Raw genomic sequence first — 288,358 nt, 5'->3', positions numbered from 1 at the left:
ACCTTTGACATTTGAGAGGGCAAGGCCAAGAGGGTTCTGAGAACTGGGACAGATGTCCAGTAACTGTTCATTGGAAAGATCGTTTTTTCTCACATGAAGCCTATAGTGAAGTTAAGTCTATGAGCCCAGAGCCCCTGGGTGGGGGTAGGAGGGGTGGGGGGCATCCTGCAGGCAGCATCGACAGTCTTTTCAGCACAGAGGACCACATCTTCCCCTGCATTTGGGATCACTTGTTCAAAAACATACTCTGGGTCTCAATAGAGGTGGTGGTTACACAGCATTGTAAATACACTCAATGCCACTAAATACACTTTTTAAACGGTTCAGTTCAGTTCAGTCGCTCAGTCATGTCCGACTCTGCAACCCCATGAACCGCAGCACGCCAGGCCTCCCTGTCCATCACCTTAGGTCTAGCTTTCTGTGAATTTCACCCAAACTTTCTTCAATGGAAAAAAAAATAAGAATATATACCATCAGAGCAAGGAAAATATAGGAGGGGGCTGGGATTTGTTGCTGTTTTATTGATTTATTCTACATTTGAAACATACTGCTTCTAAAAGTACAATCAAGGGAATTCCCTTGCAGTCCAGTGGTTAGGACTCCGCACTTCCACTGCCAAGAGCCCAGGTTCGATCGCTGGTTGGGGAACTAAGATCCTAAAAGCCACTCATGGGTAGTCAAAGTAGAAAACTTGTAGGGCTTTAGCTTCGAGCAAATGAAGGTAGAAAGGCAGATAACTCTTTATAAATAGTAAAAACAGCTCCAACCCCCACCTGCACCCACAAAAAGGCCAGTTTGACACGGCTTATTAAGTCGCCTAGGACTAGGGATCCAGGCCTTCCACTAGGTACCTGGGAAGCCCCAAACTGGGTAGAGTTCGATTTAAGCGCCACAAAAGGAGGCAACTGAAAGGATCCTGGCCACTCCCTGATTGCCTAAGGGAAGCCGGTAGCTGCTCTGATAAAAAAGCTCTGATACTGCTGGTGAGATAACTTCTTCCTGCCCCTCCTCTGCTTTGCCAGCCCTCTGTTACAGAAGCTGGAAAACATTAATACTTCCTCTCCTGCACCTTCTGCAGCTAAGCACGGCCAAGTTACAGGTTCCAACCACCAAGACAAAGCTTGCACTCTTGCGGGGAAGGGAGAGTGTCTGAGGAAGCTTTTACTTCTTTATAAAAGGACCAGGCCCAAAAAAAAGAGTGGCCACGGGACTGCCCTTCTCCACGCTCCCGTCGGTAAGACAGACACGGTACCCGGAGCCATGGCAGTCATCTTACGATCACAAAGGGTCAAGTTCGGAAACAAAAGACCACGTGGCCAAGAGGAGGACAGGAAGACAGAGAGTCAGGGTCCTTATTAGCATTGTTGGGAAGCTATGCCAGTGCCTGCAGCTTCTTACCTCCAGACTTCTTGCTCTACGAGAAAGATACCACTGTTAAGCACACGGGTGTTTTGTTTTTTTTTATTAAGATTTATTTATTTATAGCCGCTCCATGTAGTTTGAAGTGAAAAAGTGAAAGTGTCAGTCGTTCAGTCCTGTCCAACTCTTTGTGACCCCATGGGCTGTAGCCCGCCAGGCTACTCTCTCCGTGGAATTCTCCAGGCTAGAATACTGGAGTGGGTAGCCATTCCCTTCTCCAGGGAATGTTCCCGACCCAGGGATGGAACCTGAGTCTCCCACATCACAGGCAGATTCTTCACCATCTGAGCTGCCAGGGAAGCCCATGCAGCTTATGGGATCTTAATTTCCTGACCAGGGATCAAACCTGGGCTCCTGAAGTGAAAGCCCCGCGTCCTAACCCCAGGACCACCAGGAAATTCCCCTTGAGCAGATACTGTTACTTGCAGATTTCCTACCTGATAACACTAATGTGCATACTAGTATATATATATATAGAACTTATAACAAAATAAGTCTTATAGATTTATACTTTCCTTAAGTAAACTTTTCAAAATTGCACATTATTTATTCCACAGATACATCCAGTTGTTCTAACAACTTCTATAATCTCCAGTTCTAACCATCACTTTGGGTTTTGCTGAGAAGACGCATGACAGAGACCCAGCCACTACACAGGTCAGTGCCCAGGCTCAACGGAACCATCTGAAAGGGAACAGTTTATGTCTGATTGTGCATCTTACACAGACACTGCTTGCGTCGGCTGTCGGATGTGGTTTCACGCAGTCAGAACTCAAAGAACTGAATTGTCAACGCAGTGAAGCACACTTTATCATTGCTAATGTGAAAGAGAACCATCACAGAACCAATGCGACCCTACATAAAATAATTAGTGTGTGGTTCCCAGAGTGACACAAACCTTCTTAAAGGCTTTAAGACATGCTGCCTGTTTAAAACGCTCACTGTATTTATGAGCTGAACTGCACATGTTTTGGCAGTCCACATAGCATGAGCTCTAAATGAAGCAGACACTCAACCAGGGCTGGTTAACTAACAAACTCCTCTGCGGAAGGCAGAACAAGTAGCAGCCACGCCTCCGACCCAGGCTTCTGCTGAAACTGACAGATCCTGTCAGGCTTCTGTCTTCATTACCGTCCTTCCCCCGCAGGTCAAGGCCAGTTCTTACTTGGTGGTTTGAGTCACATGAACCTGCATTCCTTTCAGATTGGATGAAGGCCAGACTTGTCTACTAGCACCACAGAAGGGTTTTAAATTGACAGCAGCCTCTAAATATAAGACCAGGAAAGGGAAAGTGAAGTCGCTCAGTCGTGTCCTACTCTTTGTGACCCATGGACTGTAGCCTACCAGGCTCCTCCATCCATGGGATTTTCCAGGCAAGAATACTGGAGTGGGTTGCCATTTCCTTCTCCAGGAGATTTTGCCATCCCAGGGATTGAACCTGGGTCTCCCACATTGCAGGCAGACGCTTCACCATCTGAGCCACCAAGGAAGTGATCAGGAACCCCTGGCCTTAATTTAGATTTTCCAGCAGCCTGGAGAAGATTCTACAGCCAAAGCTACAAGCACCCATACTATCACTGTGACCCTTTCACCTACTTACCTAAAGAGGATAACTAGACCTTGGCTGAAGCACATTGATCTGTCCAAGAGAATGACCTGCACACTTCGACTCAGCATCTCTTTTCCAAATTAAAAAAAAAAAAAAGTCCTACATAAACAAACAGGATGACCCTTTACCCAAATATATTTCCTTTAATCAGAATTCATAGAAAAATAAAAACTAAGGATGGTGTGTGTGTGTGATGTTCACTGTTCTTTTTCCACTTGAAAAAATGTTGGTGATGACTAGGTGGTTTTCCCAGTTGTGACTATGTGATACATGGTATGATGTGAGTAATTAGTGTTGGACATGACTGACTAATACACACACACACAGGTAAACTATAATTAGTGACGCCAACCTGGAAATTCACAAGATTAGGCTGACAATTGTTTCCGGGCCTCCATTTTCTGTGAGAATGTCACAAGAATCCCATCAGAGCTTGTCTATAATGAATGTCTCCAAGCTCACATTTTATTATCCGCTCTCACCCACCAACACCACTTTACCTTAAAATGAGACATAACAGCCAATTATCCCACAAGAAGGGATTAGGGAGGAATATTGTCTACAGGTGGTGTTTCCACAGTTAGCCCTGAGAGGATGTAAAGAGACTCTCCAGTAGAGAACAATGAGGTTTCTGATGGCTAATTTGGTCTAATTGTGGTTAGCAAATTTAACTTCCATTGAAGATTTATAGTCACTTAATTCTCTGGTCCAGGAAACTAGAATTAAATTTCCAGTCACTAGTGTGTTATTTTGAGTCTTTTTTTAATTAAATTTTTATTGGAGTATACAGTTGCTTTATATTCTGAGTCTTGAGACTTACTTTCCTTTGTATTTAGTAGAGCAGAGAATGAAATAGAACAAGAGAAAATATGCCTAGGGAAAAAGAAAATAACTATAAAACCTGTGGAGAGTGGTAGGTAAAAATGGAAACGTCCTTATTTGACCATGAATCCTGTGGGCGGCTATGGAAAATAAGTATTATTTCCTCATCTTGGTCATTTATATACTCACGTATTCATGTACTGAGCCATCACTAAATGCCATGCTGGGTACAAGGGGGAAAAAATGCCTTTGCCTTTAGAGATTTATGGTCTGGTGAAAGGGAAAAAAAAAAAAAAAGAACCTAACAATTACATAATAGTCTGAACCGGATTTTGGAAAGCTTCCTGGGGGAGATGACACTTGAACTGCCCAAGTCCTGAAGCGTGAATGTAGGTTTCCCAGTTGAAAAGCTAAATTAAGACAGCAGTGGTGGGAACAGGGGAGGTGAAGGAGGCAGAGGGCCTAGAACTTGACTGCCCCACCACGCAGGTGGAGGGGAGGGAGCTGAGACAGACACTCGGGTTCCTGGCTCGTGTCCAGCTGGTGGTGCCCCTCAGAGCAGAGACTGGGGAAGAGGGTGGTTAGAGGCAAAGGAGAGGCTTCCGTCTGAGATATGCTGAGCTGCCTGACAGGCTTCACCTGGAAGCGTCTGAGTCAGTTTGCTGTGTGGATCTGCGTGTGTGCTACCCGCGTGCTACGTCGGTTCCATTGTGTCTGACCACCACGCTCCTCTGTCCGTGGGATTCTCCAGGCAAGAATCCTGGAGTGGGTTGCCATTTCCTCCTCCAGGGGATCTTCCCCACCCAGGGATGGAAACTTCTGTCCCCTGAATTGGCAGGCGGGTTCTTTACTGTGAGCGCCGCCTGGGAAGCCCATCTGGAACTAGCACTCAGGAAATAAGTGAGGGCTAGAAACAAACAGACTAACTGAAGTTACACAAGCAGCAGGGAAGTCCTTAGTTCTGACTGAGGGCTCCCAGGCACACGGAGATGAGCAGTGGATAAGGACCCAGCTCGGGGCAGCTGACAAGGGCTGGAGAGCCGGCGAGGGGCCAGCGTCCCAGGAGGAAGTGGCCAGCACATCACCTACCAAAGGACAAATGAGAGGAACTCGGGGGTGGAGGACACTGCCTTATCTTTTTTTTGCCCTGCCTATTTTTAAAATTATCACTATTTACTTATTTGGCTGCACTGGGTCTTAGCTGTGGCATGCAGGTTCAAACCTAGGCCCCCTGCACTGGGAGCTCAGAGTCTTACCCACTGGGACATCAGGGAAGTCCCAGTGGGTAAGTCTTATCTTCTCAGAAAGAAGTGAAGGACCAAAGGAAAATAAAAAGATGACCCAGAGAGGAAGAAAAAGGCAAGTAATGTGACAGGGACAGATGGGAGTTGAGATCACCTGGAACAGCCCAGGAGCTGAAGACACCGTGTTTTGTTGCTCAGTCGTGTCTGACTCTTTGCGACCCCATGGACTGCAGCCCACAAGGTCCTCTGTCCATGGGAATCCTCCAGGCAAGAATACTAGAGTGGGGATGCCATGCCTTCCTCCAGGGGATCTTCCCAATCCAGGGATCAAACCCAGGTCTCCCACATTGCAGGCAGATTCTTTACTGTCTGAGCCACCAGACATCATGGTTCGACAAAAGATGGGAAGCGCGGTGGAGCTGTGGGCCGGTTGGGTCCCTAACCAGCTGGGTGATCTTGTGCCTTTAATCATCTTTCAGCAAAGAGGTGAGCCTGGGTCACACGATGATGACACAGGCCCCAGGTCTGCCGGGTTCAAACACAAGTGCGTCAGCTCCCACATTCCTCCAGCTTTTCAGAACCATGCCCCAGGCTTGTCCTAGACCTTTATTCTGCACGTGGTGCCAAGATCCAGCACAACAGGGCCTCATCTGACCAGAAAGCAAAAGTGACTGACCTAACTGGGGGAGAGTTCAGAGCTGCTCTATCAAAAATTAAGCCTTCTAACAAGCTCAAGTGAGCTATGGAAGGGATCCAGGCCCAGCTGATCGCTTTGGGAGAAATAACTCAAGTGACGGACTCACGGTCCTATGACTCGATACTGGATTTCAGTGGCTCTGTTCACACCATCATTTCCCTCTCTTCTCCCTTGAGTTGGAATGGATGGCCAGTCCTCCAGGACGCCTCCCCTAGTGGCTTGTTCACTATTACATACCAGTGGCTGGGGCCAAGTACATTGTGAAAGAATGACTCTGTCAGGGACTTCCCTGTGGTCCAGTGGCTAAGACTCCATGCTCTCAATGCAAGGGGGTTTGGGTTCGATCCCTGGTCAGGGAGCTAGATTCCACAAGCCGCAACTAAGGGTTCGCATGCAGCAACTAAATATCCTGCATGCTGTAATGAAAATCAAAGGTCCCATGTGCCCAGCTAAGACCCGATGCAGCCAAACAAATATTAAAAAAAAAAAAAAGAATGACTCTGTGGATACTATTACTTCACTAACAAATTGCAATGACCTTCAGCCTAGCTTGGTATTTCTCTTGTATTATTTAACTTATCGTAAGCTGAAAGCTTATCTCTCAAATCTACAGTTGATGTCACATCTTTTTAAAATAATTTTATTTATTGAGTTTTGGCTGTATTGGGTCTTCGTTGCTGGGAGGGCTTTTCTCTAGTTGCAGGGAGTCGGGGGCTGCTCTCCAGCTGCAGGCTTCTCATTGCAGTGGCTCCTCTAGCTTCAGACACTGCCTCTAGGGCGTGCGGGCCCCAGCAGTCACAGCACAGGGGCTCGAGAGGCGGGCTCAGTGGTTGTGGCCAAGGGCTTAGTTGCTCCAAGGCATGAGGAATCTTTTCCAGCCGGGGATCGAACCCACGTCCCCTGCACTGACAGGCAGATTCCTAACCACTGAGCCGCCAGGGAAGCCCTTGCCGTCACATCTCCATGTTTCACTTCACCATCCATGAGCGCCTTGTCCTGTAACAGCTGCTCCATGATGCTTGCTGTTTGACGGAGAATCTAGAATTTTTCCAAAGAGTTTTCTCTCCCTCAACTTCCCTCCAGACTCATCCTGACTTGGCACCTGTTTTCCCTCTGACTTTAAACACGTTCCTCTAGTAAACGTTCTCATTTCATGACAAACTCAGAACGCTCAAGAAAAAACAGCAAGATTCAGGGAGGGCAATTGACTGGAATTAAGGTTCCCGGGGCTGACATTCTGGATGACTGAAGAACATCTGCTGAGCATAATTCTTCCAAACTGAAAAAGTCCTGAGGCCGAATAACCACTTTGGACTGTAAACGGGATCATGAGAGGCTATTCATTGGGAGGTGACCTTGATAAAGGACAGAGTTACAGCTGACAGAGACAGTAAAATGCAAAAGCTACGAGGAAATTCATCTCACGAGGCTATGCTTTTAAAGATTTCCAGGGAATTAGTAGAAAGCAAAGTGAGAGCATACAATTTTAAAGGCCTTGATACCAGGAATACAAACGTTGCACCAAGTAAAATGTTGTCTCGAGGGGAACTTTATAGGACAGCTTTGAGTGACTGCATTTACCACCCTGTATCTTAAGTGTGGCCTTTTATAGATACTTTAGAAGTCACCTTGGTAACTGTCTTAGTTTGCGTGCCTACATGTTAAGTCGCTTCAGCCGTGTCCGACTCTTGTGTGACGCTATGAACTGTAGCCCGCCAGGCTCCTCTGTCCGTAGGTTTCTCCAGGCAAGAATACTGGAGTGGGTTGCCATGCCCTTCACCAGGAGATCTTCCCAACCCAGGGATGGAACCTGCATCTCTTACATTTCCTGCATTACCACTAGCGCCACCTGGGAAGCTCTAGAAGAACACCAGGGGCTTCCCTAGTGGCTCAGTCAGCAAAGAATTTGCCTGCAATGCAGGCGACCAAGACCGCCCAAGTTTGGTCTCTGGGTCAGGAAGATCCCCGGGAAAAGGAATAGAAATTCGCTCCTATATTCTTGCCTGGGAATTCCCGACAGAGGCGCCTGGCAGGCTACAGTCCACGGCGTTCTAAAAGAGTCAGACACAACTCATCAAATAAACAACAGAATACCATGGACTGGGTGGCTTATAAGCAATAAATATTTATTGCTTTTAGTCCTGGAGCCTGGAACTCTGAGATCATGCTGCTGGTGAAGCCATCTTCTGGGTTACAGACTGCCAGCTTCTCTTGTGTTCCCACATGGCAGAAAGAGGGTAACAGAGCTCTGTAGGGTCCCTTTTATAGGGGTGCTCATCCCATTCAGGAGGGCTCCACCCTCGTGACCTGATCAATTCCCACATCCTAACAACATCACATTGATTTTGGGTGTGTGTGTGTGTTTTGTGTGTGTGTATGTGTTAAATTTTTTATTTTATTTTAAACACCATCACATTGAGGTTAGGGTTTCAACACATGAATTGAGGTTAGGGTTTCAACACATGAATTTGGAGGGGACACAAACACGTAGTCACTGGAGTAAGGATCGGATTTTCCTAACTTCTGAACTAAACAGATCCGATTATCAGGAATCCAGTTAGGACTTTCCTGGCAGTCCAGTGGTTAAGAATTCGCCTGCCAATGCGGGGGACACCAGTTTGATCCCTGGTTGGGGATGATACCACAGGCCTTGAGGCAACTAAGCCCAAGCACCAGAACTGCTGAGGCTGAGCTCTACGGCCAACCAGCTGCAGCCACGGAAGCCTGTGTGCATGCTGGAGCCGGCGCTCCGCAAGGAGGGAAGTCACTGCAATCAGAAGCCAGCTCTACACAACCAGAGAAAGCCCATGAGCAGCGACAAAGATCCAGTGCAGCCAAAAACAAATTAATTTAAAAAGTAACAGATCTGTTCACATTGTTATTAATTATAAGATTATATATAGTCAGTTTTAGAATGTTATTTCCACAATTGACCCTTGGACTTGAGGTGTACAAAATGTCTATACATTTAATCCTTGTAACCACCCATGGGAGGTAGGAATCATTACCCCCATTTTCTAGACAGAGAAATTGAGTCTCAGGAGATGGATTTACCAAGCACCCAGATAATCACTTAACTTCCTGCATAGCTTTGCTTTGGGGGAGAGAATGTTCTGGGCAGTGAGTACAAGTTTCCCATCTACTTTGTATTTTTCACTGAACATATATGAAGTGATATTCTGAGTTTTGATAGATGTGGCTCCTGTGAGTTTGTTTTCAAGCCTTACAGAGCAGGAACCACATCAGAGGCCCCTGCTCCAAGCCCCACCCCAGTTCTTCCTCAAAGGCCTGTTAGAACCACACAAATACACACGGAAATGGACTGTGCTCAGGAGCATCAACAACATCGGAGAGGGGTTTCAGAGGGCTTGGGGGTTGGAATCACCCCCGTTCCCTCTCCTGGATGATGCAGGAAAATGAAATTCTGATCATCAGCCTGGTGTTCAGATGAACTAGAAAGGGCATCCTTCAGTCGATCCACACCAGCGTGGGGCTCTTTCCTCTGTCTGCATATCCTCCTCTCTACTTCCTTTCCTTAACTACTGACGTGGTGCCCATTTCCCCATCCAGCATCTTGGCCTCAATCCCGTTGCTTTCTGTCCACCAGACCTCCATCGGTGCCCTCACTCCCATCACCACGTCCGAGCACGTCTCCCTCCTCGGTATCCCCGCACACATCCACTGTCCCTCTCCACCATCCTGCCATCAGGCCCCCGTCATCTCCTGCCTGTGCTGCGCGCTCCACCCTCGAGGCCCGCCGGGATGGCCTGACCTACTCTCCGCGTCCCATCCGAAGGGCTTCAGGGCAGACACCCCGCAGACCTGCCTCGGCTTCGCGCTTCCCTGCTGCTTTCAGAACAAAATGCCAGCGCCCTGACAGCGCCGGGGCCTCGGTGATGCGGCTTCCGGCTCCAGCCCGCCTTCCGTCTCATTCGGCTCCACCCTGCTCAAACCTGCTGCACCTGTGGCTCCCGGTCTCCCGGCTCCGGAATCTTCCGCCCGCCCCCTCCTCTCCTTTTCTCCGCTAACCCGCCTGTGGTAAAGTTTTTGCCCAAACTGCCCCAATCCTTCCTTTCTTGCTAGCCAGGCCTTCTGCAGCTTCTCCCGTAGAGAGGGAGCCGATTTCCATGGCCACTGATTCCGGGCCGGCCTGTGGCTGCCTGGCCCATGGACTGTTCTGGAAGTGTGCTGGGGGGTGGTTCCGGGCCCTGGCCTCCAGCTTTTGTTCACTCTCTTGAATCCTTACCCAACCAACAGTGAGAACCTGAACTTCATCTGTGGATGTGAATGAACCAGCAGACGCTGAGGCTTGGGGGTAGGATGTCCTCGGCAGCCTCTGGGGGCCGGATAGAATCAACTCGGGGTTCCAGGGCATTAACCTCACCCCGATCCCAACATGGATGAGCCCTGACCAGTTGGGAATGGGAAACAGGAGGGAGCCCACCAGACTCATTTTCCCTCCTTCCTCTTTCCGTGGGCAATTCTGAGGAAGCATCCTTACTCTTGGCAAGCCTCTGTCTGAGGAGATTGAGAGTCCCCTGGATTTCAAAGAGCTCAAACTAGTCAATCTTAAAGAAAATCAACCCTGAATACTCATTGGAAGGACTGATGTTGAGGATGAAGCTCCAATACTATGGCCACCTGATGCGAAGAGCCAACTCATTGGAAAAGACTTTGATGCTGGGAAAGGTTGAGGGCAAGAAGAGAAGGGGGCGGCAGAGGATGAGATGGTTGGATGGCATTACTGATTCAGTGGACAACAAACGGGCAAATTCCAAGAAATGGTGAGGGACAGGGAAGCCTGGTGTGCTGTAGATCATGGGGTCACAAAGAGTTGGACACGACTGAGCGATTGAACAACAATATCTGAGCAGATGAGCCACTGAACGATCTGCTGTATCCATTCACAGCTCACTGGCTAACAGAGGCCAGGTGGAACAGAACAGGTCTGTCTCAGAGCAAGGAGTCTGCACTTCTTTCTCCTTGCTTCACCCCCCTCACTGCCCCAGGTTTCCACTCCTAATAACCTCCGGTTCTGCTTTTTGCTAAGGCAGTGGCCAGTGTGCACACGTCACATCGAGGAAGCTCAGTTCTAATTCAGATGCCCTGGCTCCCACTCCTCAGAAGCCAGGAATCCCCAGACAGCACTTGGGTTCATTTCCTATTGCCGCTGTAACGAGCTGTCTCAAACTTAGTGGCTTAAAACAACATGAATTTAGGGACTTCCCAGGTGATCCAGTGGTTAAGACTTCTTCCAGTGCAGGGAGTGTGGCTTCCATCCCTGGTCAGGGAGCTAAGATTCTGCATGCCTTTCAGCCAGGACACCAAAACATAAAACAGAAGTAATATTGTAACAAATTCAATAATGACTTTTTGAATGGCCCATATGAAAAAAATCTCTCTATAAAAGAAAGCCAAAAATAAAAAAGTGTCCTCTGACCCTTCTGGAGGTCAGAAGTCTACAGTCAGTTCCACCCAGCTGAAATCGAGGGGTCAGCAGGACTGTGGGTCCTCCTGGTGGCCTGGGGTTCAATCCTGGGTCAGGGAATAACATTCCACATGCTGCAACTAAAGATCCTGGGTGTCAAAACTAAGACCCAGTTGTTGTTGTTATTTAGTCGCTAAGTCGTGTCCAACTCTTTGCGATCCCACGGCCTGCCAGGCCATGGGATTTCCCAGGCAAGAATACTGGAGTGGGTTACCATTTCCTTCTCCAGGGCGTCTTCCCTCCCGGGATCAAACCCCTGTCTCCTGCACTAGGGATGGATTCTTTACCGCTGAGTTCAGTGCTTCCTGTTGCCCGTGTCTGGGGAAGTCCCAAGACCCGGTTCAGCCAAATAAAGAACTAATTGTTTTTTTTAAATGAAGTCTTTGAGAGCTTGTCTTTGCCACAGCGTGAAACAGACATTTGGCAATTCCCTAAATAATGTGACCAATCTGGAGTCGGATGCCCTGATTTTATCTAGATAGGATGCTTATCCTACCAGACTCTACTTCCTTTTGTGCTGGCTAGGCCCACCTGGTTCTGAAGCAATCACTTTCTGTGGTTTCTAATTAGAAATCGGAGCTTAATGCACACAGCAGTATTACACTTAATCTCCTTTATGACCTGTTTTTATGACTTATGGGAAATTCATTAGGCACTGAGAAAAGGAATTACTTGCAGATGAGCAACTGTCTACCTCCTGTTTCCTCAATACTTCGTTCTCATAAAATCTTATTCTTGATTCAAACCAATTTAAATATATGTAGAATGGGAGAAAAAAAAATACGCTGACAGACTGGTTTTAAGACATCCACTTAGTTGTAGTGTCAAAAAATATATTCTTTCAGGGACTTGCCTGGTGGTCCAGCAATTAAGAATCTGCCTTGCAATGCAGGGGACACAGGTTTGCTAGATCCCTGGCCCGGAACTAAGATCCCACTTGCTGCAGGGTGACTAAGCCCGAGCACCGCAACTCCTGAGCCCATCACCATAACTAGGGAGTCCGTGTGTTGCAACAAAAGATCCCGCATGACGTAACAAAGATCCCCATGCCACACCTAAGACCCAACATGCCCAAATAAACAAATATTTTTTTTAACAAATATTTTTTTAGAACACTCTTCCAGACCGATGATGTGTGTGCTTTTCCATTCTGTTGATACTCATTAATTTTGTTGATATGCCAGGTACTTTACTGGGCACGGTGCACGCAGCATGGAGCAAATCAAAATCCTTACCCTCTCAGACCTGATATTAACACCATTCTTAGGAAGAGAAAGATAATAAAGGAACACACCGGGAAATAATGTCAGGAGAGAGACACGTCACAAAGAAAAGGGAAGCAGGGTGGAGAGAGAGAGAAAACAACAGTGGGGTGCCATGTTAAGAGGAGCTGGCCCGGCACGTCTGAGAGGAGACCGGATGAGATGAGAGCACACGCCGCACACCTCTGGGAGAAGAGCAAAGGGAAGAAGACATCTAAGAATGTGAGACCTGGGCCACACGAAGTGCAAAGGTCCTGCGGTAAGTTTGAGAACACAGCGAGGGGACGGGAGGCTGGAAATGGAGTGATGGGAGATGGTACGGATGGAATGCTTGTGCCCCTGAAATCCATGTGAAAACCTCACGCATGGGCTTCCCTGTGGCCCAGTGGTTAAGAATCCGCCTGCCAATGCAGGAGACGTGGGTTCGATCCCTGGTCCAGGAAGATTCCACACGCTGCTGAGCAACTAAAGCGGCCACTGCGGAGCTTGAACACAACAACTGCTGCAGCTAGAGAGCGCTGCAATGAGAGAGGGCGCTGCCGCGAGAGCCCGGAGCACCAGAAGGAAGGGCAGCCCCCGCCGGCCACAGCCAGAGAAAGCCCACGAGCAGCACGGAGGGCCCGCACAACCAAAATATATATATATATATAACCCCTCATGCGCTGAACTTGCCCTCTAAAGTCAAAAGAATTAAGATTCCAGAGGAATAAAAAACGGACCTGAGGGGCCTGGGTTAAGCCCACTTCTTCCAGGAGCCTGCTGTGACCTTGGACAACACACAAGGAGACCACACCCGCCCCACCTGTCTCCAAGGCTGCTTATGAACGTCAGGTGAGGGAGCACATAGGAGCGTCACTCTAGACCGTGCCTGACATTGTCGTTCGGCTGTGACTCCCTGAAGTTCAGAGCCTGACTTCCGGTCCCGGGGCCTGGCACGCAGCAGGGCTGGTGGCGGGCTGCCGTCCACGGGGCCACAAAGAGTCAGACCCGACTGAGTGAGTAGGCCCGGCGCTCGCAGGGCGAGTGTAAATGTGTGAGTGGATGAGGAAGCGCTTTCCCGGCTGAGGTTGCTGTGTGAGGGACACGACCACTCAGCCGAATCTGAGAGGAAGGGTCTGCCTTCCTTTCCTTTAGAAACCAAAGCTGCCGTCATTTCCTTGCAGAATTCAGAGTGAAGTACAGTCCTGACTGGTATGTTGCCCGGAAGTCCTCCTCCTGTCTTCCCCAGCAGCCCCTCGGGAAGCCTTCAAGGGGAAGCGTGAGCCCAGACAACCGGGAAGCCGGGCGGTGTCACTCAGGACCCAGAGAGGAGAAAAGGACCCGCATGGACTAGCAGTAGATGCCTACACAAAAGGAAGTGGGCTTCATGACTTCCCTGGTGGTCCAGTGGCTAAGACTCAGCTCCCGAGGCAGGGGGCCCGGGTTCGATCCCTGGTCAGGGAACTAGATCCTGCACATAGCAACTAAGAGCCCAAGTGCTGCAACTGAAGACCCGTGTACTGCAACTAAGATCAAGAAAAGGAGGTAGGTTTTAATTCCAATAGGAACAGAGCCCTCAGAATGAGGTCAGCAACCAGAATCCCCTGGAGAGCTCAGACCTGAGCTGGGAGAGATGAGAGACGAGAGGAGGAGGGCCCGGTGACGGAGGGGAGGGGCGGGATTGGGCTGAGAGGAAGGTCAGCCTCTTGTTTACGGGATGGCACGGACGCTGGAAAATGAGAGGCATGGTTTGGAAGGAAACAGAAGCCACCATTCAACCTGCGCTGGCTCAGGTGTGAAATAAGTTAAATAATACTCACTTCTGGACTTCCTTGGTGGCACAGTGGATAAGAATCCGCCTGTGGAAGGGACACAGGTTCAATCCCTGATCCAGGAAGATCCCACGTGCCTCGCAGCAACGAAGCCCATGTGCCTCAACTACTGGGCCTCAGGGCTGCGACCACTGCAGCCTGTGTTCCCAGAGTCTGTGCTCCACCACAAGAGAGGCCACCACAGCCAGAGAAAGCCTGAGCAAAGCAATGAAGACCCAGTGCAGCCAAAAATCAGTAAACAAATCATAAACTTACATGTTATAAGTTAGAAAAAAACTCACCTCTTATTAAAGTCATGCAACTCTTTTCCAAAGGCCTTTCCCTTGCCCCTCCCCCAAAGCCCACCCTGCCTCCCTGACATTCTTCCCAAGGGAGGGGAAGTAACCACCTCCTTACGGGGAAGTCCGGGGGCAGGGTCTGGACAGGCAGGCTGGACAAGCGTGGGGCGGCCTGCCCTGCCTTCTCCAGATGGGTCTCCCCTCTAGCTGTTGTCAGCTTCTGTCCGCGCTCACCCACCTCCTTCCAGTTCATGGATCACACCAAACCCACTCTCGGGGCTTCTGATGACTTGCTTTGTTCACTGCCCAGAAAGCTCTCCTCCCAGACCACAGTGAGGCTGGCTCTTTCTCACTGTCCAGGGCTCTGCTCAAATGTTACCTCCTCAGGACACCTTTCTGGACCCACCAGCCTTCAGTCCTGTTATTGAATCCAAGTCCTCCATGTGCTGGAAGCACAGTGAGGCCATATAAACCAAAATGTCAAAGCTTGGAGCAGACAAAGTTTTATCGCAGGGCCAAGCCATGTATGGATGTGAGAGCTGGACTATAAAGAAAGCTGAGTGCCAAAGTATTGATGCTTTTGAACTGTGGTGTTGGAAAAGACTCTGGAGAGTCCCTTGGTCTGCAAGGAGATCCAACCAGTCCATCCTGAAGGAAATCAGTCCTGAATATTCATTGGAAGGACTGACGCTGAAGCTGAAACTCCAGTACCTTGGCCACCTGATGCAAAGAACTGACTCATTTGAAAAGACCCTGATGCTGGGAAGGATTGAGGGCAGGAGGAGAAGGGGACGACAGAGGACGAGATGGTTGGATGGCATCACCGACTCGATGGACATGAGTTTGAGTAAACTCTGGGAGTTGGTAATGGAAAGGGAGGCCTGGGGTACTACAGTCCATGGGGTCGCAAAGAGTCAGACACGACTGAGCGACTGAACTGAACTGAAGCAAGGACAACAGGTGGCTTGAGGTCAGAAGACCCGAACTCCTTGACAGCTTCAAGGAAGAGTTGTTAAAGGCGAAATGTGGGGTGAGGGCTGAGGGTGCCTGACTTCCTTCTGGTTGGTGGTGAGGTGACCAGGAAGCTCAATCCAACCAGTCTTCTGGTTCCAGCAAGTCTGAGGTCTCAGCAGGTAGTTACCATTTTCCACCTGGGTGGGGTCTTAGTCCCCGCAAAGCAGCTCAAAGATTTGAATCATATTGTTCTGTGTATCCCTGGAGGACGAACTAGGCCTCAGTTTTACCCCCGAACCGTCCTTTCTTGACCACTTAACCTTTGTTTCTGCATTCCCTCACTTCTCTAATTAGTAACTGCTCCAGTCTGCTCTTTGGAACTCCCAGAAGGCCCTGGAGACTTAAGACTTTCTACAAACAATCAGGGGGCGGGGAGGCCCCTCCCCCGAAGGGTCCTGCTAAGTTTCAGTTCCCTTGTTCTCAGGCACTTTCCATCACATCACTGTTTTTCTCAAGGCTCTTAACACTCTCTGAAACAACCTTATATGTGTGATTGTCTTCGTCACCCCTCTCACTTCTCAGCAGAATGCAGGCTCCACCAGAGCAGGGAGATGTTTGCTCACTGTGGTACCTCCAGAGCCTGGAACACTTTGAAGTCTTTTTTTTCTTTCTTTTTTTTAATTTTTAAAAATGTATTTGGCTGCATTGGGTCTCAGTGGTGGCACTAGATATCTTCACTGTGTCATCTCTTGTTGGGGTCCAGGTTCTCTAGTTGTGGCACACAGCCTCTCTACTTGTGATGTGAGGGCTTAGCTGCTCCATGGCACATGGACCAGAGATCGAACCCATGTCCCCTGCATTGCAAGGCGGATTCTTAACCACCGGACTGCCAGGGGAGTCCCACCCTTGGAAGTCTTGACCAATCGTTGATAAATGCACGAAAAGGATAAGATGTGGATTACAGGAGATGGTGTTCCTAAGCTTTTGGAGGGTGCCAGGCACCTTAACAATGGCATTATTATCACTGTTACTGTCATTCCTCTTTTGTTGCAAGTCTGATCTGTTGGATAAGGCAGTAATAATGAGCCTACCTTATTATATCTGAAATAGGAATGTAGGAAGCACTGATCTCTCTTCTCTGGAGGACAGAGGCAAGACCCAGAAATATTCACCACAAACCTTTCTGAGAAAGCACTGAATACTGGTGAAAGCACTCAGGGCTCCCAGGTTTTGTGCTCAGCAGCTGCGTGACCTTGGGTAAGAGTCTCAACCTCTCTGCACCTGTTGAGAAATCTGAGCAATATAGGGGGTCCTTAAATGCTGCATAAGATCTCTTTTAATTTCTAGAAGCATTGTCCTTTATCTCCTCATTTGATTGTTCTTGCCTGCCTTCTGGAGGACAAATGAAAGAACTAAAGACTGGCAGAAACAGAGGGGGCCTGGAGGTTCTAGAATAAATATTAAGTCAGCTTCCAAATTATTAGGTTGCACGGGTCTCCTCTTCCCTAAGGAGGTAAAGACCCAACAGAGGGACCACAACACCTCTTCTGCCTTTGATCCAGAGCACAGACTACCTTACTTTGAACACTTATTGTTAGCAGTTTTACACCTGGATGTCCTTTGGTCCTTCAAATAACCTTACAAAGTATGCATTATTGTTCCATCTTTATTACCTCCATTTTACAAGTTAGGGTGGAGTACTCAGAAAGGTCAAAGGTAAAAGGCCACAGGGTTTGTCTCCTCCCCACCCCTTCCTCTCCCCGAGCTGGCCCTGGGGAATTCCCACCCATGGGTCCCAAATCTCTTGATCATCAAAATCGTACAGAACATCTTCAAGAGGGTCCAAAGCCTGCCCAGGTCCTACTTGACCAGCCATCCAGAAATCAGTTTTGTTTTGTTTTTCAAAATCTCTCTGGATCCCAATAACTCAGCTGGATTCCGAAACCACTGCATGATCCGGGCTGCCTCGCAGTTAGAAAGCCTCCAGAGACCTTGCTGACACTTCCCACCGTTTTCGTTTAGGACGTCATTCCTCTCTCGCCCCGCCCCTCCCTCAGGGCTGCGCTTGCGCCCGCGGCAGCGGTGTCTCCGCAGCGCCCTCTGCTGGACACGCGGTAAAGACCCACAGTGCAACCAACTCCTTTCAGGGGGATGTGTACCGGGGCTCAGGGTGTGCTCCCCAGTCTCTTTGCAGTATCACAAAATGTTATGCAGTTCCCTCCGGTGATGTGGAGTGAGTACTACTAATAGCCGTTGATCGAGAAAATGCATAATGATCATATTCTATTTATGAATGAACAAATGAAGAGTTTGCTTTTAGTTAGAATAGTACTGTGCTTAGCCGCTCAGTCGTGCCCGACTCTTCACAACCCCATGGACTGTAGCCCCCCAGGCTTCTCTGTCTATGGGGTTCTCCAGGTAAGAATACTGGAGTGGGTTGCCATGTCCTCCTCCGGGGGATCTTCCCAACCCAGGGATCGAACCCAGGTCTCCTGTGTTCCTGGTGGATTCATTACCATCTGAGCCACCAGGAGTACTATCCACACACATTTGGGCGGGGGGAGGCGAGTACAGACGTGGCTTATTCAGTGGGTTGGAGAACCAATGGGTAAAGAATTGCTTCCCTAGTAGTTGCCCAAACTTGATTCATTTACTCACTCATTTCCCCCAACAAGTATTAGATGCCTAGTAAATACCAAGCACTCTTCTTAGCCCAAAACAAGACCAAAATAATAATAACAATAACAGCAGCAAACTCTCTGCTTGTGGAGTTTATAGTCTAGTGATGGCAACAGGTATTAGGAAAATAAACAATCTTAAGTATCTACTTATAAATGGTATGGATGCTTTAAAGGAAAGAACTAGGTTTTGAGAGCTCCTTATTCTAGGAAGGATTGCCAAGGACGTCTTCTCGCTGGAGCTGACTGGAAGCCAAGATCTGAAATTTGAGAAGGAATGAGTCTTGAAAGCCAGGGAGGGGATTCCTGGTGGCTTACAGAGTTCTTTTCTGAGGCTTTCAGAGGAAATCAGGGGCATTCTGAGTAATGGTGTGGGTAGGGGTATGAATTGAGATGAGGTATATATTTCCGTGGATTGCTGTTAAGTCACTTCAGTCGTGTCTGACTCTGTGCGACCCCATCCCTGGGATTCTCCAGGCAAGAACACTGGAGTGGGTTGCCATTTCCTTCTCCAGTGCATAAAAGTGAAAAGTGAAAGTGAAGTCGCTCAGTCATGTCCGACTCTTAGCGACCCCATGGACTGCAGCCTACCAGGCTCCTCCGTCCATGGGGTTTTCCAGGCAAGAGTACTGGAGTGGGGTGCCACTGCCTTCTCCGATTTCTGTGGATAGTGGGTAGCAAACCTCAAATTTAAACTCCAGTGGTACAGCCTCACTCAGCCTCAATATTCTACATTGCCTTTGGGGCATTGATAAGGAGCTTGGGTTTTATTATCTAAGCATATAGTAGTTTAGTCACTAAGTCATGTTCGACTCTGCGACCCCATGGACTGCAACATGCCAGGCCTCCCTGTCCATCGCCCACTACGAAGGTTAGCCCCAATCTAAGTATATACAATGAGACATCTCTGTAAGCTTTTAAGCAGGGGCTTTGAGTGATCTCTTGTGACTTAACAAGATTGTGGCAAATGGATAATAGGCAATAGGGAGGCAAGAGAAGAGGAGGATGGAATGGAAGACACATTCAGTTGTTTAGGCAGAGATGAAGGCGCTTGGCAGTGAGGATGGGGGAGAACTTCATAGAGAAGTGGCAGGACTGGGGACAGACAGGGGTGGGGCCCGGGAGAGGAAGCTGGAAAGGAGCAGTCCATGCTCAGGAAGCTGGGCTGTGGAGCAGAGACTGAGCCGGGAGGGGAAGCATGTCTGGGAGAGTGAGGGGAGCTGTTACATTGAGCGTGAGAGGCCGGTGATAACACCCAAGAACAGTCAAGCACAAGACAAAAACTCACAGGCAGCTCAGACTTCATGTGTGTAAAAGTGAGCTCTTCACTGACCTCATCCTGAAATTCAGAGGAGACATCTAGGCTAGACATGGAAATGAATGTGTCGTTTTTAGCTTCATCGGCGCTATTTAGAAATGGGTGCTGCTCCCTGGGGAGAGGAGCGTTCCAAGGACCAAACTTTCAGAAACGCCAGCCTTTTGGAGGCCGGATCTGAGAAGAGAAAGGGGTGAGGTGGGAGACAGAGAGCGTGCCAGTGCCTGAGGAGAGCCGGTTGGAAGGATGAAACTGCAAAACAAAAGCAGCCCGGGGCTCACTGTCCTCTGAGAAAGGAAGACACCTCCTTCCTGTTTCCTTCCACGAGGGCAGGAATCCGTCCAGACTCAGAAAGGTCAGCGCCCAGTCTAGGCTAGCTCTTACGGCGCCGTAGGCTTGTCTAAGCCCGTCCATCACTCTGTACCAGGAAGTAGGAGGCATGCTCTGAAGTAGAAAGCTGTCTCAACACCTTGCTGTAACTCCTCAGTCTCCTATTGGGTCAAGGAAGGGTGCACGTGGGCATGGGCAAGGTGCCCGCTCAGGTGCCGGTGCCCGCAGAGGGTGGGGCTGAGGCATTACCTTAGTCAGAGCCTTGCTGTCATTTCCTGTGGTGGTTTTCCTTTTTTTTTAATCTTTCCTTGCCACTGCCCCTGATTTCACCCACTTCTCTTTTTACTTTATTATCTTCCTCCAGAAACCATTGTCCCATGATAATAATCATCTCATTGTTAATTAATATGCTTTGGGAAGGGCAACATTTTTCTCTTTCACAGCCCTTTGGGGGGCTTGAGACTTGCTGACATAAATGTTTAAGAGGCTTTTTTGTCTCCATAGTAAATGGAGGAAAGTAAATCTTCACCCTCAGGTCCAAAAAATCATACAGGGAGATGGAATTCTATGCAGAGATGTCTCCAGCCTCTGGCCTAATGGTCCAGAAATCGGGTAAATAATTCACTGGGGAAGTCTACCTCTTCTTAAAAGTCTATCATGCTCTTAATTTTAAAAGTGTATTTCATTGTAGAACTGGTTTCTCAAACTTTAATGAGCAGATCAATCACCTGGGGATCTTGTTAAAATGCAGCCTCTGATTTGGGAGGTCTGGGGTGGGCACGGAGATGCACCATTTCTAACGAGCTCCCAGGTGATGCTGAGATGGCTGGCAAATGAGCCACATTTTGAATATCAAGGATTTAGCACACAAACAAGCAAAAAAATAACCAGGATAACACAAATCAACTGTAAACTCCTCTCAAATAGGATATTTTGCTCTCCATTCATACCTCCATGCTGAGATAGCTCAGGACTCCCAGCCCCCCCCCCATCCCCCCAACATCACCCAAAGAAGCCAGAGAGGGAATAGACTGGGACAGGCAGTGAGGCGCCCCTAGGAGGCAGGAAGCAGTCTGAACTGTGGGTGCGGATGTGAGAGGGTGGTCGGGGAAGGAGTGTGGTCCTGCTGGAGACGGTTGATGCTCTGCCACCTCATCAGGTGAGTCAGAGGCAGGGATCGTCAGGTTCAAAGGAAACGGATGCAGGGCAAGAGGCAGGTGAAATGCTGTGTCAACAGGAGGGACTGATCAGAGCTGGGGTTCCCTTCTCCACCCTCCCCTCCAGGGAGAGGATGGGAGATTCTAGCCTCTTCCTTATACTCTCAGTCCTGCCCGGGAGGACTAAGGGAAAGCCCTGATCTTGATTCAAGACTGTAGGCCTCTCTGCCCGAGACTTTCCCCACTGGGGTGCATGCTGCGTTGTGCTCAGTCGCTCAGCCGTGTCCGACTCTTTGAGACCCCAGGGACTGTACCACCAGGTTCCTCTGTCCATGGGATTCTCCAGGCAAGAATACGGCAGTGGGTTGCCATTCCCTTCTCTAGGGGATCTTCCCAACCCAGGCATCAAACCTGGGTCTCCTGTGTTGAAGGCAGATTCTTTACCCCTGAGCCACCAGGGAAGCCCCCTAGAAAAGACTGATCTGAGAAATTGTTATAGAAGTAAAAAGGTCACAGAATTAGACAAAAAGAAAGGAACAGAGGGGAACTTACAGGTTAAAACAAAAAATTAGAAGATCCATCAAATCTTTTTAAAAAGCAAGATTAAACTATTATTTGTAAAGATGCCATTTGGCTGATAAAGCTATAAAAAAATGTAAGAAAGTAATCACTACACAATCAGGAGAGTGGTTACTTTAAGTAAAAGGCAGGGAGGGGTGAGACAGGATAGGATTAAATTGCGGGCTGTAAAATGGTGATTTTTTTATGTTAGTAAAAATAGTCATAGAATAAAATTCACCATTTTAACCATTTTTATTTGTACAGTTTAGTGTCTTGAAGTAATCCACAATACTGTACAACCAACACCACTATCCATTTCTGTACTTTCATGTGGTCACAAACAGAAACTCTACCATTTCTTATTTAAAATGTATTCATTTAAAATGTATTCCCTTGTGGTCCAGTGGTAAAGACTTTGCCCTTCCACTTCAGAAGGCCTGGGTTCAATCCCTGGTTGAGGAACTAATATGCCATGCAGTGCGGCCAAAAAAGAAAAAAAATGTGTTCACTGGAGCTCTTTTATAAAAAGACACTTTGCCACATCTCTGATGTGGTTACGGGGAGGGTTCACAGAGAAAGGCAGGGTAAATGCTTGATGGGTTTGGGGCACAAGGCGAAACTTTGGAAGTGGCTCAAAACTGTTCTAGTTCCTGTCCTGGGAAGTGACCAGGAGGGTGTCTGCTGGGTGGCGAGATTATCATAGGGAGGAGGCCAGGGGCGGGAGAGCCAAGAAAAAAAAGAAAAAATTCCACTACCACAAAAAGCACATATGATACAGTAACATGTATGCATTTCCTAAGTGAACTAGGTGTGGTTTTATACATAGAAAAGGAGAAGGCAATGGCACCCCACTCCAGTACTCTCACCTGGAAAATCCCTTGGACGGAGGAGCCTGGTGGGCTGCAGTCCATGGGGTCGCTAAGAGTCAGACACGACTGAGCGACTTCACTTTCACTTTTCCTTTCATGCATTGGAGAAGGAAATGGCAACCCACTCCAGTGTTCTTGCCTGGAGAATCCCAGGGACGGGGGAGCCTGGTGGGCTGCTGTCGATGGGGTCGCACAGAGTCGGACACGACTGAAGTGACTTAGCAGCAGCAGCTTTATGCATAGAAATCAATAAAGTAAAAAGGGAGGGTATTCGCCTGTCTATGTAGGTGGATTCAGGCATGGGCCTACTTAAAAGACTGAACCTATAAAATAACCTCTCAGAGGCCCTTCTGGGAATACAAAGGGGGCTTTGTGGGGCTGGTAACAATCTGTCTACAGATCTGGGTGCTCTGTGAAAAATGATTGGTTGTACACTTACAAAACAGGCACTTTTCTGAATGTATATTATACTTGAACAAAAACATTTCTAAAAAATTAAAAGTTGCTTCTACTTTTCAGGTTCTACATTAGGGAAATTCCCAATCCTTATTTAGGTTGTTTAAGAGAATGCATACTGACATGCAGAACTGGAATCCTAGTCCTTTCTATTCACTGATTATCCAGGAAAGGAAATTAGACCTGACTCATCAACTCCCCTGTTGCTGACGCAGGAGGGAGACACTGGTGACTCCACCTGTGTGGTGTTGGGCCTGGGAGCACCCAAGGCCTGGTCCTCAGCCTGGAACCCAAGAACAGCCATGGCTGCTGAGTGCTGAGTCGATTCTAATGAATGGGTCCAAGATGAGAGTTGTAAGAAATCTCACCCACGGCACGCTCTGAGAAGAAACGGAGGGAGGAAGAAGAGAGGAGACTGTAGAGAACGTAAATAAAAGGATATCTACCCCTTGCCTGTTGTAATAATGATCTCTAAGCTATAGGTTCCAATATTCCCACAAAGTATGTACCACCCTACCTTTTACTGACTTAACGGGAAGGAAAGGCTGTGTGCTTAGTCACTCAGCTGTGTCCGACCCTTTGTGACCTCATGGACTGTAACCCACCAGGCTCCTCTGTCCATGGGGATTCTCTAGGCAAGAATACTGGAGTGGGTAGCCTTTCCCTTCTCCAGGGGATCTTCCCAACCCAGGAACGGAACCCAGGTCTCCTGCTTTGCAGGCAATTCTTTACCAGCTGAGCCGCCAGGGAGGTCCAATGGAGCAGACAGCCAGCACTTCAGTGGAATTCCCCTCAACGCCCTTAGCTCATTAACTCTGAGACTACAGAGGCTCGGGGGCAAGCATCTACCTACTGGGATTGGCTGCAACTAACATCCTTGATTCCTAAAGCCGAAGCAGGTTGCTTGGAAAGAAAAGGATGATGCTTCTTTTTCTTCTTCCTTTTAATATTTATTTATTTGGCTGCACTTGGGATCTTTAGATGTAACTTAAAGGAAAAAAGTCACCCTGTCATCGTGCTTATTTAACTTATATGCAGAGTACATCATGAGAAACACTGGGCTGGAAGAAGCACAAGCTGGAATCAAGATTGCCGGGAGAAAAATCAATAACCTCAGATATGCAGGTGACACCACCCTTATGGCAGAAAGTGAAGAAGAACTAAAGAGCCTCTTGATGAAAGTGAAAGAGGAGAGGGGAAAAGTTGGCTTACAGCTCAACATTCAGAAAACTAAGATCATGGCATCTGGTTCCATCACTTCATGGCAAATAGATGGAGAAACAGTGGAAACAGTGGCAGACTCTATTTTTGGGGGCTTCAAAATCACTGCAGATGGTGATTGCAGTCATGAAATTAAAAGATGCTTACTCCTTGGAAAAAAAGTTATGAGCAACCTAGACAGCATATTAAAAAGCAGAGACATTACTTTGTCAACAAAGGTCCGTCTAGTCAAGGCTATGGTTTTTCCAGTGGTCATTTATGGATGTGAGAGTTGGACTATGAAGAAAGCCGAGCGCCGAAGAATTGATGCTTTTGAACTGTGGTGTTGGAGAAGACTCTTGAGAGTCCCTTGGACTGCAAGGAGATCCAACCAGTCCATCCTAAAGAAAATCAGTCCTGGGTATTCACTGGAAGGACTGATGTTGAAGTTGAAACTCCAATACTTTGGCCACGTGATGTGAAGAGCTGACTCATTTGAAAAGATCCTGATGCTGGGAAAGATTGAAGGCAGGAGAAGAAGGGGATGACAGAGGATGAGATGGTTGGATGGCATCACTGACTCAATGGACATGAGTTTGGGTGGACTCCAGGAGTTGGTGATGGACAGGGAGGCCTGGCGTGTGCAGTTCATGGGGTCACAAAGAGTCGGACACGACTGAGCAACTGAACTGAACTGAAAGGGAGAAAGACATGAAAAAGTACGGGACTCAAGATCCCTCATGGAGAAGGCAATGGCACCCCACTCCAGTACTCGGAAAATCCTATGGACAGAGGAGCCTGGTAGGCTGCAGTCCATGGGGTCCTGAAGAGTCGGACACAACTGAGCGACTTCACTTTCACACTTTTCACTTTCATGCGTTGGAAGAGGAAATGGCAACCCACTTCAGTATTCTTGCCTGGAGAATCCCAGGGATGGGGAGCCTGGTGGGCTGCCGTCGATGGGGTCGCACAGAGTCGGACACGACTGAAGCGACTTAGCAGCAGCAGCAGCAGCAGCAAGATCCCTCAGGGTCTGTCACTTTACAATTGAGTTTTACTGAAGCACCTTTGGATGATGTTCTGTTTGTATGCTAGCCAAAATAACAGAACAGTGGATGATACAAAGATACAAATTCACTTACAAAAACAGGAAGGGAACTACCATTTGATAAATGCATTGAATAACTTTAGGCACTGTATAGTTGGGTATGTGTGAAATTGTGCAACATAAAATTGACCATTTTAACCACTTTAAAGTGTACAGTACAGTGGCATTAAGGACATTCACGTTGTTGTGCAACCATAAACCCCCTCTTTTTTGCGGGGGGGGGGGGGACATGCCATGAGGCATTTGGGATCTTAATTATCCAATCAGTGATTGAAACTTCGCCCCGTGCATTGGAAGCTTGGAGCCTTAACCACTGGACCACCAAGGAGGTCCCCAACCCCGTCTATCTTTAAAACTTTTTCATCATCCCAAATTGAAACTCCATACTCACTAAACAACACCTGCTCATTCCCTCTTACCCCTGGCACCTGGTAACCTCTATTCTACTTTCTGTTTCTATGAATTTGCTAAGTTCCTAAAAAAAAAAAAGTGGAATCGTGTCGCTTGTCCTTTTGTGACTGGCTTACTTCCCTTGGTATAAGGGTTTCAATTTTCATCCATGTTGTATCTATTGTGTGTCAGAACGTCCTTTCTTCTGGAAGCTAAATAATACCCCATTATATCTATAGACTGCAGTTTGTTTATCTGTTCATCTGTCCATGGGTACGGGGGCTGTTTCTACTTTTTGGCTACTATGAATAATGCTGCAGTGGACACTGATATACAACTGTCTGTTCAAGTCCCTGCTTTCAATTCTTTTGGATATACATCCAGAAATAAAATCGCTGAATTATACAGTGATTCTGTGCTTCAATTTTTTTTTTTTTGAGAAGCTACCATACTGACTTCTATGAAGGATGCCGTACTATATGTTCTCACCAGCAATGTACAGGAGTTCTAATTTCTCTGCATCTTCACTGACATATTTTCAGTGTTTTGATAATAGGATGGCCATCCAATTGGGTGTTAAGTAGATGCTTTCACCTGCTTGATGCCACTCATGCCTTACAACACCCAGAAAGTTACATCCTACATGACAGGAGAGGAAATTCAAGTTCGGACAGGCCTCGTGGGTCAGGTGCCTAGTAAGTGGCTGAGCCAGGATCTGAAAGGACACCTGGCTGGCTCCGAAGCCCATTTTCTTTCCACTGGAACACACTTCCTGCCCCGGGAGGCATGTGCTAACCCCCTCCCGAGCCTAGCCTGCTCCAAGATGTTCCAGACGAGGGAGCAGCCACCACGGGCCATGTGAGTACTAGTAAGGTCATCCCTGTTTCTGGTTGACAAGAGCCAGTGAGGAAACGCAGCCGCACCCGGCGCAGGGAGGCACGGCGATGACCCGTTTGTTCAGGCCAGTCAGTGAGACACAGGAGAAGCGGCGGTGGGTGAAAAGGGGCCTTCTGGGAGTACATCCTGTGGGGAGGAGGGCTATCGGAAGGGGGGAAGCTGGGAGTCAGGGAGGTATCTAGGGGGCTGGCAGGGGAGCTGAGAAATCCTCCAGGGCCTCAGGAACAAAGGCAGCGGGGATGTAAGAGACGTGGGTTCGATCCCTGGGTCAGGAAGATCGCTTGGAGGAGGGCATGGCAACCCACTCCAGTATTCTTGTCTGGAGAATCCCTATGGACAGAGGAGCCTGACAAGTTATAGTCCTTAGGGTCGCAAAGAGTCGGAGGCAGTGGAAGTGACTTAGCACACACCCAGGCACCTTGACCCACGTCAGCAACATGCCCTGCGGGGACCTCACGTAGTTTGGGCAGGGACCAGAATGCCACTGCGCCTGTCCGGGTGCCAACCCAAATCCACCTTAGCCCACAGCCTGCTCTGCACACCTCCCTCCCTGACAGCGGGCAGGTGCCAGCAAGTTCTATTAGCTGTACCAAAACCAAGGTCTACTTCAGGTCCCTGGGGCTAAGGAAGTTGTAAAGTCAGCTCGGAAATCCATGTTCCTACCTTGCAGTATTTCCTTTGTATTTGTTTTTCCTTTGTTTTCTGGTTACTTTTTTTTTTAGGCCGAGCTGTGCCGTCTGCAGGATCTTAGTTCCCCAACCAGGCATGGAACCCCTATTGGGAGCTAGTTGTTGTAACCACTGCACGTTCCTTTTTAAAATGTCAATCTTTGTCTTGCTGAAGGAAAGGGGAAGGGATTTCTTCAGACCCAAGCCAAGGTAGCCTGGAAGGGATGTTCATAGAGGCAGAGAAGGCGTTAGCAGGGTGGCCCCAGTTCCTGGGCTGGGCACAGTCTTTGACATGGAGGGAGTCTGTGAGTGTGAAACCCAGAAGTGGAAGCTGAAGGGATTAATTTCCTTCTGTAAGCCTGCCTCGACTACTCTCCATTCAGTGAGGGCTGGTCCTCCTTCAGCCTACCAGCCCTGGGTAATTTATCCACAGTTATCTCCTTTTTGGTGCTCAGTATCACATCATGTCCAGCTCTTTGTGACCCCATAGACAGTAGCCCACCAGGCTTCTCTGCCCATGGAACTTTCCAGGCAAGAATACTAGAGTGGGTTGCCATTTCCTTTTCCATTTTTTACTTTGAATTAATACTGGTTTTCATTATCAATCATAAAAAGCATCATTATTTGATGAATCATTTAGGAAAAAAATGCTGCCAAGTACCATGACATACCATAAAATACACCCCAATATCAGAAATGTTTTCTAAAAAAGATGCATGCCCAAAAGATAAAACAAAAAATAAATAACATGTAAAAAAAAGAAAAAAGAAGCAAAAACCTATCTCCATATCAATACCAACCAAGCAACCAAACAACCAAAAGAACCCACAAAAAATAAAAAATAGAAAAAACACAACAAAAATAATCACCTTAGAATTGATAATTTCCTCATGGCTCAGCTGGTAAAGAATCTGCAATTCGGGAGAACTGGGTTCAATCCCTGGGTTGGGAAGATCCCCTGGAGAAGGGAAAGGTTACCCACTTCAGTATTCCTGCCTGGAGAATTCCATGGACTACACAGTCACAAAGAGTCGGACACGACTGAGTGACTTTCACTTTCTTTCACTTTAGAATTGATAATATGAAGTTTTCAATTTGTCTTCAAGCTGTTTGCCAATCAGTGTTTTCTACTTAAGTTTGCCATAAAATAGAATTAGAGACACTTTTTCCTCTAAGAGGAAGTTAGAATTCATTGAGGTGCCCATTTAACATTTCTACTGGTTACTGGATAACCAGGGTAAATTTGGAATACTTTACGAAGGGAGATAAAATCCAGATATAGCAGCAGCCGAAAGAACAAAATGACGTAATCACAGCTCAACTGGTTTTAAAGTAAATGAGAATGCCAAAAAGGCTAGTAAACTGTATTCCAGCCATGGGTTTTCTGCCACCATATATGCGTATATGTTTGAGTGTTCAAATTTCATATATGCATAAACACTGCACATATATATCTAAACAAGCCCACCATTCCTACCTTTTCTATTTTTTTAATATGGATTATTTTTAAAGTCTTTACTGAGTTTGTTACAACATTGCTTCTGTTTTATGTTGTGATTTTTTTGGCCACCAGGCATGTGGGTTCTTAGCTCCCAGACCAGGGATTGAACCCTCAACCCCTGAATTGGAAGGTGAAGTCTTAACCAGCTCCAGGAGAGTGCCCCCTTCCTACCTTTTCAATGACAGACTACCCATATTTCAAGGACTAGTGGGGCCGCACCTTTCCCGTAAAGACAGAAATGGGACTCTCTTCTGAATCCCTACTTGGCTTGGACCACCTTTGTAACCCATTAAGTTCTGCTGGTTCCGGTAGCTGTTTGGATATGTGGTAATATAACAGGTTGTCATCTCATCAAAGATGGGGATGGTTTAAAGTACATTTTCAGATTTAAAACGCCACGAACTCTAACCCTAAGTGTTCACTGTGAGTGTCCTGCCTTGTTTCAAAAGGTTTGATGTGGCCTACAGAGGGCTGTGTGGTAGTACATCAACTAAAATACACATGAGAAAAATCCTCAAAATACAAAGTGAGGGAATCAGGACAAAGCGAAAATGAAAGTTGGGAAATTGGGTGTAAGCCGGAACAAATTAGAACATAAAGGCATTCCAGAAGATCCTATTGCTGGAAATGAGCCCACATTTGGCTCTGAGCTTCCTAGAAGTCAAAGTGAAAAGGGAAACATGAAGAGTTGTAAGACCATGTCCATACACAAAAGACTAGTTGCTCACAAGTCAGACAGCATTAAACCCTGCTTGTGTGTACATAGTGAGTGCAATCAGTAACCCATCTTTATATTTTCAGATCCCAACACAGAGCTTGGCATATGGTAGGTCAGTGGCTCTCAAATTTTTGGTCTTTAGATGCTTTTACACCTTTTTTTACAAAAACTCTTTACTTTGAAGTAATTCTAGATTTCCAGAAGAATAGAAAGATAGTACAAAGAGTACTCATATACCCTTCACCCAACTTTCTCTAATGTGCATATCTCATATAACTACAATACATTTACCAAAGCTAAGAAATTGAATTGATACAATACTATTAACTAAACTACTGACTTTGTTTGGATTTCATCAGTTTTCCCACTAATATTCTTTTTCTGTTCCAAGATCCAATGTGCATTGAATTTAATTCTGTACACTTTTAATATTACTGAGGAAAACAAACCTGTGGTTACCAAACAGGAGAGGGGAGGAGGGAGGGAACAAATTAGGGACATGGGATTAACAGATACAAACTAAGATGTATAAAATAGATAAGCAACTAGAATATACTGTGTAGCACAGGGAATTATAGCCATTACCTTATAATAAGCTAGAGCGGAGTATAATCTGCAAAAATACTGAATCACTATGCTATTCGCTTGAAACTAAGATGATACTGTAAATCAACTGTATTTCAATTAAAAAAAGTATTGAGGACTCAGTGCTTTTCTTTATGTGGATTATGTCTTTGGATATTTACCATATCAGATGCTTAAATTTTAAACTATGTATTTATTTAAAACAACAATAATAAGCCCACTACATGTTAAGATGTGCTTCCCTGGTGGCTGGGCTTCCCTGGGGGCTCAGCTGGTAAAGAATCCGCCTGCAATGCGGGAGATCTGGGTTCAGCCCCTGGGTTGGGAAGATCCCCTGGAGAAGGGAGCAGCTACCCAATCCAGCATTCTGGCCTGGAGAATTCCATGGACTATTCCATGGGGTTGCAAAGAGTCAGACACGACTAAGCAACTTTCACTCACTCACTCACATGTTAAGATAAATAGCATTTTATGAAAAATAACTATATTTTCCAAAACAAAAGAAGTTAGTGAGAAAATAAGCATTATTTTATTTTTTCAAATACCTTCAACAGCTGAGTACATACTTTTGTATTAAATCTATTGCAATATCACACATCATGTAGCCTCTGAAAAACTCTATGGAACATTGTGAAAATATGAGAATGAAAACAGCAACTAACAGCTTGGCATTATTTTGAAAATAGTTTTGGTATAGTAGACTCCTGAAAAGACCTTGGGGACCACACCTTGTGAACCACAGTGGTATACACGGGCCGAGCCATGCCCAACACTGTGCCACCCTATGGACTGTAGCCTGCCAGGCTCCTCTGTCCATAGGATTCTCCAGGCAAGAACACTGGAGTGGGTTGCTGTGCCCTCCTCCAGGGGAACTTCCTGACCCAGGGACTGAACCCAGGTCTCCTGCAGCTCCCACACTGTAGTGGATTCTTTACCACTGAGGCACCAGGGAAGCTGTGGTATACACAGCATGCATAAAATGAATGTTAATTAAAATGTTCATAGGTGGGGCCTGCGTGGTGGTCCAGTGGTTGGGAATCCACCTGTCAGTGTGGAGGACACTGGTTTGATCCCTGGCCCGCAGGACAACTAAGCCGAGCTCTGCAACTACTAAGCGCACATGCCTCGAGCCTGTGCACTGCAGCTAGAGAAAAGCCTGAGCACTGCAACGAAGAACCAGGGCAGCAGAAAAGAAAAAAGGCTCACAGGTATGGAGCCTTGTTTTTCTTACCCTGGCTAGTTTCTTTCAGACTCGGGCCTCTGGGCAAGGATTAAATGTGAACTTGTATGACAGCTTGTGGCTGAGGCGCCCATAACCACGTTATACTTCCCCCAGCACACCAAGGAAAGGGTCTGCTTTCTCTGAACAGGATGCATTCCTTCTACAGCCAAGAAAAGGTCTCTAAGCAACTGGAGACACAAGCAGGTAACCAAGAAAATAAAGGATGAGAGTCACAGATCTGACCTAAGACAGCCCATGTGCTGTGTTGTGCTAAGTTGCTCAGTCATGTCTGACTCTTTGCCACCCCAGGGACTGTAGCCCGCCAGGCTCCTCTGTCCATGGGCTTCTCCAGGTAAGAACACTGGAGTGGGCTGCCATTTCCTCCTCCAGGGGGTCTTCCCCACCCAGGGATCGAAGCTGTGTCTCTCATGTCTCCTGCATTGGCAGACAGGATCTTTAGCACTAGCGCCACCTGGGAAGCCTAGGATAACCCATGCCCTATCTCAAAAGCTGACTCCTGCTTTTTTCCACCCTCTTGTCACCCCAGGCTAACACCTAGGAGGTTCACAGCCACTTGGAGCAGATTTGTCCCTAAGGATAAAAATACCCATCCCCCTGACTAGTCCCAGCATATGCAGCACAGTCACTCAAGGCCTCCTCCCTAACCACTTTTTACAAAATTATTTATTTATCAATATTTACTTATTCATTTGGCTGCGCCAAGTCTTAGTTGCAGCATGCGGGATCTTGAGCCTTCTTTATGGCATGCGGGACCTTTAGTTGTGGCATGTGAGATCTATTAATAGTTTCCTGAGCAGGGGTCGGACCCACGCGCATTCTTATTCAAACCAATTCAAATGAAATTCTCAAGTCAAATTCCTGAGATATGGCACCAGATATCCTAACTTCACAGACATCCTATAAGGGACCAAAAGGCAAAGAAATCCTCTAGCCCCAGCCTCTCCCTCTCACTTGGTGCGTTTGGAAGAACCCACTGGACACAGGTGGTCTCACCCCTTCCTATCCACCCCCTGCCCCCACCCACCTCTAGGGACCTGGCTTACCACTCTCTCCTCTAGGCAGTGTGGTTTACAGGCCTCATTTGGGGGTTAAGTATTAGGAAGCCTTGCACTGATAGAATCTATGACCTCCAACTGGGCCTCTGTCAGCAACAAAGGTGACATTTTGGTCCCAGCTCCCTAACTCCTTGATTTTAGTCTTAACTGATGCTGAACCCCAATGAGGCAGAAGGGCACCATTACCTGTGCCCCTTCAAACACCCAACATGGTCGAATATGTATTAGTAATTCTAGATGCCTGCTAAAAGACAGTTATAGGACTTCCCCTGTGGTGCAGTGGCTAAGAACCCACTTGCCACTGGGGGGGACATGGGTTCGATCCCGGGCCCGGGAATGTCCCACACTGTGGTGCAGCGGAGCCTGGCTCTAGTGCCTGTGAGCGGCAACAGGAGACGCCACCGCAGGGAAGCCCGCGCGGCAACCGCAGAGACGCACCCGGGGGCCTGTCACAACTAGAGCAAGCCCGCACACTGCAACCAAGACCCAGGGCCGCCAAAAGCGCATAAATAAAAGACAGCTATTAAATTAAAGGGCGTCTATGAGGGTTATCTCCAGACACTTCTGGTATTCTGTAAAGAAATGATTTTCTTTTTTTTGGCCTTGCCTCATGGCCTGGGAGTCGTGACCAGGGATTGAACCCGTGCCCTTGGCAGTGAGAGGAGTGAGTCCTAACCACTGGACTGCCAGCGAATGCCCATGCATTGATTTTGATTGACTTTTATCTGAGTTAAATGCTGTCAGTGGTATTCTGACCTCCCCTACAGAGAGGGCTGGGACGCTATTGTAATTTGCATGTTTAATCTCCTATCTGCTTCCCTTTTCCTTCAGGGCAAAGACTCTGCATGTGGTACACAGAGCCATGATGATATACATGTGCTGGATGAACAAATAAAACGCTAATACTACCTGTCTTCCCCAAAGCTCGAATGCTAATAACTTCTGTTTTTCCTCCTGGAAAAGAACTGCCTTTGGGAAACGAATCAGCTTGTAATAGAAGTGAGACCTTGACAGAAGGAGAGGAGATGGCTAAGCTGCCTCTCTCTCTCTCTCTTTGTTCCCCTAATGGGGAAGACAGGAAGCAGGGAGGAGGAGAGGGAACAGCCAGGAGCTGGTCTGAGCTACTGGATAAGGGAAGTTGAAGCTGGTGGCTGAGGATACTGTAGACACAGGGACACCCACAGTTGCAGCGCTGGAAGGTCATGCTCTCTCTTTTTTTCACTTTTGTGAGTGGCTGTGAGAAGAAACACATTACTAGGAATCTTGGGGCGGGTCTTGGATTTCCTTGGAGGGTGCACGCCAACCGTATCTGGGTTTCCTGGGGACAGGAGACGCCAGCAGACATATGTGTTACAGAAACAATAACGTGTGTTAAATTGCTTGAAGAATATTCTGTCCATTCCAGATAATTAAATAATTTTATCTATGAATCAATCCAGACCTCAGAAAGCTGAGAGGCAGGATCAGCCTGCTAGCAGAATTCAGTTCAGTTCCGTCACTCAGTCGTGTCCGACTCTTTGTGACCCCATGAATCACAGCACGCCAGGCCTCCCTGTCCATCACCAATTCCCAGAGTCTACCCAAACCCATGTCCATCGAGTCGGTGATGCCATCCAGCCATCTCATCCTCTGTCGTCCCCTTCTCCTCCTGCCCTCAATCTTTCCCAGCATCAGGGTCTTTGCCAATGAGTCAACTCTTCTCATGAGGTGGCCAAAGCACTGGAGTTTCCGCTTCAACATCAGTCCTTCCAATGAACACTCAGGACTGATCTCCTTTAGGATGGACTGGTTGGATCTTCTTGCAGTCCAAGGGACTCTCAAGAGTTTTCTCCAACACCACAGTTCAAAAGCATCAATTTTTTGGCGCTCAGCTTTCTTCACCGTCCAATTCTCACATTCATACATGACTATTGGAAAAACCATAGCCTTGACTAGACAGACTTTTGTTGACAAAGTAATAATAATAATAATGTCTCTGCTTTTAAATATGCTATCTAGGTTGGTCATAACTTTCCTTCCAAGGAGTAAGTGTCTTTTAATTTCATGCCTGCAATCACCATCTGCAGTGATTTTGGAGCTGCCAAAAATAAAGTCTGACACTGTTTCCATTGTTTCCCCATCTATTTCCCATGAAGTGATGGAACCAGATGCCATGATCTTAGTTTTCTGAATGTTGAGCTGTAAGCCAACTTTTTCATTCTCCTCCTTCACTTTCATCAAGAGACTTTTTAGTTCCTCTTCACTTTCTGCCAGAAGGGTGGTGTCATCTGCATATCTGAGGTTATAGATTTTTCTCCCGGCAATCTTGATTCCAGCTTGTGCTTCTTCCAGCCCAGTGTTTCTCATGATGTACTCTGCATATAAGTTAAATAAGCAGGGTGACAATATACAGCCTTGATGTACTCCTTTTCCTATTTGGAACCAGTCTGTTGTTTCATGTCCAGTTCTAACTGTTGCTTCCTGACCTGCACACAGGTTTCTCAAGAGGCAGGTCAGGTGGTCTGGTATTCCCATCTCTTTAAGAATTTTCCACAGTTTATTGTGATCCACACAGTCAAAGGCTTTGGCTAGCAGAATTACTGCTATGCAATTGAGCTGGAACATTAGGGCTGCATTTAAGGAGACCGTAAGAAACAAGCCACTGCAAATTCCCTGGCGGTCTGGTGGTTAGGACTCCGCGCTTTCACTGCCAGATTGGGTTCAGTCCCTGGTCAGGGAACTAAGATCCCACAGGCCATGTGATGTGGCAAGACGAACAAACACAAACAACCGTATGTGTAACCCATTACTACACTTTCTGATTTGCTGCAGGGGTATTTACTGACGGGGGCTCCTGGGAGAAACGTGTTGTGTGTCTCACTGCTGGACGCTGCTTGATTGCATCAGGGCTTGGTCGCACCACGAGGGCTCTTTCACTGTGGCACGCAGACTCCCTAGTTGTGGTTCGCAGGCTCAGTACTTGGAGCGAGGTGTCTTAGTTGCCCCATGCATGTGGGATCTTCATTCTCCGACTAGGGATTGAACTCATGTCTCCCGTGTTGCATGGTGGATTCTTAACCACTGGACCACTGGGGAAGTCCCTATTGGACACTTTAAAATAAAAGTTTTCTTCTAGGGTCTTCCCTGGTGGTCCAGTGATTAAGACTCCAAGTTCCCTATCAGGGGACCTGGGTTTGATCCCTCGTCAGGGAACTAGATTCCACATGCCACAACTAAGACTTGATGGAGCAAAAAAAAAAAGGTTTCTTCTAGAAAAAATAACCTTTTAATACAAAATGACAATGAATCTTATAACTAATAACTAATTATATCCACCACCACCCTGTTGGTTGCTAAAAGCTCCTGGGCAAATTTGGAGGCCACCTCTGACACCTGTGCAGAGCTTAGTAACCCTCAGTTTGACAGCATACTTACCTCTGGCTTCATCTTGTCTTACTCTCACTTTCCTTTTGCATTTTGAAAGGTGCTGGATGCTACACAGCTCTACAAGCTGCCACCAATAACTTCTCAAGCAGGGCAAAGTGTAAGGAAAAGAAATGAATCCACTCTCCAAGCTATACTATCTCTAATTCCCAAGCCAGTGTGCTTTTCACTTGAAAGAATGGAAAGCTGAAGATAAGCTATCTTCCTCCTGCAATGTGTGGACAAGCCTCCACCCACCCCTCCTTCACTGCTCCCTAATAAGTACTTGCTGCTGTTTTTAGCAAAGTAATTTATGGAGAAGTGTTTTGGATGAAAACCATGCTAGTGTGCATGCACACTCACATACTCTGCTTATTAAGTGAACTGAAAATCCATTACCTCCCGCTGCAGGATTCAGAAATAGAAAGCCCTTAACTCTTCCAGGTGTGTATGCTTCTTATTTCTGTAGTGCATTTTTGTAACACATTGTCTATAAATAATGTAAGTACTTCCCCCCTACTTTGCTTGTTTTCTTATGTTTGCTATCTATGAGACAAAGAACGTTTTAAAAATTAGAGGTGAAATTATATAGGAAAACATTCTTGTGATACGTTATAATCTAAGCATCACAGTGAGCACTAAGTTCCCCTTACCCATGCTTTTCCTCCACTCCGCTGCCTCCCAGGGCTGGCCACCGTTATCAGTGTGCTGCATATCCTTCTAGACTGTCATCTATACTTTTGCAAATACATGCCTGTATCTATAGCAACGTGCTGGCTGTATCATGGGTGTTAAATTTGCTCTCTGCTGTACATGTCCTACTCTTCTACCTCTTGATTTTTTCCTGAACAGTATGTCTTAGAGCATTTTTCCTGCTTCAGAGGAAGAGCTCCTTTCTAGATTAACTTCTCCAAACAGCCTCTTCTAGCCCCTAACTGCTGTTCTTCCACCTTCATCTTTTGTCAGTGGCACTGCCAAAAACCTAAACTGCAGGTCACAAAGGGATTCAGAAAAGGTGACTACACGAATGTGACCACCTCATAGGGTTGCTATGCTGGAATATAAGACTAAATCTATATTAGTTACTCTTATTAGTCTTTAAAAAATATTTATTTGGTTGTGCTGGGTCTTAGTTGCTACAGAGATCTAGTTCTCTGACCAGGGATCAAACCAGGGCCCCCTGCATTGGGAGTGCAGAGTGTTAGCCACTGGACCACCAGGAAGTCCCACTATTAGTAGTCTTGATCTGAGGTCCATTCTTTGAACTATTATTGATTGGCTGTCTATAAGGCACTGTTCCAGGCACTGGGGATATAGCCATGAGCAAAAAGGGCAATCTCTACCTCTCTGGTGTCTTGAGGGGAGGCAGAAGATTAAAAGATAAATAAAATGGGAGGTGGGAGGGGGGTGCAAGAGGGAAGGGACGTACATATACCTATGACTGATTCGTGTTTCTGTACGGCAGCAACCAATACAATACTGTAAAGCAACTATCCTCCAACTAAAAATAAATAAATTTAAATTAAAAATAAATAAATAGTATGTTGGTTACAGATAAATGTTACAGAGAGAAATTAGCGAGAATTGAAGAATGGGGGTTTCCAAGAGATCAGATTTAAACACGGATGACGGAAGCCCTGCGGAGAAAGTGACCATCTGAGCCCACTGTGCCTCTAATTTGTACAGACAGTGAGTAGCTTCTTTCTCAGAGAGAGAGAGGAGTTAAGTGAGGCACTTCCCACAGTCTTTCTCATCGTTCAGCCCTCCCAAGTTGGCTCAGCCTCCCCAACTTGACTGTTGAGCAATTCTCTTCTGAGGGGTGAGGATGGTCACACTGCAGACAGCACGCCCCCAAACTACTTAGCTGTTTTCTCTTTCTGGCTTCCTTTATCGGGCACTTGCACTTTTAAAAGGAATCAAAGTACTTCTCTTGACTATTATTTTGAAAAATCCTTATTAAAATCTCTTCCCTGGCGATCTAGTGGTTAAGACATGTCACTTCCACTGCAGAGGGCACCGTTTCGCTCCCTGGTTGGGGAACTAAGATCCTACCAAGCCATAAGGCACAGCAAAAAAAAAAAAAAAAAAGAATTCTGATGCCTGTGTCCCACTCACAGAGAACCAAATTTCATTGATCTGGAGAATGGCCTGGGCATTGAGATTTTTAAAAAGTTTTCCAAGCGGTTCTAATGTATAGCCAGGGATGAAAACTACTGTTTTACAGCCCACTGGCTCTAGTGTTTAACAAAGGACCAGTTCAGCCAGAAAGTAAGTAAGACTAGGATATCCTATAATCAGCCAGTTGCTACTACTACTAATTAGAGACCTTTATTACAGTCTAGAGTCATAAAGATGAAAATGAGGTCTCATACTTTTCTTGAGAGTAGGTAAATCAGCAAGAATTAAGTAAACTGTTCTCCTGAGTTTTGTGAGCTGTTCTCACAAATGACTGAATCCAAGGAGCAGATCGTTTGTAGTCCTTTGTAGGGAACCTTTGATGAGTAGTCAAGTTGCACAGAAGCTTTGGGTAACCTGGGGACCTACTGCTTACAACAGGCAACTGAAGGGGGGTGCATCTGAGTCTTGTGGTCCTGAGCCCTTAACGTGTGGGATTCCGGTCGTTAGTGTCAGAACTGAACTGAATTGCTGGACATCCAGCTGGAGTTGGAGAATTGGTTGGCATGGGGAAAAAATGGCACACCCGGTGTCAGAGGCACTGTGTGTGAGGACAAAGGAGAACACAGGGCTGTTTTCCTGAGACACCTTCCCAGAACTGTGACAAGAAAGACTACTTGGAAATATATTTCCTCATCAGCTCAGTTCAGTCTTCAGTCCCACTCTTTGTGACCCCGTGGACTGCAGCACGCCAGGCCTCCTTGTCCATCACCAACTCCCTGGGTTTACTCAAACTCATGCCCATTGAGTCGGTGATGCCGTCCAGCCATCTCATCCTCTGTTGTCCCCTTCTCTTCCCACTTTCAATCTTTCCCAGCATCAGGATCTTTTCAAATGAGTCAGTTCTTCACATCAGGTGACCAAAGTATTGGAGTTTCAGCTTCAACATCAGTCCTTCCCATGAACTGATCTCCTTTAGGATGGACTGGTTGGATATTCTTGCAGTCCAAGGGACTCTCAAGAGTCTTCTCCAACACCACAATTCAAAAGCATCAATTCTTCGGTGCTCAGTCCACCTCTCACATCCATACATGACAACTGGAAAAACCATAGCCTTGACTACACGGACCTTTGTTGGCAAAGTAATGTCTCTGCTTTTTAACACACTGCCTAGATTGGTCATAGCTTTTCTTCCAAGGAGTAAGCGTCTTTTAAATTCATGGCTGCAATCACCATGAGCAGTGATTTTGGAGCCCAAGAAAATAAAGTCTCCTACTGTTTCCATTGTTTCCTCATCTATTTGCCATGAAGTGATGGAACCAGAAGCCATGATCTTAGTTTTCTGAATGTTGAGATTTAAGCCAACTTCTTCACTCTCCTCTTTCACTTTCATCAAGAGGCTTTTATTTCTTCTTCACTTTCTGCCATAAGGTGGTGTCATCTGCATATCTGAGGTTATTGATATTTCTCCCGGCAATCTTGATTACAGCTTGTGCTTCATCCAGCCCAGCCTTTCTCATGATATACTCTGCATGTAAGTTAAATAAGCAGGGTGACAATATACAGCCTTGAAGTACTCCTTTCCTATTTGGAACCAGTCTGTTGTTTCATGTCCAGTTCTAACTGTTGCTTCCTGACCTGCAATCATGTTTCTCAAGAGACAGGTCAGATGGTCTGGTATTCCCATCTCTTTAAGAATTTTCCACAGTTTATTGTGATCCACACAGTCAAAGGCTTTAGCATAGTCAATAGAAATAGATGTTTTTCTGGAACTCTCTTGCTTTTTCAATGATCCATCGGATGCTGGCAATTTGATCTCCGGTTCCTCTGCCTTTTCTAAAACCAGCTTGAACATCTAGAAGTTCATGGTTCTCGTATTGTTGAAGCCTGGCTTGGAGAACTTGGAGCATTACTTTACTAGCATGTGTGATGATTTCCTCATCACCATAAAGCTATTTGTTACAAATCTAATTCTCGTCATTTTGGGACAGTTTTTGAGAATGGTAGCAACATCTCTAACATCTCTATCTATACTAAAGGATACACAATACAGGGTAGGACAAAAATGGGCCAATAAAAAATTATCTATTCATGTTCATTTGTATTTCTATAAATATGTTTATACTATATATGAAATATATGGATAGAAACATACATATTTATTTTTATATTTCTATTTTACATTACATACATTTATATTTTATTCTATATTTCAGTTTACATATTTAAATTATAGATTTTTATTTATTTATTTATATCATATATAGGACTATATATATTTATATAATTCTAGTTCTTGGGCTTCTGACTACATTTTTACATATCTGATATTTCAAATAGAACTGCTCTAAAAGCAGTCATAAATTACTATGCCTTGGTATGCTCTAAGAACTCTAAAGAAAAAATTAATTTCTTTTCATTGTTAACATTCCAGTGACTCCACCTAAGGCAGTCTTGAAAAATTACTGTTGCCATGCCAACAGCTTAATGAAGAGGTCTACTATTGTTTTCTTCCCTGTTTGTCTCAACTCCGAAAGAAATTTCAAAAATGATTTAGATCAATTAAATAATGCCTCCAAAACATCCTCTTTTGGATTTTCACTTTTTTTTCATTGTTGCTCATATCCTAAACTTAAGTGTTGGGTTAATTCATTCTAAAAAAGCTTGAATTCTGGTGTCAGAATTCAAAGTATCTGGCTGTATTCATTCGCTTATTCAACCAAAAGGACCCCCTGGAGAGCCAGAAGTCCATAAACCTGGATTCCTTCCCTCTGCTATCCACTGGCTGTGTGTCCTTGAGCAAGTCACTCACCCTATCTGTGCCAAGTATAAAAATACACGGAGAAATCCAGACTAAAAAGTTTTTAAAAGATCCAAAGCAAAAATGAGAAAAATAAGAACAATGTAACAAATTTTTCCGGAGAAGGCAATGGCACCCCACTCCAGTATTCTTGCCTGGAAAATCCCATGGATGGAGGAGCCTGGTGGGCTGCCGTCTGTGAGGTCGGACACAACTGAAGTGACTTGGCGGCAGCAGCAGCAGCAACGAATTTTTCACAGAATTAAATGTATTCAGTTTAGAGGATTACCCATTACGTAGAGATTATGCCCTTTCATTTATGAAATGGCAATCGTAGGCCACAGTCATGGTTATATTTTTAATGGGTTTATTGGCAAACTTATATTGAGATTCAGATTTCTTGGAAATATTTTTTTTTTTTGGCAGTGCCATGCAGCTTTCAGGATTTTAGTTCCTCGAGCAGGGGTTGAACCTGGGCCACAGCAGTGAAAGAATCCTAACCACTGGACCACTAGGAATCCCTTGTAAATGTTCTTAGTATATAAACTCCCAAAGTTTGGGAAGCACTGCACTATAATATTTTAATTGTAAAAGTAACATACACGTGTTAAAGATTCAAACAGTACTACTGGGTATAAAATTAAAAAACTCTAACTCTTCTCCACATTAACCCCAACCATGGTCTCCACAGTAATCACCATTAGTAATTTAATATGAAACATCTGAAAAATTGTTACATTTATGCAAACAGGTATATATTCATTTCCTAGAGGGGATAGTGATACTACTACTTTGTAACATGATTTGTCCTAATGATGAGATTTTACTGCTTTCAGGCCCTTTATTTTAAAATCCTAAATTTTCTTTGATCTTCTAAAATTGTATTGGGTTCCTACTAAGTGCTGAATTCCATGACTATTACGGGAAGGGATGGGCAGACAGGCCGGATGCACCAGGAAAGATCATGTAGAAAAGAGGAGTAAGATGGCCAACAAATTAGTAATCTGCAAGGGAGGTGAAAAAAAGTATGGAAATAACTACTATTGATTTATTCATGTTCATTCATTCATTCATAATGAAAAAGGGCTCACACATCTGTGAGGCAAGATGGAGAAACTGAGGGAAAAGTCAGCCACTATTTCATAGCCATTAAATTTTCTTCTGACGTAATTCTGTGCTCTATATCCTCCTTCCACTCCCAGGAGGAAATGACAACCCACTCCAGTATTCTCGCCTAAAAATTCCCATGGACAGAGGAGCCTGGTGGGCTACAGTCCATGGGGTCACAAAGAGGTGACTGAGCACACACTCATGCCACCGAACACAGAAATGCCGACAGGACTACAACTGAGACTGCTTCTTCTTTCAACTCCTTATCAATTTTCCAACCAGTGTGACGAATATATTTCCTGATCACTCTGGGAGCTGAGCGTTCTGTGATCAGGTTCTGGAAATAAGACAAAAGAAGTGACCTGTGCAACTGCTGAGTCAGGCCCTAAACAGAAGGACTAGACCCTCCAATTTGTTTATCCCTTTCTTACAGGAATGTGGATATGGATGATGTTGTTACCTGAATGGGTATCGGCGAGGAGGGTGGATGAACCTCTGGAATGAGATAAAGGTGGATAAAGAAGAATTCAGTTTACCTGTAAAATTTTTCTTAAAAAAACTTTAAGCAAATATGAAAAATGTTAGCTACTGTTCATTGTGGTTGTGTGGGTACCCAAATATATATTTTTAAAAATTCTTTGTGCATCTCCATGTTTTCCAATTTTTAGATGTATAGTTTAAAAATAAATTATAATACATTCATCAGTTGGACTATTTATAATAATTTTAGATGACATTTTAGATAAATAGCTACTGATATGGGGAAATATTCACAATAAATAAAAAATACTTGAACAATTTTCTGATAGACCTAAGAGAGATTAAGAATGGGAAAGCTGGAGTTACCCACTTAGCTCACTGATTAGCCCAATAATCTTTTACTAGATATTTTCAAAAATCCAGTCTAAAAATAATTAAAAGTAGTTTCAACCAGGAGATCTTTGAATTGGCTTGTTAACAGATCTCTTCTCCTAGAGCAGGCCTAAAACAAAAGAGACTTATGCTCTAAGTCTGATAGAGAAGTTGCTTTAACATCAGTAGGATCCCACCCACACACCCCTCTTTTTATAAATCTACAAACTGAGAATATTAACATGTCACTAATAGCTATAGGTGGCTTCTTCTGTGGTTTATAAACAGTCTATAATGTGTATTATTATTTTTATAATCAGAACAAAGTTCTATTTTTCAAAGCAAAAAAAAGATATCCAAATGCCTAAAAATATCTTAAATTTTAGTGATCATTTTACATTAATCAAAAACACCAATGGATTATGGCTGAGTCCCTTTGCTGTTCACCTGAAACTCTCACACATTGTTAATCGACTGTGCTCCAACACAAAATAAAAACTTGAAAACAAAAACAATAGAAGTTACACTAGTTATGTTGCTTGGTTTCACTTAAGAGGACAGGAATCTGTACTCTCAGCTAGGCCTAGATGTTGCTAGAAGCTGGCCTTGGTCTTCTCCTGTTAAGCATAAAGAATCTCACAAAACAGAAGGCGACAAGAACCCTGTCCAAAAGGGTGCCAGAGTCAAAAATAAGTGTTCACCAAATTTTGGGACACGTACCACTAAAACTGAACGGTTGATGCTGCCAAGAAATATATTTGAAGAGAAAATTTGTCTAAATCAAAGGATTTCAAACCTCTTGGGCCTAGACCGACATGAAAAAATACATCTTATGTTGAGACCCAATACATATATACACGTATAAATTTAAAACAAAAGTTCCATGAAACAATGCTCATCTTTACTACACGTGATTCTATTTTCTTTTGTATCTTATTTAATTTTTAATAAAGTTGGTCACTACTCACTAAATTGTTTCTCAATTCTCAGTTTGAAAAGCACTGTGATACCAGGTTTTGGACATATGCAAAATCCAATTAATTAACTGAAATGGAATTAGCCGTAATCTAATTAAGAGAAATGAAGAAGGGCTTCCCTGGTGGTCCAGTGGTTAAGAATCCGCCCTGCAATGCAGGGGATATTGGTTCCATCCCTGGTGCCACATGCCGTGGAGCAATTAAGCCCATGCACCACAAATAATTGAGCCTGTGAGCTACAGCTACTGAAGCCCCCTTCCCCACAAGAAGAGCCATCGCAATGAGAAGCCCATGAACCAAAACTAGAGTAGCCCCCGATCGCTGCAACTAGAGAAGGCCTGTGCACAGCCATGAAGACCCAGCACAGCCAAAAATAAACAAGTGATTTATAAAGAGAGAGAGAGAGAGAGATGAAGAAAGCTTCATCTCATCCATTCATTCATCAAGAATTATCAAGTGAGGCTCTGTTCTGAGAGCTGGGGTTAGCAAAATGATGTCCCCCACCTCATAGAGCTTTCATTATAGAACTCTGTTGCCCAATAAAGTTACTAGCCACGGATACTTTCATTTAAATCAATTAAAGTGAAACAGAAGTAAACATTCTGTTGCATAGTCACACTAGTCGCAGTTCAAGTGCACCTGTGGTCTAGTGGCTGTGGTGTTGGACACAGGAGATAGAGAACATTTCCACCGTCACATAAAGTTCTCTTGGACAGTTCTGCCCTAAAGCAAAGAAACATAAGCTAGGATGTACTCCTGTGGCCATTCCTCTCTACTGGCTGCCTGCACGATGGATGTGATGGCTGGAGTTCCAGCACCTATTATAGACCATATGGATGATGGAGAAGAAAGGAAGAGACTGGATCTGCGATGCCTATGAAGCCACCATGGCTTCATAATTTCAGTTTGACTGTACCCCTCAACAATGAAAAAATGTTGCCTGCCACATCAATAATCTTTCAAAGGATATTGCAGTCATCAAGCCACTACAGCCACCTTGGACAGTGAATCTGGAGTCAACTCAGAATGAAGACAAACAGCTGTCAAGCCCTCAGCCACTGCAGCAGCAGCACCACCCTGTCCCCCCAACCACCTTCCCACCTAATGATATACCCTGTGGAGACCCAGGATGAGAAAACAGGAGACTGGCCCCAGATAGCTGAGGTATGTATTAAAGGAATGATTTCAGTGAACCCAGACTCTTGCATCTTCCCATACAAAGAAAAGCTCTACTTTCCTTGAGATACTTGGTGATCTTTAGCTAACACTACCTTTTGATGTTCCCACTACCTGGTCTTTGTTGCAAAATCTCCTATCTATCCTGGTTCCTGCTTATTTAACTTATATGCAGAGTACATCACGTGAAATGCCTGACTGGATGAAGCACAAGCTGGGATCAAGACTGCCAGAAGAAATATCAATAACCTCAGATATGCAGATGACACCACCCTTATGGCAGACAGCAAAGAGGAACTAAAGAGCCTCTTGATGAAAGTTAAAGAGGAGAGTGAAAAAGCTGGCTTAAAACTCAACATTCAAAAAACTAAGATCATGGCATCTGGTCCCATCACTTCATGGCAAATAGATGGGGAAATAGTGGAAACACTAACAGACTTAATTTTCTTGGGCTCCAAAATCATTGCAAATGGTGACTGCAGTCATGAAATTAAAAGACGCTGGCTCCTTGGAAGAAAAGCTATGACCTACCTAGACAGCATATTAAAAAGCAGAGACATTACTTTGCTGACAAAGGTTCGCCAAGTCAAAGTTATGGTTTTTCCGGTAGTCATGTATGAATGTGACAGTTGGACTATATAAAGGATGAGTGCCAAAGAATTGATGCTTTTGAAGTGTGGTGTTGGAGAAGACTCTTGAGAGTCCCTTGGACTGTAAGAAGACCAAATCAGTCAATCCTAACGGAAATCAGTCCTGAATATTCATTGGAAGGACTGGTGCTGAAGCTGAAGCTCCAATACTTTGGCCAGTTGATGGGAAGAACTGACTCATTGGAAAAGACCCTGATGCTGGGAAAGATTAAAGGTAGGAGGAGAAGGGGAATGTGAGCTTTCCCATAAAAAGAAAAGCTCTACTTTCCTTGAGATACTTGGTTATTTTTAGCTAACACTAACCTTTTGATGTTCCCACTAACTGGTCTTTGTTGTAAGAACTCCTATCTATCCTGGCTCCTGCTTATTTAACTCATATGCAGAGTACATCACGTGAAATGCTGGGAGGATGAGATGGTTGAATGGCATCACCGACTCGATGGACATGAGTTTGAGCAAACTCCAGGAACTGGTGATGGACAGGGAAGCCTAGTGTGCTTCAGGCCATGGGGTTGCAAAGAATTGGACACAACTGAGCAACTGAACAGAACTGATCCTCGCTCCTCCCTTACTTCTCTGGAGCAGACTGTCAGAGCTATATGAGAGGCTGTGTCCCAGGCTTAAGTGCTCAGTTTAGTTGGCCAAGTAAAACCTAATTCTTAACTTTCAGGTTCTACATTTTTTTTTCCAGCCAATACCCTTGATTTTTTTTTAAATAAAGAGAAAATAAACTCTCATGTGCTTAAGCCATGTAGTCAATCCCTAGAAAGTGAGGACACTCGTGAGCTGCTTTTTTCATGTGAGTACTTGTGTGAAGAGATCAAAAGACACTGTCTTTGAAATCTCCTTAATTGCAAGAGATGCCAAACTGTAAAATCTGGGACAATCTTAGATTTGTTAGAAATCACTGCTGTAAGGAATGAAATGCAATAAAAAAACATTCAAATGATGCCTAAGTAAAAGCCAATTAGCTGGAATAAAAGTCAAATCCTCGCAGTTTTGTCAGTGGCTTGTAAGTGGTGCCTAATTTTCTCGCAACTATTGGTATCACTGGTGTTCTAAGCAGATATTTTCAAGGTACAACATAGATTTTGTAGACCATAAGAGGGAGTTTAGAAAATATTCTGAAATTTAAATCAGATTTTCCAAAGATTTTATTTTTTAGAATTATCTAGTCACAGAATTATTATTACCTACCAAATATGACCCTGAGATTGAAATCTTTTATGGACACAAGTTGAATTCTTTCAGGAATCCACTATGACTGTTGTGAGTTAATAGAAGGTTTTTAGCACAGTATGTGTGCTCAGTTGCTCAGTAGTGTCAGACTCTGTGACCCTGAGGACTGCCAGGGATTTTTCTACCCATGGGATTTTTCCAGCAAAAATACTGGAATGGGTTACCATTTTCTGCTCTAGGGGATCTTCCCAACTCAGGAATCTACCCTGTGTCTCCTGCATTGGCAAGCAGATTCTTGACCACTGAGTCAGCTGGGAATTCTTTAAATACAGTATACATCAACTAAATCCTCCAAATATTTCCAAATAAAATAGGGTTAATGGAATAGTTTCAGGAGTATTTTGAAAAGTAATAAAATTTGGAAACAATTATGCACCCAAGTCCAACCAATATTTACTGATAAACTATTGAGGATGCTAGTCATTTTTCATTATTTTAACTTCCCAAAACTCTTTAACTCACAAAAATAGCATTCTATACTTAGACTTAGGGAGTCTGACTTTCCCAAAGCCACAGGACAAGTACCAGATAAACCCAAGACTTCAGGCTAGGGTGCTTTGATTCTCATCTCTTCAGTACTCTTTTTCACTGTGGCTGTCTTACAAAACTTGAGGGGAGGGGGGAGTTTTTAATTGAACATAAAACCAGAAAGGAGTAGAGGGAAAAATGTTTGACGGTACTGTATGAGTGATGGGAATGGTTCTGAATAATTTGAAAAGTTAAAGTTGAGGAAAATAATTAACTTGTGATATGCCTGGGATAATAATGTTCCATTCACACATCTCAGAAATAATCAAGAGGTTTCAGCTATCCTTAGTGGATCATTTATCCGTTTGTTTTCAAATCCCCTTCATTCCAGTTTTAGCCTTTTTTCAGGTAACCGCAGGGTTCCCTGGGGGTGTCCAGTACAGCCCCAGGATCCCTTTTCCAGGCTCCTTTTCATTTTGACTCCTCCATTACTGACTTGTGCCCTACTCTTTCGCAATAGTTGCCCTCCCTTATTCTATGGAATGCTTTATTGCTGCATATGGGGAAATTTGTTAATATGTTATAACTGCCTAATTTTTTATTTATCAGAATGAAATTTTCTGTGAGGACAGAACTGGATTTAACTTGTTCACAATTGGGACCTCAGTGCTAGGTACACAGCAGAGCAAATATATTTGTGGAATGGAAGAACCTCTCCTATTTCATAATCATTTGCCTTTAAACCAAAGATGTCACTAAACCGGTCATTTTTTTTTTTTTCAGTACCGAGTAATTGAGTCTAAAGTCCAAATAAAATTTGGGCAGGTGGAAAGCGCCTTCTTTGTATGTTTAACCTAGCTCCTGGGTTATTATCTTAACTACACTTTATTTTTATTTTTTAAATTAATTTACCTCAACTACACTTTAAAGTGACAACACATCCTTTTTTTCAAACAAAGGACCTAATTCTAGACTAAGCGCAAAACAGAAACAGGAAGATTCTTTAGCTGCCTTAGGAACCACAAGCTTTCAAATACGGGACCAAACTGAGAGACAGGAAAGCTGTGCAAACTTCCTTGACAGCTTCCTTCCTTCCCAAGCCCCTTTCCAGACTCTACGCCCCCCACTATCATTCCCAGGGGGCAGGCAGGCCGAGGTGGGTCCCACAGACCGGACTTGGCTCCGCCCCACAAAGCAATCAGGAAACTCGAAGTGGGGCAGCCCTAGGACAAGCGCTGAAAAGTTCTCTGAGGTCCTCAGAGATCACAGGGGCTGGACACAAGCCAAGTCCTCTGCCCTCATCGTCCAGGGAACCCTCCGTAAACGCAAAGTCCTTCACAGCAGCTGACGCTTTCAGTTCCCAGAAACAGCGGGAGCTTGCGCGGCACCAGGCCTGGGGCGGAAACTTGAGATTTCATCTAAGCCCCACCCGGGCGGCACCTACCAGGGCCGACCCTGGGGTGTCGCGAGCGGCCGGGCCCCAGGCGCCGCCTCCACCACTCAGGACCGGGGAGCGTCTTCCTCCTCCCTCCCCCCGCGCGCTCCTCACCTACCATTCCTCTCCCTCGCGCCGTCCGGCATTTCCCCCCCGCCCCACCCCCTCCTCTGCCTTCCCCTTTCCCAGAGCCGCCGGGCGAGCCCGGGGTGGAACGCGCAGCCTGGTACCCCGATGCCAAGTCCCCGGATGCGCCCCTCCCCTCCCCCACGGCCCGCACTGCGGCCCCGCCCCTCGCGCAGCTCTGCGTGACGCGTCACCCCTCGCGGCGCTTCCGGAGGCGCCGCGCGCGATGACGTAGAGGGACGTGCCCTCTATATGAGGTCGGGGAGCGGCAGAGTCGGCCTTTTCCGCCCGCTCCCCCCTCCCCCCGAGCGCCGCTCCGGCCGCACTGCGCTCGCTCTGAGCTCCGGGCTCCTGCTAAGCCAGCGCCGCTGTCGCCTCCCTCCAGTCGCCATCATGATCATCTACCGGGACCTCATTAGCCGTGAGTCGGGACTGCACTGCTCCTCACACGGCGCGCAGGGCACGCGGCGGCATATGGGTGGAGACGGGGGGCCGGTCGCCGCCGCCGCCGCCTCTGCCGCCGCTGTCGTGGGTCTGAGGAGGGGCGCTGCTTGGGGGCGCGCGCCGGGGCCCGGGGCGCCCGGGGAGGGGCGGCGCGGCGCGGGAAATGGCGCCCGCTCGGGCCGCGGGCGCCTCGTGACGGGTGGATCTGTGTCCCCGAGCAGATGACGAGATGTTCTCCGACATCTACAAGATCCGGGAGGTCGCGGACGGGCTGTGTCTGGAGGTGGAGGGGAAGGTGAGTCGGCCGGGCCAGGGCCACGGCCCCGTCCGCGGCACTGGGGGGAGGCGAAGGCGGGCGGGCTCGGGTTTCCGCCGCTCCCCCGCCCGAGGTTGTGCAATCCTCTCCGTTGCCTCCTGGCGGAGGAGACTCTCTTTCCGGGCTCGGGTTTTTCTAGAAAACTGGAGGCGGAGCTGAGCCTGGAAATAGGTCCGCCGCTTCGACGCCCATCCTCCCTCCCAGGCTGTCCGGGACAGACAGGTTGTCTCCGGTTTGGGCGACCCAAGCGTTTTATCGTTTGCCTGGTTTTTCTTTGCTCAGCAACCCGACATCCCATGCAAAACTTCCACCGGGTTGTAAAATGACCCCTTTTTCGTTTGGGCCAACGAAGAGTTGTGGAACTGAGATGTTTCAGGGGAAAGAAGGGCATAGATTTTTTCTCCCCCCATATAGTTCATGGTTTTGAACGAGAATTAAGTGTTGAAGGATGACGGATGAAAGGGCTGCCAGCATAGATTCTTCGATGCGTTTATGGTAAGGTCGAGGATGTGTTAGCGACTAAACTTTTCTTAATGCAGATGGTCAGTAGGACAGAGGGTAACATCGATGACTCGCTCATTGGTGGAAATGCCTCCGCTGAAGGCCCCGAGGGCGAAGGTACCGAAAGCACAGTAATCACTGGTGTCGACATTGTCATGAACCATCACTTGCAGGAAACCAGCTTCACAAAAGAAGCCTACAAGAAGTACATCAAAGATTACATGAAGTCGTAAGTGATACTGACACACCCAACTGATGTCTGAAAATCCTATAGGATTTAGGGGTTGGCTTCCTTTGAGATTTTTAACAGCAGGCGTGCTTGTCAAAGGCTTTTTTGCTATTGATGAGCACAGAAGGGGGGCTGCTTTTTTATAAATATGAGGATACTGGCGGGTGCAGTGTGGTTTTACTTTTTTTTAGAATAGTCCTTTGGTATAGAATAAGCTGAGGTGAAATTCAAAGTTAGGAACAGCCTTAAAACATCCCTCGTATGAGTTAGTAATCTCCATGATATTTTGGTGGTTTCAGTTTGGAACTTTTACTGAATGGAAACTTTGCTCAGAACTGATGAATGTGTCAATATGTTGTTTTAGAATCAAAGGGAAACTTGAAGAACAGAGACCAGAAAGAGTAAAACCTTTTATGACAGGGGCTGCAGAACAAATCAAGCACATCCTTGCTAATTTCAAAAACTATCAGGTAAATAACTTTAAAATATTTGGATCAAAGGATTGTATAATTTTAACTGAGCAAAACATGAGTTATTTGATGAGCCTCTGATGTAATTAAGTTGGAGTTATTTTTCTGTGTTTTGAGCAGTTTAAATACAGATTTTACTTCAGCAGTCTGGGCTGTAGCGAGTTGCCTTCTCTGCTCCCAAGCAAGAGTGTTTCCAGATCTTGTCTTCTGCTTCCAAAATCTTACTCGACTCAACATTTCCCAGTTCTTTGGAATTACTTGTTTACTCCGAACTAGTCTTCTGGTTTTCTTTTTACAATACCAGTGTGTCTTGTTGCCACTGAAGCTGTTTCTGATCTGAGCTTGTCCTGTGGAGAAACTCCAGTGACTTTCTTTTACTGAACACAACCTGGTTTTCACACATCCTCTGGCCATAAGATAACTTCTCATGGGATGTGCTCTTCTCATTGGTGGCCTTGTGTTCTCTTGTGCTTGACTTTGTAAACAGCCTTGTTTGTAGGGTTTAGACTGAGATGTGTGGGGTTAGGTTTCCAGGGAGCGCAGTGTCCCTGGATTGCTCTGAACTCCTAACATTTGGTTATTAGTACTTTGCATGAACCGAAGTTTGATTAGTGAGCATTTTCCTCATCAGAACTCATTAGTTGCTGACTAAATAGTGCCTTGATTAGATATTGGTGTTCTGAATCCTTTGATTTATTGTGTTTTGATACAGTGCATTCCTGTATAATCTAATTCTGGGTATTTGTTTGCTTCCTAAGTTCTTTATTGGTGAAAACATGAATCCAGATGGCATGGTTGCTCTGCTGGACTACCGTGAGGATGGTGTAACCCCATATATGATTTTCTTTAAGGATGGTTTAGAGATGGAAAAATGTGTAAGTATAAAGAAGTGGGTTGAAATCAGTCATGTAAAAATAGAGATATTACAACCTTTAACAAATAAACCACTTAATGATAATATTGGCAGCTGGTTGGAAAGGCCATGCTGTTACTAGCTTTTAGTAAGTACAATTTAGAGCAGGCTGCTGACCTGATAGGCTAGTTGCTTCAGTAAAATTAAATGAATGTCTGCTGGGCAAGGAACTGCTAAAGGAGAAATGAAACCACTCATTTGTCTTGGCTTTCAGCAGCTTCCATGTAAATTAGGAGTAAGATAAATTTAAGGCTACACTAGGGAATTCCCTGGTGGTCCAGTGGTTAGGACTCTGGGCTGCCACTGCCAAGGGCCGGGGTTTAGCACTGGGTTGGGAAACTAAAACAAGCTGCTTGGTGCAAAAACAATCTACCCTAAACAGGATCGGGGCAGCAGTGACCACAAACGTCAAAGGACAGTACAGATGTCTTGCCAAAGGGATTGTTCAAAGAATGTGTGAGGTTTTTGTTGGAATAGGGTGGGTGGGCCTTCTCAGAATGCTTCTCTGACTTGGTAAGGATGGTTGTGCATCCACTGATAGACCTTGAACAGTCTGCAGTTGTTCCTTTGGTTTGCACTAGGATGCAAAAGCAACATCCCCGCGCTTTCTGTCTGTCTGTGTGTGTGACAGCTCGGATTGAATAGGGGAGTACATCTGAAGCCTAGAAACGTGAGCTACTTTCATGCCACAAAGGTGTGTTAATGGGCTCTTCCTTGTTTTCCCAGTAACAAAGTTGGCAGTTACTTTGGATCAATCACCTGTCGTCATAACTGGCTGGCCACTGCTTTTCATCCACACAACACCAGGACTTAGACAGATGGGACTGATGTCATCTCGAGCTCTTCATTTGTTTTGAACGTTGATTTATTTGGAGCGGAGGCATTGTTTTTGAGAAAAACGTGTCATGTAGGTTGTCTAAAAATAAAACGCATTTAAACTCATTGGAAAGAATGCCTCTTAGTTTAATATGTCATGTCTAAATCCATCCTTGTAGCCTTCCTGGAGCAGCTAGAGTCTGGTTGTAGCCTACCACTAGAAAGCACCTTCAGATAACGTCTACAGTGAAACCACTTCCGGGACTTGGAATATACAAGAATCAGAAGTAACTGAGTGGAGTAAAGGGAAAGACCATGCTCATGACAGTGCCAACCAACACTTGAAGTGGATTGCTTACACATTCATCACCTACAAACGGAAGTGGTTAATCTGGAAGTTTACAAAAGAATAAAGAGAGACTAACACAGTTGGAAGCAAAGTACTGTCTGAGCTTATTTTAGAGCTGAGTTCTAGAGAAATCTAGACATCTGGAATACTTCTGTCAAACTCCTTGGAACAGGGATGACAGACTGGCTCGCCCACCACCTGTTTTGTGGCTAAGGTGGTGCTTACATTTTTTAAGTGGTTCACAGTAGCTTATGGGACATGAAAAAATAAAGTTTGTCCAGTTTTACTAGGGCACTACCATGCCCTGTATTGGCTGGTACTGGCTGGTTCTGACATTGCAAGAACAGATCAGTGACAGATCTAAGGGTCTCCGGAGAGCCCTGAGGTACCCATGTGGCCCTTTATAGGAAAGATTTACGGGCCATTGTTTGAAAAGATGAAGTTTATAAATGGACTGTGGAGTAGTTGGTGGGCAGAGAGAGAAACAAATGCTCTATCTGTAAAAAGGTGTGGGTATCAATATGAAAATGCATCATTTGACAGACCTGAAGCAGTTACTGTCTGCTAAGGTTTCCACTACAGATGCAAGAAAAACATCCTCGCGCTTTCTGCCTGTCTTGATTGTGCCAGCCCAGATTGAATGGGGGAATACAGGGCGAAACTTGGAACCTTACAACCAAGTGACGTCCAGAGTCCGTGGTACGGTGCAGAGCCTCAGACAGGTTGGTAGTGCCCCCTGGTGACAGTCCAAATAATTGGAAACTGCAGTCGTGCTGAGGGCAATTCTAAGCATTCTGTTGTTAAGTAGTGTAGATAACATGCCAGTGATAGAGGAGGCCACTTACCTCTGAAATGTACTAATGGGAGACTTTTCAGGCAGGGGTCAGTGCTATGAAGGTGACAATCATAGTGGGAGAAGTAACATAAGCTGTGAGCTTGCATGGAAAAGGCTGGAAGAACAGGAATAGCAATATAGAGACTAGGAAGTGAAGAGTCCAAGTCGTTGCCTAAGAAGGCTTATTTTGGATCGTTTTCTAGTTGGTGTCATCTGGCTCAAGATAGTGTTCAAGAATAACAGGTGGTAGGTACTTACTGTACACATCAGAAGGCATGTGTTTTGTGTCACGTCTAGTAAGCGGAAGCTGAAAAGGAAGGAGATTATGTGGGTATCTGGGAGCGAAGCATGCCAGGCAAAAGAGTAGCATGTTGAAGTAGTGTGGTTGACAGGTTCAGGTGGCCAGGATGCTGGGCCCAAGACAGCAGGAGGACCTGAGCTACAGAAGTAAGTGCACAGGAAAAGAAACCAAATCACACAGAAGCCCCAAGAGGGCTTTGTGTGGAAGGGTGATGTGATCTGATCTAAAGGGTCATTTTGGGTGCTGGGAGGCCAGGTAAAAGCAAAGAGAACAGTGATGTATAATACGAGAGAGAGTAATTGAGATAAGCACAGATGCTCATATCTCAAAGCTATGGCAGCTTGATATAGAGATGTTGAGTGTAGTTCTGGGGTGCATGCTGTCTATTGAGGGCTCACTGCAGAAGAAATGCTGAATGCTGTTTTCAATTGTGACCTTTTTTTCCCAGAGAAGGAGAAATTTTCTCTGGATTTTGTTCGATTTGTGAAATTAGGTACTAGTGTAGCTACGTCTTTTCTAAAAGCAAAGTTGTCTAGAAGGATGTCTGCTGGGACAAATGTATGACATTTGAAGCTAAAACACTGAGTGAGGTGACCTAGACGGGATGGACTCAGCCCTCCAATGCAGAGATTGGTCAACATGATGAACCTACAGAGTGATTAAGAGGGAACTGACTTTGATGTAGGAAAACCAAGGGAGAGGCCGCCTGGAGGCCCAGTGGACAGCATTTTAGGAAGGAGCAGGTCCACAGGGTTACCTGTTGTAAATGGGTCAAGTCAGATGAGGACTGAGAATGGTAGACTTGGCAGGGGTTCGGTTTCAGTTGTAGGGAAGAAAACAAGATTGGCTCAAGAGAACATCAAACTCAGGCAGCACGGTGCCCATGAGATGTAATAATTCAAGCAGTACATGTTTATTACGTGTGCATCTGCTTAAGCTATAGATATGTAAGTAACTCATTTGAGCCATTAGACATGATTTTCTTAAAATCTAATTAGGGGACTTCTCTGGTGGTCCAGTGGCTAAGACTTCACTCCCAATGCAAGGGGCCTGGATTCGATCCCTGGTCAGAGAACTTGATCCCATAAGTGATGTCTTCTGCTACTGTGAGGGCATGTTTTCAACTACCAGCAAATTCTAATTTACTGTTTGAGAGCTTGTACATAGTGGGCTTCCCTGGTGGCCCAGACGTCTTATGGTAGTTCAAATGCCACAACTAAAGATCCCACATGCTGAAACTTAAGACCCAGAGTAGCCATATAAATATTAAAAAAAAAAAAACTAATTAGGTCACTGGTAAATGTTGCATTGATGTAAATTCCATCTGAACTGCAGGGTTTAGGGTTTAACCAATAACTACAACTACACTGGCAAAACTGCAAGAAGAGCAGCAAAAATCTTAACCAACTTGAAAAAAGTCCTGATAACAAAGCCTCCTTGTAAAGTTCTGACCATCTGCGTGCATGTGCTTGGAGCTGCGACCTGGGCTAGCAGCCAGAACCCTCTCAGTAATGGAATTTAAACCAGGGTACTTGAATTAACTGACACAATGTCTTACTGACTGGTGACTTGCATTTAGGTCATACCATACAACTCTTAATTCTATGAGAAAAGTCTGGTTAATGACCCCCTCGTAGGCCATAAGCCTTTTCTTGCAAAAGCTCATTTTGTGGCAATTGGTGCCAGTTCCCACAGACTTTGTCCATAAGAACTGAGGGCCCAACTTGCTGGTTTGGGGCTAGATTTATGACCGTCTGGGGCTGTGAACGATACTTAAAAATCACTGCATTGAAAAAGTTTTCTTTGGATACTGTATAAAAATGTGCACTACTTGGGATATTTGGTTCTTTCTATAACCTTTAATATTGCGTTATTCCAAAGGAAAAGTCCTTGACTAAAGGACTTTTAACATACACAAGAAAAAGATGCTATGCACTTTCCACTGAATTAAAGCAGCTGCTGTGACAGCCATCTTGATAGATGTTGCAGATAAAGTTTAAAATGATTATAATGCTGGTAGTTTATATTTATCCCACTGAAGTCCTTCAGGTCCATCCTTTGGTTCAGTGGTGGTTTGGTGGACTGCATGCCTGTTGGCTGTCCAAAGCAGATTTCCGATACTGTGGGGGCATGTTTTCAACTACCAGCAAATTCCAATTTATTTTTTGAGAGCTTGTACACTGTGGGCTTCCCTGGTGTCTCAGATGGTAAAGAATCGGCCTGCAATGCGGGAGACCTGGGTTCAATCCCTGGGTCGGGAAGATCCCCTGGAGTAGGAAATGGCAACCCACTCCAGTATACTTATCTGAAGAATCCCCAACGGACAGAGGAGCCTGGCGGGCTTCAGTCCATGGAGTCACAAAAAGACACAACTGAGTGACTAAGCACAGCACGTTGTGGATTTGTGCTGCTAAAAATCACTGAAAGCCTTAAGTGGATGTGGTTTTAGCAGGAGTCCATACAATTCAGTGAGAAAAATGCCAACTATGAGCCTGGGGGAGGGGTTGGGATTCTTTCCAAAGTAACTGCTTGCTCAAAGATTTTTCCTTCAGTGACCTCCCCACTCCTGCTCCAGGGCACACCTGACATCTGTTTTCCTTTATATATGCATGGTGCTCTTTTCTGAGCTTTGAGGTAGAGTAGGGAGGGGGAGTACCATAAGCTGTGCTTTTGCATATATGACTCACAATTTAGGAGAAATGAGAATTCATACCAGGCGACTCACTTGTGTATGTTGAAGTCCTTTACTCCAGGACTTTTCCTTTGGAGTAATGCAGTGTTAAAGGTTATAGAAAGAAACAAATATCCAAAGGAGTAGCTCACTGGGAGAGGGCCAAGGCCACAATCACCCGTCAAAAGATTACGGTATTGTAACTTCCCTGGTGGTTCAGTGGTTAAGACTACTTCCAATGCAGGGAGCAAGGGTTTGATCCCTGGTTGGGGAACTAAAATCCCACATGCTGTGCAGTGTGGCCAAGACAAAAAAAAAAAAAAAATTGCACTATTTCTTAAAAAAATAAAATTAGAGCTACTTTATGATCCAGCAATATCACTCCTGGTCATATATCTAGAGAAAACAAACTTGGAAAGATATATGCACCCCAATGCAGCACTATTTACAATAGCGAAGACATGGAAGGAACCTAAATGTCCATCCATGGGTGAATGGACAAAGATGTCATAATGTATGTGTATGTGTGTGTATCTATACATACACGGTAGAATATTAGTTATAAAAAGAATGCAATGCCATTTGCAGCAACATGAACGGACCTAGAGATTATCACACTGAATGAACTAATAGCCAAATACCATGACATTGCTTATATGTGGAATCTTTAAAAATGGTGTAAATGAAGTTATTTTCAAAACAGTCACAGATGCAAAGAACAAACTTGCAGCTACCAGTGGGGAAAGGCCAGGAGGGATAAATCAGGAGATTGGGATTGACAGAAAATAGGTACTAGGAACCTACTGTATAGCACAGAGAAGTCTACTCAATATTCTAATTACCCATATTGGGACAGAATCTAAAACAGTGGTGGTGCTTTTTGTGACCCCATGGACTAGCCTGCCAGGCTCCTCTCCATGGGATTCTCTAGGCAAGAATACTGGAATGGGTTGCCACTTCCTTCCCCAGGGGATCTTCCCGACCTGGGAATCGAACCTGGGTCTCCACTGTAGGTAGATTCTTTATCAACTGCGCTACAAGGGAAGCCATGTGTATAACTGGCTCACTCTGCTGTAGAGCAGAAACAATGCTGTAAATCGACTATAATAGAAACTGGCAGCTTCCCTGATGGCTCAGTTGGTAAAGAATCTGCCTGCGATGCAGGAGACCCTGGTCCAATTCCCGGGTCGGGAAGATCCGATGGAGAAGGGATAGGCTCACCCATTCCAGTATTCTTGGGTTTCCCTTGTGGCTCAGTTGGTAAAGAATCCGCCTGTAATGCGGGAGGCCTGGGTTGGGAAGATCCCCTGGAGAAGGGAAAGGCTACCCAGTCCAGTATTCTGGCCTGGAGAATACAGTCCATGGGGTCACAAAGAGTCAGACATGACTGAGCAACTTTCACTTTATAATAGAAATTAATTTAAAACAAATTTTTTTTAAAGTCTGCAGTATTTTAAATAGCCTCATAGAACAACATTACTTAGTCCCGAGTTTGTGTCATTTAGTTTGACACCAGAAGTCTAGTTGTGTACTTGGCAATTTTTCTCATGTTTAAAGGCAGCGGGAGAACCCTAGCTTATTATCAAACGCAGTTTGCCTACGGTCTTGACAACAGCACAGGGTTATCAAATTACTCCACCAAGTGCATAATCTACTATTCCCTGAGCAGCCGGTAGAAATTTGGCAGGTCACAGAGAAAGTTGGTGTTTTGTGGACATCTATTCAAGCAGACCTAAACGTGCAGTTTCCTTCTTGAGTAATTTGGAAGTCTCCCTCAAGGACCGCCAATTTATAGTTTGAGTCAGATATCTAAACTAATATTCAACCTAGGGGGGAAAACTGGCAGGTGAAAGGGTGACAGTTATTGCACATGAAGTTAAAAGGAAAATAAACCTCTTGACTACCTCACACAGGAGGAATAGTGTATATCAGCAGATGGCAAGTACAAAATTGGAAGCCGAGTCAACAACTCTTGGTGTGATGCGTTATAATCTCTTTCTCCATCACCTCGCAAGCACCCCATCCTGTGTAGCCTCCATTGTACTGACGCCACATGGATGGATTCTGTCAGGTGGAACAAGGGCTGCGTGGCAGTACCCTTGGTTGTTGCTATAATAACAGGATGGCAAGTACCAACTGCTGGCATCTATTAAAAGCAAAAGTGACTAAGCTTTTGAAAGTTGGTTAAGTAATGTGCCACCTGTTCTCTGCTCCACAGACAAGGGAGGAGGAGGGTTGAGTGTGAATGTGGGAGCAGCAGAGAGTTTAGCATCCCAAGAGCACCCTGGAGGCTTGTGTTTCTGAGGGAATTATTAAGCCCTATGGTTTATGGAGTGGAGAGTTGTGCAAAACCCCTTCCAGCTATTGCTGAGCTTCCTCTCTCAATATCCTGTGGGACGTGTCAAATGCCCTAGCTATTTCTTGGTGAGTTTGAGATTGATGTGTACACTCTGATAAATTTAAAATGGATAACCAACAAAGACCTACCGTAGAGCACAGGAAACTGCTCAATGTCATGTGGCAGCCTGGATGGGCTGGGGAGAATGGATAGATGGATATGTGTGGCTGAGTTGCTCTGCTGAGCACCTGAAACTGTCACAACATTGTTAATTGGCTATTCCCAGGTGGTTCAGTGGTAAAGAGTCCACCTGAAGGAGATTCGAGTTTGATCCCTGGGTAGGGAAGATCCCCTTGAGGAAGGCACAGCAACTTACTCCAGTATTCTTGCCTGGAGAATCCCCATGGACAGAGGGCTACAGTCTGTGGGGTCGCAAAAGAGTTGGACACGACTTAGCAACTGAGCACGCATGAACATGCTCCAATATAAAATAAAAAGCAAAAAAATCCTGTGGTAATTTTGCTGGATATTCTGTCCTATCCCCTCAGGGTGCCTGTGCCTGAAGCCTTTTCCTACACCCCCTCCCCATCTGCCTACATTCATGCCTCCGGGGGATGGGAGAGGTGTGTGCTCTGTTGGAAGCTGGTAACCAGGCAGGTGGAGCAGGGTAAGATGGCCAGAAGTGGAGGGGGCTTATTGGTCCCAGTGAATTTTGTTCTCTTGTGCAGATAGTAGGCAGCTGCTGCTGCTGCTAAGTCGCTTCACTCGTGTCCAACTCTGTGCAACCCCATGGACTGCAGCCCACCAGGCTCCCCCGTCCCTGGGATTCTCCAGGCAAGAACACTGGAGTGGATTGCCATTGCCTTCTTCAGTAGGCAGCTGGCCAATATATAATCAGATTCACTGATGTATACTAAAAGTTCAAGTGTGAGCTCTGACCAGATGGAGTCTGACATTTGGCTCTTCTCCAAGATGTGAGAAAAGCTGTGGACTCCTACAAAGAACCTGAGGGTTTTAGGGTTGAGCAGAGTCTTCCCACTCCAGACCAACTTCTGTTTTTTCCTCAGTCATAGCTAAGGCTGTGAGAATGACCCATTTGATGGAATGACCGATAGGGAATTCCCACAGGGTTATTCACCAAGAGGGTGTGTCCAAATTGCCAGCTGGGTCACCATATTTTTGGGGGTAAGGATACTTAAGATCTACCTCCTTAACAAATTTCAACTATTCAATAAAGTGTTATCTATAGTAAAAGAAACAAAAACAAAAACCCTGCTAGCTGGGGACTGCATTCACTCTTTCTACTTTGCGTCTGGGGCTTCCCACGTGGCTCTAGTGGTGAAGAACCCATAAGAGATGCGGGTTTGATCCCTGGTTGGGAAGATCCCTGGAGAAGGGCATGGCAGCCCACTCCAGTATTCTTGCCTGGAGAATCCCATGAACAGAGGAGTCTGGTGGGCTACAGTCCACTGAGTTGCAGAGTCGGACATGACAGAAGCAATTTAGCATGCACGCATGCACTTTACATCTAGTAGAACTTGGGAAGATGCCAAAGGAAAGTTGTTTTTTTAAGGAAGCCACCCTCCATTTCCTTCAATATAAATTTATAATGAAATTCTGTACAAAACCCTTCATAGCTGGGCCACTTGCTTACCTGTTCAAGCTTCCCTGCCTCTCTTTACTATCCGCCCTCCGCTGCGAAGGGGAGCGCAGGTGGTGTGATTCTGACCCTTTGCACTGAAGTCTTGTTCTTTTCTCGAAGACTGCACTGCATTTTATCTTGGAAGAGTTTATTGATTCCTGCAACCATTCCATCCACCCTTAGTGCTCCAGTGTGGTAACTGTCCTCTTTACTGAAGTCACTGAATCCCTTGTCTCTGCATCACTGTTATTCCTGAAATCAAGGAGGGGGTTTTGTCAGTCTCCCTTCTTTGCCGGTGGCATTCCGTCCACATTTGCTGATGGAGTAAATAGTGAGCTTTCACCAGTCCCTGAGTGTTCTGAGCCACATGTCCCTGTGTGGCTCCTGTTTTCAAATGCAGTCTCTAAGTTTGGAAAAGTGGATAACCAGACCAGAATGTGTGGTCTGTAGGAGAGCAGTATCTTCTTCCTGAAGTGCTTTCGTCACAAGCCACTGGTCCCAGCAGTCCCTAATGGAGTCAAAGGTGAAGGTACCTAATTGCAAAGAATGCAAAATGCTTCTCTTCTGTCTTAATGGTGAAATATTTCTTTTTCAGAGCACCTCACATGTGTAAATGCTTAGCTTCCCCTAGTGTCTAGAATTAACGGTTATGCTCTTTGTATTGGCTACGGCATGACGGGCTTTTTCTTATCCCATTCTGGATTCCCAAGTTATGTCCCATGTGTGATTCCACAGTGGGAGATGTGCATTTTGCTGAGTCTTGAAAACTGTAGCACCCTTGTCTAATCCCTGCTTCAGAATTACCTGGTATGATTTTTTGAAATACAGATGAAACTCTTTGCACGCCACATTACGGACAGAGGAGTGTCTATATATTAAGTTGGAAACTGAAATCTTACCCTATTTTCAAGCTAACAAGTTAGCCTACCACAGTTCCATGTACATTTTATGAAAAGACTTCCCTGGTGGTCTAGTAGCTAAGACTCTGCACTCACAATGCAAGGGCCCAGGTTTGATCTTTGGTCAGGAACTAGATTTCACATGCTGCAAATAAGAGTTTGCATGCTGTAACTAAGATTCAGCATAGCCAAGTAAGTAAATAAAATACTTAAAAAGACACAAGACCTCTAGGTCAGAGGTAACAGTTTACCACTCACAGCAAAAACAGTGGCCAGAGCAGCACCTTGCACTGGGTCCCATCCCCCACCCCCAGCAGAGTGATGTGGTGAGGGCCAGATGGTCCCAGCGCTTGCAGTGGGGTGCACCACAGCAGAAATTAGGAGCTTACAAGGCTACGAACATATCTCCCCATCCTTCCCTGTGGATAAGCACATTACATACCTGGAATATAGGCAAATCTCTGCAGGAAATGGGAAGATATCTCTAGTTTAAGGTATCTCTGAGGAGCTACATCTTCAAATCTCTTCAGAGGGATACGCTGTCTCTAGATTCCGAGGATGTCTATTATTTAAATATATTCTTTGCAAATTTGAAGATAATTCAGATAAATGGAAAGCTATCTTATGCTCTTGGAGATTGGAAGAATTAATTGTGTTAAAATGGCCATACTACCCAAAATAGCTTTCCATTTCTCTGAATTATCTTCAAATTTGCAAAGTAATCTACAGATTTAATGTGATCTCTATCAAATTATCCATGACATTTTTCACAGAACTAGAACACATAATCCTAAAATTTATATAGAACCATAAAAGATGCAGAACTGCCAAAGTAATCATGAGCAGAAGGAACACAGCTGGAGGCATAACCCTCCTAGACAATGCTATAAAGCTACAGTAATCAAAACAGCATGGAACTGGCACAAAAACAGACATATGGATCAATGGAACAGAATTAAAAAAAAAAAAACAAACAAACAGAAATAAGCCCACACACCTATGGTCAGTTAATCTCCAACAAAGGAGGCAAGAATATACAATGGAGAAGACAGACTCTTCAGCAAGTGGTGTTCAGAAAAGCCTCATGTAAATCATTAGAACACTCTCTCACATGATACACAAAAATAAACTCAAAATGGCTTAAAGACTTAAATGTAAGACATGACACCATGAAACTCCTAGAATAAAACAAAGGTTCACCATTTTCTGACATAAATTATACCGATGTTTCCTTAAATCAGTCTCCCAAGGCAATAAAAATAAAAGCAAAAATAGACAAATTGAGACCTAATTAAACTCAAAAGTTTTTGCACAGCAAAGGAAACCATAAACAAAATGAAAATATAACAACCTATGGACTGGGAGAAAATATTTGCAAACAATGTGACAGACAAGGGATTAGTTTCTAAAATACACAAACAGCTCATATAACTCAATAATTTAAAAAAAAATCAAAAAATAGTCCGAAGACCTAAATAGACATTTTTCCAAAGAAGACATACAGATCTTCAACAGGCACATGAAAAGGTGCTCAACATCACTAATTATAGAAATGCAAGTAAAAACTATAATGAGGTATCACCTCAAACTGGTCGGAATGGCCATCATTAAAAAGTCTACAAATGATAAATGCTGGAGAGAGTGTTGAGAAAAAGGAATCCTCCTACACTTCTGGTGGGGAATGCAAACTGGTGCAGCTAATACAGAGAACAGTGTGGCAGTTCCTGGGCCTTCCCTGGTGGCTCAGATTGTAAAGAATCTGTCTGCAATATGGGAGACCTGGGTTCGATCCCTGGGTTGAGAAGAGCCCCTGGAGGAGGGCATGGCAACCCACTCCAGTATTCTTGCCTGGAGAATCCCCAAGGACAGAGGAGCCTGGCGGGTTACAGTCCATGGGGGTCGCCAAATTTTGGACACAACTGAGCGACTTCACTTTCGCACAGAGTCGGACACAACTGAGCGACTTCACTTTCACTTTTCACTTTCATGCATTGGAGAAGGAAATGGCAACCCACTCCAGTGTTCTTGCCTGGAGAACACTGGAGAATCCAGTGGACACTGGACACTCCAGAACACTGGAGAATCCCAGGGACGGGGGAGCCTGGTGGGCTGCCGTCTATGGGGCTGCACAGAGTCGGACACGACTGAAGCGACTTAGCAGCAGCAGCAGCAGCAGAGCAACTAAGCACGACACAGCACATATGGCAGTTCCTTAGAAATCTAACAATAGAGTTACTATATGATCTAGGAATCCCATTCCTGGGCACATAGCAAAGAAAACTCGAATTCAAAAAGATACATGTACTCCAATGTTCATAGCAGCACTATTTACAATAGCCAAGACATGGAAGCAAAGTAAAACTCCATCCACAGATAAATGGATAAAAGAGATGTGGTCTATCTATCTATCAATTTATCCATGTATGTATACACACAGAGGCACACACACAGTGGAATACTCAGTTCAGTCCACTCGATCAGTCATGTCCAACTCTTCACAACCCCATGGACCACAGCACACTAGCCCTCCCTGTCCATCACCAACTCCCGGAGTTTACTCAAACTCCACTGAGTAAACTGAGTCAGTCCACTGAGTCAGTGATGCCATCTAACCATCTCATCCTCTGTCGTCCCCTTCTCCTCATGCGTTCAATCTTTCCCAGCATCAGGGTCTTTTCAGATGAGTCAGCTCTTTGCATCAGGTGGCCAAAGTATTGGAGTTTCAGCTTCAACATCAGTCCTTCCAATGAACACCCAGGACTGATCTCCTTTAGGATGGACTGGTTGGATCTCCTTGCAGTCCAAGGGACTCTCAAGAGTCTTCTCCAACACCGCAGTTCAAAAGCATCAATTCTTCGGTGCTCACCTTTCTTGATAGTCCAACTCTCACATCCATACATGACTAGTGGAAAAACCATAGCCTTGACTAGATGGACCCTTGTTGGCAAAGTAATGTCTCTGCTTTTAAATATGCTATCTAGGTTGGTCATAACTTTCCTTCCAAGGAGTAAGCGTCTTTTAATTTCATGGCTGCAGTCACAATCTGCAGTGATTTTGGAGCCCCAAAAAATAAAGTCAGCCACTGTTTCCCCATCTATTTGCCATGAAGTGATGGGACGGGATGCCATGATCTTAGTTTTCTGAATGTTGAGCTTTAGGCCAGCTTTTTCACTCTCCTCTTTCACTTTCATCGAGGCTCTTTAGTTCTTCTTCATTTTCTGCCATAAGGGTGGTGTCATCTGCATATCTGAGGTTATTGATATTTCTCCCAGCAATCTTGATTCCAACTTGTGCTTCATCCAGCCCAGCATTTCTCATGATGTACTCTACATATAAGTTAAATAAGCAGGGTGACAATATACAGCCTTGATGTACTCCTTTTCCTATTTGGAACCAGTCTGTTGTTCCATGTCCAGTTCTAACTGTTGCTTCCTGACTTGCATACAGATTTCTCAGGAGGCAGGTCACATGGTCTGGTATTCCCATCTCTTTCAGAGTTTTCCACAGTTTATTGTGATCCACATAGTCAAAGGCTTTGGCATAGTCAATAAAGCAGAAATAGATGTTTTTCTGGAATTCTCTTGCTTTTTTGATGATCCAGCGGATATTGGCAATTTGATCTCTGGTTCCGCTGCCTTTTCTAAAACCAGCTTGAACACCTGGAAGTTCACGGTCCACGTATTGCTGAAGCCTGGCTTGGAGAATTTTGAGCATTACTTTACTAGTGTGTGAGATGAGTACAATTGTGCAGTAGTTTGAGCATTCTTTGGCGTTGTGTTTCTTTGGAATTGGAATGAAAACTGACCTTTTCCAGTCCTGTGGCTGCTGCTGAACTACTCAGTCATAAAAAGAATGAAACAATGCCATTTGCAGCAACATGGATAGACCTAGAGATTATAATACTGAGTGAAGTAAGTCAGACAAAGACAGACATTGTATGATTTCAATTATGTGAGGAATCTAAAAAATAGTACAAATGAACTTATATACAAAACACACAAACATAGTAAACAAACTTATGGTTACCAAAGGGGAAAGGGGAGGAGGAGGGATAAATCAGGAGTTTGGGATTAGCAGATGCAATGTACCATACACAAAAGAGATAAACCACAAACTCCTACTATATAGCACAGCAACTGTATTTAGTATTTTGTAATAAACCCTATGGAAAAATATGAAAAAGAACAAAATATATTTGAATCATTTTTGTTGTATACCTGAAACTAACACAACACTGTAAATCAACTAAACTTCAAAAAAAAAAAAAAAACCCAAAACACCCAAATATGCCTTTTTCTCAGAAGACCCAAACCATACTGGAATGTGAGAAATTCTTGAAGAATTGTTTTCCAAAACTGATAAGAAAAAGAACAGCAACTCTATAAGGAAAGTTGGCAAGGAGTATAATCAGAGGGTTCACAGAAAAGAGGCTCCTCCTCACTCAGAATACAAGCAATACAAGTAAGAACTGCACTCTGATATTATTTCTGACGGGCTTCTTTGGTGGCTCAGTAGTAAAGAACCCAATTGCCAATGCAGGAGATGCAGGTTTGATCCCTGGGTGAGGAAGATCCCCTGGAGAAGGACATGGCAATCCACTCCAGTATTCTTGGCTATAAAATCCCATGGACAGAGGAGCCTGGTGGGCTATAGTCCATAGGGGCACAAAAGAGTTGGACACAACCTAGAGACTAAACAACAGCAACAAAAATTCTTTCTGACCCATCAGGTTGCAGAGATAGAACACTTTGCTATTCCTCTGTTGTGGAGGCTGCACAGAACAGAAACAAGCACCCCTGAAACTAACACATCACATCACAAAGGCACATAACCACTGACCATGACCTTCCTTCCTAGGAATTTATTCTACTTATATAATCACTGCAAATGAACTAGTGCGTATAGAAAGTTGTTCTCTGAGGTATCATTTGTGATAGTGATGGAGGGCTGTTTGAATAAATTATGGCATTGTCTCAGTCCACCTGGGCTCCTACAACAAAGTACCATAAACTGGGTGGCTTGAACAGCACAGATGTTTCTCATAGTTCTGGAGGCTGGAGCATAATTGGGTTCTGGTGAGGGCCCACTTCCTGGTTTGGAGATGGCCATCTTCTCACTGTGTCCTCACATGGTAGAAGATGGTGAGGGAGCTTTCTGGGGTCTCTTGTAAGGACACTAATCCCATTCATGGAGGGGTCCACCCTTATGACTTAATCACTTCTCAATGGCCCCATTCCTAATAGCATCATATTGGAGGTTAGAATTTCTACAGATGAATTTTGGGAATGCAGACCACAGCAGGTGTTGTGCAGATTGAAATATTTGTTTATTGAAATAATATGCAATCATAAGAATGAAGAAGTCTTCATGTACTGCTATGAAATAATCCTCAAAAATATTTTTGTGTGAAAAAGCAAAGTACAGAACAGTGTGTTCAGGAAAAAAAAAAAAGCTTATTTGCTAGTATGGGCATAGAATGTCTCTAAAGGATACAAAGGACTTCCCAGGTGGTGCTAGTGGTAAAGTACCTGCTTGCCAATGCAGGAGACTATTAAGAGACACGGGTTCGACCCCTGGGGCAGGAAGATCCCCTGGAGAAGGAAATGGCAACCCACTCTAGTATTCTTGCCTGGAGAATCCCATGGATAGAGGAACTTGGTGGGCTACAGGCCACAGGGTCGCAAAGAGTCAGACACAACTGAAGCGACTTAGCACACAAAGGATACACAAAGATAGGAAATCTCTGGAAGGAAATCGGAAACACTCCAAGAAGGAGACTCCTCGCTGTGGACTTTTTGTAACCTTTGATTCATGTGAACGTGTTATTCATTAAACGAATTCAATGTTTTGCAAGCTGAGCCCCACACCACACCCACTGAATCAGAATGTCTACATTTAAAAAGTCCCTCTGGAGATTCTGTCACCAGCTTGGGGCTGAAGAACCAGTCTTATAGCAGGAACTATGGGCAGGGAATGACTTCACTAGATAACCAAACAGCAAACAACCAGCATACCTAGTTCACAGTTCCCACCCTCTTGCGGGAACAAAAGCACCAGAGTAGAAAGAAGTCTCAAAAGTCAACAAATGGGGACTTCCCTGGTGGTCCTGTGGCTAAGACTCCTCCCTCCCAATGAGGGGGCCTGGGTTAGATCCCTGGAACTAGATCCTACATGCCGCAACTAAGAGTTCACATGTCACAACTAAAGATCCTGCATGTCACAACCAACACCTGGCAGAGCCAAGTAAAAAAAAAAAATTAAAAAAAAAAAAAAGAGGACTTCCCTGGTGGTACAGTGGATAAGAATCCGCCTGCCGTGCTCGCTTCGGCAGCACATATACTAAAATAGGATCCGCCTGTCAATTCAGGGGACATGGGTTCGATCCCTGGTCCGGGAGGATTCCACATGCCACAGAGCGACTAAGCCTGCAGCTACACTACTGAAGTCTGCTAGCCTCGAGCCCCGTGGCCTGCAGCAAGAGAAGCCACCGCAAGAAGCCAAGCACTGCAATGAAGAGTAGCTCCTGCTTGCTGCAACTAGAGAAAGCCCTCCCACCGCAACCAAGACCCAGCGCAACCAAAAATGATACATAATACATAAATAAGAGAGAAGTCAACAAATGCTCCCCCTTCAGTGCTCAGGGCCCTCAACCTACAGTCCTCTTGGCCAACGTGCCCCGAGAGCCTTGCATTTCTGCAGGTGGCTTGGCCTCATTTTCCACAGGCTATGTTAACATTTTAATGCACTTAAACTTACATTTTTTGGGGGTGGGGGCAGTTTACAATAGCACACACGTAACTCATGTTGGGCTGGACTTTCTACTAGCTGAAACTCCTGTCTTTCAGATGTGCCCCCCAGACGCGGGTGCTGCTGCACACGCAGGAAACTTATTAACACATTGTGACACTGTTTTCTCGCTTTGCACACCAGATGTTTCAGCATCTGATTTGTGCCATATGTGGTTTCCTTCCTTATTCTTTTTTCTGAAATTCCATTTTAGGCCTGCTAAAGTACATGGAAGATGATACCGTTTTGCATTCATTTGGCAAACATAAGGAAAAAGTCATTATTTCAAATTCTGGAAGAAAGCATGTAGGATGAGCACAGCATGGAGGTGAAGTCTTGAAATCTGGGTTCTAACTGAAACCCCAACGTGTACTAACTGTGAGAACTGCAGCATCTTAACTTCTCCAGGCCTTAGTATCTTCCTCTAGAAAATGCAGGCTAATACTCTGGTTCAGTAAATGGTTCAATAAATGAAGGATGTCATAGGAGTCTCTTTACCATGAGAAATTATTATTATTATTTTTTTTTTGTCATGCCAAATGTCCCAACCAGGGATTGGACCTGTGCCCTTGGCAGTTAAAGCAAGGAGTCCTAACCATTTGACCGCCTGGGAGGTCCCAGGAAATTCTTATACACTGGTCTCTACTGTTAATCAGGTGCAAAATATGGGATGCCTGTTCACAGTCTCTTTAAATTTTTTTTTTTAATTTTTAGTCTTTATTGAGTTTGTTACAATATTGCTTCTGTTTTATGTGTTTTTTTTTTTTTTTTTGGTCACAAGGCACCTGGGATCCTAGCTCCCAGGCCAGGGATTGAACCTGCAACCCCTGTACTGGAAGGTGAAGTCTTAACCACTGGACAGCCAGGGAAGTCCCCACATTCTCTTTTATTTATTAATTTTTTCCCCACATTCTCTTTTAGATAGCCCTGATAAAATGTTTCAAAAATGTGTTTTAGCTCATGGGCATTACCTACTACCTGGCCACTGTCCTCAAAACATATTTTCACTCAAAATCTCCTTGCCATCATGCATTCAGCAGTTTGAGAGACGGCTGAGAACACAGGTCTGTGGACTAGAGCCTGGATGGGGAGCCATGAGTCCTGACTCCAGTGGACTGCAGTGGACTGGCCCAGACCCCCAAAGCCACAGAGCAGTGGTCCAAGATGAGGTGATTAGGTCTTCCCATCTTCTATACATCTACACTTCCTGAGTCCTTAGGCCATTGATTCTTTATTCAAACTTGTCTGAGTCACTCTAAGATTCTCGTTCAGCGTTAACAAGTCGTTAGATGTCACTTTAAAATGGGTGAGCTGGGACTTCCCTGGCAGTCTGGTGCTTAGGTCCAGTGGTTACGACTCTGAGCTTTCACTGCAAGGAGTGAGTGTTCGATCCCTGGTCAGGGAAGTTCCACCTGCTGCGTGGTGAGGCAAAAAAATAAATAAATAAAATGGGTAAAGTGGGGATTCCAGTGGTTAGGACTCAGTACTTTCACTGCCTTGGGTGCGGGTTTGATCCCTGGTGGGGGATCTAAGATCTCACAAGCCACATGGTGCCACCAAAGGGAAAAGGGGGGAGTGGTGAGCCTAGCATCTTCCCGTACTGTGTGAATCTCTCCTCTGTGTGTCCTTTTCTTCTTATTTCTAAAACAGAACATTAAACATGCAAAGCTGGTTTTAGTCTCGTAGGGTGATGCCTTCGCTTTTGGTCTGTTTCTGGAGGAAATGCTGGAAACATGCCTGAAAGGCCGTGCTGTTGTACCTGGGGCCGGAAACGCCAGGTCACAGCCCTTCCCGCAGATGCCTGGCCGCAGAGTGGAGGGTGGAAAGTATGTGTCCAAGGACTGATGGAATAAGATTCGTATTTCATGGCAAGATGAGAAGAATTTAAACATAAAACCGTTCTCTGCCTGTTCGGGCCTCCTCCCTCTCCTTTCGTGTGTGCATGTTTTTACATTAACCAGACCTCCTCCCCAGATAACCTTCCTTCCTAATCTCAACAAAGTTCACAGCTCCTTAGGAGATAACCTTCTTTTTAGTCTTGTAAGGGCCACAAGGACCCCTGACCCAGTACTCGCTCTGTAGTTAATCTGGATTGTGTATATGGTCTATAACGCGTACAGCCCTCTGTCTCAAAAGCGTGTATAACTTGACCTCTAACAGGCAGAACAGTCCTCAGAACTTTCTGAGAGGTTGTTTCCTTGTCCTAATCCTTGGTTTGGCTTTAGTAAAATGAATTTCCATTTCTTTTTAGACTGACTAATTTTTTTCGTTGACAGGACATTAGGATGTGAAATAAAATTGATATTCTATGGCAAGACAAGAATAATTTAAACATAAAAGATCTTCTCTGCCCTTTGGCCCCCTCTCTTCCCCCTACTGCGCACTGTGCATCTGCCTTGTGCATGGACCAAACCTCTACCATCCCCAGAAATACCTGCGACCGTAAAGAACAATGTTCTCCTAGCATCAACACAAGACAACGCCTTAAAAGATAACATTCCTTCCTGATCTTCCAAGGGGTCACATGACCCACCTCGATGGCGATTAGATCTGGATTGTGTAAACTGTCAATAATACGTCAATTTGATGTACGGTCCTCTGTCTCGAAAAGCTTATGTGAACTGCATCTTGACTTCTAATGAGCAGAACGGTTCTTGGAGCTTTCTGAGAATCTCTTCCTGGATTATAATCCTCAAATTTGGCTTGAATAAAACTTTCCAATTCTTTCTTAGACTGATTCTGTTTTTGTCTACATGGAGAAGGAACACCTAGTTGGCTGATGCTAAAGATATCCAAGCAACCAATACTATCATCCTCTCCCTTCTGAGAATCTGCGATCAAAGAAGATTTAGGCTTAGATTGCTGCAGAAAGAAGGGTTTATGACAGGAAAAACGAGGAATTTTCACCAGGCTATCAGGCACTGACATGACCTGCTAATAAGGTTTTATGGGATGATTAAAGTGGCAAAACTGGATATCATTCTGGAATGTTTTTCACACATCCCTTCCTAGAGGCAAGGGGCTGTGTGAAAGTATGGACAATATGTGGGGTCTTTCAGCCTGTGTTTTGTTTTTTTCTTTAGTAATTATTTATTGGGCTGCATCGGGTTTTAGCTGCAGCACGTGGGATCTTTTGTTGCAGCGCAGAGACTCTCTAGTTGTGGCTCATGGGCTGAGTCTTTCCTCGGCATGTGGGGTCTTAGTTGCCGGATCAGGGATCGAACCCACATCCCTTGCATTGCCAGGTGGATTCTGAACCACTGGACCACCAGGGAAGTCCCAGCCTGTGGCTGATGGCTTCTGCAGGCCTCCTGATGTGGTTGCAAAGTATCGTTTCCCTCCTCTTCATGCGTGGGTCCTCAAAATAGATGTTCCCACTTCACTGTGTCCTGATATTCTTGGACCCTGTCTCCCTCCCACTGAGATTCTAGCTGGAGCCAAAAACTGGACCAACTTCACTTATTTCCTGTCTGTCATAGGCAGATCTTTTTAAAGTCCTTCTTAGAGAGAAAAGACAACTCCAAACTTCAATATGGCTGGGTTGGAGATTTCCCTGGTGGTCCAGTGGTTAGGACTCCATGCTTCCACTGCAGGGGGCACAGGTTTGATTCTTGGTCAGGGTACCAGGATTCTGCATGCTGCACAGTGAGACCAATGTATATATACATATATACCTGGTTGAGTTGAAAACATCTTCCCAGGTGGCACCAGTGGTAAAGAATCTGCCTGCCAACGCAGGTGATGCAAGAGACGTGGGTGCGATCCCTGAGTGGGGGAAGATCTCCTGGAGTAGGAAATGGCAACCCACCCCAGTATTAAAACATTTTAGAGTTGAGACGTGGTAAATTGAATGAATGATGGCCCCGCTGGTCCTTCTGGACCCGTGCCTTTGTGACTTGGTAACTCCTTCCATCAAGAGATGAAGTCTATTGCCTGCCTCTCCACCTCCAGCCTTGGGATTTGCTTTGACAAGGAGACTGGCAGAAGCGTCAGTGTGGCAAGACTAAGTTTAGGCTTCCTGAGGCCTTGAGCACTTCTATTCTCTGGGAGCTCTGCCTCCACCAGAACCATCCTGGCCTGGCTGCAGGAGGATGAGGGACCAAGCAGAGGAGCGGTGAATCCTTGCAGCCGAGATCATCCCAGAACTGCCAGCTGACCAGCCAGCTGACGCAGATGCACGAGAAAGCCTGGCCAAAATGAAACAAGACCAGAACCGCCCAGCTAAGCTCAGCTGAAACTGCTGATCTACAGAAGCTTAAGCTAAGCAGATGGTGGTTGCTTTAGGCCACTAAGTTTGGGGTTAGTTTATTCTGCAGCCTTATTTTGGTAATTGTTTACCGTTTCAGGAGAAGACAAGGATTCCCTGGTGGCTCAGATAGTAAAGAACCTGCCTGCAATGTGGGAGACCCAGATCCCTGGGTCAGGAAGATCCCCTGGAGGAGGGCATGGCAACCCACTCCAGTAATCTTGCCTGGAGAATCCCATGGACAGAGGAGCCTGGTTGGTTACAGTCCACGGGGGTGACAAAAGAGTTGGACACGGCTGAGTGACTAACACTTTCACTTTCAGAAGACAAAGGAATGGTTCTGATCATTAGAACTACGATTCCCACATTTATACCACCAGTCATGTCTTCTGCCTGGAATTTCAGGCCCCCATATCCAACCACCTACCCAGCAATAGCACCCCCACAGCCTCCTATCGCCACAGCCTTCCCTATCTCAACAAATGAATAACTTCATCTTTCCAGTGGTTCAGCCTGAAACCTTGGCTTCATCTTTGACTTTTCTTTCTTTCACATTCTACATCCAGTTTATTAGCAAATCCCAGGGACTCTACCTTCAAAATATATCCGGAACCTGTCTGCTTTTCACTACCTCCATGGTTACCGGCTTGATCCAAGCTCTTGACTGGATAACCGTAGGAGCCTGCTGACTGACTTCCCTGCTTCCAAACTGACCAATCTACAGTTTAATCTTAACACTTGATCTTTCTAGAACAACTCGGATCATCCTCTTCTTTGCTTAAAATCCTCCGGTGGCTTCACAAATCTCCCAGAGTGAAAAGCCTACGTGTTTACAGTGTCCCAGGAAGTCCTTCACGAGCTGTCCCCTAAGTATCTTTAATTTTTTTTTGGCATGCAGCATCCTAGTTCCCTGACGGGGATCAAACCTGCGCCCCCTACAGTGGAAGCGTGGAGTCCTAACCCTGAACTGCCGACTGCTCAACTACTGTTTCTTGATTTTTTAGTTTCAGAGTTTAGATACTATCTTTTGACTTCCTCCTTGGAAGACGAGGATTGAGCTTTCTTGCTGTCCCCGACTCCCATCTGACCTCTGTCTTCACTCCCTCTCCATCCTCCCATACAATTATCTCACAATTTAGTTAAATTAACAATCTTGAGGGGCTTCCCTGGTGGTCCAATGGTTGACTCCATGCTCCCAATGCAGGGGACCCAGGTTTGATCCCTAGTTGGGGAAGTGGATCTTGCATGCCACAACTAAGATCTGGGGCAGCCAAAAAGCAAAAGCAAAAAACAAATCATGATATGGCTATGTATTTTTTCCAAATGGAGCCATATAATAACACTTCTTTAATTTTTGCTGGAGTTAACAATTCTCATATTCCCTGCTGCTTTGCTTTCTAGGAGGTCATCACTAATACATCCTTTAAGCTCTCTGCAAGAAATGTAAACTCCCTCTCAAAACTCTAAGTGCTCCAGGACCTACTAGGCCCACTTTTTTTTTTTTTTTTTTTCTGGGAGGGCTCTCTGGTGGAGACTTGTTTCCGTCCTGCTCCAGTCCAGACTAGTGTCCACGCCTGTTGCCTGTGGGCACGTGGAGACCTCTCCCCTCAGCCTGGATTCCCTTCACTACACACCCAAATTCTGTCTTGGTGAGGTAGCTCTCTTATGGCTTATTGGGAGGTTACATTTTTTTTGAGACTTTACTTGCATAAAATACCCTTATTTCAAAGGGTACTCTCCTCTCCCATTTGATGATTGATAATTTGGCTAAGTATGGACTTCTAGACTGGGAAGAATCATCTGTCAGATTTTTGACATTGTCCAGAAATCTACTGTCTTCCAGCTTCCAGTGTTGCAACTGAGAAGTCGCCATTCAAATTGTCACTTCTTTGCATGTCAGCTCCTTATTCTTCTCTTGCAGTTCTTAGGATCTTCTCTTTGTTCTTGGTGTTCTGAATTTCCTTGGTAAGTGTCTTTGTACATGACTGACACTTAATCATTTTAACTTGGATATATTTTTAATTTCTTTTTTTTTTAATGTTTTTAATTTCTTAGGGATTTTCTTGAAAAAAAAAAAAAAGTATTTTTCCTTCCACTTTCTCAGTTCTCACTTTCTGAATTTTTTATTATTCAAATGTTGGATCTCCTGGGCATGCTTATTGAGGGGTGAAATTTAGCATAATCTGATGTCCAACAGCTAACAGTGCCACCAAGGAAGCCAGTTCACGTATAAGGTGTCAGCTGGCTATGCCATGCTAGCTAGCAGCACATGCCCATAGCTCAGCGCATCTAATTCCGGACTCGAGTGTGAAAAGACCACCTTGTTGGTGGTGGTGTTGTGGCTGGGTGTTGGGAGTCTGCAGGTAACACTGGGGCGAGCAGCGAAAAAAGCACACAGAAGCTTTTTACAACATCAGTTAGGGAGCATCAAATACCTTCCTCATATTTGTACCATCTTTTATAGATTGAAATGGTTTTTTACACACGTGTTGTAATTTCACATAACATGGGTCAGAATCTCAAAATCTTAGCTGCCCCTACAGAGCAGTGAGCCTGGACCCGAGCAGATGAGGAGACCCAAGGTACGGTTTTCCTGTCTTCAAGAAGATCATCTGCTCCCTGTGTTACAAGGATTGTCTTTTTTTTTTTAACTGATCGTCGTTTCGCCTTGGGAATGTGTCTGGACGCCTGTTTCTCAGTGAGTTCTGAGCAGTCACAGTAGCTGTGGATTTCGGTGAAGGCAGAGAGGCCTGGAGGAGGGTGTCTGTTATTATATAACGACATGGCGGTTGTCAGGCACACAGCCCAAAACCTGTCACCCATCCCACATGGGAGTTATTACACAGTGACGCTCCCCTGCAGTGTCTTGTTACATTAGCCTTTCCTTCTCTTTCTTAGATTACTTTGAAACATTTCCCTTGTGTATAAACAATTTCTTTTAAAAATCTGAAAGTAGCTATAACCTTCCAGGTTATAGCAGAAAGTTAGCGTTAGAAAAACAAAGCTTCAATTTGCCCCCCCATTATTGTGTTCTTCATTTATTTAATAGCAGCTGAGACTTTAATCTGAATATAGTACAAGGTCCTGGGTGGACGGCAAGAGTCTGAAGCCTATAGCACTATCATTAAATTGCCACTTTAAGTCCCGCTCACCCTTGCTGCTCGCACTCCTTCCACATTTCCACACCTTGGGCAAATCACAACTTCCATAGCAGCCAACTTTGAATCAGTGTGTGCGCACGCTCTCCCCCTCTCTCCTTTCCCCAGTAATCTGTCATAAACTATCAAACAAAAACCTTGCTTTGCGTTGTTCTGACTAGTCCAGTGCTGACCAAACCATCTCAGGTAAAGGGCTGATTTCTTTACATTTCCAATCTGTCATAAACCAGTAACTTTGTAAAATATAATCAACATGAATTCATAGAAAAGTGAATTAAAAAACTGGAAGGAAAAACACTCCTGTGTGTCTCTTTTACCCTCAGTACTATACTTCACCTCTGATACTCTTGCTGCTAGATGTGTGTAGGTTTTTCCTCTCTCTAAGCAATTTTGCAACACCCGTTGGGTGTCCTACCATTCAACCCATTTCTGACACGATCTACCTGGAGAAAGCATCGGATTCCAAAGGTTAAGGGCTCCGTCCTACAAGGTTGCTCCCCCCACCACTTTGGATGCCAAGCACTGGTGCAGGTCACTGACTGGCTATAAATCAGAGGTTCCATCACCACCACCCCACTTTGGGTTTGATTAATTTGCTAGAGCTACAGCAGGAGAATATTTTACTCTCTCAGATTACCAGCTTGCTATAAAAGGATATAAAAGGTTATAGTCAGTGCTCCATAATCATAGCTTCTGCATGCAAGAAAGCAAAAAGAATCCAGAAGGTTCCAAAAAGTAAAACTTGAATTTATAGCATGTTGGCTACTATTTACATGGCATTTATATTGTTTTAAGTACTATAAGTGATCCAGAGATGGTTTAAAGTATATGGGAGGGGACTGTCCCTGGTGGTCCAGTGGCTAAGACTCCCCACTTTCAGTGCAAGAGGCCTGGGTTGTGGAACTGGGTCCCACATGCCACAAAAAAGAGTGTGCATGCCAGAACTAAAGATTCCACGTGCCACCGTGACGATCTGAAGATCCCAGGGGCCAAATAAATAAGTAAATAAATATTTAAATATATATCTTTCAAAGAATAAAACATATGGGAGGATGTGTGTAGGTTATATACAAATACAGGCCATTTTACATAAGGGGCTTGAGCATCCATGGCTTTTGGTATTCACGGAGATCCTAGTACCAATATCAAGGAAGTACCGATATCAAGGAAGACTGTCATTTGGGAACAGCCAGATGGAAGAGACGCCTAAGGCAGGGTACGTGGGAAAGATGCACAGAGCGTCCATGCCTTCTTCCGGGGCCACCACCTCCCTGCTTGTGGATGTGTTCCCAACCTGGAAGCTTCTGGAGTCTCTGTCCTCTGGGGCTTTTATGGAGGCTTTACTACATAGGCATAATTGATGGCGTCCCCGGCCACTGGTGACTGAACTCAACCTCCAGCCCCTCTTCTATCCCTGGTGGTTCCTGGTGGTCTGGGGGTGGGCGTGCAGGCTGAAAGTTCCAACTGCATCTCTTCCCAACACCCCCAACCCCGCCTCCCTGCGCTGCAACTAGCCCCCATCCTGTGGAAGCTTACAGAAGTCATTCCCATTACTGTAAAGTCAGGTGCGGTTGGAATCGACTTATAATGAATACCGGAAACAGTTCAGGAATTCCCTGTTGGTCCAGTGGTTAGGAGGCCCGCACTTTCACTGCTGAGGACGCGGGTTCAGTATCTGGTGGGGGAACGAAGATCCCGCAAGTCCTGCAGGGCGGCCAAGACCAAAACAACAGCAACAAAACCCAAAAGGCAGTTCACCTCTATCCCCTGGAGCTATTTTGAGAGCTGTCGAACAAAAGCTGCCCCTAAAGCTCTCATCTCTTAGGAAATCACAAAGGTTTAAGAGGCTATTCGTGGAACCTGCGGTTTGAAGCCCTCTCCCCTCGGCCCGCCGATCATCCTGGAGAAAGTTCCAAGACCGGGGCTCAGAACCACACCCGCGGCGCTGGAAGAGCACCGCCTCTGTCCGAGGGCCGGGCGGCCGTGGGAAATGCCTCAGCCACAGACCCCACGATCCGCGCGCCCCGGCCTTGCCTCCTCCCCGCCCCGCGATGCCACGCCAGCGCCCCTTCGGCTGGAAGGAGAGGGGCTGGGGCCCGAAGACTCCGGAGCCGGACCCTCGTCCAGAACGCGCGTTTCTCGGCTGAGAGTGCGAGGACGTCGGGGAGGGAGGGGGAGACGGAGACGCAGGGCGCGGCGGGCCCCGGGGGACCGCAGCTGGCTCTGCGCCACTGCTTTTAAGAGGAACACAGAAACTGCTCAGGAGACGCCCCCACCTTTTAGCTTCTTCTGTACTGCCTTTTCCTAGCAGAATGTATTCGAACTTGTCCAGATTTTTAAAAAGGCAGCCGTCAGCATTACTCGCCTTCTCTTCCTTCTCCAGCCCGTTTTCCGGGCACTCTGACCAGCAGTGGCCATCTCTGATTACAGAGTGTGGGCCGCCGCAGCTGCAGTCATTGTATAATTCAAACGGCTGTTCTCTTTGGCTCGGGAGAGTGAAAATGAACTCCGAACCGACAACTGGGCTTGCAGTTGAACCGCCCTGCCTCTCTCCCCTCTCCCGGTCCGCGAATGCTGGGAGATGTGGCCTGGAGCGGGCGCCTGCTGCGCGGCGGCGGCTCTGAGACGCGTTGAAGCTTCGCGGAGTCCCTGCTGGGAGCGGTTCAGGGTAACAAAAAAAAAAGAAGAGAAGGTCAGGAGGAAAATCACCGTGAAGAGCACCTTTTTGATATAGTCAAGTTGCCTTCGGAACCAAAACTAAGCAGACATTTTTATGGCCTGGTGGAGAAGAGCCCGGACTTGGCCTGTTGCTTAGCAACAGTAGAGTTATAAAGTGTTAATAAAAAACCATTAAGGTGAACATTTACAAAAGGCAGGTGGTACACAGTAAATGGATGCCGCTCATCTCATAATTGAAAGGCCTGAAGGCTAAGTGAAGAGAGAGAAGTCGCTTTTGCTTCCAAATACATCTTTGCAGAAAGCTACCTAACATTCCTTTGGAAAGGAGAGGAAACGGAGCAGCTGGTACATTAAGTTCAGTCTAATTCTGTTGTCAGTTTATGCTGTGGGCATTCTAAGATGGTCAGAGTGGTTAGCATGTTTATAATGAATTTGTTCTTTCCCAACATATTAAGTATCACTGTGCAAAGCACATGTTCCTCACCACGGAATTGTCTTTACTTATGTAAAGCTCTTCACACCAATATCTGTTATCACCCTTTTGTATCTTCTGATTGTATTTTGCCCATATTTTTCCTACCCTTTCATCAAAAAAGGCAAAAGCAGGAAAAATAATGACTCGGTAAGGGTGTAGGGTGGGGAGGGTAAACAAATTGATAGTTAATATCTGAAATCTTGTGCCAGGCACTTCTGAAACCAGAAAGCATGAAAATATAAGAGAAGTTGAGTCAACCATTGCTATTCTAGCACTCAGGAAAAATTTAATCAATTTTGCAACCACTTCTCCAAGACTTCCCAGGAGACAGACTGGGCAATAGGATTGTTATGATTTTATTACAATTTGTACAACCAATAACCATAACCCATTAGTTTCACCACTAAGGTATAGACAAATGTGGAAAGGAATGAGAAATGTCTGCAACTGGTTTAAAAAAACAAAGGGATGGAGGTAAGATTTTTAGCTATGTGGTAAAATCACACTTCCAGCTGCTGTATACATAATATATGTATAGAAAATGGGTTAAATTCACTCCTATGTGGCCAAGGTGCTTAAAAATAAAGAGCCCAGGGGCTTCCCTGGTGGTCCTGTGGTTAAGAGCCTGCCTTGCAATGGAGGGGACAAGGGTTCAATCCCTGGTTGGGGAAGATCCCACACACCACGAGGAACTAAGCCCCTGCACCACAATTATTGAGCCTGTGCTCTAGAGCCTGGGAACTACTGAGCCCATGTGCTACAACTACCGAAGCCCCGGCGCCCTAGAGCCCGTGCTCCGCAACGAGAAGCCACTGCAATAACAAGCCCACACATCTCCCCACAGTGCGGTGAGAGTAGCCCTCACTCTCTGCAACTAAAGAAAGCCCACCCACTGAGGAAGACCCAGTGCAGCCAAACATAAATCAGTAAATATTAAAACATAGAAATAAAGGGCCCAGAAAAGTCTGGGTGGTACAGTTTGTCAGAAGCCACCAGAGGGCGCCCAAGCTTGCTTCCTACCAAACTGCAAGCTGCAGTTTATTTTTTTATTATTTTTTTTTTTATTAGTTGGAGGCTAATTACTTCACAACATTTCAGTGGGTTTTGTCATACATTGATATGAATCAGCCATAGATTTACACATATTCCCCATCCCGATCCCCCCTCCCACCTCCCTCTCAAGCTGCAGTTTAAAACACAGCTTCAGCCCATGAGGGTTGAACACTGAGGGTCTCCTTCCTGCAAAGTGGCATGGAGAAGCAGGGCTGATAACCCTAGAAGCATCAGTAGGAACTGGAAGATGACTGGGCTGATGCCCACTGGTGGACGAGAAGGTCTGGAGCTTGTTCTCAGCTGTGGTTTGCTGCCAATCAGTAGGAATTTCCCTCTCCCTCCCTCTCCACTTGTCCACCTCCCAGGACTCTTAGAGCAATGGTGGACAATGACCATCCCAGGAAAGGTGTAATTATAGCCTAGTGAATAGATAAGCATGAATGAGGGGATGTGTACATCCACAGAGATGAACAAGTGAAACCAGCTCTACCTAATCAGGAGAACTTAGCCATATGTTCTAAAAGTTAAGAGTTTTGAATAAATACAAGGGTTCCTTTTATTTTCAAATACATATCAGAATTTTCTTTATCTTGTTTACTGTGACTCATTGTATTATCTAGTGCTGTGTTATAAATAACCCCCAAATTTAGTGTTTTAAAACAACAATAAACGTTTATTATCTTGCAGTTTCTATAGGTTAAGAACTCAGATTCCACTCAGTGAGACAGTTTTAGCTTGGGGGCTCTCTCATGAGACTGTTGTCAAGATATGAGCTGAGTCAGCAATCATCTGAATGTCTGACTGGGCTGGAAGATCCACTTCCAAGCAGCTCGCTCTCTTGGCTGTGGGTAGGAAGCCTTAATTCCTTGCCCTGTGGACCTCATCACAGGGCTATCTGAGTGCCCCCAATAGGTTTTTGGGCTTCCCTGGTGGCTCAGATGGTAAAGAATCCACCTGCAATGTGGGAGACCTGGGTTCAATCCCTGGGTTGGGAAGATCCCCTGGAGAAGGGAAAGGCTACCCACTCCAGTATTCTGGCCTGGAGAATTCCATGGACTGTACAGTTCATAGGATCACAAAGAGTCAGACACGACTGAGCGACTTTCACTTTCAATAGGCATCTAGTTTTCCCCACAGTGAGATCCAGCAGAAAGTAAGGGAGAAGTCACGATATCTTTTGTGGTCGAGCTTTGGAAGTCATACACTATTATTTCCTCAACACTCTAGAGATTATACAAGTCAGTCCTATTCAGTGTGGGAGGGGACTGACTACCCACCAAGGGTGTGAATACCAGGAGGTCACAGAAGAGCCTCTTGGAGGCTGACTACCACTCACTTTGTTTCCAAAATGCATATTTAAACTGCTTTTCAAATGCACATTTACATGTTTAATGTTACTATTCTTGTTTTTAAGATGTATGCTTAAATCAATTTTTAAAGGTAAACCAGAAGTTTATTTTCCTATGAGTACAAAGACCTCTCCTTTGTAGATCAAAAAACAGATTCTAAAGAGGTGTGTGTTGGGTGTGTGTACATATACACACACATATATGTATACACATACATAGGACATATGTATCTATAGGATATATACATATCTATATACACACAGAAACACAGGATATATATATCTCACAACTGTAAAAACCGACATACTAGGGAGAAGTTTTCTACCTTCTAGTTGAGAATGCTCTCACTGATTTCTGCATGCAGACTGTCTAGAAAATGACAAGTTATATTAAACAATAAGATTCAATAAGCTCATTCAAGGAGTTACTGGTTCACTTTGCTTCATAATAAACAATCCCAAGACTTTTCTTGTATGACCTGACACTGGTCATCCCTAAATGGTTCCTGGAATGAGTCTTAGATTCTCTTTTCACAGACAAGAGTCTTTTCACAAGTCTTGTGCTTTAGTCACAAGACTAAAGCAGATAGTCTAAGCAACCTCAAAATTAAGAGAATGGTTGAAAACTCAGTTCTAATTCACGGTAACCTTGGATAACATTTGACTTTCCCTGCAGCTCAGCTGGTAAAGTATCCTCCCGCAGTGCGGGAGACTCGGGTTCAATCCCTGGGTTGGGAAGATCCCCTGGAGAAGGGAATGGCTACCCACTTCAGTATTCTGGCCTGGAGAATTCCACGGACTGTCATGGTCCATGGGGTCGCAAAGAGTAGGACACGACTCAGCAACTTTCACTTTCACTTTGGATGACGTTAAAAAGTCAAGAGAGAAAGGCCCTGCCAGTCCCGCAGCAGAGCGCCTCCACTTCCGTCTGGAGCAGAGGCAGTGCCCAGGCGTCAGAGAGCTCTGTCATGGACCCCAACACACAGTGGTGCTGCCACAATCCCGACAGAGTCCTCAGCTTCAGAGGATGTGCCGAAGTGCAATGCCCTTTGCATTTTCAGTGGGAGAGGGCCTGAAAGGGTAATGCCAAGTCAAGAGCCTTTCTTTTTGTCAAGAAAGTCAAGTTTAACAAATATCCAGGGAATCTGGCTGATTCTCTTGAGGATGAAGATTAAGGCTGAATCGAGGCTAAAAAGCAAAGTGACTCTCTCAATACTAAGATCCTCCAGTTTCTGTATAAGACCAGAACAAAGATCGATCTGTGGGGGAGGGGTGTAAGCCAAGCACCACCAAAACCACCCGTCTCTCGTGGTTAGGAGCATATGACTTTTGGGGTTAGAGAGACTTGAGTTTAATTCTCCCTTCACTTCACATTGGCTGCGAGACCCTGGATGTTTTATTTAACCTAAGGCTGAATGTATCCCTCTGAAACACTGAGATAATATTTATATGTTCCTCTGAAACATGGAGATAATATTTACTTTCCTGGGTAGTTGTGAAGTGATCTGTTTGAAACATAACGTGACATTACATAGGATTTTTCTCTTAAAAAAAAAAAACTGAATAAACTCTGGGGAACATCAGGGCAGTGAGAACACGTGATGCCCCATATTTAGGTTCTCCACGTGCTGGCATTTCAGGATCCCCAGAACCATGGCCAGGCTTCCACCTGCTTGCCACAAAGGGAAGTCTGTTAGTTGAAAGATCCTGCCCACACACACAGAGCTCCTATCAAACATGCAATTCCCTTGTTCAAAAAATGTGAACAAATAAGCAATCATCATTAGGAAAACCTTCAGCACAAAAGAGAAAGACATACTTTACAACAAACAGAAAACAGAATTCAGGGGACAGAAAAGAACGACAATACCCTCTAATTAGCATCCTAAGAGAAAGCCACAAAGGGGGAGCATCTGTGAAAGAAGAACAAGATGCTAAGAAATATGAAAAATCACCAGTTTTAATTTTTTTTTATTTTTAAAATTAATTTATTTTAATTGGAGGCTAATTACAATATTCAGAGTTTCTAGAGATGGAAAAACTCTGATTAAAAAATCTTATCCTAAAGGATTGGAAAATAAAGATGAGGAAATCTTTCAGGTGGTCCAGTGGCTAAGACTCCCCACTCCCAATAAAAGGGGCCTGGGTTCAACCCCTGATCGGGGAGCTAGATCCCACAGTCTGCAACTAAAAGATGCTGCATGTTACAACTAAGACCCAGAGCAGCCAAATGAATAATTAAAAAAAAAAAAAGGCAATGTAGGAAATTGAGAGAGATGGTTAAACCCTTAAAGAATCAATCTAGGAATCAACCTCTAATAGTATATCAAAAATGAGAGAACAGAGAAAATGGAGGAAATGAAATTAGCAAAGAAATATAACAGATATACTAAAGGGACATCGTCAAACTGGATGCAATATCAAGTGTTGAGTTCAGTAAACATCAAAAAATAAAAAAAACCCATCTTAGGTCACATCAAGTATTTCAGTATATCAGATATGAAATGTCTGATGTGTCCTAGTACAGGTCATATTTAGTGAAATGTCAGAAAACTGAAAATAAAGGAAAATAAAAAGCTTGAATAAGGAAAAATATGACTATTAGTCCCAGGAACTCCAATATGTGCCAGGAATTCTTCTAAGCTCTCTTCCTCTTCAATCCTTACAACAGCCCTCTGAGTAGGTATTATGATCGGTCCTGTTCCACAGACAAGGATGCTGAGATCACCTAAGGAGCAAACAGTAACATAGCTGGGCTGGAAGCAGGCCCTGTGCCCTCCTAACCTACACACACACTGCGTACTGTTTGCTACCGAGTGCTCACCTCTGAGGAAATGCATGCAGCCTTTCCCAGAAATACTGGATGCTAAAATGAAATGGCTCAATGTGTTACTGTTTCTGAAAATGACTTCAACCTGGACTTCTATCCCCAGCCAAACTGCCAATGGAGCAGGAGGTAAAGACATGTTCAGATATTTCAGACTGAGAACAGTTACTTCCTTTATATCCTTTCTTAGCAAGCTACTTGAGGATGAAAACAACAAAAAGTGATAACAGAACTCCCAGGGGGGCAGCAGGATAATCTAGTTTGGAGAAAGATGACTGATGGTTCCAGATGGGAAAGATGAACTCTACGGAATTATTAGCATGACTGAAAACTTGAAAACCCTTGAGGGTAAATACAGACAGGAGAACAAAAGGCAATTTTAAATTCTAGGAAAACAAAGAGCTGTAAAAGTCATGGTCTAGATAAAAAAAGATTGAGAAAGGAGGAGGTAGGGACGGTCTAGGGACTTCTTGCTTTTCCTTGTAAGTTCTCTATGCTAGTTGATCTTTTAGCAACACAAACACATAGCAGCTTGATGTCAACTGTTGTTCACTTGCTAAGTCATGTTTGACTCTTTGCAACCCCATGAACTGTAGCCTTCCAGGCTCTTCTGTCTGTGGAATTTTCCATGCAAGAATACTGGAGTAGGTTGCCATTTCCTTCTTCCCAACTCAGGGATCAAACCTGAGTCCCCTTCACTGGTAGGTGTATTCCTTACCACTAGCACCACCTGAGAAGCCCTCCTCCTAAAGACACTGGTCCCTTATTCAAGGATGGTGCCTCCTAAAAGAGGTTCGGTCACAAAACACAAGGATCCGTATGCTAGGATGTTCAGTGAAGGACTGTTTATACAGCAAAGCAGAAACCCAAATGCAGTGAAGATACCATGTGCTGCCAAGTAAGACATGACACAGTCAAATAAATAAAATATTAAAAAAAAAAAAGAAACACAAGCCTGGGAACACCTAAAAAGGCAACATATTTAAATAACTTATCATAAATCCTATGAGGCTTATCATAAATACATCCTTATAAATCCTATGGGGCTATGAAAAGGAGGCTGAGCTTTAGAAGCTAATATGGAAAGATGCCCACTGTATATTAAGTTAAAAAAGGCAACTTGTGGAAGAGTATGTATTCTATGAGTCTATTTGTGTATATATGTATACATACACACTGCAAAATATACTTTTATAAGTACATTTGGAAAAAAGTTAGTAAAATAAACTTCCTGAGGCCTCTCACTTTTGTCATCAACTTCTCTGCATGAAAGAGGGAGTCAGGGAAGCAAGCAGGCCAGGTTAAAGGTCAGAAAGGCAAGAAGGCCAGGAAGGGCGAGGGTGTGAACCAGGAACTGGCAGATGGGACTTCCCTGGTCGCTCAGTGGTAAGGAATCCACCGTGCAATGCAGGGCATGTGGATTCAGTCCCTGGGTGGAGAAGATCCCTGCAGGAGGAAATGACAACCCACTCCAGTATTCTTGCCTGGGAAATCCGTTGGACAGAGGAGTTTGGTGGGCTGTAGTCCATGGGGTCCCAAAGAGTGGAACACGACTTATAGACTAAGCAGCAACAATAATTTATTATTATTTTCTTCTGTCTCTTTTACATGTTTCTATACTTTCTCAACTTCCTATGAGGGACATGCTTTCTTTAATTATAGTTGATTCACAATACTTAAAATAGTTTCAAGTGCGTGGCACACTGATTCAATATTTTTATAGATTATACTGCACCTAAAATATTGGCTATATTCCCTGTGCTCCACAATATATCCTTGTAGCTTACTTTATACAGTCGTTTGTTCCTCTTAATCCCCTAGCCCTGTCTTGCCTCTCCTGGGTCACGCATTCCTAACTGGCAGGGGTGAGAAATCAATTTAAAAGTGGAACAAAAAAAAAATAATAATAAAAAAATTAAAAAAAAGTGGAACAGATTATTCCCAGTAACTTCCAATCAGAGGGGTTCTGAGCAGGAGGTTTCTCCAGGCGGCTGAGCGTAGGGACTCACGTGATGTGGTGGGGAGGAGCTGGGTTTTGCAGGGAGGGACGCTGGGCCAAGTGAGAAGCAGAAGCTGGGGCCGGACACTGAAGGAGAAAGTGCTGATGAGCTAGACATAGGGACCAGGAAGGGCGCGGAAGGGAGAGAGGGGCGGCTCTTGTCAGCTCACATCTTGTGGCTGCTCATGGATGCCTGGATCCCTTTGGGTCTGGGACTGGTGGGCAGGCAGCTGAGACCCGTTGGAGGGTCCTGGTTTCTTCCAGGAGAGGGAAGAATTAACCTTCCACAAAACCGCTGGGCACCGGGACAGTACTGAAACTGGACTTTTACGTTTTTACCCACCCAAAGCTCCCAATACCCTCTCACCCAGCACATGCAGCAGCCTCAGTCCCTCAAGTCAAACTAAGGAAGACAAGGGTTTGTCCTTCCCAGAAACCCATCAGGAATACTCTGGAGTGGAAGTGGGTTACATGAATCTGAATGTGCCCATCAGCCCTGGGCACAGCTTGGTATGTTTCTTAAGGGCATGAGGGAATTCTTCCCTTCCCTTTCCACTTGGCCCAGGCTTCCCACATCTCTCCATGAAGACATCATCACCATCGCCATCATCGAACACCACCATCTATCTGATGACACTGGTTTCCTGTCCAACTCTTCCCATCTCTCTCTGCTCACCTCTCCCACTTCCAGCAGCTGTCACCTCCGTGTCAGTGACTGCTGCCTGCAGACGCCCAGCCTTCAGTACCACATCTTCAACTGGGTGCCCTGACTGCAGTGCAGAGTCTCCACGTCCAAATGGGCACTGCCAATGCTTTTCTCTGCTGTGCATGCATGCATGCTCAGTCGCTTCAGTCTGTGTCCCACTCTTTGTTACCCCATGGACTGTAGCCCACCAGGCTCCTCTGTCCATTCTCCAGGCAAGAATACTAGAGTGGGTTGCCATGCCCACCTTCAGGGGATCTTCCCAACCCAGGGATCGAACCTGCGTCTCTTATGTCTCCAGCATAGGTAGGTGGGTTCTTTACCACAAGTGCCACCTGGGAAGCCCTTTCTCTACTGATCCTCAGTAAACAAATAAACATACCCAAATCATCATTTCAGTTTGGATCTTTCTTCTTCTTCATCCTCCATCAGTTCAGTTCAGTCGCTCAGTCATGTCCAACTCTTTGCAACCCCATGAACTGCAGCATGTCAGGCCTCCCTATCCATTGCCAACTCCCGACTCATGTCCATTGAGTCAGTGATGCCATCTCACCCTCTGTCATCCCCTTCTCCTCATGCCCTCAATCTTTCCCAGCATCAGGGTCTTTTCAAATGAGTCAGCCCTTCACATGAGGTGGCCAAAATATTGGAGTTTCAGCTTCAACATCAGTTCTTCCAATGAACACCCAGGACTGATCTCCTTTAGGATGGACTGGTTGGATCTCCTTGCCTTCCAAGGGACTCTGAAGAGTCTTCTCCAACACCACAGCTCAAAAGCATCAATTCTTCGGCACTCAGCTTTCTTCATAGTCCAACTCTCACATCCATACATGACCACTGGTAAAAGCAGAGCCTTGACTAGACAGACTTTTGTTGGTGAAGTCATGTCTCTGCCTTTTAATTTGCTCATCCTCCATATAGGTTACTAATTCTGGTTCTTTCTTTCCTCAGAACCTCTCTGTTCTACTCTTCTCATCCATTTCCATCTTAATTCTCAACTTCATCAGTCTACTCATTTAACATGTACTTATGAAATGTCTCACGTGTGCCAAGCAGTGTGCCAGACAAGGGCCCAGCACGGACTCCAAGCGCCAGCCGGGAAGGAGGCGGATCTGCCTGTGGCTTCGCGCCTGCCAGCCTGGGGGTCACCCTCCCGGGGGTCTCCCTGCTCCCCCTTCCCCGCCACTGACCCACCAGGCCAGGCAGTCTGAGCTTCTCTTGAAGTCATGTTCACACAAAATCTGCCCCAGGGCCTAGGAGTTTTAACACTGCCACTGCTTCACAATTCTCCCATCTCCCTGGAACTTGTTACTCCATTTCTTGAAGAAGGCAATTCAATGCAGCAACAAGAATTCCCCTGAGTCCTCCTGAGCATGTTTGCCCAGAGAGTGATGCTGGGGAGGAGGTCAGGGCTGTAAAAGCAAGGAGATTTGAGAAAGGAGACACAGGGCACATGCTGACCACCAGCCTGGACAGAACTGCCAGGTTCTGTAAGCTCAGTACCTGTACTGTCAGAATGCAGCCATCTGGAGAACGCCAGCTGAGTTCCTTACTGATAAGGCTCCAATAAATTACAACGTCAGGGGATGAATATTCAGGAAAGAGGCCTATAGGGACCTCCTGGTGGTCTTGTGGTTAGCACTCTGTGCTTCCACTGCAGGGAGCACGGGTTCAACCCCATGTCGGGGGACTAAGATCCTGCATGCCACGAGATGCAGCCAAAAAGGAAAGAGAAAAAGAAACAGGCCTATAAACTGTATCATCACACCGCTGCTTTTCCATCCTTTATATTTGGGCCCATGGGGCAGATGCCTACTATTTTTTTGCTTAAGCCAGTTTGACTTTCTGTCATTTGTAACCCAAACGGCCCACACTAATAAAATAATTAACATATGGATGTTCTTTGACAGACTACAGTGTTTTACCCTTACAGGAAGCAATGTAAGGTAGGCACTGTGCTGTACCCCTTGTAAGAAAGTGAAAGTGTTAGTTGCTCAGTCGTGTCCGACTCTTTGCGACCCCATGGATGGTAACCCACTAGGCTCCTCTGTTCATAGAATTCTCTAGGCAAGAACAGTAGAGTGGGTTGCCATTCCCTTCTCCAGGGAACCCAGGTTCTCAAGCTGGGGATCAAATCTAGGTTTACTGCATTGCAGGCAGATTCTTTACCATCTGAGCCACCAGGGACATCCCACCCTTTATAAGGGAGAAATGCAAGATAGAGACTGGTTCCAAACAGCTGCAACTTGAGCCAGAGCTTCTGCCCTAGAGCCTCTTCTCTTTTTTCTTCAGCCCCCTTCTCATCTGTCCAGGAAGTGACCTCACACATTTTCTGAGGATGGGTGTGGTTCACATTGCCTATACATGATCAACCAAAGCAGTGCAATTAGAAGCTATGTTCTCATTAATCATTAATTTGAATATTTCCACAGTCTGATTTATATCCTTCTAATTTCTTTCAAATTCTGGACAATGGGTCTTGAACCAAATGGCAAAATGCGAGACCCCAGGATGCAGAAGACACAGGAGACATCTTGGGTTGGGATGATCCTCTGGAAGAGGAAAAGGGCAACCCACTCCAGTATTCTTGCCTGAAAAATCCCATGGACAGAGGAGCCAAAGGGTCGCCAAGAGTCAGACATGATTGAGCAACTGTGCACACACACACAGACTTCCCTTTACACAGGTTTAGTCCAAGCTTTCAGGAAATCGCTAACTTCTCAGCCAGCACACGCCCTCCCCCTTCCTATCTCCTTCCCCACTTGAGAGGAAGGAGCTATTTCTGCCCCCATTATCACGTCTCTCTGCAGCCAAGTGAGGGGATGGTGCCAGGTGCCAGGAAAACTAGTGGAAGCTCCTGCAGGCCTAGTGATGGGGCTTGCAGACTGCCTTCGGCAGCTTCCCTGGATGGATGCTTTACCCTGGGCTGATCCCGCTCTTCCCCACCATTTGACCTCTGAGGTCAATCCAAGTGTTTTCAGCCTGCCTGCTGGCTTTGCTATTCAACCTGATTTAGACTGATTTGGCAAGTTGGCCCTCATGAGCATACCCGCCCTCTCCAAGCCCAAAGTGGATCGTGTAGGTGTGCCGTCTCTGCTTGGATAAATAACACAGCTGTGCACTCAGTTCATGGTGAAGATGGAAGGCGGCAGATAACTGGTTTCCAGCTAAGGTTTATGTTATAAACCTCATCCGGGGTAATGTTCTTATACGGAACTCGTTCAGGTGTGAGAACTGTTGCACCAAAACAAACATGTGTCCAGGCTCCCTGCTACCCACGGAGGTGAGGGACTGCCCAGCTCAGAGGTGTCCGCATCTCCTTGTGACATGAATGCCAACTACGGCACCAACCCAACGAGAACTCCGAGCATCACACCCCTTCCATTCCTCGCCACTGTGGACCCCAAGGTACGACTGAAAGTGCCTGCCTTCCAAGGAGTGGCCGAGAAGGGTGCTTTCTCCATCTGTTCCTAGTGCTCACATCTCCTAGACGCATGAGTCAAGAGAAAGGAAGTCCGAGCAGACCCTGAAGGACCTGAAGGACCTAAAATCCCAAATGACGGGTGTGTGGAGGGCAAGGTCATGCCCACTGGGCAGTGGGGAGACGAGCATTTCCTCCTCGCACTGTGACAGGACAGCTGACACGCCCTGGGGGACGGCTCACCCCCTCCAGCCGCCCTGCTGGAGAGACTGGGGGTTGGGGAGACAGGGCCTTGGGGTACCTGCACCCACTGGGTTCCACACCAGTCTGCAAGGCTTGAGGGCCAGTCAATATTTACCTTTGTTTTACCTCACACTGGAGTTACTCTTTGGCCTATTTGACAAAAGCAAGTGCCATGATCCAATACTGGATGCCCTGGGTCTTCTGCTTTTCATCCCTGTCCATGGTTTCGGCCATTTCCTGTGAAAGGGCCAGAAATGAAAGCTGCTGAGTGCAGGTTACCTTTGTCATTTAGCGACACTACCCCTGGAAACAGGAAGTGTGAAAGTGTCAGCCGCTCAGCCATGCCCAACTCTTTGCGACCTACGGACCTTAGCCCACCAGACTCCTTTGTCCATGCAGTTTCCCAGGCAGGGATACTGGAGCGGGTTGCCATTTGTTTTTCCAGGAGAGCTTTCTAACCCAGGGTACGAACCTGGGTCTCCTGCACTGCAGGCAGGCTCTTTACCATCTGGGTCACCAGAGATTCAACAATAAACAGTTGTGAACATATAGCACAGGGCAGACACTGAGCCACAAGCAGTATAAGCCCTCACTTAACCCTTGCGCCCCAGTGGGGAGGTGGCATTCTCATCTTGGGGCCTCAGGTGAGTGCAGGATTCTGAAGGTGTCCCCATCACCCCGTCAGTGTGGCCTCATCCTCTGGTCCTCAGGGTAGGTTGTGGGGGTCGTGAGGTCTACAGAACAGACATCACTGCGGTCTCTCAGGAAAGCTGGAAACTTCTCTCCAAGCCCTTCATAGCCAGGAGTGCACAACCACCCTTATTTGTTTCTGGGTTGAAAACTTTGACAACTGCAATTGTTTCCAGATCTGGCTGACCATTAGAAGGAACTGTGGAACTTCATTAAAATATGAAGCAACAGCCTCATTGCAAGGGGTCTGTCTCAGTTCTCAGGTAGCCCCCAGCAGTCTGCACCTGGCATGTCATCCCCACCCGCAATGATTCTGAGACTATGGAGTCCCATCCCAAGGTCACAGGTGTGAGGACTTGAACCAAGGCCACAGACACGGAGCCCAGAACCAAGGTCACCTCTGAAACCAACTAAGCCCCTTTGTAACCATTGCCAAAAGCCCCTTGATCATCACCAGCAAGGTTCCTGACCCCAAATTAGGCAAAAATGCCCCTCCTGGTACTCACCCTATAGTGCCCTAACCAATGCCACCCTCCAACAGGAATTTGCCTTGAAGCTATAAGAACTGGCTGCTAGCCCACAAAAGGCGTCAGCTCTCCCTTGAGCTGGCCCGCTGTTCTGACACGTCCCATGACTCTCCCTGGTCAGGAGGTTGATCCACTGCATTTGCAGCGCCTTCACTGTTCCTGCTCTCTGTCCTGAATAAACTTACCCCCTTCTGAAATGCTCTGTGTCTGGACCTCTCCAGCCTGCACTCAGACTGCTACAATGACTAGGTGGGCTTGAGAATCCAGGGCAGGAGAGGCCGTGGGGCTGGGGATGGCTCAGCTCTCTGTGCCTTTGTTCCTGTGTCTGTAGAATGAGGACAGAAACAGCCGTTACACCGTCTGAGATGTTCAAAGCGCTTTTCGGCGCACACTTGTTGTTGTTCAGTCCCTAAGCCGTGTCTGACTCTTCCAGACTTCCTGGATGACAGCACACCAGGCTACTCTGTCCTCCACTATTTCCCAGAACTTGCTCAAACTCAGTGATGCCATCCAACCATCTCATCCTCTGCTTCCTCCTTCTCCTTTCACCTTCAATCTTTCTCAGCATCAGGGTCTTTTCCAATGAGCTGGCTCTTCCCATTAGGTGGCCAAAGTACTGGAGCTTCAGTGTCAGCAGCAGTCCTTCCAATGAATATTCAGGGTTGATTTCCTTTAGGAGTGACTATTTTGATCTCCCTGCAGTCCAAGGGAGTCTCAAGTCTTCTCCAGCACCACAATTCAAAAGTATCAGTTCTTTGGTGCTCAGCCTTCTTTAGGTCCAACTCTTACATCTGCACATGACTACTTGAGAAACCATAGCTTTGACTATACAGACTTTTGTCGGCTAAATGATGTCTCTGCTTTTTAATACGCTGTCTAGGTTTATCATAGCTTTTCTTCCAAGGAGCAAGCATCTTTTAATTTCATGGCTGCAGTCACCTTTCACAGTGATTTTGGAGCCCAAGAAAATAAAGCCTATCACTGTTTCCATTGTTCCCCCATCTATTTGCCATGAAGTGATGGAACCAGATGCCATGATCTTGCTTTTTTGAATGTTGAGTTTTAAGTCAGCTTTTTCACTCTCGTCTTTCACCCTCATCAAGAGGCTCTTTAGTTCCTCTTTTACTTCCCGCCATTGGAGTGGTATCATCTGCATATCTGAGATTGGTATTTCTTCTGGAAACTTTGATTCCAGCTTGTGATTCACCCAGCCCAGCATTTCACATGATATACTCTGCATATAAGTTAAATAAGCAGGGTGACAACATACAGCCTTGTCATACTCCTTTCCCAATTTTGAACCAGTCTGTCGTTCCATGTCCAGTTGTAACTGTTGCTTACAGGTTTTTCAGAAGGCAGCTACTATCAAAACCTTTAGCATAGTCAATGAAGCAGATTTGTTTTTTTAGAATTCCCTTGCTTTCTCCATGATCCAACAGATGTTGGCAATTTGATCTCTGGTTCCTCTGCCTTTTCTAAACCCAGTTTGTACACCTGGAAGTTCTCGGTCCATGCACTGCTGAAGCCTAGCTTGAAGGATTTTGAGCATAATCTTCCTAGCACGTGAAATGAGTGCAACTATACGGTAGTTTAAACATTCTTTGGTATTGCCCTCCTTTGGGATTGGCATGAAAACTGACCTTGTGTGAACACACGTATCACCTTAACCTTCTCAGAACTAAGATTCAAACACTTTAAAATTGCTGCTGATAGTGTGAGTGAAATGGTCCTTTATTAGCTGAATCTTCATGTAAGCATGCCACCCTTCTCTTCTTCTCTTCCATCAGTTGAGCAGTCTCTGTTCTTTTGTCTTTACGTGGGAGCACAGGAATTTTAAAACTGGAAAGTCCTTTCCTCAGTTTCCGCTGTTACCCGAGACTCACTGGTGGATGGTCTCCAGTGCTCTCTCTTCAGCTGGGACTCCAGGCACAGACTCTCCTCTGCAGAGAGGAACGCCCTGGAGCGGGGACCCGGGGTTCTCCTGTTCCCTGCCGTGCGTTCCTGAGAGTTCTGCAGAGGGCACCCTTCGCCGATGTTCAGCTGGCGGAACTGCTTCCTTGGGAAGCCCTCCGCCCCTGCGACAGAGGGGGCTCTGTCAACACACACGCTTCTGTCTACTGGTCGGGAGTGGAAAAGTGAGGCCGGAGTGGAGGATAAAGCAAAGTGCAGGCAGCACTTCTGGGAGGACACGGACCTCTGGAGCCAGGGCAGCCTGCAGAGCTCAGGAGACAGGCACATCAAAGGCAGAGACCTCGTGGCCCAAGAAGGAGGGAAGAAGGGCCCAACCCCCCGAGGGCTGTTCTTGCTTCCTCTGAACCAACTTGAGTGGATTTCTCCTTCTTACAACCCAAAAGCGCATGGTTGGGTGGGGTCTGGTGAGGGCTGGGGGACCAAGGAGTCTTTCCAGGTGCAGGCAGGATGTGCAGAGGCAGGCGGGCCCACAGCGCTGGGGCGGTAATGCCGCGAAGCCAGGTAGCGAGTGGTCTTTTCCTGGAACACACACGCCTGGCTAGAGCCGTGCCATCTGTTCACACTAGGACGATGATGTGCACAACTCAGTGTGCGTGTTGCAGCTGGTCTGTGCCATGGGCACAACTTGGGAGGGGTCCCTTGATCTCTCAGTCCCTGGGCTCAATGAAGGGATCAGGCTCCTCACCCCGAGGCGTGAGGCACGAGAAAGTGTCCATTGTGGGGCTGACATTAGCTGGAGCTTCAGCTCAAGCTGCCTTGAACTCTAGCCTCAGCTTTTCCACAGTCCCATGGAGACACAGTCGAGAATGTACCTTGGTTCGCTCTGCTTTCCAAACAGCAGATCTCTTACCTCCCTTACTAACAGTAGGAAGTAATCATTCAAAGTTGCTTTCTCATACATTCAGCAAATTAAAGAAGTGATAGGTTTCTCTTTGTTCAGTGACACTCATCTTCCCAATGTACTGTGGGCGTATGGGCTTCCCAAATGGCTCACTGGTAAAGAATCTGCCTGCCAATGCAGGAGACGTGGGTTTGATCCCTGGGTCAGGACAATCCCCTGGAGTAGAAAATGGCAAACTGCCCTAATATTCTCGCCTGGGAAACCCCATGGAGAGAGAGGCCTGGTGGGCTATAGTCCATGGGGGTCGTAGAGAGTCAGACACGACTGAGCAAGCACACGCATGCGTAAGTGCCTTTGTGGATCCTCTCCCAGTGGACTTAATTCAAGGCCTTCATCGGTGCACATAATGGGCACTTTCTTCCCTTTTGGGGATGGAACTGACCTCTGTTAATCCTAGGAGAATTGGCGAAGGCAATAGGGCAGGCCTCTCCCCCACACTCTAAATGGCACCGACCTAAGTCTCAGGTCCTTACCTGACAGAAGTGACCCGCTGACACCTGAGGCCTGCAGCGCAGGACAGGGCTGAGGCCTCACTTGGCTCCCCACTGCAGCTGCTCCGGCGGCACCCAGGACACAACAAGTGACGTTCAATGAAAGTCTGGGGAAGTCCAGGCTCTCTCCCACATTTAGTCCTCGAGGGAGAGGTTCTTCCTTGATGGGGAGACTTGAGATACCCTCTAACCCCTACACCCAATGGGGTACAAATGGAGTATCTTTTAAGTTATTTCATAAAACATATGCTCTCCTTTTAAAATATATGCAGTGTAGCAAGGAATTTCCAAGGTGGCGCAGTCCCAAGTGGCAACTAACAACACAGGATATGCAGGAGACATGGGTTTGATCCCTGAGTTGGGAAGAGCCCCTGGAGTAGGAAATGGCAACCCACTCCAGTATTCTTACCTTGAAAATTCCTTGGACAGAGGAGCCTAGCGGGCTACTGTCCATGGGGTCACATAGAGTCAGACATGACAGAGCATGAGCAAATATATATACACACACATACAAATTCAAATATTCGTCATTATATACTCTCATTATAAAAATACCATCCCTTTCATGATAGAAAGCCATCCTCGGTATCTCTGAGGACTGGTTCCAGGAACCTCCTTGGATACAAAAATCTGCAGGTGCTCAAGTTCCTTATAAACAAGGGTGCGGTACAATGAACACTGACAAGACAGGTCTGACTGTATGCACACGAAGAGACTCCCCCTTGCCCTCCTCCCTACAGGTTGCCCTGTTAAGAATTCAGCGTGTTTTCTGACTTGTTTATATACATGTGTGCTCATGCAGAAATACATACTTTGCTCCATTTTTAATAGAAATGGGACCTTACTATGAAGACTGTTATGAAACTCGCTTTTTACTCTAGAGAATACTGAGCTATCTCCAGGGCAGTGCATTCATGTGTCTCATTGTTTAACTGTTGCAGACACTCCATAATACAGAGGAGTCAAAGTTTAACCTTTCCTTGTTGACGGATATTTCTCCTAGTTTTCATCCTGCTTAATTTTCTAAAACCAGGTGTATTGAGGGATATTTTATATGCAGTAAAATCCATCCTTTTAAATGTGCAGATTATGTTTTAACAAACCATCATGTAACCACCACCGTGATCATAATTTCCACGACTGCAAAAGTTCCCTTATGTCTCTTTGTAGTAAACCTCATGTACCCTCAACCCCAGGCAAATACTGGCTCATTTTTATCCCCGTAGTTTTCCTGTTTCCAGAATGTCATACAGTTGGAAGTATAGTACATCACCCCGCCCCCCCCCCCCAAGTCCTGCTTCTTTCACTTGGCACAAGGGATCAGAGATTTGCCCACATGGCTGCATCACTCAGTCCTTCACCTTCCTTGCTGAGTGAGCTGTATTCATTCACTGTCTACGCTAGTTTATCTAGTCACCAGCCGGTGGACATTCGGGTGGTTTCCAGTTTTTGGCAATTAGGATCAAGTCTGTTTAAACATTTGTGTACAGGTGTTTTGTATGCACATATTATTTTCATTTTTCCTGGGCAAATACTTAGGAGTGAGATTGCCGGGTTATAAGGTGGTATGATTAACTTGACCAAAAAATGCCATACTGTTTTTTAGCACCCCTATATAATTCTGTATTCCCATGAGGGATTCCCAAGTGGGAGTCCCAGGTGCTGTGCAGGTCAGTACTTGGTGCTGTCAGGGCTCCAGAATTTTAGCCATCTTGGTAGGTGTGTAACATTATTTTGTGGTGGTTTTAATTTGCATTTCCCTAATGACCAACAATGTTGAGCAGCTTTTCAAGGGCTTCTTTGTAGCTTCTTGATGAGGTGTATGTGTAAAGTTACTGCTCACTTTTAAACTGGGTTGTTATTATTTGAGAGACCCTTATACAGTCTAGATATAAGTATTTTATTTGTATTTTGTAAATGTATACTCCTCTACAGGATGTTTTTAATTCTGGCTGCTCCTGGCCCCTGCTGCTGTGAGGACTCTCTGGCTGCAGCAAGCAGGGGGACAGGGACTCATCACTGTGATGTGTGGGCCTCAGTGGTTGCGGCACTTGGGCTCAGTAGTTGTTCTGCATGGGCTTAGTTGCCCCAAGGCATGTGGGATCTTCCCAGACCAGGGATCGGACCCGTGTCCCCTGCACTGGCAAGTGGATTCTTAACCGCTGGACCGTCAAGGAAGTCTGTCTATAGAATGTTTAGTCTCCCTTTCAACATCACTGATGAGAAACCGTTACTTATTTCTGAAGTGCTATTAGCAGTTTCATGCTACACTGGTCTCTCTTTGGAGATCCACATGTGCCAATGTTAAGAGAATGCACGGCTGAATGAATGCTCCTTACTGTCTTGGCAGTGTCCTGAGGGTGAGGAGAAGGTCATCAGTGGTCTAGAGGGGGAACTGCGCAGTAGGCTGACTTAAGGGAGGGATTCATTTGAGAACTCTTTTGGAAGCCTAGCATCCCATCGCATGTGACTTTTGCAAAGCTCACCTTTTCTATTTCCACTGAATTAACAAAGATTCCTTAATGGTGTTGACAGACAGCTCAGACACAGCTGTATTCATCCTGTTTCCATCCTCCATTCTCGAGTCCCAATGTTCACTGTTCATGGGCGAGCATGATAGGCTGCGCTTGCCTCTAGAAAGCTCAGGTGTTTTGACTTCACTATTTTTAATTGAAATACATCTGATATAGAAACACTGTCAAGGAATACAACATGATTTGATAATTTATATATTGTGATATAATTGCCAATGAAGTATAGTTAGCTCTTCTATAATGCAATTACTTTTTCTGTTGTGGTATAAGTAAGATCTAGTCTCTGAGCAAGTTTGATGATTATTGTTAATAATACAGCAGTGTTACCTTTACTCATTGTGCTCTTCGGGACTTATTTACTACTAGTTCCAAGTTTGTGTCCTTCAGCAACAACTCTCCTCTCCTATCCTATCCTGAACCTCTGGAAAACACCACTTTTCTGTCTTTATGAGTTTAGCCTTTTTACCTTCCACACGTATGTGACAGCATACACCATTCGCCTTTCTCTGACTTATTTAGCACAATGCTCTCAAGGTCCACCCACGTTGAAAATGGCAGGATTTCCTTCTTCTCATGGCTGAACAATATCCCATTGCACAACATACGTATACTACATCTTCTCTATCCACTCATCCACTGATGGGCACTTAACCTGTTTCCATTTCTTGGCTGTTGGGAATAATGTTGCAGCAAACATGGGAGTGTGCCTATCTCTTTGAAGTCCTGTTTGCATTTCCTTTGGGCATATACACACCCAGAAGTGGGATTTCTAGATCATACGGTAGTTCTATTTTTAACTTTTTGAGGAACCTCAGTATTGTTTCCCATAAGGGCTGAACCAATGTATATTTCTACCAACAGTGCACTCAGGTCCCTTTTCTCCACATTCTCACCAACACTTCTTATCTCTTGCCTTTCTTCAGGACAGCCATTTTAATAGGTGTGAGGTGGTAGCTCACTGTGGTTTTGAGTTCCATTTCCCTGATGCTGAGTATTTTTTCATGTACTTGTTGGCCATTTGCATGTCTTCTTCCAGCCACTCCAGATTTTTCACCTGCAAATAGTAAGCCAGGCCGAACACCCACTAGTGGTGGCTAGTCATCACTAAGTGAGGAAAAGGATAAATGGAGAAAGCTCTACTTCAGCCTCAGCTCTTAGGGAGGCCCTCCAGGCCAATTAGGAGTAATGGGCCTCCAAAAGGGAGTCATTTGACCGTATTTATTTCTTATTCCCTGTCTGTCTTTATTGATTAGCATTTGCAGTGGCGACAGACAAATGATTGGGACCTCAAACCTCTTACACACAATTCACTGAACGTTGGTTTGAACTGAAGCAACTTAGCACACACACACACACAGATGTTGTAGGGCTGTTGTCAGGATTACATGAGTTGAAAGAAAGTCAAAGTGTTAGTTGCTCAGTTGTGTCCCACTTTTTGCAACCCTGTGGGCCGTAGCCCACCAGGCTCCCTGTCCATGGAATTCTCCAGGCAAGAATACTGGAGTGGGTTGCCATGCCCTCCTCCAGGGAATCTTCCCAATCCAGGGATGGAACTGGGTCTCCTGAATTGCATGTTGTAGGGCTGTTGTGAAGATTACACAAGTTATAGGAGTCAAACGCCTAGCAGAGTGTCTGGCACACAGTAACAGTTCAATAAACAGTTTAAAGTGGAAGCTACAGCATTGAAAAAGTCCTTTTTTAATTTAGATGATTTCCAACAAAATCCGATAGAAGCTGTTAATTTTCTTATGATAAACCATCAAAGACTTATACTGTCGGTCTGTCGGGTGTTACATCATGCTACTGTATAATCAGTGGTGGTACCTGCTCAAAGGAAAGGAAGTAGGAAGAGGAAAGTATGGGAGTACGTGAAGAAAAGTAATGTTACAAAGTGATCTCTGATCCCTCCTCTTACATACTATGAAAAAGATATTAGGCTTAGGAGCATGCTTTGGACTGTCAAAGCAATGAAAACTGAACCAAACAGATTCTCAGCTTGTCACCTCTTGGACCATCACACAAATGCCAGGGAAAATGGCCAATACACTGAGACGAAAGGCAAGCTTCCAGCAAGTGAAGTCTGGACGAAGGCAGCTGCGTTTCAGCTGGTGCCACAGCTAGTGTCCCCCCGTCACATTCCACTGTGATCCTAGACGCCCACGGAGCTCAAGGAGTCCACTCTAACGCTGCGCACCCTACGGGGTACTTGAATGTAACAGGGATTAAAAGTTAGCAAGAGGAGCCTGACTTTAAAGGAGATAATTGTAACCGTGTCCTGTGGGTCAGGAAGGGCTGGATGTCTGGATTCAGGCAGGGAATGCCAAAGACCACTGGTCGCCACTTTGATCACCTTTTTCCTGGTCTGGAGGTAAGACAAGGGAGAGTGGGGGGAGACTCATGGGCTTCTGGGAAGGTATACTCTAGCATTCACTTTATCCCCAAAGGGCAGAATTCTCCTAAAGAGGGATTGGTATTCATGATAATATGTTGGGCAGGAAATGGTTCTATAACATGGACATTATCTACTTCTCAGCACTAATTCTTTAAACGAGATAGTATTTCAGAGCATTTAATACATCATCAGGCACTGTTTCCTCTTATTTTCATTAATATGTACCAATGGTGACGAAAAGGGCTTCAAAGAAAATGTGATCATCAGGAACAACTGCACCTCTGCTGAAATCCAGGAGAGCTGCTTCTGATACCATAGAGCTAAACTGGTTTACTTTTTTTACTTTACTTTTTTTTTTATTAGTTGGAGGCTAATTACTTCACAACATTTCAGTGGGTTTTGTCATACATTGATATGAATCAGCGATAGATTTACACGTATTCCCCATCCTGATCCCCCCTCCCACCTCCCTCTCCACCCGATTCCTCTGGGTCTTCCCAGTGCACCAGGCCCGAGCACTTGTCTCATGCATCCCCCCTGGGCTGGTGATCTGTTTCACCATAGATAGTATACATGCTGTTCTTTTGAAACATCCCACCCTCACCTTCTCCCACAGAGTTCAAAAGTCTGTTCTGTATTTCTGTGTCTCTTTTTCTGTTTTGCATATAGGGTTGTCATTACCATCTTTCTAAATTCCATATATATGTGTTAGTATGCTGTAATGTTCTTTATCTTTCTGGCTTACTTCACTCTGTATAATGGGCTCCAGTTTCATCCATCTCATTAGGACTGATTCAAATGAATTCTTTTTAATGGCTGAGTAATATTCCATGGTGTATATGTACCACAGCTTCCTTATCCATTCGTCTGCTGATGGGCATCTAGGTTGCTTCCATGTCCTGGCTATTATAAACAGTGCTGCGATGAACATTGGGGTGCACGTGTCTCTTTCAGATCTGGTTTCCTCAGTGTGTATGCCCAGAAGTGGGATTGCTGGGTCATATGGCAGTTCTATTTCCAGTTTTTTAAGGAATCTCCACACTGTTCTCCATAGCGGCTGTACTAGTTTGCATTCCCACCAACAGTGTAAGAGGGTTCCCTTTTCTCCACACCCTCTCCAGCATTTATTGCTTGTAGACTTTTGGATAGCAGCCATCCTGACTGGCGTGTAATGGTACCTCATTGTGGTTTTGATTTGCATTTCTCGGATAATGAGTGATGTTGAGCATCTTTTCATGTGTTTGTTAGCCATCTGTATGTCTTCTTTGGAAAAATGTCTGTTTAGTTCTTTGGCCCATTTTTTGATTGGGTCATTTATTTTTCTGGAATTGAGCTGCAGGAGTTGCTTGTATATTTTTGAGATTAATCTTTTGTCTGTTTCTTCATTTGCTATTATTTTCTCCCAATCTGAGAGCTGTCTTTTCACCTTACTTATAGTTTCCTTTGTAGTGCAAAAGCTTTTAAGTTTCATTAGGTCCCATTTGTTTAGTTTTGCTTTTATTTCCAATATTCTGGGAGGTGGGTCATAGAGGATCTTGCTGTGATTTATGTCGGAGAGTGTTTTGCCTATGTTCTCCTCTAGGAGTTTTATAGTTTCTGGTCTGACATTTAGATCTTTAATCCATTTTGAGTTTATTTTTGTGTATGGTGTTAGAAAGTGTTCTAGTTTCATTCTTTTACAAGTGGTTGACCAGTTTTCCCAGCACCACTTGTTAAAGAGGTTGTCTTTTTTCCATTGTATATCCTTGCCTCCTTTGTCAAAGATAAGGTGTCCATAGGTTCGTGGATTTATCTCTGGGCTTTCTATTCTGTTTCATTGATCTATATTTCTGTCTTTGTGTAAACTGGTTTACTTTTTAAAGATATCTCACTTTGGATGCTACTGGTAACATGTGATTTCAAATCTTTTCAATGCCAAGCAACCACAATCTTACTACATTTTGTCAGTTAAAATATCCCCAAAGTGTGTGCACTGGTTGAGTTTAACAATCTCATTGATTACATATGGCCTTCCTGTTGTCTTATGATGGGACATCTTACCAGGTGTATATCTCCCTCATCAGCCTTCCTCTCTCACCATCTCACAGTGGTTATAAGGGTTTAGGACTTTTGGCTGCCAAAACCATGTTTATCAGAGAAAGAGAGTCCTGCAATAAAAGAAAAAGGGAACCCAGGTGGAAGAGAGAGTCTCCTTCTTGACCAACAGCTGTATTTTTGTACTAAATAAGAAAGCAATTGCAAAAAAAATTAATCAGGAATGGCACCAGTCCACCACCTAGTCTACTGAATAGATAATAAGTATTTAAGAGATAAGATATTGTCAGTGTGATAAGGTGCAAGGTAACTAAAACAAGCTTAACAAGCAAGTTGGCAGAAAATAACCAAAGCACAGCTTTAGAGGAGACAAAGTTGCCCTGGCAACTCTACCAGCAGCAAGTTCTGGCAGGTGCTGTCACTACAAAAACAAAAGGCAGGGGCAGAGGAGACACAGGTCTGCTTCAGAGCAGTGTCATACATCCAAAAAGACAAACTCTGAACAAAGCAAACCACAGGTGCCTAGAATTCTCAGCTATATACAGATAGAGCACACCATTCTTCATCTGCTTGCCTACACTGAGGAATTGAGAGGTAATGGAGGGATGTCCCTGGTGGTCCAGTGGTTACAACTTCAATGCAGGGAGTGTGGGTTCAAGGGTTCAGTCCCTGCCTGGGGACCTAAGATCCCACATGCCTTGCAGTCAAAAAACCAAAACATAAAACAGAAGCTATAACAAATTCAATAAAGACTTAAAAAAATGGCCCACATCAAAAACAAACAAACAACGCCTTAAAAAAAAAAAGGAAGGTAATGGAGATACAATGTTTGGTTACTGCAGCACAATAAGGCAGGATAAGACAGCTGGAGGTGGGAGAGGGGATGGGACCACCTTCCTTTGTTTTATTTCACTGGGAATCCTAGGACAAAAAATTTGATGCACTGGTACTCAGCTTCAGCATTCTGCTGCTAAAAAATCAAATAGTACAGGAAAATATTTATCTCAGTGGACAGATTATTTCCATGATTTGTTTTAATTACATAACATTAAAAAATTTTGGCATTTGCTGCTTCTTGGTTGTAAGCATACAGAAACAGCTGACAAAATTAACAAGTATAAATAAATTCTTAATTGTGTTTAGTGTGCTAAAGCTTCTTTTGTTTTGGTGATCTTATTCATGGGTATGCTTTTGGATTGTCTAATATATAACATTTTGTGCTATGTAATACCATGGACAGCTATTGTTTTTATTTAAAATTAATTAAAAAGAAAGACAAGAGAAACACTTTCATTCCCCAGGAGCTGACATTCACCTGTTTGTCTGTACACATCAACCTTACCCCTACAACCCTCCTTTAGGCGTTAAGCAGCCTTTGCCACACACTAGTCAATATAGGCTCACTGAGTGTGCAGTAAACATCTCTGAGAAGCTTATGATGGGGGATGTATATCCCGAATTGGAAAAGCATTTAATTTCTAATTATTTTAAAAGAAGAAAAGAGGAAAGAAAGAACAAATGACCATGTCTTTTTCCAGTTCTCATGTCACTGTCACTGGGGTAAAGTAAGCTAATGATGAAATCTGCTATCTTGAAAAAGAAAAAAAACAAACTGCTACCTTAGTGCACACCCAAATGCTATCCTTTCATTAATACGTGCAAATATGAAACACAACCACCTGTTAAAAAAAAAAAAAAAAAAAAGACAGCCTTGCTCTTTGACAATTTCAGAATAAGGAACTTTTCTTTAGTTCCTTTTGAGAATTTCTGTAGTTGCCTACTTTTTTTTCCTGCTGTGCCAATCACTTTGGATCTACATCACTTCAACTCTTCCCGCAAAGATGGGGAGTCCTCATTTAGAAAACATTTCCTCATTTTACATTTTAAAGTTAATATTTAAAAAGAAAAACCTTTCAACTCCCCACCCCATCATGAATAATCTGGTTTAATATAAGTATATAAATAAAGATGTTCTTTTTCCTCAAAAATCATTTAAGCAACTTTACAAGAATTATTGTTTAAAAAATTTACCTAGAGAAATGAAAATACCAGTCATTTCCCCCCTATAATAGATGGTGCTCAAGGATTCACGTATCAAGGCTGCCTGCTCAGCTCATCATCCTTTAGTTCTGTTAGGCGGGCTTCGAATCTTCTTAATCACTTTTTTCTTCTACTTGATAATGTCTGTATTCTGGCTTCAGTTCCCATGTGTTTTTGTGGATCCCTTTTACATTTTGAACACCAATTTCCTTTAAGATGTCCTTCAGGTACGACTGAAAAACAGAACCAAAATAACCTTGACAGAGGAGATAAAGAAGGCAGGAAACAAAAATATAAATGATACACCAAACTACATTTACAAGTAACAAAAATTATGATTCTGAAAGCCCCATTAGGATTTCTCTATAATGAATTTCAATAAACTGCCTTTTTGATTATCTGCATACAATACATGATAACTGCACTAAACATGATTATTTGCATTAAAGGGCTTGGAAGTCCTGAATGCCAGCAGCCTTGAGAGCTAAAAAAAAAAAAGAAGAGTCTAGAAGGAAATACACTAGAAAATTTGCTGGTACTTTTAATTTACACAGTATACCAAGTATAAAGAGCCCCCGAGTTCCATGGTATCACTGAGTTCACAGTCAGACAGGGTTATTCTTGGATAGCAAAGAGTCATTTTAGAAGCAGGAGCATATGTTATTTCTCTATGAAGCAAGCACACGACAGGCACCCAGAATTCTCGGTTCTAAGGTGAGTTCTCAAATTTGCTATTGGGTCACTTGCTTTTCTTGTGTAATAGGGTAAATCATTATGTATGTTTAATATTGTTTGTATCACATGGCCAAGGTTGCCTAGACAGAGAAAGGGAGAATAAGATATGTTAAAAACCCTGAGGGCTGTAGTTTTCTTGGGCTTGGGTCCACCAAAGAATAGAAGTGAGAAATGATGGACATCAGAACTCTGTATCATGGTATTTCAGGCACCTGAAAATTCACATTATTACCCAAATGATCACTAGAGGCATGAAAATGATGGCTATGAAAAATGTAGTATCAAACCCCACCTTTGCTTGCCAATGCCCAAGGTGAAAAAGCATTTCACTATAAACCAATATAAATTACAGTACTTCCTTCTTGGGGAAGAGAGAAAAGTTAAATATTTAAAACGAATTCCTCCCCCCCTACACACCCAACAAGCCAAACAAGAATTTTTGTGTGTATGCTTCACAGAACCAGTTACAGGTACATTACATTGATGGAAGATGTAATAGGATGTAAATTTTTAAATTTATGGAAATGAGGCACTAATTTAAAAAATGGCTGATAACGGCTTGATAATGTTGAAGGCAGTGCCTTTCTCAAGTGTGATGCTAGACTACCTGCATCAGAACTTCATGGGGGCCTGTGAACTAAACCCTACTGTAGGTCGAGTGAATTAAATCTCCGGCGCAAGGCATGGGAAACTGCATTTCACAAGCCCCCTGGAGCCTGACTGAACTGAAGTCCACAGCAACTGCTCAAAAGACTCTTCTGGCTCTAATGCTCTGGGACCTTTCGGTCCTTGCAGCGTTGTTTGGTTTTCTTAGCCTCACTGTTGCTGGAGAGTGTGTGCTAACCGACATCATCGAACACCACCTCACACTGACTGGTGTGGTGTTCTACAGTTTCAACTTCTATTTCGGGGCCCCTGGTGAGCACTGGAACTACACACAGGTCTCTCAAACAGCCTGGATGGCTCAGCTCTCACTTGAGCGGCTTCCCCACCCCAGCAGGTGGCAGCAATGAATCGATGGAGGCCTGGGCTTCCCCAGGAGGAGGCCTGCCTGCCTGCCTCCCACGCCTCCTGTAGCTGGCTCCAATGAGGGACCCGTGTAAATGAGTCAGCGAGTTACTCAAGTAGGCTTCAGACAACCAGGTAATATGCACGCCTGCCATCTGTTGCTTCAGATTGCATAGAAAACATGGGACACTGTTCATAAACGACTTTCTAGTTAAACAGGAATCATAAATGGAAAATGACAGGATGGGCTTCAGTTTTCAGCTTGGGTGCCATGAATGATTTCTTTGTAAAATTCCAAAGAACGGTTTATTGTGAGAATGGTTAGACCCTGGGTGCAAACAATCATACAACTGGGGACACAGTGCAAGGGCTCAAAAATGGAGAGAGCAGGGGCCAGGAGCACTGAAGTTGCCAGACGACACTGTCTTCTCAAGCCTACCATGCCCATGTTATAACCTGGGTACAGAAGATGAAAAGCCTAGAGAGGGTGAAACACAAAATACTGTGTCTTAAGTGTACAAATTCAGTTGCCTTCACTCTCATTTTATTACATTAGTATAATAAAGTTAAGGAGTATTTCTTTTTATATATAAAGATGTCACTCTTTTTTTTTTTTTTCCTGTTTTAACAATAAGAATGCCAAGACCTAGTCAGGGGTCCACTGATTTGTCAGTTGACAAGATGGGATCAGGGTCATGGTACAGAACTCTCTTCTGGGGTGGGAGAAGGGGCAGACTTCGGAAGTTTGACAATGTTCCAAACCCCAAACCTAACAGCACTCTACTAGAACCAGCTGATTTACCTTGGCACACAGCGTTAGCAGAGAAAGAAGTAGTAACAACAGAGAAAAGCAAGGTCAGAGAATCCTAGAAGGAAGGACGCAGGGAAAGAACAGTGAGATTACGTAACTTCTCTTTAAAATCTTCTCTGACTTCCCCTATGGCCTCCAGGTTAAATTCCAAACTCTCGTGCAGGCACCCACCCAGGTCTGTCTTTTCGCTGTGGCCGGGCGCTGGCCACTTCTCGTCCGCACGCGCTTGTGCCCGCCCTTCACCTTCCCTGTAAGGCTTATCCCCTTCCTTCAGGTCAGAACTCCTCATCCTTTTAGACGTGGTGCAGATGTCACTTTCTCAGGGGAACCTTCCAGCGGTCCCAGCCCTCGGATCTACACGTCACGCGGTGTGGACTTCCCGGGAGGGCCCTCACTGCATCAGCGCTGTGTGTGCAGGTCTGGCTCTCCCACCAAAGCCCGCGCGGCCGCCGCAGGGCCTGGCTGCTGTCAGAGGCACCGGGCACACCGACGCTGAATGAACCGCGGATGCTTCAGAGTTAGAGAGGGGCCAGGAGGGTTTTGCGCTTGTGTGGGGGGTGGTGGTGGTTAGGGGGAAGATCACTTAGAAGGCCCAAGGGAATAAACTCTGCTAACTCTAGCTGTTTTCCTTTCTCATCTCACTACCATATAGAGCAATGACCCTGTTTGAGAATAAAAATTGATAAAACTGTATTACCTGAATCTGAATTTACTACTAACATCTGCATTGTGGTGCTAAAATATTATTGAGACAAAGCCAATTGGGGTGGAAATTTTTAAAGGTTTTAGCAGGACTGAAGATTAATTTGTAATCGGACTTCCCTTTTAAAAAAATGTGTATCTTCACACTTAGATTTATCTGAGCACCAGGCTGAGTGGTACACAGTCTGTTTTCATCCTCACAGAGTTCACAGTTTAAGATCAGGGTGTATATGGGGGAAGCAAGGGCATGGAAGCAGGCAATCGTAAAGTTAAAGAGAAGCACAAGAACAAGGACATATATGTAGGACATCGTGGGAGCACTGGAGAGGGGCCGGAGCCAAGCTGCTAGGTCCTCTGAGGATGGACATTTGATCATTTGAACCAAACGGCTATTCTGTGTGGAGACCAAGGGGGACTAGCTCTCTTCTTACAATTAAATAATTCTAAACACTGATTCTGCAATTTAATCTTTTGTCTAACCACTTGTATTTTAAACAAAGGATTCCAGAACTGAGAAGATCATCTTTATGTCACATAGGATTGGAAAGATTTCTCGTTGCCTACTATGGACAGTTTGGCGGAACAAGAACTGAAGTAATAAACTGGCTCAAGTCCAGCAAGTCTTCATCAAAGAGAATGTGTGGGGGCGTATTGACAGCAAGTCTGCATGCAGAGAAAAAAGGGAGAGAACAGTACAGCCTCCTTGCAAGGGAAGGCAAGGCACACACTGGAGCCGCGAACTCTACTGAGTAGCATGTGCTATGCATTTGTGGATCAAGACAAAACTGTGGTGGCCAAAAGGCTGGAAATTCACACATCAAATTCCTGACTTCTCCCCCAAGATCAAGACAAGCCTAGTCACAAGGCACAAACCTAGTCACAGCAGCCTGTTTTAGCTTCTCTTCTTCACTCTCCTTATCACCTTCCACCCCTGCCATTTTTCATATCATCTTTTCCTCTACTGCAAATGGAGGATTTATCTGTGTTTCATCATAAATTAGTGTTAAGCATTACCACAGATAATAATGAATTAACTATACCTTATTCCTAAAAATTGATTTAAAAAAACACCAACATGTATCTTTGACAGAGAGCTGATCACCAAACAATAATGCTTTTAGGTAAGCTAAAGATACAACCTTACTAGACTTTTCATCACAAAACAGTCCCCAAAGGCTGGAGTGAATGTGTATTACATAAATCTACACCAAAAGATGGCACTGGTTAACACAGTCACCAAAGGGAAACTGCTTATATGCTTTTTATAAAGTGACCCAGTGGCAAGGGCAACCACGATCAGTTCTGTTATCATTTCAAAGTATCACTTCATATTTATGTGATTTTTGGATGACTGACTGTGACTCCTGCAAGCAAGGTTGACAGAACAGAGGACTTACTGATGAAGATGTTAGTGGCTCCAAGGCACAACGTTCTTGCATTAAAAAAAAAAAAAATTAAACAAACTACACATTATGTGTAAGCTGTGAACAAAGGCAACCTATGTTTTCTCTCTTTCAGAGAGAATCCTGAACGGGGGAGGGAAGAGGGGGTTGAGGGTTTCTCTGGAATCTGGGCCATCTCAGCAATTTTCTCCCCTGTTCCTGCTGGTTTCGTCTCTGTTTTCACACTAGTCTCTGCCCTGTTTTCCTCTCAGGGTCCCACAGACTGCATTCCTCCCTCTGTAAAACTCTAAGGAACACAGAGATGATGGGTAATGAAATGGCCAAGCCACAAACTCTACCCACCCCATGGCCCTCCCTCCCTAATCCAAACTCTAAAAAAAGAAATTTATTACTGCATTAGCATCTATATGCTGGTAAATCATCTTACTTTCAGTCACACTTCATCTGTCCAGCCATGGCAAGTGACTCACATGCTCACATATTTCAGATAAAGTTTACTTCCTTTGGGCCCAAACTGTGAATTTTAACTATGTCTTTAATGCTTTCTAAATTGCATTAGTTTAGTTGTATGCTAAACATAATATAACATAACTTAACCTTGGAATACTGGCTCGGATAGTATGGCTACCAACGGAGGGAGAAACATACATATAGTTAATGTTAAAAACGCTAATTAGGAAAGTACAATCAAAAGATACTCAAAATTAGATACAGATGAAAAAAATTCCTACTGAAATATAAATATGAATTCTTGCATTTAGAACTACAGAAACTAACTACTAGTGCAATTAGTGTGATGAGTAGTTTAGCTATTTTTATTTTTTAGTTGGAGGAAAATTGCTTGACAATGTTGTGTCAGTTACTGCCTGACGTGTAGTTTAGATTGTACAAAGAATAAGAAGATATCAATTGACATAGTCATTATTACTCCATCTGAAAACACTGCTAGAAACTAAATGGCAAGCAAAAAAGTCTTTAGGTATTTATTTTACCACAGACAATTTTTAGAAAATTAGCTAGCACTCTCGATGATGAAGCATTATTCACCCTTAAAATATATGGAACAGACAGTAAAGTTTTACTCTAACGCAACAATATATAAAAGCTCTTGCTGGCTAAGGATTAAAAAAGGATTGATGACAATTGGGTAGTTCCTCAGTTAAACGGAGTTACCAAGTGACCCAGCAGTTCAACTCTCAAGGGAAATAAAAATATATGTTCACACAATAACTTGTACATAGTGTTCATATATCAGCCTTGTTACAGTAGCCAACAAGAGGAAACAACTATCTATGGGTGAATGGATAAACAAACCATTGTATACCCATATAAGGGTATTTATCTGGCAATAAAAAAAGAAGAAAATACTGATACATGATACAACATGGATGAAACCTATATGCCTAAATAAGTCAGTCATAAGAGACCACATATTATATGACTCCATTCGTATGAAAATGTCCAGAACAGGCAAATCTTTAGAGACACAGAGGAGATCAGTGGTTTGCTAGGGCTGGGGAGGAGGGTGGGTGCATAGGAGTAATTGTTAACAGGTACAGAGTTTCTTTGAGGGGTCAATAAAATGTTCTAAAATTGGTTGTGGCAATGGTTGTACAACTATGTGAATATATGAAAATGCACTGAACTATAACTTAAAAAAAGATGTAATTGCACTGAAAACAAGGTTTTAAATGGATGAGAAAAAAGACCTCTCTAGCTGATAACAAATTAAGATAACACCATTTTTTATTATCAAATTACCATGGGTAATGTAATATTTCCAATTAACAGTGGCAAGCTCTTTGGATCAGTCCATACAGACTGGAAAATACAATGGAATTAGAATATCTGTCTTGGCACATTCTAGAAGGAATGGCTCTCTGCTGCAATACAGAACTGAATGAAGGTGGCCAGCCAGGCAGGCACTATAGGGTTTTCTGCCAACAGGTGTATCCTCTGGGATCAATTCCCCTGCTGAGTTACAGAGACCAGGAAGTTTCAGACACCTATCTAAGCCCATAGGGTAATGCCTTCTCTTAGGTAGAGACCAACACGAAGAAAACGACTTCTTCCCCAAGACAGTTCCCACAATGGTAAGCCTGAAACAAGTCTGGCCTTCCAGTTTGCTTTAGGGACTTGCTTTAGGGTAACAAAATCAGGAGGAGGCAGCTAATGAGCTTAAACATGTATTTTTTACCTCTTTATTCATTTTATTTTAAAATCAAATGGGACTGGAAAGGTAGATAAGGAGATTTTATGGGTAATGACATTGTCAGAATAAATACAAACTGTATGGCCTACTGCTTAATTAAAAACTCTAAATTTTGTATGTAGTAATGCCCAATTTTGCTTACTGGGAGCCTATGTCAGATACTGCTTTTACCGACATAGTATTTCATATAAAATAATGACTTGATTGGTTACATCAACAAATTGACCCCCCAATTTTACCTCATTCAGAATTAGGTAAAAAAATAAAATAAAAAGGCTGAGACAAATCATAGAATAAATTAAAAGAGAAAATGTTACCATTTCATAATAAACTTGGTAGTAAATCTATCAGTTATTAGAACCTTCTCTTCATAAGGAAAGCATTAAAATTTTATAAATGCATTTAAATTTTATCCATTTATATTCAACATAGTTAATAATTTATTTTAATATGACATTTCATACTCTAAAACTTTTAAGTAAGGCTCAAATTAACAAGATAGCAAATAATTATTTTTTAGCACTACACTCTAACCAACTGAATTAACCAGCTGCTGCAAATAATTATTTTTTAAAATGGAAGTCTCACAGAGGGCTGTCACTAGTTAATATGCTTTGTTGGGCAACTGGTGGTCTTTTTAGTTTTGGTAATACCATTTGAAATTAAAAACTTCCAGTTATAGAAAAAATGAAGAGAGAACTGAACAGAAATATGTGAATAGAAAGGAAATGATAAAGATTTGGGGGAGAAAAGAGAAAAGGAATCATGTAAAAAAGGAAAAGCCTATGTCAGAACAAGACATCATAATAAAAACACTTATTTAGCAGTTCATTTGGGAATGAACTTTAAACACTGAACTTCAAAAAAAACAGGTTTGTTTTTTTTTTTTTAATTGGAGGACAATTGCTTTACAATGTTGTGTTGGCTTCTTAAAAAAAAAAAAAAAGGTCCTGTTTTTACTTGGGTCAGGAACTGAATGAGCCAACATAAAGCTTAGATTCCATTTCCCATGTATATGGCTAATCAGACAATACTTAATAATACAGACATTTTCAAAGCAGTCTGAGAGAGAAATTAACTCCCTCCTCCTGTCATTAAAAAGGGATTTCCATTGTCGTTAAAGTATTTTTTTTGTCTTTGGATATACACACGTGTCTGAACAGAAGAGGCGATGCAGTAAGACCCGGGCTCAGGCCACTAGGCAACTCCTTCTCTGGGACTATGACTGAACTGTCTCTAAGATTACCTTCACCTTTTAAGACTCTGAGCCAGAGATGTGTGATATATATGCATCATACTGTGTAACACAGTCATCATGGAGAAAACAGGAGTATACATGTCTGGCTTGAGCTACCCGGGGCATGGTATTGTTACTGCAGTGGGGCAGTGCAGGGGGTCGGGGTTGGAGGGATGTAGAAATCAAGAGTTCTGTTTTCAACAAACTAAATTTGAGATGACAGCAAATGACTGACTTAGCAGGTGCTATTTCTGTAGCAAGCAATGTGGCACAAGGGTGCAAGAGGCAGTGGGCCTGGCCGATGGACCATCCTACCCCATCCTCTTGGCTCAGGAATGAACATCCAACCCCTGGCAGGGCAATTAAGATCTTCCCTGAGCTTCTGCTGGAATAATCAGGGCAGACATTCTCTGTATGCTTTGAGGCTGCTAGCTGTGAAGTGCTTCAGCTATCACTGAAGTGCATGTCTACCACATGGCTAGATCCTGCCCGAGCAGAAAGACAACACCCAGGAAACACATAACGATGAGGATAGGCAGGGATGGGGAGGAACCAGGCTAACTAAATAATATTAGTAGCTGGATTCAGCCATGTCTAAAGCAAGATGTATTCCTGAACTTCTCAGCTACAGGAGCCAACACACTGTATTTTTGCTTAAGCTAGTTTGAGCTCAGTTTTCCTTTCTTGCAGCTGAACAAGTCCCAGCCAACTAACTGACAGGTCTATAAGAACATATGCTTGTAAATAAACTTTTATCTTCTGACAGGAGAAATGCTCAGTACATCAAATTCTTTAGCCATTTTTTCCCTTTAAAAAACATTATCTTCTTATATCTTACCGATGCCAAATTCCACTTATTTTTATTCAGGCCTGTCTGGAAACAAGCTCTGAGGATCAGGTTAATATTACCTTATTGCTGCACTGGCTTTATCAAAAGCCTGTCTTGGGCAAACGAGCAACGGCCTGTTGAGCATTATTTAGCGCTGGGCAACTTAAGCTTATGGGTACCAAGCTGCTTCAAAATCAAAGTCATGCAAATCTTTGCCTCATTTTTCATGTTGATGTGAACTTACTTTATAAAAGCATGCAAATTGTTCAATTACACACTCTGAATTAAAAGGCAAATGGCCCACTGGGTCGACGTGACTGGGGACTGCTGATTTACAAGGGATCATCAGTAATTAAAGATAAATCTCCCTGAATCTTGACCTGAAATCAAACGGATGCAGGGCACAAGGGAATGCGGAGGTTCGGTTACAATTAGAGCTGATTTCTGATGACACTTTAAACAGAAATGGATGTCTGAAGAAACCCTGGGAAAGGGGTGCTGTGTTGGAGAACAGGGTGCTTGGGCTCATAGTGGTCTTGGCAGTCTGGGGTTTCAAAGGGAGCAATTACATAGAGCTTTAAATGGCTTGAATTCCTGAAGGAAATGCTGCTATGCTATATTTTACAGATACAATAAAATATAAAGAAAGACTAGACATAACACATTTAAGGTAAAAGAGCAAAGACTGTCAACAGAGAAATAATAGGCTTCCTCTGATATTTTACTTTAGAGGGGGGAAAAAAGGTCAAAATTTAAAATGCATGAAAACACTCCTTTAAATGGATGCTGTGTTTCTGACTTTTTTATCAGTTAGCAGAGCCTGGCCTTTTAAAATTGGCTTATTTGTCCTTAATGAGTAACTTTAACTCTCTGATTGCTTATGCAAGTCACACACTGGTGAATGAAGGATACAGGCTGACCCTTAAGGGCAGTTTCTCTAATCAATAATTTCGCTTGCAGGAGTGAAGGTTTTTAGGAAGAAGACTATAGAAGGGAAGGAACTGGAAAAACAAGAAAACACTTCAGGTTCACTCAACATGTCAAAAATGACATCCTAAAGGTCAGAAAGCAGATGGTAACTTAAGAATACAGTACTAGTGTTAATAACAAAGAGGACATGTTAAAATGAGCACATCATGGTTAGAAACCTGGTATTCAAGAGTGGCATTGGGGGCCATCAGAAAACCAGAGCATGTCATTAAATGCACTGACTAAAGAACTGATCAACACCAAGATCTCTTTCTTCCCTTTTACACAGGGCTCAAGAATTTGTTTAATAATACTAAGAATAAATATTAGCAAAATACTGTGCTGTTGACAAATGCAACTTTCATAAACATTAAAATTATTACAAGGAACCTATAAACTAGGTATTTTTAAGACAAATTTACAAAGTATAATATTATATACATTTAATTTGATTATATTAGTAAATTTATATTAAGAATGTCATATATAAAGTAAATTAAATATTAAATTATATATCGTATTAAAACATTAAATGCATTCAAGTACCTGGGACTATCTGGCTAGATGGCAGGACTGGGACTTGAACTGAGGTTCTATTACTCCCAGTCCTGTCTCCTTCCTAGATCACTGACTTTCATGCTACACTGGGTTCCTTCATTCTCCTGGTACTGCTCAGACTAAAATCAAATTAATAAGGGTGTACTGAAGCCCATTAGTACAGACCGACTTATGTCCTGTGATCCTTTTATTTTTTTTAGTTCTCCCACTTTATTGCTACCAACCCATCTCCCTCCACCCTTGTGCATACATGCTCAGTCATGTAACCCCATAGACTGCAGCCCGTCAGGCTCCTCTGTCCATGGACTTTTCCAGGCAAGAATACTGGAGTGGGTTGCCATTTCCTTCTCCACTGTGACCCTTTTAAAAGGGAGAATTACCTACACGAAGGAGAGCTGGGCTCTAGCCACTTTCTAGGTCAACAGGCTTTGCCAGCTCGGTTCAAATGTGAGTGGGAGATGGAGAGGAGGAGATGGAACAGGAGAGGGAGAGAATCATAGATGGAGCACTGGTAGGGATCACGATGATTATCCAGTCCAGCTCCCTCAGTTTTAGCGATGGACGTGACTTCTCCAGACCCCACCGAGGTAAATGGCAGGACTAGAACCCATGCTGACCACGTCCTGTCCTCTCCTCTACACGAGTAACTGCAGCTCCGGCATTCTATGCTTTACTGAGATGGCTCTTTGTACCTGGCTCCTGCCACAGACAACAGGAGGTCAGTCAAAATCCACCCAAGGAAAATATGGTGGTCCTAAAAGGTAAAGGATGCCACCATCTCCTTTTTCTTAAATCAATTCATCTAATATTTACTGGATTGCTACTATGTTTGTGTTGTGGAATGTATGAATATTTAGGGATGTGAACAATATACAAACCTGCCTTCAAAAAGTTAATGCTTTAGAGGCAATTTAGTCCCTAAATAATAACAATACTATAAAATAATTCAGTTTCTAGATCAATGGTTCTCAAGCTCTTTGAGGTTCCCAGGCTCTCTGAGAGTCTGACATAAACTACAAATCTGCTCCCCAGAAAAATCCACACATTTCTGTACATATTCGGGGGGTTGCTGGATCTCCTAAAGCCCACCTACTGACCATGAATTAAGAGGTTCTGTTAAGAGAGTCACTGAGTTCCACCACATAAAAATTATCTGAACAGCCAAGACAGAAAGCTAGTTATCCTTTTTCTCTGCTGCAAAATGAATAAACTTTAAAAACATTCTATCATTCCATGTTAAGGCAAAGAAAGAGCTTTCCTTAGTACTTATCTGAACGTCCCTCTACAAACACTTATTTTCCTACCTCTAACTGTGTGTGTGTGTTTTATTCTATGAGACTATGTCATTTGCATCCAGAATATCTGGAATAGCCTTTTCATGTATATATAAAAATACAAAGATAAACTTCATTAAAAGCAGAAGAAATGGAGTTTAGCTTATGAATTATTCTATTTCAAATTTTTTAATCTAGCTTGGAATGCTGTTTCTAAGGCTTTGATGCTGAAGGGAGTGAAGTCATTAAGATGAGTTGATAATACTGCCAGCATGAGCACTTTCCTACTCTTTGGTTAAAGAAAAAGTATTTAGGTCTTTTGGAATTCAAATTTCTTTCTTAATGAAAAAGTGAAAGGATGAAGCGTAACAGTGAAGAAATCTCTACAGAAGTGGGAACCTGCACCATCAATACTGAAGTTTCAGAAATAATTTCCTGAAGCTTTGAATACATAAAAAAAAAAGAAAAACACCCCCAAGGAGCCATTTATGTTAAAATATTTTACAAAACTGGTTATCTTGTTACATATTCTGAAGCAAATAAATGGAGCAGCTAGAATTAACACATTCCTGGTTATCCTGGCAAGGTGGATAAAACAATAAAGGAAGCTGGGTAAGAGGACAAAAGTAAAGCGGTTTCCATCTAAGTTTTAAAAACCTGTAAGTAAAATACTGCTATAATTCAATATGACACTTTGCTAAGCTTAGGTGTGAGGAAGGTAAACGGAAGGAAACATGACCCAAAGACTACAGAAAGGGTTTCGATCCCTTCCTTGTGTCCATTTTTAAATGGATTAGAAACACAGATTATTGGCAGATAGGTATTAATACAAAAGTCTGGAGAAGTGATAAAAAAATGATTATTCATAGAACAAAAATTTTCTAAAACATCAAGTGATTACAATTTTCCTTGAAAATGGAGAATAGGCCAACCCAAGCAAATCTCAACAAGCACCGTGAGGCTCTACAGCTCGTCTGAAAGGACTGAATGTTAGTGCCGGATGATTAAAAACAATCCACAGAGAACAGCTCACAAGACAGGGATAAACACTCGCTGTGAAAAAACAGTCACTCTTAGAGCTGAGCTTTTCCAGAGGGAGGCAGAAGAACAAATGAAAGACTAGAAATGCTATAAACAAAGAGACTTCAGGCTTAACATCAAGGATCATTCAAAAGGAGGACAAATCCGCCTTTTCTTCATATGAGCTACTGATACTAAATGTATTGAAAATTAAAACAATGAAGCTGAGATTAAAAAAAGAAACAGAAAGAAAGAGAGGGGAAGAAAGAAAAGGGGAAGACAGGAAGGAAGAAAAAAGACTACACTGAGACATCTTTTCCATGTTGGAGCAAAGCCTGACACCAGCATAGGTGCAAGTGAACTGACTAACTCACCATACGCTTCTGTTCAGTAAAGCCGTGTTAATGAAGCCAATTTACATCTGTTTAAAGGATCAATGTGAGCATATACATACCACAGGTTGTTTTGTGATGTCCACCAAGTCCTTCAGATTATAATACTGATGCTTCTCAAAAGCTGAAAACAGCATGTCCAAAACGTGTTGTTTATCAGCTCGGGCTCGTTTTCCATCTTCTTTCTTTTTCCTTTCATATTCAATCTATGTGAAAAAAGCAAAAATCCCGAAGGCATCAGTTCAATGTGCTGACTCTGAAACACAGGCACTCTTTTCCGTCCTCCACTATTAGATTTTAAATTGCAAGGCAGCAGGTCAAAGAGCGGTGGTTCAGTGCCTGTGGCCTTCACCGCTCCGAGGGCTCCTCAGACCTGCAAGGCTCCAGGAAGGTTAATGCCCACCTGTGAACCATTTTCACTGTTCCCTAAAGCTTCATGTAATGTGTCCATTTCCTCCCCCAAAGCCCATCTTTACCGAAATCACATCATGTGGATCACAAAGTCTATTTGCAACTCTTCGTTTTTGATTACCCAAAATATAGTAAAAGAGTTTATCTGCTCCATGCCATTTGGTAGATAATATCTTTCAAAATGAGAGTTTTTCAGGGCAGGAAGGCTGAGGGGCAGGCAGATTAGATAACAGGTTTTCTAGGGAGGAAAAGCTTGGGAAACCTTGGTAAAAAGGAAAGAACAAGGGTGGTGACAGGTGGCCTTTTCTCCTCCCAACCCCGTGACCTCCTTGAACTTGCTTCTTCTGTAAAATGAAGTAAGCAATGGCACGAAGAGAATGTATAAACTCTCTGTTGATGTTACCAGCCAGAGATGTGTGCATTTGTAAAAAAGTTAACTTTTTATTGAAAACATGCAATTTGCTTGCATCATGTCAGCTGATTAAGCTTTTGATTTTTTTTTTTTTACAGACAAACTTTATCTTGATAAAGCCTCAGAAACTTATTAGAGGACAGATATATATAAACTGTAGGGCTTCCTTGGTGGCTCAGTGGTAGGGAAGTAGCCTGCCAATGAAGGAGATACAAGTTTGATCTCTAGGCCAGGAGGATTTCCTGGAGAAGGAAATGGCGACCCACTCCAATATTCTCGCCTGGAGAATCCCATGGACAGAGGAGCCTGCTGGGCTACAGTCTGTGGGGTTGCAGAAGAGTCAGACATGACTTAGTGCCTAAACAACAATAGAGACTGCAGCAGCCCACCTGGTCAATAAAGCATCAGCAGGCTGGGTGAAAGCTGTCTGAGAGCAACCTTTTGTGCATCAACAGAATCACTGTAAGATAGGGACCAGCTTCAAAGACGGAGAAATGCATACCAAAACATGCAACTAAATTATGTACAAATTCCAGCTTCATATAGTTAGGCTTATTCTCTGTATTTTAACAAAAGAGAGGTTAAAAAAAAAATTCTAATTTCTATTGATGTTAAAACTAAAAATATACCTTAAATATAATCAGAGACTCAAATTAGAGGCAAGAAGTAACTCTGACAACAGTATTGGTCTTTCAATAAATAAAATTAGGAACTAGACAAGCAGAAAGCACTAAACTGAATGTCTTAATTTTTGTGATATGTATACCTAGAGAGTAAAACTCGAAATCCGTTCAGCTCCTCAACAGGTTAAGCATGGATTAGATGCTTGGTATTGCACTAAAACTGAAGAAAATAGCAACCCACTCCAGTATTCCTGCCTGGGAAATCCCATGGACGGAGGAGCCTGATGGGCTACCATGGGGTCATAAAGAGCCGGACATGACTTAGCCACTACACAACAAAACCAACTGCACTGAAATATGGGAGTAAATAAGATACTCTCTTTCAAAAGGTATCCCTTTCTCAAGACTCATGCACTAAAATGTATACAGCGGGCCTTGAGTATTCTTAATGTAGTAATGTAGTAAAAGAGACCAGAGTTACCCAGGACAACTTTGTGACGTTGGGAAAAAAGCATAAATGCAGGGCACAGACTGTATTGCTGGGGAGGAATGAAACCCAGCCCAGCATCAGGTGAAGAAAAATGCACGTGTGGTCAAAGGCAGAAGTACAGATTCTGCCCTAATTCTGCGAGAAAGGAGGCTGCAGAGCTATAGCCAAGACCAAAAGAGATGGACTTGAGGGCCACTCGAGATAGAATTCTCTTTCTCTCGGGTTAAAAGGAGGACAGAACTAAGACAGTGACTGTATGACGGAGAAAGAAAGCACAACAGAGCGAGACAAAGCCCACAGGTCTACAGAAAGGAGGGTCTTTGGATTAAAAAGAAGAACCACATCATGGAATACCTTAAGTGATTACAGTGTAAGCCTTGCTTTGCTGACCAATGTCTAAAATATGTCATATTTTCCCCCGTTTATAACTGTACTCAGTTTGCATCTGGAAATTCCTTTCCACAGCTGCACTGTGCTTGAAAGGGTTTGCTCTGTCCACTGTGATGGACAGTCTAGAAAGCAGGGCTGGAGGAAAGAGTATAAAAGTCCAGACCATTGGATAAGGACATGATAACCCTTTACTCCGACCAAGTGGCGGATAAGAGAAACTTAACTTGGCGTTTACAAAACAGAGGAAGGCAGAATCAGACTAAGGAGAGTGGAGAAAGACTGTTTCCTTCTCACAGTCTTGAGTGGGTGTGGGATTTCATTCAGTGAGCGGTCACTGGTCCTCAGGAAAAACCAGACAGAAAGGTGGGAACCCAGCAAAAGGGTAGCGCTATGCTTTTGTACTCTCAGTATGGAGCTACAGTTGTATGATATTCTGTCTTCTCTTCCATCCCAGCTTTAATTTATGCTGAAAGAAGATGGAAAAAGTTAAATTCAGGAAATATGAAACAGAAGTTATGGTATATTCAGCTTCCACTGTTAGCCCTCTCTTCCTCATGTAAAATGACTTGAGAAGCCAGGAGGATGAACAGGAAAAATGTTTTCAAGCAACAAAACATGCTGGTAAAGCAAGATAGTCCACTTTAGAGAGGGCATACAGTCCAGTAGGCAGTGGAGAGAAAAAGTGGTTATCAAGTTGTCCCAACCCTAAGAGCCATAGGTCACACCCAAAAGGACTGAAGATAAGAACTGAGAATAAATTAGAAAGAAACTTCAAAATCAATACTGAAGGTATTGATTAAGAGTCAGATTAGGTTGTGATCTGTAATGTTAATGAGCAGTGAGAAAAGTACCAATTCTACACAGAAAATTTTCTTTTAAAATCTCGGTTTACATGTTTCAATCTCAAAAACACTGCATTTAACATTGGTGCTCTCCTCCTTTAAAATGGGGAGAAAACAGACAAGACTTCTATGCTTATCTTTCTGTGTTAACCATACCTATTAATGGCTCAATAAAATTTTTGTAGTATAGCATTATTTAAATCTTTTTTTTTAATAATGTTCAAGCATTATTTAAATCTTTTTTTTTTTTTTTGATAATGTTCAAGAGAGATCCATCACCCTGATACCTGTGGTATCAGGTGGTTCCAAATTACATGTAATTACAAAAAGGGACTAAAATGATCCCGTGATCATTAAATTATTAGCAACTAATTATACTCATGCCAAAACTAAGATCCCTGAGGTAACTTCTCTTTTTTAAGCTCCTCAGGGTACAAATGGCAATCTTAATATTGTACTTATAACTCTGTACTAAAAATTAATTCCACAAATAAACTACACATGATATGCACTAGTCTATTTAGGAAAAGACTACTGTTTTGAGATAATGCTATTTCTTTTCTTTTTAGCTCTTTTCCCTGTGGGCATTTTGTTTTGCACTGGCACTATAAGGAAACGACACTCAAAGCAATCAGATTTCCAACTTGTTCGCAGCCACCACAAAATACTACTGGGCTAGTTATTAGACTAGAAATAGCTTTTATATTATATGAATTTTAGTTACTGATATCTGCCCCCAGTGACCATAAACTAAGGTGTCACCAGCTGCATAGAAATGTCAATTCAGAAAGAACTTTCATCTCCAGGTACAAATTTTTATAATCCCCAAATTCCATCATATACAATTTTACTTTGAAAATATAAAACAAATTATTCAAGACTGAACTGCAACCAAATGTTGAACACCCATTGTCGATGTGGTATAGGGCTGTTCAACTGTCATTACTGAGACAATAATCCCTGACTAAAATTATAAATGCCACCCACTTCCAATTAAAATATTAAAATACAGATGTCTGTAAATTTCTAGATTGTTGTTTGCAGAAATACTTTGATTGCTTTGTCAAGGCAGTCTTTGTGGAGGTTTTTAACTTTTAAAGTGAGCCTGACAGCCTTGAATATCATGGTTTGCATTTTAAATCCTTATGAAAGATTCCCCTACCCCCAGTGCTTCTATTTCTGCCTAATGTGTTGTTATCTCTTGAGAAGAAATTAATTCTTTAGGGTTGATCAGACTTTGGTGTGCAAATTCAAATGGACAAAGCATGTAGCATTTTTTTTTAAACCATGTAGTATTCTTATACTATACTATATAATACAGTAGGCAAATATTGCTGAAAGGCCTTTATATTCAGTCCTGCAGGCATCCACTTTAATCAACAAAATTCCAAATTTATATATATATATATTTATAAATATATAAATACTTAAAAACTAAACAAAAAGCCAAGCCGAAAAAACCCTCTCAACAACCTTAGTTCTGAAGATTAACACAGCTGGTTGCTCCACAGAATGAAACAGAGTATGCATATAATAAATTTTCGTTTTAGTTCCTGGGGGTTTACTTCAAGATTTTCTGTAATAGTTCTGCTCCCTCCAACACTAATTTTCCAGTTCAGTTTTTTCTAATGTTCTATCACTTTCAGACCAAGAGCTCTTGCCCTGGTGGGGAGAAAAGGAAAAGGGAAGTCTTTTTTTCAAGCTGGGGCGAGGGTGGGAGTGGGGGAGGAAGTTGATGATAATAGAGACAAGAAGATACTAATTCTTTCTAAAAGCCTTAGGTTTAAAGGAAAGAGACTTCCTGGTCTCCCTTCCAGGTATCATTTTTGCTCCCCATGCCACAGGAGATGGCAGACAGAACTATAAAAATTTCCTGTCTCTTTGGATCAGTGGCTGAATGCTAGAACTACCTAGGTAAAAAATTTAAAGATAGTTGGCCTCCACATTAGATCAATACAACCAATCTCTGAAGGTATTCTTCTTTTTTAAAAGCTTCCCAGGTGATTTTAGTCTATAGCCAGCATTCAGACCACTGTCTAGACAACAGAGGGCATGATTTCTTATGAGAAAAGGGATTCCTTATGAGAAAGGTCCTATGACAGGAGACTACATAAAAGAATACTATGACATCTACACAGGCAGGATAATGATGTCCACAAAGTCAACCAGAACACAGAACATACACAGGCACCCTTACCTGCAGTCAGGGATGGAGGCAGTTGAAAGGAGTCTTACACATCAGTGACTCTATATTTGGATTATATGACTCTATCAGTAAAAAAAAAACAACCTTTTTCCCCTATCACATGCCTTGTGGGCTCTTAGTTCCCTGACCACAAAAACAAAAGCTTTATACTCTTATTATAGTTGGGATTTTATTATAATGCTGACTATGCTTTTAAGAGCTATGCAGGTGCCTCCACCAATTTCTGACATACTCCCATGTTGGGGGGGGGGGAGCGGGAATCACTAAACATTCAAGCAATGTAACATGGTAGCTTACAGTCAATTTTTGTTAATTAAAGATTCCTATATGACTCATCACTATAATTACATTAATATTAATGACTCATTTGTGCTATGACAACCTTAATAAAGGTTGATACCATGAACTGAAATGTCACTTGACGTTAAAGAGTCTCTTTAAAATGGATGTGACAGCTTTATATCCTAACAAGTGGTTCAGAATACAATGTATTTGTACTTATTTTAGTAGTAAAAAGAGAGCAGTGAAAAGCACTCCAAAAATATGACACTTGGAATTTATCCTTCTATACCTGCCAGGTAGATATAGTGCCAACGTCACTCTGAACATGAATTAGAGGTCAGAGCTTTGATACAAGCAAAAGTGCCAGCTCTGACCTAAAAGAGATTTTCCTTTTGCCTCAGAAATGGTGGTATGTAGCAGTATAACAAGAGTGACCCTTGTAATGGAACTAAAGAAAAAAAGATTGTAATTTAAAAATGTGGTCAAAGGAAATATAGATTATACCAGAACAGGGTCTGAAAGGGCATGAGCAGAGAAACTGAAAAAAATGGTAGCTCCTTGAAGACAGAAACTTGGTTCTTGGTTCGCCAAGAGTAGGTATCTCAGGCACAAAGCTGGTATTAAAAAAAAAAATTTTTTTTTCTATTCAGAGGAGACAGATATTAGGTAACTGTGGTAGGACACAGTCATGGCTAAGTACTAACACTTTTTCCTAGCTTTCCTCCCTTTCCCATAGCAACAGAAAAACTTTACACTGTAAAACTTTCACTGTAACAATTCAGACAATAGGTACTCACCAGTGACAATTCCAACAATTAAAAAAGATTGACAATTCCAAGAATTCAAAAAGATTTCATGAAAAAGACAATTAGGATAAAATCACCCTAGCATCTACCACTAAAAAAATAACAATTATTAAAGTACGGAATTAATCCTTATTTTTGGACATTTCTTTCTAGTCTTTTCCTATTATAAACAAGAGAGAGAAACAGTGTAGCAATTTTTAAAATTTGGATGTCTTTAGAAGGGGCACATGCACTTCAGTTCATCATAGTCTCTACCATTTACCTTCTTAAATTTTAGCATCCTACCCAAGAAGATGCCTGCTTGGCTCTGGAGGCATCTACATTTGCTACCTGTCTTCATAAAATAACCATAAGATATTCAAATATCATAAAGTAGTGGTTGGGCAGATACTAACCTACATCATTTGATAAGCTTGGAACTTAAAGGCCAAACTTAAAAAAAGGGTATTTATTTCTTCCTAAATTCAGTATCAAGGGGAAATCTTAAGCAACAAAGTAGGACACAAAGGTATCAACTCTCAACTGCTACTTGACTTAACTCGGACTTCCTTTTATTTTCAGAAAATCATCACTTTCTCCTTACACTGCAGGTACTTCAAGATCCAAATCACTTAGCTCTTTAAGCACTGCTAAGGATCTACAGCAACACAGGTTTCTTAAGAGTAAGGTTCCTACTCACAGACAAAGAAAACAAACTTATGGTCATCGAAGGGGAAATGGGCAGAGGAATAAAGCAGGAGTAAGGGATGGACAGATATATACTACTATATATGAAATAACCTAAATGAAAAAGAAACACACACACACACAGACACACGGGCTCCCCGGGTGGCTCAGAAAGTAAAGAATCTGCCTGTAAGGCCGGAGACCCAGAGCCAGTCCTTGGGTCAGAAGGATCCCCTGGAGAAGGGAATGGCTACCCACTTCAGTATTCCTGCCTGGAGAATTCCATAGACAGAGGTGCCTGGCGGGCTACAGTCCATGGGGTCACAAAGAGTCGGACATAACTGAGCGACTGACACCATCACCACACATATATACACACACGTGTATATACATGCATACACATATATAGAATCACATCACTCTGCTGGATACCGACAACTAACACAATATTGTAAGTTGCCTATACTTCAATTAAAAAAAATAGCAAGGCTCTTAAACCAGGTTCCATGGGTCAACATCTGGACAGTTTGATTACGGGCTGTGTGACCTCAAGGAAGCTAACCTCTCTGTGCCCCAGATCCTTCATGTGTAAAGCAAGGATCACAGCAATAATGACACAGTTAGAACCACGGTACTGCCCGGCACGAAGTACACGTAACATGTACACATGTGTGTACTATATATATACACACACTGGGTACGTGTACAGATACATACACTGTATATTTATAAAGTGTGCCAGTCACTCAGTCATGCTGACTCTAACCCAAGGACTGCAGCCTGCCAAGTTCCTCTGTCAGTGGAATTCTCCAGCCAAGAACCCTGGAGTGGGTTGATATTTCCTTTTCCAATAATATATACTAAATATAGTACATACAATATACTTTAATGAAAAAGTTTTTTTACATACAGGCAGCCCACACTTCACATAGTAGTGTGAGGCTGTAAAAATTCCTATAAAAGCTGAAACTAGGCAAAGCAATCTTAATAATGGGAAGAATGACCACTGGTTCATGATCTTACTCTCAGTTATAAAGGTACAGAAAAAACTCTAAAGCTAATATATTTTTTTAAGGATACTATGCTTCAAAACTTTAGAAACACTGAAGAAATGTTTTATTTCTCTGAAAAACTTTTCAGCAGTCATTTCAACAGTGGTTGTCTTCATCTCATTGCATGACTCTGGCTATAGGGTGAATACCTTTCCTAAGCTTGGCAAACTATCATGTTGCCCACTAAGCCTGGATACCTCAAGCAGCTGACAGCAAGGTGTGTGACTGCTGAGGTCCTTTCAAAACCTGAGAGTCTATGACATTAAAGACAGACCAGAATGAAGAAAGACATGAAGACTTACATTGTACTGATGATTAGCAACAGGCTTGTAATTGGTTGTCACGACTTTCTCCAGCTGCTGTGATAGCCTTACAGGTTTGGAAGATTCTTCTATTTGCAATCTGAAAAACAGAAGGCATTATCAACAAACTTACTTGTTTATTAGAGTGAAACCTGAACAGGTATTCTGATAATTCTTCTTATCAAGACCTAATACTTCACATATAAAGAAGATATATCAGCCTTAATACTTCAAAAACACACTGTACATGACTATAACATGGAAAGCAGACCACCAGCTAAACATACAAACCAACTCATTTATTTCTACAACTTCCTTCTAAATCTTATACTGTACAGTCAAACCTTAACTTTTAAAACAAAGAAGCTAATCAGCTTTAAATTTGTGGGGGAAAAAATCTGCATGTAAAACTGAATTATCTTAAGTTACATGGTCTAAAACTAATCAAGGCCTTTATACAAAACTTCCATTCATTTGACAGAAGTAAAAACAGGACACGTCAGCACTCAGGCTAGCAGCTGCTTCACTGGACAGTGCAGATAAACGACCCACCTAAATTAAAGTACAACGAAAAACAGCGCTTTTGGAAACAGAACTATAAAATAAATAGATGACACTACGTAGAGCGTGTTATAAAATATAACACTAGTACATATTCAAACGGCAATCTTAGGAGATTTTGTTTTGGACTAAATATTACCATGGGCTTTCCTGGTGGCTCAATGATAATCCAACTGCCAATGCAAGAGATGTGGATTTCATTCCTGGGTGGGCAGATCCCCTGGAGCAGGAAATGGCAACCCACTCAAGTGCCTTGCCTGGGAAATCCCATGGACAAGAAGAGCCTGGCAGGCTATAGCTCTTTAGGGTTGTAAAGAGACTGACACATCTTACCAATTACAGAACAACAACAACATGTATTACCATGTCCAGTAACTCACATTCAACCATTTACTACTTATTTTAAAAATTAAACTATTCTGGTATATGAGCACAGTAAATCTAAAAGAAAGTTTTAAGGTGGGAAAAGGTATAGCTTTCCAAAATGACTTTTTTCCAAAGTAACTATTTTTAAAGGACAAAAGGCACCATTGTACTTCTAGACTTTTTAACTTAAAAGCACTACAGGAAAAAATAATTGCCAGCCATGTCTAGCTAAATTATAATCAAAGAGTAAGAATGAAAGAAAAATACTCATACAAAAACATAGATCCTCACCAAGAGAACTACTCAAAGATTCATTTTAGCAAGAAGTTAAATGAACCCCAAAGGAATGAGTGAAATGCAATGATCACAGCAAAGAAATTGAGAACCATATTAGAAAATTATCTACTTGATACAGACAAAAAAAAGAAGATATAGTTTTAAAGAAAGTGGAACTTAACATGAAAGATGGGAAGAGATCAGAATGAAGGCATTTAAGATTCCCATATATTTTCTAAATTTTCTGTAATAAGCATCTGTCACTTTTATAATCAGAAAAGTATACTTTTTTAATAGGAAAAAGAAATACTGTTTCTTGGAAGGTTAGTTTGAAAGCTATAAAAATGGTGCTCATTTAAAAATTATATATGTTGAACATAATATATTACTTTCTTTTAATGGGACTTTAAAAATAATTTTCATTTAAAATTCTTTCAAAGGAACAACTTGCCGTATAAAAAGTAACTTTTTCTTTTTTTATAACATTATTATTAATTTGTTGGATGGAGTTTCTTTTCTGTTTCCTTCTGCTTATTTTTAGGTGGTTGTTGTTCAGTCACTAAGTGATGTCTGACTCTTTGCAACTCCATGGACTGCAGCATGCCTGGCTTCCCTGTCCTTCACTATCTCCTTGAGTTTGCACAAACTCATGTCCACGGAGTCAGTGATGCCATTTAACCATTTCATCCTGTCACTCCCTTCTCCTCTTGTCCTCAATCTTTCTCAGCATCAGTGTCTTTTCTAGTCAGTCAGCTCTTCACATCAGGTGGCCAAAGTATTGGAGCTTCAGCTTCAGCATCCGTCCTTCCAGTGAATGTTCAGGGTTGATTTTCTTTAGGATTGACTGGTTTAATCTCCTTGCTGTCCAAAGGACTCTCCAGAGTTTTCTCCAGCACCCCAATTTAAAAGCATCAATTCTTTGGTACTCAGCCCTCTTCATGATCTAACTCTCACATCCGTACATGACTAGTGAAAAAACCATAGCTTTGGCTATACGAACCTCTCTCAGCAAAGTGTTATCTCTGCTTTTTAATATGCTGTCTAAGTTTGTTATAGCTTTTCTTCCAAGGAGCAAGCATCTTTTAATTTTGTGGCTGAAATCACCATCCACAGTGATTTTGGAGTCCAAGAAAATAAAATCTGTCAGTGTTTCTACTTTTCCCCCATATATTTGCCATAAAGAGATGGAACCAGATGCCATGATCTTCGTATTCTCAATGTTGAGCTTTAAGCCAACTTTTTCACTCTCCTCTTTCACTTTCATCAAGAGGCTCTTAGTTCCTCTTCGCTTTCTGCCATAAGGGTGGTGTCATCTGCGTATCTGAGGTTGTTGATATTTCTCCTAGCAATCTCGATTCCAGCTTGAGCTTCATCCAGTCTGGCATTTTGCATGATGTACTCTGTATAGAAGTTAAATAGGCAGGGTTACAATATACAGCCTTGATGTACTCCTTTCCCAATTTGGAACCAGTCCTTTGTTCCATGTCTGGTTCTAACTGTTGCTTCTTGTGCTGCATACACGTTTCTAAGGAGGCAGGTAAGGTGGTACAGTGTTCCCATTTCTTTAAAAATTTTCCAGTTTGTTGTGACCCACACAGTCAAAGGCTTTAGCATAGTCAATGAAGCAGAAGCAGATATTTTTTTGGAATTCCCTTGCTTTTTCTATGATCCAGTGGATTTTAGAAATTTGATCTCTGGTTCCTCTGCCTTTTCTGTCCAGCTTGTACATCTGGAAGTTCTCAGTTCACGTACTGCTGAAGTCTAGTTTGAGGGATTTTGAGCATAATCTTGCTAGCATGTGAAATGACTGCAACTGTACGGTAATCTGAACATTCTTTGGCACTGCCTTTCTTTAAGATTTGATATATAATACCAAATTCCTCAGGAGATATTACAGATCTACCAAGTGGTTGTTTTTTTTTTTTAATTTGAAAGCTGTTGGTTGTTACGGAAGTTGCTTTCTGAGAGAGAGTGTGGAGCAGTGTGGTGCTTGTGAGCTTCCTGCATGGCATACCGGGGTCAGGGCCAGAAGGTGCAGAAGGTGATGGTGCAGCCCATCAATCTCATCTTCAGATACTTGCAAAATAGATCGTGGGTTCAGGTGTGGCTTTATGAGCAAGTGAATATGCAGATAGAAGGCTGTATCATTGGTTTTGATGAGTATATGAACCTCGTATTAGATGATGCAGAAAAGATTCATTCTAAAACAAAGTCAAGCATCCCACCTGGGCTGGTGATCTGTTTCACCATAGATAGTATACATGCTGTTCTTTTGAAACATCCCACCCTCACCTTCTCCCACAGAGTTCAAAAGTCTGTTCTGTATTTCTGTGTCTCTTTTTCTGTTTTGCATATAGGGTTATTGTTACCATCGTTCTAAATTCCATATATATGTGTTAGTATGCTGTAATGTTCTTTATCTTTCTGGCTTACTTCACTCTGTATAATGGGCTCCAGTTTCATCCATCTCATTAGGACTGATTCAAATGAATTCTTTTTAACGGCTGAGTAATATTCCATGGTGTATATGTACATGCATGAGACAAGTGCTCGGGCCTGGTGCACTGGGAAGACCCAGAGGAATCGGGTGGAGAGGGAGGTGGGAGGGGGGATCGGGATGGGGAATACGTGTAACTCTATGGCTGATTCATATCAATGTATGACAAAACCCACTGAAATGTTGTGAAGTAATTAGCCTCCAACTAATAAAAAAAAAAACCAAAGTCAAGAAAACAACTGGGTCGGATCATGCTAAAAGGAGATAACATTACTCTGCTCCAAAGTGTCTCCAACTAGAAGTGATAAATGAAGTGAGAAATTGTTTGGCAATACCGTTGGTTTTTTTAGGTGTCCTTTGTTAGAGATGTAGTTCTAAAACATGTATTCATAGTGTTCTGCTCACGTTTATGTCATTACCAGATGACAATAAATGCTGTAGGACTATTCTTATAAAAAAAAAAAAAAGAAAGCTGTAAATACTACTGGTTTTGTTTTTAACTGTGATTGCCAAGTTGAGTATAGTTATTTCAGTATTAAAATATAAATATTTTAATTCTTTCAATTATTTACAAATCTATATACATCCTTTAACTATATAAGATTGTAATTTTATGAAGTGTAAAAAAAGTACTCTAGAAATGTCTACAGAAATTTACTGTACATGTAACCATAAACTGTATATATTGTGTTACTTTGTTTTCATGGGCCAAGTAGAGTTTCTATAAACTAGGAAGAAAGCACTAGCTAGAGACCTAGAAGGGAGATATCCACCCAAAGATGGACTTGGGTTTACAATCTTTCAATGGCCTCTTAACTGCTCTTGGGTGATGCACAAGCTTCTTCCCATGACCGCATGTCCTTCTGGGATCCAGCTCCTGCTCCCTCTCCAGCTCAATCCACTGTTCTCCCTCACGTGTGTCCCCACGGCTGCAGCTGTGCCATGCCCAGACTTCAGAAGAAGCTTCTTGCAGGCAGTCACCCAGCAAATCTTTACTGGGTGCCCATTCTTGTTGCTGTTAAGTGGCTCAGCTGTGTCTGACTCTGCGAACCCATGGGTTGTGGCACGCCAGGCTTCCCTGTCTTTACCATCTCCCGAAACTTGCTCAAACCCATGTCCATCAAGTAGGTGATGCCATCCAAACATCTCGTCCTCTGTCTTCCCCTTCTCCTTCTGCCTTCAATCTTTCCCAGCATCAGGATATTTTCTGGGTGCCTATGCCTACCAAGAAAAGACTTGCTTAGTGGAAGACAAACATTAAACAAATGCTTACCTACAAGTGGCTATCTGCAGGACTGAAGAGGGCAGGCGGTTGGTATTATGACACCTGACTGTGTGCTACTGCGAAGTAAAGAATAACTTCAAGATGTGCACTTGGTAAGCTGAATAAGGACAGCCCATATTCATAAGAGGTGAAGCCTTAAAGACTAGGTGGAAATGATTCCTCCAAGCCGAGAAGATGTCTCAAAGTGACTGAGAGAGAAATGTTTAGAAAGAAACAAACAGTTGCAGACAGGTATAGGAATGTTTACAAAGGATTAGAACTATGCTGCTGCTGCTAAATCACTTCAGTCGTGTCCAACTCTGTGCAACCCCACAGACAGCAGCCCACCCGGCTCCTCTGTCCACAGGATTCTCTAGGCAAGAACACTGCACTGGGTTGCCAGCAAGGAGATCAAACCAGTCCATCCTAAAGGAAATCAGTCCTGAACATTCATTGGAAGGTCTGATGCTGAAGCTGAAGCTCCAATACTTTGGCCACCTGATGTGAAGAACTGACTCACTGGAAAAGACCCTGATGCTGGGAAAGACTGAAGACAGGAGGAGAAAGGGACGACAGAGGATGAAATGGTTGGATGGCATCACCGACTCAATGGACATGAGTTTGAGCAAACTCCGGGAACGGGTGATGGACGGAAGCCTGGCGTGCTTCAGTCCATGGGGTTGCAAAGGGTCGGACATGACTGAGTGACAGAATTGAACCGAGAACTATGCATGTGTAAATCCTTTGGAGGAAAAAAAAACAAGTGGCAGCCTGTTTCTGAACGCCTCTCTCTGTATTCTAACCTTAGGCCTATCCCCTTAATGCAAATCAGTTCTCAGGGGCCTGGCCTCTCTAAATGGTATTCTAGCTTTTATGTTGCCACTAAATTACCTTTTCTGTTACAATCACCTCCTCCACAATTTGATCTTATGAGACATTCAAGGAGGGAGGCATGTACTGGCTTCTTCTTTCCACATTAAATGATTGTTCCCATTACTTCACAGCTTGAAAATTCCTTGGGATTTCAGTGTGTTTAGGTTAAGTGTGTTTTTATAAATGGTAGCTTATTCTTGTCATACTCTTACAACTAGAATTTATTTTCAACCACTGTATCCTGATTCAGATTTAGGTGGCATGGTCTCCTTTCCATTCTATGCAGAAGTTCTAACAGCCAATTTCATCATCCATAGAGTGTCATGCCATTTTTATCCTCAAAGTATCTTTTAAATATATAAAGGAAAAAACTGAATTAACTTTTTTTTAAAAAATAAGAGCTTAAAAATTTTAAATTTAAAAATTTAACCTTCTTATTATACATTTAAAAAGTCAAGTCCAAGGGTTTTGTTTTAATTAAAAGAGGATATCTCATGATTCAAAACTCAAAAGGTTAACCTATGGATGGAAAATATATTTTTAAAGAACTAAATCTTAAAATACTTTAATTAACTTGAATAGTTTAAAATAATTTAGCAGGGTTCTTTACTTAACACTAAATAATTCATTTAACATTATCCCATGAAGTGTCAGAACAATTTGCAACTCCATTTCACCACTGAACAATGTACCAGATTAAACATCACTGACCTCAACACGCCTTCAAGGTCAAAATAAGGTTTAAAACTAGGCTTGTACAAAATAATATAATGAGGAAATATTTGGTTTGCACAGCTGAACAGCAAACTACACACAGAGGTTTGGGGCTGGACTCGGGGGAAGCTGACAGCTTTACTGTCCCAATCGTTTAAAAAACTGGCCTGGGATTTGCCTGGTGGTCCAGTGGTCATGAATCCGCCTGCCAGTGAAGAGGACATGGGTTTGACCCCTGGTCCAGGAGGATCCCACATGCTGCAAGGCCACTAAGCCCATGCACCACAGCTACTGAAGCCTGTTGCTCTAGAGGCCGTGCTCCACAATCAAAGGAGCCACCTCAGTGGGAAGCCTGCGCGCGGCAACGAAGAGCAGTCCCCACGCACCACAGCCAGAGAAAGCCTGAGTGCACAGCAGAGAGGGCCCAGGCAGCCAGAAGTAAATAAATCTTTTTTTTTTTTTTTAAACACACTCTTAACTTTATCAGAAAATTTAAAAACATGGTGTTATTTTCAAGAAATAATAATAGAAAAATATTACTATGTGATCATTTGGACACAGCTAGACCCTACTTTTATAAACCACTAAAAAAAAAAAAAAAAGTGTGGTGCTAATTACTACCACCATTTCAGGACAGTTTAGAGTATATGTCCACAGTTTTAGAAGACTAGGATTCACTGAATTACCAGTCTTTCTAGAATATTATTTAAAGGGTCAGTTTCTCACTTTCCAATCAAAGGAAAAGCTCAAGGGCTACATAACCTAAGAGCGAAAACACTAATAAAATAACCATAACAACAGACATCTATAAAGTATTTTACTATGTTGTAGAAACTGTGTTAAAGCTCTGCCTACATCTCAATCTTACCTTCTCCTTATAGAAAGCAAAACAACGGGAACTCAGATCTTTTCTTTTTTTTTAACCCAAAGCTTCAAGTAGTTAATCTATACACTCCCTAAAAGGCCATATAACTAAATAACATCTCTAATTAAAATAACATCTCTAATCATTGGGTTTAGTTCGAAACAAGTAATTCTCTTATAATAACTATAAATGGAATATAACCTTTAAACATTATGAATCACTTTGTTGTACATCTGAAACTTATATAATATTGTATAACAACTACATCTCAAAAAAAGCAATTTTCCTTTATTGGAAAGGAAATTGAAGGTACCCACCTGCTTTCAGTTAGCCCAATTCTACACACACACACATAAAAGAGCACATTCTCTTTAAAAAAAAAAAAACAAAACATCTGGTCACGCCAAGCAACATGCAGTATCACAGCCGCCTGCCCAGGGATCGAATCCACACACCATGCATGGGAAGAACGGCGTCTTAACTGCTGGACTGCCAGGGACGTCCCACACATTCTTCTTCTTCTTTTTTTTTTTTTTCAATACATTCTTCATAACACTGAAAAAAAATTCCTATTTCATCAATGTCACTAGCTACTAGCTATAATTATGGTTCATAATCCACCTTATTAAAGTCACTTAAAGATCTTCATTATAGTGTATTACAATCTACACACTGTAATGGGAATTCATTTCTCAAATAAAAAAGTAGTATAAACACCCTCCAAATATTTTAAATGTCAAAATCTAAAACAATGAAAAAAAGCCAAATTTCCATTGCTCTAAGCTGTTGGCAGACTGGGGAAGACAAGTCTACATATTTTATTCAATTAATCCTTCACTGATCTCACTTAGTACATCTTATGTAAAAGTAACTCAATGAATATCAGTTAAAGATATGAACAAATGACACCTTTATTGGACAATTATATCACAAGAGAAAAGGCTGAATCCCGCATTAACAAATTCCATAGTAACAACTCATTATATACATAAGGACTATTCTCCTGCCTAAGCAAAAATCCCTAAGTAATACTGCCTCACCAATCTGGTTGTCAACCATAGAAAATAAGCAACTCCAAAATCACTGAACAACAAATGTTTCCATCAGCAACTGCCAATGTGTAGGAGTCATTTTATGATGTAAATATCATTACTTTAGCATTCATCTATCCTTTGTGCTCCAGCTGCATCTGACTGCAATTTATGCTATTCTTAAAATGACAGGTTTCACAAAAGAAGGTAAATTATCTTACGATGTTGATTTCATTTTTGAAAAGAAGGGAGTAAAGCAGTGAAGGAGGTAAACAGTGCTTCCCAAAGGGGAGCAGGAGGCTGACATTTGCAGGGTGAGCGAGAGAAAAGTGTCCCTGCAAGGAGAAGCAGAAACAGCCAGCGCTGGGACTGCCTGTGAGCGAGAGGACACCTTCTGGGCCCCAAGGCAGAAAACAAAATGCAACGTGCAGAAGGAGGCTCAGCTCAGAAGGCTGGGGGAAAGGCAAGGTAGGGAACAACCAGGTGATCTACTAATACCAAAAGGTTCTGATGATGCCTAGTTGTTTTTTTTTTTGATGCCTAGTTTTAAGACAGTACATTTACAGGGAGCTTCAACAGGACAGAGAGTTTCTCAGAGGAACAGTAATAGTGTTAACAGTATTGGATTGGCCAAAAAGTTCATTTGGGTTTTTCCATATCATCTTAAGGAAAAGCCTGAATGGACTTTTTGGCCAACCCAATACACATTTGTCTGTTAGAATGTTGATTTGAAAAAATTTCAGCACTTGCAACTGACAAGTAATCAAACATATCTTTACCTGGAAGGACTACTAGAAGGATTACAGAGAGTAAACATTAAAATTAAGTAATTTAAGTGTCTTACAAATACCTGTTAATTATTTTAAGCTTCATGAAAACAGGGACCTTGCTCCTATTCCCAGGGCCTAGAAATTAGGCATGCAATATAAATGTGTTAAATAGCAAGTGAGGGAAAAAAAGATGAGAAGAAGCAAAGTTTTAGGCTGCAATTAATCAATAACGGTAATCTGGATGTCATATCATAAGATTTACAGTAATATAGAGAAGGAAATGGCAACCCACCCACTCCAGTATTCTTGCCTGGAGAATCCCCATGGACAGAGGAACCTGGTGGGCTATAGTCCATGGGGTTCCAAACAGCTGGACACGACTGAGTGACTTAAGCTCAGCACAGCACATGCTAACACCCAGATTTGCCATTTAAGAGAAGAGACTGGGGGAGGAGCCAAGATGGCGGAGGAGTAGGACGGGGAGACCACTTTCTCTCCTACTAATTCATCAAAAGAATAACTGAATGCAGAACAAACTTCGCAAAACAACTTCTGATCTCTAGCTGAGGTCATCAGGCGCGCAGAAAAGCAGCCCATTGTCTTCGAAAGGAGGTAGGACAAAATATAAAGATAAAAAGTGAGACAAAAGAGCTAAGGACGGAGATCCGTCGGGAAGGGAGTCTCAGGCGGCATTGCTTGGGGTAGGGTCCGGGCCTGAGGGCCCTGAGGACAATCGGAGGGAGCTTCTGTGAGTTGCCAACATGAACTGTGGGAGACCAAAAGAGAGAGAGAAAATTAACCGGCCGGAACACACTGCCGGCCGTTCGCAGAACAAAGGGACCAAGAAAGTCCAGAGAAGAGCTCGCAGGCTACGGACCGACCCAGCCCCGCCGGAGGCAGGAGGCAGGGGGGAGGGGAAGGTCGCGGCGAGACACAGGGCGCAGGCACCCGACCGGCGCGGGCAGGGACTGGGGCTGGGGACGCGGAGGGCAGAAGGCGCGCGCACCCGACTGGCGCCAGCGGAAACTGAGACTGGGTCCGCGGAGGGGAGGGGGCGCGCCACACCTGGGGAGAGTGCGCCCACCGAGCCCCTGGCTGCCTGGACCGCTCTGACGGGGAAGGCACAGAGAGCAGGCGCAGCTTTTCGTTCCGCGCTTTTGTAGAACACCCAAGGGCTGGAACCTCGCACAGCGCGGGGCGCGCTCCATATAGAACAGCCCGGAGCCTGAGCAGCGCAGAAGGAGAGAGCAGCGCCAGCCCCTCCCCCCAGCGCCAGCCCATCCCCGCGGCGCAAGCCCCTCCCCGCAGAGCGACGGAACTAGCTACCTGAATAAGAGTCCACCTCCGCCCGCCTGTGTCAGGGCGGAAATGAGGCTCTGAAGAGACCGGCAAACGGAAGCCAAATAAACAAAGGGAACCGCTTCAGAAGGGACTGGCGCAACAGATTAAAATCCCCGTAGAAAACACGGACTACACCGGAAGGGCCCTGTAGATATCGAGAAGTGTAAGCTGGAACGAGGAGCTATCTGAAACTGAGCCGAACCCACACTGACCGCAACAGCTCCAGAGAAATTCCTAGATATATTTTTACTTTTTTTTTTTTTCTAAGTAAGGAAGGAGGAAAAAAAAATTTTTTTTTCTTTATTTTTTCTTTTTTATTTTCCTTTAAAATTCCCTATTACTCCCCCATTACTCCTTCACTTTCATTTTCATAGATTTTTACGATTTTTTTAATTAGGGAAAAAAAAAATTTTTTCTCTTTTTTTTTTTTCTTTTTCTTTTCTTTTTTCTTCTTTTTTTTTCTTTCCTTTTTCTCTTCTTTTTTCTATTTTTCTTTTTCTCTTATTTCTTTTAAAGTCCTCTAGTACTCCTCTACTACTCCTTAATTTTCATTTTCAATACACTGTAACCTTACAAAAAAAAAAAAAAAAAAAGGAAGAGAAACCCTATCTTTAAACCGAAGATTATTCTCTCCCAATCTTGACTCTCTGTTTTCTACCTCAGGACACCTCTATTTCCTCCTTTCCCCTTCTCTTCCCAATCCAATTCTGTGAATCTTTGTAGGTGTCTGAGATACGGAGAACACTCTGGGAACAGACAGCTGCGTAGATCTGTCTCTCTCCTCTTGAGTCCCCCTTTTTCTCCTCCTGCTCATCTCTATCTCCCTCCTCCCTTTTCTCCTCTTCATGTAACTCTGTGAACCTCTCTGGGTGTCCCTAACGGGGAAGAATCTTTTCACCATTAACCTAGAAGTTTTATTATCAGTGCTGTATAGTTGGAGAAGTCCTGAGACTACAGGAAGAATAAAACTGAAATCCAGAGGCAGGAAACTTAAGCCCAAACCCTAAGAACACCAGAAAACTCCTGACTACATGGAACTTTAAGTAATAAGTGACCTTCCAAAAGGCTCCATACCTACACTGAAACCAACCACCACCCAAGAGCCAATAAGTTTTAGAACAAGACATACCACACAAATTCTCCAGCAACGCAGGAACATAGCCCTGAACGTCAACATACAGGCTGCCCAAGGTCACACCTAACACATAGACCCATCTCAAAACTCATTACTGGGGACTCCATTGCTCTCCAAAGAGAAGAAGTCAAGTTCCACGCACCAGAACACTGACGCAAGCTTCCCTAACCAGGAAACCTTGACAAGCCAATCGTCTAACCCCACCCACTGGATAAATCCTCCACAATAAAAAGGAACCACAGATCTCCAGAATACAGAAAGCCCACTCCAGACACAGCAATCTAAACAAGATGAAAAGGCAAAGAAATACCCAACAGGTAAAGGAACATGAAAAATGCCCACCAAGTCAAACAAAAGAGGAGGAGATAGGGAATATACCTGAAAAAGAATTTAGAATAATGATAATAAAAATGATCCAAAATCTTGAAAACAAAATGGAGTTACAGATAAATAGCCTGGAGACAAAGATTGAAAAGATACAAGAAATGTTTAATAAAGACCTAGAAGAAATAAAAAAGAGTCAATTAAAAATGAACAATGCAATGAATGAGATCAAAAACACTTTGGAGGGAACCAAGAGTAGAATAACGGAGGCAGAAGATAGGATAAGTGAGGTAGAAGATAAAATAGTGGAAATAAATGAAGCAGAGAGGAAAAAAGAAAAAAGGATCAAAAGAAATGAGGACAACCTCAGGGACCTCTGGGACAATGTGAAACGCCCCAACATTCGAATCATAGGAGTCCCAGAAGAAGAAGACCAAAAGAAAGGCCATGAGAAAATACTCGAGGAGATAATAGCTGAAAACTTCCCTAAAATGGGGAAGGAAATAGCCACCCAAGTCCAAGAAACCCAGAGAGTCCCAAACAGGATAAACCCAAGGCGAAACACCCCAAGACACATATTAATCAAATTAACAAAGATCAAACACAAAGAACAAATCTTAAAAGCAGCAAGGGAGAAACAACAAATAACACACAAAGGGATTCCCATAAGGATAACAGCTGATCTATCAATAGAAACCCTCCAGGCCAGAAGGGAATGGCAGGACGTTCTGAAAGTAATGAAAGAGAATAACCTACAACCTAGATTACTGTATCCAGCAAGGATCTCATTCAGATATGAAGGAGAATTCAAAAACTTTACAGATAAGCAAAAGCTGAGAGAATTCAGCACCACCAAACCAGCTCTTCAACAAATGCTAAAGGATCTTCTCTAGACAGGAAATGCAGAAAGGTTGTATAAACGTGAACCCAAAACAACAAAGTAAATGGCAACGGGACCACACCTATCAATAATTACCTTAAATGTAAATGGGTTGAATGCCCCAACCAAAAGACAAAGATTGGCTGAATGGATACAAAAACAAGACCCCTATATATGCTGTCTACAAGAGACCCACCTCAAAACAAGAGACACATACAGACTAAAAGTGAAGGGCTGGAAAAAAATATTTCATGCAAATGGAGACCAAAAGAAAGCAGGAGTCGCAATACTCATATCAGATAAAATAGACTTTCAAATAAAGGCTGTGAAAAGAGACAAAGAAGGACACTACATAATGATCAAAGGATCAATCCAAGAAGAAGATATAACAATTATAAATATATATGCACCCAACATAGGAGCACCACAAATATATACGGCAAACACTAACGAGTATGAAAGAGGAAATTAATAGCAACACAATAATAGTGGGAGACTTTAATACCCCACTCACAACTATGGATAGATCAACTAAACAGAAAATTAACAAGGAAACACAAACCTTGAATGACACAATGGACCAGCTAGACCTAATGGATATCTATAGGACATTTCACCCCAAAACAATCAACTTCACCTTTTTCTCAAGTGCACACGGAACCTTCTCCAGAATAGATCACATCCTGGGCCATAAATCTAGTCTTGGAAAATTCAAAAAAATTGAAATCATTCCAGTCATCTTTTCTGACCACAGTGCAGTAAGATTAGATCTCAATTACAGGAAAAAAACTGTTAAAAATTCAAACACATGGAGGCTAAATAACACGCTTCTGAATAACCAACAAATCATAGAAGAAATAAAAAAAGAAATCAAAATATGTATAGAAATGAATGAAAATGAAAACACAACAACCCAAAACCTATGGGACACTGTAAAAGCAGTGCTAAGGGGAAGGTTCATAGCATTACAGGCTTACATCAAGAAACAAGAAAAAAACCAAATAAATAACCTAACTCTACACCTAAAGCAATTAGAGAAGGAAGAAATGAAGAACCCCAGGGTTAGCAGAAGGAAAGAAATCTTAAAAATTAAGGCAGAAATAAATGCAATAGAAACTAAAGAGACCATAGCAAAAATCAACAAAGCTAAAAGCTGGTTTTTTGAAAAAATAAACAAAATTGACAAACCATTAGCAAGACTCATTAAGAAACAAAGAGAGAAGAACCAAATTAGCAAAATTAGAAATGAAAATGGAGAGATCACAACAGACAACACTGAAATACAAAGGATCATAAGAGACCACTACCAGCAGCTCTATGCCAATAAAATGGACAACTTGGATGAAATGGACAAATTCTTAGAAAAGTATAACTTTCCAAAACTGAACCAGGAAGAAATAGAAGATCTTAACAGACCCATCACAGGCAAGGAAATCAAAACTGTAATCAAAAATCTTCCAGCAAACAAAAGCCCAGGACCAGATGGCTTCACAGCTGAATTCTACCAAAAATTTAGAGAAGAGCTAACACCTACCTTACTCAAACTCTTCCAGAAAATTGCAGAAGAAGGTAAACTTCCAAACTCATTCTATGAGGCCACCATCACCCTAATTCCAAAACCAGACAAAGATGCCACAAAAAAAGAAAACTACAGGCCAATATCACTGATGAACATAGATGCAAAAATCCTTAACAAAATTCTAGCAAACAGAATCCAACAACATATTAAAAAAATCATACACCATGACCAAGTGGGCTTTATCCCAGGAATGCAAGGATTCTTCAATATCCGCAAATCAATCAATGTAATACACCACATTAACAAATTGAAAGATAAAAACCATATGATTATCTCAATAGATGCAGAGAAAGCCTTTGACAAAATTCAACATCCATTTATGATTAAAACTCTCCAAAAAGCAGGAATAGAAGGAACATACCTCAACATAATAAAAGCTATATATGACAAACCCACAGCAAGCATTACCCTCAATGGTGAAAAATTGAAAGCATTTCCCCTGAAATCAGGAACAAGACAAGGGTGCCCACTCTCACCACTACTATTCAACATAGTGTTGGAAGTTTTGGCCACAGCAATCAGAGCAGAAAAAGAAGTAAAAGGAATCCAGATAGGAAAAGAAGAAGTGAAACTCTCACTGTTTGCAGATGACATGATCCTCTACATAGAAAACCCTAAAGACTCTACCAGAAAATTACTAGAGCTAATCAATGAATATAGTAAAGTTGCAGGATATAAAATTAACACACAGAAATCCCTTGCATTCCTATACACTAACAATGAAAAAACAGAAAGAGAAATTAAGGAAACAATACCATTCACCATTGCAACAAAAAGAATAAAATACTTAGGAGTATATCTACCTAAAGAAACAAAAGACCTATACATAGAAAACTATAAAACACTGATGAAAGAAATCAAAGAGGACACAAACAGATGGAGAAACATACCGTGTTCATGGATTGGAAGAATTAATATTGTCAAAATGGCTATTCTACCCAAAGCAGTCTATAGATTCAATGCAATCCCTATCAAGCTACCAATGGTATTTTTCACAGAACTAGACCAAATAATTTCACAATTTGTATGGAAATACAAAAAACCTCGAATAGCCAAAGTAATCTTGAGAAAGAAGAATGGAACTGGAGGAATCAACCTGCCTGACTTCAGACTCTACTACAAAGCCACAGTCATCAAGACAGTATGGTACTGGCACAAAGACAAAAATATAGATCAATGGAACAGAATAGAAAGCCCAGAGATAAACCCACGAACCTATGGACACCTTATCTCTGACAAAGGAGGCAAGGATATACAATGGAAAAAAGACAACCTCTTTAACAAGTGGTGCTGGGAAAACTGGTCAACCACTTGTAAAAGAATGAAACTAGAACACTTTCTAACACCATACACAAAAATAAACTCAAAATGGATTAAAGATCTAAATGTCAGACCAGAAACTATAAAACTCCTAGAGGAGAACATAGGCAAAACACTCTCCGACATAAATCACAGCAAGATCCTCTATGACCCACCTCCCAGAATATTGGAAATAAAAGCAAAACTAAACAAATGGGACCTAATGAAACTTAAAAGCTTTTGCACTACAAAGGAAACTATAAGTAAGGTGAAAAGACAGCCCTCAGATTGGGAGAAAATAATAGCAAATGAAGAAACAGACAAAGGATTAATCTCAAAAATATACAAGCAACTCCTGCAGCTCAATTCCAGAAAAATAAATGACCCAATCAAAAAATGGGCCAAAGAACTAAACAGACAATTCTCCAAAGAAGACATACAGATGGCTAACAAACACATGAAAAGATGCTCAACATCACTCATTATTAGAGAAATGCAAATCAAAACCACAATGAGGTACCATTACACACCAGTCAGGATGGCTGCTATCCAAAAGTCTACAAGCAATAAATGCTGGAGAGGGTGTGGAGAAAAGGGAACCCTCTTACACTGTTGGTGGGAATGCAAACTAGTCCAGCCGCTATGGAAAACAGTGTGGAGATTTCTTAAAAAACTGGAAATAGAACTGCCATATGACCCAGCAATCCCACTTCTGGGCATACACACTGAGGAAACCAGATCTGAAAGAGACACGTGCACCCCAATGTTCATCGCAGCACTGTTTATAATAGCCAGGACATGGAAGCAACCTAGATGCCCATCAGCAGACAAATGGATAAGGAAGCTGTGGTACATATACACCATGGAATATTACTCAGCCATTAAAAAGAATTCATTTGAACCAGTCCTAATGAGATGGATGAAGCTGGAGCCCCTTATACAGAGTGAAGTAAGCCAGAAAGATAAAGAACATTACAGCATACTAACACATATATATGGAATTTAGAAAGATGGTAACGATAACCCTATATGCAAAACAGAAAAAGAGATACAGAAATACAGAACAGACTTTTGAACTCTCTGGGAAAAGGCGAGGGTGGGATGTTTCGAGAGGAATCGGGTGGAGAGGGAGGTGGGAGCGGGGATTGGGATGGGGAAGACGTGTAAATCCATGGCTGATTCATATCAATGTATGACAAAACCCACTGAAATGTTGTGAAGTAATTAGCCTCCAACTAATAAAAAAATTAAAAAAAAAAAAAAAAAAAAGAGAAGAGACTAAAACACATAAGGCTTAATTTTCACTCTGTAGGAAAAACCCAACAAAGTGAAAAAAAAACTCCATTATCCACTTGCACTATCCAACAGAGCAGCCACTAGTGATGCGCAACTATTTAAACTGAAACTTCATCTCCTCAGACACGTCGGCCATGTTAACTGTTCAACAGCCACACGTGGATACCCTACAGGACAACACAGACATAGAATACTTCTTTCATTGGGGAGGGAATGAAAATTCACAACGGACTTGGCTTGATCCTAGATTTGTTAGAAACAACAGTCACCCACAAGTTTTTGATATGTGTTGGGTAAGGTAAAACAAACGAGAGCATAATGAAGACACTTTGTAAGTGTCTTGGTTTTGTTTTTTTAATTCCTAATTTTTGTTTTACAGCCAAACACCGTAAGACTCAATCCCTTGTCAAATTGTCACTTCTCCAGGAAGAGCATACATCACCAACATTCCAGAGAGGATCCTCCATTAGCTAAAAGACACAGAATCTCCACTCAACAGTCCAAAATATAAGTATCTGACCCAAAGGCCAGAATATTTTTACTACCTTATATAATTTCCTTTTCGCTCACATTCTTGCCTTACGTAATCCACTTATTACCTTAAACCTGAAGGCATGTTCAGTTACTACCTTCAGCCTGTTGGTGTTAGTCACTCAGTCGTGTCCGGCTCTTCACGACTCTGTGGACTGTAGCCTGCGAGACTCTGTCTATGGGATTCTCCAGGCAAGAACACTGGAGTGGGTAGCCACTCCCTTCTGCAGGGGATCTTTCCTAACCCAGGGATGGAACCCATGTCTCTTATGTCTCCTGCGTTGCAGGCAGACTCTTTACCATCTGAGCCACTAGGGAAGCCCGCCTTCAGCCTATGCAGTGGCATTACTTCCCAGTCACCAGCACTCTGGTCGCATCCAAGTACTATACAGATACCCAAACTGGAGGAAGGGGGTCAGAAGACAGCACACACAACCGATTCTTGTGAGTCTGGGAATCAAAAGGGTACCTAAGATTTACACTGCCTAGAGTTTTTGTTCAAATAATTATGAACTTTGGTTTGTGGCTCAGATCATGAACTCCTTATTGCCACATTCAGACTTTAATTGAAGAAAGTGGGTAAAACCACTAGACCATTCAGGTATGACCTAAATCAAATCCCTTACGATTATACAGTGGAAGTGAGAAATAGATTCAAGGGATTAGATCTGATAGACTACCTGAAGAACTATGAACTTTGGTTACCTGCAACGTGTTTTTTCTTTAGACCATGTCAAGCGTGATTTCTTATACCATCTCCTGAAAGCAACTCAGAGGAAAAAAAGTTCAGCAAATCAGGGGTCATTTGTTAGTTCTCAAGACATGTCCAAGTAGCTACTCTTGAAAATTATCCTAAACTTCAACGGATGATGAATGACAAAAATACTTGTTTCATTTTTAAGAACTTTTATTTCTTTTCTCCATACTCCAAGAAAAGAAAAAGTCTAAATACTTTGCTATGATTCCCAGAGTGGTGGGTAAAAGCTTATCTGTCAAAAGGACTAGGAACTGTATTTATAACTCAATATAGGCGGCCTTCTGTATAGGCGGCCTTCTGTAGCTGAGGATGCAAAACGTGTGGATAATAAGGTCCAACTGTATTAATACCATTTTATTTAAGGGACATGCACATCTGTGAATTTTGTATTTTGTATAAGAGACATGCACATCTGGAATTTTGGTGTCTGTAGGGGGTCCTGGAACCAATGTCCCATGGATGCCCAGGGACGACTGTATTCAAGAAAGCAACAAAGAAATACCTTTTTAATTCAGATTGATGCTGATAATTTCCCATTAAAAATAAAAATCAAAGATTAAAGCAAATGTATGGCACCCAGAGTGGCTCTGAACAATGCTTAGTTTAGACAAAATGCACCATACACCATGGCACGGCAGGATCTAAAACCAGACTCTGGTTTTATGGTCTAGTTCTACTACTAGGTGTTACCTTGGTCAAGATAGCCAATCTCTTCAGCACCGTGGCACTCTCATGAGAAAAAATGATAATTATAGCAACAGAAATATGCGAGATAATCTTTAAACACTTAAAAGTGGCTTGTCCCAAAGTACAGTTCAGTACATTTTATTATTATTTTACTCATTGCAATCAATAGTCACACTAAACAGAAATGTATGGAAGTTATTTGAATAAGCACAACTTTTAATAATAATCTGCTTCACTGATTAGATTTTAAAACCAAGATTTATGGAAACTATGTTCATCCTTTATCCTGATAGGCGTATCTGGCTACATCAGATAAAAAGCACTTTCTTTCATTGTCTTTGATGTCTTCAAGAATAAGAAAATTTCTTTCTAAATGTCATTCAGCTGCGGGTAAAACATGTAATGTTCATGAAAGTGCTAATTAGAACATATTATAATTAAACCACAGCATCAAAAGACATATTAAAAATATGGGAGCTTACAGTTTTGGGTAACTGTTTATATATCAGAATTTTTAAAAATTTACTGAATTTTAGATGCAGTCAAAGTATTTTTGGAGTTAATCCTCAGGGCACTCAAATCAGTCTCTCATAGATGACTTTCAACCAGCAGTGACTAGAACATGAGTCTGAGTTTAACGAAAGTAGAAAAATGCACTTGAGCAGAATATCTTAAGTTACATAGATATAACACATAACCATTTAAAACTAAATAGTTTTAAAAAATCTTTTCCCGTCTTCCTCATATAAAACGTGATTACAGAAGGTTATGTATTTTTCTTCCCAGGAGACAGGGTCACTTCCAGACCAATTGTAGAGTGGATACAACTGAACGAAGTATCTGTTCCCCTCCTTCCCTTTATTTGTTTCACTTGGCCCTCTTTTTCACTGCCTGGACATTTTTAGTTGGTTTTCTCTAGATTTTTTTCCATACAGCTTTAGATTATTTCACATGCATTGTTTCACTTCATCGGCCAAAGAGGTTAATGCTTTCAGGGGACATTAAACAGTAACTCTTGGGCCCCTTTCTGCCCATAATGTCTAATGATTAGCTTAGATTTTTATGTCCTTTAACTGCTTGGCCCAACACTTACCCACATTGACCCTCACAGACTTTTGTGTGAGGTGGATCCACGTAGACAACGTGTAGAGATCTTGACATCATCACTTCACTCATGCTACTAAGATTTCGCCATCCACCTCTTCTCCCAGATCACTCTCCTCTACAGAGGGCAGGCATTGCCTTGGTACTGATTCGAGCTCCTGCCTGAGCTTCCCCTCCAGCTCAGGAACTGACTGCTGCCTTCTACTTCCTTGTGGAGTCCCCATGAACAACAAGAGCCCATAGAACCCCACAGGGATGTGCGACTGAGACAACGGGAGGAGGGAACTGCCGGCCAAGCAGTCACTGAGGCAGCTCAGGGTGCGGTCCTGGGCGCCGTCAAGCCCTTGAATATTCTCAAATCACATCATACACATCTTGATTAAAAACACCTTAATAGTCAATTATTTAAGAAACAGAATACAAAAGCCTTTTCTTTTCATGAAGAACTGAAATATATTCATTAAGTTAAATACCTTAATAATCAAGTATTTAAGAAACAGAATGCAAAAGCCTTTTCATTAAGAATTGAAATGTATTCATTAATTTAAAGTTGAATTTGCTTTTGAGAGCTTGAAGTCTCACACAGGTTCTACTTTTGTGGATAAAATGCTTTAAAAAGTAGAAGAGAAACTACTAGAGATGACCATTCATATAATAAAACTCAGTTTCATAACAGAAACACTAATGCTCATGTTACCACATTGATCAAGCGCTGAGAGTAATCATTACCCTAAGATTCTCTATGTTCACAGTTTTGGCAGTTCATGTTGCCAGCCCTCTCAAGAGACATTCAGCCCCCACTTCTGTAAGCTTCTAAGACTTCTTATCTGCTGACTGATAAATAGGCTTCTGGCTAGGTTATCATTTGGTGAGAAACTGTGAACACTGACATGAAGTTACCTAGCAAATTTTCTTTTATAGAGCTTATGGATAGATGTATTGAGAACTGAATATATCATTTTGTAAGTTTAAGAAAATAATTTTTCTTTCTATTAGTAGAGAGAGGAAGGCATTATAGAAATGTTTCAATCCCGGTTTTTCTAAATACATAAAACACTATCTTGTTCAAATCAAGTCTAGGTTTTTTATAGTGGTCTTAATATAGAGACAAAAAACTGAGCATATAGGAAAATGGTTTCTAAACAAGGTGTGGGCAGAAACAGTCCTGATGCTTTATGGATTCAGACTCTATGTGTCATTTTACTTGCACTGCTAGTGCTATTTAAGAGTAGCTTCACCTTTTAGTCACTTATGGTCTTTAACTGCTATAAGACATTAGGGATATCAGGCTATTCTCCATGTAGCTCCTGTTAGTCAGAGAATGACTAGTATCATGGGCCCCAAAGAAATGCTTAAAAATACTTTCTGCATCATCAACATGCATGGATGATACATGTTATTACAGAGGCTATTTATGTGGACAAAATCCATTTTATTTTGCTAAACTGTTTATATAATGATCTGAGTCATTATTTTTTGTAAGTGTTGCTTTGATAGACATCCTGAATGAGGCTGAATAGCAGTAAGGAAACAGACTCTTGCTTTATTTCTCCCTTTGTGGTGACAGGTTTATACCAAGCTCTTTCCCCCGCATCCCTCCAGTGTTGCTAGCTGAAGGTGAGGGCAAAGTCTGTGTCCATGGAAGGTCCACAGGTAACACGCTCAGACGGCAACCTTGGGGCGCATCTGCACTGTCGCATCTGACTCTTTGCGACCCCACGGACTGTAGCCTGCCAGGCTACTCTGTCCATGGAATTTTCCAGGCAACAGACTGGAGTGGGCTGCCACTTTCTTCTCCAGGGGCTCTTCCCGACTCAGGCACTGACAGGTGAATTCTTTACCACGGAGCCACGAGGGAAGCCCTTAGATCCCTCCAGTGCTGCGGGCTGAAGATGAGGGTGAAGTCAGTGTCCATGGAAAAATCCAAGGTAACATTCTCAGACTGCAAATTTGGTCTCCTAGTGTAATTGAGTTGGGCAGGAAAAAGTGAAAAAAAAAAAAAAAGTATGTATATGTATGTACACATATATATTTGAATGAACACATTCTAAAATATGCTGGTGCTTCTTCAGGTTCAATATTCAGAGCCAAGAAAGAAATTAGTCAGAATTTGTTGAGCTTGCTGCATTTTTATACAGATCAAGATGATAACTAAAGGGAAGTGGGCATCTGTGGGTTTCATTCATTCATATATGAGGTAGGGGTTAAAGTATGGAGTGTGTTTGATAAAAAGCAATTGAGGTGTGAAAAGAACTTGGTGGTTTTAAGTGAGCTTTTACATATTCTACAACAGATGGTACAGCAATAATTTTTTATCATTTAAGATGAGATCAGATTCTTGAAACTGAATTCTATCACAACAGGCTACACTGTCTTGTCCAAATAATGTGTATTAGAGAATGTGTATTTTCTGCAAGGTGCATGTTTTCACTATGTGAAATCTGAAGAAAACACATTTTAAAACTGGAAACAGATTTCTGTAGCTGTTAGTTTCAGTACTGACTAAAGGAACTTAGAGTGGATGTGTAGGAGGGGAAATAAACGAGGTAATGCGGTTCAAAGAGGCCAACCTGACAGAAACCTGACAATAAAAGACTGGAAAAATTACTGTGCCCAGTACTTTCCCATTTTCATATTTATTATACTGCAACTTGAATACTTATAACCAGAATCATTTAGGATGGTTTAAAGCTAAGCATCCAAGATCATCAAGCAGCCCTAACTGCTAACCTCGGCTCTCTTTCTTTTACTCCTAAAATTATTTAGGTTAGGGATTAAGTAAGCTGCTTATGATGACAGACACAGCATTTTTCTAGCCAGTCCCTGTGATATATACTGCAAGTATGAATCATTTTTCCAAATTAAAATGTCTATGATCCTATGACTATGTGATGGGTGCCAAGAGAATACAACAGTGGAATCAAACAACTTCTATTCAGCAAATTTTAAAATATCGCCGTGCAAATTTCCAGTTGCTTCTGAGGAAAAATCAGAAATATTAGCTGCACATCATATCAAGCTGTAAGAAGCCACCCAGGCACACAGGAGCCAAGATACTGTTGCTATGGAGACGGAGCAACTCTGGCAAACGGCCACTTCATTAGCGACTCCATGAAACCATACATGCTGGAGTAATAGATGCGGGATATCTGGCAGGATGTGGCCATCAGTGCGGGCTGGGATTCAGAGAGAATTTCTGAAAATATAAGGTAACTTTTAACACGCTGTTTTGGCAACCTTTGAAAAATTAAAAAGTGAGATTAACTAGAACCAAATGAAAGCTGGGGGGAAATGAGAAGAGTGGCTGGGTTCAAGAGTATATGTTTAGGACCAGCTGCGGTGATCCTGACATTGATCCGAAAAAGTGAGAGTCGTTTAGACTATCATAAGGGATGCCAAAGGGAGAAAGGACTCCCTATTGAATCACTGCTTCAGACTTTCCACTGTGAATGGGGTTCAAGGCCATATGGTCTCACTTTCTCTCCATCAAGAAAATGAATGGAAAGCAGGGAAAGAATATTTCTGCCTATATTTCAACTTTGAAGAATTTAAACTTTACATCCAAGAATGAAAATAAAAGCTGGATATGAACTTCTGTAACATAATGACAAAAGATTAATGCTATAATTAGATTTATCTCAAAGAATTTAAATCATCTAGCATTCTACATATTCTTACTTTAATCTTCTAAAAACAAAGGCTACATACTAAAAATCCCCAATGTTGCTGTCTTTTCTTCATGAATTTACATTGCCTCTAAACACTTTTAACTGACACTATATAGGAGCTAAATATAAAGATGTGCTTCTATTTTTTATGTTAGTGATATAAATATATTATATAAATTTATCATATAAAGTTTATTACAAAAATGATGTTAGTTATGTCCTGACTTTTTTTAAATTAAAATTTTTCTATTGACGTATAGGTGATGTACAATATGATATAAGTTACAGGTATACAATATGCTGATTCACAATTTTTAAAGGTTACACTCCATTTATAATTACAAAATATTGGGTATACAACACACCCCCTGTAGCTTATTTTATACTTAATAATTTGTATCTCTTACTCCCCTGTCTCTACATTGCCCCTTCTCCTTCCCCATGAGTAACCCCTAGTCCGTTCTCTATATCTGCTTCTTTTTTTGTTATATTCACTAGTTTGTTATACTTCTTAGATTCCATATAAGTGATATCAAAAAGTATTTGTCTTTCTCTGCCTTATTTCACTTAGTATAATACCCTCCAAGTGCTTCCAGGCAAATGACAGATTTCCCTTCTTTTTTATGGCTGACTTCTAGTAAATTCGAGGTAATGCTATGCTTGGGTTTATCCTTGTTTTGATTGGTATAAACATCCAAGTGTAAAAGGCACACTTACAGGACACCTCGATTTATCTTCCCAGATTTCGACTGGGACTTTCTAATCCCGTCCTCTTTAGCCCAGTGACTTCGGCACATTACTCCACAGCAGACAGCTGCCCTTCCCTCCCACTTGAATGGCTTTTTCATCAGCATTGCTCAAGACACACAAATGAGACTGGAATCACATTGCTATGCCAAACCAAAGCTATCAGGAGTCAGCTGTTAAACATGGGGACTACAGCAAATGAACCACCGTAAAATCAAGGTTGATTCTGGCTGCAACACGGAGAATGAAGCAGGGTAAGGAGAGACTGGTGTCGGGGAGACAAAGATGAGATGAAGAGAAGCTGTGCAGTACCCGTAAGCGGAGGGGCAGAGCAGCATGTGAGTACAGTAAGTGAACATGTGACACTGAATTCTAGAGGGTTCTGCAGACCTAACGTAAGCTAGGCCCGGTTTCAGGTACTGGAGGAGAAACCAACCTGAGAAACCTACCAGCTGTTGGAAGAGCAGGCAAGACAGTGCGTGTGTGCTAAGCTGCTCAATCGGGTCTGACTTTGCGGCCCCGTGGACTGTGACCTGCCAGGCTCCTCTGCCCACGGGATTCTCCAGGCAGGAATACTGGGGTGAGCTGCCACGCCTTCTCCAGGGATGGAACTCTCACGGCTCTTTCGTCTCCTGGCAGGCAGGTTCTTTATTGCCAGTGCCACCTGGCAAGACAGACTGCTACTCAAACAAAAGAGCCTCTAGAACGTCTGAGGCTCCTGCGGCATGTGCCACCTTGTTTTCTACACTCACTCCTCCTTTTCTGCTTGGCAGACTCCTTCCTGGGCCACTGCCTCGCCAGAAAAGCCAGCCCTTCCTCAGAGGGGGCTGTCTGCCTCCCCGTCCTTTACTGACGGCTCTCAGTTCTCACGGGGGCCTGGGGCACTCCCTGCAAGGCGAGTGCTGTGAGCACTGTACCAAAGGAAAAGCAATCTGATGTTACTCAATTATATCCCGCCTAATACATTCAGAGTGTCTATTACCTGTCAGGGACCATGGTAACTACTGAACTGCACTCCTCGTAAGTTCATTAGCAAAAACTGTAATAGAAATTGTCAATGAAAGCAAATGAAGGCAACGTTATCAGTGAAGAAACCTGACTCAAGCAAAGGTTTTGTGATATTGTTTTTAAAACAATTTTTACTGAGGTGTAACTGACATACAGTAGACTGCAGGTACTTGAAGTGTGCAATTTGATGAGTTTTCACATATGCACATACTTGTGAAACCACGTGATACCTGTTTCAGAAAAATCACCCAGCCTTACAACCTAGGTTCCTCCATGCTGATTTCTTTTTTCCCCTTGAAGGAATCAATAAACTCAAACTGAATCTTTTTTAAAAAAGTTATTGCCTATTTCTGATCAATAATATTAGGAATTTAAGAACATAGAAATTTTATTATTTTATATAAAGCTAATGAAATGTTTTTTAAATGTCAGTATACATTTGCAGGCAATATAACTATATACTTTAAAAAAACAAAACAACTGAACAATGACAGACTAGAAAGAGTACAAACATACAAAAGGAGCTTTCTTACATCCCAGCCATGTATTTTTTAAGGGAAAAGAAGTTACAATAGCAACAAAAATATAAACACACAGGGCAACCCCTACCAAAAATGTTCAACTCTATATAAAGAAAATTACACATTGTTACTGAAAGTATAAAGAAGGTTTGAATAAATGGAGAGAACTATTGTGTTTCTGAGTGGGAAGATTAAATATGCTAAGAAGCTAATTTTTCCCAAATAATTTTATATGTTTAAAATAAAATTTATTGGAATTTTTTGAATTTGGAAAAAAACTTGTTCTAAAATTGACATGGAAGACACAGCAGGTAAGAATTAAGAAAAACATTTTCAGGGACATAGTAATAATTAAAAGCTTTTGCACAGAAAGGGAAACTATAAGCAAAACAAAAAGACAACCTACAGACTGGAAGCATATATTTGCAAATGATGTAATGAACAAGAGATTATTTCCAACGTATGCAAACAGCTCATACAACTTAATTTAAAAAAAATCAAACAACTCAATCAAAAAACGGGCAGAACACCTAAACAGATATTTCTCCAAACAAGAAATACAGATGGCCAATGGGCACATGGAAATATGCTCAACATTGCTAATTATTAGAGAAGTGCAAATCAAAACTATCAAGTATCACTTCACACCAGTCAGAGTGGCCATCATTAAACAGTCTACAAATAACAAATGCTGGAGAGGGTGTGGAAAAAAGGGAATCCTCTTACACTGTTGGTGGGAATATAAATTGGTGCAGCCACTATAGAGAAGAATATGGAGGATCTTTAAAAAACTAAAAATAGAGTTACCATATCATCCTGCAATCCTAGTCCTGGGCATATATTCTGAGAAAACTCTTAATTCAAAAGATACATGCCCTCCAATGTTCACTGAAGCACTATTTATAATAACTGAGACATAGGTTAAGAAGCAACCTACATGGATGGATCTAGAGTTTATCACACTAAGTAAGCCAGACAGAGAAAGACATACATCATATGGTACTACCTATCTGTGGAATCTAAAAACATGATACAAATGAACTTATTTACAAAAAAGAAAGAGACAGACAGAAGACAAACTTATGGCTACCACAGGGGAAGGGGGGGTGGAAGGAGGGGTGAATCGTGAGGGCGAGACTGACGTATGTAAACTGCTGAGTATAAAGCAGACAACAGCAAGACACCATGGGATAGAGCAGGGGGCTGTACGCAACACTGTGTGATAGCCTGTAAGGGAAAAGAACCTGAAGAGGAATATATGTATATAACATGTGTGTAAGTGTATATACACACACACACACACATATATATACACATAAAATCTGAAACATCATGCCATGCACCTAAAACATGATACTGTAAATTATACTATATATATATACAAACATGTGTATGTGTCTATATATATTTGATATATAACATATATCATATATATAATCTGAATCACCATGCCGTACACCTGAAACACGAAACTGTAAATCAACTATACATCAACTAAAAAAAGTCTCTCCTAGACATCCAGATCCTCTTTCTGAAGGCAACTGCTGATCCAGTTTCTCACACACACTTCAAGACGCACTCCACTTGACCCGGACACTTGGTTTCTAAAGAAGCTGCTCGGCAGAGATGCTCTGTCTGTACTCTAGCACTCTCTCAGCTATCTTTGGGAGACAGCCTGTCATAGGCCAATGTCATTCTCATGGAAAAGATTAATTGTTGGTGATGTTTAATAGACAAGAAATCACCCTACTGAGACTTAATCATTGTTTCCAGTAATTTTATCTCAACATAAAGGTACAAAGTAGAAACATAGGCCAGTGATTTAAAAAGTAAGACTTGAGATAGATTAGCTTACAGGTGAAATATTGATCAGATTAAACACAGAAACATATTGTTTCGCCTATATATCATCTGAAGACTGTACACACACTTCCTTGTGAAGAACTCCTTATCAGCCAGACTAGATTTGTCAAAATGTGTTCTCAGGACCACTTACATCAGAATCATCGGGCTGCCTATTAATGATGCATATTTGTACTCCCAACTCAAGACCTACTGAGACAAGAACTCTGGAGACTGGGCCCTGGAATCAACGTTTTTAACAAAGTTCCCAGGTGATCTGTATATACCGGTAAAAAGTCTGGGAGTGACTGGGTACCACATAAGCCTCTTAAACACAGAAACCCTGTTTTCCTTATTCATTTTAGGCCTCCTACCCGGGACAATGCCTGACAAAGTACATATCCCATTATGCACGTTGCAGATTTATTGAAGGTACACTGGCCTTAACTGCAGAGTATCTTGTTATGTTGTCAATGCTTGACTGATTTTGAAACTGCAAGCTTCATCCATGATAGAAATCTGATTAAAGAACAGAGAAACAAGCCTTGGAAATCAACAGCTTTTTGAGTTCATTAAACTGTATGACTCAGTCTCATGGCAAAGCACTTGGAAAGATGTCAGGAAATTTACTTAGCAATACTTTATTATATCTGAGTTTCAGATAGATAGTACAGTGTACAAAGGACCAAGTGATCAAAGGAAGGGTTCCAAAATGAGATATTCTACATATTTTTCTGTTTTGTGATTAACTAAACAGAATGACATCTGTCCTAACTAGTACCAGCAAAGAAGCAAAAAGAGCATCTTAGCAACCAAAACAGATGTCACGAGGCCAAATATGACAGCTCTGGGCACTTGACTCATAGGTGAGCCCATTAGACCTTCACTCATAGTCGATTTGGTCTTCTTTTACACACATCATTCATCCTAATAGAATTTTAAAACTGGTTTCCAAGCTCACAGGAAATTAAAAACACTAAATCAGATCGAAGAGAGGGGCTGCAGCTGACAGTAACACAATCAACACGACAAAATGATAGCTGCTAAGAGGGAAGTGAAGAACTATATAAAATAATCAGAAGAATTCACAAAATACAATATTCTGTGACCATCCTGCGAAAGGGTAAAGGACCCACTCTTCTTGATGGTATCTGGAGGCAGCTACCACATAACTCAAAAACAGGCATTCGTGAAGGAAAACAAGTTAAAGAGTAGACTAAATTATGTTCCCAATAAACTTTGTGCATGAGGTATGGATACAGGTATCATGTGTAATATAATTAGAAAGATTCATTCATGAAAACAAAGTAAAAAAATTTTTTTAAGTTATAAACTTTTAAAAAGAATTCGGCGATAGCTATTTGGAAAAGTATTAGAAACAACCCATTCACCTGTGGAGTTCCATGAAGAAAAAAGATGTGAATGCTAATACTAAGAGGTAATTTTCAAAACCAAATGTCCTTGAAAAAGATAATTTTATATCTCTTTACTGACATGGTCAGTGGTAGTTAGCCCTATTTTCTATTTCTGAAGAACTCTATAGTGTATACCCTGCCATTGAGTCACCACTTAGAAGCCACATGGGGATTATTTCTGGAAAAGTCCAGGGTTCTGTATTCTACAAATTATTTTCATCTTGAAGAATATTTTACAAAAAAGAAAGACTTTTAAATTTATATTAAAAAAATAGTGCTACTGAAACGCACTAAAGATAACTCAACTAGAAGTATAAGCCCCTAGTAATTTAATGAGCTGCGATAAAATGCCATATGGCATTCAATGTAATTATGTAATAAGCGCTGAAAATTCTGTGAACCATAGCATTTGGTCACCACCACACCCACCCCCTCCAAAACTGGTGTGTGTATCAGACAGTACTGGGAAACAACAGATTTGTAAATTAAATATTTCACAATCATGTCAGCTTCATAAAGTGGATGTATTTCCTCTATACAGTAGCATTGTTTTAGACCACGCAATTGGGCTTTTTAAGAGCTAGAAAACACAGTGTGGTTCATACAGTAGATTTAGTGCTTTTCTTTTGAAACTACACAAGAATGTTGCCTATCAGAGGACAAGTTTTCTAAAGTGAGCAATTCAAGGGCAGGGAAAGTGTCTTACCTTTTTGTTCCTGGGTGTCTGGTACATAATAGGTGTTCAGTGTTTACACAATAAATGGCTTTCCATAAACCTGTGAAGCCTGAGCTGTGAAACCTTTGGTTTACAACATAAAAGACTGATTCTGAGGGGGAACTTTATTCATGCTATACTATTAACTTCACTTTCCACAGCTAATAGCACCTTTAATTTCCTGTCCAAGCTATGGAGCATATAGAATGTGTCACATCAAAGACAAGCTATTTTAAAGAAAAAAAAAAAAAAATGACTTCAGATTTTAAAATTAACTTTGGAATATCTATAAATTAAACATAAATTAATTCAATTTTATGAGAATTCAACAAAAAGTATTAGAGCTGAAAAAGGAAAAACCCTGTTAACCTAAAATTTTCGAAATGTAAGAGGCTAAAAAGACTATGAAATATTCATTCACGCAGCAAATAATTATTGAACATTATCCTGTGGCAAGCACTATGCTAGGTGACAAGGATATCGTCAATAAGTCGTAACTACGAGTTAATAAAGATAGTACACAGTAGTAAGTGCTAAGAATACAATAAAACTGGGTGATGGTGCAGTGCATAACAGAAGGAGGCTTTACTACTTCACCTAGGAGTGGTCAGGAAAAGACTTATCTGAGGAGGTGACCAACGACCTGGCGTATTGGAAAGGACGATGATCCTTTAAGATCTGGTGAAAGACTTATGCTTAGGCTGAAAGAGCCCTCAAATAGGACTGTTCTTGCTCTGAGGGACAAGATAGTGGCCACTCTGGTTGCTGCTTAGGGGATGAGAGAGGGGTATGGTGGAACAAGAGGCTGAAGAAGCTTCGGGGTCAGATTGCATCGAGTTTGGAAGGCCAGAGCGTGGGGGATTCCCGTAAACTCTAAGCAGGGAAGTGGTGTGACCTGACCTACTCTGAAGACGCTCAGTGTCATGCAAAGAAGGGCCTACAGGGGGCAGCAGGGAGCCACTAGTTAGGAAGCATCTGCTATCACGGCGAGAAGGCCAGCTTCACTAGCAAGTGCGGTGTGCAGTCACACTTGTCCTGCACTGAAGGGCCTTGCACTTGACAACGCAATGCTGTTACCATTCTGCAATTCTCAGTAATTTATGAACACGGGGCGCTGTACTTCCATTTGCAACAGGCCTTGCAAATTAGGTGAAAGTGAAAGTGTTGGTCACTCAGTTGGGTCCGACTCTTTGTGACCCCATGGACTGAAGCCTGCCAGGCTCCTCTGTCCATGGAATTCTCCTTGTAAGAAGACTGGAGTGGGTTGCCATGCCCTCCTCCAGGGGATCTTCCCAACTGAGGGAATGAACCCAGGTCTCCTGCATTGCAGGTCTGAGCCACCAGGGAAGCAATTAGGTAGTCAGTCCTAAATACAAGTGAAGAAGGCAGAACAGTGAATGGTGTTGGTACAGCTGGTAGACCCTGATAATGGACTGCATGTTCTTGTCAAAAGAGAACTCAAGGACAAGTCACAGGTGTTTTACCCGAGTAACTGAGTGGAAATGGTGAAGACTGGGGGAAGACTGCGTTAGGGCTGGGAGGGTGGGTAAAAACCAGGAATCCAATTTCTGGCCTGTGAAGGTGAGATGCTGTTAGATATCCAAATGGTACTACCAAGGAGAATGCTGTACATGTATGGGTGTGAAGGTCAGGAGACAGGTCTGCGATGGAGATACAAATTCTGGAGTTCCCGTGTAATAAATGTTTAAAGGGGATAGGATCACTCAGTAAGATAATGTAGGAAGGGAAGAGTTAAAGAGAGAAGCAGGAGCTACAAAGACTCCTAGTTTTTCTAGTAGTCAAGTACAGATGTGAGAGTTGGACTATAAAGAAAGCTGAGTGCCGAAGAATTGATGCTTTTGAACTGTGGTGTCGGAGAAGACTCTTGAGAGTCCCTTGGACTGCAAGGAGATCCAACCAGTCCATCCTAAAGGAGGTCAGTCCTGGGTGTTCATTGGAAGGACTGATGCTGAAGCTGAAGCTCCAATACTTTGGCCATCTGATGCGAAAAGCTGACTCATCGGAAAAGACCCTGATGCTGGAAAAAACAGAAGGCAGGAGCAGAAGGGGACGACAGAGGATGAGGTGGTTGGATGGCATCACTGACTCAATGGACAAGAGTTTGAGCAAGCTGTGGGAGCTGGTGATGGACAGAGAAGCCTGGCATGCTGCAGTCCTTGCAGTCTCAAAAGAGTCAGACATGACTGAGCGACTGAACTCAAGTGAAGGCCAAGGGAGGAGAGTGTGCCAAGGACAGAGCTATGAAGGAGACCTAGGAATCTCCCTCCGAGTGAAATATGCTCCATCAGTGATTCACTGATCACCTGCTTGTTCAGTGTAACACTGAAACACCCTACAGTCAGCCCTCTGTCTAATCTGCCAGGCTGATCTATGTTTCCTAAAACACTCCTATTGATTGATCTCAAATTACACTGTGCCATTCCACTTAGAATCTTTCCCTCCCTGTCTTCACCTAGGCAAACTCTCTGACTCCTTTCTCTTAACTTCAGGAAATCAGTATTTTCTGAAACCTGCTATTTACTGCCTGTGTCAACCTCTCATATTATATACAATCATATAATCTAAATTATTTTCTAGTACCCATCTATGATCCACATCCCTGGAGAAGGAAATGGCAACCCACTCCAGTATTCTTGTCTGGAGAATCCCATGGACAGAGGAGTCTGGTAGGTTATAGTCCATGGGGTCGCAAAGAGTCGGACACGACTGAGCGACTGAGCCATCAGCGATGATCCACTTCCCAAAATGAATAAGCTCTGGTTGCTGTATGTTACACTGCTTAGTATGTACATTAGATGCTCAGTAAGTATCTGTTGAGCAAATGAGTAATAAATAATGCTTCGAAGCTATGAAATATGGGGAAGTGACAAGAGTAGATAAATTAACCTGGCATGCGGCAGCATGTCTCACTGTGATCAAAGTCCTAGGCAGTCTGTGAGACAATACCTAAGTCTCATTCCTTCCTTTCTTCATCCAACAAATATTCACTGTGCACCTACTAGGTGCCAGGTACTCTTACAGTCATTAGAGATACACCAGTGAATAAAGCAGACAAAAAGCTTTGCCCTCATGGAACTACATTTTAGTGGGAATACCATTCACTGGCATATTTTGTTTTGTATAAGCTTACATCTTTCTCCCCTGTTTTTCCCATCTGTCTACTATTGTTTGGTTTGAAAAGTTTCTGTGTGAATATTATTATTATTACCAATTCCATCTTTTCAGTTTTCCTCAAATACAGAACATATTACAAGAGAGGAGTTTCAGACATTCAGTGGTCTTCAAAGTCTCACACACACACACACACACATCAGTATACAGTACATGACAACTATTATACTAGGGTATATTAAAGAAAACTAGATTTTTAAAATAGCTCAACTACTAGTTCATCAAAACTACTCAAAGTATTATAAATTTCACATAAATATCACAAAAGTAAAATAATAAACTCCATAGACACAAAATCACTTAATATTCTACCTCTCTCCTACAGATACACGGGGCTTTAAAATCCAATCAAGTTATGCTAGCAATGTTCAGTGTTAAGTTGTAGGATCTTAAATTAGATTAAAAAATCTAAACTGAAACAATGAAGCCACTTTATGTCTTATATATAAATACAGAAATGTTACCCTACTGTATAATGAAATAGAACAATGGTACTAACGATACTATTAATAGTTTACACCGAGGGACATCAATGCAATGATCACCCAGAACAAGAGAGGAAAAAAGAGAACAAGCTCCGTTTCTTCTCCCTACTGATAAGCCAGGCAATGTTTTGAAACAATAAAAACCAGAAGAGTCAGCCTGCCATCTAACACACTGGAATCAATTAGACCTTGGTTCAAACTCTAGCTTTGTCATTTACAAATTGTGAGCTTGGGCAAACCACAACTTCTTTATGACTCAATAGTCTCATTTCTGAAAATGGAAGTAAGACTTAAAAAAAAAAAAAGTAACTAAACATCTAATTAATACAAAGCCATTTAAGAGTGTGTGACCCCGAAAATCGTTTCCCCTAAGCAGTTTTAAAAAAATCTGTAAATAACCTTTTCTTCGTCTATATATAAATTGAGGATTCTTTAAAAAAAAAAAAAAATCCAAGTTTTTTTTTTTTAAATAAAAACAATATATCTCATGGCAATTGCATTAGACTCTTCAAGCAAGAGAGAGAATATGTAAGATGTTCATGAGTCCAGTTTTCCTGTACTTTGATTAACAAACTACTAAGAATATTTAAAGCCTGACCATCCCAAAGTTAGACTAGTTCTTCCTAGTAGTAAGTTAAAGGCTTGATGATCATTATTCCTACCAATTCAATGAACTAAATGGGAGCCTTGTTCTTAACAAAGGCACACATAGTATCTTTCCTTCGTTTTCAAAAGGTTCAGGGAATCACAAACCAACAGATGAAAACCCAGTGCCTTCAAGGATCAGGCCAGCAACGTAAACCCTAGACCAGTTGGCAGGAATATAGGACAGGAAGGCCTGCAGCAAACCAGAACGCAGAGCCTCTTCCCAGCTTCATCTGCTTAGTGTGGACAGCGGTTCTGCACATTCACACCAGGGACAGCAAAGACTTGTCTAATTACTGTGGCAATTTTCTGGCAGATGGTAGTAGCCTTATTTAACAAAATACATAAATTACCACAATTTCTGACAGATACAAATAAAAACACTTGAGGAACGATCACCTTTAAAAATTTGTACACGGCACCATATGGACTAGAGGTGGTCCCAATTCTGCCTAAGACCATTTGGCTACTTTTGCAGTCAAAATTCAGCAGCAAGTGATAAATTCTCAGAACAGAACTCCAACAAATATAGCCAGGTCAGATCTACCCACTGGAGCCAGGAAGCAGAGATGGTTATTCTGGAGGTAAATGCCCCTGACAAATGAAAAGGACTACTCAATGTGTGTACTGGGCCAACCTATAAATGGTATAATTTCAATGATTTTACTTCCTCATGAAAAAAGAAAAGACTGCCTACTCAAATACCTTCAACAGGTAACCTGATGGCTATTATTTCACATTTAGTAACAAAAGGTTTAAAATCAAATGCCCAGTTTGACTTATGCCCCTTCACTCTTCAAATGTATTCAGAATTGATAGAATAAAAAAGATCAGAACAGGATAAAAAGCAAGATGCCTCAAGATAGTATTACTAAGAAGAACAGAAGTGAAGAAAGGAGATGATAATAAAGATAAACTTTCCATACTTCACAGTTTTGCCTAAGGTTTAGCCCTGTTGATTTTCAACTGTGAGTGAACAAAGAGAAATTGTGTACTGAGGTATTTTTATCCTGCAAAGCTGTGAAGCTTTGTAGAAACAGCACCACATGCCAATACTGTTTCTCAGGACCTATAATTTGAATCTTAAATACAGCTAAATGCACTTTTAAAAGAGTAGTCATCCTGGAGAGATTCCTTAATCAAGGTATACTGCAAATTCTTAACTTGAAAACGCTGACTTTTGGTCAATTACTCTACTAGCTTCTTACTGAACATCAAGTTGCCGGAACAAAGATGAATGAGCTCACAGTCCCTGCCCTCAGGGAGCTCACTATCTGGTAGAGATGTAAACAGAAACAGTAAAAGTAAAATGAAAAGCAAAATGTGATTAGTGGTTTACTAGCAGATGTATGGCATTACAGGAACTTGGTGGAGATGAGGCTTTTATCCTGAGTGGGAAGAAATGCTGGAGAGGTTTACATCTGAGCTGAATCTGAAAGGAAGAACAGGAGCGTGGCAAGCACCAAAGAGCACTGCAGACAGTGGGGCAGGAGGGAACTCGGGGAAGACGGGAAACGACTGGTTTTGCACTAGTGTGCACTTGAGCTGGGATGGCAGCAGAATAAGAAGGGGTTAGAAGCCTGAGGAGCCAAGAGAGCAGGCAGGAGAGGTGGGGGATTCCAAAGACAAGCGCTGTTCAGGGAGACAGGACAGTACCCAGATGATGAAAAAATATCCCTCTCCTCCTCCAGCCTTAAGGTAAAAACATCTGAGAACTGAAAGAAGGAAATTATATAAAATCTTTGTTGCTTAATTACATCAATGATTTAATTATGTATCCATACATACACATATATACTCCCAGTAACTTTTTACAATCATTTGGAAATCCTATTTCATCAAAATACTAAGCCTTCAGGAGCAGTCTACAGCTCAAGGGCTGTGGGGACACCTGCTATGGCTTTTCAGAGGGAAAGGGACCATGTTTACTATTAATTTCCCTACGAAGCTTGCTTGCGCCAAACAGCATTCCTCATGAGGACCTGTGGTGGCATTTTAAAAAACTCTGGATAAAACAACATGACTAGATTTTCATGGTACTTCTATACCACTGGTATTTTTGCAAGTTTACTACAGCTATCTATTAATACATTTTAAAATTATTGTATTAACACTTCAATGAAGACATCCAGCTTCTTTCACATAATCCTTCACTCTTAAGTGATAATTAAAAAGGAGCAGTTTAAGGGGAAAGGATGTGAGAACAGGGCGTGCTTAACGGCAAAGCAAGCTACCTGCCTTCTTGGGTGAGCTCTTCAGGACTTCCAGTACCCTGGTCCTTCAAAAAATCTTTGATGAAGAAGACTTACAGCCCCATGTTTTACAAAATCACACATTTGGGTGCCTCAGGAGAGCCATCAGCCAAAGCATCACTTTAGGAAGGGATGATAAGATTTCCAAAGGCAACTTGGGAAATCTTCAAGATTAGTATCCTTTATACTTTTCATAAAGATTCTGAACATCTAGTAGAAGATTTATACACTACAACTCCAGGGGTTTCAGATCTATACATGATGGTGGGCACATTAAGGAGTCCTTGAGGGCAAGAAAAGGATAGATGAATACTGTGCAGGGAAAAAGTGAACTCAGATCCCTGTGTCTGAATCTGGATAATATCTAGGAACAGCTCAACCACTACTTTAGGTATTTTGTTTTGAAAAGAGGATTATTACCACGAACTCTCTAAAAAAAAAAAAAAACACAAAAAAACAAAAAAACTCATGTTCTTTTTCTCAGCTCTAGTTCTCTTTCTGCTCTATTTCCAATTTAAATTTGATTAAACTAATTTATCTACCTCAGGGCAGGAATTCAAAAAGAATCTTTGTGTGCAAGTGTCTTTTAATCATGAGAACTAAAGACAAACCAGGATGGGTTGGGAATATCTCTGGAATAGGAGTACTTACTCAGGTAAGTCATAAACGTAATAGTTAATATTTATTGAGTACTTTGTGTCAGACATATCATATATTATATAGTGCTATTTAATCATTATCACAACCCTGACATAAACGCCACTATCACATTTACAAAATACGAGGCAATGAAGGCACAGAATGGCCACGTACTTTGCCGAAGATCAGCCAGCCAGTCACTGGGGAAGCCAGTCTCTGAAACCATGCAGTGAGACCCCAGAGCCGGATCTCTCACCCATCTCACCCTATTAAGGCATCTTCATAGGTCCAGAGCTGCTTTCTAATAAAAATCTGGACCGTCTCACGAGAGAGAAGATGGTCATTCCTCAAACGGAAACAACAAAGGATGCAAACATCCTTGATGAGTGTTTCTGACCAAAGATGCTTTTTCTGGTAAAAAACAGTTTTGCTGTTGATCTGATGATTACCTCCCCAGGCCCGGCCCCCACCCCAGCCCCTCCGTTACGGAGCAGTAGCCACATTTTCTGGATGTGACTGACCCTCCCTCCTATGTATGTCCACAGGTGGGCGTGAAGCCTTAGTCCATGCTTCCCATCTTCACTGACACATTTACTGGTTCCAGGATAAACTCAGAATCCATGTTGGCCCGTGGAAGGAAGTGAAGGGTTGGTTGAAGACAAAGTCACTTAGCTCCTGGGGCTTCATAATGAAAAAAGAGGCGGATAATCCTGGGAGCTGCAAGTGGCGGTCTTGCTACCAAGAGAAAGGTCAGTCTGAAAACAGGTCAGCTGGCCCAAAAAATCAGAACAGAGCTAAAATACTGGTGACACGGAGAACTCTTGAGTAAAGCTGCAGCTAAAGTGCACAGTGCCACTGGATTCAATTCATGTGAGTCAAGAGATGTCTTTTATTTTTAAGCGAGTTGGCGTTGGATTTTCTGACACACATGCAAGCATCTAATAGTATACTAACCATTAACCTCAATATTTGTCAAAAACTCTATTCAATAAAATGTGCTTCAAATAAGATCACCAGAAAGCTAAAACCCAATACTATTATTTCTCTGGTCATAAAATTATCTTTATTGAACTCTGAATTACTTCTATGACCTCAATTTTTATTAACAATTAACTGTTTTTCTTTTTTTTTTTTTTTATTAGTTGGAGCTGTTTTTCTATAAAACTGATTTTAGTTTATTATTCATTTTACTGTTTAAGAAACTTTATATACAAATTTACATTAATATTATGTAAACATACATTTAAACATGAAAAGAACACTGTCATATGCCCAACTCTGTGTGGCTACTGGGACTCACATCAAGCTTATGTTCAGCCATAGCTGAACATTCTAGATTTTGTGGTATATGTTTCCTAATTGCCAGAACTTTCATTATTTGACTCTTCAAGTTCTTGTTTTAAAGTTGGCATTTTAATTTATCCAGGCTGTTCACAGTAAGGGTCATTTTACATCCCAGTTTACCTGGGACAGTTTATACTGCTGTCTCAGTGTGGCTTTCTCTCTAGTTAGGCCTACTTTCCTTCTTAAAAGTATCCTGTTTTACATGAAAAGATGCTCAACATCACTCATTATCAGAGAAATGCAAATCAAAACCACAATGGGGTACCGTCTCATGCAGGTCAGAATGGCTGCCATCAAAAAGTCTACAAGCAATAAATGCTGGAGAGGGTGTGGAGAAAAGGGAACCCTCTTACACTGCTGGTGGGAATGCAAACTAGTACAGTCACTATGGAGAACAGTGTGGAGATTTCTTAAAAAACTGGAAACAGAACTGCCATACGACCCAGCAATTCCACTGCTGGGCATACACACTGAGCAAACCAGAATTGGAACAGACACATGTACCCCAATGTTCATCACAGCACTGTTTACAATAGCCAGGACATGGAAGCAACCTAGATGTCCATCGGCAGATGAATGGATAAGAAAGCTGTGGTACATATACACCATGGAATATTACTCAGCCGTTAAAAAGAATGCATTTGAATCAGTTCTAATGTGGTGGATGAAACTGGAGCCTATTATACAGAGTGAAGTAAGTCAGAAAGAAAAACACCAATACAGTATACTAATGCATATATATGGAATTCAGAAAGATGGTAACAATGACCCTATAATGCGAGACAGCAAAAGAGACACAGATGTAAAGAACAGACTGTTGGACTGTGTGGGAGAAGGCGAGGGTGGGATGATTCGAGAGAACAGCATTGAAACATGTATATTATCATATGTGAAGTAGATCGCCAGTCCAGGTTCAATGCATGAGACAGGGTGCTCAGGGCTGGGGCACTGGGATGACCCTGAGGGGTGGGATGGGGAGGGAGGTGGGAGGAGGGGGCTCAGGATGGGGGACACATGTACACCCATGGCTGATTCATGTCAATGTGTGGCAAAAAACCACTACAATATTGTAAAGTAATTAGCCTCCAATTAAAATAAATTAATTAAAAAATAAATTAAAAAGAAAAAAGCATCCTGTTTTAAATGATTAATTATATAATCATCCTATTTACAGGGCTTCCCAGGTGGTGTTAGTGGTGAAGAACTGGCCTGCCAATGCAGGAGACTTAAGAGACGCTGGTTCGATCCCTAGGTGGGGAAGATCCCCTGGAGAAGGAAATGGCAACCCACTCCAGTATTCTTGCCTGGAGAACTCCATGGACAGAGGAGCCCGGCAGGCTACAGTCCACAGGGCCGCAAAGAGTCAGACACGACTAAAGCGACTGAGCACTCAGCATATACTATTCACAACTCATCTTGTACTTCTTTTTTAAATATAAAGGGACCTGGCTATAAGATCATCATCCTAAAATATAGGAAAAATCATTTACAAAATAATTGATCTTTATATATATATATATATATATATTATGAAATATATATATATATATATATATGGAGAAAAGTAAAAACTCCAAGGACTAGTTTAAATGTGGTGGAAAGAAAATGCTTCGGTGCTGTTGCTGCGTTAGGCAAAAATTTCATTTGCAGATCCTTCTCTGGGCATGAATTATACTCCCCACAAATTATATACAGATCTACTGAGTGAGAGGGTCCTTTCTGCTTTCCTCGTAATAAGACAAGGCAGATACAGCAGGATAAGTTCTCCCCAGGAGAGAATGTGAATCACAACATGCTCCCTGCTGTTTGGAGTCTTAGCAGAGAAGTGAAACCCCTCTGCAACCAGTGTTCTGTTCCCAAAGGGAGAGGCTTTTCTTACCAGGTTTTTGAAGAAAACCCACAAACAATGAAAGAATTAAAAATAAAAACTTTTGAGACAAGGATTTTTGGCTCAATTACTGACATCAACATGCAGAAGTTAAACAAAGAAGCTGAATGCGGCTGACTTCTATGCTTCTGCACCTAGTTTTGCCTTCCCTTTTTATTTCAATCCATTTCAACCCAACAAATACTTCCAGATATCTATTATTTGTAAAGTACTATGCTAAGTGCTGAACATACAAAAAGGAAAGGAAGACGGGAAAACGGACAGAAAGGAAGAAAAATAAAGCTCTCGTTCTCTGTTCTCATGCAGCTTGTAATGTTGTAGAAAATGCAACCACGTACACCTCAGCAGCAGACATTTATACACTACCAGTGAAGAGGAACAGAATGGGGGAGCACAGGAAAGGGCGGGGGGCAGATCCTGCTTGGACTGGGGAGTGGAAGACACGCGGTTCCTCTGAGTGACACGTGGGTTGCTTTTAAAGGCTCTTGGCAGAAGGTAGCTAAGGCATTCTAGGTAAAGGATGCAACATGTCACACAGGCATAAAATGCACAGGTGCCTCGTGCATCTGGGAAAACAACCTTAGTGTGCTGCAATGGTCGGACATCTAGGCAGAGGAGACAAGCTGAAAACGAAGCCAGGAAGTGAGACAGGAGCCAGATGATCAGAGGGGCCCGAATGTCATTCAAGGGCAGTCAGAAGAAGGCTGTGAGAGGCTCAGTGAGAAAGAGTCTGCCTGCCGACGCAGAAGACACTGTTTGATCCTTGATCTGGGAAGGTCCCACATGCCTCTGAGCAACTAAGCCTGGGAGCCACAGCTCCTGAAGCCCGAGGGCCCTAGAGCCTGCACGGTGCAACGAGAGAAGCCACCGCAATGAGAAGCCTGGGCACCGCAAATCAAGTGTAGCCCCCGCTCGCTGCATCTAGAGAAAAGCCCACAGGACAACAAAGACACGGTACAGCCAAAAAAAGAAAAAAGGAGGCCGTAAAAAACTGAGTCAGTGTGTGAAATATCCAGTCCAGGATACCTGAGATACTGAGGGGCTGACTGTCTGAGACACTTCTGCTTTGACAGCACCTACATCTGGCGATCTGGCTTTCCACTTGCCATCAGCAGTGCCGCCACATCTCTCTTCCTCCCTCACTGCACTGTCAGTAAATGTTTTCAGATAATCCTCTCTGTGTGTTTTCATGAGGTTCAAAGATGGAAAGCTCTCTAGAGCAAGAAGAATTATCTAGTGATTTTTCTAAAATCGAGTCTTAACTTAGTGATCACAGTTAAGTAAGTAAGTAAGTGAAGTCACTCAGTTGTGTTCGACTCTTTGCGACCCCATGGACGGTAGCCTATCAGGCTCCTCCATCCATGGGATTTTCCAGGCAAGAGTACTGGAGTGGGTTGCCATTTCCCTCTCCAGTGATCACAGAAGGAATCTGAATATGTTGACTAATGATAAACATAATACATGAGCTACGACTTTGGGCTCAGCTTACTTTCCTGTTTTGGTAATTCACCCACTGGTACTCTTCCTAAGTTTAAGTACTTCTTGCTTCTCTAACTTTTTACATAAATTGTCAATCGGACTGAAGTTTTAAGGGTGTCTCTGCCCCCCTGCCTCTGTGAGCACATTACACGGGGTGGCAGAGGGCCAGCCTGAGCCTCACGGCAGGACATGCCTTTGGCCACAAGAGAAGAGCCACCACCATCAGTCTGGGCCGGTCCCACAACTCGGGAAGTTTGAGATGAGTTGATCAAGTCCTGCCGCCTCTACCTCCAAACATCCTCAAACTTAGTCTCTCACCTCCCGTGGGCCTAGAACCACCTTGTTGAGTCATTCCGATGCTTGTACCTGGACTATGACCCCAGCCTCTAGCCTGCCTCCCTGGCTTCAGTCTCTGCACCATGGCCAGAAAGCCCTGTGTGCTCACTCACTCAGCCGTGTCCGACTCCTTGCAATCCCATGGACTGTAGCCCTCCAGGTTCCTCTGTCCATGGGATTTTTCCAGGCAAGAAAACTGGAGTGGGTTGCCATTTCCTCCTCCAGGGAATCTTCCCGATCCAGGAACTGAACCTGAGTCTCCTGTGTCTCCTGCATTGGCAGGCATTCTTTACCACTGTGCCACCGGGGAAGCCATGGCTAGAATGACCCTTCTAAAAATACAATCCCCTCACTTTGCATCCTGGTTAAAATTCTTCAGTGCCTCCTTAATAGCAACAGCACATCAAGTCCAAATTTCCTACCACAGCACATATGACTCTTTAACAAGTCGTCTAACAAGCATAGGAGACTCTTTAATCGTCTCTCCTGCCCTTTATTCACTCAACACCTATTTCCTATCTACCTACTACAGGTCATGAACTATTCCAGACACTCAGGGTGTGTGTGTGTGCGCGCGCACACATGAGTAAACAAAAAGCAAGTATACATAAAACAAAAAACAAACCATGGGAGCTTAACCTGCACTGGGGCAAAGCTGGCACTACACACAGTAAGTAAATTACATTAGGTTACTACGTGCTGCACACAAGCACAGAAGTAAGCGGAGTGGTCGGGCAGGCCTCATTGAAACAGCAGAATTTGGGAAGAGACGTGACAGGGGTGAGAAAGCACGCTCCAGGCAGGAAAGACCATCCGCTGCAAAGGAGTGTGCCTGCGCTGGTGGGCTGTTAGAGGTCAGTGTGGACGGAGCGTAGTGAGCAAGGGGAGGGGGAGAGCAGGTTCAGATGGGGAGAAGGGGGAGAGAAGGGCGGCAGACCATGGAGGGCCCTGCAGACAGCTGCAAGGACTGGATTTTATTCTGAGTAACATGGGAAGCACTGCAAGTGACAGAGGAGCAAAGGAACAGCACGACTTGATAGGTTTTACAAGAACCGCTCTGGCTCCTGCGCTGCCGTCTGGCAGCGGGGCAAGGGTGGAAGCAGGAACTCTGCTAGGAGGCTCTGGCCGTGATCCAGGTGAGACACAAAGGCAGATCATGTGGGTGCTGGGAAACGGTCAGACGGCAGGTGTGTATAATATTCGGAAGGTACACTCAGGAAGATTTTTCTGACACATTGGATGTGAGGTGGGAGAGAGGAGTCAAGAATGTGTAACCAGGGCTTCTGGACTAAGAAAATGGGAGGACAGACTTGGCATGAGCTCAGAGCAAGACTGGGAGTTCAGTTTTTGACATCTTTGAAACATGTCAACTGGACTTCCCACCAGGCTTTTGGCTATTTAAGTTCAGAGTTCAAAAAAGGGCTGGAGCTTCTGTTTTTTTTTAAACACTTAAAGCTTTTTGGCTGTACAGGGTCCATTGTGGCGCACAGGCTCGTGGCCGCTGCGCACGCGTTTTCTCCCGCTGCCGTGCGGGGGGCTCCTCGGCAGGAGCGGCACGAGGGCTTCGCGCTGGAGTCTTCTCTCGTTGAAGAGCACGGGCTCCAGGGCACGCAGGCTCGGTCATTGCGCTGCATGGGCTCAGCTGCCTCGTGGCAAGTGGGACCTTAGTTCCTGGGCCAGGGATCAAACCCACGCCCCCCACTCTGGCAGGCAGATTCCCAACCACTGAGCCCCCAGGGAAGGCCCTAAGGCTGCAGCTTGTTTGCTCTGATCGAAAAAAAACCCACATTCCAGGCTTGGAACCACACACAGGTCCCTACATGGCTCCCTGCTGTTTTCCCCAGGTCTCTGTGCCTGCCTGCCTGTCTAAAGAGCTCTTACTCCCATCTTTTCCCACTTGGTCAAAAAAAGTCTCAGCCTTCAAGACTTATGTCATATAGTATCTATTCATGAAACTCACATGATTATCATCTCCTGAATTACCCTGTTTCCTTAAGTTACTGACCAAACTGAACTATATGATAGCTGGTCTTTCAGCATACTCCAAAAGGCTAAACAATTTTAATGTCTTCTTTGGTAAGGAAAAAGCAGCCGTTTCATAACACAGCAGATGACTTGCCTAATCTGATCACCAGAAATCTTTAGAAACTTTTAAAGAAAATTAAGACCACAGAAAAATATTTTGGCAAAGAGCTAAGTAATTAGATTTTGCATTTTCCAAGTTCAGTAGTTATTTGAAGAAGATAAATTCTCAAAAAGACTTGTATTACATAATAAACTTTATAGGCTAAAAACAAAGAGGAACATCTGCCTGTGTGCCAGTTATTTACTCTTCTAAAAAATTTTCATTTTGATTGTCATCCTTTCCCTTGCCCTGGGGAGGCATTGAAATTAGAAGAGTTATTGGACAAAGAAAACTAGTCTCTGTTTCATTCCCGAGAGACAGACACCCCATCTAATTGAGAGGGGCGGGGCGGGGCGGGGGAGTTTAAAAGATGTGAAATTGAGAGCTGATCCAGATCAGTCAATGTGGATATTCAGAGGGGCTGTGGCTGCCACTTGGAAGTGTGAGCCCAACTACCAGTTCAGTGCAGCTACAACCTTCTAAAATGTGTGCACCATGAGGGCAGAGATTTTCTTTTGTTTTGTTCACTACTATTTCACATAGTTAAGTACGGGGGAAATTTAACGATGTATAATTCAAGACTATATGGGGGATTGAAATACATTCAATATAAATTATAAAATAAGTACAATACATTTCATCCACATTTAAAAAATTGTTGACTCTTTGAAAGTCACAAAATTTGAGGTACCAAGAATTTGCAATAATAACCTTTAAGCATGAATTACAAAAGGGTAATAACCACGTCCAAAAGTGTGGAGGAGGGACACCAAAGCAAAATCTCTAACAAGGTAATAGTTTATAAAGTTCTTTGTAGATTAAGAAAAAAGGATTGTATTCTAGCAACCAGTTATACTTGCTTTTTAGAGTATAGTATTTGAGATACACATTCATCATGGGAAAATTATAGCCCTTGAAAATAAAATGGTGCAAAGATCTTGTAAACACATCTTTAGAGAATCAAGATTTACAAGGACAACTAGAAAAAGACATTTAAAATTTTTGATTCCAGGTTACAGTAACAAAGTAGCTTAATACAACCCAAATTAACAGCCTAGGTTTTGAAAGTTCCCTTACTGAAGAAACTCTTTTTGAGTTTAATTTTAATATAACTGACATTGTATTAGTTTCAGGTATACACGGTAATGATTCAGTCAAGTGTATACCCTGGAAAAGGATCACCACAGTAAGTCTAACTTCTGACAGCAAACATAGTTGAAAAAAAAATTTTTTTCTTGCAATGAGATCGTTTGGGATCTCTTCTCTCAGCAACTTTCAAATGTGCAATAAACTACTATTAACTATAGTCAGCACTGCCCATGACATCCTCATGACTTACTTATTTTCTAACTAAAAATTTGTTCTTATTTGATTTTAAAAACAAACAAGCTTTGAAGAAAACACTTGTAACAATAACCATTGTTTTTATGCAGTCAATAGGCAATCTAATATATGTATTTCAATTCTAAAAAAAAACAAAAAAACACACTAGGTATCGTTTTAAAGTTAAAAAACACCAACCTCTTTAACCTCATGTAGTTTTCATTGGCAGCAGGTCGGCATTCAGCTCTTTGTACCACTATTCCTTCCAGTGAAAGCTTATCTTGAATGGAAAGAAAAAAATTAACAAATGTATTTAGATAACATTTATCATTTTCAAGACTATATTTTGACATACTAACCACAGTAACTGATCACAATCAAATATAGTCAAAAATATAAATCAAGGAAAGGAAAGAAATATTTTTAAGTTTATAGTGGTATCACTGATCAGAATAGCAAAAAAAACATATTCGTAGCTAGTAAAAAAACTAGGCTCCTGTCAGGTTTATTTACAGACTGCTGCAGCCCCTTGCCAATAACAGCTTTTATACACTTAGCTCTTTCTAAAGAGAGTGGCTTAAAGGGCACAAAATCAAATAAATATTTGAAGGGTGTACAGGCTATATCATCTTTGAAGGGTGTACAGAGAAGTAACTTCTGAAAACACAGTCTAAAGCACTAAATCAAAGGTATATACATAACGCGTTATTTGAATGCGTGGGTACGCACACATATATGTGCAAAAAACAAAATTCTAGAATACACTGTGACTAGAACAGCTAGCCTAAAAAATACTGTGAAACTAGTCAGGTTCTTGCCTAGGTTATACAGAATACCAGTTCCACCTGCCAGTTGCTCTTTTATTTTTAGCAGAATGATTAATATGGGTGTGGCAAAACTAGAGCTTTTAAATGCTATGAATATTTGTCCAAACAGAAGGAAAAATTTTCCCACTGTTAGTAAGAATTCTTACGGTGACACTGATACAATATTCAAGAGAAACAAAAGTTAGCACCTACTACTGTGCGCCTACTAGGCACCAAGTCACTTTAGATCTCATCTTATTTTATAATGCATATATGACTGACCCACGGTGGCACCAGCTTTACTGCAGTCTGGAAATGGATGACTATGGTTAGGAACAGTTACGGTTCAATCATATTTCTAAGAGAATTCACCCAAGTACCCAGGAGAGATTCAGGAACTCCTTTGGCTCCTCAGCAATGCATTTATGATCCATCTTTGGAGGGCCAATGACCTCATACATTCCACAAGCATTAACCAAGTGCCTACCATGCAAAGGGAACCATCTAGGCACTGCAGAATCGAAGATGACTGAGATGCAGTACTGTCTTCAAGAAGCACACAGTTCACTGGGCAAACAGATAAACTGACCAAAACGTAAAATGCAGATGCAACCACGCCCACATGATTTATATGAGAAAAATTTCCCGGACTTTCCTGGTGGTCCTGTGGTTCAGAATCCACCTGCCAATGCAGGGGACATCGGTTCAATCACTGGTCTGGGAAGATTTCACGTGCCTCGAGGCAACTAAGTCCGTGCGCCACAGCTACTGAGCCCACGTGCTCTAGAGCCCTAGTGCTGCAACTGCGGAGTCTGAGAGCCGCAGCTAAGGAAGCCCGCGCTCCGTAACAAGAGAAGCCGCAAAGTGAGGGGCCCGAGCACTGTAACTAGAGTAGCCCACACGCAGTAACAGAGGCCCAGCATATCCATATCCATACATGAGGTCTTCCACACGCCAAAAATTTTATGGTGATCTTTTGTGGTTTTTGTCTCCAAAATCCTGTAACTCCTTATTACGGCCCCTAAGTACTAACTGCAAACACACAGTAATGGAATAGTTTGATGCAACATAAGCACAAACCTCAAGGTACAGGCTGACAGACGATGGCAAAGAGTGATGATGAGAAGCATGTCTACCTTAAACCAAAATATGGCAGGAAGGAAAGAGTAAGCAGGCTGAAATTATTTCATATTAAATTTAAATTCTAAAAGTAATGTCCTTACTAATGAATTTCGTAAGATTAAAATTTGAATTTTCTTAAAGCAAAAACAAATCTTATATTCAAGCATGCCCCTCCACTGAAGCTGAAAGTTCAAGCTAGAATGATTCTTGTCATAACAATCACAAGATTTGGGAATGACTCCAATCTACAGGGCCTTAAATGCATGAGAAAAGCTCACTACTGAAACATAAATTAATCCTTTTTTAAATCTAGAATACTGTCTCCAAAGATAATTTAGTTGCATACCCATGTGTTTACTAATATTGAATACTAAAAAGCTACCTTTCAATACCACCTGTGACTGTTCCCTACTTATTTAGCAGTACCTACTCCTGGGTGGGGGCTTTCCTGGTAGCTCAGCGGGTAAAGAATCCGCCTGCAAAGCAGGAGACCCTGGTTCGATTCCTGGGTCGGGAAGATCCCCTGGAGAAGGGATAGACTACCCACTCCAGTATTCTTGGGCTTCCCTGGTGGCTCAGCTGATAAAGAATCTGCCTGCAATGCGGGAGACCTGGGTTCGGAAGATCCCCTGGAAAAGGGAAAGGCTACCCACTCCAGTACTCTTGCCTGGAGAATCCCCGTGGACAGAGGGGCGTGGCGCGCTACGGTCCACGGGACAGCAGAGTCGGAAGGGACTGAGCAACTAAGCACAGCACAGCACAGCACTCTCGGGGGGACAGGGTGAATTTAATTTGTATTTAAAAGCTTCTGCTGAAGACGTTTCACACTTACGACACCTGAAAGAGTAACAGGCATCTAAAGCACCTACCTGCTTTAACCTGGCCACCACTCATCATCACTCTTCTCCAAAAAAGTCAAAGTAGGAAAATTCACTTCCCCAAACCATGATTTCCTGTCCATCATATTCTCTTTTCAAATCTAAAATAGCTTCTCAAGTGAAAGGAAAAGTCTTCATCAGCAGCAATGAAAATTTCCATCAACTGGCTGCTCTTAAATAAGGCCACATCTCTGTTCATTCTTTGCCCTTTCCCCTCTCTTCCAAAATAAAATTAAAAAAAAAAAAACGATTTACTTATAACACAGCCCCCTAAGCAAGATATAAAACCGTCACACACTTTTAAAACCTCACAGGAACATGCTTTCATTTTTTTTTCCACTAAACTGTGCTGCTTCTCTAAAACACGGCTTAAGATTTCAGGGGAAAGCTGTTATATATTACATTTTAAGACAGCTGAAAGCACTCACTTGTACACCACTGCTGTTAATTACATATCATATTAATTAATACAGGAATCCTGACTTAAAACTACTTTGTTGGCTCAATTTGAAAGACTATAAATACTTGAAAAATGAGTTTTCGTATATTTTAAAAATATTTACTGAGTGCCTTTTATGTAAAAAATAATGCCAACACATCAGGAATAACACAGAAATATGAAAGTTGGCTCCTGCCCTCAAGGAGCAGAGTCTAGTGCAGCCATTCACAAATTTGAGGATCCAAAAGAACTTTTTATGTGGATTTTATCTACTGATATTGACCATACTAGAAACGAAAACTGAAAAACGCTTAGAAAATCAGAGTGAAAAAGGCAAAAACGCTTGATATCATTAAGAAAATAGTTGTGATTTCCCAGGCCCCTGGAAAGTGTCTCAGGGACCCATGCTCTACCTAGTGGCTTCCAGATTACTTTCTGGGAGCTTGCTGGTATGAGACAGGTATATAAACTACTCTAACACACGAGGAGCACTTCTGCTAGGCCTCCACTTAACCCACTTCTAGATTACCAAGGCTCTCAGTTTCCCTCTTAAATATGGTGACAGATGCCCAGAGCTTGCTATATACTAGTGGGTAGTAGGTTAATCTCTATTACTCCCACACACTTCTGCTCAAGCTATGCTAGAACTTGTTTATGCTAATTTTACTGTTAGTAATTATGCAATTTAATTATATATTATATAATCCTATTAATTATGAGCATGGGGGAGGGAGACTTTTTATGAAAACTAAGTTTAATGCTTTGTAAGATGTGCTATGGGTTTCCCTGGTGGCTCAGTGATAATCTGCCAGCAAAGCAGGAGATGCAGATTTGATCCTGGGTCGGGAAGATCTCCTGCAGAAGAAAATGGCAATCCACTCCAGTATTCTTGCCTGGAGAAACCCATGGACAGAGAAGCCTGGCTGGACTGTAGCCAATGGGGTCACAGAGAGTCGGACACGACTGAGCAGCTAAAGAACAGCAAGATGTGATCTAAAGACAAGTTGCTAAAAACCTGTCAGATTAGGTACTGGAGTGACGACTAGAGACTGGAAGAGAAACAAAAGTCTAGAAGGATTCTACATTTGTATTGTCTCATTGTGTCTAAAGTCTTGCTCCTTTTTCAAGAAACCAGAATTAAAAATCTAAACTAAATTATGGGTTTACTCTCCACAAGAGAGAAATCAGATAATCAGCCTCCTACACTGACAGCAAAGGCCTTGTCTGACATGTACACTGGTGACCAAATGTACATTTGTGGGTCTTAAAGTGTTTAAGGCAGTAGGAATACATTCTGTTATCATTTTATGATTCCCAACCTTTTAATTTAACTGCTGGAAGGACTATTGGCCCTTCCATAGAGGCTGTGGGATTCTACTGTACTAAGTAGAATTTATTATCATTTATGAGGGTTCTCTTTCCTTAGGCCTGGCCATTTGTTCGACTTTTCTTTAGATTCTGGGAACTATTCCAGGACCTCTTCTAAATTTTCTCACCTCCCCCGCTTCTTGAGCTAGACTGGTTTGCTTACTGGTTTCTGCTCTTTGGAGCCCAAAGAATCTTCATGAGTATGAGCACACACCTTTGTGATGGTATTTTACTGATCTATATACTGCCACCTAGTTTCAGAAAAAAACTGAAAGTTACACAAAGTGCATTCTTATAACAAGAATGGAAGCATCCCAGTTCTAAATCTGTCACTAAACAGCGGAGTTACTTTGGAGAAGTTACTTCACATCTCTGGGTCTCAACATCCATATGCATAAGGAAGTCACTGGGATCTCTTCCAATTCTCTTTCACTAAAATTAACAAAACAAAACTGGCCCTTCCCTCCAACTGGGGATATTTTATTGTTTCATCAATATCTATTTTGTTTTCCCTAATACTTTCTAAAAGACCTAGATATAATTAAATTTTCTTTGAGTAGGAATTAGAGAAAAACGCTTTCTGGGAACGACAAAGAGAAAACGTTGAGAAGCTGTCCAGGACTTGAAGACACAGACTTCTTTTTCTAAGCTAGACCTCCTATTCTTTATCCCAGCCTGACATACACCACTGTATGATGACGGGCTTCCCTGGGGCTCAGGCGGCACAGCGTCCGCCCGCAGTGCGGGAGACCCGGGCTGGCTCCCCGGGTGGGAAGATCCTCTGGAGAAGGGAATGGCAACCCACTCCAGTACTCTTGCCTGGGAAATCCCACAGACGGAGGAGCCCGGTGGGCTATGGTCCATGGGATCGCACAGAGTCAGACGCGACTAGTGACTTCACTTCACTGTATGATGATGGAGAAGGACATGGCAACCTGCTCCAGTATTCCTGCCCGGAGAATCCCACGGACAGAGAAGCCCGGTGGGCTATCGTCCGTGGGGTCACAGAGGGTCGAACACGACTGAGACTAACACACACACACACAGTATGACGTAGAACCCGAGAGAAACGACTGACTGGCACTTTTTACGAGTTAAGGGCCTGGCTAGTCTAAACAAGTTAAAGTGACAGGTAAGCAGGAAGGGTGCCTATTAACACTGGCACGTAAGTAATGAGGGCAGCGTGTTAAGAAGACGTTGGGCATCAGGAAGTTACAGGCATTCATTTCCACGAGGCCACTCTGGATCCAGTTCAACATGGAGGCCTTTAAGAGCACTGCCAACTCAAGTTAAAACACAGACAAGGCTAGAGTCAAGGTTCTGAGCTAATCCTTGAGGTCTTGAAGCTACTTCCTGGATTCTTCTTTACCTCACACCTGTGTCTGTCCTCTCTGGAAAAGGACTAAAGAAACAGTATTTCAAGAGATCAAGAGCATTTAAAAGGTAAACCATTGTTTCATATTCCTGCTAGTCTCCACTGTTCTCATTTAAGATATTTTCCTAGCAGTTTCTGCCTGTGGTTAGGGTAAGGCCTATTAATACAAGCTACTTGGCATCTTAACAAACCAGTTGGGCAAAGTTTCGATCCCTGTATTATTAAGAAGGTGTCTCTAATTGTATTCAAATTTGTGAATTGATGCTCTGGTCTATTTAATATTCAGGAATTTTAGGAATAAAAGATCATACTCAGATTTCAGTAAGCCTACAGAGTCAGTATTTTATTAATTACTTCAAAAGCAACACAATGAGCAGCCATTTAAGTATTCTGCTGAATTATGTTATATAGTGTTTTCTTGTAATGATATTCAAATTACAAACATGCCTGAATAGCTGGGAATTCCCAGTTTTAAATCGAATACTAAAACCATAATTTTGAGGGTTAGACTTAGGATTAGAAAACATCTCAGTTTCCTCATTCATAGTACTTGCTCTTCAACTTCTCCCCTGTGGACTGGGAGAAAGAAGGTTTCTGTACATTCCTATACAAGGGATGTTGTAACGCTCACCAAAGAGTATCTGTGAATGATAAGACTGGCTGCCCAGGAGAAGAAAGAAAAGTGTGACCTAAGGTACAAAATCAAAGACCGATGATTTAAATGTACAAAGGAGTCTGGATTGCTCTATGGGTCTACAGAAGCCATAACAAACTTTTGATCAAAGAAATAACTTAGTGAACAACATTTTAAAAATAAACATTTCTGTTTTAATGTTTATGAAGCAAGTTCACAAGTTATTTTTCCTCCTACACTTTATATTAAGTCTCCTTTTTGCTTGTTATACATAATTAATATACACAATATGTATAATTATATATATATAATTAATCAGTATAAATTCTCAAATACAGATATGGGTATGATGTACATAAACAGACATGACGTCTAACCTAAAAGCTGCTTTTAAGAATAAGAGGTTGAATAAAACCCAGAAATAAAAGTGTCATTTGAAAAAATGAAGCAATACTGTCTTATAATAATAAATGAAAAAGAAAATCATAGTACTGAAATAGTCTGTTTTAGTAAAACCTTCATCAAAAGGTGCTATCCACTTGCACTAGAAATTAGAAAGAATTCAAGAACAACAGCAACCATGATTATATGAATAGAAAAACAAATCTTTCCAGGAAAGATTAAGTCTCCAGGAGAAGGCTTTGACCACAGGGCTGCATTACAGGTAAATAGTATCAAACATGGTGCAAGGTGTGGTGAGAGGTACAAAAGAAGAAAAATACAGACCCCTGTACTTAAGAAAGCCTGTAGTATAGTTGAGATAACATTAACAAAATACTTAAGAGACAATCTGATGACACATTTTTTCATCACTGAATATGATTTAAGTTTCATTAACTTCATCCTCAATAACCCCAGTTCTCTTCACCATGTTTAGCAACTACTAATACCACACACTAGTTTAGTTCTTTACAAATTCCAAGATGCTTTAATAAGAAGTGATCCTCATAACCACAGAGTAGAAATTATGCCCTCATCATTAAGAACTCCTTTGAGGTAAGTTTACTACTGAATATAGTAGTTCTTCAATTCTGCTTGGTCCTAAGAATCACCTAGGGAGCTTTTTAAAAACTACTGGGTCCACTCTCAGAGATTCTACCTTAACTGCCTTGTGTGGGCAAGAGGTGTTTTTACACACTCACTAGACAACTCTAATACGCAGCAGGCAAGGCTGAGAACTGCTGCCCTGATACTTCTCTCCTCCTCTCCCCCAACACCTCCACCTTTCCCTGTCTCTCTGTTAACTGAATTTCCTGGTGGTGTGGGGATAACAGCTTATAGAACTGCTCAAATATGCCATCAAATCTAAGATGCCATCAATTGTAATATTCACCATTATCTTATGTGCCACCAAGGAAGACAAAATACTACCATGAAAATTTTACAAGTCCATGATTTTAAGACATACTCTGATAACAGAAATGTTAGATGTAAAGAATATGATAAGAGTTCTCCATCCCTGATTTACAACCACTCTATTCTCTATAAGAAACTCCATGTCCTCCTGTGAACCATCATATCCTGTCCTGCTGGTTCAGGCCCCCACCCCCCGCCCCCATCTCATCACACAGGAGAATCTAAAGAGAAGCTGGTAACACGAGGGACAGTGGTTAAGGGATAGCATTTGGGGGCAGAGACTCTTTTGGTCCCTGATTTCACAGCAATATTCACTTTACAATTTTTCAAAGTCATACCCCTCATTTTGAGATTGTAGACAATGATTATTAACTTAAAACATCTCCTTCTGAAAGAGAAGGCAAAATTCTGTTTTGCCAAATTGCACTATAAAAATGAGTTCTCTACAGTAATATAATTTCAGTGTTCATTTGATGGCTCATAGAAATGCTTTGCTCATCTAGTTACAATAAAATTTTCCAGTGAATAATAATGCATAGTCTGCACTTCAAAAAAAAAAAAAAAAAGAGCACACTCATTTTAAAAACTCAAATGACTTTTGCTTACAGAATTATAAAACACAGGTTTCCCTGCACCACTCATCTCCCAAAGTACATTTAAAATATGAATTAGCATGATTTGTAAAGTGTTTTCAAGATTACCTTTGTAATGAAAAGTAAAGAAACAGTGGAATGGAATTTTGTGAGAACTTCTCCTTTAGTCTGTCATTTTTATCTGTGCTCCTTTTGACACAAAGCGCTTTAATCTTTTCTACACTTCTCAAGTGGGGTTTAAAAATTTGCTGAAGTAGCAGTTTCCTGGGCTTCATTGAAGACTCAGTTCAACACTGTAAAACACTTACAAGCTTATTCCTCTGACTGGAATTACACACCCACATCACCATTCTGCCAGAAGCTACAGTGAATGCACCCCAGGAGGACACGACACCGCACAGTTGGTGAGATACTGCGGTCGGTCAGTCAGCTTCACAAGCTGGGTGAGACGGTACTTGTGCAGATGGAGCCCAGTACCAGACAACATCTAATGCAGAAAACTTTCATACTTCAAAACAAAACAAAAGTTTTGGCATTTGAACAGAATTAGGTTAGCACAGAAAAATCTGTGATTCTTAAACTATGTTAATACATAGCACTGTCTCCTTTATTTTTCAACACCAAAAAGAAACTAACATAATTATAGTTGAATATCAAAATGAGTATTTCTCACATTCAATGCTATTAACAGGAGGCTATGAAAAACAAGAAACGCATACATTAAAAAAAAAAAAAAAACAAACTCAGTTTGTGAAAGGTATAGGAAGGTCAAGCCAAAAAGGAATCAGAGGACATGAAAGTCAGACGGCCAAAGGTTAGCCAGATTTTGGAAAATGAACAGATAAAGATATCACTGCAGATCAAGTAGATGGGTATCAAATTCAAGTGAAGAAGAGAGACCCAGATTAATAAGTTTCAAAAAATACGGAGAAGTTCACAGCAGAGACACAGTGACAGGTTTAAGTAAAAATTAATAGCTGCTGCTTTTTCTGTAGCTGGCTTCACTTTCTTAGTGCAGCAACAAGAAATCTTTTTCTTTTTTTTTTTAAGAAAAAAAGGAATTAATGCATGCAGGTGAAAATAACCAAAAAGATTTGGTAGAGGCAGAGAATGAAGAACCAAAAACCCCGTGTTTTTAATGAAGGCAGCTTCATCCCTTTTCCTTGAAAAGGAGTGTCTGAATTTCATAAAGGAGTGATCTGTTGAGCCTAAGGGAATTACCAAATCTTTTATCTTCCAACCAAGAGAGAGATCTTCTTGGTAAGGTTCTACTTCCTTATGGCAGGAAAATATCTCTGGCATATTCTGTGTCAATCACGCTGATGACCATGACCTCATTTCCCATCAAGAGTTGGCAGGTAAGAATTCCCATTGGCCTGGAATAAGTTCTGCCTAATGCAGACAGTGGAAGATTAGCATCACCATACAGCAGAAAGATTTTGCTAAAATTTGGTTAGGCACTGGGCCTAACCAGTGAATATACTCAGAACAAGAACCTGTCAGTGACACTGTTTAAGTTCTCAAAGTCGGCTATCACCAACAGGAACACAAATTAGAAATGTTGGTGAGTGAGGATATGGAGAAAGGGAAACCTCATACACTGTTGGGGGTAGGTAAACTGGTGCGGCCACTGTGGAAAACAGTATGGAGGTTTCTCAAAAACTAGAAACGGAGCCACTGTACGAATCAGCAATTCCACTTCTGAGTATATACTCAGAGAAAATTCTAGTCTGAAAAGATGTATACAAGGACCCCAATATTCACAGCAGCATTATTTACAGTTGTGAAGGTATGGAACAACCTAAGGGTCCATCCCCAGGTGAGTGGCTAGAGAAGATGTGGTGTGTGTGTGTGTGCGCGCGCGCGCGCGCGCACACACACACACACACACACACACACACACACACACACACACGCACAATGGAGTACTAGTTGGCCATGAAAAAGGGTGAAATGTTGCCATGTGCAACAACGTGGACAGACTCACAACAACTTAGCACGGACTTATGCTAGGTGAAACAGGTCAGGCAGAAAGACAAACGCTGTATGGTGTTGCTTGTATGTGAAATCTAAAAAACAAAACAAAAGCCAGATAACACCAAGTGCTGGAGAAAATGTGGGCAAACAGGAACCCACAGGCACTGCTGGTGTGAGAGTGCAGTGGTGGAGCGCATCCTGGGAGTCATCTGGGAGTGCTAAGTGAAACTGAACGTGTTCAGCAAGCTCTCCCCTGGGGATCTGCCACAAGAGTTTCCACAGACACCTAGCAGAGGACATGCTTTACACTGCTCACCACAGCAAGGGACTGAGGCAGCCTGGGGGTCCATCACCAAGGAATCAAAAACAACATTCACTGAGTGTCTAGGTGTGAAATCCTGTGTGTTACGCAGAGGTAGTGAAATATGTATATACTACAGCAGCCTGAACTAATGCAAAAAACAGAGCTGAATGAAGGAAAAACAGATACATAGATGTATGTGAGAAAATACATCTTCAAAGTTGACTGGAGGGCTCTTTTTTATGTGTGATTACAGATGTCTATGATATACACTTAAAAAAAAATATCTTTCTGCCTGCAAAGCATATGAAATCTTCAAGTCTAGTGGTCAAGTGGATTCAAACGAGCTCATCTTTGCTGTGTAGGTTAAGCCCTTCTGCTTAACCAATTCACGGATTGCTTCAGTCTGGATCTGCAGTGAGGCAGAGAAACGTGGTCACACAAACCCATGGATGTCCGCCTCGGAATAGTTATCGAAGCACCATTTTTACAGTTTTCGGGCTGTGTGGACTTGACTGACATGACTCTCCCCACCCTCAGCCCCCAAAGCAAGTAAATATAAGCTTAGAATAGGCTAAGAAGAAGACAACCTGGCTTTCTCCTCAGAAGCACATGCACCATAACAGCGGCAATGAGCAACAAGAGCCTGTGATTAATGTAAACTGCAACATCTTGCTTTGATGGGGATGGAGTGGAGCAACGCAGAGAAGGTGGGGTCTCCTGGGTACCATTTTTCTTTCTTAAGACTGCAAGTTGGGAGCTACAGGACATTAAAAAAAAAAAAGTCCTACAGATTCTTCTCAGCTTCCAGCGAGGCCCTAGGACAAGCCTGCTGTGACACCACTGTTGCCCCACCGTGGGTGGCAAACACATCTTACAGGTCAGGTTTGCAGAAGCCAAGAACATCAGAGCGAAGTCTAGAGTGAGAAAGGGCAGTCAAGGGTTAGAGGCACACGATAGGGTGGTTCACGGCCACGGAAAGCCAGAAGGAAAACAGACACACACCAGTAGGTTTAAAAATCAGAAAGCAGAAGCGAGTCAGCAGGTGTAAGGGGGCCTGGGGGGCGATGGCTGAAGAGGTCAGTGTCTTGCCTCAGGTGCCCAGCCTCTAGAGCACTAGCTCCAGGGCTCCCTCAGGAAGGCATCGGTAAACGGGCCAAACAGTATAAAATGCAGCAGACCAAGGCTTACACAGAATTCAACCACCTCACTTTATTTAAACATACAAAGAAAATCTGAGCACAGTCTCCACCACTATACCACAGCTACGTTCTATTGATTCTGGTGTCTCATGTGCACTGTAAACAACTGTTTGGTTGGGACCTATAGAACAAAAGTCAAATTAACCTAAGAACTTTTTTGAATGAGAAAAACTGGTTTAGGAAGCTTCAATGACGTCTTCTCAATGGGCCTTACAGAGCTAAAAAAAAAAAAAAAAGCAACTAAGAATATCCACAAAAAACTTGGAAAAAAACAAAAAAGGTCTACCATTACTTCAATGAGGCAAAGTTTTTTTCTTTCTTTTAAAAAAAGGGGTTAGCACAAATGAATTTTCGAGGATTCTTTGGATCAGGATAGGTAGCATAGACATTTATGTGACTGAAACAGGATTGCTACACTTCCTGGGGTGGGCTTCCCTCATGACTCAGTCAGTTGAAGAATCTGCCTGCAGTGCAGGAGACCTGTCGTTTGAATCCTGGGTCAGCAACATTCCCTAGAGAAGGAAATGGCAACCCACTCCTGTATTCTCGCCTGGAGAATCCAGGCAATGGACAGAGGAGCCTGGCAGGCGATAGCACATGGGGTCGCAAGAGTTGGACACGAGTTAGTGACTAAACCACCCTAAACTTCATTAAAAGAGGACTATGCCTGTAAGTGAAACTGGCATGCCTTTCCTGGTTGTGCTATTATGTGGTGGCTACTCAGATGCATTTACTACTAAGAAAAGAATTCCATTTTTAAAGTTGCGCCGCCCCCCGCCCCAAACCCATTCCATATTTCAGAAAAGGTCATATCCATAGGTAAGACTTGATTCCCAAACCACAAAACCAACACACATGAAATTGTTAGAATATACCAGTAAACTTTTCTTAAATGATGCGGTGCTGAGAGGAAGCTTTAGTCTAAAGTGTTGGCTTACTATCAACAAACTATAAAGTTCTACATAAAACACTAAAAACTCTCCAGAATGCAGTCTTCTCTGGCTCAGGTTCATGGTCTCTAAGCAAAAGTGAAAGTCGCTCAGTCAGGTCCGACTCTTTGTGACCTCATGGACTGTAGCCCTCTGGCTCCTCTCTCCATGGAATTCTCCAGAAAGAATACTGCAGTGGGCAGCCATTGCTTTCTCCAGGGGATCTTCCCAACCCAGGGACTGAACCCGGGTTTCCTGCAATGCAGGCAGATTGTTTACCTTCTAAGCCACCAAGGAAGCTCTCTCAGCAAAAACTCAGCCCTAAAAATGTTATGCCTTTGATTTCTAGTTTAATTTCAATGAACTTTTGATAAGCTCAATGATACATAAACACTGAATTCAAACTGCTATAATTAAAAATCAATTTTTTTAATATCTGAAGATCTAACATTGTTTCGAAAAAACGCAAGGCAAACATTTTTAGAAGAATCTCCACCAATAATACTTCTGTCAAGTGAAAGTGAAAGTCACTCAGTTGTGTCCAACTCTTTGCAACCCCACGGACTATACAGTCCATGGAATTCTCTAGGCCAGAATACTGGAATGGGTAGCCTTTCCCTTCTCCAGGGGATCTTCCCAATCCAGGATCAAACCCAGGTCTCCCACATTTCAGGCAGATTCTTTACCAGCTGAGCCACAAGGGAAGCCCACTTCTATCAAAGTTGAAAATTTTTAAATACCTTTAATGTAATAAAAATGTAAATCAATTTGACACAATCTAAAGTCTAATTCTGTAGTTCCTCAGAATAATTTAGCAGGTAGATCAGCCAAATAATAGTGCACTGGGGACCATGTTCACATTTCTCACCACTGGGTCTTTGAACTCTACAAATGAAAACTCAGATCCCTAAACTGTTTTGGAAAGCAATTTACAAGGGAAGAAGGAAAAAAAGAAAGGGGTGGGGGGGACACCATACTCACACTGCTAGAGCTCCAAAAAAAGGCAACAGGCTTTGGTCTTTTCTCTCCCTTTTTGTGAACACTGGCGGGGGGGAGGGGGTGGGGGGGGGTGCAAAAAAACAGCAGCAGCAAAAGAAACCCAACTAATCTGGCCCATGACATTATTTTATAGCAGGTATTCTGAATCTGTCTCTATGTTATCTTCTCGAGGGAGCACTCTTTCCTGTGCACACACACAAACACATAAACACAAGCACACGGTTACAGTATCTTCCACAGCAGTCCAAGTCTTTGTTCAGTATGTTTAGGGTGAAACAAGCTTATGGATTTTCCATAGGAAATCTTAACCAAAAAAAAAATAAAATAAATACTGTAAAGCCTGTATATTTTTGACTTTTTTAATTGTAGGGTAAAAAGCCAACATAACAGAACCTTTTGTTGAAAGACATGAAGAAAATTTCTTCTCACTTACTGATTCCCCAAATCAGATTCTGATTCCCCAAATCAGAATCACAAGCAAATCCAATTAAACTTAAGTACAATGTCACAAATAATGGGTTTAAGTATTCTCATTTGTGTTTCTAAAATGACAACACCACTGTGAAATGTGTGGCTTTTTACAGGAGAGAAAATTCCATACACCTAGGTCCTTTCTCTTTGGCTTTCCTACTTATAATTTACTTTAAAATATGACAGCAATTCCACACATATATATCTCTGAAAGGTGATGGTATTGTTGAGTATTAAGCCTGCCTGATTAATAACTTCATTTTGACACTGAGAAGTGAATAAAAATTCACACTTAGCTGGAGAATTAAATATATATAACTGCTTAACTGCCCGCAGGAAATTCAATTCACTGAGTAACTTTTATTTATGTCTAAGAATATCTATGAAAACCTTTTCACAGCAGGTTCCTTCCCTGATACGGTTAAATGCAAATTATCTCTTTTCCCTCTTACTCCAGAAAGCTCCTGCATACATAGCTGATACGCCACCTACTGCAAAACCGAGCTGACAGCGCAGGCGATGCTGCCAGCGTTTCCATTCCATCACCAGGCTGGGGCTGAATAAAGGCGTGTTTGTGTGGTAGTGTTTCTTTTTTAAAAATCTCAACGCCAAGAACAAGAAGCTGAAATAGCGTGTTCAAAAATGGAGCGTAAAATAAACAGAAGGGAAAAAGAAAAGGACTATGAAGGGAAACACAACAGCCTGGAAGATGCTGACCAGGGAAAGAACTGCAAATCCACTCTGATGACCCTCAACGTTGGTGGATACTTATACATCACTCAGAAACAAACACTGACCAAGTACCCAGACACTTTCCTTGAAGGTATAGTCAACGGAAAAATTCTCTGCCCGTTTGATGCTGATGGTCATTATTTCATAGACAGGGATGGGCTCCTCTTCAGGCATGTTCTAAACTTCCTACGAAATGGAGAACTTCTACTGCCAGAAGGGTTTCGAGAAAATCAACTTCTTGCACAAGAAGCAGAATTCTTTCAGCTCAAGGGACTGGCGGAGGAAGTGAAGTCCAGGTGGGAAAAAGAACAGCTGACACCCAGGGAGACCACTTTCTTGGAAATAACAGATAACCATGATCGCTCACAAGGACTGAGAATCTTCTGTAATGCTCCGGATTTCATATCAAAAATAAAATCTCGCATTGTCCTGGTGTCCAAAAGCAGGCTGGATGGCTTTCCTGAGGAGTTTTCGATATCGTCAAATATCATTCAGTTTAAATATTTCATAAAGTCTGAAAATGGCACTCGACTTGTACTGAAGGAAGACAACACCTTTGTCTGCACCTTGGAAACTCTTAAGTTTGAGGCCATAATGATGGCCTTAAAGTGTGGTTTTAGACTGCTGACAAGCCTGGACTGCTCCAAAGGGTCAATTGTTCACAGCGATGCACTTCATTTTATCAAGTAATTACCTGTGCCACGAACAAAGGCAACAAGCATGCAGCCAGCAAGCTTCGGAAAACCTCGGCATCAAAGGCATCCCAAATAATGTGCCCAACCAGCTCTGTACTCAGAGTCCTGCTGCTAATCAATTACTGTGAGCTAATGGTATGTAAATTCTATCGCTAAAGATGTCCTTCTCTAGGGTGTTCCTGCTGATCAGACTCCTACACTTAAAGTGAAAACAGTGATCTTCTACATACTGTAAATAAAGACGGAATGCTTTTGCTATTTGTTTATTTTTCCTTAAGCTGTCTTTCAACCAGAATGTCTTGGGTACTTGTACAATGAACAAGCATGTACATTATCTGTCATTCTTTCAAGGAAAGGGTAATAAAATATTTTAAGGGACTATGAGACTTTAAATCCTTTCTACTCATGGCAAAAATCTACAAAGAAACTGAACTGATAAAATTAACCATTGAGAGCAAGAGAGATGTGCAGATCTACTAACACAGAGCTGTGGTGAAAGCAAAACGAGACTGTAAGCATTAAAGCTATGGATTTAATTTTGATGGTAGGCACCAAAAGCTTGCTCATAGTTTCTGCATTTCATACTAGAATTATAGCTGGATATTGATATACTGCTGAAATTTCCTAGAAAACTGCTTGATGACAATAAAAAAAAATGAAAGCATGACTAACTTCTTTGCTTATAGTTAATAATTATAGTAAAAAGTTACATGTGTCATTTTTAAAAAAATATGCCTTTTAATGACTTCATACAGTATTATGTATTGATGCAGTCAACTGGCAGGCTATAGCAACCCTGGCTGGACTTGCAAGTGACAAAAATCAGCCAATTCATTTCTTTGCAGACTGAACTCCAATACAGCATGGGTAACTTATTCTCAATAGAGTATACGGTATTAAAATAATGAAAAGAGTTCATTTTCAGAATCATCCTAAATATCTCATCTTTCAAGCTCAAAAATAATATGTGAGTAACACTAAACATTATTCCTATGAAAGAAGTTTATTGATTCTTTTCAGTACCTCTTTTGATGGTAAATCTCAGGCTCAGTGAGTTTGTGGTCATTTCTTTAGTTCATGCTAAACAAGAAGTTATTTTTAAAAATTAGGTTTTACCTATGGCTATCTCAATTAAATAATCAAGAAAGTTAGCTTTAAAGGTGAGAACATTTTTTCCTCCCAAAGAACAGCTAAATCATTTATTTCTATGCCACTTATTTTCTTTGACTTCTAAGTACAAATAACATCTTAATTCACTCCTTTAAAATTTAACCATTAAAACTGGTCATTAAATCTTGACTTTAATAAACTTCAACAAAATATTTCTGAAAATCTTAACTGAGGTTACATAAGTTAGCATCTATGCAAAAAGTTTGCTTACACATAAAAACTGAGGAGAGCTAATATTCACTCAGAACTGTAACTGACTTCCCATTACAACATCTAAAGTAATACAAAAGTTGGTTGTACATACTCAAAGAAATATTTTAAAACCTACTGTACAAAAAAGTCCTTTAAAAATCCATGTTAAAAACAAAAATCTCCACATCAACTGCATAATTTTTTTTGTATAACAAGGAAAAAAGTTTATAACATCAAATTATCCCTTATGTACTTAAAAACGGCTTAATCAGGATTCAAAAGAACTATGAAAACAGAAAAAAAAATACTAAAATCTATTTTATCAGTCACTATAATTGAACTGTCTACATACCTCTCCAGCTTATGAGTTGACTTTTCCTTGGCATTTGGACTTTGTAATGTAAAAAAAAAAAAAAAACGGTAATGATTTAATGTCAAAGTAAGATTTTCTCAAGGTTTCATTTCAGATAATAAAAATAGCCCTGACACATCTTTTTACAGGAGATATAGTTTGTACAAATCTCCTTAGAAGTATTATAAGTGAGGCTTTTGCATCAGTTCACAAAAGAAAATTTAACTGTTATAACAAAATTTTATTGATGGAAACCATTACTTAAGGAAATCTGTCACTGATTTTTTTGAACATCTCTAAAAAATCATTTCTAAATGCATTTAATTCCTCCTTAAGCTTTTGATAAATCATAATATCCTAAAACATTTAGTAACCTAGAAGGAAATATGGCTAGATTGATTACTCTTGCAGAAATTTTCATAAATATATCTTCAAAATCACTTGCACTGGTATCTATATATTCAAGTGTGTACAGATTGTAAGTACACACGAAATACCTAGTTTTTTGAATTTTTATTGAAATATTGGTGATTTACTATGTGGGGGTAGTTTCAGGTATACAGCAAAGGGACGACCTAGTGTTTAAACTTCACTACTTTAAAAAATACTGAGAAATACTTCCCATTCAAAAGGCTCAAGTAATTGTACAAAGTGCCTACTATAAGTCAGAGTGAAGCTGTCACAACATTTTTGTTTGCGATCAATGACGAACTTCCTCCTCAAATCTTTTCTCATATTGTTCCAAAGAATAAATCACAAAGTGACTCTATCCTCTTTTTCAGAAGTAAGGTAATAAGAAAACAGGTTAGTGTATTTGCCACGCGCCTAACATACATATGCGTGTATTTGGAATTATACCCCACGGTGATTCTGGCATTACCCTTAAAATATAAAAAACAAACACACAGCTTAAGGTATACTGTATTTCTAAAATGTGTATGGCATTGTGCAGAACAAAGGGAAATGCTTACACAACTCTTCAAATGATGACTACTGTCTCAGACTGAAGATCATGATACTAATTAAGCTTGTTTGGTTATTTATTTTTTTTTTTAAAGAAAAGGACTTGTATTTCAAGTGCTATTTTTAAGATGTTAAAAGGTAACGTTAGTATTTTTTCACATGCCAGGTACCATGCTATGAACATATATTATCTCAATTAATCCTTACGCTAACCCTAAGAAAGATGAAGAAAGAGACTCAGAGGGCTAAGGGACCTGCTAAGATCCTACAGTTACTGAGAGGTCAAGGTGGAACCAGTATTTGAAACCCAGTTACACCAGTTCCAGAGACAGCAGGAACTAGGCTTTTGCAGGCCACTTATCTCTGTAACACCTAGAACCTGGCATAGAGCAGGCACTCATGAAGTACATGCTAAACAAATACCAAAATAGAGGCTTGCCTCACTTGATAAAATCTCACGAAGCAGGTATTCTTAAAATGTTGAGAGAAAAATTGGATTTCGGGAAAGCAAATAATATTTTAAATGTCATGTCGTGTCATTTAAAGAACATGAGATGAATCATCTCACAAGAATAAAGAATATCCCAAATTTGTATATTGGCAAATCTAGATTTTCACATGTCAGGTTTGCTGAAAAGGGGGGTTACTTTTTATGGCTTATAAAGTCCACAGAACTTACTATGAGGAAAAAGTACAGGACAGTGCAACATATGGGCTCTGGAGTCCGACTTGGGTTCAAATTCAATTAACTTCCCCTAATTTGCTTACATGACCATAAGCAAGATTCTTTACTTCTTTGAACTTCAACATCCTTACAGTAAAACAGATAGTAATGAACAGTTGATAGGGCATTTATATGGCTTAAATTAAATTCTAAATTACATGTGAAATCCCTGAGGAAAGAAATGGTAACCCACTCCAGCATTCTTGCCCAGAAAATCCCCATGGACAAAGGAGCCTGGTGGGCCACAGTCCACAGGGTCACAGAGTCGGACACGACTGAGCAACTGAACAGCAGCATATAAAATGCCTCACTCATCACAGACTTTCCACAGCCTGGTTATTACCGTATCCAGTGCAAAGGTACCTTCATGACATAACCATGAACAACAGGCACAAAAATGCACGTTTACATTAATTAGGCTTTCAACTTAGACATGAACAGAACAGAGAACTTTCAACAAATGCAAGCTTGGTACTGTGTTGAATTCTGTAAGATACAAGCCTCTATTTTAAATTGCTCTAGGCAAATGCAGTTTTCAACTTTATTAGTTTAAAAATACATATGGTAAATTTTTCTTAGGACATTTATCTCCTAGCTTCATATGCAAAATCTACAAAAGCAAAATAATCACTACAACTGTTTATCAGCAATTTAAAATCAGTCAGGAATAATGTGATATCACACTCTTAAAAGATACCCCTATCTAATAAATTATGATCAAATGCCTTAAGCTGCAATGGTGCCAGTCAAGGTTAAAATCAGAGCACTGGAATCATAATAATCTTGCAAATAAAGCAGAGATGTAATATGAACTATCCAAAACAGCATGCAACTTAGAAATTATTCATATTTCGTTTTTTAAATCTTTTTGATTGAAGTAGTTGACTTACAATGTACTAATATACACTGTACAGCAAAATGACTCAGTGAAACATACACATTCTTCTTTATATTCTTTCCCACGATGGTTTATCCCAGGAGAACTGAGTATGGTTCCCTGTGCTACTAGGCAGGACCTTGTTGTTTATCCACTCTATACATAACAGTTTGCATCTACTAGACCCAAACAACCACTCCATCCATCCCCCTTTGCCCCTCCCCCGTGTTTGGCTCTGAAATATATAATGGTTACTTCTGTAGCAGACTCACCTTCCTAATCATATTTTGCCTAAGTTAATAATAAAATTAATTTGCTTCTGTGAACAAACACCAAGGGGATGGTGATAAAGAAAGATGTGCTGGGAAGAGGGAAATATCTAACATGAAAATTTGAATTTGCCTAATTTATAAAGAGGTGACTGTATTCCTGCTTCTCTTTGCAAAGATACACAATAGTTCAAGAGTTTCAATCAAACAAAAGTCACTGATATTAATGTTAAGTCTCACAAGCTATTATAAATAACTTACACTTAGTTAAATCCTTCCAAGAATGCAAAAACTATGCAATATCAAGCATTTTCTACATAAAATACAGTAACTCTAAATTTATTTAAATTACTACACATTTTGGAAAACATACTGGATACTAAAAAGTCATAAACAATTATACTATGTTTCCTTGTTACCTGTCTTAAAAAATTGTTCCCCAGCATAAAGTAAAAACAAATAAAATAAGATGCAGTTAACCTAACAGTACAGCAGGTTTTTCCAAACTGAGGACTCCAGAATATTCAGTTACATTTAACAGCAAATTTCAAATTCTTTTTTGAAGACAGGCCCAATCTTTCAAAAGTTATTTTGATTACAGCCTTTTAGAATCTTCAGTACATATTTTTCTACATGATTAAAGTATAAAATTGGGCAAGTCTGATTTTTAAAAAATTCCACGCTACTGATTTTACCTTGTTAAAGGAGGTTTGTTAACTAATATTAAAGGTTCTTAAAACTGTTGAATGATACAAACTTTAATCTTAATGATTACTTGAGTTCGATAAACTTCTATGACTTAAGGTGGTTTTACAAGAACTACAACATTTAGCATTTACTTCAGGTATCTTATCATTTGATGAATTTTCATTTATACTTATTTTTAAAAAACATTTAAATATAAGTGTAGACATCCTAAGAAAACTACTTTGAATTTTGCATTTTCTCCTATCCATGTAAAGGAAAGACTATATCACTGTGTATAGAAATAATTATTAATAAAGGTTGATGATTATTAGACAGAAATACCAAGCAAAAGAATGTAGAAGTCACAGGTGACTGATTTATAAAAAGACAGAACCACAAACTGCAACCCACAAGCATGTATGACACACATGCTTACCTTTCACCACACAGCCAGAGGAAACACACTGGGATTCAATATTCAGATATTCAGCTACCTTGAAAACTGAAGGCAGGCTTTACCAAAATGTCATTTTGGTTCCCAGTTATATATCACTCCTCTCTTTTTCCTATCTTATCAAAATTTAATTATTTGGATATAAGGCAGACTGTACTTAATAAGAGGCAAGAAGGCTCAACTATCTCTCTTACAATTATATAACAAAAATTTGTATATTATAAAATTCACTACACAACAAATATATAGAAAAATAGTAAAGCTTGATATAAAAATTTGGTAGGTAACACTGAGGTTGTATAAAGAAGCAAGGTTAAGCATTAAGTAAAATCATTCCCAATTGTCCTTTTGTATCACCCTAAGACAAGGATGTAACATTTTTAAGTAAATTAATTCTCTTTATTTAAAAAAACAAACAAACAAAAAGGAATATGTACCAACAGTGGCCTTTTTGGTTCAAAGTAGTGGGAAGGAAAAGCAGTTGAAGATTTAAAAATCAAAGTAAAAAGAGACATATCGGACTTCCCTAGTGGAGGAGTGGATAAGAACCTGCCTGCGAACGCAGGGGACACAGGTTCAATCCCCGGCCCAGGAAGACTCCACATGCCTTGGGGCAACTAAGCCCACGAGCTACAACTACCGAGCCTGCGTGCTGCAACTACTGAGGGCCGTGCGCCTAGAGTCTGTGCCCCGCGACAAGAGAAGTCACCGCAACGAGCAGCCTGCACACCGCATCAGACGGCGGCCCCCGCTTGCTGCAACTAAAGAAAGCCTGAGCACAGCAACAAGGACCCAGTGCAATGAAAAATAATTTTTTTTTTCTTTTTAAAAAGGTGGTATCAACTCCACCACTGTTAAGACTGGCTAATGAAGCAAAAAAGATGAAACCTATTCTACAGAGACAAATGGTTTTCCAACAGGGGCACAACTACTACCTACCTACCTCTACCCTTCAAAGAAATCATCTGTGGTTGTTTTGGTTTGGGGTATTATGATACTATAAAAGACCACACTACCCTGAAAAGTATATAAACGGGTAGAAAGGAATAAGAAAACGTGCGACCTGCTAGTAACTTGACCTTTTAGCAAAAATCATAAAAATGCCTGCATTCACAGAGGTGTACTCTGCATCAGTTAGTACTTAGTACTATACACGCATTGTCTCTTTTATCTCTGAGGTGTACAGATCGCTACTTTCCCAGCAACCATTCTTCCCTTCTTTGTTAGTAACTGAACCCTAATTCCACTGAGGTGGCAACTGCACCCAGATAAAAACTGGTATTTTCTGATGTTCTCTAAGTGCAAGGTCAAGTCATCAAGTTCTGACCAAAGGAATAGAAGCAAAACTGATAAGGGTATGAATCTGGATATGGTCCTCTCACAGAGCTGGGTGAGCCTTTCTGACTTGCCCTATTGCCTCCATTTGGCTTCCCAGAATGTAGATGTGATGGTGAGACCCACAGCAGTCATTCTGGATCACCCTGAGAATGGAAGCCACAAACTAATGATGGCAGGCAGCTGCTTTTAACCATGGGACCGTCATGCCAGATCTAGACTTCTTACCTCGGAACTTCTGTACATGGAAGAAAAACACATTTGCGTCATTGATATTTTAGGATGTCTAATGGATAGAGGCGGGCAGTATTAAAGATCTTGTTTTACCAATGAGAAAACAGACCAATAGATTTAGGCAACTTGCCAGAGGCACACAGCTAGCAGTTCAGTTCAGTCGCTCAGTCGTGTCCGACTCCTTGCGACCCCATGAATCACAGCACGCCAGGCCTCCCTGTCCATCACAAACTCCTGGAGTTTACTCAAACTCATGCCCATTGAGTCGGTGATGCCATACAGCCATCTCATCCCCTGTCGTCCCCTTCTCCTCCTGCCCCCAATCCCTCCCAGCATCAGGGTCTTTTCCAATGAGTCTACACTTCGCATGAGGTGGCCAAAGTATTGGAGTTTCAGCTTCAGCATCAGTCCTTCCAATGAACACCCAGGACTGATCTCCTTCAGGATGGACTGGTTGGATCTCCTCTGCAGTCCAAGGGACTCTCAAGAGTCTTCTCCAACACCATAGTTCAAAAGCATCAATTTTTCGGTGCTCAGCTTTCTTTACAGCCCAACTCTCACATCCATACATGACCACTGGAAAAACCATAGCCTTGACTAGATGGAGCTTTGCTGGCAAAGTAATGTCTCTGCTTTTTATTTATTTATTTTTTTGTCTCTGCTTTTTAATATGCTATCTAGGTTGGTCATAACTTTCCTTTCAAGGAGTAAGCATCTTTTAATTTCATGGCTGCAGTCACCATCTGCAGTGATTCTGGAGCCCAAAAAAATAGTCTGACACTGTTTCCACTGTCTCCCCATCTATTTCCCGTGAGGTGATGGGATCAGATGCCATGATCTTAGTTTTCTGAATGTTAAGCTTTAAGCCAACTTTTTCACTCTCCTCTTTCACTTTCATCAAAAGGCTTTTTAGTTCCTCTTCACTTTCTGCCATAAGAGTGGTTTCATCTGCATAGTAAGCAACCCCCAAAGTGCCAAGCTCTGAGTTACTGCGTAACACCACTTTCAGACCACATACCAGAAAATGAGTGAGAGATTCTGCAAAGGACATGAGCCCTGACAACAGGCAAGACAATGCTGAAGCAAGGTTAGCTTGTCCACTCGTTAGACTACATCAAATCCTGGCTTTAAATACTGGAAGACAACAAAGTCAATGAAAAAGGGAATCCAGTCAGTTTTCTACAGAAGAGAAACAAAAACACTAGAACAGAGAATCCATGGATGAGAAGTGTGCAGCCACAACCACAGAAAGGAAAAGGGGTAACTGGTAGGTCTGGGAATACATTTAACCTAGAGAGAAACCTCTGTGAGCCAGGCAGATTTTCCTCATTCAGGTCCAGAATCATTGTCAGACTAAATCCAGAAAAATGCCTACCTAATTTCTAAAAATGAACTAAAAATTCTTAGTTTTTGCCAATTTTTGCCAAAATTCTTGCCAACAAAGGTCCGTGTAGTCAGAGCTATGGTTTCTCCAGTAGTCATGTATGGATATGAGAGCTGGACCATAAAGAAGGCTGAGCATCAAAGAATTGATGCCTTCGAACTGTGGTGCTGGAGAACTCTTGAGAGTCCCTTGGACTGCAAGGAGACCCAAACCAGTCAATCCTAAAGAAAATCAACCCTGAATACTCATTGGAAGGACTGACGCTGAAGCTGAAGCTCCAGTACTACGGCCACCTGATGTGAAGAGCCGACTCACTGGAAAAGATCCTGATGCTGGGAAAGATTGAAGGCAGGAGGAGAAGGGGACGACAGAGGATGAGATGGTTGGATGGCATCACCAACTCGATGGACATGAGTTTGAGCAAACTCTGGGAGACAATGAAGGACAGGGAAGCCTGGCGTGCTGTAGTCCATGGAGTCGCAAAGATTCAGACATGACTGAGCAGCTGAATAACTAAATTTCTTTATGCAGATGGATGGAGGGGAAGGGTGCTTATATATTAGGTAAGCAAAGGAACAACTCTACAGATTTTTCTGACATAGTCAGCTTTTGTACGACTACCCCCACCCCTGCTTTAGGCGTGGGGGTGTGTGTGAGGGTGAATGGAGAAGTGAATAATCCTCCTGTTTCCCTGCAGTATCAAGCAATTAAAATACTCTGGATGAAAAAGCATCATGTATGCTATGCTTCAGAGTCTTCTGGGAGGGAATTAAATAAGAAAACTGAGAAAGAGAAACATAGTCTGAAAACCTGAACTTGTGGAAGCTGGGAGACAGACATGGGCAATTTTTTTAGAAACAGTACAATGCGAAAGAAGAGTCACAGAATGAGCTACCTTCAGACACAGACAGGGGCCTGAGGCTTTAACCAGCGGGGTAGCCATTTGTTCCCTAAGTAGCTAGTAATATCTTCAATTTTCCAAATTAATAAGCTTGTGGCAAACTACTCAAATAATTAGACATTTTCCCCCAAGAACATGGTAACAGAAGGATCAAGAAAAGCTACTGATACTGCGATGATGGCATTTCTTAGGACACCTTCGGATTAATCATGAAAACAACTACTCTCTGAGCAGCTGTGGACAGAGTTTATAGTACATAAATATTAAACTGTGAGTTGCTGTAAATATATGTTGACAGTTATTCTAAAAAAAAAAAAAAAAAAGCTACTGATAGCTTTTTAAACACAAGTTAAAATACTGGAGCACAGATGCTATAGTTCACATACCTTTTAAAATAACCAAGTAAAAAATGACCTAAAGGATAATGATAAGTGAGTCTTTCTGGTTATATAACCCAAAGTTGATGATTCCTTAATAGGCAATACACACTCATCCATATATTTACAGATTTATTTTAAATTTACTTCTAAATGCATACTAACTGTTTTTGTATTGCATAGCTTTAAAAGATAAAATAGAGTTACTAGGGCTTAAAACTTTATTTTACACAGCCACATGGATGGCAAATTATTTATAAATCATTAGAAGACTTGAACACAAGAACACAGCATAAAAGAGTTCATCGGGGGACCTCCCTGGTGGTCCAGTGGTTAAAACTTCACCTTCCAATACATGGGGTGTGGGTTTGATCCCTGGTCAGAGAGCTAAGATCCCACATGCCTCAAGGCCAAAAAACCAAAACATAAAGCAGAAGCAATATTGTAACAAATTCAATAAAGATTTGGAAAAAAACAGTACACATCAAAAACAATATCTTTTTTTAAAAAAAGTTAATCAGAAAAAGTATTTTGAATATCTGTAAACAAATAAATGAAAGATGTCAACTAAGATCAACATAGTTTTTTTAAAAAAAAAAACAATCCCAAACGTTGCCTTGGAACTCAGGCATCTTTTAGCTTCTAGTCACTCAGAGTGCATCAAATAACTAAACAGATGAAGACAGAGAGAGAAATGCTCTTATTCTAAAACACTCAAGGAAGATGCCTGCTACCCTAGTTCCTACCAGAATTTTATAAAATCAAATAGAGAAGGACAGGACCAACGTCAGTCCTTGCTCCATCTTTCTGGATTGAGCACACATCTTACTCAAGTTGCTAATAACATCTCCTTGGCTTCACATTGATGACAGATTTCTTTTAAATTTTATTGTAAGATGCTGAGGAAACCAGATCTGAAAGAGACACGTGCACCCCAATGTTCATCGCAGCACTGTTTATAATAGCCAGGACATGGAAGCAACCTAGATGCCCATCAGCAGATGAATGGATAAGGAAGCTGTGGTACATATACACCATGGAATATTACTCAGCCATTAAAAAGAATTCATTTGAACCAGTCCTAATGAGATGGATGAAGCTGGAGCCCCTTATACAGAGTGAAGTAAGCCAGAAAGATAAAGAACATTACAGCATACTGACACATGTATATGGAATTTAGAAAGGTGATAACGATAACCCTATATGCAAAACAGAAAAAGAGACACAGAAATACAGAACAGACTTTTGAACTTTGTGGGAGAATGTGAGGGTGGGATATTTCGAAAGAACAGCATGTATACTATCTATGGTGAAACAGATCACCAGCCCAGGAGGGATGCACGAGACAAGTGCTCCGGCCTGGTGCACTGGGAAGACCCAGAGGAATCGGGTGGAGAGGGAGGTGGGAGGGGGGATCGGGATTGGGAATACATGTAAATCCATGGCTGATTCATATCAATGTATGACAAAACCCACTGGAAAAAAATAATAATAATAATAAAAAAAAATTAAAAAAAAATAAAAAATAAAAATAAAAATAAAATAATAAAATAAAATATAACCACCATTAAAAAAAAATAAATAAATTTTATTGTAAGATGATATAGGCCAAAGCAATTCATTTTCTTAGACTCATATTTTTATAACATGTTTACACTGGACATTTATTTAAAACTGTCCTTGTAGCTGAAGACCCTTACACCTTTAAGTCTATTCTTCATCACTGCTCAAAATTCTAGCCTGCACAATTATAGGCTCATATTATACATGTAAAATAAAAATAATAAAAATTCAATTAAAGATGAATAAAAGGTTCAGATGAGCATTAAATCATGCCAAGCACTGTGCTAAAAATATTGCTACACCTAATTTACAAATGAAGACACTATGAAGTGTGACAAAGAAGTGTGTCAAAGACCTCAGAGCTCTAATGAGAAAATGAGGAGGGTTTTCACTCGGCAATCAGGTTCTAGAACCCCTTCTCAGTTACCACCACATAAACTGTGTCAACATACATTCTGTTCTAAGCTTTGAAAAGGAGAAAACTGATTTATTCCTCCATCTCTGAAAAACAATGTTCATCAAACAACTTAAACATCATTCACAGAAGAGGTGCTTAGCTTGTCAAAAAGGTGTTTTTAAGAACATTAGAAATAAATGTTTATATGCATAAGTAACTGAAACATTTTAAATAGTCTTATAGCTATTCATTCAAAGATTCTCCCCAAATTTCTCTGGGCCAGCTTTTTGACTTTGATTTATTATTTTGAAACACTGACAATGACTTTCCTTAAAACTACTACGAATAAATAAATTCCAAGCTGCCATTAGTTGAAATGTGTGACCCTCTCCCTTTTCAGGCAGCCGGCAAGAAAGAAGGAAGTGAGGTGTGTGAAGAAAATTGATGCCAGGCTATCCAAATACCACTTTTGGTTTTCTTATGACTATGTATAGCAAAAAACGCTTAAGAGATTGGCAATTTACCCAAATAACAAACACACTTCTTTTCGAGAAAAAGTCCTGCCTTGGCAGGTCACACTAGCTTCTTAAAACAATACCGAGACATACATGAAAAATTAATTGAATAATTTTTATTGAATAAAAATTTATTAGAGCAATACTTTAAGATAATTAACAGGCCTCAATTATATAAGCCCAAGAAATAACAATTCAATCCATTTCACTACAAACACATAAAACTAGAGAAAGGGACAAATCATTTTTACATGACATAAGCAATATTGACTAAATTAAATCAGAGTTTATAATTAAGACAAAGCAAACTTATTAAAAATTAGATTTGGACATCAAAGGAAATAAAGACAGGAAGTGTGGAGGGGAGCAAAAAGGGAAGTATGGTTCAATAAATAAATCAATTCTTCCACAAATGCACTACAGTGCACTGCCAGGGTAAAAATAAACATTTATTAGCTGCCTAGAAGTCTTTTGAGAAATAAAAGATACATATATCTTGTATATATGGTATATCATTTTCTCTATATATAAAATTATAACTACATATTGAAAACAGACACAAAACAGCAGGTCTAAGATGGACATTAAAATTCTACAATGGAGCTGAAAAGAAAATAATGGATATTTTGCTAAAGTCATCCATAAACCCTTTCTGGGAAAAAAAGGGGGATTTATTGTTAAAGTCTAGACAATGAAGAGATAAATGAAAATAAATAATTTAGGAATAAGAAGGTATGATCAAAAGATTAGAAGCAAAGTGAAATCTATTTATCCAATTAAATACTAAGGTTAAATAACCAGAGAATTAGCTGCAGAAAGAATGCTTATCTTAAAAACCTTAATAAAGTGACAATCAGTTCAGTTCAGTTGCTCAGTTGTGTCCGACTCTTTGTGACCCCATGGACTGCAGCACACCAGGTGCCTGATGAACTAAGGACGGAGGTTCGTTACATTGTACAGGAGGCAGGGATCAAGACCATCACCAAGGGAAAGAAATGCAAAAAAGCAAAATGGCTGTTTGAGGAGGGCTTACAAACAGCTGTGAAAAGAGAAGCGAAAAGCAAAGGAGAAAAGGGAAGATAGTCCCATTTGAATGCAGAGTTCCAAAGAATAGCAAGCAGAGATAAGAAAGCCCTCCTCAGTGATCAATGCAAAGAAATAGTGGAAAACAATAGTATGGGAAAGATGAGAGATCTCCTCAAGAAAATCAGATACCAAGGGAACATTTCATACAAAGATAGGCTCAATAAAGGACAAAAATGGTATGGACCTAACAGAAGCAGAAGATATTAAGAAGAGGTGGCAAGAATACACAGAAGAACTATACAAAGAAGACCTTCACAAGCCAGATAATCACAATGGTGATTATCTCACCTAGAGCCGGACATCCTGGAATGTGAAGTCAAGTGGGCCTTAGGAAGCATCACTACGAACAAAGCTAGTGAAGGTGATGGAATTCCAGTTGAACTATTTCAAATCCTAAACGATAATGCTGTGAAAGTGCTGCACTCAATATGCCAGCAAAGTTGGAAAACTCAGCAGTGACCACAGGACTGGAAAAGGTTGGTTTTCATTCCAATCTCTAAGAAAGGCAATCCCAAAGAATCCTCAAACTACCACACAATTGCACTCATCTTACATGTTAGTAAAGTAATGCTCAAAATTCTCCAAGCCAGGCTTCAACAGTACGTGAACCGTGAACTTCCAGATGTTTAAGCTGGTTTTAGAAAAGGCAGAGGAACCAGAGATCAAATTGCCAACATCTGCTGGATCACTGAAAAAGCAAGAGAGTTCCAGAAAAATATCTATTTCTGCTTTATTGACTACGCCAAAGCCTTTGACTGCATGGATCACAGCAAACTGTGTAAAATTCTTAAGGAGATGGGAATACCAGACCACTTGACCTACCTCTTGAGAACTCTGTATGCAGGTCAGGAAGCAACAGTTAGAACTGGACATGGAGCAACAGACTGGTTCCAAATAGGAAAAGGAGTACGTCAAGGCTGTATATTGTCACTGTGCTTATTTCACTTATATGCAGAGTATACCATGAGAAATGCTTGGCTGGATGAAGCACAAGCTGGAATCAAGACTGCGGAGAGAAACATCAATAACCTCAGATATGCAGATGACACCACCCTTACGGCAGAAAGTGACAATACAACCAATGAAATTGTGAGGAAAATAATTTCCTAATTTTTTGTAACAGAATCAACAAGACTGTCAAAAACTGAAACCTGGAGTTTAAAAAAATAAAAAATGTAATGACTCTAATTCCTTAATTTTTCTCTGCTCAGAGTATCCACACTCCCAATCCCTAACTTCAGAAGGAGCTCTTGTGAACTCTTATGCTTATTGTAGAAAAGAAGCATTTATCTGACACTCAGCAACTCTCTCGTCAGTTGTCTTTCTTCTGTTAATTTCAATAAACTAACTATGCTTCTTCCTATTTCCTATTATGATGGGCTAAGTTACTTAGATCAAACCTCCTGTAAAACAACTGTAAAAGCTGAATAAAATCTTGAAACTATTAAAAAGACTACCAGAGGGGACTTCCTTGATGTGGTCAGGACCTTGCCTTTCAATGCAGAGGGTGCAGACTCAGTCCTTAGTTGTGACCTAAGATTCCACAGACATTGCAGCCAAAAAGACAAAACATAAAAACAGAAGCAGTACTGCAACAGATTTGAGAAAGATTAAAAAAAAAAAAAAAAGACTACAAGATAATAAGTGAACACCAAGCTCCAAAGATAGGGAAAACAAGAATCTTTGTGGTCACGGGCCAATTGGAAAACTTAACCCTTTGTTATGGATACCCAAGGCAAGTGTCAGGGGACAGAAATCAAAATCCAGAGCCTGTATAAGGTGGAAAACCTAACAGAAACTTCTTACCATAAAAAATTAAAATCCCAGAAGGCTATACTCACAGTGTGTGTAAACCAAAGGAAAAGCCAATTCAATAAAAGTTGGACAAGAGATCTGAACAAGGATGAATTTCACAAAACAGAAAATCCAAATGGACAATAAATATGACAGGGATTCAACTTCATTAGAAATCAGTGAAATGTTGGAAAAAAACCACAAAGACAAGTTACTACACATCCATAATACCAGTTACCATTAAAAAAAAAAAAAAAAGTCAATACCATTGGAGAGACTGGAGAGGAACTGAAACAAAAAGAACTCACATACATGGCTGATGGGACTGTTAATTGGTGTAACTTCTCTGGAGAACAGTTTGGCATTATCAATTGGAAGTGAACATATCTACTCTGTGATCAAAGTCCATATACCTTTAAAAATTTATGTACCAGAGCACAAGTGTAAAAAGTTGATAGCAATACGTTAACAAGTCACAAATAACCAGTAACAGTAAAAACTGATAAACTGAGCTAAATACACACTGTGGAATACAGCAAGGAAAATGAATAAACTACCACTATATACAACATGGATTCTCTTAGAAAACAGTGTTCAGTGAAAAAGCCATGCCAAAAAAATAGCACATACTCTATGACCCTATTTAACATTCAGAAACAGGCAATGTAAAATATACTGCAGAGGAATGAAGGCTTAAATGCTAAAATTACAGGGGTAAAGTGATTATCATAAATGTCAATGATAAAGGCTACCTCTTTGGAGGAAGGAACCAGCCATGATAGAGGAAAGATATCCAGTAGTTTCTGAAGCTGGACATGTCCTATTTCAACTGCTTATGTTAATGAAGCCTTTTTCTATATTTGTTAGTTTCATTTTAATTTTTTAAAAATTATCTATATTTTTATTTTTAAAAATTGCCACTCTGAAAGTTTGATAGTTTCTCACAGAATTTAACATACATTACCATATGACCCAGCAAAGGACATTCTTGGGTATTTATCCCAGAGAAAAACTTATATTCACACAAAAATCTATACACAATGTTCATGGCAGCTTTATTTCTAACAGCAAAAGACTGGAAACAACCAGAAGGAGTGACTAATTAAATAAAACCATGATATATCCATCCTATGGAATAGTCAGTGACAGAAAAGGAATGAACTACTGACACACACACAGCTTTTGATGAATCTCCAGGAAAGTTATTTCTCTAGGAAATTCATGTGAAAAAAGCATTTACATAACACTTATGATACTTTTTAAGTGATAAAATTATGGAAATGAAGAATAGATCAGAAGTTGCCAGGGGATAAAAATGGCATTGGGGTGAGCAGGGCTTGGGAGTGGGAGGAACGTGGTGTGGTTACAGAGGGTAACACAAGGAGTCTGCGGGGATGGTGTTTTCTGTATAATGATTATGGTGGTGGCTACAGAAAACTACATGTGATAAAGTAACACACACATATACAACTCTCACAATTCAGTAACAAAAAACAACCAAGTTTAATTAAATATGGGCAAAGGATCTGAACAGACATTTCTCAAAAAAAAAAAAAAAAAAAAACAGGCCAACAAACACGTGAGAATATATTCAACTCATCAGCTATCAAGGGAATACAAAGCAGACCCACAATGAGACCACTTTACACTCACTACGAAGAGTGTAATAAAAAAGACACACAGTAAGAGGTGCTGATGAAGACGTGGAGAAATCAGAATGCTCCAAATACTGCTGGGTGGGATGAAAACTAGTACAACTGCTGTGGAAAACAGTTTTTCTAAAGGTTTAACATATAGTTACCATGTGAGCTACCATTTTACTTCTAGGTAAATACTCAAGAGAAATGAAAAATTCACCATCCATAATAGCCAAAAAGCGGATAGAATCCAAACGCCCACCAACTGATGAATGGATAAGTAAAATACAGAAAAGCCATACAATAGAATATTATTCAGCAATAAAAAGGAGTGAAGTACTGACTAATGCTAAAAGATAAATGAACCTTGGAAACACTATGTCAAGTGAAAAATGCCTGTTACAAAAGACCAAATATTACATGATTCCATTTATATGAACTACCCAGAATAGGTAAATCTGTAGAGATAGAAAGCAGATTAGTGGTTGCCTACGGGATGGCGGTTTGAGGTGAAAATAACAAGTGACTGTTAATAGGTGTGGGGTTTCTTCTTTATAAAAAGAATTTTTATTGGAGTGTAGCTGATTCACAATGTTGTTAGTTTCTCCAGTACAGCACAGCGTTATCAGTTATGCATATATTCCCTCTTTTTCAGATTCTTTTCCCATATAGGTCATTGGGGTTTCTTCTTGAAGTGATAAAAATGTTCTAAAACTGGTTGTGGTGATGGGTGCACATCTCTGCAAATACACTAAAAAACACCAAATTGTACCTTCCAAATGGATAAATTGTATGCTAAGTGAATTACAGATCAATAAAGCTCATCTTTTAAAAAAGGCAATATTATACAAATACTTTTTCATTTATAAGACCACTAAATGACATCACATTTACTTATAGACAAAATAGAAAATTTTAAAAATCCAGAAATTCAATACAGTGTTTAAGCAGAAAAGATAATTTTTTCATTTTGGAGCTATTTCTTATTTTCTATTATTTTAAATAGGAAGGAATGTAGCAATCCTTAAAGAAGGAGCAGGATCCGAGGACCAAACTAATGTATGCACAGATAAAGTGATAAACCTGGGATCTGCTCTGCAGTAGTCCAGCAGAAGAGAAGAGAGGTAAGGAAGGAAGATAAAAATGTAACAGGACTGGCTGTTTGTGGCCAGTTTTCTTATAGGCATCTTGTTTTTAAATTTGCTTATGTATTTTTGGCTACACTGGGTCCTTGCTGCAGTGAGCAGGCTCTCTAGTTGCAGGGAGTGGGGGCCCCTCTCTAGTAGCGGTGCTACTCACAGAGGTGGCTCCTCGTGTTGCAGAGCACAGTCTCTAGGACTTGCAGGCTCAGGAGTTATGACATAAGGACTTAACTGCCCCACAGCATGTGGGATCTTCCCAGACCAGTAACTGGACCCATGTCCCCTGCATTGGCAGGTGGATTCTTATCCACTGGACCAACAGGGAAGTCCCTGTTGTTAATTTTTGAGGCTGAGTAATAAGTATATTGAGATTCATTTATTATTCTCTTTACTATGTTTGACCCTGGGATTTCCTTGTGGCTCAGAGGGTAAAATATCTGCCCGCAATGTGGGAGACCTGAGTTTGGTCCCTGGATCAGAAAGATCCCCTGGAGAAGAAAATGGCAACCTACTCCCATATTCTTGCCTGGAAAATCCCACGGACAGAGGAGCCTGGTGGGCTGCAATCCACAGGATCACAAAGAGTCGGACACAACTGACCTCACTTTCACCATGTTTGAAATTTTCCATTAAAAACAACAACAACAAAAAAACATGGACTTTCTGGTGGCGCAGCAGACAGCATGTTTCTAAAAACAAATCAATAATTATATTCTAATGTATGATGTCATAATTTACTTCACCAGTTAACTTGTTTTTGGACATCAGGTTTGTCCAATTCCATTATTACTAAGAATGCTGGATAAACAGGCCGTACATCACTTAATGTAGACTTAGTTGGACCATACACCTTGGGGAAGAAGGAAAAATCAAAGGAAGGAGTCGAGAATACAATTAAGGTGCACATTTTTCGCTTCTGTACCACCCTCTCTACCTGGTACTGACAGATATCCAATGGCCCCATGGTTAGTTCTGGAGGTTTTTAGACAAACTCTTATGATGATAGTATATTAATCATCTCAGAAAAAAAGAAATAAAAACATAACCTTAAGCACCAAACTTCCAAAGAACTGTTTTAAAATATCACAAAATCAGTTTTACAAAGATATCTATGGCTCTGCAGAAATGGTTCCACTGACTCTCAAATATATCTAAATTCCTACACAGTTTAGACAGCACTATAGTATCCTCCACAATGAGGCAGTGTTTTAAAATGGAAATTCTTACAAACTTGTATCAAATATATATCATCTAGTTAGATCTAAAGCAGGTTAAACGTGTTTCTTACTATTCATAAAACATTACTATATTCAGGGAACAATCTGCATAGTCAATTAGACAGTATGTTAACCAAGACAATTAAAAACTGGTTTCAAATAGAGTTAGTGATTAACATAACTAAGAAAGACCTTAAATAGCAAAGCACTAGTAAAACAAATTCTTTTCACTGGAGGGTAACTGTGTAGAACAAATGATCATAAAATGTGAAATCCTTCACAAAAGTACTCAAAGCAAATTAAACTTTAGAATGACAAATATTCAAGTGCTACAGTATAAGAAGTACTGTGTACTGTACTGAATAAAAGTAATGAGAGATAATATGGAAAACAGCCACTATTCGTAAATGAATGAAGCACTTGAAGAAAGTTAACAGCTGTTTGAACAATACTTCAGCATTAGCAATAAGAAGATGAAATAGAAATGTACATAAAATATTTGTGGCTGCATGGCAACTAACTTCAAAATGATACAGCGTCTTTCTTGAGAAAACGGTAGCCCTTAAAAGGATTAACCCATTTGGAATTACATTACAGTTCAGTTCAGTCACTCAGTCGTGTTCAACTCTTTGTGACCCCATGGACTGCAGCACGCCAGGCCTCCCTGTCCATCACCAACTCCCGGAGTTTACTCAAACTCATGTCCATCAAGTTGGTGATGTCATCCAACCATCTTATCCTCTGTCATCCCCTTCTCCTCCTGCCTTCTATCTTTCCTAGCATCAGGGTCTTTTCAAATGAGTCAGTTCTTCGCATCAGGTGGCCAAACTACTGGAGTTTCAGCTCACAGTGCGTTTCACCCTAAGTCACAGTTACACTAACAGTGTTAGTCTTCACTAACTTCTCGATTCCCTAGCCAAATAAACTATGCGATTCCACCCCTAAGATGGGTCTGGTAGCCTTCAGGAATATTAACATTCCCTCTCCGGGAATTTTTTCTTTTAATCTCCCCTAACTTCAGATACAAAGGAAAATTTATAGCGTTTCTTACTCCAGAGGTGCAACATGAATAGTCAGACAGGATCTCCCAAATCACTTAAATATGTTTCACTTTTATCCAGACTCCTAGAGCAAAAACTACAGAGCTTATTATCATTCTGCCCTATGTCCAAAGACATACAACTTGGCTTTTTCTCATCTCTTCACTTCTTTCCATGGCAGGAAGGACATGGACACAGAATAACAAAAACTGGTCTCCAGTTCTACTTCTCAAAGGCATTCAGAACAATTTCCCTGCCTCGAAAAAAGAGACTGAACTAAAATTAGGCAGTCTCTAATCCAAATGTTTTCTGAGATGGGGCAGGTAAAATAATTATGCAAAACAGCTAAGTATAATAAGGAATAATGGTTACTATCCTGGCCCTCTGAAGAAGAAATGCCTTGTCTAGAATCTCAGTATTCATTAAAAAAAAAAAAAAAAAAACCTAGCCAAATAAAATAGGCCTGCAGAGTGGGTTCATTTCTCATACCGGCAATATTGCAGTAGCCGTGTGTGTGTCACTCAGCTGTGTCCAACTCTGGGATCCTGTAGACTGTAGTCCGCCAGGCTCTTCTATCCTAGTAGCCATAACACACATCAGTTTGCGAGTTATATTTGTGAGTTCATTGCTAAACCCGATAATCTTTAAGCACTTCCTCTTCTACCTTTGAAATTTAACTAAAAAACAAACTAACAGAAAAAGCGTGACGAGAGCCATGTTTGCCAAGTTAAAAGATACTACAGCTGGGAGGTGGCAGTTTCAACAGTCCAAAGCTTGCTGGTTTCTATTTTACTTTAATAATGAACCAATATATCCTTGAATGTCTTGTCCTAAAACACCTTTGGCCTAGTACTAAAACTCCCCTTCAGTATATGACTTTTTATTCTCCCAATATACTCTCCTTTTAACTGTGCAGCAGAGCCACCATCTTTGAATGTCAGAATTACCTTTATTAGTAAAATAAGGTCTCTTCCAACCAATATTCCATTACCACCACAACCCTGCACATGTGCGGGCACACACGCGCGCGCACACACACACACATTCCCATTCAGAAATGGTCTGGGTCAAACGCATTTCCCTCTCCACTAATCATGTGAGGAAATCACCATTTAAATGGCACTCCTCCTAATTCTATAAATTCAGCCAACATGACTCCATCGACTCACTACTTTCCAGTGACACGTAAACTACACGGAAGACATCACCCTGCGCTGCAGTCATTCTTGGGTTCCCAACCAAATGTCATACCATAACCCACAGGGTGAACTTCTGGAGAAACCAAACCAAGACAAAGACAGTACACTGCAACTCCACAGTTACTGTATTCAAGAGTTAGGGTGGGCCACGTGTTCTTCTGGTGTCCTTACAAGAAGAAACTTGGTCACAAAGAGACACACTAGGGGTACATGTGTGCAGAGGGAAGGCCATATAAAGAGGCAGTAAGGGGGCGGCCATCAGTAGGCCAAGGAGAGAGGCCTCAGAAGAAATCAAACCTGCCAGCACCTTCATCTTGGACTTCCAGCCTCCAGAACGGTGAGAAAATAATTTTGTTTTTTAAGCTACTCAGTCTGTGGCATTTTGTTATGGCAGCCCTAGCAAACTAATACAAGGTGATTTAATACCTGTGATTTAACTTTGTTGAACCAACTTAGAGAGCTGGCTGCTGGATTTTTTAGAAAAATGTATTTTCTTCTTGTGTTTTCTGCCTCCTCTGATAATAAAATTTTTAATGAAGTACACAAATCATAAATTTCCAGCTTTGATGAGTTTTCACAAAGTAAATGTATTCATGTAACCATGACTCAGATCAAAACAGAAAACACTGGTAGGTAAGCTTTTTGAATTCATGGATTCAATACTGAATTGTCTAGACTAATCGCTTACAGATCTTGAGTAACTTTTTCCTTCCTAATACAGATTTTTTTTTTTTTATCTTTCAAGCCTAAGTCTTACTTGACATAACCAATACCATTTAGAAATACTGCAATATCAGAAACATTAAACTTCTAAAGGACTAATAACATGTTAAGAAACCAACCAGAGTCATGGGTCATGGTTCTAGCATTTTATTTATTTATGTATTTTTCTTTTTTTCTTCTTTTTTTAGAAGAGACACTGTGGTTATCTTTGTGAGACACATAGTCTGGTGAAGTTATCACATAGGCTCCAATTAATTTCTCTTTCTCCCACTTAACATCTTTTAATATTCTTTTCTGACAAGACTTTGAAGAAAGTACAGGCTTTGGTGGAAAGTGAATGCCAGCTGAATCAGTGATGCAGTTAATTTATTTGAATTACTTTTCATGAATTTTACAGTCTTGAAATAAAATTGTCCCCAACAAATGATAGTTTTTTCCACTAATGAGATACAGTGTATTGTTTTCCCCTTGCAGCTGTCTTCCTGAGTAAATTATATTCTAATGGGAAAGGTCTGTGGCTTTGAGGTAGTTATTTCAAAAAGCTGGAGAATACAGAGAACTACATAAATGAAAAACTAGGTGCTGAAATCCAAAACAGAGGAGAGGCAGCAGCACCTGAGAAAACTCTGCCAGCATCACAACCACAGCTCAGAGGGGAACTGGAAGAGCCCCGGTGAGGAGACGGGCAGGGCTGCGCAGCACAGCATTACCCCGGGGCCTGCAGGGAGCTGGGGCAGAAGCCGGGTGAAGGCAACAGCAGCGTGACCCGTCATCCTGGTGGGAGCAGAGCCAGGTGAGGATGGTGGTCAGTCCGGTGACCAGCACGGACGGGGACAGCAGCAGAAACAGGTGGTGACTGGAGGCAGTGACACAGCCACGAGAAAACTGACGTGGCCCAAAGTCGCACTTCGACTCCCTGGATAAAACCTTCCCGAACCTCAGGCTCGGGATATCTGGGTCAGTTAGTCTGCTTCATGTGCAGTGTCCCCAGAAAACACATTAGGGTCTAAAATCTCTTGGATGCACAGATCCCCCAAGAGAGAAGGCAGAGGGTCAGAGAACACACCAGAACTCTCACCAAAATACTAGTGTGAGTATACATGGTCAGTTGTGAAGTATGATGTTAATTTAAAAAGGATTATAATACCACATTTGGTCCACAATTTTTTAAAAAGGGGTGTGCGCCAGGGAATTCCCTGGTGGTCCAGTGGTTAGGAGTCCAGGCTTTCCCTGTTGAGGGCATGGGTTCAATCCTTGATCAGAGAACTAAGATCCCATAAACCAAGCAGCACGGCCAAAGCAGGGGGGTGGGTGCCAAGGTAACCCTTACAAAGATACCATTTTCAGTTCTTGAATAAAGAGAGAGCTACATTTTCAGTTCTTGAATAAAGAGAGCGCTATCTTGGTTAGTATTCCTCCAGAAGCTCCAAAGGTTTCCAGGTAGTTTGTTGGTGAGGTGATCCCAGGAAACACTGGAAGAGGACTGGAGAAGAGAGACAGGAAGGGGAACGAAGTCATTAAAGAGGTGCGTCTAGAAAACAGGCGCGGTTGCACAGCGCTGCAGACAGGAGCGGCGCTGTGCGGAGAACTCTGCGAGACGGCGCAGGACGTGCGGGGGCGACTCGACCCGAGCACTAGGCGAGCTGGGTACTCACCCACCGAGTCCTTTCCACACTGGCTCCCAGAGTGAGGGCTAACACCCTGTCATTTCTGACCCACCCTCCAAGCCAGCAGAGAGATGCTGAGGTTTAGACGCTGGCCATTGTGCCCAGGAACGGCTAGGGCTGACGGATCGTGGGGGCGGGGGCAACACCCAGAGCATCTATGACACGTACGCCACAATTCCTAAACCACGGCCATCTGTCCCTAACTTGGGAATGTAAGGAACATCACCCTTCATCTAGAAGACGCAGAAAAGAGATTGAGAACCGCTCCAAATCACCGGATATTTTCCCTTTGCTGAACAATATAGGTGCTCTTCTCAAAAAAACTGTTTAGCTATGACATATAACAAGTTACAAAGTAAGAAAAAAATCTACCAAATCCTCACAGTCATGAAGTTGTGTGTAGTTATATAAAAGAAAGCAAAGCTGTAAATAACCCTGGGTGGTGTGCTTTTTTTCTCTGTGAGCAGGAGAAGGCTACAACTTCCAACCATAAAACATTCTCCAGAAAAGCTCTTTTAAAGGAAGAGGGGAAAAAATGTGAAAACAGTTATGTGTCTGTAGGGTTCCCCCCACCTTCTTTTGGAATAGTTAATGATACAGTACAAGCAAGATACTGAAGGCTGACACATACACATGGTCCTTAAAATAAATTTTAAAAAAGATTGCAGCTGAATTTCTTTTCAAACGGTCTTTCAGAAAGCACACTTTCAGGGTTTCACCTCTGGCCAGGCCACAGCTGCCTATTTCTAACAAGTTGGTATAAACATGGAGGAATAAGGTTTTATTCCAGAATTTTAAAATGTTTACTAAGTCATTACGCACTAAAGACATAAACTGACCTAACTTTCAAGAGGTTTATTTTAAACTTAAACTCAACCTAGATGAAACTGGTTTCTCTATTCTTCATGATCAATTTAATTTTTCAAGAAATTAATATTCTAAGGCTTCCCTGGTGGCTCAGTGATAAAGAATCCACCGGCCAGTGCAGAAGATACGGGTTCGATCCCTGATCCGGGAAGATCCCACGTGCCTCGGAGCGACTAAGCCGACGACGCGCTGCAACTAGTGAGCCTCTGCTCGAGAGCCTGGGAGCCGCAACCGCTGAGGCCTGCGTGCCCTGACGCCCGCGCCCTGCGCCAAGAGAAGCCACCGGGAGAAGCCCGCACACCACAACTAGAGAGCGGCCCCTGCCTGCCCGCGACTGGAGGAAAGTCCGCGCAGCAGCAAAGACCCAGCACAGCCAGTAAGTAAAAAAATAAAATTACGTTTAAAAAAAAACAGGAAATTAATATTTTAAATTGAGGTTTCTATACAAATTGTATGTCCCTACTGCTTTACCGAGATACACTAGCACATTCCCTACTCAAAGAAACTATATTGAATTAAATAACACCTTTAGTCCAGTCACCATATAAATTCTTATACTGCTTCTATTTTATTGTTAGTTTTTCTTTTAAAAGCCCTCTATTTCTTTAGAGTTTGGTCATATTACATTGACAAGATCTTCTTTCTAAATGTATGTATTTTTTAACTTTAATTTTATGCAATCTGAAAATAATGCATGACATTCAGTAAACATCACTTAAGTATTTTCCCCTCCAACAGTGTTACAAATTTCACATTGGTGCCTTGGTACATACAGCTCTAAAAATGATTTTCTATTCTGTCACTTCTTTGTCAGCCAAATTTCTCAAACAGTTCTGCAGAAAGACTGCTCCATGCCTTCACAGTAATACAAATGACTTGATGAATTGTATTTTCTCCAGTGGTACCTGTTCAAGTGGATAACACAGGCTTATAAAATTGCAAATCACTGTGATTTCACATACAGCTGAACCATAAATCAGAAAACAGAACGTAAAGAGGGGGAAAAAATCAAGAAACATTGGAGTATGAGCATTAAAACAGTTTCCATTGGTGACATCTATGACGGTGTTTTGCAATTAATGCTCATTTTTTTTTTAGGTACCGTAACGCTACTATGCTTATGTACCTTTAAAAAAGGAATCCTTACGGAGACATGTACTAAGAATTTAAGGGTGGAATGATATGTTGTGTGAGGCTGTCTTTAAAATAACCCTGTGAGGCACAAAGAACAGTAGCAGGGGAAGAGCTGAAACAAGACTGACCAAATGCTGACGTCTGAAGTTAGATGACAGGCACATGCAGTTTTACTATACTATTTCTCCACTTTCGCATACGGTTAAATTTTTTTCCACAATGAAAAGTTAAGCTGCAGGCCAGAAGGGAGTGGCAGGATATATTTAAAGTGTTGAAAGCGAAAAACCTACAACTAAGAGCAATCAACCCACAAGGCTCTCAATTCAGATTCCACGGCGAAATCAAAAGCTTTACAGACAAGCAGAAGCTGAGAGAATACAGCACCACCAATCCAGTTTTACAACAAGGCTAAAGGAACTTCTCTGGGTGGGAAACACAAAAGATGAGACAGAAAGAGGAAGGGGGGAAAAAGACCTACAAAAACAAACCCCAAACAATTAAGAAAATGGAAACAGGAATACACACATTGATAGTTATCTTAAATGTAAACAGAATAAATGCTCCAACTAAAAGTTAAGCTAAAACCTCAAGAGCAGTCCCCTAAAAGCACAGAAATTTCTTCTGATACAACAAAAGGAAGAAAAACAGCAGCAGCAGGAGGGGCAGGGGAAGAACAGGAGAAGAACAAAAAAAAACAGCTATTGGTGTGGTAAACAGGTTCTCATCACTCCTGTTGGCACCATCAAAAAAAATTTTTTTTTATTTTATAACTTTAATCTCACCAGTAGTTATACCAAATAGCTTGTCCACTTAAAATAACACCTTCTTTCCTACAAGAGGAGGGTTTCTCATCCTCGGCACTACTGACATTTTGGGCTGGACAGTTCTGTGCTGCAAGGAGCGGTTCTGTGCACAGCAGGTTGTCTGGTGACATCCCCAATTATTCCGTGCCAGGAGCACGCACCCAGGGTGACAGTCAAAAATGTCTCTGTGTGCGTCTCAGTCACTCAGTTCAACTCTCTGTGACCCCATGGACTGTAGCCCGCCAGGCTCCTCCGTCCACGGGATTCTCCAGGCAAGAAGACTGGAGTGGGTTGCCATTTCCATCGCCAGGGGGACTTCCTGACCCAGGGACTGAATCCAAGTCTCCTGCGGCTCCTGTGCTGGCAAGTGGGTTCTCTACCACTGAGCCACCAGGGAAGTCCTCAAAAATGTCTCCAAATGCTGAAAGCAGCCTCCCAGGTGGAAATTAGTGCATGACATAGTATATAAACACAGCTTTATATCTGGAAAGTGGCAGGTTAAAACCATACTCAATTTGCAGACAATGATCAGACAAATTATTTTTGTTTCTGCAGGGCAAACCCAATAGGCAATTTACAAAGGAACTGAGATTTGTAAGTGAAGCGACATATCATTTAGATAAAATCACAGTGATTTATAGACTTTATAAAGGCTTAGAAATAAACTGCAGCAGGAAAATGAGGGGTGCAAACATATTTGAAAAAAGGGAAATACCTTTTTACAAAAGTAATTTGTTTTTAATCACTGCTGCTGCTATTTAGTCACTAGGTCATGTCTGACTCTTTGCAACCCCATGGACTGTAGCCTGCCAGGCTCCTTTGTCCATGGGATTTCCCAGGCAAGAATGCTGGAGTGGGTTGCCATTCCCTTCTCCAGGGGATCACCCCCGACCCAGGGACTGAACCCACATCTCCTGCTTGGCAGGTGGATTCCTTACCACCGAGTCACCTGGGAAGCCCCTCTTAATTACCAATAGCACCTTAAAAAAGCTGGGTGAGTTTATATTATTCTACTTCAGCATGTGTTCCCAAATATAAAAGTTCATATTTTTCCCCATTCAATTTCTTTCTTTTTTTCAAAGCTGTCAGTTACTCACAAAATTAATTTTGCACCTACACTCTGAAAACCACTAGTATGATGATTAAGGGCACAGGTCTACCAGCTGCATGTTGGTCAAATTATATCCTAAGTAAACTCCGTTTCTCTCATCAATTAAATGACAATGGTTTCCACCTCATAAGCTTGTTGTGTGAAATAATTGCTAAGAAGTACTCAACACAGTGGACAAAATTATTGTACAACAGGTGGTTCATTTCTGTTAACTATCACTGCTTAATGACAAAAAAGATGTAAACATTAACAAAAAGCTCCTTCAATTTTCCTAAACCAAATAGTTATGAGAATATAACATGATATAGGGTACTCTGTATCACAGCAAATACAACAAGACTATAGTTCAACTATAATTCTAAGAAAGACGTGCACCCCTATGTTCGTAGCAGCACTACTCACAATAGCTAAGACATGGAGACAACCTAAATGTTCACCAACAGATGAATGGATAGATGATGCAGTGTTTACACATATACACTGGAATACCACTCAGCCACAAAAGAGAATGGAATAATGCCACTTGCAGCAAAGTAGATGGACTTACAGATTATCATACTAAGTAGGTCAAAGACAAATGTCACATGATATCATTCATATGTGAAATCTAAAAACATGATACTTATTTACAAAACAGAAAGAGACTCACAAGACACAGAAAACCATTATACATAGAATTGGTAAACAAGGTCCGACTGTGTAGCACATGGAGCTATGATAAACCATAAACCAAAAGAATTTTTAAAAGAATGTATGTGTATAAAACTGAATCATTTGCTGTACGGCAGAAATTAACACACAACACTGTAAATTAACACAACATTGTAAATCAACTATACTTCAAAAAAAAAAATCTCAGAGTTCCATTTCAATGGCAACTAGCACTGTGCAGATGGTGATAATTTACACAACAGCAAAATTCATGTAAAAGCAGTGATAAGAAAAAAATTCAACAGAAGAAAACAGCTGTAGTTTGAATGCTATAAAGCACACAGAGATACACATAAAGGTTAATTCAAACCTCTGAAATTATATAACTGATTCTCAGCACACAGGAAATGCACCAAGCAATATGATAACGTGTCTAGTGGTCAACCAAGCATCACATCACAGAGCACTGAACTAACCAGATTGGCAAAGAAAAAGTAAAAGAATCATTCATGCCAAAATAAAAATAAAATGAGCAAGAAATAAAGTAGGGAACAAAGGAATTTAATATTCAATTTTGAATCTCAAGTGTCTTAAGAAAAGGACTTAATTTTGAAATAAGAGAATCTATCCTTTGTCACTAACAAGCCATCTCACTTAAAATCACTCTAAAGAATACCTTTAGAATACCAGTAATTCTTAGGAGAAAATCAACTATTTCAACGCATATTTGCTTTAGCAAGCCCATGTGCTGTGTTCAGTGCTATATGAGACACCCTGGCGATAAGCATGAGACATGGTCCTCTGCCCGTAAGGCTTAATTCAGGGACAAAAGGAGTGACACAAACCTTACTGCCGTCAAAGTCTAGATGAACGGAGTCAGCAAAGACCAGAGTCATAAGGGAAAGACGGCTACGACTGCAGAAAGCAAACCAACCCCTGGCAGAGGAAAACAAGGGAAGGAGGAGAGGCAGCAGGGTCGGGAGGCCCTGGGGAGGGAGAAGGGATTCTAGCAGCTGGGAGGGCAGAGAGGACGGCTGAGGTGTTCAGAGGACGGTGGGTTAAGTGGTATCAAGAAATGTGTATGAGGTTCATCCCTGGGGATTCGGTGGCTAAGACTCCGCACTCTCAATGGAGGGGCATCAAGCTCAGTCCCTCGTCAGGGAACCAGATTCCACAGGCCACAACTAAAACACACTGCACGAGCCGCAGTTAAGATCCGGCAGAGGCAAATAAATAAAAACGAATATTAAAAAAAAAAAAAACAAGAAGGAAATGTGTATTTCTACGACAGAAATGACCTGACAAGCAACTGACTGAATGTGAGTCAGAGCAGGCTCAGAACAGAACGATGTATTACTGACAGAAATGCAGACATATGGAGAATAAAGGAGTGAAGACGTCAACTTGATTTTGTATCTTCTGCATTTCAGGTGATGAGAAATCCAAGTGGACTGTCTGTTAAGACAACGAAGGATGGGACTGGACATCAGATGAGAGACTAGACCTTTGTTGCTGTTACCAGGCTGATACAAATCTCTGTCAGCTCTTCTCGGGATTACTGCAACAGCCTCCAGCTTCCACCTTTGTTCTCGAGGAAATTAAATCACAAAAAGATGCAAAAAGGGACTTCCTGGTGGTCCAGCAGCTAAGACACTGTGCTCCCAATGGAGGGGACCCAGGTTAGATTCCTGGTCAGGGAACTAGACCCAAAGCAGTCAAATAAAATAAAATATATATATATATATATATATATAAAAGAAAGGTGCAAAGAGAGTTAGGGAACAATGACATGAGACAGAAGGGCTGACATTAGGCACCAAAGACTTCCCGTGGAGTGTGCACCATCTAACGGCAACTTCAGCCTCACTTGCATTATCACAGCTCTACAGAGAACATACTGTACAAACTCCAGAAGCAGGACAGTCTTGATCCTTTTCCATATTCCTGGCAAGATAATCCTCATAATCCATATTCACTTTGGAGTACACTGTGACCCCAAAGGTGAATACAAGATGTTCAGAAAGAGCACAACACTAACGAAAGGATTCACAAGATTAAATGCGGAAGATTAATTTTGAGGATAACAAACCTCAGCTTTCCAAGTCACCATCTTTTGTATAAGTACCAGCAACGAGTCAACCTGATAAGAGGTAAAAAGTCTGAAACAGGGTGCAGTTTTCTACCAAGGAAGTACAAGTTTCCCCACCTCAAGCTTTTTTTTCAGACTCTGCTTTCTTTTTATCATCTTGGTGCCACGCCTCTTCCACTCCAAGAACAACCATAAAAGTAGAGAAAACCTCACAGGTTCAATAGGTCTTATTAAATCCAACCAGTTGCTAGACTGATTGTGCCTATGCTGTGCCCTGCACAATGAGGCACACAATAAATATTTGTTGAATAGTTGAATCTTCTACAGGAGAAAATGCATCTGTTTAACATTCTCTACTTCCCGTAATATTACACTACAAATTATGGCAACAGAATAATGAAATAAAACAAACCCTGGGGGCTGATGGTACAGAATCTGCCTGCAGTACAGGAGACCCAGGTTCGATCCCTGGGAGAAGGGAATGGCAACCCACTCCAGTATTCTTGCCTGGAGAATTCCATGGACAGAGGAGCCTGGTGGGCTACAGTCCATGAGCTCGAAAAGATCTGGACACAACTGAGTAACTAACAATTTCACTTTCCTTGGCTTTAAACCACATGACAGGAAATTTACAATTTACCACTTTTTAAAATTCTACATCCAAGGGAAAAAAAAAAACCCACTGATTTTCTGACATCAGTTTATGCAGATATTGGGAATCTAAGACACCACAGAAATTTGCTGGAGTACAGCTGACCCCTGAAGAACACGGGTTCGAACTTCAAGGGTCTACCTAAATGCAGATTTTTCTCAATGGTAAAAACCACAGTACTATTCAATCTACAGTTGCTGACTTCAAGCACACACCACTGCAAACATGAAGGAACCCTGGACACGAAGAGCCCACTGTAAACTATACCTGTGTTTTCAACTGTGAGTGTTGGTGCCCTTAACCTTCCCATTTTTCAAGGATCAACTGTATATTCTGTTAAAACAATAATGTTCTTAACATATAATTTTTTACAGCTTTCTTTGTAATGTTTAATGAAAATACAACAAAAACCATGATGTTTTTCTTTTATACAACCAAATAAACCTTCTGAATTAGGTATGAGAAATTAGTTCTATTAAATTGAGGTGGCCTGTTGCTTTACTAGTAGTATTGCAAATTCAGTGAAGCTTAAAAACCAAGAAACAATGAAAATGAACATAGACTCTTACATACGAGAGTCTATATTTAATTCACAAACTGAAACACCTGCTCCCCTTTTACTGCGCTATTAAAACATTTAAGAGCAAACACACAAAATTTAAAAGTATGCACAGAGCTTCTTAGAAGTCGATACCAATTAAAAGAAGTCAATCCCTATGCATTAAGAAATAAAGAAAGCGCACAAGAGCCAAAGTATTTCCTATATTTTGACTAAATATTCCCTAGTATTAAGCAGTATTTTTTAAAACACAATTTACAGTTGCTGAATATCAATTTACCAAAACAGGCAAGGATGACCTTATCTTGGCAAAACTCATGATACTGTTTCCTCAACATCCGAGAAGACAGCTTGATGCACCACACTCTCCCATCTGCTTTGTTCTATTTCTTCATGCCCCAAATGGAAACGAAACCCGTCCAGCAACAGCCAAAAACTCCTCAATCACAGGAGAGGACTTCAGCACCAAGCAGAGAAGCAGCGTGATGTGAATCAGAGGCAGAAAGAACCACAGGTGGGAGGGCCCTGGGAATGACCTTTGAGAGTGTGCTGAGAGAGAATCCACACAACAGGGACAGGAGCTGCATTTAAGTGATTCTGTGCCCACTCACCTGAGGAGCTCTCAGTGAACACGGTTAATGTCTGTCCTCCAACACTTTGTAAGACAAATGGATGTTCTCTAGGAGCACTGACTGAAGCCGGTTTTCCACCAATATCATGAATATTTGCAAGATCCTCATTCAAAGTAAATGAAACCTAGTAGACACATTAACGAGAGCTCATTACAATATACTTTTGTATTCAAAGTATTTGTACAGAAACTGTGACTTTAAATCAAATATTTTAATGTGACTCTTTTCCATTCATTTTATGAAGCATTTTAAAAAATTTTATCAAATAAGCTTTAATAATTAGCCATAAAAAGAGAATCTATTCCTATTTGTCTGAACAATGGGGTTAACCTACCATTATAAAGATAGCTTTCAAATGTTTCTTCTGGTCTATGGCTGAAAAAATTCTATTTGTAAAATAGAAGTAACTTGTTTCCCTAAGGTATCTGCAGTCAAGGAACCATGTCTTGTTATATTTATACCCGTAAATAAATAAATACTAGGTGGATGGATGGATAGACAAACAGAACTATCCATCCATCCATTCATCCATCCACCCACCTCCAAGCAAAATGCCTGGCACACAGAAGAAAAACAGTATTTGCTGAATGAGTGAACATTAAATACTAAGAAAGCAACTACCTGAAGCAGGGGGAAGTGACCTATTTACTCAGAAAGCTTAAATACTCCCACAAGCAGAGGATGGCTTTCTTTTTTAGATCCAATGACTACCATATGAGTACATGGTGCTGTTTTACTTTCAAATATTTCAACAAATACAACGAAATATTTATAAGGAAAACTGAATATTGAGGTTTAGAATGAAAAGACCCAGTAGGTCTTTTTTGAAAGACCCAATCTTTCAAAATGCTTTTTACCATATCTCCCCAAATTTTTCATCAAAGGGATTTATAAACTTAAAGTGCTGATCTTTCAATCACACAGAAAGATTATGAAGTATTATTTAAGTATCTCTCTACTATGTGACAGGTACCACAAATTATGTCCTAGATTCAATGGGTCAAAATCTAAGGCCTTCAAAAATCTGTCAAATACATTTGCCGCTCTGAAATAATGTTAAAGTGTTACTGAAGCAATACTAGTTTTCATAGTACTAAGAGAGGGGATATTTAAGTCAAAGTAGAAAAATGCTAAGTATGAGCAACTAGAAAGGAGTCTATTCACTCACACAAGGGTGGCATTTACACCACTATGTTTTCCTGACCAGCCACCAGTTTCATGTGGAGTTTTCCAGAGCAAACACTACTCTCTTTTTGCTAATTCTAATGCATAGTAAAATAAACTCATGTTTTAAGTAAAATTTCCATAGAAATAATCTTACCTCGGTCCTTCCTTGATTTCTGAAAGAGAGGAAAGAAAACATTTCAATTATTTAATTTCATGTTTTTTCCAAATGCAAGCTAAGAACTATTAATAAAAGAAACACAACTTCATATGTATATTAAAATATTACATTTACAGAGATTAATATTTACCTTTGGTTCTCCTAACTATTCTATTTGTAATCCTATAGGAGAAAAAAATTCACATTAATTCCACATGAATATTTCATTTTATTTTATTTTTTGACCGCACTGCACTGCACGCGGGTTCTTAGTTCCCTGACCAGAGATCAAACCTGAGTCCCCTGCAGTGGAAGCATGGAGTCGTAACCACTGAACTACCAGGGAAGTCCCACCAATGAATATCTGAGATGTTATGAGTCTCTTAACACTATAACAACCTGCCCTAATAATATTTTAGCCAAATAATGATCTTATTACAATTCTTACTTTAATTTTTGAGTATTTTTAGCATTTAGCAGCATGTGAATGGCATGTTTAATACCAGATATAGAGAACTTCAACAAATTTTACTATTTTGTCCAGCTGAAGAAGTTTCATTTAACAAAATTTTAAAGATCAAAAATTTTTATTTTAAAATTATAAGCAATCTTCTCTGCTATTAAATAATATGCTCATACAGAAATAATTTTATTACAGACAGGCCAAAAAAATTTTTTAATTAGCCAAGATTCTACCGCTAACATCTTCTACTATCAGCTACAGTAAATATCCCTCTATACTATTTCTACAATCTGTTTTTCATCTTTGGGTGCACCGAGCCTCCCGTGTTGCGTACAGGCTTTCTCTAGTTGCAGACAGCAGGGGCTGCTCTCTAGCTGTGGTGTGCAGAGCGTCGCAGTGAGCGGCTTCTTCTTGTTGCACGGCACAGGCTCCAGGTAAATGGGCGTCAGCAGTTGCAGCATGTGGCCTCGGTAGGGGCGGCTCATGGGCTCAGCTGCTCCTCAGCATGTGGAATCTGCCTGGGCCAGGGATTGAACCTGTGTCCCCTGCACTGGCAGGCAGACTCCTATCCACTATATCACCAGAGAAGTCCCATACTATTTTTTATTTATTTGAATTACATGTTTTAAAATTGTTTTTTTTTTTTTTTTTACCAATACAGGATCAATGTACACCCTAATAACAGCCTAATTTAAAAAAAAAATGTATTAAATACCTGTCATATGCAAAGTACTGAGTGCAGGGCCCCTTTCCCAGCCAGCAGAAGATATAAAAGCTAAACCCATAACCATAAAATGAGATAAACTTTAATTAAGAGAGCCACAATATGCCAGGATCAGACAGGAGAACACTACCTCTTCTATTTTAAGAGGGAAGTATTGGCTCAGCAAGAGGCAACTTCTGAACTAGCATCAAAAGTAAACAGCTGAGCAAAGTCATGGAAGAGCCTGATCAGAAACAGGTGATCAGATTGGGCTGGGAGGGAAAGGACAAAATAAGGAATAGTAGGAGTGAACTATACAGGGAAAATGGGACCAGACCACAAAAGACCTCGAATATCACAGCACAGAGCACAGACTTTATTCTTTAGGCAATGGAATGCTACAAAAGTATAACAAGTACAAAGTTCATAACAACTACCATATTCAAAGTTCCTCCAAATCTAACATTTATATTCAAACTTAAAGGGTTAAACTCCCTAAGCTCACACGAGGTATTTATTAGCTGATGATCAATCACTGAGTTTGCTTAGCGATTAAGAACAAAAGTATAACAAGGACAAAGACATGATCCAAGAAACTTATACCAAAAAATACACATAGAATAGACACGAAGACCAGTTAGTAAAGTACTTTCTCGGCAACACTGGTTGAGTTCCAACCGGTGCCTTCCTTCAGTGGTTCATTCATTCACCGGAACTCAGGGTCTGCTGCACACCCACGGCCTTGTGACAAGTGCATGGCCTGAGTGCAGGTCTTTATCCTCAAGGTCTCAGTTTAATGGGAAAGCAAAAACAAAAACAGTCCCAATCCATGGACAGTTACAAACAGGATTTTATAACTGTAACAGGATTCCCAGATGTAAGGAAAACTAGAGAGACCTGACAACAGGAGGTAATGCCAGATTGTGGACTGGATCCTTTCGCTGTAAAACATCACTGAGACAACCGGCAAACCTTAAGTGAAGTCTGATGATCAGGTAGTAGTACTATTTGGTTGGTAATTCATACATCTGTAAGGGTGAACTGTGACTGCAAGAGAGAATGCCCTTGTCAGAAAGTAGTTCTTTATTTCCCCCAATGAGGTATATACTTTAACACATTCTGAATTTAACAGATATAGCCCTAAGGGAAACTTTACTGCTTTCTTTTAGAGATTTAAATATTTATTTAAATAATAACAAAAATGAAACAGTTAATGTGGCTTTTGATATTTCTAACTTTATAAAGATATCTTATTAATATCAATGTATGATACATTAGAAAACAGGAAATTATTCAAATTACATTCCTGAAAAGTCACAGAATGCTGTGTTACACAGATCTATATGGTGGAAAAGTTCTTTATATTGTGCTTCCAACTTTTCTGTGGCTTGAAACTGTTTCAAATTAAAAATATTAAACAATTTAAAAATGTCCCCAGTTTACTTAATTAATCCCTTACTAAGAAATTTGAGAATGCTACTCATTTTTCTCCATAAGAAACAATGCTGGAACAATTATCTTTGTGTATCAATCTTTGCATCACTAGCTTGTTATTCTGACAGGGTAGGTTTTAGAAATTGATGGAATTGCTGGGTCAAAGGCACGAGGATTTTATTATTAATATCCTAGCTTTCTCATTGTCTGAGTTCCCCTCTGGGAAATGAGTCTCTCAATGTCTTTCTGTAAAAGCAGCACCAAGAACTGAGCATAATGCTTGCACTGTGAGCTGACTGGCAGAGAAAACAGTGGACTGTTATTCCACTTTGTTTTGAGCAGCTTGTGTGTATGATATGTACATATACGTCCGTGTGTGTGTGTGTGTACATATGTGCATTAATATACATGTGTGTTGCCAGACTGCCCTTCAGAAAGTTTGTACTGATTTAAACTCCTATCAACAGTGTAACACTGTTGTAAACTTAGTCAATTTTTATAACAGAAAATTATCTCACTGATTTTTATTTACATATTTTCCATTATTAGTGGGCCCCCACATGACCCTGAACGTTAAATGTGTTTAGAAATAAAACTAGAAATTACACATCTCTGAGAGAAGCTGTATTATCACAGACTGTATGACTGTCAGTAAAACATGACATTTATCAAAGATTTCGAAAATTGGAAGTTTTCTGAGGCAGGATGGTTATGTAGAAAGGCTCGTTTTAAAATTAAACAACTAAAGCAAAACTGTAAACCAATTAAAATGCAATACCCATCCGATGTTCAAAGGTATTAAAAGAAATGCAAGTACAATGATTCAGGGACGCCATGGGGAACTCTTGATGAAAACGGCCCAAACGTTACCGCTGTTAAAGTGGGCGGCTACTCTCAGCTTATTCACAACTGGACTCTCCTTCTCTCAGGCGCTAACAGACCACACTGAGGAAGAGCTGCACCGGCTCCTCCCCCGTCTCTGCCGCCCTCGACTCCTCCGCCCTCGAGCCCTCTCTTCGCTAGAATCAACGTCCACACCACAGGAAGCTGGTGCTGCTGTTTATGTCTGGGGGATCGGAGCGGGAGAGAAGACATCAGACACGATGCAGAGTCCGTGCAGTACTGGGTAGTATGTGGGATATGACAGCATGTGAACACTTACTAAGTATCTTACACACACTGAATCCATGAGGTATTAATACCATCTCCTTTTAACAGATGAGGAAACAAGAAAGGGTAATAAGCAACTTCCCCAGAGTCACATGGCTGGTAAATGACAATGTCTGGATAAAGCCCAGAGCTTACTGACTCCTGAGCCTATACTCATCAGTATGGCACATTGCGTTTTTAAAACCTTAGCTGTTTTTTTTTTTTTACCCAAATATATGTTTTTTGAACCACACAGATAACCCATAAAGGGTTACTCTGCCTCTAAACATCAGTACTTAATTATACATCTTCTAGTTTTTAAAAACAAGATACTTTCACCTGGTTTGCCCTAGATCTTCTCTTGAACAGCCACAGTCCCTTCAAATGTTCCTCACAGGAAATTGATTTTAGTTTTCTCACTGTCCTAGTCTCACTCCACTGAATGAACTTATTTGTCCACGTCTCTAAGTGGAGCACTGAAAATGGAACACAATGTTTGCCCTGTAAGCTAACTGACAAAGAAGAGGGGTTATCATCCCACTTCACTCGAAACAACAATCGTCCAATAAATGAAGCCTTTTGTTTACAGCCACAAAACTTTGATGACTCATATTTAGCTGAAATTAAGTCTTGATAACCTAGTCACATGCACTGCTAAGCCATTCCTTGCTTATCCTACACGTATTTGATAGTGGCCTTAGTAATCAGTAAGAAGAATGAAAAATAAGTACATTAGAAACATAAATGAGATAGTTAGGAGACATACTCCAGAACAAGCTTTTTTCAAGCATTTCTATAGCAATCTTGGGGAACCAATCACTATATATCTGTTCTCATCATTAACAGCATCTAGCTCTTCTACAAGGCAAGATTATATTTCACATTAGGTAGAGAATCTGCTAGGTTTTTAGTCTACATATAAAATACACATACATCTGTTACTATTAAGGGCAAGTGTGTGTTAATTTCTCAGTTGTGTCCAACTCTTTGTGACCCCATGGACTATAGCCTGCCAGGCTCCTCTGTCTATGGGATTCTCCAGGCAAGAATACTGGAGTGGGTTGCTATTTTTTGCTCCAAGGGATCTTCTCAACCCAGGGACCAGGTCTCCTACATTGCAGGCAGATTCTCTACCAACTAAGCCAGCAGAGCAGTTACATACAGTTTATTGCCAGAACCAGGATACTCTGGGAGTGAGAGAGGGGACACTATTAATAATCGCACAGAAAACTATGTAAACCGTAAAACATGTAAACTGGCCATAACATGGGGACATGGCTACCCTAGGCATACTGGATGTGACTATATAAAAGACCTGCTTTAAACTAAGGACACGTTTGAAATTTTTTCCAAAGAGTGATCAAGAAAAATCACAGCATACCCATTATTGACTATTTAGCATGCTACCTTTAACAGATGCTTTAGGCATCAAAGAAGTACTTAGCGCTTGCATAGGCTTCCCTTGTGGCTCAGCTGGTAAAGAAACCACTTGCAATGCGAGAGACCTGGGTTTGATCCTGGGTTGGGAAGATCCCCTGGAGAAGGGAAAGGCTACCCACTCGTGTTCTGGCCTGGAGAAGTCCATGGGGTCACAAAGAGTCGGACACGACTGAGTGACTTACACTTTCACTTTCAGGGCTTACATAGGTCTCCCTACACCTCAGCTCCTTTAACTCTATTTCCCATACTAGCTCCCTCTTCCTCACACCAGAAGAAAGACTGTACAATCCTAAACTAGGTATTTTCCATACACAGAGATTTTCAGGAATGCAATTTTCATGGCAGGGAAAGGAGGAATCTAAGCTCAGAAGATTAAGTGTCTGTCCACAGTCTCACGGAGAGTAACTGACAGGGCCGGAACTGGAAGCTGCTAGAGTTTTCTTACCACTCAAAGGACTGAATTCAAGGCTGGTTCTGCTATTAAATGTGTAGTAGCGTCTTAAGATACTACCGGTCTCTACCTAATTTCAGAACTCTGGATATAAAAGCAGGCCTGTTTCCAATATGGCTTACGAAAAGAAAAGGAAGAACTAAAAGATCTGTCTGAAACAAAGGTAAGTAAGATAAAGAACAAAAAGTACTTAGGGGCATAAACACAAGAAAAGCGTCAAAGTTTCTTACTTTAAAGACATGACGTCATCCAAGAACAGAGCGTTGCTCCTCCAAAGAACACCTCCAGAGGGTGTTCAAATAACATTCAGAGACTGAGAAGATGAGAAGTGATGTCTCAGAAGTGAGATGAAAAAAGTACGGTGTGAGGGTAGAAGTGATCAACTCTGTCAAGTTACGTCGAAGGTCAACCGAGAAGGGCTGCTAGTTGACTCTTAGATTTTAGAATATGGATACGGTGCTTGTGCTCCAGTCTTGTTCGACTCTGGCACCCCAAGAACTGTAGCCTGCCATGCTCCTCTGTCAATGGGATTCTCCAGGCAAGAATACTGGAGTGGGTTGCCATTTCCTTCTCCAGGGGATCTTCCCAACCCAGGGATCAAACTCGTGTCTCTTACATCTCCTCCATTGCAGGCAGATTCTTTACCACTGAGCCACCAGGGAAGCCCATGAATGTGGTAGATTCTTGTTGTTGTTTTTTTTTAAAAAGGCTACAAATTCTTTACCGCAAATCCCACCTGGAGGTGGAGTCTACTGCAAGCTACATTTGGCACACATGATGCAAGCACAGGTTTGCAAAGTGTTTGTGCAGTGGGGCTTCCCTCTCTTTTGCTACTAGGAACTCTGTCACCATCACGTGAATGAACACAATGGAGATGAAACACACATGGCCACTGCCCTGGCTGATAGTAAGCCAACCCCAGACACACAAGTAAGACCATTCTAGCCAGGAAGACCAGCCAGGTCAGCCACAACAAGAACTGTCTAGAACTGCCCCCACAGAATTAAAAACAAGTAAAATGGTTTTGTTCTGAGCCACTAAACTTTGGGGTGGTCTGTTAACAAGCAAAAACTCAGTGATAAAGAGGATACTGGTGGCAGATAAGAGCTATTTCAGTGGAGCAGTGGGCGCGGTATCTGATCAGAGTTGGACTATGAATGAACGAGCAGAAAGAAAGGAATGCGAGGCCTGTGGCTGACACCAGCTGAGCTACAAGGGCTTCCCTTTCAAACAAGGCCAGTTCCTCAACCAGGAAACACCAAGCACTCTTGCGCCGTTTGAGAGGTATGCCCTGCCCTCTTCCAAAGCCTCTATCAATAGGTATGGTGGCAGAGCGGCAAAATCCCTCTACTGAAGCACTTGGCACATCCAGCTATGGCCAACTCAAGCATACCTCCTTAAAGATGCAGAGGACGAACAGATGAGAGAACTACATACTCTGCTAATTTACTGCCAATAGGTTTTAGCAGCAAATTGTACCTGATATTTACACCTGTCGTCAGAGAGGAGTGTGTGTGTGTGTGTGTACGCGCATGCACACACACACTCCTCTGACGACAGGTGTAAATATCAAGTACAATTTGCTTACAGGGCACCTAACCAGCTCTTAACAAGCCTTGGCAAGCTCATCATTTCTTATTTTCCAGATAAATTCTCTGTTTGAAAAAGAACTCTATAATTACATTTAAAAGCACTTGGAAAATAAATTCAAACAAGTTTCATAAAATGTCAAAAATTCATAAATAACTTACTTGGCAATCCTCAGCTTCCCAACTTCACCTCTTCCAGGGGCTTTAGCCCATTGCTGCGACAAATATTTGGGAACCTAAAAGAAAACAAAACACTATTAAACTAGATTTTGGATGCAAACAAGCTAACAAATCCTTTTAAGCATAAAGTGATATACAGCTTCTATTTTAGTTTCTGTCTGTCATAACTGACCACTAAATAGCAAGCTCTGATTATGTGTTTTGCACTAAAGAGATACTAAGACATGTAAGAAACGATTTTAGCTCTCAAAGTGTTTAACACCAGTTGAGTTGGTGACACAAAACTAAAACTGGTCATATAGCTGAACAATAATGAAGTGCTAATTTATGTCCCCAAGCAAGTCTAATAAAAGTTCAGAGATGAGAAAAGCTACCAGAAAAGGCTTCTGGGAGAATAACACTGACACGTTATGTAGAGACACTAATGAGTTTAAGATGATTTGAAAAGTCATGTTTTATGATGTATAAGATAACTAATATGATGAAAGATCTGCTGAAATAAAAGAAATTATGCAATGTAACAACCAGCACTTATATAACACTACTTTTCTGACACTGTGATATGCACTTTCCAAACATTTATACCTCACATCTATATGAGGTAGGCACTGTTCATTATCCCCACTGCACAAACTATGCATTTGGAGCACCCAGGGATTATAAAATTTAGCCAAGGGTATAAAATTGGCAAATGAGGACCCAGGATTCAAATCCAGGCACTCTAGTTCCAATGCCTATGCTTTTAACCAATACACTATATTGTGTGCGCAACCAGATATATGCAATCAAAATCTCAAAAGGTTAAGAGCATAAAACTACCATGGGCCATCTGTTATTTCTTCTAAGACATAGTTCGAACTCGGGAATCAGTACATACGTTTAAGGTGACCCTATCCTTGGAGGAGTAAGATGCTACACATGAAGTATGAAGCGCAATGCCTCACACAAACCAAGGGCTGAGTGTCAGGTGTCATTTTTATTTTCCACAGTAAGTCTGGAATCATAACATGAATGCATAACAGAGTCAAAGAGAGCTTCCAAAGCTGGAAAGGAAAAAATTCTAACAAAGTTTCATTTACAAGAAGAACCACATGACTATTAGTTGAACTGCAGTGCTTTGAATCAAGTAAAAATTTAAGAAAAGAAGACCCTAGTGGTATTTGTTCATTCCTTACACTAAAATAAATTGAACAACTACTGTGTCAAAAATATGCCAGAAGTCTGGAAAAGACGCAGGGGAAGGGAGCCCACAGTGCCAGGTACCATGCTGTACATTTTGCACCCACAATCCCATTTAATCCTCCCAATCACCCCACAAAACTGCTACCGCTCTCCTCTTTCTGTAGATAAGAAAACCGAGGCTCAGAGGACTGAAATAACATGGTTAGCTAGTATCAGTCAAAGACTCCAGACTGGTCAAATGCTCTCTTTGTACACCATCCTTTACATACTATAGATCCTCTAAAGGAAAAGGAGTTTTGACGATTCCATATCTTAAAGTTTCAACTATACTGTGCTCCACTATTCATGCAAGTTTACAGGATTTGGCAAATTTCTTATGATAACTGTACCTACCTATTAGGTCTGCTTTGATTACAGATGAGAAGAAAACCCACTCAGGCATACAGAAGATTTACTGGCAAAAGTAACTAAATATTCCACAAGTAGTGTTAAGGTTAAGTAGTGTTAAGGGCTCAAATACCATCACCAGGACTCTCACCTCTCAGCTCTCCTCAGCACACTGACTCACTTCTATGACAGCCTTCCCCCGTATGTAGCACAACGGCTGAAGCCACTCCTGAAGAACAAGAGTTCTTCCCCAAATCCCCAGCAAAGTCATTTTTCTCTTGTGGCTCTGACCAGGTCACAGGTCCTTCGTCTGGCCTGTTACTAACCAGAGATGAGAGCCCTGCACTGCCAGCCTGAGCCAGTGACACCCTTGGGGAGGGAGCGTCAACACCCTTCGGATCACCAGAATGAAGAGGGGGAGCGGCGGTGCCCACAAAGGAAACTCAAGGTGCTGTCACGGTGAGTCAAAGAAGCAAAGGTCAACAGTACCTGTCAGAACCAAATGCAAGATGTGAAACTGATCTGGGCAAATACCGTTACATCAAATAAAACCCTGAATCCTCAGACTATGTAAATTATTACCTCATGGCCGCAATCTTGAAATCCTGCCTAACATGTTAGCCTTTGCTTCTGGCTTTGTCTGATTTTTAGCCCAAGGGAATCTTCTTATCAATTACTCTAACACAAAGAGGAAATGGAGTTCTACAGATAGCAGCCTGCTCTAACAATCAATCTCGAGCTATGCTTCCCAATAAAGTCCTTAGAGGAAAGATGGTGTCTTTTCTACATCATATTCCAAGTAACTGTTTCAAATACTGTTAAGATGTTCTCATTGACAAGAACATTACCCTTTCCATAAAGTGTATTTCAAGGAACCGTTCTGACCACCGTCTCCTAACTCTCTGGCCCTCTCCTCGGTACTTCGGCTCCAACAGTTCTTCCATCCTTCACATCTCTGACTCTGTCCCCATCTGCTCATGTCCTCCCTTCTCTCTTTGATGGAACTACATTTCACAGCCCGTCATTATAATCATTCTCTTGTCCCTAACTCCCACCATCATACTGGCCTGGCAGAACCTAACCCTGATTAAAGCCAAGTGATACTAGTAATATTGCTTATCTTATTAATCAATATATGTATTGTTTTATTTGATTGTGTTATTCCTCCTCCACACTTGCACCTGAGCATCTGAAGAAAAACAACCATGCTAAATGATCTCCCCTGAAATCCTTGGCGACTAACATCAAGTAAGCTCTTCAAGATGCTGGGCAATCTAACTCCCTCTCCCTGGTCAGCTGTCACCTGCAGCGGGAAAACCACTGCAGACGGGCCACATGTCCGTGTCACTCCTCAACCCTGTGACCCCGCTTGCTCCCTCTGCCCTCCAAGATGATAACCCAACTTCCTCTTCCACTGAACCATCAGAAGAAAGCTTCTAGCTTAGCCACAGGGGAGCCTTCTACTCTGCTCTCTCTCTTCACAGATGAACTGTGGCCACTCCCTCCACATGCGCACTGAATTTTTGCCTAGTCTAACCCAGGACATCGTTCCTTCCATGCTACCCTTTCTCCCCTCCACTCCCTTCTTTATTCTCCCAACAGAATAACAATGATGATGTGTGTGTTAGTGGCTCAGTCATGTCCAACTCTTTGCGACCCCAAGTCCACCAGACTACTCTGTCCATGGAATTCTCCAGGCAAGAATATTGGGGTGGGCTGCCATTCCCTTCTCCAGGGGATCTTCCTGACCCAGGGGCTCGAACCCAGGTCTCCCACATTGCAGGCAAACTCTTTACCATCTGAGCCACCAGGGAAGCCCAAAGTGAAAGTGTTAGTTGCTCAGTAGTGTCCGACTCTTTGCAATCCCATGGACTATATGTAGCTTTCCAAGCTTCCCTGATCATGGAATTCTCCAAGAAAGAACACTTGGGTGGGTAGCCATTCCCGTCTCCTGGAAAATCTTCCTGACCCAGGGATCAAACCTAAGCCTCCTGCATTGCAGGCAGATTCTTTACTGTCTGAGCCACCAGGGGACAGAGAGCTTACCAAAAGTGGCAGAAGACCCTAAGATGGCCCTCAATGATCCCCACCCACTGATACTTGCACCCTTGTGTGACACCCTGACTGCATCTGCCCAACCAAGCCACGCCAGGAAACTCCCGAACCACAGAAACTATGATATTAAAAGTGTGTGCTATTTTATGCTACTAAGCCTGTGATGATATGTTATATAGCAATAGATAACAAACACATTAAGTTACAAGCTCTCTTTTAAATGTTTAAAATATATTAACCATTTAATTCTCCACAATCCTTTTATTTTTTCCTTTTTACAAGTGAGGAAACTGAGGCACAGGGAAGTGAGCAAATGGACTCGTGGTCACACCCCTGGGAAGGGCAGGCTCCTTAATCCTTCCCACCCCCTGTCCCGTGTCTCTGCCTCTCTCCAATCGCAAGGCTCTGAGTGAGCGGTCTCTGCTGGCTGACCACAGTTCCTCCTCTGCCGCTGTCTTCTGCTCTAGACAGGCTCTCACCTCCACCACTCCCACTGACACTGCTGCCCATGGTTACAAAAGCGCTCCACAATGTCAAGCCAACGTTCAGTCCTCATCTTGCAGACCTATCAGAAATATCTGAGAATCTATTGTCTCCCCCTTCTTCAAACGCTTTCTTCACTTGGCGTCCGGTCACCACAGTCTCTCTTGATTTTCCTCCCACTTCTCCAGACTTTCCTTTTTCGGCCTCCACACATCTAGATTCTCATCTTCCTGACCTTTTAACCTGAGAGGGCCAGCGCTGATTTCCATCCTCAAGCCTCTCCTCTTCAAAGTCATCCCAAGACTTTAAATACCATCTGTGTAACTACAACTCCCAAATTTACAGCTCTCCCCTCAAGTCCCAAATTATACAACCAGCTGCTTACTCAAACTCTCCATCTGAATATTCAGGAGACATTTCAAACTCAAATCTCCACTCAAGAACTGATTCTTACTCATGAACCTATTCCCCCTGCAACCTTCCATAACGTAGTAAAAGTCAACTCCATCCTTTCAGGTACTCAGTCTGAAACCTGGACTTACCTTGAATAGCTCCTTTTTCTCACATTCTGACACAGCCTGTTAGCAATACCTTCAAATTATATCTGACTCCACGTCCTTCTCACCAACTCCAGGGCAACCATCCTAATCCAAGCCCCCATCAGCTCTTGTATGATTACTGTTCATGTCCACTTTAGTCTCAACACAGCAGCCAAAGTGACCATATTAAAACAGAAGTCAGATGACACTGTTCTGCTCGAAGCCTTTCAGTTTATTTAACAGACATCTACATAGTGTTTACTATGTGCCAGATGCTTTTCTAAGCACTTTAAAACTTTACCCCACTTGATCCTCATAACAACTTTATTATTATCCCATTTCACAGAGAAGCAACTAAGGCACCAAAAAGTTATCATTCGTCCAAAGTCTCACAATTACTAGTGGTGAAGCCAGGATTCTAACCAAGGCAGTCCGGCTCCACCATCACCATCCATGCCTCCTCTCTATGGCTACTAGCCTCCCATGGCATTCACTGTAAAAATTCTGTAACGTCTCAGATGATTCAGTCCACTGAGATCCATGGCCTCACCTCCTACTGCTTTCACTCACTGGACTCTAACCACACAGATCCACCAACATTCCCAGCACCATCCCCTCTGAGGGCCTTTGATTTGCTGTTACTTCTGTCTGGAATGTGCTTCCCCCAAACATGTGAAGGGCATTCCTGCTCTGCTCAAGGCCCAGCTTATCAGTGAGGCCCCTTCCCACCTTATTAAAACAGCATCCTCAGCTACTTTCTGCACTCTTCACCCTGATTTATTTTTCTTCAGAGCACTCAGCACTTGTTATACACTTCTGTTTATCCTTCACTCTCCCTCCATTAGAACGTAACCTGCACGAGGCGGCTGTTCGTCTGCTCTGCTTGCTGCCCCATCCCTAACATGAAGAACAGACTAGCACACGGTAGCAACAGAGTTATTATTTTAATGACTGGATCCTGTTAACGAAACATTAGCTACTGTTAATGTAATGACAATGATGGTGTTATCAGAATAAACCCCAGCTATGGAATTTAATAAATCTCATTGCATTCTCAAAGGGAAACCTTATTCCAGAGATCTACCTTAAAATCAGGGGGAGGGAGAAGGGGAAAACACCAAGAGTAGAGTGAAACATTTTCCAGCCTGCCACTGACCCCTTATTGCTGGTTCCCTGCCATGCTGCTAAGGTAAAGAGAAGACAAGAATGTTTCAGAGCTCCTGCTGAGACCACAGTCCTTCAATACATAACCAGGTCAGAGACTCTGTGGTCAAACTGCCTGAGACCACAATTTAGGCCGTCAAACAAGACAACAGTTCTAAATGAAGTAACTACGTGTTATAAAATGAAATTAAGAATCATACTCAGTACAATAATTGAATCTGATACAAGCAACTGGCCAACTTAAACAAAAGATTATGTGCCTGAAGTTAACTGATAAAAACAAGTCTGGAGCTCATACTGCACTATCATCATTATTAAAATAAGACTGAAAGTTCCTAAGGTAAGCCTACTAGCTTATTTAATTCAAAAGGTTGCCAAAATACTATACCCTTGTAATGAAAACTAGAAGAATACAATGATGATAGTATGTCAATCATATATAACTTTTTATACCAAGAGATTATGGAGATGGGCTTCCCCAAAGCTCCAACTCATTAAGTTGGGAAGAGGACTTGGCTGGTGGTCCAGGGCTTAGAAGCCCGCCTTGCAAAGCAGGGAACTCTATTCGATCCCTGGTCCAGGAAGACCCCACATGCCCCAGGGCAACTAAGCCAGCGACTGCAGCTCCCAAAGGCCGTCCACCCTGGCGCCCCAGCTCTGCAACAGAAGCAGCCACTGCGATGAGAAGCCTACGCACCACAACTAGAGAAATCCTGCACACAGCAACAAAGACCCAGCACAGCCAAAAATAAACAAATAAATATTTAAAGAAAAAAAAGGAAGGAGAAGGAAAAGGAAAAAATAATGGTATATATGGTTCTGAGGCTCCAAAATTTTTTTGGACAACTGCTATTTTTAATCAAAACCTTACATTTTAGCTTTAAATAAAGCTGTATATTTAAGGTGTACAATATGGTTTTATAAGCACATGAAACAATTAAGCCAGTCAACCTAATTAACATATTATCTCTTCACATAATTACCTGAATTCTATTCTGAATCAATTTCCCCCAAACACTCTCGTCAACTTGTCACTTGTGAGATAGCTGTGTTGTTTCCACTGTCTCCACATTCATTAAAGGCAGGCAGGTGGAAACAAGAGAACAGGCACAACAGGGGATGTTTTCTCAGATTTCCCAAGACCAGGGAGTGACAGCAAATGCCTCACTTCAGCATCATTTTCTCAGAGAAATTCCCTTGACCTCTAGACTACGTTCCTTTGTTATTTACACTCACAAAACAGTATTTCTTTCTTCAGTGACCTTATCTATCTGTGTGTAACTGTTTTCATTAGGACCAGTACTGCCTGATGTCTGTCTCAGGGAGCGCCCTACAGACTCTAGTTTACAGAGTACATACCCTGACCATTCTTGCTCACAGTAACGTACTCAGAGCCTAGAACACATGACTGGTGATCACTGAAAGCCTGTGGAAGAAATCCATCTGCCCGCCCACTCGCTCAAGCTAAAGAGTAGTAAGGTCAACTGCGCCTCTGAAGCCAAGGGGCCAAGGTGGTATATACAGAGGTTAATCTCCTAAGCTTGTTTGCCAGCTTTGTTTCATCAAGTATCTAGTTCCCCAACAACTAGTCTCCAAAGCCATGCTTCTCCCAGAGTAAACAAGCAAATTAAGAGCTCTGTGTGGACACTGAAGTGGCACTCATTTCTTCATTTAGGAATGAAGGCCTTATCCCTCGAGCTGCTGGGAGTGTGGCCACAGACAGCCCGCAGTTCTTAGCTCTCTTTGCAAGTGCTTCCACTGAAGAGTTGACCACGATCACGTACTCCTCCTGGGCCAAACCACCCTGTGCCCAATCCTGCCTGAGTCCTTTTCCTTCCACAGGGGATGAGCCCAACAGCACTCTATAACAAACCCCTGCATGCTCATCACCTCAGAACCAGCCTCCCTGGGAATCCAATATGTATCAGGCAGCTTTTACTTACACATTGTCTTGAAGGTCAATGTACTGAGCTGACAAGACCCAACGCCATAAAACAAATCCCCGCCCGCCACCCCCCCCCCACCCCGCCCGGCCACTTCTGTTCTCCAGGGCAAAGACTCATTAAAGAGACCCAAGGGATGGGGCAGGTGTAGGGGGAAAGGATACTTCCTATTCCTGGCATAAGCTTTGTAGCCAAACAGACCTAAATTTGAATCACTGTTCCATGCTTGGGCAGGATAATTTAACCTCCCTAAGCCTCAATTTTACCATCTGAAAAATATAGATAATTAGTACCTACTTCACAGGTTTGCTTTGTAAAATACTTGGCACGTTATAAGTTTCTTTTTCTCCTGCAAGGCTTTGGGGTATCAACCATTCCAGTTTCATCTCTCCCTGGTAGATAGCTTTCTCTCTGGCTGCCAATGTCTGACTGCTTATTTGTCTGTGAAAAAAGAAAAGCTAAGCGTGATGGCTTTTGAAGTGTTGAATGAAAGTGAAAGTCACTCAGTCGTGTACGACTCTTTGCGACCCCATGGACTATACAGTCCATGGAACTCTCCAGGCCAGAATACGGGAGTGGGTAGGCTTTCCCTTCTCCAGTAGATCTTCCCAACCCAGGGATTGAACCCAGGTCTCCCGCACTGTGGGAGGATTCTTTACCAGCTGAGCCACAAAGGAAGCCCAAGAATACTGGAGTGGGTAGCCTATCCCCTCTGCAGCGGATCTTCTTGATCCAGGAATCGAACCAGGGTCTCCTACATTGCAGGCAGATTCTTTACCAACTGAGCTATTGAATGGAGGACCCAACATTGACAGAGGATGATGTCCATCCCTTCGGTCCTGATTCTCTCCTCCAACAAACATCAATCAAAATGCTCACAGGAGGAAGGCTGATGGGACCTGAAACACATCTTTACGCTGGCCAGAAAGCTGTTGGGTGAACCTACCGCAATGCTTGTCAATACCTCCACTTGGCCATTTCCTCCAAGAAAGATAGTTTTCTTATCATTCAAGCTCTGATAGGATATTCATTACTTACAAAAACCCCACCACTCCTAAAAACGCTGCGCGTTTCATCTTCTCCTCTTCCCCATCAGGTACCCTACCCTCCAGCCAATCAGAACTAGAGAAGATGACTTTTCCAGAAGTCTAAATGTTGGAAGCCAAACAACAGAACTATGCTAAAATGTTCTTGAATATCACTTTTAGATCATCATGTGGTACAGTGTGCAACAGTAGTAGTGTGACCGGCTGGCAGCATGACAGTGGCAAAGACTGAGCACCAGGAACCGGGTAATGCCCACTACGAGGGGTGAGCTCTCCGAGCAGGGAAAAATTGTAGGTTATGTTTTTTTTAGCAGGCAACATCTATTGTAAAGTTAAATCCAGTCACGTCTATTATCTATCAAAACTTAATTAGATCATCGTTCTCTTGTAGATTTAAGGTATTTAGAACTCCAGAAATGGCCTTTGTCTTGCTGCATCTCACTGTTCGCTGACCCCAGGGTGGGCAAGGCACGAGCGGGGAAGCTGGACGAAGATGCGAGGCACTACAGGGACCGCAGACAGTCTTTATTTGCAGCAGCAACACGGACATGCTTTATTTTCTAATGGCTGACACAGCAGCAGCAACGACTACCCGACTCAACTAGACTCACGTCGACTACAGGAGTGTTTCAGGTGGTGCTTATATAGACCACACCACGACGCGTGTGCGCAGCGCCACGGATGATCCCAGCTGTAGGGTGTGAGTGGAGCCTGACCACCGCCACCTGGCCAATTACTCCCTCCCTGCAGCATTTCACTGGTCAGAACAGATACAGGTAGTGGACATTCTGGTACACAATCTTCCACTCTATTTGCCTTTTCCTGAACACACTCACCAGCCCTGCTCAGAACTTTTTATTTTTTCCCTAACTAATCAACTCCATAGGCTCTTCTTAAATGTCAGCTTCCCCATGAAGTCTTCCCTGATCCTACCGGATAACTTTTTACTTTGCTTAAAACTGAGAGATCTTATATGTATAACTCTTACTGTATTTATCCTTTTCCTTACTTGTCTAGTGATGAAATTAATAATGAACAAATTAATTATGAACAAACATGGCCCATAAACTTGCGATACTCTAGGAACTCACATATTTTGCAACAAATGATCCTCAAAGCTCAAGGCATGATTTATAATAAGAAATACGAACATAGAGCAAAAAGATTTAAAATTGTATGTGGTTCTATTCAAATTCTAATTTGAATTAAAAAATTCTAATTTGAACTATCATTAGTAAGACTTCTCTTTAAAGTGATAAAATGTATTCAAATGGCCATATAAGAGAGAACACTAAAATTTCTTAACTTTGTAGATTTGTAACTTTCTTAGATTTGTAACTTTCTCTTACATCCTCATTTAGTCAGTCACGGCATCCTAACAACTTTTGCTGAAAAAGTTTCCCTAACTCTTGAGACTTCACTATCAAATGTCTAGGATCCTGTGATAATTTTCTAATTTTGACTCTGGTTATCTTCAAGCTTTTTTTTTCCCCCTAAAAGAATCATTTGTACCCCTGCCTTACTCAAAATCCTCCAAGAGTCTCCTCATTTCCTGTAGACTAGAGTTAAAACACTCCCATTTCACAACGTGACAATATCAGTATATAGTCCCAATCTGCTACTCTAGGCATGATGTTCTCTTTGTTTTCCAGCCCACACCATGTTACTGTGCATGTTCACTCTTGCATTTCAGAACCACTCTCCATGGTATGCTACGGAGATACTTTGGGCCCCCCATCCAAACCTCTGTAAGGCAAACAACATTTATTGAGCATCTACTGTGCTCCAAGCACAAACACATCGCCTCAAGCTCTGGCCATCTTTTCAAGCTCTTTCCGTCTGCAAAGGAGATTTCCTCCCTAATAATATCTCTCCACTTAGCATGCAGGAGGAGAGAGATACTTGGTTACTCCGCCATTTTAAATCACACTGATGTCACTGTGATAATTCAAATCAGCACCAGAGATTAAGGCTAAGGATGAAGAATACAAGTTCATTCATTCATTCATTCATGCATACCTCACATTATCTCAGCTATTTACCTTATGCCAAACACAGTTCTGGGTGTGACAGGCAACAAGCCTACTCTTGTGAAATATGACTGTGCATGTGCTTTGAAGAATGTTAATACAGGTTCAACATGCTAGTGAATAATCATACAGGCAGGAGAAGGGGACGACAGAGGCTGAGATGGCTGGAAGGCATCACCAACTAGATGGGCATGAATTTGAGTAAGCTCCGGGAGTCGGTGATGGACAGGGAAGCCTGGCGTGCTGCAGTCCATGGGGTCACAGAGTCAGACACAATTGAGCGACTGAACTGAACTTAATCATAAGGGAGCTACATCAGAGAGGAAGACTGGAAGGGCCTCTCAGATTTAACTGATAAGAACTCAGACATGTGATAAAAGCTTTCTAAAAATCTAACAAAGTCTCTACATTTTACTTGAGTTTTCAAGACTGTCATAATCACATTTTGAATATACACATGTCTTATGAAAACTTCCTAAGAAACAACAGTCCCCAATATGAAAAAGTAAGGCATAAATAGTGTACTCACTAAATGAAGAAGTGAAAGTTGCTCAGTCGTGTCCAACTCTTTGCAACCCCTTGGACTATACGGTCCATGGAATTCTCTAGGCCAGAATACTGGAGTAGGTAGCCTTTCCCTTCTCCAGGGGATCTTCCCAACCCTCCCACATTGCAAGTGGATTCCTTACCAGCTGAGCCACAAGGGAAGCCCAGTAAGTACTTTCTAAGGGTTAATCAAAATGCTGCCTTTACAAAAAAAAAAAAAAATTACTGACAGTCAGTTTCACCTGAGACCCAGTCGAGCTCTAAAAGAACACTCCCGTCCATGGTCTCTCCTTCCCTGAGGTGAGAGCTCTCTCAGCTCTCCTGGGAACTCCATAAGCGTCATCAACCTAAAAGAACACTGTAGGAGTGAAACTGAAGTCGCTTAGTCCTGTCCAACTCTTTGCAACCCCATGGACTGTAACCTATCAGGCTCCTCCGAATGGGATTTTCCAGGCAAGGATACTGGAGTGGGTTGCCATTCCCTTCTCCAGGAGATCTTCCCAAGCCAGGGATCGAACCCGGGTCTCCTGCATTGCAGGCTGATGCTTTACCATCTGAGCCACCAGAGTATGCAGAGACCAGTCTACTTTCTGGCTCGGAAAACTACCCAGAAAGCAAACGGTCAACTTTCTTATAGAGATTGATGACTGAACTCAGTTTCACCAAAAGGAGATGAAGAAATTCTTCAGTCTGGTGTAAAATGCTCAAACTGGGGGGCCATCAAGACAGGAACCCAGAAAATCCAGGTCATGGGACAAGGAGATCCATTCCAGGCACGTTCAGACTCTTAGTTGGCTGAAACACACTGGGTGTCCCTGAACCAATGTCCTCGTCTGCAAACAAGCCTAACAACCAACCCTGCCTCTCAAGGTAAGCGAAGCTCTAACGAGAGAGCCGTAATGAGCTTTAAAAGGCGCACGAACTGGGACTGTCTCCAGTCGTGTGTGTGTGTGCGTGTGTGTGTGTGTTAGTTGCTCAGTTGTGTCCGACTCTTTGCAACCCCATAGACTACAGCCCACCAGGCCCCTCTGTCCATGGGATTCTCCAGGCAAGAACACCGGAATGGGTTGCCATTTCCTTCTCCAAAAGGAACTACAGAAAGAAAGTGAAGTCGCTCAGTCGTGTCCGATCCTTTGCGACCCCATGGACTGTAGCCCACCAGGGTCCTCCATCCATGGAATTTCCCAGGCAAGAATACTGGAGTGGGTTGCCAGTTCCTTCTCCCCTCAAGTCACTTAAAACTACTTTAAAAGGCGCGCAAGCGGGAGCCACGCGAACCTTACCTTGACCAACCACACTCCAGTGTTCTGCTTGGCGCCAGTCAGGTCGAGTTCTCCGCGCTCGGCCATGGGTCTGTCGCCGGCGGAGACCTGCGGACCTAGAGCAGCGGCCCCGGGAGCTGGGACTGCGAGACGAGGGACCGAAGCACACGGCAAACACTGGCAAGAGGTTGACTGTGAAGAGCCCGCGGTCCAACTTCCGGGATGCCGGGAGCCCTGGGAAAGACGAACACACGCCGCCGGGAGCGGGGAACTGCGCCTGCGCGCTGGGGCCGTCAGTACGGCGCGCTACTGAGGACAAACTTCATCGGCGCGCAACTTCTTGAGTGGGCGTGGCTACTTCCAGGGGCTGTGTCTGAGTAATTAAAACAGAGGTTGGGATGGGCGCAAACATCAGCAGTACACATAAAGACCAGGTCTGAGTAACAGAAGAAAGTGTCAAAACAGAAAAACGGGGTTTAAAGAGACAAAGGCTGTCAGTGTATGTCCAAACCTGGCCAAGGAGAGAAAGACAGCATTTGGAGGACGAGGTAGGAGAAATAAATAAAATGAATTAGCAGAGTCGTCTTTATTGAAAGGCTACCCCGAGCACCTTCAATTAAACGAGTAGGGCGCACCCCTTTAAGACTCCAAAACCCAGAGCCCTTTGTTTTTGTTTGTTTGCTATTGTTTTTAGTTGATTTTTAATTGGAGTATAAGCGCTTTACAATGCTGTGTTAGTTTCTGCTCTAAGACAACGTGAATCAGCTGTAAGTATTCATATGTCCCCTGCCTCTTGAGCCCCCCTCCAGCCCCGCCTCTATCCCACCCGTCTAGGTTGTCAGAGAACCCCGACCTGAGCTCCCGTGCTCTAGAGCAACTCCCCACGAGCTGTTAACAGCTGTCTTACACATGGTGATGTGTATGTGTCAACACTACCCTCTCAGTCTGTCCCACCCTCTCCTTTCCCGGCTGTGTCCACAAGTTTGGAGCCGTTTCATGAGATCAATGACAATAGACATGTAACAGAAAAATCTGATTGTTCAGCTCCCCTGCTTAAAGAGTCTCCCCTCTCTCTTCTTGCCTCTAGAGTAAAATTCAATCCCCTCCACACAGGCCCTCACAGTTTGACCTCATCAAACTCTGGTGCGCTCAATGCACCACACATCTAACCCCACCTAACCCGTCAGACCTCCGGGAACATATCAGAATGTTCCTCAATTATTTCAGAGCCGCTGCACACTGGATTCCCTTTACTCAGATGCCCTATTCTTCCCCGACTGCCTTCTGATTGGCAGACTCCTACTTAGGTTTCAAGGTTAATGGAAATGTCTCTTCCTATGAGACCTATCAATTCCCCCAGAGGAAGATCGTTTTTCCTTCCCATCACAGTGTGCGATACTTAGCACGATGAGCTACAATATACTTGTTTACATGTTATAGCCATGCTTTCCGGGAAACAAACTCACTCAGAAGGACAATGCAGATAGTGGAGTACAGTTTATTACACCGGCGGGTCCAAGGCAGAGTCTCCTCTTAGCCAAGGACCCCAACCAGCATTTGTGAAAATCTTTTATACCCCATGTGTACGTGTCCAAACCCACCACCCCAGTTCCCTTGAGACTTACATAAACAAAGGTAGGGTAAATACAACTACAATAACCCCATCATTTACGTGTTATGTGTTCAAACAGTCAATAATCAATAAGCCCACAGTTACATTCCAAACTGTTAATAATCAATAAGCTTGTGGTCACATTCCAACCAGTTAATAATCGATAAGCCTGTGATTACATCCTGATAGATACAGAAAATGTTTATGACCTGTCCGGAGACAGGGGTGATTACGGTATGTTTCTTCTTAGGCAATGAATAACCTGGATGTGATCTTCAAGATTCCCCTGTCCGGAGGGGGTCTTATCCTTCCATTGTTGTTCCCACAGGCACTAAGCAGAGAGTTCAGAGTCCTCTGGAGAGGCAGCCGAGCATGATCAGCACAGATAGGCCTGAGATGGAGTCCTGGCCCTATGAATTCCTTCTTCATACATATTGCCTTTGCTTTCTAGACTATGAGCTCTTCCTAGGCAGAAATGGTGGGTTTTCTTGTGGTTTAATCAAAGCATCTGGCACAAAGCTGACACCACATCAGATTTCAGTAGGCTTTGGCTGAATGAACATTTGCATGAAAAGAAACAAACAATAAGATATTGTAAGAATGGCAAGTGACATATTGAATCCTGCGTCAGAACCATACACAGAATTGAAGAAATTCCATGTCTATTCAGCCTAGGGCTTGGAAAAGCTGTCAGGGCTCTGAGATCAGCTGGGAAAACCCAACAGGAAAAATAGGAGATCAGGTACGTGTTAAAGAGGAAGATCACAGTCTTATGTCACAGCTCAGGAAATGGCCTTAAAATATAAAAAGGACAGGTGGATAAAGAGAGCTGCTTTAGGCTTTGATCAAACAGAAGGAATAAATTGGACTTCCCTGGTGGTGCAGTGGATATGAAATGAATCTGCCTGCCCTTGCAAGGGGACATGGGTTCGTTCCCTGGTCTGGGAAGATTCCGCTTGCTGCGGGACAGCTAAGCTTGTATGCCGTAAGTGTGGAGCCTGTGCTGTAGAGCCCCGGGAGCCACAGCTGCTGAGCCTGCAAGCTGCAGTTACTGCAGCCCCTGTGCCTGGAGCCTGTGCTCTGCAGAAAGAGAAGCCGCTGCGGTGAGAATCCCGGGAACCTCAACTAAGAGCAGCCCTGGCTCACTGCACCTAGAGAAAGCCCACACGCAGCGATGATGACCCAGCCCAACCAAAAATAAATAAACACATAAATAATTAATTTTTAAAAAGAGTTTGACTCCTTTAAAAAAAAAAAAAAGAAGGAATAAATTGAAATATAAGACCATAAGAGAAGAGAATTAACATAGCCTAGATCACCCTAGTAATGAACTTCAGAGTAAAGGATTAGGACATTGGCCTTGATCTATGGCTTATGGGAAGTCTTAAAATGTGTGTGCTTACAGGGATTGGGAAGAACAATCATCCTCAGACATTGTTGAACAGACTTCTCCTATTTGTCCTTTTCAAATTTCCTTCCAGCTTTAAGAGAATGCTTATGGGCCACGAGAGGAAAAGAGGATGTGAGCTCCGTGAAACGGACTCACAGATTGACTTTGGAGACCAACATGGGAACAGATCCTGCAGCCAGATCTGATCCAGCTTTATGTTCCTCTGCCATGATCCTATACCTTTAATACTGGAGTCTCACACAGGTTCCTGGGATTGCCAGGCTCATGCTCAGCCGCTCAGTCGTATCTGACTCTTAGCAACCCTTTGGGCTGTAGCTGCAAAGCTCCTCTGTCCATGGGATTTTCCAGGCAAGAATACTGGGTTGCCATTTCCTACTCCAGGGGATCTTCCTGACCCAGGGATTGAACCTGTGTGTCCTGCCTCTTCTGCACTGCAGACGGATTCTTTACTGCTGAGCCACCAGGGAAGTCCCTCCCTGGATTTCTGCTTGCAGTCAGTTAGGTATATCCAGTGCAGATATGTTAGGTATCTCTATTGCCATTCATTAGAGACATGGGTTCTATCCCTGGGTCAGAAAGATCTTCTAGAGGAGGGCATGGCAACCCACTCCAGTATTCGTGCCTGGAGAACCCCATGGATAGAGGAACCTGGCAGGCTACAGTCCATAGGGTCACAAACAGTCAGCTATGATTGAAGTGACTTAGCACAGAGCACACATTGCCAATCATGCCAGGGATCATTAGTATTCTCTTTACTACTGGAAATAGTCATTAGCGTCTTTAAATCTAATGAGATTAGACAGCCAATTCCAGAAACCCAGAACCAATTCAGAAAACCCATCCTTAATATTCTGGTTCTCTGGGATCACTCTCAGCACCAATATCTGTATTAGTCAGGGTTCTCCAGCTAGCTAACTAGCTAGATGATAGGCATGTACTGTATAGGAATTAACTCATGATTATGGAGGCTGAAAGTGAAAGTGGCTCAGTCGTGTCTGACTCTTTGTGACCCCATGGACTATACAGTCCATGGGATTCTCCAGGCCAGAAAACTGGAGTGAGTAGCCTTTCCCTTCTCCAGGGGATCTTCCCAACCCAGGGATCGAACCAGGGCCTCCTGCACTGCAGGCGGATTCTTTACCAACTGAGCCATCAGGGAAGCCCTATGGAGGCTGAGAAGTCCCCAAATGTGCGGTTGACAAGCTGAAGTCAAAGGCCTGAGAGGCAGGAGAGATGGTGATGTCATTTCCAGGCCAAATCTGAAGGCAGGAGATGATAAATGTCCCAGCTTGAAGACAGGCCGAGAGAGTGCCTTCTCTCTTCATGAACCTTTTCATCTAGTCTGGCCTTCAACTGATTGGGTGAGGCTCACCTAGATAGAGGAGGACAATCTACTTTACTTAGTCTGTTGATTCAAATGTTAATTCATTCAGAATTCAAAGGGCACACCCAGAATAATGCTGGACCAAATATTTGGGCAACCTGAGGCCCAGTCACGTTGACACATAAAATTAATCATCATAGACACATACAGAGCTCAGCTCCGAAAAAGAAACTGCAAAATTCTGCGTACAGAATCGTCCTGGTGACTCAGCAGTTAAGACACTGCTTCTGCAGCAGCGAGGGTACGCTCCCTGGCTGGGAAACTAAGATCCCACATGCTATGCAGAGTGGCCAAAAAAAAAAAAAAAAGCCACTTTACTTTCCCATATGACTAACTAGTCAAGTTTTATTTAATTGCTGAAGGCACAAATGCAAGTCAAGGAGGGAAGGCTCGAGAACTCACTGTTGGCTGAAAATTTTTCAAGAAGACAATAGGGAATCCTCCATGTTTTGTAAATTTAGAACACCACAATTCTATTAGGTAGCCTTTAAAAGATAAGCAGTAGTCAGAGGGGATGTTACAAGTGAGTTGAGGGAATGGCAACCCACTCCAGTATTCTTACCTGGACAATCCCATGGACAGAGGAGCCTGGCAGGCTATAGTTTACGGGGTCACAAAGAGTCGGACATGACTGAGGGACTTCACTTAATGGAAGCTGAGTCAATTCTCAGATTCTTGTCCTTGGCCGCCCCATATGGGCCCAGTGTCCCTCTAGGGCAGAAATTCTCTTTGCTGGTAGTTACTCAGAAACATTCTACCAAGAGGAAATATTACCTCCAGAGGCATTCACATGGACAAAAACAGCACCATCACTGGGACTTCCTTGATGGTCTAGTGGTTAAGACTCTGTGCTTCCAATGCAAGGGGGCGCAGGTTCAATTCCTGTTTGGAAAACTAAGATCCCACATGCCATGGGGCACAGCCAAAACAAACAAACAAAAAACACTATCACAAAATCCTTCTTTTTTAATTTTTTCTTTCAGTTTTATTGAGATATAATTGACATACAGCACTGTGTAAGTTTCAGGTACCCGACAAAATGATTTGACTTACATGCATCCTGAAATGATTATCACAGTAAGTTTAGTGAATATCCATCATCTCAAATACACACAAAATACAAAATTAAAGAAACAGGGAAAAACATTTTTCCTTCTGATGAGCACTCTTAGGATTTACTCTCCTGACTGTATTCACATATAACATATAGCAGTGATAATTATATTTATCATGTTGTATATTACATCCCAAGTGCTTATTTATCTTATAACTGGAATTTGGTAACTTTTACAAAATTCTTCTCAATGAGCTTATTATTATTTGTTGGTTATTAGCGTGAAGATTTTCATCCAAAAAATTATAACTGGATGTGGCAATGTGGTAATTAATTAGATTTTCCCTGCATTAGTAGTGGTAAGTAAGTAAGTAACATTAGTAATGGTGTAGGTTGATAATTTTGCTTTAGTATCATGCCAAGGCTATAAGACCCCATCTCTGAATTCTCCCCGCCTCTCCTTTACCCGCTGAGTTCTCTCCTTTACAGAATACCCACCTTCCCTGAGAGAGTCCTTGCTTCCCGAGTCACACACAATCAAACAAACAAAAATAGCCCCTGCAATAGTTTTCGTGTTGTTAGCAGGAGCACACTGTTGAGCATCAACTGCGGAGTCATAGCTTCAAGTGTAGCTCTGCTACCTCCTGGCCTAATTATTTCATTATCTCTCCACCTGTTTCCTAGCTTATAAAATGATTATTATACCTACTTCATAGAGTTGGAACATGATTAAATGACAAAACCAAAAAGACTTTACAATGTGAAAACTATTTGGTAACTTCATTAATTCTATTGGCTCAAATAATTGAAAGGAAGCACAAAAGCTTTATTACAGGTAGTGCCGTGCTAGTAAATATCTAACAACTGGCTTTTTCTGACACCCAGAAAAAACCTTGCTTTATAATGTTTGCTTGATTTGCAGTGTAACTTTGGTAACTAAGCGTCTAATGGGTACATTAATACAAGTAGAGAGCATAGATCATTGTAAAACAGTACAATAATTGAGAAGTGATGAGTTCGGGGGTTTTATTATCTCTATGTTCAATATAATTTATTTTATCATCAGTGTTCTGCAAAAGGGGGAGGCGCATCTGCAGACTCTGCAAGGACCTGAGTGCTGGCATCTGTGGAGCAGAGGGGTGCCAGCAGGTGGGTCACAGTGACTGGGTGGGGAAGCGCTGACCGTGCCCCCAGTTGGCGAGAGAATAGATCAGCCCAAATGCACACCTGAAGAAGAGTGGGTTTGGGGTTTTTTTTTTTTGGTCACATCATATGGCTTGCAGGATCTTAGTTCTCTGACCAGAGATCAAATCCAGGCCCCTGGTATTGGAAACTTGGAGTCCTAACCACTGGACTACCAGGGAAGTCCCTGAAGCAGAGTTTTAAGTTTGAGTATAAAATAATCAGATTTGCATTTTTAAGAAGATCTCTCTAGCTATTGTAGGGGGAAAAAAGTGGATAGGAAGAGGCCAGAATGGAAACCAAGAGACTAGTTTAGACATTACTGCACTGATCAGTGTAGGAGGGGACAGTGGTTTGCATTAGGAAGCTGGCAGCGGAGATGAGAAGCAGATGAACTGGAAAATATAGATACATTTAGGAGATCAAATTGACAAGGTTTTGTGATTCCTTGCTATGTAGCAAAATATCATCATTTACTGGGCAGAAGCCCTGAATATCCTTTTTTCTAAAGAACACATACTTAAAGCCAATTGGCACATGAAAAGATGCTCAACTTTGCTAATCATCAGAGAAACGCAAATCAAAACCACCAGGAGATAGCACTTCATACCTGTCAGATGGCTGTCATCAAAAAGTCTACAAATACAAAGATTGGTGAGGATGTGGAGGAAGGGGACTATACATTGTTGGTGAGAATGCAAACTGGGGCAGTCACTCTGGAAAACAGTATAGAAGTTCTTCAAAAAACTAAAAATAGAACTATCATATGATCCAGCAATTCCCCTCTTGGGCATATAGCTGAAGAAAACAAAAGTACTAATTTAAAAGGATACATGCTGGGGAGGGAGGTGGGAGGGAGTTTCAAGGGGGCGGGGATATATGTGTACCAATGGCTGATTCATGCTGAGGTTTGACAGAAAACAGCAAAATTCTGTAGAGCAATTATCCTTCAATAAAAAATAAATTAAAGGATACATACACCCCAAATGTTCTTAGCACATTATTTACAACAGCCAAAATATGGAAGCAACCTGTGTCCATCAACAGATGAATGGATAAAGAAGATGTGGTGTGTGTGTGTTGTCACTAAATCATGTGTGACTGTTTAGTGACCCCATGAACTGTAGCCCGCCAGACTCCTCTGTCCATGGGATTTCCCAGGCAAGAATACTGGAGTGGGTTGCCATTTCCTCCTCCAGGGGATCTTCCTGACCCGGGGATCAAACCCAAGTATCCTGCATTAGCAGGCAGACTCTTTACCACTGAGCCACCAGGGAAGTCTCTGTGTGTGTGTGTGTGTGTGTGTACATATATAGTGGAATACTACTGAGTCACATAAAAGAATGAAATTCTGCCATTTGCAACAATGTAGATAGATCTAGAAGGTTATTATGTTAGTGAAATAAGTCAGACAGAGAGAGACAAATACCACATGTTGTCACTTATACCTGGAATCTAAAAAATAAAACAAATGAAGGTAACAAAACAGAAACAGACTCACAGATACAGAGAATAAATTAGCCATTAGCAGGGAGAGGGAAGAGGGGTGGGGGAGATGGGGGAGGGGATTAAGAGATACAAAGTACTATGTGTAAAATAAACAACAAGGGTATAGCACAGGGAAATACAGTCATTATTTTGTAGTAACTTTAAATGCAGATAATCTATACAAATATATAACCATGTTATATATCTGAAACTAATGAAATGTTGTTAATCAACTACACTTCAATTAAAAAAAAAATAGGATCATTTACCAAGTGATAACTCAATACCAGAAAACAGAACAAAACAGAAACACATAAACACACATTGCTTTGCCCCTTCTGGGAGATGAGACACAACTCTGCATGTATTTTGCCTGATGGATGACATAATTCAGTGGAATTGCTTTTGTTAAGCGTCTTATGTCTGATGTAACATATGGTTACTGTGGCCTACTAGAAGCCCTCAGTCCCAGTAAGTCAGTTTAATTGCCCATTAGGGATTACTCTGGGAATAAAGTGTTAAATAAAGCATGAGAAAATTTAATTTGTCATTGCAATAATGAAATTCAATTTGTTTTCATATATGATTTACCAAAACAGTCATATCATACTTTATATATTAAATAAAATTATAGTTAGGAAACAGCACTGAAATACTTGATCAAAGTGCCCGGATAAAAATCACAAATGACAGTTAAGTCCTAAAATATCATATTAAACAGATGGATCCTCACTAGTATGTTGATTTCAAAGCCAGGAAAGCCATGTGGGCTGAATATCAATGAGGAATTATGGCCATATCCCTGCTACGAGCAAAAACTAGAGGCTTCCTTATTGATGGATCTGACTTCCCACCCAAATCTACAAACATCAGGGGCAGGATCATGTCCACATGCAAGGTAAGGTGAAAATATTAGCTAAAGCAAAGCTGTGCCTCCCCTATCAATAGGTAGAGTCAAGAAAAGTTCAGTGTAGGGACTTCCTTGGTGGTCCAGTGGGTAAAACTTGAAGCTCCCCATGCAAGGGACCTGGGTTCTATCCCTGGCCAGGGAGCTAGATCCCACAGTCTGCAATTAAAACATCCCACAAGCACACCAAAGACCTGGTGCGGTCAAATAAATAAACAAATATGTATATATCTTTTAAAACCAAAAAAAGTTCAGTTTAAGGTTCCTTTCTACAGGTAGAGCTCTTGCAATAGCTTTGTCAGTGTAATCTTTACTCATCTCTTCTGTAATGACTGATTTGATGATGGCTCTGAAAAACGTCCATTTAGTCAAAGCTACGGAGAAGGCAATGGCACCCCACTCCAGTACTCTTGCCTGGAAAATCCCATGGACGGAGGAGCCTGGTGGGCTGCAGTCCATGGGGTCGCTAGGAGTCGGACACTACTGAAGCAACTTAACAGAAGCAGCAGTCAAAGCTATGGTTTTTCCAGTAGTCCTGTACGGTTGTGAGAGTTGGACCATAAAGAAGGGTGAGTGCTGAAGAATTGATGCTTTCGAACTGTAGTGCTGGAGAAGATTCTTGAGAGTTTCCTGGAGAGCAAGGAGATTAAACCGAAGAGTCCTAAAGGAAATCAACCCTGGATATTCGTTGGCAGGACTGACGCTGAAGCTGAAGCTCCAATAGTCTGGCCACCTGGTGCAAAGAGCAAACTCATTGGAGAAGACCCTGATGCTGTGAAAGATTGGGGGCAGAAGAAGAGGGCAACAGAGGATGAGATGGTTGGATGGCATCACCAACTCAACAGACATGAGTTTGAGCAAACTCTGGTAGATAGTGAAGGAGAGGGAAGCCTGGCATGCCACAGTCCCTGGGTCTAAAAGAGCCAGAAATGACTTAGTGACTAAACCACCGCTCCATATACTTGCTGGAGACCTAGGGTTCTTCCATCTTATTATTCCACCATCTCTGATGTTGTCCTTGTCTACATCATGGACCACAAAGTCTGCATCTTTCAACCAGCAGGAAAAAGGGAAAGGGGCAAAGAATTATACATCACTTTGGTCAGAGATTCAAAATATTTTTTTTCACAGCAGCATTATTCACAAGAGCCCAGAGGTGGAAGCTACCCAAGTGTCCAAGAAGGGATGAATGAATAGACAAAATGTGGCCCATATATACAATGGGGTATTATTCAGCCTTAAAAAAGGAATGAAATTCTGTCACATGCTGCAATATGGATGAACCTTGATGACATTATGCCAAGTGAAATAAGCCAGTCAGAAAAAGAGAAATATGTGTGATTCCACTGACATGAGGTATCCAGAGTAGTCAAATTCACAAAAACGTAGTAGAAAAAATGGTAGAATAGTGGGTTAGGAGGCGGGGCGGGGGGGGGGGGGGGGCGGCGGGATGAGAGTTGTTTAATGAGTATGGAGTTTCAGTTTGCAAGATGAGAGAATACTGGACCAGGATGATGGTGATGGTTGCACAAAAATGTGAATGGACTTACTGCCCCTGAGTGGTACACTTTAAAATGGTTAAGAGTAAAGATTCTAGGACTTCCCTGGTGCTCCAGTGGTTAAGAATCTGCACTTCCAATGCAGGGGGTGCATGTTTGATCCCTGGTCAGGGAACTAAGAGCCCATGTGCTGCAACCAAGACCTGATGCAGCCAAAATATTAATAAAATAAACACAATTTTTGAAAGAGTAAATATTCTGTATATTTTGCCACAGTTTTAAAAAACACTTAAAATTTATCATCTGAACTGGGATCCAAATGAGGGCCATACACTGTGTTTGGTTGAAATGTCTCTTCATTCTCATTCTCTGTCTCATTGTTAAAGAAATTAGATTCATTTCTTAGATATAGTTCTTTATACACTTTTCTTATTAAAAAAAATTATTTGGCTGCATTGGGACTTAGTTGCAGCACACAGGGAATTCTCACTGAGTCATGCAGGATCTTTTGTGGTCAAGAGTTTAGTTGCCTCGCGGCAAGTGGGTTCTGAGTTCTGCAACCAGGGATCGAACCCACATCTTCTGCGCTGCAAGGCGGGTTCTTAACCACTGGACCACCAGGGAAGTCTCCAAATATACACTTTGCTACATTCTGCATTTTACTCATTGTGTCTTCAGGGTATCATTTACGATGTTTCTCCTTCCCTTTTATTTTCTACAAAGTGCTAGTTAGATCTTGAGGTGTGGTCAGACTCGGGCTTAATTTTGATGGAGGTGAAGATAACTTCCTTCCTATGTGCTCTTATGCACTACCAGTAAGATATAGATCACATCTAGCTTTCTTTCTTTTTGTGATATTGGCAGCCATTGATGAGTACTGCTTACAGCCAGTAATTCATTATGACTGTGCTCAGTTTTCGGAGAAGGCAAAGGCACCCCACTCCAGGACTCTTACCTGGAAAATCCCATGGACAAAGGAGCCTGGTGGGCTGCAGTCCATGGGGTCGCTAAGAATCAGACACGACTAAGCAACTTCACTTTCATTTTTCACTTTCACGCACTGGAGAAGGAAATGGCAACCCACTCCAGCGTTCTTGCCTGGAGAATCCCAGGGACGGGGGAGCCTGGTAGGCTGCCGTCTATGGGGTCACGCAGAGTCGGACACGACTGAAGTGACTTAGCAGCAGCAGTGCTCAGTTGTGTCCAACTCTTTGTGACCTTATGCACTGTAGCCCACCAGGCTCCTCTGTCCATGGGATTCTCCAAGCAAGAATACTGGAGTGGGTTGCCATGCCTTCCTCCAGGGGATCTTTCCAACCCAGGAATTGAACCAGGGTCTCCTGCATTGCAGATGGATACTTTATCAGCTGAGCTACCAGGGAAGCCCAGTAATTCATTAGGGACTGCACAACTGTTATAATCAAATTCTGTCATTCCTTTGTGAAAACTTTCCCAACATCATTTCCCATGAGACAGAAGATAAAAACTGGGCTCTGGAACAGACCTGAGTGAAGAAGGTGTAAGGTTTTTATCACATGAAGGCGGGGCAGTTGACCAATGAGTACTTGGATTCCAAAATACTTCCCGAGTGCTGGAGGAGTACTCCAGGGAGTTGGGCTCTCAATCCAACTGCAGTACTCTGACACCCAACTTGCATCCTCTTTGTCTTTTAACCCCAAAGTCATAGCCTTTTCTGTTTTCTTTTTCCCACAACATCCTTTGATCACCCACCAAGAAGAGCCTGTTAAAACTGGAACTCCCAAACTTGCTACCGGCTGATTGCAAAACTGTTTTTGTTTCCCCACATAATGGATTTTTACAGCATTTGCCTCTCAAACATCCAGAAAGAAAGGCACTGTCTTTGCTAAAAGAAGAGAATCAAGTGCCAAATAACGCTATTCAATTTACACTAAAGTTCGGCTCTGGGTGGGGGTAAACTAGGCTGGGTAGCAAGTCGGTTCTGGAAGTAGCTGCCCCTTGTGGGCACATCACTGCAATGCCTCAGGACCAATAAACAAGTTATTTGTTTACTGTCCTCTGGGAAGACAACACTGATCGAGATGGAATGACTCCTGAGGAGAGTCAGCAGTTAGTGATATTTCTGCTCCACTGCTATTTTGTTTTTCTGGCTTCAAGGTGCAGATTCAACTCTAGCAGGACAGAAAGCCCTTAGCAATTATCTGTTATTCTATATCCTTTTGTTCCTATGTAGCCCTCATTAATAAAAATAATCATAATTTGCCTATTTCCTGAATCCAGAGAACATTACATAAATCACACTTTTAAATTGACTTTATTATATTGATTCTTTTACTTCCAGCTTGCAGAGACCTTAAGCCAGGAATGCTTTGCTGTGAAAAGGATGTTAATTGCTTTCCGTGGGGTCAAACACGCTCTTTGTAAATCAAGAATTCGACTCTCGCTAAGAACCCAGATGAAGAATTGACCATCAGTCTTACAAGAGTTATAATTGAGGATTTTTCACTTAACTCTAAAGCAGATTTTTTTCAATGGACTTTTTCTCTTCTATCATCTTCTAAATGAAATAATCACTGTGACTCTTTAGACTCAGATTACTAATTTACTCTGAGGATTCTTTCCAAGAATTTCTTCCCTCAGTGACTAAAAGATCTCTCTGTGTGTGTCCCTTGCTCCTTCTCCCTCTCTGTTTTCTCGGGTCACTGATGATTTACAAAGTGCACTCAACGGTTCTGATTTTCTGTATTGCCTCTAGAGATGATGTTGACAGGTGGTAGAGAGACAAATGCTGGGGTAGAAATTCCTCTCCATATTCAGGCGGATTTAACTAATATCTTCTTGTTGAAGAGGCAGACTGGAGCAAATATGTTGCAGCTGCTATGTTACTATGTTGAATTTAGATGAACTTTCTATGTGCTATTTAAATTCCACTAGGGAAGAAAAAGGAAAACTATACTACTTCTATTGAGAGAATGCCAGGACAAACTTTTGGATGTGAGTTACTGCCTACCTTCCTATTGCTGCCATTGGCTATGACTCTACAGTGGTTTTTAGAATATATCCCAACCTAATCAAGCTTACAGTCTTTTGCACTGCAAAGGAAACCATAAACAAAACGAAAAGACAACCTACAAAATGGGAGAAAACATTTGCAAACGATGCAACTGACAAGTGCTTGATTTCCAAAATATACAAACAGCTCATAGAACTCAACAACAAAAAGCAAACAACCTGATCGAAAAATGGGCAGAAGACCTAAATAGACATTTCTACAAAGAAGAAATGCAGTTGGCCAAAAAGCGCATAAAAAGATGTTCAACATCATTAATTATTATGCAAATCAAAATGACAGTGAGGTACCACCTTTCACCTGTCAGAAAGGCCGTCGTTATAAAGTCGACAAATAACAAATGCTGGAGAGGGTGCGGGGAAAGGAAACCTTCCTACACTGTTGGTTGGGATGTAAATTGGTGCAGCCACTATGGAAAACAGTATGGAGATTCCTCAGAAACTAAAAATAGAATTACCATATGATCCCGTAATCCCAGTCTGAGGCATATACCTGGACAAAACTCTAATTCAAAAAGAAACATGCACCCTTATGTTCATATCAGCATTATTCACCATACTCAAAACACAGAAACAACCTAAATGTCCATTGACAGATGAATGGATAAAGATGTGGTACATATGTAGATATGTACAATGTACTACTCAGCCATAAAAAAGGACAAAATAATGCCATTTGCTGCAACATGGATGCAACTAGAGATTATCATACTAGGTGAAGTAAGTCAGAAAGAGAAAGACAAATACCAAATAATATCACATATGTGGAATCTAAAATATGGCACAATGAACATATCTACGAAACAGAAATAGACTCACAGACATAGAGAAACGACTGGTGGTCGCCAAGGAGAAGGGTGTTGGGGAAAGGATGGAGTGGGAGGTTGGGGTTAGCAGATATAAACTTTTATATAGAGAATAGATAAACAACAAGGTCCCACCATATAGCACAGAGAACTATATTCAATATCCTATGATACACCATAATGGAAAAGAATGTTAAAATGCTATGAGTATTTTATTTAATATTATAATCTTAATTTATAATTATTAAAGATATAAGTATTTTAAAGTATTAAAATATTTAAAGGAATGTATATATGTATAGTGAATCACTTTTCTGTACAGCAGAAATTAACATTGTAAATCAACTAAATTTCAATAAAATAGTATTAACACTGAAAAATAAAGTAAAATATATCCCAATTCTTTGATACTCCTTCCTTCAAAATGTGAATGTGAAGCCTAGGACCGGTTCCCCTCGTATAATGACTCACTTCAAAGAGAAGGTGATGAAAGTGAAAATATATGATTTCCATTCCTAGGATACCAAGGCTAGTTTTCTACCTGTTCCTTTCTGTCTCTCAGCAGCTAGCTGAATCAATTTATTTAGCGTACATACAGTCTGCAAGGGGTTTCCAGGTGGCACTAGTGGTGAAGAACTCACCTGCCAATGCAGGAGACAGAAGTGACGCAAGTTCAATCCCTGGGTCGGGAAGATCCCTTGGAGGAGGGCATGGCAACCCACTCCAGTATTCTTGCCTGGAGAATCCCACAGACAGAGGAGCCTGGTGGGCTAGAGTCCATGGGGTCGCAGAGTCAGACACGACTGAGCGACTGAACATGCAGGCAGTCCCCAAATTCTCATTTGTAAATACAACAATTATAACACAATCCAATTAAAAAATCTCTAACAAATAAAACAAAATAGCCGCCCCCATAGGAAAGATCGGTTGTGTATATTTTAAGATGAAAATAATAATGGGAAGTTTGAGATTTATGGTTTGTGTGTGTTAGTCCCTCAGTCATGTCCAACTCTTTGCAACTTCACAGACTATAGCCCACCAGGCTCCTCTGTCCTTGGAATTCTCCAGGCAAGATTACTGGAGTGGGAAGCCATTCTCTTCTTCAGGGGATCTTCTCAACCCAGGGACCAGACCTGAGTCTCCCACATTGCAGGCAGATTGTTTATCCTCTGAGCCACCAGGGAAGCCTGAGATTTATGGTTTAGAACCTTGATATTCAAAGTGTGGTCCCCAGACTGACAATATCACATCATTTTAGAGCTCTATAGGAAATGCAGAATTAAAAGCCCTACCCTAGACCTGCTGAATCACAGTCTGCATTTTAAACATCCCCGGGTGATTCATATGCACTTGAAACTTTGAGAATGGAGGTGGGGTGGGGGTGGTTAATTCATGCGTTCATTTATTCAACAAATATTTCTTGAATATTCATTGCATCAGAGATAGAGCAGTGAACAAGGCAAGTCAGAAACTTTCAATTCTCTTCTAGCTCTCAAATTTTGCATTTTTAAAATCTAATCTTTGACAGGTAGAATTATTTTTCTCTGGCTTTTCTTCCATCATCACATGATGACAGTACCATGAAACTCCGCAGAGAAAAAGCAGGTGCCAGAGAAAGTGGGTAGGGTGTGTGTAGAAATTCCTTTAAGATCAGAACACTACTTCCCTAAAATTACAGTAGAAGTATGCACATATACATTAAAACACCCACCACTGCCACTGACAGCTTGCAAGAAATTGCCTCCTTAAGGATTCCAAGGTGCTCTGACTCCACTTTCAAAACTGCTTCACAAATCATTGGGAAAGTTCACAGTATTTCAGAAACAGTGAGATTCTGACAGCATGCCAGGCATCCATTGTCTTGTCTTGCAAAGTTGTGTCTCTAACAGTAAGCCACAGGGCTTGAAAAAGTGGCAAAGCCAAAAATTGCTACTTAAAAACTAACCACAGGTCTAGAAACATTTTTATCTTTTAAATTCCATGAATAGGCCTTTAGGCAGTAAAAAAGAAAATAGAGAGGAGAATAAAAGAACAGAAAAAAGTAAAAGAAAGTATGACAAAAAAAGAAGTACAACACAAGGACTAACCTCCGTGTCTATTTACTGGTCCCAGGTGCCCCCAGGCTGCCTGCCTTTGGTCTAATTCCTTCATTTAGCAGCCAGTAAAGCAAAACCTAAAGCTATTATTTTAAAATGTCATTTCCTTTCTCTCAGAGGTCAGATTTCCAAAACGACTCTTCAAAAGTTGAAAGAGAAAATTGATTTTTAAGACGAAATCCTTTGTCAATTTTCTAAAGTTGCTCCTTTTTTAACCCTTGCAAATAAGATTCCTCTTTTTATGCATATGAGAAGCAGGCTGCTTTTTGCCTGTAACATCTCCAGTCCTGTAAATCTACACACATGTGATTAAACAATATGGGTCAGATTATTTGTCGGGGGAAATTTTTTGTTAAACTAATTAAACCACTGGGTATCAATCCTTTTAAATCTTAATGAGCGCTTGACATATACTTTACCGAAAACATACTAGTAAATGAAAATATGAAATAGAGTTCAGAAAGACAACAGAAAATGTAATTTAAATCCCCATCTATCAAGGACTCGGCAGTTGGTTTCAAGCTCAGTCACCACCTGCTACCTCAGCAAGCCTATTTTAATGAAAAGGAACAGCATTGATTTATAAGACATCCCTTGGCTCCAAGATTGCTCAATATTATGGCTTTTGAGGAAGCAGGACTGTTAAAAGCAATGCTGGATGAAGCAAACATATAATGGTCAAACGACCATGTAACTGAAAAATTTTCCCAAAGCAATCCAATTCACTTGGATTGTGGGTTTAGAATTATAATGAGGAGGAGGCAATGTTTGAAGCCCTAAGACAGTGTGTGTGTGTGTGTGTGTGTGTGTGTGTGTGTGTGTGTGTAAGCAGTGGCTTCTGAAGCGCACTTTACAAAAGCACATGCTTCAAAGAAGCTAGCGCAATGTTTTATGTTCACTGCATGCTTGTTAGTAGCTGCCCTCATTTCTCTGGTTTATTTCTTTTCTTACTGATCTGAAGGATGCAATTAAAATCTCAGTGACTTGTGGTTTCTGCTCGAGAGATAAACAGTACCTGACCCCATGTGATCTGTTGCAAGAATAGAGACCAGGATTTTATCTTCTAGCAACTCAGTTTTGGGTGGTTGCTAAGGAGACTATTGGCATCTCTGTGTCTTAGGTGCCATATTGCTTGGGAAAGAATTACAGCAGCTTTGCTTGTTACTTTCCCAGAGAAAAAACCCTGAAAACTCATTAGGGTTTTCACTTTAAAATTCTGCGGGTCTCTTGGATGTTTTGAGTGCCTCTGGCCTTGGAATCTAACTTGTGAACATGTTGGCATATAAATGAGAACACTCTCAGAAATGACAGTGCAGCCTTGCTATAGAAAATGGAAGCGTGAGTGGTCTGGCTGTGGCTGCCAAATTCCCCGATCCTGCCTGTGGTATGTGTCCTCGGTTGCTCAGTTGTATCCGATTCTTTGAGACCCCATGGTACCCCGCCAGGCCCCTCTGTCCAAGGGATTTTCCAGGCAGGAATACTGGAGTGGGTTGCCATTTCTTTCCTGGTTTGTTTTTTCATTTTCATTTCCTTTTCACTTCTTCGTGTTTTTGCTTCTTTGTTTGTTTTCAGAACCACTCACCCTCCTTATATGTCACTTCCAACCTAGTTTGTTTTTTTTTAGTTTGGCTACACCAGGTCTTAGTTTTGGCATGCAAGGTTTTCGGTTGCAGTATGCAGACTCTTAGTTGTGGCCTGTGAGATCTAGTTTCCTGACTAGGGATGGAACCCTGGGCCACCTGCCTTGAGAGCATGGAGTCTTAGCCACTGGACCACCAGGGAAATCCCCACCACTGCCTTGTTTTTAATAAGCCATATGGCCCTGGGCAAGTACCCTCTCTGACCTTCAGTTACCTTATCCTCAAAGCAGAAAAATAGTGATCCTTCACAATGTTGTTTATGGGGATTAGAGAGGGTAATGAGAACATGTGGTCAAAAGCTACTTGTAAAGAAAGAAAAAAAAAAACCTACTTGTACATTGCAAAGCAGGTGAAAGTTACTGTTCCAGGGGACAGTAGCTTTTGCATAAACCCCTATTAGCGTTGAAGCTAGAATGACCCTTCAGGATCATCCCAAATAGGGCTAATATGACCAGGGCTTCTTTCCCCTCTGTTGTGAACTGAATGTTTGTGTCCTTCCCAAATTCATTGTCAAATACCTAACCCCTATGTGATGGAATTTGGAGGTGAAGCCTTTGGAAGGTGATTAGATTGAGATGCGGTTATGAGGGTGTCCTGTGATGGGATTAGTGGGTCCTTGTAAGAGAAAGAAAGACCGGAGCTCCTTCTCTCCCTGCTGTGTGAGGACGCACTGAGAAGGCAGCCATCTGCAGATCTGGAAGAGAGCTTTCGCCAAGAACCGGACCATGCTAGCAGCCTGATCTTGGACTTCCAGCTTCCCAAACAGCAGGAAGATGAAAGTCTGTTGTTGAAGCTACCCTGTCTATGGCACTTGTTACAATGGCCCAGGCTGACTCAGACATCCTCAGTCAATCAGTTATTGGATGTGGGCTGCCCCAGGAAGCTTTGACTAGTCAAAACTATAGTTTTTTCAGTAGTCATGTATGGATGTGAGAGTTGGACAATAAAAAAGCTGAGCACCAAAGAACTGATGCTTTTGAACTATGGAGTTGAAGAAGACTTTTGAGAGTCCCTTGGACTGCAAGGGGATCCAACCAGTCAATCCTAAAGGAAATCAGTCCTGAATATTCATTGGAAGGACTGATGCTGAAGTTGAAGCTCCAATACTTTGGCCATCTGATGAGAAGAACTGACTCATTGGAAAAGATTCTGATGCTGGAAACGATTGTAGGCGGGAGGAGAAGAGGACGACAGAGGATGAGATGGTTGGATGATATCACCGACTTGATGGACATGAGTTTGAGCAAGCTCCAGGAGTTGGTAATGGACAGGGAAGCCTGGCTTGCTTCACTCCATGGGGTTGCAAAGGGTCAGACATGACTGACAACTAAACTGAACTGAACTGCCGCAGGAAGCAACAGGGTTTTTGTCTACAAAGCTCAGGTAATCCCTTGAAAGGGCTGGTTAGTTGAAGGCCACCTGTGGGTGCCCATCACAATGGACACACAATCACTTTTGTTATCTCTCACTCCTCCCTAATGAGAAACCCCATTCTGTCCAGCTAGTTCATGTCAGGCAGAAATAACAAGCTCATTACTGACTTCATATTTTACTTATCGCATCTCTATTTGGCTCCACTCCTGTCTCTTTGGCACAATATCTTTTAAAATGTGGTTCTTAATTGCCTTTTCATCTGCACTGCATCCATGGATACAACAGGCATCAATTATTAATAGCAACCATGGCCTGTGATTTTTCCCTGGGTGGGAATTGTGGACTATGGGCTTGTACTTCCTCCCATGGCAATATAGTAGGATCTTGGGAAAAAAATAACTAATCGCATCCATTCTGCTTGGAGTTTAGCTTTTATTTTCAAGTCTTGGGGCAACTCATTGTTACTGTTATGTGACAAAAGGAAATGGATTTCAGCAGATGAACACTGTGGTAAGACTTGCAATTTAGAATGATTTCTCAAACTAGAACGTGGACCAGGTGGGGATGACTAAGAGCAGGGAAATACAGAACTTCTAGTCAGACACTGGAAGTGTTAACTACAGATTTACTTCCTATTTCATCTTCCCTCAAATTCCCATGAGAAGGATGCTACCTGTATGGACGCAGTAAGTTCCCCACATAAGAACATTCAAGTTGCAAACTTGCAGAGATGCTAACATGCATATGGTTCCAGTAGGGAACCAGAGTCTGTGCCATCAACGTCAGGTGTGAGTTAAATTGCAGCTTGCCCTCCATCTCCTGCTGCTGATGATCCTCCAGCTCTGCCATCTCCCCCCTCCTCTCCCTCCTCCAGTCAGGAACTCTTCTTGCCTGGTCACTTGATACCAGCCCCTCTATGCCAGCTGTTGCATTGGACTACTATACTTTTCAAGGCTCTGTGCTGCTGCTGCTAAGTCGCTTCAGTCGTGTCCGACTCTGTGCGACCCCATAGACGGCAGCCCACCAGGCTCCCCCGTCCCTGGGATCCTCCAGGCAAGAACCCGGGAATGGGTTGCCATTTCCTTCTCCAATGCATGAAAGTGAAAAGTGAAAGTGAAGTTGTTCAGTCGTGTCCGACTCTTTGAGACCCCATGGACTGCAGCCCACCAGCCTCCTCCGTCCATGGGATTTTCCAGGCAAGAGTACTGGAGTGGGTCGCCATTGCCTTCTCCTGCAACGCTCTGTACTGTAAGATTAAAAATATTTTATTTTTTGTGTTTGCTTTTTATGTATTATTTGTGTGAAAAGTATTATAAACCTATTACAGTACAGTACTATATAGCCGGTTGTGTTAGTTGGGTAACTAGGCTAACTTTTCTTAATATCTTCTGCTTCTGTTAGGTCCATACTGTTTCTGTCCTTTATTGTGCCTGGTAAAGAATCCACATGCAATGCAGGAGACCCTGGTTCAGTTCCTGGGTTGGGAAGATCCGCTGGAGAAGGAATAGGTTATCCACTCCACTGTTCATGGGCTTCCCTTGTGGCTCAGCTGGTAAAGAATCTGCCTGCAATGCAGGAGACCTGAGTTTGATCCCTGGGTTGGGAAGATTCCCTGGAGAAGGGAAAGGCTACCCACGCCAGTATTCTTGCCTGGAGAATTCCATGGACCATATAGTCCTTGGGGTTGCAAAGGGTCAGACATGACTGAGGGACTTTCCCTTCACATGAAATGTCCCCATGGTGTATCTGATTTTCTTGACGAGATCTCTAGTCTTTCCCTTTCTACTGTTTTCCTCTATGTGTTTTTGTTGCTGTTGTTGCACTGATCTCTTCGGAGGGTTTTCTTATCTCTCCTTGCTGTCCTTTGGAACTCTGCCTTCGGATGGACATATGTTTGCTTTTCTCCTTTGCCTTGCGCCTCTCTTCTTTTCTCAGCTGTTTGTAGGGCCTCCTCAGACAGCCATTTTGTCTTTTTGCATTTGTTTTTCTTGGGGATGATTTTGATCACCTTCTGTGTACAATGTCACAAATCTTTGTCCATAATTGTTCAGGCACTCTATCAGATCTAATCCCTTGAATCTATTTGTCGTTCTCGCTGTATAATTGTAAGGGATTTGATTTAGGTCATACCTATTAAGAAGAGGTGGCAAGAATACACAGAAGAACTGTACAAAGAAGATCTTCATGACCCAGATAACCACAATGGTGTGATTACTCACCTAGAGTCAGACGTTCTAGAATGCAAATTCAAGTGGGCCTTAGGAAGCGTCACTACGAACAAAGCTAGCAGAGATGATGGAATTCCAGCTGAGTTATTTCAAATCCTAAAAGATGATGCTGTGAAAGTGCTGCACTCAATATGCCAGCAAATTTGGAAAACTCAGCAGTGGCCACAGGACTGGAAAAGGTCAGTTTTCATTCCAATCCCAAAGAAAGGCAATCCCAAATAATGTTCAAACTACCACACAATTGCACTCATCTCACACACTAGCAAAGTAACGCTCAAAATTCTTCAAGCTAGGCTTCAACAGCACATGAAATAAGAACTTCCAAATGTTCAAGCTGGATTTAGAAAAGGCCAAGGAACCAGAGATCAAATTGCCAACATCTGTTGGATCATAGAAAAACCAAGAGAATTCCAGAAAAACATCTACTTCTGCTTCATTGGCTACACCAAAGCCTTTGACTGTGGATCACAACAAACTGTGGAAAATTCTTAAGGATATGGGAACACCAGACTACCTTACCTGCCTCCTAAGAAATCGGTATGCAGGTCAAGAAGCAACAGCTAGAACTGAACATGGAACACCAGACCGGTTCCAAATTGGGAAAGGAGTATGTCAAAGCTGTGTATTGTCACCCTGCTTATTTCACTTATATGCAGAGTACTTCATGCAAAATGCCAAGCTGGATGAAGCACAAGATGGAATCAAGATTGCCAGGAAATGTCAGTAACCTCAGATATGCAGATGACACCACCTTTATGGCAGAAAGTGAAGAGGAACTAAAGAATCTCTTGATGAAAATGAAAGAAAATGAAAAAGCTGGGTTAAAACTCAACATTCAGAAAATGAAGATCCCGGCATCCGGTCCCATCACTTCATGGCAAATAGGTGGGGAAACACTGGAAACAGTGACAAACTTTCTTTTCTTGGGCTCCAAAAGCACTGCAGATGGTGACTGAAGCCTTGCAATTGAAAGATGCTTGCTCCTTAGAATAAAAGCTATGACCAACCTAGATGGCATATTAAAAAGCAGAGACATTACTTTGGCAACAAAAGTCCATCCAGTCAAAGCTATGATTTTTCCAGTAGTCATGTATGGATGTGAGATTTGGACCATAAAGAAAGCTGAGTGCCGAAGAATTGATGCTTTTGAACTGCGGTATTGGAGAAGACTCTTGAGAGTCCCTTGGACTGCAAGGAAATCCAACCAGTCCACCCTAAAGGAAATCAGTCCTGAATATTCATTGGAAGGACTGATGCTGAAGCTGAAGCTACAATACTCTGGCCACCTGATGTGAAGAACTGACTCATTGGAGAAGACCCTGATGCTGGGAAAGATTGAAGGCAGGAGAAGAAGGGGACAACAGAGGATGAGATTGGTTGGATGACATCACCAACCTGATGGACATGAGTTTGAGCCAGCCTCAGGATTTGGTAATGGACAGGGAAGCCTGGTGTGCTGCAGTCCATGGTGTTGCAAAGAGTTGGACAGGACTGAGCAACGGAACTGAACTGAGACTAACTTTGTTGGACTTGTGAACAAATTGGACTTAGGAACTCACTCTTGGAATGAAACTTGTTCGTATGTAGGGGACTTACTGTATATATTTTAAGAGTAGAAAAACAGCAAATGAGGAAAGAGTTCAGCCCCATTTTGGAAGCTAGGAAGAATGGAGAGACTCAGCTGTATGGGGAAAAAGGTCCCATCTAAGTGCCTGGGGAAAGAGACATCAGTTAGGGCTGTGTTCAGCTGTACATAATGGAATATATATGAAGCAGAGACTTCAATATCCAGGGTTTATTTTTCTTGTCTCAGAAGAAGTCCAGAGGAAAGTGATTTCCAGCATTGGTTCAGCTAATTTTCTATACTGGGTTCTGTCTTTCTGCTTGGCAGTCCTTAGCTGGCTGACTTTTGTTTGCTGAATGGTCATAAGCTGATCCTTGTAGTTCCAGGGATCATGTTTGCATCAAAGAAAGAATGGATAAAGGAGAAGCCTCGTGACAGTCACATCCATCCCTTCTTATTGGGAAAACACACATTTTTAAAGTCTCTCCAGTAGACTGCTGCCTACAAGAAAAGAAATAATAATTGGTCTCTGTGGCTACAAGGAAGGCTGGAAAAGTGAATACCTCACCTAACACTGGGCACCTGGTTGTCTTAAAGGTAACTGATGTCCTACAAGTGAAGAACAAAGGATGTACTAGATATCGAGTGTGTATCTGACAGTGTTGGCCATATTTACCCAAGAAAGGTGAAGGATTTGCCTAAAAGGCATCAGGTCATGGATGGGATGATGAGAAGGCTGAAATCCTTGACATTTGTTAAAAACATGTTGCTAATCCAGGGGGTCACCTCTGCAGATTGCCTCCTGCACCCATCCTGCCAGCACCTAGCCTTGCGCCCTCTCTCCCTTATGGAGATAAGACCTATTCCCTAGAGAAACTGAAAGAAGAGAGGCTCTGGACCAAAGGGCACTAGGCTCTGCAGAAGGCAAGAATGAAGATCTGTATCAACAGGAGGGGGATTCATGGGAAGTCTGCATGTGGGGTGGTGAAACCTGATGGAGATTGCCCTGCACCTGGAATGCTAGCAACTGTGTACCAGTCAGGCAGGAGTTGGAAGACTTCCTTCCTGAAAAAAAAGGGAAAATCCACAGAGAAAAGACCTCCTGATACTTGTTGTTGCTGTCATTTTTATGTCTTAAGTGTTAATGAAAAAGAAAAGCTTTAGGTTTTATAGATAACTTTATATATTTTTAAAAACTGTGATGAGGGACTCCCCAAGTGGTCCAGTGGTTAGGATTTGCTGCTCTCACTGCTAAGGGCCTGGGTTCAATCCCTGGTAGGGAACTTAAAACCCCATGAGCCATGTGGCATGGCCAAAATAATAATAATATAAATATTCGTTTTGATAAACTAATCACTGAAGGCAGGAGGAGAAGGCGACAACAGAGGATGAGATGGTTGGATGGCATCACCAAATCGATGGACATGAATTTGAGCAAGCTCCGGGAGTTGGTGATGGACAGGGACACCTGGCATGCTGCGGTCCATGGGGTCGCAAAGAGTTGGACACGACTGAGTGATTGAACTGAACTTGATGGGCAATGTATGTTACTGGAACAGAGGGAGCAACTGATAGGGTCAGGGTCCCCTCTCTTGAGCTAACAGTTACTCCTTGAAAGGAGACCACTAGACCTGGTGACTTGAAGGCTCCTTGCTGGAGGCCTGACGTCATGATGTTGAGACCCATCCCAGACAGACACTGCTGAGATCCTGCTGGAGCAGAAGGCGACTTCCCACTCATGCTTTTGGGGAAACCTATTTCCTGACCGGAGACCACAGCTTATGCTGAGACGCCCCTGGAGTGTTCATTCCCCGCTTTCCCTACTCTGACTAGCCTGCTCTGCTGTGGCCAATAACCCAGTGATCGTGCATCGAATGTTGGCCACTGTTTCGTGTATCTCTAGTCCCTTACTGCTAGGCCCTGTGACAAACAGTACTTATTCCTTCATCATGTTTTTGAGTATGCCGATCATTTTGTAGTCTTTGAACTATTATATAAATATTTTCCTTGCCTTTAAAGTAACTGCTGCATTTAAAGGGATCTAAGGCATTAGACTTGCAAAGAATTTAATTGACTAAATTTGCAATTGATGTTTGTATTCTTGAAGAAAGTTCATTTGCGAAATAATGACTTTTATTAGTTATGTAAGTAGTTCGCGCACACTTAAAGGAACACTAATTGCTGAAATATTAATAAATTTGGGATTATTAATAGATTGAATGCAAGTTACAGTGAATATTCCTCTCCAGGAGGGAAAATCCCAGAGACAGTTTAACACTGTGAGCTTTTTAGTTTTTAAAGTATTTTTATTGATTTATTTGGCTGTGCCACGGTCTTAGTTTTGGCACTTGGGATCTTCAAACGTCTTTGCCACATTCGAACTTTTAGTTGCCCCACGTGGGATCTAGTTCCCCGGACCAGGGATTGAACCCAGGCTCCTGCATTGGGAGCTTGGAGTCTTAACCAGAGGACCACCAGGGAAGTTCCATCACATGAGCTTTTGAATTAATCTGCACACACTAAGAAACCAATCAAGTTTTTTCATTATATTTTATTATACATAAAATTCAATAAATTGACTGATATTCAATCTATCCATGGGACATTAATTTCTTCAGTGAATGTTTAATAAGTACCTAATATATAACGTCATGAGAAACCCTGGGCTGGAAGAAACACAAGCTGGAATCAAGATTGCCAGGAGAAATATCAATAACCTCAGGTATGCAGATGACACCACCCTTATGGCAGAAAGTGAAGAGGAACTAAAAGCCTCTTGATGAAAGTGAAAGAGGAGCGTGAAAAAGTTGGCTTAAAGCTCAACATTCAGAAAGCTAAGATCATGGCCTCTGGTCCCATCACTTCATGGCAAATAGATGGGGAAACAGTGGATACAGTGTCAGACTTTATTTTGGGGGGGGCTCCAAAATCACTGCAGATGGTGCCAATCAAGTTTTACTTTATTTTTTTTTGGCTGAGCGAGGTGACTTGTGGGGTGTTAGTTCCCTCCCACCAAGGACTGAACCCAGGCCCTTGGCAGTTAAAGTGCAGAGTCCTAACCACTGAATTGCCAGGGAATTCCCTCCCAAGTTTTACTAAGGTATATTAACATAAGATGTGTGTGTGCTTGGTCATTCAGCCATGCCCGACTCTTTGCGATCCCATGGACTGTAGCCCGCCAGGTTCCTCTGTCTATGGGGATTCTCCAGGCAAGAATACTGGAGTGGGTTGCCATGCCCTCCTCCAGGTGATCTTCCCAACCCAGAGATCGAACACAACTCTCCTGCATTGCAGGTGGATTCTTTACTATCTGAGCCACCAGGGAAGCCCAAGAATCCTGGAGTGGTGGAGTGGGTAGCCTATTCCTTCTCCAGGTGAATTTCCTGACCCAGGAGTCGAACTGAGGTCTTCTACATTGCAGGCAGATTCTTTACCAGCTGAGCTACCCGGGAAGCCCGTATTAACATATGATACATTGCATTTATTTAAATGCACAATTGTATTTTTTCCCAATGTCTACACTTGTAAAACCAAGATAAATAAACCTTTCAATCATCCTAAAATGTTTCCTCTTGTTTTTCGGTGATCTGATCCTCTCTGACCCACCTTTTCTCTGCCCGGGCAAAGTTAGTCTGCTTCTGACCTACAGATTAATTTGTGCTTTCTATATTTACATATATGTGGAATCACATAGCATGTATCTTTTGCTTCTCTTTTATCCACCGTAACAATTTGGAGATTTGGCCATGTTGCTGCATGTATTAATAATTCACTATTATATAGCTGAGTAGTGTTCTGTTTTATGGATATACTACAGTTTGTTCAGCCATTCACTGATTGATGGACATTTGGAATATTAAACATAAATTGCTGTGAACACTCATGTTCAAGCCTTTGTGTGAATATATACATTGATTTCTCTTGAATAAGTATCAGGACTGAAACAGCTGGGTCATAACATAGATGTATGTGTAACTTTTTAAGAGACTGTCAAACTGTTTTTCAAAAAGATTATTTCACTTTATATTCCTTCCAACGTTGTTTGAAAATTCCAGTTGATCTACATCCTTGCAACATTTGGTATGATGGTGTTTATACCTTAAGCCGTTCTAGTGGGTATGTAATGGTATTTCATTGTGGTGTTAATTTTCGTTTTCATAATGACGAATAGTGTTGAACATCTTTTTATGTACTTATTTGCCATCTGTATATCTCATTTTGTTGAGTCTGCTCAAATATGTTGCCTATTTTTTAACTGGGTTGTTTGCCTTGTGTTATTGAATTGTGAGAATTCTTGATAGATTCTAGATACAAATCCTTTGTCAGATAGGTGTTTTCTGAATATTATCTTTTACTCTATAGCTTGTTTTTCATTTTCTTAACAGCATCTTTTAAAGAGTGAAAGTCATTAATTTAGATTATATCCAATTTAACAGATTTTTCTCTTACAATTCATACTTTTTGTCCCTTATGAAATCTTTGCCTATGCAAGGTTATTAAGTTTCTCTTATGCTTTCTTTTAGAAACTTTATAATTTTAACTCTACATTAGGTTAATTTTTAGTAGGTTTTTATTAATGATATTAGGTAAGGGTAAAAGTTCTTTTTTTTTTTTTTTGACATGTGACCATCCAATTTATCCAGGATAATTAACTGGGCTAAACTATTCTTCAGCAAATTGCTTTGACACTCTTGTCAAAAATCAGTTGACCATATATGTCATATATGACCATATCTCTACTGTTCCATTGACCTATATGACTATCTTTGCCTTAATGGCTTACTGTCTTCATAACTGTAGTTTATTATAAGGCTTGAGATCAGGTCCTTAAGTCCTCCAACTTTGTTCTTCTTTTACAGAATTGCTTTGGCTATCCTAGTCTCTGCATTTCCATCTGAACTTTAGAAATAACTTGCCAATTTCTGCAAAAACACCTGCTGGGATTTTGATTGAAATTTCATTGACTCTACAATTCAGTTTGAAAGGAATTGCCTTCTTGATAGTACTGAGTCTTCTGATTAGCACACATAGTATGTTTCTCCATTTATTTAAGTCTTTAATTTCTCTCACCAGTATTTTGAGTTTTCAATATGCAGGTCTTTCACATCCATTGACAATTTTTTCCCCTAAATATTTCATATTTGTGAAATGACTGTAAATTGCATTGTTTTCAAATTTCATCTTCTGTGTATAGCTAGTATGTACAAATACAATTCTTTTTTTTTTGTATTGAACTTAAATTCTGTAACCTTGCTAAACCCAGTAAGCTGGGACATTTGTAGGACTTATGTTATGTATTTTTCCTGTTCTCAGAAACCATTGTCCTGTGCTACCTGGTACTGAATGTCAAAAAAAAAAATCATTGTTTTATATATCTTTCTGTTTTTTTGCTTAATTTTGTTTCAAGTAGGAGAATAAATCTGGTCACTGTTACTCCACTCTGGCCAGAAGCAAAGGAAGCCAATCAGATGTTTTAATGCCTCATTTTTTATTATGAATGGGCAGCTTGGAATCACTAAGTATTTTACTAAGATCTCCAACATGAACAACCAAGACCTAAATAAAGAATTTTATTTTTTATTTTAATTTTTTAAATAAAGAATTTTGAAAGAGGAATTTAAGAGAAAACTTTAAGTATTTTTATTGATACTCTCAGATTACCCAGAAAAATAAATATAGAAAGGTATATATATATATATATACACGAAGAATAAACTCCTTTACAAAAAAATCTGAAGGATTCGGACACAGGGCAAGAGGTAGGGAACAGGAAACAATAAAACATAAAAAATAAATTATGGGGGAGGGAGGTGGGAGGGGGGATCAGGATGGGGAACACATGTAAATCCATGGCTGATTCGTGTCAGTGTGTGGCAAAAACCACTACAATACTGTCAAGTAATTAGCCTCCAACTAATAAAAATAAATGGAAAAAAAAAATAAATTATGTTCTCTGGTTTATCAAAAACTATATTGGAAAGGAGTGTTGCCTTAAACATTCTCTAAGAATGTAACTTTCAATGCATAGTTCTAGTCCCAGCCAAATTATCAGTGAGATTTGATACTAAAATTAAAAAATGTTTCAGCCATGTAAAGTTTCAAAAAGTAACCTCCATGTACCTTTTTGTTCAGGAAGCTAGTGGAGGATACTCTCCAAAATAGTCTAGTAATATACCAGTAAGAGGAAGCACATAAGATCTGGTAAGAGGAGACCCAACATAGGAGAGAAGGTGTTGAAAGGCACAATGACAACTCTACGTCTGGCTAGAGAGATTGGTCCATATTGGATCAGGAAGACCAAGAATACAAGAGGGGGAAGAGAAGCTATTGGGGAAATTGGCTCAGTATCCTTTCTTGTTCCCTGAATCTCTATCCTTACTCCATTTCTTTTCTCAGTAATCCACTTGCAGCCTCCGTCGCAGGGTCATTGGCCCATTGCAACAAGACCCATAGAAGACTACTGTCTCTCAACCTGCGTCTTTGCTGTACACATATTAATGGAAACTCAGAAGTACCGATCTAGAGTCAGGTAAGCAAGGTACTCAGCACTCACAATTTGTAGATGCATTATTCTCAAGCGCAAGCTCAGCACCTCATGCTTCCTGAAACCTAGTTCCCCAGGGATGAATGTCTGGTCATCTACCACTCCCCTGTCTGCCTCATGGTCTTCTGTTCTGTCTTCTGGCTGTCTTTACTTTTTCTCATCTTCCCCTTCTACAGTGGGCTGAAGCGTGATGGTAGGCAAATGTGTTTCCTTTAAGAATCTATATTATAATCAAGCAAGACCCTGTGGAGACTTTCCTGGACAGACCTGCCCCACCCTAACCTCTTTGCCGCCATATTCTCTGCATGCCTCTTATTTGTAGAAAAGCTTTAGTCTGTCAGGACTTTCATGAGTCACAGAAGGCTTGCTCAAGAGCTAATGACTAGACTTCCCTGGTGGTCCAGTGGTTAAGAATCTGCCTGCCAATGCAGGGGACACGGGTTCAATCCCTGGTCCAGGAAGATCCCACACGCTGCCAGGCAACAAAGCCTGTGGGCCACAACTGCTGAAGCCCTTGCACCGCAGCTAGAGAGCAGCCCCCGCTTGTCACAGCCAGAGAAAGCCCACTCGGAGCAACAAAGACCCAGCACAGCCAAAAATCAATCAATTAATTAATTTTTTAAAAAGAGTTTAGGATTGGAAGAATGTGAGCATGCAGTGACAAAAGATGACAGTTGGGGCAGGAGAACCGGCAACAATTTAAACAAGAGGTCAGCTCTGTAGCTGACACAGAATCTTTGGATCCCCCTGAAGGACTTAGATAAAAGAGTGTCTGATGCACATTCCTGAGCTGTCTTCCAGACACTAGAACCACCACCAGAGGAAAAAAGCTGACTGCATGATGGCCAGACTGGGGCTGTGACAAAAGCACCCCCGTCTTAAGCAGTTCTGAACTTATGGTTTGCACAATTCCAGGCACTGGCTTCAGTGAAATGGGAGTGAGCTGACTTTGGAGCAGAAGATTAATTGCACATAAAACCATCCAGATGACACTAACCAGACCACTGCACAACTAGCTTTAAGAGGGTTATCAGAACTAATTGTGCTGTCTGCAGGTAGCCACCCTGCCTGTATACCACCGAAACTTCCGTTTAAAACCCTTGTCCTCTAACAAAGGGGATGGTCTTGGGGACATTAGTCCACCATCTCTCCAGGTTGCTGGCTTCCTGCATAAAACAGTGTTTCCTTTTTAATCAACAAGTGTCTCTCCAGTATTGGCCTTTAGAGCTGTGAGCAGCTGAATCTGAATTCCATTCTGGCTCTGGGATTTTTCAGATGGTTCAGTGGTTAAGACTATGGTTCTGACTGGTAACACTATAATTTTTTTTTCATATTTAATTAAGTTTAGGCTACAGGGTTCTTCTTTTAAGGTCGTATTAGAGATTTCATCACATTTTGTGAGGCAGAACTTTAATTTTAAGGTAGAATATCATCTCTACCATCTCAAAATTTTATAGGCAAAAACCCTCCAAAATTGCATGGATCATGACAAGCATTTGTGATCCATGTGTAGAGAAGAATAGAGAAGGTATCCAGAACAGAAGAAAGTGGGTAGAGAAAGTGATGTCTCTAAAACATGTTCTGTTCTCATTAGTCAAAAGAGTTATACTGTTCCCTGAAAAATTTCTGCTTTCAAGATTTGAGGACAAGGACTTCTCTGGTGATCCAGTGGCTAAGACTCTGGGCTTCCAAAACAGGAGGGCCCAGGTTTGATCCCTGGTCAGGGAATTGGATCCCACATGCCACAACTAAGACCTAGTAAAGCTGAATAAATAAATAATTTTTTTAAAGATTAAAATAAAAAGATTTGAGGATAAGATTTTCCTAAGTGATTGTTTGAAGCTGAAAAATCATGCCAAAATGGAAATGGAAGAGCACAAATCACTTCTCTAATCTTATGTCTACCTCCTAAAATATGTAGAAAGCTCTTTCAAGCAGTGAATAGGGCTTTAGTGGCTGAGGTGCTTCTGTGAAAGTGCATTATCATGAGTTACTGATCTTCAAGATCAGAAGTTGAAAATGAGTCTTTATGAGTCAATTATGATTAAAGAAGAAGGAAAGCTTTATTCTGTAGTGGTACCATCCCCATCAGCCAAGGACTGTTGGCAGAGCTAGAAAGAAGTCTGCTACCCTTCCAACTTACTTGAAAGTGAGCGAAGATTTAGTATTCCTAATGTGCAGTTTGGTGACACAAGAGTAACCCAGCAGCTGAGGACATTGTTCTGCACTATAAAAACTTTTAAGTAAGCCTCTAAAATTTATACTAATTTAAACATTTTGATGTTTAAAAAAAATATATATATATATATATATATGTATATATAAAGATTATATTCTTTGCAGTCAAAGATGGAGATGCTCTATACAGTCAGCAAAAATAAGACCAGGAACTAACTGTGGCTCAGATTATAAACTCCTTATTGCCAAATTCAGACTTAAATTGAAGAAAGTAGGGAAAAGCACTAGACCATTCAGGTACGACCTAAATCAAATCCCTTATGATTATACAGTGGAAGTGGGAAATAGATTTAAGGGACTAGATCTGATAGACAGAGTGCCTGATGAACTATGGATGGAGGTTCATGACATTGTACAGGAGACAGGGAGCAAGACCATTCCCATGGAAAAGAAATGCAAAAAACAAAATGGCTCTCTGAAGAGGCCTTACAAATAGCTGTGAAAAGAAGAGAAGTGAAAAACAAAGGAGAAAAGGAAAGATATACCCATTTGAATGCAGAGTTCCAAAGAATAGCAAGGAGAGATAAGAAAGCCTTCCTCAGCAATCAATGCAAAGAAACAGAAGAAAACAATAGAATGGGAAAGACTAGAGATCTCTTCAAGAAAATTAGAGATACCAAGGGAACATTTCATGTAAAGATGGGCTTAATAAAAGACAGAAATGGTATGGACCTAACAGAAGCAGAAGATATTAAGAAGAGGTGGCAAGAATACACAGAAGAACTGTACAAAAAAAAATCTTCGTGACCCAGATGATCACAATGGTGTGATCACTCACCTAGATCCAGACATCCTGGAATGTGAAGTCAAGTGGGCCTTAGGAAGCATCACTATGAACAAAGCTAGTGGAGGTGATGGAATTCCAGTTGAGTTATTTCAAATCCTAAAAGATGATGCCGTGAAAGTGCTGCACTCAATATGCCAGCAAATTTGGAAAATTCAGCAGTGGCCACAGGATTGGAAAAGGTCAGTTTTCATTCCAATCCCAAAGAAAGGCAATGCCAAAGAATGCTCAAACTACTGCACAATTGCACTCATCTCACACTCTAGTAAAGTAATGCTCAAAATTCTCCAAGCCAGGCTTTAACAGTACATGAACTGAGAACTTCCAGATGTTCAAGCTGGTTTTAGAAAAGGCAGAGGAACCAGAGATCAAATTGCCAACATTCGCTGGATCATCAAAAAAGCAAGAGAGTTCCAGAAAAGCATTTATTTCTGCTTTATTGACTATGCCAAAGCCTTTGATTGTGTGGATCACCACAAACTGTGGAAAATTCTTAAGGAGATGGGAATACCAGACCACCTGACCTGCCTCCTGAGAAATCTGTATGCAGGTCAGGAAGCAACAGTTAGAACTGGACACAGAACAACAGACTGGTTCCAAATTGGAAAAGGAGTACGTCAAGCCTGTGTATTGTCAACCTGCTTATTTAACTTCTATGCAGAGTACATCATGCAAAATGCTGGGCTGGATGAAACACAAGATGGAGTCAAGATTGCCGGGAGAAATATCAATAACCTCAGATATGCAGATGATACTACGCTTAAGGCAGAAAGTGAAGAGGAACTAAAGAGCCTCTTGATGAAAGTGAAAAAGGAGAGTGAAAAAGTGGCTTAAAGTTCAACATTCAGAAAACTAAGATCACGGCATCTGGTCCCATCACCTCATGGCAAATAGATGGGGATGCAGTGCAAACAGTGGCTGACTTAATTTTTTCGGGCTCCAGAATCACTGCAGATGGTGACTACAACCATGAAATTAAAAGATGCTTACTCCTTGGAAGGAAAGTTATGATCAACCTAGACAGCATATTAAAAAGCAGAGACATTACTTTGCCAACAATGGTCCCTCTAGTCAAGGTTATGGTGTGGTTTTTCCAGTAGTTATGTATGGATGTGAGAGCTGGACTGTAAAGAAAGCTGAGTGCTCAAGAATTGATACTTTTGAACTGTGGTGTTGGAGAAGACTTTTGAGACTCCCTGGGACTGCGAGGAGATCCAACCAGTCCATTCTAAAGGAGGTCAGTCCTGAGTATTCATTGGAAGGACTAATGTTGAAACTCCAATACTTTGACCACTTGATGTGAAGAACTGATGCATTGGAAAAGACCCTGATGCTGGGAAAGATTGCAGGAGGGAGGAGAAGGGGACAACAGAGGCTGAGATGGTTGGAAGGCATCACCAACTCGATGGGCATGAATCTGAGTAAACTCCAGGAGTTGGTAATGGACAGGGAAGCCTGACGTGCTGCAGTCCATGGGGTTGCAAAGAGTCAGACACAACTGAGCAACTGAATTGAACTGAAACCTCTGTGTATATTTTCTAAGAACAAACATTCACTTATATAAATACACAAAAATCAAAATCAGGAGCTTAACACAGATATCATACTACCCTCTAATCTACAGATGTCCTGCTTTGCCTGTTATTCCAATAATGTCCTTAACAGGAAAAAAAGAAAAATCTTTTCTTCTGGTCCAAGACTCAATTCAGACTCACAAATTGCATTCAGTTCTGAAGCCAATTTAGTCTCCCTTAACTGGAACATTTTTTTTAGCCTGGCTTTGTCTTAACCTTAACATTTTTGAGTATGCAAGACAATTATTTTAAAAATGTTACTCAATTTTGGATTTATCTGGGTGTTTTTTTGACAGAAGAGTTTTAAATACATATATATATATATGAAATGGCAACCCACTCCAGTATTCTTGCCTGGAAAATCCCATAGACGGAGGAGCCTAGTGGGCTACAGTCCATGGGGTTGCAAAGAGTCAGGCAGGACTGAGCAACTTCACTTTCACTTTCATATGTATACATACATATATATATGTATGCATGCATACATACATACATATATATAAAACCTGTATGTTGCAAAGAGTTCAAACAGAGAAGGCCTTCAAGCAGAAATAAAAAGGGTCTTCTCCAATCCCTTCACCATAAATGTTAGCATCTTGATTTTTAGAACCTTTTAGAACTTCACAATGTTGCTTAAAAATAATTTCCTTTTTTGTTTGAGTATACATTGCTAAAAGTTTAAAAACATTTCCTGCTTTCCTAGGTTGCTGAAATAACATCAGAATAATTCCTTAAAATTATCTAACACCCAGTTCACGTGCAGTTTCCTAAGATGCATAATGCCCCATAATTTTCTGGACATTTCCAGAAATGTCCTTTAGAGTTTATTTGTCCATACCAAGCTTCAGTCCAAAGTCAGATATTTGTAATTGGTTGCTACGTCCTCTAACTCTCTTTTCTTCCTTAGAGATCATAATGTTGAATGGTAAGAAATAGCACGGCAAGAAAGTACCAATCTTTTTGTAATGTATTGGGGTATAGTTGCTTTCCCATTTTGTTAGTTTCTTCTTGTACAATGAAGTGTGTCAGCTAAATGTATACACGTGTCCCCTCCCTCTAGGGTCCCCCGCCCCACCCCTCCCAGCCCACCCTTCCAGGTCACTACAGAGCACCCAGCTGAACGCCGTGTGATTACAGCAAGCTTCCACTAGCTATCCATCTTACAGCTGGTAGTGTCTATACGCCAACCCCAGTCTCCCAATTCAGCCCAACCCCCTTCCCTCCCCACCCGTGTCCACACGTCCGTTCTCTACAAGAAAACATCCGTCTTTAATGTTCACCTCGGGAGTGTGTCAAGAGTCAATATTTGGCTGCGGTTCCAAAGGCTCAGAGGTCATTCTTACGGCAGCAGTGAGGGCCTGCACCTCTGCGGACCTGATAGGTGACTCAGAACGTGGCTGTTCAGGTGGATCACCTCTCAATGCTTTTATCTTCTCCTTCACAATGCGAATAAATTACCTAGCCTTAGGGTTTTGTTAAAAAAATAAAAGCTCATCATTGATTAAATATAAAGTATAAAATAAAAATATACTTGCTATATATGTGTAAAGCAGACAAGGGGAAAACTTAAGCCATAAGGAATTAAAAAACCACTACAGTATTGTAAAGTAATTAGCCTCCAACTAGAATAAATTAAAAAAAAAGAACAAATTAACTATTATCCTAAAAAAAAAAAAAAAAAGGAATTAGCTAATGAGAACTCAACTCACGCAGAGGAAGAAAAAGCTGTAGTCTGAAGATGTTTTCTTTTTTTATTTATTTTTCAATCTTTTTCTTTCAGTGTTTTCTCTTTCATATCATAGGGGCAGTAGGTGAACTTGTTAGGTAGACCAGAAAACTAATGAAAGTAGAGTAACACTATATTTACAGACCTGAGTGTAGTGGGAGTGGATTGACAGCTACAACAAAGGAGAGCAAACACTGAACAATGTTTCACAAACTTTCTTTCATGTCAACAAAATGCCACAGTTATACTTTTCAGGACTTCTCTGATGGTCCAATGGCTAAGATTCTGGGCTCCCAATGCAGAGGGCCTGGGTTTGATCCCTGGTCAGGGAACTAGATCCCACATGCTGCAACTAAGACCTGGCAGAACCACATAAATAAATAAGCAGGTTTTTTTTTTTTTTTTTAAAAGCTAAAGCAAAAGAAGGATATTATTTTTAAAAATATTATGGCTGTTGCTTTTAAAGGAGACTTCAGTTTGTTTTGAGATTTATACTCTGACTTTATTACCTGGAGAAAGGAATGCTTTGTTCATTACTCCTTTGGCTGTAAGCATGTTAGAAAGCCTAAAAATTAGACATAATTAATAATGACTTATGGACATTTGTACTAGGTTGAATAGTGTCCCCCCCAAATACATATTCACCACAACCTCAGAAGGTGACCTTATTTGGAAGTAAGGTCTTTGCAGAGATGATTAATCAAATTAAAGTGAGGTCTTTCTGGATGAGGGTGGGCCTTAATCCAATGACTGGTGTCCTTATAAGGAGAAGGAAATTTGGACAAGAGCACGCTGAGCCAAAACCATGTAATGATGGAGGCAGAGATCGCAGTGCTGTGTCTTCAAGCCAAGGAGTACCAAGGATTGCTGGCAGATCCACCAGAAGTTAGAAAGAAACAAGGAAGGACCCTCCCTTAGAGTCTGCAGAGAGAGCATATACTGGAGACAACTTGGTTTGGGCTTCTGGTCTCTGCAACTGTGAGAGAGTACATTTCTGTTGCTCTAGGTCATCCAAGTTTGTCATAACGTGCCTCAGTGGCCCCAGGAGCCTAACACAGCCTTGCGGTGTCCTCTTCAGCTGGGCTTTGGGGAGCTGACTCACTCTAAGCAAAATTCGCCAACTGATTTATAAACTCAGACTTCAACTTATTAGTGTGCAGGGGGAAATAGCAGAATAACAGGCATTCCCTTGAGGTGCACCAGCCTAAATTATACATCAGGAAGGAGAAACTAATATTAATTCAGCATCTGATACGGTTCAGGCACCTTAAGTGTCGCAAATAAATATAAAGTTAGTACTGTGATAAAGTTACAACTGTGATAGGTGTCATAAATAAATATAAACTTACAACTGTGCTTCAAAGAGACTGTGGATATGAAAATGTTAGTTGCTCAGCCATGTCCGACTCTTTGTAACCTTATGGACTGTAGCCTGCCAGGCTCCTCTGTCCATGGGAGTCTCCAGGCAAGAATACTGGAGTGGGTCGCCATGCCCTCCTCCAGGGGATCTTCCCGACCCAGGGGTCAAACCTGGGTCTCCTGCATTGCAGGCAGATTCTTTACTCTCTGAACCACCAGGGAAGCATGAAGGAGATCAAAGAAAGTGAAGCTGAGAAAAGGAACTGGAGGAAAAGGAGGAATTAACCAGGGGAAACAGGATACAGAAGGATGGCAGGCGCCGATGAGTGGGAGTTGACTTGCACAGATGAGGCAGGAAGGGAACGAAGGCGTGACGCGTGCAAGAGCACCCAGATGATGTTCAGGTTTTGTGTCTTTCTCCTCAGGTCAATGAGGAGGTGTTAAGGTTTGCTGTAGAAAGCAGCAACCTGAAAAGATGACTCTGGGGACTTCCCTGGTGGTCCAGTGGCTGGGACTTCGAGCTCCCAGTGCAGGGGATGTGGGTTTGATTCCTGGTCAGGGAATTAGATCCCACATACCGTAAGTAAGAGTTCACAGGCCACAACTAAATATCCTGCGTGCTGCATTGAAGATCCTGTGTGCTGCAGCTAAGACCCAGCACAGTCAAGTAAATAAATAAAAATAAATATCTTTTTAAAAGATGACTCTGACAGCAGTTGGGATGCAGGTTGGAGGGAAGAGGAGAGTTTGATGCCAGCAAAGGGTCCAGGGAATAGGAATGGACGACAAACCACACTCAGCAGACACTCTGTGAGACCCTCAGAGTAAGCAGAAGGCCAGGTCCCTTTTCCCCCAGACCTAGGAGTTTCCCCAAACCATACTCCTTCCCATAGAGCCAGACTGTAAAGTTATCCAAGCAGAGAGCAAGTAACTCAAGTGGTTACTGAGATCATGGGATTGGATGAAGACTGAGGCTTTGGACTAAATTTTTACCCTAGTTACCCCAAATGACGAGAATTCATAAGATTGGATTTGTTATGGTATACGGTGGTGTAACAGTCTATTTATACATCTGAGTGCAGCGTGAGTGAATTCACGACCCTGACACAGGTGAAGAGTAGACACTCAACAATGTACCAGAAAGGTCCTTTCAGGTCAGAATATACGCATCTAGGACATTCTTATGTGAATGTACTGACATTAATTTAACTATTTTTAAAAACATTTATTTATGCATTTGGCTGCTCCAGGTCTTAGTTATGGCATGCAGCATCTTTGATCTGTGGTGTGGCACGTGGGGTTTTTAGCTATGGTATGTGAACTCTTAGTTGTGGCATGTGGAATCTAGTTCCCTGACCAGGGATTGATCCCTGGCCCCCTGCATTGGGATCATGGAATCTTAGCCACTGAATCATGAGAAGTCCCCTATTTTTCGATTTATCAATAAACACCCACTCTCTGGTATTTGTTATTATACCAGCAGCTTCAATGTACATCCAGATGTCCTTCTGAGAGATTCTCCTGGGAGATTCTTAGGGGGAGGATGTCCAGGTCTAAGAGGAAGCATCTTCAACCACTGATAGATTCTTGCAACCTTCCTAAAAGACTGTTCTCATGCCATAATTCTATCAACTTTCAGGGCACTCCTTCACACTTACTTAAACATGGGTATGATACATGCTTTCACACATGTTATCTAACTTTTTGGTAAACACATGTTAATATATGTGTTTCAGAAGATGGAGGGAATTTCTTTCACTGGACCTCTCAAGGAAAACGCTGTGCCTGCTGGAAGGAGATGTATGAGGAGCTGCTTGGGGTGAGAGGTTCTTCCCTGGGATGTTCCGGTGAGAAACTCCCTTGGGAGGATGTGTGCTCAGTCACTCAGGGGTGTCCGCCAGGCTCCTCCATCCATGGAATTTTCCAGGCAAGAATACTGGAGTGGGTTGCCACTTCATTTCCTCCTGTAAGGGATCTTCCCATCTCAGGGATCAAACAATTGATCTGGATGCAGGACATGTGTCTCTTGCATCTCCTGCACTGGCAGGTGGATTCTTTACCCCTAGCACCACCTGGGAAGCCCCTCTGGAAGATGGACTTCTGGCTTTTCTGAGCTTGCATTTCAGAGAAAGCCCTGAGCCAGAATGGAATCTTCAGCATTCCAGAGGAGAGGATTTGAAGGTAGCAGGTGGAATGGGGACTCTGAGAGGAAGGTCCCAGAAGCCAGAGACAAGAAGCCTGGGCTGGAGGTAAACCCAGACGCAGGACAAGTAGAAAGGATTTTGGAAGTGAATATACCATTTCCTAGAGTTCATGAATTCTATTCTTTACCGTGTCAATGGAACTTCCAAATACATATTGATATTTCACCTCTGATTAGAGATTTTGTGAGCTGGTGAGTTCTGGCCTTTGTCCCAGGAAGGCAGCTGTACAGTTTTCATTAGCTGTTTCATCACAGAGAAGAGAAACTGGCCATGAGGACCAATATCTAATGGCAAGAGTAGAAAAAGGTGAGGGAAGTTTGCCACCGAAGGATAAGATATCTTATCTGGGACTTCCCTGCAGATCCGGTGGCTAAGACTCCCAGCTCCCAGTGCAGGGGGACTGGGTTTGATCCCTGGTCAGGGAACTAGATCTTACATATTGCAACTAAGAATTCACATGCTGCAACTAAAGATCCCTAATGCAGCAACAAAAATGGAAGATGCTGTGTGCCACAGCTAAGAGCTGGCACAACCAAATCAATTAAATAAAATTCATATTTTTTAAAAAGGGAAAAAAGAAAGCATAACTGCAGTCTTGCCCTGGGTACAGTTTTAAGGACACTTCTAAATCTGCTTTACCCTGCCTTCAAAACCCACGTAAGCAAGTGAAGGTGAGGGGATCACTTAAACAGAAGGCTTCAGTCACACCTCTGGAATGGGGCCTGGGAATCCAGCTAGAGCCTCCCAGAAGGGTTTAGGCAACCATGTGGAAGAGATGAACAAGGACAGCTGAGTGTCACCAGAAAATGAAACAAGAGCAATGGGAGAAACAGCAGGGGAAGTGTGAGAGCCACTGGGAAACCTGGGAAACTGGGAGCAGAGAGGGCCACCTCTACCTGGGCTGGTCAGGGGAGTCTTTACAGGGAGTGCAACCCCTGAGCCGAGCTTGAAGGATGAATAGCACACCTCCACGAAGAGCAGGGTGTGGAGAAGGGTGAATACACAGCCTAGGGCAGCACTCACAAACGACCAGGAACTGGATGGCTGATAACAACAGAAATATATTCTCCCACAGTCTGGAGGCCAGGTGACCAAAATCAAGATGTTGGCAAGGTCACACCTCCCACCCCCTGGGGTTCAGGGGGAGACTCCCGTCCTTGCCTCTTCTGCCTTCTCATGCTTGCTGGTCTCCTTGGCTTGTGGTCACATCACTCCAGTCTCTGCTTTCATCTCCATGTGGCCTTCTCCTCTCTTGTCCCTTCAAAGCACACCTGTCATTGAATTTAGGGCCCTCCTGGATGACTGAGTATGATCTCATCTTAAGACACTTAAATTACAGCAGCAGATAAGGTAACATTCACAGATGTTGGGGTTGGGATCTGGACACGTCTTTGGAAGGTAGAGGCCACCATTCAACCATCACAGAGGACACTCATTCAGAGCATCTCTGGGAAGAACACAAACTCCTTCATGAATGACCATGATTCCAGTATCTTTCAAGTCCCATCACCCACTACTTCCCCTGACTTCAACAGGTGATTCAGTCAGTTCAGTTCAGTTGCTCAGTCGTGTCCAACTCTTTGTGACCCCATGAATCACAGCACGCCAGGCCTCCCTGTCCATGACCAACTCCCAGAGTTTACTCAAACCCATGTCCATCGAGTCGGTGATGCCATCCAGCCATCTCATCCTCTGTCGTCCTCTTCTCCTCCTGCCCCCAATCCCTCCCAGCATCAGGGTCTTTTCCAATGAGTCAGATCTTCGCATCAGGTGGCCAAAGTATTGGAGTTTCAGCTTCAGCATCAGTCCTTCCAATGAACACCCAAGACTGATCTCCTTTAGGATGGACTGGTTGGATCTCTTTGCAGTCCAAGGGACTCTCAAGAGTCTTCTCCAACACCGTAGTTCAAAAGCGTACATTTTTCGGTGCTCAGCTTTCTTCACAGTCCAACTCTCACATCCATACATGACTACTGGAAAAACCATAGCCTTGACCAGATGGACCTTTGTTGGCAAAGTAATGTCTCTGCTTTTTAATATGCTATCTAGGTTGGTCATAACTTTCCTTCCAAGGAATAAGCGTCTTTTAATTGTTGCTTTTATTTCCACAAATGAAGGATTTCCCACACCTCCATGCTTTTGTAAATGTTGTTCCTCTTTCCATTTTAATGAATCAGGTTGGATGCTGGAAGGAAAATCAACAGGGTGGAATGGTTGTAGGGAGCAGGTTTAGAGGGTAATGTGAACAGGCTCCATGGTTCCAAATGTTCATATTTCATTTTTTGGCTGCATAGCACAGCATGTAGGATTTTAGTTCCCCAACCAGGGATCGAACCCTCACTCCCTGTAGCAGAAGGGTGGGATCTCAACCACTGGACTGTCAGGAAGTCCCCAGATATTCATATTTCGACAGTAAAATTTCCTCTGGACAACCGAGCTACGTCCTGGAGGTCTCTTTACCACTTTGTCTGGCTTTACGTAAGTTGCAATTAAAAGGTTTATTTGTGTGACATATGAAAAGTCCCTCTCTGAAATTTGATTTCATGTTTGCTCATGAATAGCAGCTGCTCTCAAAAGTGGTTCACTTTTGAGTAAATTAGAAGTTTGTCTCTGAGCACATAAATATCCCAAAGGTTTATTTTGTTTTGTGTCTCAGGAGAAGTAAGTGGGGAAGAATGAGCTGGATATTCATAAGGCTGCAGGTAACTTGTTTTGAATACTTTCAGTAGACTGAGAGAATAGCAGTCAAGGGGAGAAATGTTTGAATTTCAATGGGAATTGTCAACATGAAGTGAATGATAAAGACACTAGCCACAAGATCAATGTCCTTATATCTTTCTTTTATTGTTTCTTTGTAATTAAAACCTAAAGTGAATTATAAAAATATGCAATCCAACAGCTTCTGCCTTGGATTTATGCCTGGCATGCTGTGAAACTGTGGTGGGATGATCGCTTTTGTATTATGCATGTTATACTATAAAGGAGGGACTTTAATATGTAATATGGAGTTTCCATATGATTAAAATGTATCTATCAACACAAAGGCAGTTGAAAAGTGTATTGTGTATAGAAGATCATAAATAGACGAGGGGAAATTAAGAGGCAGGGAGGAAAAGAAACCATTGTGGGGTGGACACAGAAAAGGTGAAGAATATCTGGTGCATAAGTAAACGCACATATTTTGGGTAGGCAGAATTCTAAGATGACGACCCTATGACCTTGTATAATCCCTCCCTTTGAAGGTGGGCAGGATCTGTGACTATGATAGGTGTCATTCCCGTGATGAGATTGTGTACTTACGGCAAAGGTTAAGGGTTTTTTTTTTTCCTATCAATTGGTTTTAAATTAATCAAAAGAGAAATTACCTGGGTGGATCTGAATCAGAGGAAACTCTTGAATTGAACTCTTGGAAGTGTTAGGTTCTCCTCCTTGTCTTGAAGCAGCCATCATGGGTTCTATAACTGCAAGGAAATGAATCCTGCCAACAACCAGGTAAGGCTGGAAGAGCACTTGGAGCCTCAGGTGAGACCATCTCATAGCACTGATGCCTGATTAGAGCTTTGTGAGACCTGGAGCCGGGGACCCAGCTATGCCACGGCTCCTGATTCAGGGAAACTGGGAGCTAATGCGTATGTATAAATAATATATATGTTAGGGTGCTGCATCCCAGGTGATTTGTTACAAAGCATCATGATAAGTGCTGGGGATACAATAGTTCCCAAGACAAACCCAACTCTGCCCTGCAAGGGACCCAGACAAGGAAAGAGATGACTATTGACTGAGCCGTTCCCTTCTCCAGGGGATCTTCCCAACCCAGGAATCGAACCAAGGCCTCTTGCATTGCAGGCGGATTCTTTACCAACTGAGCTACCAGGGAAGCCCAACCTAAGGGTAGTAGTTTTCAATTAGCTCCTCCTGTTGCCCCTACATCAGCGACTGTGATTCTTTCCCTACAGCTCCTTGGCCATCATGCCCAAGGGGAAGGGGAATATAAAATCCAGGAAGGAAGAGAATGGACAGGAGGGAAATCCCTTCCAGGCAGACAGGGAAGGAAAAACAAATCCTGTTGGGTTCTGAGAGGTGAGGCAGAGAGCAGGGGCCACGGGAGAGGGGGGATCATGTGGGCTGCACCCCCATTTCATCCTCCCCAAAGTCGGGGGTGGGGAGAGGTTTTAAATAACCAGAAAAGCTTGGGGGAGATTTCAGAGCAGAGGGTCTGTTTTTTGGGTAAATGCTGGGATGTTTTCAAGTGCTCTTAGAAGCACTTGAATCCAGGCAGAGGGATGCCCAGAAATGGGGCCCCTGCCTTCCCTCCCTACACTGCCCCTTCCTCCAGGCTGCCACCCAATCAGCAGCCAGCTCGTTTGGTCCCACTTGCTTCTCTTGAGACACAAGATAAAATAAATCTTTGGGATGTTTATGTGCCCAGAGGCAAACTTATAATTTATTCAAAAACTGAACAGCTTTCGTGGGCAACTGCTATTTATGAGTAAACATGAAATCAAATTTCAGAACAGGACTTCCCACATTTCACACAAGAGATGGTTTTCAACCAGCAGAGAACAGAGTAACTTTAACTAGCAAGATGAAAATTTTCTCTCACTCATGAGACAGTGGTTTGAATGTAAGAGCAGACCACTATTAGCAAATCTCTTTCTTCTTTTTTTATTCCCTTTAGCGTCTGAACGTAACTGGGATATAGTTGGCGCCAGGGTAAGCAGTACTTTGCTGTTCAGTGGCTCAGTCGTGTCCGACTCTTTGAGACCCCATGGACCGTAGCCCGCCAGGCTCCCCTGTCTGTGGGATTCTCCAGGCAAGAGTACTGGTCCATTTAAAGTGTGGCTCGTTCATATCCCTGACTTTCAGAGCATCTTTTACTCATAGTACTGCCTGGGATTTGCAAAGTGTTGACTTTCCCTGTCATGAGGAAAACCATGATAAGATGGTTGGATGGCATCACCGAATCGATGGACATGAGTTTGAGCAAGCTCCGGGAGTTGGTGATGGACAGGGAAGCCTGGCATGTTGCAGTCCATGCAGTCGCAAAGAGTTGGACATGACTGAGCGACTGAACTGAACTGACTTTCCCTGGGAGACACAATGCGATGAGCCTTCTCCACGGGTTCTATTTATAATGTCCTCCAACCACTCAGTGGGTGAAGGTGCAGTGTTTTGCCTTCTGTTCTGCAGGTGGTGAAGAGGAGGATTCTGTGAATAAACTGCCTTATCTACTGCCCAGGGCAACAATTGCTTAACAACTTCCCAGTTGTATCCAAGAGATATTTGCCAATAAATATAAATTAAGTGAAGAACAGAATAAATTCAAGAAATAATTTCCATGAGGAATCACGATTGTTTTTCATTGTTTAACATTGCGGATGGTGCTAGTGCTAAGTCGCTTCAGTCGTGTCTGACTCTTTGTGACCCCACGGACTGTAGTCCACCAGGCTCCTCTGTCCATGGGATTCTCCAGGCAAGAATACTGGAGTGGTTGCCCTGCCCTCCTCTAGGGGATCTTCCAGACCCAGGAATCGAACCAGCATCTCCTGTGTCTGCTGCATGGCAAGTGGCTTCTTTATCACTTGCCACCGGGGAAACCCAGGGATGATGCTAAGTCCTCTGAATTGATTTTCCTTAACGGTAGAAGACACATGACACCCCTGCGGTCTGGAACCTTCAGGGACTCTCTACATAGTCAAAGGTAAATTCAGATGTCAGGCATAAGAAGTAATTTACAGTCTGACCCCAGCTACTCTGCCTTTCTTAGCCCCTGCATTTGGGAACCCCAGTACGGAATCAGTATGGAACCGAACTGAACTGATGGAATCCGTACAGGGGCCACATCAGGGGCCCTGCCACTCCTCATCTGGGATGTTCATTTAATGCCTCCTTGTTTCTGACAATATTAGAAACTGCCCTACTGATCTCCCTGGAATATGTCTCTGGATCAGTTCAAATGATGAATTAGTTGAGGGTGTAGGCAAAATGTTTGTGCTTGCAAACCCAGATTTTGGGCATCAGAGTCAAGCTCCTTGTCCTCTCACCTATATGCGAATGTCAGTTTGATTCTGAGCCTGGTTATTTGTAAGTAGATACAGGCCCAGCTCACAAGGATCTCTGCTTTTGGGAAATGCCATCTTGATCCACAGGTCTCAGGAGTGGACCTCTGGCAGGTGTATTTGCATCATAGGATACACAGTTTTTACAGCTAGTGCTTGACACCCTGTGAAGGAGTCTCTCTTTCTGAAAATCTGTAACTGGGATCCAGGAGGAGTTAGGTCATACACACTAGGTGGCTGGAGCTGAAACTTATAAATTTAACAACCGTGAAGCAGCCACCTTCACTGATAATCTGCAGGTGATGCAGCGGAAATAAGTCTTTAAAGAGTGTAACAAATTCACATGGAGATGCAGAGATAAAAGAATAAGAAAGAGATCTGGAAGCTTCGTACACCTTAATTTCAGTTGCTTGCTGAAGCCCAACCCAGTCACATCCCTGGTCCATGAAATAACACCGTATCCTTACAACAATTCCTTGCCTTTTCACTTCTTTCCTAGTCAGTTGCAAATTACAGCACACCAAGCTCATTTAATGGTGCAAATCTTCTCTCCTGTTTTAAATTACTTTTCCTCTTTCATCTTGAGCCTCCATTTTCTTACTTCAATCCTACCACTAAATAGAAATCCATTATGATTATAACACAAGCTGTTTATCCAAAAAAAGTTTAATTTCCTTTTTTGCTATTTCAAAGAAAGCTGCTAACAATATTCTTCCATATATCTACAATTGCATATAATTAAGAATCTTTAGGGTATAGTCCTTGGAGTGGAAGTTACTTGTATGTTTAACTTTACAAGATAATGTCAAATTATTTTCTGAACTCATTGTACTAGCTTGTGCTCCCACCATCTAATATTAGTAATCATTAAACAACCAATAATATTTACTAGCATTCATCATATTCCAGGCAGTCTCTTACTGGTAGAAGTTTAATTTTGTCTTCTCTTGCATCCTTAGGATAAACACTGATTGGTCATGGTGTACCTTATTTGGAATATATTGTTGGATTCAGATGGTTAATAGCTTATTAAGATTTTTTACATCCATGCTCAGAAGTACAAAGGACTCGGGTTTCCTTTTCTTGTCCTGATACTGCCTGGGTTTGAAATTAATTACACCAGTCTTAGGAAAAGAGGTTATCCCTCTTTTTCTATTTTCTGGATGATTTGTATAATGGTTATTTTCTGTTCCTCGAAAATCATCAGAACTTAATAGTAGGGACTTCTCTGGCGATCCAGTGGCTAAGACTCTGAGCTTCCAATCAGGCAGCCAGGGTTCAATGCCTGGCCAAGAAACTAGATCCCACATACTGCAACTGAGACCCAGCCCAGTCAAATAAATAAATATCAAAAATAATAACAACAAATTTTTAAAGTAGTCTTTAAAAAATTTAATAGTAGAACCATTTGGAGCAGGCCTCTTTGTTGAGGGTAAGATTGGGGATGTCCTTGATAGCAATGTCAATTTCTTTAACTATTATTAGTCTCTTCAAATTTCTTTTCCTTCTTGTATCAGTTTTGACATTTTTGTTTTCAGAAAGAATCTCTTTTATCCAGATTATCAAATAGCTACTCATTTTATTATTACTTAAAACTGCTGTGTTTGCAGTTATTTTTCT

The 288,358-nt window shown here is 42.1% G+C and overlaps 3 protein-coding genes and 3 non-coding genes across 6 annotated transcripts; 5 read left to right on the top strand and 1 right to left on the bottom strand.

The window, feature by feature from the left end:
• The first annotated feature begins 48,933 nt into the window (after positions 1–48,933).
• On the top strand, positions 48,934–52,490 carry TPT1 (tumor protein, translationally-controlled 1). The gene is made up of 6 exons (XM_061133620.1): positions 48,934–49,086; positions 49,331–49,404; positions 49,965–50,155; positions 50,520–50,625; positions 51,384–51,500; positions 52,265–52,490. Exons 1-6 carry the CDS (start codon positions 49,059–49,061, stop codon positions 52,265–52,267), a joined length of 519 nt encoding a protein of 172 aa, XP_060989603.1. The 5' UTR covers positions 48,934–49,058; the 3' UTR covers positions 52,268–52,490.
• LOC133049754 (small nucleolar RNA SNORA31) lies at positions 52,064–52,195 on the top strand. The gene has a single exon (XR_009691444.1). It is a non-coding gene; the product is annotated as a small nucleolar RNA SNORA31 (small nucleolar RNA).
• A 740-nt stretch (positions 52,491–53,230) lies between the features above and the next one.
• LOC133049755 (small nucleolar RNA SNORA31) lies at positions 53,231–53,359 on the top strand. The gene has a single exon (XR_009691445.1). It is a non-coding gene; the product is annotated as a small nucleolar RNA SNORA31 (small nucleolar RNA).
• Positions 53,360–99,116: 45,757 nt separating this feature from the next.
• GTF2F2 (general transcription factor IIF subunit 2) lies at positions 99,117–241,238 on the bottom strand. The gene is made up of 8 exons (XM_061133736.1): positions 240,979–241,238; positions 228,303–228,376; positions 220,909–220,927; positions 219,567–219,711; positions 171,512–171,593; positions 125,540–125,639; positions 117,120–117,263; positions 99,117–104,140 (listed from the first exon to the last, which is right to left on the bottom strand). Exons 1-8 carry the CDS (start codon positions 241,042–241,044, stop codon positions 104,021–104,023), a joined length of 750 nt encoding a protein of 249 aa, XP_060989719.1. The 5' UTR covers positions 241,045–241,238; the 3' UTR covers positions 99,117–104,020.
• On the top strand, positions 185,573–187,185 carry KCTD4 (potassium channel tetramerization domain containing 4). Its single transcript, XM_061133404.1, has one exon. The coding sequence runs from the start codon at positions 186,406–186,408 to the stop codon at positions 187,183–187,185; it is 780 nt and encodes a 259-aa protein (XP_060989387.1). The 5' UTR covers positions 185,573–186,405.
• Positions 196,902–196,967, top strand: LOC133049748 (small nucleolar RNA SNORD58). The gene has a single exon (XR_009691440.1). It is a non-coding gene; the product is annotated as a small nucleolar RNA SNORD58 (small nucleolar RNA).
• Positions 241,239–288,358: the final 47,120 nt, after the last annotated feature.

Source organism: Dama dama, chromosome 30 (assembly GCF_033118175.1).
Source record: "Dama dama isolate Ldn47 chromosome 30, ASM3311817v1, whole genome shotgun sequence".
Classification (NCBI taxonomy): domain Eukaryota; kingdom Metazoa; phylum Chordata; class Mammalia; order Artiodactyla; family Cervidae; genus Dama; species Dama dama.
This window is presented reverse-complemented; position numbering and strand designations above follow the sequence as displayed.

What these genes read in the sequence shown, in the direction of transcription:
- TPT1 (XM_061133620.1), top strand. Translation starts at nt 49,059, where the DNA reads ATGATCATCTACCGGGACCTCATTAGCC. An exon ending in CTACCGGGACCTCATTAGCC is followed by an intron (nt 49,087 to 49,330) that starts GTGAGTCGGGAC and finishes GTCCCCGAGCAG; the next exon opens with ATGACGAGATGTTCTCCGAC. An exon ending in GTCTGGAGGTGGAGGGGAAG is followed by an intron (nt 49,405 to 49,964) that starts GTGAGTCGGCCG and finishes TTCTTAATGCAG; the next exon opens with ATGGTCAGTAGGACAGAGGG.
- KCTD4 (XM_061133404.1), top strand. Translation starts at nt 186,406, where the DNA reads ATGGAGCGTAAAATAAACAGAAGGGAAAAAGAAAAGGACTATGAAGGG.
- GTF2F2 (XM_061133736.1), bottom strand. Translation starts at nt 241,044, where the DNA reads ATGGCCGAGCGCGGAGAACTCGACCTGACTGGCGCCAAGCAGAACACT. An exon ending in CTGGAGTGTGGTTGGTCAAG is followed by an intron (nt 228,377 to 240,978) that starts GTAAGGTTCGCG and finishes GTTTTCTTTTAG; the next exon opens with GTTCCCAAATATTTGTCGCA. An exon ending in ACATCACAAAACAACCTGTG is followed by an intron (nt 104,141 to 117,119) that starts GTATGTATATGC and finishes TCTGTTTTTCAG; the next exon opens with TCGTACCTGAAGGACATCTT.